This window comes from Venturia canescens, chromosome 6 (genome assembly GCF_019457755.1).
Source record: "Venturia canescens isolate UGA chromosome 6, ASM1945775v1, whole genome shotgun sequence".
NCBI classification, from domain to species: domain Eukaryota; kingdom Metazoa; phylum Arthropoda; class Insecta; order Hymenoptera; family Ichneumonidae; genus Venturia; species Venturia canescens.
In genome coordinates this window covers 15497216-15779738 of record NC_057426.1, presented here as the reverse complement: position 1 = coordinate 15779738, position 282523 = coordinate 15497216, and the positions used below count along the sequence as shown (strand labels likewise).

The 282523-nt window shown below is 36.0% G+C and overlaps 17 protein-coding genes and 1 long non-coding RNA gene across 60 annotated transcripts; 10 read left to right on the top strand and 8 right to left on the bottom strand.

Moving 5' to 3' along the window:
* Window positions 1-14491: 14491 nt before the first annotated feature.
* Window positions 14492-17843, bottom strand: LOC122412527 (uncharacterized). Its single transcript, XM_043422116.1, has 3 exons — window positions 17626-17843; window positions 16179-16591; window positions 14492-15029 (listed from the first exon to the last, which is right to left on the bottom strand). Exons 2-3 carry the CDS (start codon window positions 16496-16498, stop codon window positions 14792-14794), a joined length of 558 nt encoding a protein of 185 aa, XP_043278051.1. The 5' UTR covers window positions 16499-16591; window positions 17626-17843; the 3' UTR covers window positions 14492-14791.
* Window positions 17844-18018: 175 nt separating this feature from the next.
* Window positions 18019-22215, top strand: dgt3 (dim gamma-tubulin 3). 3 transcript variants are annotated; one of them, XM_043422110.1, is made up of 9 exons: window positions 18019-18445; window positions 18749-18967; window positions 19249-19435; window positions 19601-19812; window positions 19930-20061; window positions 20382-20721; window positions 21193-21425; window positions 21658-21823; window positions 21899-22215. In XM_043422110.1, the coding sequence occupies exons 1-9, from the start codon at window positions 18264-18266 to the stop codon at window positions 22043-22045; spliced, it is 1818 nt and encodes a 605-aa protein (XP_043278045.1). In that variant the 5' UTR covers window positions 18019-18263; the 3' UTR covers window positions 22046-22215. The 3 variants fall into 3 exon arrangements, with proteins under 3 accessions (XP_043278045.1, XP_043278044.1, XP_043278046.1); XM_043422109.1 differs by having other exon boundaries at window positions 20376-20721; XM_043422111.1 differs by lacking the exon at window positions 18749-18967 and having other exon boundaries at window positions 20376-20721.
* A 3514-nt stretch (window positions 22216-25729) lies between these two features.
* On the bottom strand, window positions 25730-26844 carry LOC122412528 (uncharacterized). Its single transcript, XR_006261374.1, has 2 exons — window positions 26750-26844; window positions 25730-25871 (listed from the first exon to the last, which is right to left on the bottom strand). It is a non-coding gene; the product is annotated as an uncharacterized lncRNA (long non-coding RNA).
* A 155-nt stretch (window positions 26845-26999) lies between these two features.
* LOC122412526 (GSK-3-binding protein-like) lies at window positions 27000-35275 on the top strand. Its single transcript, XM_043422115.1, has 2 exons — window positions 27000-28889; window positions 28971-35275. Exon 2 carries the CDS (start codon window positions 28999-29001, stop codon window positions 29584-29586), a length of 588 nt encoding a protein of 195 aa, XP_043278050.1. The 5' UTR covers window positions 27000-28889; window positions 28971-28998; the 3' UTR covers window positions 29587-35275.
* A 10151-nt stretch (window positions 35276-45426) lies between these two features.
* Dip-C (dipeptidase C) lies at window positions 45427-51905 on the top strand. 3 transcript variants are annotated; one of them, XM_043422112.1, is made up of 9 exons: window positions 45427-45596; window positions 46319-46517; window positions 46603-46842; window positions 46952-47013; window positions 47634-47678; window positions 50452-50721; window positions 50819-51263; window positions 51351-51502; window positions 51599-51905. In XM_043422112.1, the coding sequence occupies exons 1-9, from the start codon at window positions 45571-45573 to the stop codon at window positions 51699-51701; spliced, it is 1542 nt and encodes a 513-aa protein (XP_043278047.1). In that variant the 5' UTR covers window positions 45427-45570; the 3' UTR covers window positions 51702-51905. The 3 variants fall into 3 exon arrangements, with proteins under 3 accessions (XP_043278047.1, XP_043278048.1, XP_043278049.1); XM_043422113.1 differs by having other exon boundaries at window positions 45596-45732; XM_043422114.1 differs by lacking the exon at window positions 45427-45596 and having other exon boundaries at window positions 46376-46517; window positions 46637-46842.
* On the top strand, window positions 47685-50300 carry LOC122412522 (uncharacterized). Its single transcript, XM_043422108.1, has one exon. It carries the CDS (start codon window positions 48084-48086, stop codon window positions 50148-50150), a length of 2067 nt encoding a protein of 688 aa, XP_043278043.1. The 5' UTR covers window positions 47685-48083; the 3' UTR covers window positions 50151-50300.
* A 659-nt stretch (window positions 51906-52564) lies between the features above and the next one.
* Window positions 52565-121861, top strand: LOC122412521 (C-Maf-inducing protein-like). Of its 5 annotated transcripts, XM_043422105.1 has the most exons (10): window positions 52565-54104; window positions 54541-54586; window positions 55634-58819; window positions 106371-106550; window positions 107091-107686; window positions 110798-110887; window positions 111908-112193; window positions 118335-118592; window positions 120042-120342; window positions 120669-121861. In XM_043422105.1, exons 3-10 carry the CDS (start codon window positions 57026-57028, stop codon window positions 120791-120793), a joined length of 3630 nt encoding a protein of 1209 aa, XP_043278040.1. In that variant the 5' UTR covers window positions 52565-54104; window positions 54541-54586; window positions 55634-57025; the 3' UTR covers window positions 120794-121861. The 5 variants fall into 5 exon arrangements, with proteins under 5 accessions (XP_043278040.1, XP_043278042.1, XP_043278041.1 ...); XM_043422107.1 differs by lacking the exon at window positions 54541-54586 and having other exon boundaries at window positions 52565-53854; window positions 55966-58819; XM_043422106.1 differs by lacking the exon at window positions 54541-54586 and having other exon boundaries at window positions 52565-54179; window positions 55734-58819.
* A 9370-nt stretch (window positions 121862-131231) lies between these two features.
* Tsp (Thrombospondin) lies at window positions 131232-153192 on the bottom strand. Its single transcript, XM_043420830.1, has 15 exons — window positions 152873-153192; window positions 150828-150992; window positions 150518-150744; window positions 144683-144884; window positions 140399-140484; window positions 136525-136594; window positions 136213-136417; window positions 135602-135853; window positions 134133-134265; window positions 133832-133984; window positions 133344-133722; window positions 132877-133230; window positions 132440-132667; window positions 131744-132253; window positions 131232-131567 (listed from the first exon to the last, which is right to left on the bottom strand). Exons 1-15 carry the CDS (start codon window positions 152958-152960, stop codon window positions 131419-131421), a joined length of 3201 nt encoding a protein of 1066 aa, XP_043276765.1. The 5' UTR covers window positions 152961-153192; the 3' UTR covers window positions 131232-131418.
* LOC122411798 (cuticle protein 19-like) lies at window positions 150057-197880 on the top strand. 3 transcript variants are annotated; one of them, XM_043420837.1, is made up of 5 exons: window positions 150057-150126; window positions 193395-193655; window positions 195760-195809; window positions 196798-197113; window positions 197240-197880. In XM_043420837.1, exons 2-5 carry the CDS (start codon window positions 193641-193643, stop codon window positions 197522-197524), a joined length of 666 nt encoding a protein of 221 aa, XP_043276772.1. In that variant the 5' UTR covers window positions 150057-150126; window positions 193395-193640; the 3' UTR covers window positions 197525-197880. The 3 variants fall into 3 exon arrangements, with proteins under 3 accessions (XP_043276772.1, XP_043276769.1, XP_043276771.1); XM_043420834.1 differs by lacking the exon at window positions 150057-150126 and adding an exon at window positions 168434-168586; XM_043420836.1 differs by lacking the exon at window positions 150057-150126 and adding an exon at window positions 188512-188601.
* Window positions 155558-189552, bottom strand: AkhR (Adipokinetic hormone receptor). 3 transcript variants are annotated; one of them, XM_043420831.1, is made up of 9 exons: window positions 188926-189552; window positions 163238-163491; window positions 161587-161735; window positions 161363-161468; window positions 160726-160933; window positions 160442-160565; window positions 156915-157047; window positions 156068-156121; window positions 155558-155912 (listed from the first exon to the last, which is right to left on the bottom strand). In XM_043420831.1, exons 1-9 carry the CDS (start codon window positions 189083-189085, stop codon window positions 155904-155906), a joined length of 1197 nt encoding a protein of 398 aa, XP_043276766.1. In that variant the 5' UTR covers window positions 189086-189552; the 3' UTR covers window positions 155558-155903. The 3 variants fall into 3 exon arrangements, with proteins under 3 accessions (XP_043276766.1, XP_043276767.1, XP_043276768.1); XM_043420832.1 differs by having other exon boundaries at window positions 155628-155912; window positions 188469-189021; XM_043420833.1 differs by lacking the exon at window positions 188926-189552 and adding an exon at window positions 164320-164869 and having other exon boundaries at window positions 155628-155912.
* A 375-nt stretch (window positions 197881-198255) lies between the features above and the next one.
* Eaf6 (chromatin modification-related protein EAF6/MEAF6) lies at window positions 198256-202691 on the bottom strand. Of its 2 annotated transcripts, XM_043421469.1 has the most exons (6): window positions 202307-202691; window positions 201850-202108; window positions 201472-201597; window positions 200928-201131; window positions 200608-200644; window positions 198256-199852 (listed from the first exon to the last, which is right to left on the bottom strand). In XM_043421469.1, exons 3-6 carry the CDS (start codon window positions 201541-201543, stop codon window positions 199509-199511), a joined length of 657 nt encoding a protein of 218 aa, XP_043277404.1. In that variant the 5' UTR covers window positions 201544-201597; window positions 201850-202108; window positions 202307-202691; the 3' UTR covers window positions 198256-199508. The 2 variants fall into 2 exon arrangements, with proteins under 2 accessions (XP_043277404.1, XP_043277403.1); XM_043421468.1 differs by lacking the exons at window positions 201850-202108; window positions 202307-202691 and having other exon boundaries at window positions 201472-201682.
* Window positions 202692-203719: 1028 nt separating this feature from the next.
* LOC122412139 (sodium-dependent phosphate transport protein 1, chloroplastic-like) lies at window positions 203720-208164 on the top strand. Of its 3 annotated transcripts, XM_043421464.1 has the most exons (9): window positions 203720-203799; window positions 204038-204514; window positions 205057-205216; window positions 205320-205432; window positions 205919-206050; window positions 206205-206412; window positions 206657-206801; window positions 206907-207021; window positions 207446-208164. In XM_043421464.1, the coding sequence occupies exons 2-9, from the start codon at window positions 204323-204325 to the stop codon at window positions 207599-207601; spliced, it is 1221 nt and encodes a 406-aa protein (XP_043277399.1). In that variant the 5' UTR covers window positions 203720-203799; window positions 204038-204322; the 3' UTR covers window positions 207602-208164. The 3 variants fall into 3 exon arrangements, with proteins under 3 accessions (XP_043277399.1, XP_043277400.1, XP_043277401.1); XM_043421465.1 differs by lacking the exon at window positions 203720-203799 and having other exon boundaries at window positions 203979-204514; window positions 206657-206696; XM_043421466.1 differs by lacking the exon at window positions 203720-203799 and having other exon boundaries at window positions 203986-204208.
* A 1270-nt stretch (window positions 208165-209434) lies between these two features.
* Window positions 209435-211316, bottom strand: LOC122412387 (uncharacterized). The gene is made up of 3 exons (XM_043421861.1): window positions 211187-211316; window positions 210665-211119; window positions 209435-210338 (listed from the first exon to the last, which is right to left on the bottom strand). The coding sequence occupies exons 2-3, from the start codon at window positions 211117-211119 to the stop codon at window positions 209435-209437; spliced, it is 1359 nt and encodes a 452-aa protein (XP_043277796.1). The 5' UTR covers window positions 211187-211316.
* A 6141-nt stretch (window positions 211317-217457) lies between these two features.
* Window positions 217458-219652, top strand: LOC122412630 (dynein regulatory complex protein 10-like). 3 transcript variants are annotated; one of them, XM_043422338.1, is made up of 5 exons: window positions 217458-217969; window positions 218071-218206; window positions 218394-218546; window positions 218645-218774; window positions 219125-219652. In XM_043422338.1, the coding sequence occupies exons 3-5, from the start codon at window positions 218515-218517 to the stop codon at window positions 219320-219322; spliced, it is 360 nt and encodes a 119-aa protein (XP_043278273.1). In that variant the 5' UTR covers window positions 217458-217969; window positions 218071-218206; window positions 218394-218514; the 3' UTR covers window positions 219323-219652. The 3 variants fall into 3 exon arrangements, with proteins under 3 accessions (XP_043278273.1, XP_043278274.1, XP_043278272.1); XM_043422339.1 differs by lacking the exon at window positions 218071-218206; XM_043422337.1 differs by lacking the exons at window positions 218394-218546; window positions 218645-218774; window positions 219125-219652 and having other exon boundaries at window positions 218071-218387.
* Window positions 219653-220550: 898 nt separating this feature from the next.
* LOC122412628 (RRP15-like protein) lies at window positions 220551-222535 on the top strand. Its single transcript, XM_043422335.1, has 4 exons — window positions 220551-220757; window positions 221210-221669; window positions 221948-222161; window positions 222395-222535. Exons 1-4 carry the CDS (start codon window positions 220703-220705, stop codon window positions 222518-222520), a joined length of 855 nt encoding a protein of 284 aa, XP_043278270.1. The 5' UTR covers window positions 220551-220702; the 3' UTR covers window positions 222521-222535.
* LOC122412626 (uncharacterized) lies at window positions 221671-231535 on the bottom strand. Of its 9 annotated transcripts, none has more exons than XM_043422325.1 (5): window positions 231240-231535; window positions 229117-229913; window positions 226254-226604; window positions 224618-224852; window positions 221671-224123 (listed from the first exon to the last, which is right to left on the bottom strand). In XM_043422325.1, exons 3-5 carry the CDS (start codon window positions 226582-226584, stop codon window positions 223307-223309), a joined length of 1383 nt encoding a protein of 460 aa, XP_043278260.1. In that variant the 5' UTR covers window positions 226585-226604; window positions 229117-229913; window positions 231240-231535; the 3' UTR covers window positions 221671-223306. The 9 variants fall into 9 exon arrangements, with proteins under 9 accessions (XP_043278260.1, XP_043278262.1, XP_043278267.1 ...); XM_043422327.1 differs by having other exon boundaries at window positions 229117-229909; XM_043422332.1 differs by having other exon boundaries at window positions 229117-229513.
* Window positions 231536-233521: 1986 nt separating this feature from the next.
* On the bottom strand, window positions 233522-235263 carry LOC122412629 (lysophospholipase-like protein 1). Its single transcript, XM_043422336.1, has 4 exons — window positions 235046-235263; window positions 234485-234609; window positions 234072-234332; window positions 233522-234004 (listed from the first exon to the last, which is right to left on the bottom strand). The coding sequence occupies exons 1-4, from the start codon at window positions 235131-235133 to the stop codon at window positions 233777-233779; spliced, it is 702 nt and encodes a 233-aa protein (XP_043278271.1). The 5' UTR covers window positions 235134-235263; the 3' UTR covers window positions 233522-233776.
* A 315-nt stretch (window positions 235264-235578) lies between these two features.
* On the top strand, window positions 235579-280415 carry pnut (septin 7-like protein pnut). Of its 18 annotated transcripts, none has more exons than XM_043422309.1 (13): window positions 235579-236194; window positions 238127-238128; window positions 259787-260436; window positions 267740-268163; window positions 268870-269077; window positions 269947-270199; window positions 270327-270516; window positions 270628-270793; window positions 271438-271479; window positions 272214-272349; window positions 273278-273441; window positions 274380-274403; window positions 275552-277414. In XM_043422309.1, the coding sequence occupies exons 3-13, from the start codon at window positions 260014-260016 to the stop codon at window positions 275709-275711; spliced, it is 2190 nt and encodes a 729-aa protein (XP_043278244.1). In that variant the 5' UTR covers window positions 235579-236194; window positions 238127-238128; window positions 259787-260013; the 3' UTR covers window positions 275712-277414. The 18 variants fall into 18 exon arrangements, with proteins under 18 accessions (XP_043278244.1, XP_043278259.1, XP_043278255.1 ...); XM_043422320.1 differs by lacking the exons at window positions 235579-236194; window positions 238127-238128; window positions 259787-260436 and adding exons at window positions 242290-242399; window positions 243363-243475; window positions 246317-246318; XM_043422321.1 differs by lacking the exons at window positions 235579-236194; window positions 238127-238128; window positions 259787-260436 and adding exons at window positions 242372-242415; window positions 243363-243475; window positions 246317-246318.
* Window positions 280416-282523: the final 2108 nt, after the last annotated feature.

The following is a 282523-nucleotide window of genomic DNA, read 5'->3' as shown; positions in this document are numbered from 1 at the left end:
GAAAAATTATTTCCGAGCTAAATATTCAAAAAACATATAACATAATTTTGCAATGAAATTGTGTAGTATACTGATGTTCAGCGCATTATTCCAATGTATTTTATGTTCACAATATTTCACTTATTCAACAAAGAAAGTGCATTTTATGTTTACATAACGTTTCATGACTTTTTAAGACTTTTTCCATGATGATTTTCCTCAAAATAGGAAAAAACATAGAAAAGTCGTTTGAGGGACCGCTAAATATTTTTTTTTTAATCTCAAATTTTGGGAATATCACTTTTTTTACATGTACTAACATCCCTCTTCGGCCCACGAAAAAAAAAAATCGATTTTTTTTGAAGCACCCTAATACACACAGACCTAGCCATCGAGAACTGTGGAGCGATCAACCCAGACCAAGAAAACCATCGAGAAACATACCTAGACATTGATAAGTATGAAGTCGTCGACCTCGACCACTAAAACCATGAAAAAAAAGAAAACCATGGACGAATATACCTAGACATAAAAAAATCATGGAATAACACACCTGGACATCGAAAACTATGTAGAAACATACCTAGACGACGAAAGCCAAGGAGAAGTATACCGAGCAAATGAACAGTATGGATCTGTCCACGTAGACATCGGAAATAATGGAGGAATCTACGTAGACCACGAAAACCATGGAGGAATATTCCTGAACCACGAAAACCATGATGGAACATGCCTAGACATTGAAAACCATGGAGGAATATACTTAGACCTCGAAACCCATGAAGGAATTATCCTCGACCACGAAAACCATGGAGAAACATACTTGGACACCGAAAACTGTGGAGCCATCGACCTCGACCGCGAAAACCATGAAGAAACATGCCTAGACCACGAAAACCATGGAGGAATATACCTAGATATCAAGAAATATGGAGAAATACACGTGGACATTCAAAACCATGGAGGAAAATACCTTTAAAAGCTATGGAGAAATATACCTGGACATCCAAAACTATGGAGAAATACACCTGGACATCAGAAACCATGAAGAAATATACCTAGACATCGAAACCCATGGAGAAATTATCCTAGACCACGAAAACCCGAGAGAAACATACCTGGGCATCAAAAACTGGAGCCGTCGACCTCGACTGCGATAACCATGAAGAAACATACCTAGACCATGAAAACCATGGAGGGATATACCTAGACAAGAAGAACTATGGAGAAATACACCTGCACATCAGAAACCATAGAGGAATATACCTAGACATCGAAACCCATGGAGAAACATACTTAGACATCGAAAACTGTGGAGCCGTCGACCTCGACCGCGAAAACCGTGAAGAAACATGCCTGGACATCGAAAACCATGGAGGAATATACCTAGTCATCGAAACCCATGGAGGAATTATCCTAGACCACGAAAACCCGAGAGAAACATACCTAGGCATCAAAAACTGGAGCCGTCGACCTCAACTGCGATAACCATGAAGAAACATACCTAGACCATGAAAACCATGAAGGAATCAACCTAGACCACGAAAACCATGGAGAAACATATCCATACATCGAAAACCATGGAGGAATATACCTGGACCACGAAAACCATGAAGGAACATGTTTAAATATTGAAAACCATGGAGGAATATACCTAGACAGTAAAACCCACGGAGGAATTATCCTAGACCACGAAAACCATGGAGAAACATACCTAGACATCGAAAACTGTGGAGCCGTCGACCTCAACCACGAAAACCATGAAGAAACATACCTAGACCATGAAAACCATGTAGGAATATATCTAGACATCGAAATCCATGGAGGAATTATCCGAGACCACGAAAACCATGGAGAAACATACCTGGACATCGAAAACTAAGGTGCCGTCGACCCAGACCTCGAAAACCATGAAAAAACATACCTAGACGACGAAAGCCATGAAGGAATATATCTGGACATAAAAAAACTATGGGGTCGTCGACCTAGACATCGAAAATCGCGATAGAATGTAGCTTAACCTAGTCCTCCAAACCCATGAGCTATCCCCCTAGACATCCTCGAAAAATCCAGCGGCGTCAACCAGGAATTTATATTTTTTTATTTTTATTATTTATTATTTAATTTTATTTTTATTATTATATTCATTTATTTTATTATATTATTATTATATTATATTATACATTGCTTCATATAATATATATATATTAATTATATTAAAATATTGATTATAATAATATTTTATTATTAATTAATATTTATAAATAAAATATATATTATCTAAATATATACATATATTATGCGTAAACGAGAAGCTGGTATTGCCCCCGCTGTGCGCACATTCTCTGTCTCTCTCGCTCGGCGACGCACAAAGAGAGAGGGTAGCCGCGTTCAGCGGTTCAGCGTAGTGCGTGACAAGAGAGCCGAGAAATATATACCAGTCCCGCAAAGGACGTAAGTCCAAATGTAAACTTGCCGAACTTACGCTCGTCTGTCTCTAAGAAATTAAAGTTACCGAAATGATGGATTTTAAATCACTAACGTTACATGTCTCAGGATCGACTGGACGGATTTACTTGCAACAAAGACCAATGGAAAGGGAAAAATCGAAAAAAAATCGTCACCAATTTTCAGGTTCTTTCATGAAATGGTTTGTTTGTGAGAGCCGTTTGAAAATTCTGTGACGTCATAAAACCGACATATTCGCGTATATAAGAGTAGCGGCAGGGCTCGCGCTGGCTTTTCTTTTGCGCTGCAGTTTTTCCTTTTAATACTTGGCGTCGAGCCGCTGCCGCGTCTCTTGATATATATGAGTAGATCCATTGGATTTCGCGCAATTTCTCGGGAGGGGTCTTTCGATTTTTCTCAAACTTAGGTACTTCGAAGTACCTTAAAAACTATCCCCAAATATCAAATTTCAAGTCTCTAAGTGCTCAAGGTCATGAGAACGAGCTTTATAAATATCAAAAAATGACCATTTTTTGCCTCTTTTTAAGATGACAGTTCACAAAAACTTTACGTTCAAGTCAAATAATACTGGGTCCATTTCCTTTAGTATACTATCTAAATTATAGAAAAACGGGGTCCAGTCGTCCAGATCAAGAGGCCTTTCATTGTGATCACGTTAAATGAATTGAAAATTTCCATAAAATGACCATTTTCAAATTGATGCTGCAGGCTTGTTTCTAGCTTAATTGACCTCTAATATGGCTCATTTTTTTCATTTTTTATACCTTTCAAGCGAGTCATGCCGAAAATTTGGATTGCGTGAAGAAGCCTAGAGAAATATTATTCCAAAGTTGGTCTTTTTCGAAATTTTACGAAAAATCGCTAACGTTGACCGTGCACCACGGATTTCTATCAACTCCAATGTTCACAAAAATTTAGGTGAGAGTAGTTCTTTATATCTAGGAAGACCCGCTTCGAGGAATTTCTTGGCCCGAACTTCCATCACTCTTTACAGCTTGCCGAAGATCACACAACTCCGAGTGCTTTGATATTGAAAAATGTATGATGCAGTGTTTCTAATTTTTTTTTGAGGCTATTTTACGAAGTTTTCAGTACAGTCGTATTGAATCGAATACATATTTACCATACAAACAGCAGTACATTTTTTGAAAAATAGAATCATATGCTATACAAAGCCTTTCCATATGAATTTCCGTATTTAAAAATATAATTTAAAAAAAACATATATTTTCAGTTCATTCAAAAAAACTTTTTCCAATTGTGTTGAACCAGCTTTTAATTTTTATGAATTTCATTTTTGGACTTGGTTTAATACTTTTTTTTTCATCATGTGAAACTTAATCATTTTTCAATCGTGTATAATACAGTTCGAATTGAGCTTAAATGAAATATTAAAAGGTGCGTTAATATCTCCTCATTTCTTTATATGGTAAACAATAACGGTGCAAGGATGAAGTCGTAAGACTACTTCAAGGGCTATGAACAGTGTGAAGTTGGAAGTTAGATGGATTTAAACAAAACCTTGTACACCTCTTTTACACACTCAGAAGTACTGGAAAAATTTTGCTTTTAATTAGTTCCATGGTATTTTTTTGTACAATGGTGTGTTGAAAATAGCACTCCTGGAATCGGTGTTGACAACAACTCTCAAAAATGGAACTTCTCAGGACGAAAAACCAAAAAGATTCTTAAAATATATGAGGTATTCTAGTCCAAGTATGTAAACCCGTGACCCTGACCCTTTCGGATTTCTTTAATTTTTTTGTTTTATAAATCTGAAAAAGTTCTAAGAACACCGCGATAGTATATAAAAAATTTTAAGCCATCACCCGCAGTGGGCAGATTATTTTTTCGGTGTTTTACAAGCTATTAACGTTCTCGAAATTGCAGAAATTTTCCAAATAGTTCACCCTCAGCCGATACTGAAATATTTTGGTACTCAATTAAATTTCGTTGATGATTTTTGAATAATCTAATACGAATTATAAACCTTAAAATGAGCATAATGGATACGTGATGCCTGAATAATGCTCCACAACATGATACCCCTAGGGAAAAAAAAGGTTGGGACAAGTACATTGATGGTCCCTCGTTTGCTGATAATTCCACCCATAAAAAAAACTTTAAACAAATTTTTTTTTTAATTGTAAAAAAAAATTATTTCATAAAAAAAAATACAGAACAATTCGAAAAAAATTTTACAAATCTTGAAAAAACGTTATGTTAAAAAAAAACTAATCTGCATCTATTTTTTAAAGTGTCAAAAGAATCAAATAACAAGTAAAAAATAATAAACCGAAAAATCGCGCGTGAAATCATTTTGAAAAGCGATGCCTCATTCTTCTTATGAGATTCGAACAGCTAAATCAACTGAAAAAAATTCCATCTAATTTACGTGCGGCATTAAAATTTATTATATTAATTCGAGGCCAAGTATTTTCTAATGAATTTAAAAAAAGTTACCATTTGAATTACGTGCAGCACTAAAATTTATGATATCAATCGGTGGACAAGTATTTTATTAGTAACTCCAAATTTTCACATTATTGAATTGTTCTAAGAAGCTTTCAAATCCAAAAGAATCACATGCAAGCTAGTCATTTCTTACTCTATGGTGGCAGAGACTTATAAGAAAATCGATTCTTCTCAGACTTTCAGGATCCTCTGGTATTATTCACAAAATTCGACGTCGATTGGATCGATACAAATTATGTTTAAATATGTGTTAAAAGTACTTGTCCGGCCCATCACTTTCCGTTTAAATTGTTTATCCAAATAAAAGTCAGAGCTTGTCTAGAACTGATGGATCACAAGCATTCATGCAGAGGGAATTGAGAGAATTATCTTCAAGTAATTTTTACTTAATTGCACTAATTTAATAAAAAACGGAAACAAATTATTCCGCAATATAGAAGGGATATTATTGTGCATCGATAAATGAAAAAAATTGTACATAATGTATATGTTCAAGCTTCCAAAATAACTCTGCAGTTTACATTCGATGCGGGCAATTTTTACTTCCCACTTATTCTTCCAGCGAACGAGTTCCATTCGGAATAAGAACTAACCTATACTATTATTAAAAACATAAAATTAATAATGAATCGCATTTCAAAAAACTTTTAACGAGATTCTGCCGTGCCATTTCGTTTTTTTATGATTGATTCTTTATTGAATGAATAGTGATGGGCCGGACAAGTACTTTTAACACATATTTAAACATAATTTGTATCGATCCAATCGACGTCGAATTTTGTGAATAATACCAGAGGATCCTGAAAGTCTGAGAAGAATCGATTTTCTTATAAGTCTCTGCCACCATAGAGTAAGAAATGACTAGCTTGCATGTGATTCTTTTGGATTTGAAAGCTTCTTAGAACAATTCAATAATGTGAAAATTTGGAGTTACTAATAAAATACTTGTCCACCGATTGATATCATAAATTTTAGTGCTGCACGTAATTCAAATGGTAACTTTTTTTAAATTCATTAGAAAATACTTGGCCTCGAATTAATATAATAAATTTTAATGCCGCACGTAAATTAGATGGAATTTTTTTCAGTTGATTTAGCTGTTCGAATCTCATAAGAAGAATGAGGCATCGCTTTTCAAAATGATTTCACGCGCGATTTTTCGGTTTATTATTTTTTACTTGTTATTTGATTCTTTTGACACTTTAAAAAATAGATGCAGATTAGTTTTTTTTTAACATAACGTTTTTTCAAGATTTGTAAAATTTTTTTCGAATTGTTCTGTATTTTTTTTTATGAAATAATTTTTTTTTACAATTAAAAAAAAAATTTGTTTAAAGTTTTTTTTATGGGTGGAATTATCAGCAAACGAGGGACCATCAATGTACTTGTCCCAACCTTTTTTTTCCCTAGGGGAAGTTTATGGTTTGATATCACGTCTTTTTTCTCAAAAGATCCTTATTTATGTTCAGATGACTATAAGATTTTAGTTTAAATATCTATGAATTGTTTATAATTTTCGGCGTATAACATTGGTTTTCACGAAAAAAGACCTATTTTTCGTCGACATTATACTGAAAATATTTCGATAGAGGTTTATTCTTGGACTTTGGTGATTTTTCTCTTTGTCTTCTAATATGTTTCGTCCATTGGGAACTCAAGAGCATGGAGCAATGCGTGTTGCGGGCCGAGATATGATTTTCGGCTGATAACGTTAGGAAAAATAAAGGAAAAGAGGAAAGATAGATCAAATTCAGGACACAACAAATCCAACGGAATTGGCCCTTTTTAAATGTTGCTTTTGCATTCTGAATCATGCCCCCAATGAAATATATTTCCAAAGTTTGCAAGTGGCCGCGAAGATCCAATTATCTACAGTTTGATAGTTGCTGAAAAAAGGCACCCGGAAACATTTATTATGTCAGAACTCAAAGAAGCAAAAAAAACTGAGCGTACTTAATTCAACAGGAGCAACGGAATTCAAAGACGTTTAAGGTATCTGCATTGGTTTTGGAGAAAAACAATTTCAGGAGAATTCAGGAATGAATTTAAAAGTTTAAAAACTCAGAATAAAATAGAAAACGGAAAATTTAGGAATTTAGAAAAGCTGAAGACGTTTGTGATGAATTTTTGAGATTACATGTTACGGTTGGAGTAAAAAATTTAAATGATTGGCACACATGCTGCGACACAAAAATATGAAAGTTTGGAGGTATTCGCTTCATACCGCAGTAATACAAACTTCAATAGTATTTAAAAAGAAATACTTTAAAACTTGCTAAACCAAGTTCTATTACTCATTCTCATAATCAAAGATAGGGAGTGATACTTAACACACATATTTATGCACAGAAATTTCAGAGTTCGCAGGTATCTGCTGCGATTCAATGTATCTGCGCAATAAATTTTGAAGACAGCAATTTAAAATCTATCGATAAATGAGCAACTGAAGATTTCTGTGATGAGTTTTTTACTTCATATATATGTTACAGTTAGTTTTAAAAAGTAAAATGAGTGGCACAGTATATCAATTTTATAATTCGCAGATTTTTGCTGTATTTCAATAATCCAAATCTATAGTATTATAGAGAAAAGTTGGCAAAAGTCATGATGTTACGTTGAAATGACATAGCGAACATTGTATTCAGAAATTCTGTATGTTCCCATGGATGTTAGCAGGCATTATATTTGATCGCATCCAAAACGAAGCAACTGTAGACTTAGTGTAATGAATCTTTTCACTAATAATTCCACATTTGTAGTTTGCAAAGTGGGAATACTCAACATACATGTCATTTCATAAGTATTGTTGTCAAAATTTGTGTTTGCCTACTGTATTCCAAAGATTCGACTTTTCATATGATCAGCAACCAAAGCATCCAAAGACTTTTTGGAATAAGTTTCAAAATTTGTTACTCGACAGACCAGGTGGAAAAAGAATAACTACACTTATATCAAGACCAGAAACTGTTTTGAGAATCTGATGTACAAAATGTGAGATTGATGATCATAGCTGGAAACCTCTTGAATCACGTTACTATATACAATCAGCATGAAGAAATAGTAGAAAATCATAGGACACATATTAAGCAATTAATTAATGATATGTATCGATCCGCTGCAAACCGATGGAGTGAAAACAAGGATCGGAGAGGGCAGAGCCAAACTGAATATGAAGCAAAATATGGGAAACATGAGAAATAAATTAGAAAATATTTATTCAATCAAAGTTTACAACATCATTCTAACGGTTCTGTGTGTTTTTGTTGTATTTATTCATATATATAATCTGACGCCTTCATATATATAACCTAGCCTACTGACGATATATTTACACTGGACAATATTTCTCGCACTCTGTTTTAATTGAAAGATTATTTTAGTTAACACTTATTTCTAGTCGAACAAAATCATGAAATCTTGAAGTTTTCGTTGACATATGCATCGCGCTTTTTTTATATCCTTTTTCGCACACATATCACAGACTACATTTACGCGGCCGCTTTGATACTGGTTTAGTATATCACAAAATTTAACGAAATAAATAGTAATATGCACTTCGTTAGATGACGAAAATTATTTTTAGTTATCCCGCACGCACTTCGTAACATCATAACCCCAAACGTCAACATGACGTGAAACTTCGGCTGGTGACTTTCGAGCTCTCGGCATGTGACGTCAGTCCGCGACACCGCCGCGAAGTTAGACCGAGGGACATGAGGCCTTTGATGGTATTATATACAGACATGTCAAATTTCTGAATGTGTTAGTAACTTTTGCATAATCTTGAGCCTGTGCAAAGTTTTTTCTCAGCAATTACGCTACTGATCGTGTTGGTTTCGGGCTCATTCGAAAGAGATTTTGAAATTTAGTCTCCAAACTAATTTTCGCTTAACAAAACATCTCTTGAGCTCCGCAATGCCAGAAAATGACATGCCAGTTTTACCCCCACCACCGCGAATCGTTTTATTCAGAGAAAAGATAGTCTCGGCGAGAGCCTCAGGCCAGCAGACGACAGGGCTGTCAATGTACTTGTCCCGAGACTCTACCGAGTCTCTTGATAGAGTCTGGAGTTCTTAATGTTTTTTTCAGAACAGGTATAAAAAATTCTATTTGTAATATAATTAATTATAATTATCAAATCAGATTAATTTACAAGAAATAGGTTGTAATCTTATACATTTATTTTTGAGCATACATTAAAATTGGGTACAGCCTTTTTGGAGGTTTTTTCGCTCTTTCTATAGTCACAATCGGATTATGAGTTCTTCTATGAATATTATCGATGTTGATGCATACCGTTTCACCTCTCACACATACGTTACGCGACGAGTTGTGCCCCTCGCGGGACCGTGAGATCGTGGTTGGTCATGCGGGATTCTCGATGAAAAGCGCGGTGATCGGCTTCGGTGATTGTGGTACGGTCGTCGACGCCAAGGGCCGGCGGAAGATCGCCTCGATGATTTGGGAATCGACGAATCGAGATGCGATGGCTCCGGGGTCTATCGAAGGTGGTCCGAATAATGGCGTTACTGCAGCCCAACAATGCAGACGACGTGGCCATGGAGGTGACGAAAATACGAGATGCGATGGAGGTCCGTGTTTTCCGGATTTAGGTGTATTTTTGTTGGATATCTTTTTACGAATGATCTACAGCCACTGGCCATAGACGTTGGACCAGGGGCTAGTAGAGAGCGGGATAATCGAGCTTCTTTCTTGTGGGCTCTGTGTCTCACACTGATCTTCCTTTTCGGATCGATCGATTCGCCAGGTCTAGGCACGACAACTAGCGAGAGGGGAGAATCCTATCCCCTCTCCACTCCTTGAAACACTGACATACTACAAGGTTTTTATCGCAGTTTGGTTGTGCGTGAAGGAAGCCATGTTACTTGAAGTTTGTTACTTGAAGAATGTTTTAAACCTGAAATCACAAGCGTCAATGCTGTAAAAAACTAGAGACAAGTACATTTATGTTTTTTGAGCAGTCACCTGTAAAATCATGGAAATCAATGATTGTAAGACTTTTCATTCAAGAAAGAAAACGTTTTCAAATATATACAAAAGTTGCCAAGTACGTTGGATTACGAACATGATTATGATTCCATTTTTCAAAAAATGTACTGCTGTTTATATGGTAAATATATGTTTGATTCTATACAACTGTACTGAAAACTTCGTAAAACAGCCTAAAAAAAAAATTAGAAACACTGCATCATACATTTTTCAATGTCAAAGCACTCGGAGTTGTGTGATCTTCGGCAAGCTGTAAAGAGTGATGGAAGTTCGGGCCAAGAAATTCCTCGAAGCGGGTCTTTCTAGATATAAAGAACTACTCTCACCTAAATTTTTGTGAACATTGGAGTTGATAGAAATCCGTGGTGCATGGTCAAAGTTAGCGATTTTTCGTAAAATTTCGAAAAAGACCCACTTTGGAATGATATTTCTATAGGCTTCTTCAGGCAATCCAAATTTTCGGCATGACTCTCTTGAAAGGTATAAAAAATGAAAAAAATGAGCCGTATTAGAAGTCAATTAAGCTAGAAAGAAGCCTGTAGCATCAATTTGAAAATGGTCATTTTATTGAAATTTTCAATTCATTTAACGTGATCACAATGAAAGGCCTCTTGATCTGGACGACTGGACCCCGTTTTTCTATAATCTAGATGGTATACTAAAGGAAATGGAACCAGTATTATTTTACTTGAACGTAAAGTTTTTGTGAACTGTCATCTTAAAAAGAGGCAAAAAATGGTCATTTTTTGATATTTATAAGGCTCATTCTCGTGACCTTGAGCACTTAGAGACTTGAAATTTGATATTTGGGGATAGTTTTTAAGGTACTTCGAAGTACCTAAGTTTGAGAAAAATCGAAAGACCCCTCCCGAGAAATTGCGCGAAATCCAATGGATCTACTCATATATAATATAATTAAAAGTAAAAAAACAGTGTTTGATGTATGTGTGCATTAATTTTTGAAGACAGCAGTTTCAGACATATTTAGAAATAAGCAGCTGAAGACTTTAATAATGAATTTCTACGTTTATTATATATTATATCAATATTATATTATTATATAATTATATCAAAGTTTACAGGTACTTGTTGCATACAGTAATACAAACTTTGATACTATGGTGAAAAACACTTTAAAATTCCCTGAACCACATTTTCGAAACTTATTATGTCATATTCAAGAAAAAAAAGTTAAAAACATGCTGGATATGTTTCAGTAAGTCATATAGTGTAATTCAGTGTGTCTCCATAGTTATACGCAGACAAAATATTTGATCGCATCCAAAAATGATCAGGTGTAGACTTACAGATATGAACTTTTCAACCCCTAATGCCAATCCCTCGCGGATTTAGCGAGAATTAACTTTTATAAAAAGATAAACCTAACCATTTAACCGTGAAAATTGAGTCATTAGTCATTAAAATCTTTTAATAACTCAATTTTCATGGTTAAATAGGTTTATCTTTTTATGAAAGTTAACCCTTCTTTACCAACAAAAGTGGAGGTTGTGATGTATACGGATAGACATTTCATGTGGTGGAAATATTTTCTGGTAGAGATGTTACGTGATAGACATTTATAAAATGAATTATATTCATTTTGGTAGAGTTGTTACGGGGTAGTGTTTTATGCGTGGTAGAAATGTTACGGGGCTTGTTTTTTGAATAGACATTAATTTTGGTGGAGATGTAATTAGTAGTATTGAATTTTGGTAGAGATGTTTTTGGTAAGAGGATGTAAATGTGTCGAGTTGTTGCGGGGTAGTGTTTTATCGTGGTAGAAATGTTACAGGACTTGTTTTTTGGATAGAAATGCATTTTGGTAGAGATGTAATTGGTAGTATTGAATTTTGGTAGAGATGTTTCTGGTATGGATGGAAGTCTGCCGTCTCATTTCCTGTAATATATAACATTATTTATTATTGTTGGTATATAATAAATTGTGTTAATTGTTCAAACTTGGCGTTTTTATACAATTGATTCGTTTTTTTAACCACTTTATGTACGCGTATACACACGCTCGAACATGCATGTGTTTTTCACAAATTCCAGGTTAGGCAGTCGACGCTTCAAATGTGGCGTAGGTGCTTTAGCAGCGCTGTGCTGAACGTCTGATTCCTGCGACGTTGCGGAATCGTCTTATACCGTCACGAAATGTCTCAGAACATCGAGTTTGTAGACATTTCAACAGTCAATATCTTTTTAGATAGGTCGATAACTAAACTTTTTTGATATATTCCTTACGATTTGGAGAACAATACTCTATTTTTTTGTATATTTTAGTTGCGCAAGTGTATATATATCCCTTAGAACACGCGTTTTGAGAGTGACTCTTTCATATAAGACCCGTGTTAAAAATTCTAACTTTCACTATTTTTTTCGTTCTTAAATGGTCGATGACCCCATCTGAAATTTCGCACATGTCATTATTGATAATCTAACTATGAGATATTAAAAAATTATTTTTTTCTTCTGCGCAGACATTCGCGACTATGAGCCTCCTTAAATGTTATGACACTATCACACCACCAGTTTTACCACCATTCATGCTGATTTTGGGCTCATTCAACAGAGAATTTCTTAATTCCTCTCCAGTTCAATTTTCAAAACCTGAAATGACTCATGAGCTCCGTTCATGAACGAAATGGTATTTCAATTTTATACCTCCACCACCGCGGATCGTTTTATTCGAAGAGTAGTCCATAAGAATCTTATGTGCCGACTTTAGTGGGGACATGTCCCCAGCGTTAGTTCTGAAATGCGCCGGCGCTAGTGGCGCGTTTCACTCTCGCTCTCACTTCCTCCCGTAGGCTTATATGCAGGGGACATCATGGCATCTTTTCTGCTCTTACAGCTGTTATGTGCTGGGGACATAGGGCGTCCTTTTTGCTCTCATAGCTGTTATGCATTGGGGACATCATGGCATCCCTTTCGCTCTTATAGCTTTCTGCACTGAGGGCGATTTTTCTTTCTTCTCACATTTTTTAAGATAAATCTTTTTCATCTTAGGAAAAAATTTATTTTTTTTTAATTCTTTCAATTCGAAATGAGTATAAGCTGTAAACGAAGAAAAAAAAAATTTGCTCAGTGCAAGAATCGAACCCAAAATTTCTAGCTACGGTTCACTGATCATAACCACGACACTACCATTAAACTGTAAACTTTTTATCACAAAATGTACATTTAAATTGTGAATCAACGCTTACTATTTAAATTGAAATAATTTGAATAGAATTAATACGGACATATTGAAGTCTCTTTTAGGCTTCAAAGTATTATGTCAAACATTTTTGGCTTGATCTGATAAAAAAAAAAAAACATCAAAAAAATAAGGGCTCGAACTCTCGCTTGACGACCCGATCCCATATGACGCGAGCGGAATAAACACCGCAAAATGACCAATGACGTCTCAGTGCGAACGTCACGCCGTCAAGCGATGGATTGAGTAGCAGAAAGTTTGTCTTCAAGCCACCCGTAAGAACTGGACTTCTATGTACGTCTGAATTCGTTGACGAAATGAAATGGGACAAGTCACGTTTCGTGCAAAGGACATATGTCCAAATGTATTTCGGACTCCAAGCAACTAGAGCGTACCGAAGCACCCGATTTTAATCGCCTAAATCAGATCTCGGGATTGAGTGAACGGATTTACTTGTAACAAGGAAAAAAATTATCACCAATTTTCAGATTTTTAACTGCAATGGTTTGTCCGTGAAAACGGTTTGAAAAACACAGTGACGTCATGAATCGATATATTCGCGTATATAAGAGTGCGACGGGGCTCGCGCTGGCTTTTCTTTTACACTCTCGTTTCTTGATCATTATACGATTATACGTTCAGGGAGTTTGAGAGTAGTCGGTCAGCTGAGTGGCCAAGATCGGTGAGCCAATCAGAATGCGCCGAAGCAACAACTCTACTACCGCTATATACTACGCCGAAAACGTATACGTATATGTCAAACCCATCACGTGTTTAGTAACTTTTGCATAATTTGGAATCCGTGTGCAAAAATTTTTCTCAGCAATTACGCCACCGATTATAATGATTTTGGGCGCAATCGAAAGAGAATTTTTGAATTGGCTTAAACTTCAATTTTCAAGTTGCTAAATAGCTTTTGAGCTTCGTAATTCAAACAAATCACATGCCAATTTTACCCCCCTCACCGTGACTGTTTGATTCAGAGAAAGTAAAGTTTCAGCGAGAGCTTCGGGCCAGCAGCAGACGACAGGGCTGTCAATGTACTTGTTCCGAGACTCTACCGAGACTCTTGATACCTCACATTTATTTTCGCATGTGGAAAATTCAGTCTCGCATGGGTCATACCCACTCGAGATTATTCGTTCGAAATTTTGCTATCTCGAACCACTCGAGACGTCTCGAGAATACCGCGTTTCTCGACTCGCATATGATCGATTTGCATACGATATCTCATGCGACATCTAGGGTCGTTTGACTTGAGAATCGGGACCCAGGGCTGTTAATGTACTTGTCCTCAGACTCTGCCGAGTCTCTATATCACGTTTGGTATAAGGTTATAGAGAGAATAAGAATGGCGAATATAGACTTTTTCAAATTTATTAATTCGCAATAATCAGGTCACAAAATTTTCTATCATCCTATTTTTATTAAACGAAAAATATGAATCTTTCCTTCAAAAATAGAAATTTTTTCAAGTTAGGCCAATCTTAATTAATGTTGATCTGTGGTCAAGAATGTAAATTCTTCTCAAATAATAAAGATTTTATACCAAAAGTGAGCAGAAATGTAGACACACCATCGAGTGTTTCTATTATTATTAATTCCCTCAGAATCCAGATCCAGAGGTGATTGAAAATCACCTCTGTTTTTTTATTATTCCTAATGCTCTGGCTCATTTTCTAGTGGATTAGTCCCATTAAAATTTTCTTCATTTTCAATGCCTTTCCTTGTCATTGAAAATATTCCATGATCCTTGGACAATCGATCAGTTCGTGTCAGAACTTCGTGACGAAATTTTTTTATCAAATGGAGACTCTCGTTGTTGAAAACATCGCGTCGTTTTTTGATTATCGAACCTCGTTTTGGTAAAAAGATCTCGGATTTGGACGTTTCGAATCTGAAAATTGATCGTAACTGTTTATAACCATAAGGGTCAATACATTTTCAATATTATATATGTAAACAATTATTTAACAATATGAAGGTGTTGAAAAATAAAAATAAATATTTCCTCAAAACGTGACTTCTTCCATCCGTAAAGTAGAAATTATATAAATACTTGTAAAGTTTTGAACTAATTTTCATTTTTAACATGATTTTTTGGAAGTAACGAGTGTTTTCGATGTAATAGAATAATCGTACCTTGAAATTATAAAAAATATTTATCACAAACCGAATTGATTAACCATTTTTGTCCTACTACGAAATATAGAAAAAAAAATCATAAAAAGATGGAATTTTAATTTTGGGTTTCTGTAACAACAGTGACAAAATATAAAACGTAGTGCTTAAAACGAAATATTTTGAATTTAATTTGAGAAAAAAAATATTTGCAAAAAAATTGGTTGTAAATTTTTATTGCTTAAGGTAGTTCGTGCACAAGACAGTTTTCTTAAAAAAGTTTTGAAATTTACACAGAGTTTAATTGGGTAGTCGACTGATACGCATATCAAATTTTAAAGGTCAAAATGTCAAAAATCGTTTGTCTTTCAATGTAACGAATGAATTCTTCGTACGAAGTTTATGAAAAACGTATACAATAACAGTGAAGTATGTAATGAAGATCTGGGAAAAAATTCGAGACGTTTGTCTTACTAGTAATAAAGATATATTACGTTAAAGATTGAACGAAATTGGTAAAATGAGCCTCACATTTGCTTATTTCGACATTTTGTTTCTTCTTGGCTTGGGCCATGCTTGTCTTAGCTTTCTGTTTTTTTTAACAATTTTTTTCTTGATCGATTTCTCTTTGTGATTTCCCTTTGTGCTCTCTGAAGCGATTTTTACATAAAAAACTATAGTATTTTAGCTACGGACGAATGAAATTTCGAGTTCAATCAGTGATGGATCCCCGTTCAATTTTAATGGTTTATAATTTCATTTGCCACAAAAATGAGTTGAAAAAATGTATTTACAATTTTTAGTTAATAACTCTGACATTAATTTAGAGTGATAATATCTTTAATTAGGAAGAAAAAATCGACCCAATTTAGACATCCATAAAATACGATTCTATATACAGGCATGATCTACTTTAAAAATTTACTTTTTGCGATCTCCGTGTATTCGTTTTTTCAATTTTTCAACAAAATCCTCATCGCTTTCGACTGGCGATCTCACGGTAGAATTTTGAAAATTTACTTCTCGAGTCGTGAGTCTAGTTTTTGATATGACTTCTGAGCAAATTATACTCTTAGGTCTCATTCCTTGTGGATCGTAGTAAAGATTATTGGACGTTGTTATGTCTTTCACGTCATTTCCATTCAGATTTACGTCCAACTTGAAGAACAATTTTTCCTCGCCGACATTGGTATTTTGTAAAGTTGTCGATTTTGGGAAGTCTTCCAAGTTCTTTTCATCAATCATGATTAGTACTCTTTATTTGGTTCCCGAATAAAACCATGAGCTAACCAAATTATTTTATTGATATCCTGTTTTGCAACGTATACAATCAGTGTTCTAAAAAAGAAAATAAATTTTATTATTGAACATTTCCCAAAAAAGACAAGATATTCAAAAGACAAGAGAGAGTTCTGTTGAGAAGGAGCTTGACGAAGATGGTTAACCATCCTCGACGATGAAATTTCATCGTCGATAATGGAGGTAGGGATGATGATCTCAGCCTCGCGAATTCGAATACGCTAGAAAAGGCGCATTTGTCAGTAAACATCGCTGGCCGCTCCATAAATATTGGTCGTGTTCAACATCTTCAAATAGTACAAATTGCCAAATTTTTATGTATATCAGGAAAAATATTACGCATAAATTTGATAATTTTTGTTAATTAATATATTTTTTTACAGGTTCTACATCGAGAAGATGATTTCAACGATTGTCTGAGACAGAAAATATATTTATTCGAGTATAAAATAGGCTAAGCTATATAACCAGAAAAATATTTAAGCTACGAATAAAATGCATTCTACTTTTTTTATAGAGAATTATATGAACTCGAATTTTCATAATAACATTCATCCCGATCATATACTAACGGTTATACTCAGAAATAACGGAAAAAACTGGGTGGGTGCGACTTTTTTCAAGATGGCGGATCAAGCCTTGGAGGTAGAGGTCAGACTTGTATATCCTCAGAAGTATGCCAAAATAAAGGTCTCCACCAATTTATAGCTTTTTACCAGTTATTATTTATTATTTTTGCTAATTTGATGAGCTACTTGAGATACGCTCAATGCACACGTTCCGATAAAACAAAATAACGATAAAATAGGGGGTTGCGAATTTACATTTTACAAAAACTTGTACATAATACTTGTTTGGCAATGGCTAGATTTATTAAACGACATGCATTGAGCCCAATAATAGGCAACGTGTGTAAACCGTAGACCTCTCCTCGCGAAAGCCAAAGAAGTAGAAAAAGAAGATTCTTAATTTCGAATAGGAACAAAAATCCAGGTGCCTTAGTTATATTAATACAATTTTTTTTATGACGCAAAATAAAAGATCGTGATAAAAAAATTGATATCTCAATATACCCTTGTGAGATCCTTCTGAACGTTCCAACTGGGACAATATTGAGCAGAGTTATTCTTCTCACCGCTACAGATACATATATTTTTCCAATTTATTCATTTATCCGAAAGATATGTGCCTCATTTTTTTTCGTTTGGTTTACTTAAAACTTTTCTATTCTCAAACTCAAATTTCAAAACAAAAAGTACGTATAAAAAATACGATGTACACGATGTAAAAGCATATACGAAACCAAAAGCATTTGCCCCTCTGCAGGGTTTTTCTGCGCTAAAATCAGCGCACTCTAGTAACGAATTGTGGAATCATCATAATTTCGCTTTCTTCGTTTGTCGCTTGGAGTCAGCATTGGTCACAAAACAGATCACCAGGGAGCAGATCACAACCATACCATGCAGTTAACCAGTGTCTTCGAATTGAAAAATCCGCGCGGTGTGAAGCTTTTTTGAGGTTAAGATCCGAAATCTTTTTCCATCAATGTTATTGTTAATCATTTTTATAGAAAGCATCAATCATCCTCATATTCTCACGTTCGTCATAAGTGAAATACTTCTTTATATTGGGAAAAAATAACTGATTTCCCTGGTTCAAATCAACCGGCAACAGCGGAGCAAACTATTTTTTTTATTATTTATACACTGAAATGAGTGTTACCGGAGCAATTCTTTACACCAAAGTGCGGGAAATATTGCCTGGACTCCCATCGCGTATTACACCTGAAGTATTGAATAAAACTTGCGACGATTCCATCGCTCAACCCTTTTTCAAGTGGTTTTGTTCTAATGTTGGACGAGACAATTATCTGTCGCCTGAAGATGCGAGATTGTGAGAATTTAAATTTGACAATATTTACGTTCATCAATTAAATTCATAATTAGTATCATAAACTACACATTAAAACTAAATAAACTACATTTTAAATATTTATCCAAATGATCTGAATCTAAACACCAGAAAAATATTATTGTTGCATTTTTTGTGGCAACTTGAGAAAAAAGAACTGGTTTTTTTCCAGTTTCCCCAACAAAATTTTTGGTCGAACAAAGTGATTAGATTTTTCATAAAATATAATTTCACTGTTGGAATTTGTTGAATAATTATTTTTATTACAATATTAAAAACAAATAGGGAAAAGCACATAAAAAAGCACGGAGATTGGTTGGATGGAGAAGAACTGGATTCAAAACTTGCCCAAGCAATCAAAGACTGTCCAGAATTAGTGCAGCTTTTGGATGTTGATTCTGCTAGATGTACACGACTTTCTGAGCAGCTAGAAATTGAAAAAGATGCTTACAAAGAAGATGCAAACTATGTTCAAACTCTGGAAGAAAGTTTGAAAAATCTAAAGTAAATCTACTTTATATTGTGAAAAAAACTTATTTCAAGAACTGAATGACTTTCCAAGGCAGAGATGTTTTGACAATATTTTCCAATTAAACGATTTTGATTTTTGTTATTAAATCTAGTTCAATTATTGGCTTTCCAATCATTCCTAAATCATACATCGTTTCTTAAATGGATCATTTTTCAATTATAAATCCAAGTTAACAGAATATATATTTTAAATTCACAGAATAATATTAATTTTCTATAGAAAAATTTTAATCAACAGAGTTAAATACTTTCAGGGGGTTGGGACTAAAACTCGATGATGATATGGAATCTGAAGAATTGGGGCTGGAAAAAGATAGAATAAAGCATAACAAAATATATGTAGACTGTGGCAGTGCTCTTGAAGAGTTTGACTCGTGCCATCGTTTATTATTTCATGACCTTGAATCGTTGCTTCAAGTTTATACAAATACAACTGAAAAGGTAAAAGAAAAATTCTAGATTTTGAAATTTCAATATTCAATATCTACGCTATTTTTGATCATTTTGAAAAAATATTGCCAATTGTTTCACGGTCAAATTCGATTTCAGCTTAAATTAGTTTGCACTTCTGCAACGATACAATGAAGAATTTATTTCTTTGCCCAGAAATCCTCGCCCGTTATTTGGACTCAAGTGCCTCTCGACATTTTCATAAAACAGATGGATATATACAACGAATATCTTGGAATTTACGTAAAGCGCCATTTTGGTGGTAAAGTGGAACAAGCTGTTGATTCTGATTATGACTCGCTTATGGAAGACGTGAAATACCAATGCTACAATGAAAAAATTCACGAATTATTGAGTTGCCAAACGAAGTAAGTTCGAAAAAGAAAGAAAGACTGTATAGCTGTCAAGAAATTAACTTATATTGAAAAATTTACTTTAGATTTTCTTTGATTTTAAAAATTTATACATTTTTTTTCATATTACAGTCTCATATCGTCGAAAATGGACAAAATAAATGCCAAGATTGAAGAAGCTGCAGGCGTTGCGATAGCTGCCCATGCAGCTAATATTTATAACAACAGTGGTTCGATTATTCCTCAGTCAGAATCGGAGATTCAGTGAGAGCTCAGTTTTAACAAAATTTATTTATTCTTTTACAAACCAAGTTCATTATTAGATCATTTTGCTAAATAAATGTCGAGTTTATCACGATAAAACGTTCGAACCTCTAGAAAAATGAAAAAGTTTATCAAAATGAAAATCATTCTTAATTCAGTTGTTGAATGAAATAAATTTGTTTGATTTAAAATGATCAAATTTTAGAGCATTAATGCATAAGCTTCAAACTGCAATTTTCATATTTATTTTTTACTATATATATTTATATATTTATTCATTATATAAAATATAGAATTTTTATTCTTTGTTTTGGGGTAAGGATGGAAATCGCAACATTAACAAGCAGACGAGAATTTCTCGAGGAGAATGAAGAATTGATGCGTGAGCAACAATTGTTGGAGCTCGTAAGACAATACGCGAGGCTGGTCTTAACGAAAATGCTCGTGAATGATGGTTATGCGAGGGTTGAGAGGTGGAAACACCGTTTGGCGAAACTACAAACTTTGCGAACTCTCACTCGCGAACGAGGACACGGATATTCAGATTTACTTTCTATGTTGATGCAACTTCAGCTTCGTTGTCTCAAAGAAATTCTTGTATTTATTGCAGATGGTCGTTATTATCTTGCCACTGAATACAGTCTCTCGTCAATGCGATCTGTAAGTGGTTTTCTCGTAATTACAAACGATTTATCTGAAATAAGAGGAAAAAGATCATTTCTCAATATATTTTTGTCGGAGAAATTTCGGTAACACTCGCGGATAAATAAACATGTTTCTTAGCATCAAAACTTTTGAGATGTAAAAATCTTCTATGTGCGTATTTAGATAAAAATCTGGATAATTCATCCATGTGAAACTACGTTCACTTTAATTTCCGGCAACGATCATTTTAAAGTGTTAACTATTGTTTCGACAAATTATTCCGTGACTGATTTTCTTTCATTCATTATAATTTTGAAATAGATTAAATGCTTGTCTCAAATCGCACGAAATAAAATTTTCCATTTGTATAATCCATGATAAAGGACTTTTATCGATAAAACAATTTATAAACGTCGAAACTTTTCATGCTATTGGAGACAACAATCAAAAATAAAAAATTTCAAATATATTTCGATATTGATACAGGAAAGTATGAAAGAGGAACAAGCGAAATATGAGGCTATTTTAAAATCACCACCGAAGGAAAGAAATGTTTTCAACAAAGTATTGATATCGTTACTTCTTGGTGCGGATAGCAATCCCGACGACTTGAGCGTAGCGACTAAACAGTACGATGTGCTGGTACAGGAAAATGAAAAACGGAAAAAAGTTCTTTTGGGTATTCTACACAATGCAAGAATCACTAAGTTGAAGCAGCTGTGAGTTTTTCTCGCCTATACAGGAGCCAAAACGATTATAGAATTCCCTTCATAATTTTTCACTTCTGTAACAAACTTCTACACTTCGCAAAATTTTCTCGGAACAATAGAGAAAGTAAACCGTAGAATAACACGGAAAAAACTGTAGAATTGTTATGCTCTAATATTGAATAATCATATCTAGTCAATATCAAAATAATTCATAGAAAGTTGAGAAAATTCAATTTTTCAGGGAAGAAGAAATAATGTCGATTTATGATGAAGAAAAGAAAGGTGTTACAAACAGCTTGAAACCAACTTCTTACGAATTATTGGAACGCCTCGACGAAGGTACTAGACATGTTCGTGATATACAGGAACGAGTCACAGAAGTTCGAGCGAAAATCAAAGACATGAACGTAAGATTAAGATTCATTGCTGAAATTTAAAAAAAAGCCTTTTTTCAAATTAATTTATAACATTTTTGTCCACAGAGAAAAACTCTGGACAATTCCTTCGAGCGTGATACAACAATAATGTGGCAACGTTTCCTAACAGATCCCGAGGAATTGCAATCAAAGTACGACGAGGCTAAGAGAAAAGTTGAGAATTCACATTTTTCGGTCACTTCAGAAATGTAAATGATTCAAAATTAATTTTATTCTCTATGAATGATAATTCTTGAAATTATATTTTTTCGTTAGACTACGCAGGATCGAAGAACTTAATCTCATCGGTATGCTTACAAAATAAACGAATAAATTGGAATTGAGATGTTTGTAAGAGCATGTGATAAAATAATCTATAAACATCTTTTTATTCTTATTTTTTAGAAATCAGTCCAGAAATTATAACCTAAGCTGCGGAACCTTCTTTCGTATAGTCGATCTCGCGTTATCAATTTAGAATATATAATTCCGTGATACTGCAACTCTTGAATCAAAAATTGTGAGCTTTCGGGTCTGGAATATCCAAACATTAGTCATTGATTCATAATAAATTTAATATTGAAATTTGAAAAAAAAATTGATTCTCAAAATAGAAAAGAAACTTATTATGATAATACAAAGAAGTCATGAATCAAATAACATTAATCTACAGTAATAAATTCAATGAAACATTCTTAAATAGAGAATTTAAGAATCGAAAAGTATAAAGGAACGATTATATTTAATTTTTTTACCAGTTACTAGATTTTTAGAGATTTTTGAAAAAGCTAAGATTTTTCTTAGCAAATAGCGGTAGTATTTGTCCACAATTGCGTCGAAATTAGTCATTGAATATTGGAAAACTAATCATTTCTATTTTCGACGTGACATATCTGTGACGTTTATTAAAAGAAAAGAAGAGCATCCGCGTCTGTCTGAAAAAATTTACAAGAAAAGTATACACTAATGCAAAATCATTTGGTAGTGATTTTTGATCAATTAAAACGTTTGTTTGAAAATCTTAACTATAAACTAGTATATTACGCACCTAGGGAGGGAAAGTAGACTACTTCAAACCGCGGGCAGAGCACACGATTTGAGGTAGTCTAATTTCACTCCCGCGGAGTGTATACTATTTTTCATTACACAGGCACCGAAAAATCAACCTTCCGATTTCGGAAAATTGAATTTCGGTGCATGTGTGGTAAAAATTAAATTGAAACATTCATTGATGTTATCTCCAATTTTTTTTAATGTCAACGAGGTTTAATTAGGATCCAGTCGACCAGTCAATATTACCGTTCGAAAATTGCGCGGGAAGTTCGTTTCTTTATTTTCGAAATTGTCTATTTAAAAAATATTGTTTTAATCTACTAATGAACGCAGCAACAAATAAAAGATTTGATTTATTTCAACTTATTGTTCGTGCAGTTTTTCTTTTATTTTTATCTTTCGTTGATATTGTATTATCGATCATCTTTTAAGGTAGTTCATGTACGAAACGATTTTCTTAAAAAGTCTTGAAATTTACACAGTTTTTCAATGGGTAGTCGACTGAAACGCATATCAAATTTTAACGAGTTCGTCTTATTGATTATTTAGATAAACGTGTTTATAAGTATGAAGAAAAACCGGGGGGTATATAGGGAGGGACCATGTGTAAAAAATCGTTTATCTTTCCATATAACGAATGTTCGTTTTTTACGAAGTTTATGAAAAATGTACACAATAACAATGAAATACTAACAATGAAAGTCTGGGAAGAAATTCGAGACGATTATTGTCTTACTAGTAATCAAGAGACTCTGTAGAATCGTCTCGGGACAAGTACCCTGTCGTCTGTTGATCCAAAGCTCGCCGATACTATAATTAAGAGTATGGATCAGTCGACTAACCTCACTTGGAATTTTCGAAATCAAAATTCTTTGAGACAGTTTGATCGATTAAAAAAAGGCTCTGTCAGCCTACGCAGAACGATGGCAAAAATCGATTGACAGAGCCTTTTTTTAATCGGTCAAACTGTGTCAAAGAATTACGATTTCGAAATTTGCAACTATCTCTCTCGCACTCACGGTTGCGGTATACCAACTCGAGTTTTTGAAATTGAAACTCTTTGACATCGTTCATCCGATTAAAATAATAAAAATGTCATCGTACGCAGCACGATCGCAAAAATCTGATGACATTTTTATTTTTTCGATCAGACGAACGATGTGGAAAAATTTCCTTTTCAAAATTTGCAGCTATCTCTGTACTGCATGCTAGTCAAATGAGTGCTAAATTTTCAAAACGCTTTTAGACCAAGTTCAACGTACCGATTAACATTATTGTTAGTAGATATGTATTCAAGCATATCTTATTAACGTGAAAAATATTTAAAATGATAGTTTTGTAAAACTATTAACTGATAGATGAAAATTTCCATGACGACACATTTTCACAGGTATTTTTCAAAAAATCCTCTGTATTTTTTAACCGATTTTATTGCACCAAGTCTCATTTTGTTCCTCAACTGATCCTCTACGAATTCACCACGTAGATTTTCCTTTAAAATCATTCCTTCAGAAATTATGAATGAAAAAGTTTTTTCACTTAATGAAAAATTAGCTGCAATAGTGAAACGATCAAGTTAAAAAAAAAAACAACTACACGGTGGATTCATAGATGACTAGTTGACGAACAGAATGAGACTTGTTGCAATAAAATCGATCAAAAAACGCAGATAATTCTTTGAAAAATACCAGTGAAAATGTGTCAGCGTGGAAATTTGCATTTATCAGTTGATGGTTTTGCAAAACTAGCTTTTTTAATATTTTTACATCTTAATGAAATATGTTGTAATACAAATCCACTAACAATACATTTAATCGGTACGTTAAACTTGGTTTAAAAGCGTTTTGAAAATTTAGCACTCATTTGACTAGCATGCAGTATAGGAGTACCTTAATTTCTATAAATAAACCAATTCGCGGGGTTACAGTAAAATTGGCATGTCATTTCCGCGCCTTACGGAGCTCAGGAGATGTTTCGCAAAGCGTACATTCGTTTGGACTCTGATTTTGCTCTCAACAAACATGTTGCTTCACAAAGTTGTCAAACTTTATGGAGCAACATCCATTTTGCTGGACCTAACATACGTTGTCTTCAGCCTTCTCAACATTTTCTCCTCCAATGTGATAATAATTTTTGAAACCTTGTTTTAAGAATTTTTTGAGTACTTTTTTACAAAAATATCTAAATTCGTATTACTAGTATGCAGCAAGTCTCTGTGAACCTTAATATTTCTGTGAATCGGCATGTGTGGCAATCATTTAACTTTTTGGTTCCGACATATATGAACTAATAAACTCATTACTGAAGTCTTCAGCTGCTCATTTCTGAATGGGTCTAAAATTGCTGTCTTCGAAAACCGATGCACAGATGAATCAAACAATTTTGAATTCTATTGGCATTTAAGTGCGTTGTCTTTTTCGCTGTCCTTTTTTAATTTTGGCATAATTGATTTGAAGAGTCATTGGTGCTTCATCTGTTAGTATCGAAATGTAGATGATTAAACCGGAGTAGATACCTGCAAACCTTATAAATTCTGTGCATTGACATGTATGCTAAGTACACTTCCTATCTTGGTCATGGTAATGAAGATTTCAAAAAATGCTACATAAAGTCATCGGTGACTCATTTTTGGATGGCATAAAAATTTATTATTTCAGGATGCAATGTATGTAATGAAAAATAAGTCTGTTGGTTTTGATATGCTTTATACTTTTTCTTTCTCCGGTTGGATCTTGTCGGCTATGTGCAAATTTTAAAAATTTTGTGCATCGATACTTGTGCTGAATATTTCCACCCTGCATTTCTGGCTATGGTAACATGAATTGGAAATAATACTACAAAAAGTCATCAGAGGCACATTTTTTAATGATATGAAAATTTCTAGCTTCAGATTACGATAGATATATCCGAAAATTGGCAATTCTGTTAGATTTCATGAGCGTTTCATGTTCTCCTCTCTCTCTCTCTCTCTCTGTTGAGTCACATTCTGGAAAAAATAAAAAATACTTTAAAAAAGTAAAAAAAGAATGCGACCCTAGTTTCGAATGATCTTTACTATATTTTCAGTCAATTAAAAATTTACTTCCCCATTATTTATTGCTTTGATAACAGAGTAGGTTATCATAATAGAAAATAAAATTGGATTATTCTAGCATAGTCAAGAATAGCGAATGAATTTCGGTAATAAATAATGTCAGAAACGTGAAAACATAAACGGAAAACTGGAACATTTCAAAAATTCACAGCTCACTAATCAGCTAAAACCCATTCTAAAAAAATTTTCAATGTTTGGGTATAGAATGAGGTATACATTCTCTGATAACTTTAAGCCATTTCATTGAGTTTTCATAAATCAAGTAGCTTCGAGAGATTGTGTATTAAAAGGAACGTGGTAATGTGTATGCAATTACAGAATATACCTAGATATAAAAAATTAGAATCGTATTAAAGCCGTCCACGAGAAAAATTATTGCTATGGCCCCGTTTAAAAAATGCGGGAAATTTTGTAAAGATGGTAATTTAAGTAATTCAACCGGATTTTCATTTGGAGTGAAAAACTATTTTTTTCTCATAAGTAGAAGGTTCAAGAAGAAAAATGCCGCTTTCATACAAATCTTTAAACCACATAGAGTTCACATGAAAAAATCATGGAAATGGCTTAAAAATGACTTTTTAAAAATTTCAAAAAATTCTACAGTATCATCAATTTCATGAATTGATTTCAAATTTAAAGGATCGTCTTGTTTCATTACTTATTTTTTGGGGAAAAATCGGCAGTCAAATCGCTGATCCAAGTGCGCAAGTGTGGTTGAAAAGTAGTGGATCTGCCCATATATATGCATATACGCTGATATATTTACATACCTCGCGGTGAGGTACATGCCTCTCTCGGATTCGTGTATCGATTCGTCGTCGGATGGGTTGGTGAGTTAACGGTTTGTTTAGACGAGAGCGAAGGAGGCAGATGGCGCTGTGCACATGCGCCCCATAACCAAAACAATAATAAATGTGGCGAAAGAGAGATAGAGAGAAAGAAAAGGTTCATAGCTGCCAGCAAGAACGGATGGCAACGATCCTCTTTGCAATACTCGCTTGATTCCTTTGTAGCCTATAGCTTGGTGTTGAAACGAAATATATTCTCAAAGCCTAGTTGTGTCGTAGTCAAACGAAAGCAAATGAACTTGTATTCATTCAAAAAGTGTTTCATCAGCCATCGTTCCTCTGTGCGTGCATACCTGTGTGGTCGTGTGTGCCTGCGAGTTGTGAATTTGAAGTATACACTGTGGAGTCTGCTCGGCATAACAGAGTAGCAAGCGTATATCGTTATAGTGTTTTGTATCCGCTCGCTTAGTATAGTGACCGTTGTTGTCGCACAGCATATTCCATAAAGCTTCGCGACCTCTCCTCTCTCTCTCGCTCTCTCTCAAAAGTGGTTACAAACGATTGAGTTTGATGTATTTATAAAATAGTGGAAAGCAATCATGGAAATCTTGGGGCAATAAATTCGAAAATATTTTTTCACCTAAACTTCCTAGAGAAATTGTAAAATATTTTCAATACGGGTTTTCCATTATTGTGTTTTCCAGTCTAAGCGCGCTTGTGTGTGATTATCAGCAGAAAATTTCGGTTTATTTGGATTTTCCGAATTTCACAAACACAAATTGTTTTGTTGATAAAAACGTTGAAGTGGTGGTGTAATTATTGAGAATCGGTGAACCACAACAAAACTGAGCAAAGGGGACAAACGGTGTTGTGGTGGGGAGCGTTCCGAGAGTCGGGTGAGCGATAGGCATCAAAACAATAACAATGCCGGTGTGCGTGCCAATCGAGTGAAACTCTGTTGCTTAGTGGTGGTAGTCTGAGACACCACGTCGACCCGCAAGAAAGGTCTCAACAGTGCTCATTTATACAGTGAAGTTCGTTCCGAGAGCCTTCTCTTTTGCACGATCCTAACTTTCTGTGGCAACGAGACACGCCGTCGATTTCAAGATCCACTTATACATACTTATTTAAACGCGTTTTTATCTCGCTTTCTATCCATGCTACTTCTTCCTTGCCGAGTATTTTTGAACTGCTCAAGAAGGTCAATTTGATTACATCAATGCACTTTGTTTTCAATAATTACAAACAGTCGATAATCTGAAACGACACACGGTGTTATCACGATAATAGTGAAAACAATTTTAAATAAACATTGCACATACAAGTTGAACGAGCAGATTCAAATTCATCATTAATTTCGTGATACAAATATATGTTTATAAATAACATATATATCTATATCAACGGTTTCGCCTGGTGAATCACGCGCTTCGTTGATTACGCATTGCCCTCACTTAGCTTTGTGTACGCGCGCGCACATACATACACGTGTGTGTTGCGTAGCTTGGTTACGTGCCCACGGACGCATAACGCATCGGTGTGAGTACTCGTGTTTGGGTTAGTGCTTCGTTCGCGGGAGTTGATTCGTTGTGACGGGTTTTGTCGGCTCTGAGAGAATCCGTGAAGAAAACTGCGACGGAATAAACGGCTTGTTCAGCCAAGCATCATCAACCATTTCTTGTTTGTATAATTTCTTACATCGTTATTTATCTTCCTCGAATTTTCGTAAACGGATTATTGTGTTAAGTGTTTGCTGGTGTGGTGATGCAACATCGAGATGAAAAACACACGAGGAAGCCATGAGTGATCGTAAAAGTGTATTGATAAATAAAGATAAAGACCAGAGTAAGTCGCGTTTGGAGTCCTTGTGAAATTTTTCCGTTGATTCAACTACAAAAAAAAAGTAGCAGGAATTTGGTCGGAAGCTTTGTTACCGAGCAACGATATATTCGTACGAAGTTAAGGCAGTTGAATGAAGTGGGAACCTGCTTCGGTTTCGAGCTCGTCGTGAGAGACAAGAGAGCAAGATAGAACGAGCAAACACTGAACCAAAGCTTTTGTTGTGTTCCCGTCTCTTTCTCTTTCTCTCTCTCTCTCTCTCTCTCTCTTTCGAGAGAAAGGAGTGAGTGATAAAATCACTAACGGTTTATTTACGTTTGCGTTGTCGTAAATTCGGTAGAACTAAAAGTGGTGTATTTTCTAGGCAACATACAACTTAAGCAAGTAGTAAAATGCCGAGTGCCGAAGAAACAACTTATCTATTTAAAGTAATGCCGGAAACGACGCAGGAGTTTATAACGCGTGACGTTGATCTGCTCGTATCACAGATTAAGGAGAACTTAAGGCTGTCCAGTCTCAAGGCAAAATCCAGCATTAGCCACAAACATAGACCATCGCCATATCACATACCATCACGCTCGTGGGCCGAACCCGGTAACTGCGAGATATGCGGGACGAAGAATAACAACGGTACAACACAAGAGCAAAGGCATCACCATCTCCATAATCATAAAACAAATACAGCAACGAGAGACGACGATCCTTACGAATTGTTGCAAGAACTTCTACGGGAAGGCGGACTTATCAAAGAAGCGGTCAAAAGACTCCGAACGAATTTCGACGACTACGAAAACTCCGGGGATGAAATGGCTGACGAAGAGGATGGCGACGATGACGTCGGCGAGAGCATCATAGAACGGCAACGAAGACGGAAGCTCCAACAACAACATCGAGTCACAACGGGATATCGGAGAAAGCCTTATTTCTACGATTCCGAAGACGATCCTTTGGCACCTGTATACGAACCCCTTGATTTGTGAGGAGGACTGCAGTGACGTATTCATCTCGTAAGCCCCAGTCCTCCGTCCCTTGGTGCCCCTGAAGAACTAAAATTCTTAGTTATAAGTATACTAGCTATGTACATTGGAAGATTTAATCAGATAGAAAAACCATTTTTACTTAGTTGTTGGCGATGGGTTATAATGTGTAAAAAGGGCACCAATGTCAGCAAACGGTAGAACGACCATTGTTTCATGCGAATGCACTTGGATTTCAAACTATTTCAACCAAATCGGTTTGAATGAAATCAAAATAATTTGAGAACTAAATGGTAGTTGTTTCAAACAATGGTCAACTCCACCGATTGACGATCATTGAGAGTCTCATTAACACGGTCAAGATATGAAATTGCTGTTAAAAATTTTCTCTTATTACGTGTTTGTACACTCAACGTAGTTCGACGTGTTTCCATTCGCGACAGTACGCGTTTACGGACAACTTATTCTCGTATGTAAACGATCGACCCTCTATTGTGTGTCTTACGCTCGTCCGGTTGGTCTACGTGCCACGAAATTATTACTTTGAACCCGGCGTTTGTGAAACATAATGCTGACGAAATACCTCGCGAATCCCTTATCCAGTACATAGGCAAGGGATTTCGGTGAAACATTTTTTTTGCTCGCCCTACCGCCAATCGTTTTCGCATTGGCGTGAATGTGTCAATAGAAGGCTTTTTTTACCGTTTTACTTGCAAACTGATGTCCATAACGAAATTCGTGCGACTCAATATATTTACTCGTATCGAACGAACGGGTCTTGCTGTTTGACGATATGGAAACGGATTACATTTCCTACAAAAAATCAATCACTGCGCTTTTGAATGGTCAATAGTTGTTTTTATTTATTTTTCATTGAACTGTTATTGGGAAACGATGATTGTGTCATGAGTTTACAAAATATTTTGTAATGTTGCTACCTTCGGTGAAAGATTTTCTTTTCACTCTTTCTCTCCATTTATTTCGTTGTCGCCAATCGATGATGCTGAAGTTTGCAACGTTGGAATCTAACGAAATAAACGATATGAACATTTTTAATTCACCAATCTAGAGTCGCGGTAGTGATTCAAAGACAAGTACATTTATGACGTCGCTGCCAGAGACTCTTTACAGGAGTTTTTTATTTCACGAATCATTCGGATCGGTTGAATAACTGCGAATTGCGAATTAGGAAGGGTGAAAGATTGGAGAATTACAAATTGTTTTTTTCTTTTCTGGCAAACCTCAGCGTTATGCCAGTCCATCATAAACACGAAATAAAAATAATTCAGACTTCAACGAAATACCTTTCGCAAGTATCAGTAATTATTCATTCATTTTCCGGAAAAACACATTATGCTTACATTTATTGGATTATGTATGGATACAAGAATCGCAGAATGGCGGCACAGTAAAAACGATTAGTGAGAGAGAATTACAAGTCTCGTAAAAGAGTATGGATCAGTCGACTAACCTCACTTGGAATTTTCGAAATCGAAATTCTTTGACATAGTTTGATCGATTAAAAAAAGGCTCTACAGCCTACGCAGAACGATGGCAAAAATCGACTGACAGAGTCTTTTTTTAACCCTTAATAGTCACACGGGGTATATTGGACCCTAGCCGTTTTTCGACCGACGATACCAAATAGAAATTTCGAGAAAATAGGACTTGGTGGTGCCCTCGGTCGATAGTTCGAACCTTTGACAAGAGAGCCTCATCGTTATTATTTAAAAGGGCCCATTAGTTCAGTTTTGGTAGTCGATCAAATCAGATTGTGTAAAAATCTGGGGTCCGATCCACCCCAGCGTGACATTACTACCTGAAAGCGTGCTTTCTCAAGTTTATAGAAAGAGTTGATTTTTTTTTTTTTTTAATTGAAAATTACGATTTCTACATCAATTTTTGTGAAAAAAGTCATTTTTTCTGCATTCTTTTCTTTGACATTTTTTTTAATATTAAAAATAACACGAAAAGAATTAAATCGGTATGGTCGTTTCTTAAAGGTTCAAAATACATTGCAGTATTTTTATTTTATTTTATTTTTTACAGTTTTTCAATTATTTATTGTCCCCCAAAGTGAGTGGGGTACCTTGAACCCCGTGTGACTATTACTCCAGAAACTTGAAGTGTGACTAGTATAAGGGTTAATCGGTCAAACTGTGTCAAAGAATTTCGATTTCGAAATTTACAGCTATCTCTCTCGCACTCACGGTTGCGATATACCAACTGATCCATCCTCTTAATTCGGAGATCCATTCCATTTTCAACACATACAAACACGAAGCAATTTTAAATCTGCACACGTCTCCATAGAGAACTCGAAGGAAACATGGACGAATAAGAGAGCTCAGAACGCCGATATACTAATACGCACTCTAATTAACCGGGAGCCGGGTTTTCTCGAGACAGGAAGATTATAAAGAATTCGTCTTTAGATTAAAGATGTTAGCGATATCTCCCGGTCAAGGAACGCGTTCAAAATTGCACATGTAGAATTCAGCGCGCAGGCCAACCATTCAATGTACCTATCATCCAATGATATTGGATACGTGGGGCCACGTACATGTCAGTAATAAATTTCACTAATCGAGTGAATCTAAAGCACTTGAAGCAAGCAAAAGGAGGAAACCTAATAAAATACAGTCGTGATCCACTTTCATTGCTCTGTTTTTTAGCCTTGTTTTCCGTGCTTATAATTATTTGTACAGAATTGGGAAACCACAAACGATTAAAATACATGTTCCATTTATACTTTTGCTTAAATAAAACGAATGTTTTTTCCAAAAAATTGTTTCAGATGCATTTATATTTTTTATTTAACTAGTTTGTAATTTTTTTTCATCTAAATATCATTTCGAGAAAGTAAACAAAACATTACCAAAAACATCAAAGTATGACAGGAAGTTTATATTGCGATACAAATATTAATTCGAAAGTTCAGTTTTATAACTATGATAATGCGAACGTATTTAGAGGCAAGTACCGAGTACAAAACCATGTGCATAATCACGCTCCCTAAAATAACTAAGAGGGAAGAACCAACATGTATTTGAACGTTCCTATGAAATCAAATGGAGAAAGACGGCTAAGAGCAATCTTCAATTTCCACGGCGTAGGCTTGATATTTTTTATAACACATTTTTAATTCAATCAATCGAAGAATGATATATCAATAGATTAAGTTCAAACTTTGCTCAGATGTTTTTATTTGCCTGTCTCTGCTTAACGTAAAGCGTATTTTATTAACAAACGGCCTGATCGCATTTTTATATCAACGCTCAAACTTCCCCTCCCTACTCTTTTTCTCTGTCTGCGAGATAAACAGAACGTTTAAATGTTTGTTACATAAGTGTGGTAGATCTTTCTAGGCGCGAGGAAAACTATGATCTCATTTAGATTTTTTTGTTCTGTTAAAAAAATAAATGAACAACAAGAAATGCACCGGGAAAAATAAAGAAGAAATGTCGAACGTTGAAAATTTAAACGTTGAATAGATGAAAGAAAAATGGGTTCACAGGGGCCTATTCGACTCGTTCTTGATAGCCCAGTTAAAATGTAGAAATGGAGTAACTTTCGAGCAGAAATCTGAAAATTTGATCTATGACTAATTTGATGACGCTGAATTGATTGGTGTAAATTTTTTACGAGTAATCCCCGACAACATTGAAAAAATAAGGGTTGAAACTAGATTGAAAAAATATTTGTGTTGCCGTTTTCAGATGTCAAAAATACATAAGAAAGCAGCCTATTCATTTGAAAAAAATTGAAAAATTAACGAAAATTAAAAAAAAAAAACATTGAGCTCGAGATAAAAATCCTCAAATTTCAATGGCTTGAAAACATATTAAAATTGTAGATAATTCGGGTTTTTTCGATTACGTACGCTCCAACAGGGTCTAATCAAACTTTCCCGAAGAATTTTTTTTTTTTATTCATTAAGTGTGAAAAAAGTGCGATTGAATATATTAACAAAATACGGGTTGAGAACCTGTTTTAGAAAGAGATGCACTATATTGCTTTACCGTTTGCACTCATAGGAAGGTTCTCTCTATCGTCCAGTGCATGCGTAGGTGGTATACGGTAGGCTCGGAAGCAAAAATGCGTAGCGTCTGTGTGAGTATGTGTGCGTTTGTTTTGGTTTTCTAAAGCACGCACAAGCACGTTGCGTAAACCACGCGTGCGTACAACACACTTTAATATGTGGGACAGAGTTGTATATCTATCCTTCATCTTTCTATACATTCCCAGTGATTCTCGATGTACCAAATGATGCATGTCTTATAAAAACCATTTTTCTCACTTGTTTTTCAAATATCAGAAATTAATAGATAGAAATATTAATCTCTTATGAATTTTTGCCGTCCGAAAACGTTGATACAAGTATTTTTCCAATCGAGTCGATAGTTTATGAGTTATACGCGTTTTAAACTTTAAATTCTTATTTTTCAATGTTTCTGGGGGTTGATTGCAAAAAAAATTATACCATTCGATTCAGCGTCATCAAATTAGTCTTAGAGCAAGTTAGCAGATTTCTGCTCGAAAGTTGCTCTATTCCTTCATTTTAACTGGACTATTGAGCACTGTAGTTTTCCACAATCGCTGTGCATGTTTTAGTGCATAGTTAACCTATAAAAATCATGAAGTATCGGTTTCTTCGATACGTTAGATTTAATTAATTTCTTCATTCTAAGCAAGTGAAATTATTCTTTTTTGTTTGCGTTTCTTGTATACATGTTTCTGTATGAATGACGTGTCCATTTTTGAAGTATGTGCTTCATATCATAATATAAAAACATCTAAGAAGATTGAAATGTTATTCCCGACACGAATTTATTGCCAATTATGTATGCGGGAACTAATGGTGATTCACAACGAAACCGTAAATATTGAGGATGACGGTACACGTAGATAAAGACTTATGCTGGATCATGAAAACTTCACATTTAAAACGCCTAGCTATTGTCTCTATGATCAATATTTTCGATGGATAATGTTGAAAAAAGAAAAAAATTCAAACGTTAGGATTATGAGGTAAAGAAATTTTTTTAATTTTACATATGATTACCGATTGGAACTATTGTTCACTATAAATTATGTGACAATTATATTTTTCGTCTTTCGATTTCATTCATTGCGTACCTTGAAATGTGAGTAAATATTATTTACAATCAGAGTGTCTGTGCGCGCGTGCGATGAGAATGTTCAACGATGTATTTTCATTCGTGATTTGTGCATGAATGAACATGCCATTTTACCTAAGTTGTGACCCCGACCATTTTTAATCTTCTCATTGTTTTTTTTTTTTTTTTATAAAATAGTACTTTCTGAAAGGAGTATCCACACCAATTTTTACATTTTTATCTCTTCTTTGTCGAAAGCTATAATTTTCGAAAAAATGTGGGTTTTGGAAGTTTTGAAAACCTTTAATTTTAAATTAACAATGTCAATGTTTTTCTTCTTCTAAAATAAAATACATTTTTTTAAAAGATGAATGTTATTTTTATTTTTTCCAAATAGTTGGAGTCTCAACTCAGGTAAAATGGCGTGGAATGCCTCATATACATTACTTTATCGATATAGAATGTTTAAGAAAAACTATATCTTGTTGTGATCGTCGAACCTGCTTCTGAAATAGCTTGTTCGACATGTCTATAATTACAGATTTAAAAAAATATACAAAGTTCAAACCACATTTGTGTGTTTTTTTGTTTTTATTTACTGTGAAACTGTAACATTTCCACTGTCCTCAATGATCTATCCGAAAGATTCGCTATGCGAGACGTGCGTTACGTTCGCCAACGACCTCAAACACAAATGCTTCGAACCTTTTCATTGTTATAATATCGAACGTTCTGTTATATAGAGCCTCGATCAAACAAATTAAACATAAATATAGAGACTAGAAAGAAGTTTGTACTGTCAGATCCTGAATCTGGTAATTTTTACCCTATGCCTATGTGATAGGGAACGGACGTCGAACGCCTTGCGTCCAAAATTTCGGATTCTAGTCTTGATTCAAATCACGCGAAAAAAATGAAGTGTTGTCAAGTGACACAAATCCGGACCTGATTGTTGCAGTGGTGCCATATGTGTGTAAAATTGGATGTACTTCTAATAGCTGATAGCTGAATTTCGACCTACAATTTGGTATACAGTTTTGTTTTAATATGAGAAGACTTTACTCCAAAAGATTTTTAGCGCAATATTTTTTAAAATATTGAATTTTCCATAATCATTTTTTAGACTTACAGAGCATACCTATATTTGTGGAAATATATCCGAAGAGTAAAAATTACTCCAAGTATTAAAAGTTCATACCTTAAGTTGCAAGATAATTAAAAAAATGAATTGCAAAAGTGAACAAATTAAACTTTTAAAAGGGAAATGAAAATTGAATAGGAAATTCTCGTCTCATTTGAAATTCTTACTCTTTTAATTAATGAATTGAGTTTACTGGAAAAGAGATTGAAATCGTTACCATTGCCGGTAGCCAAGAATCAAAAGCTTTCGATTTGTTGGTAATACCGATCGTGCATAGTTATTTGTTGCGGTTGATTAGAGTTTTAACGATTGCTGGACCGATATTAAACTGCAACTACAATACAAAAACTTGGCGTGCATGATTAACAATAAGTATAAAAGCTCGCCGAAAGACTGTCTCGATTTATTAATAGCCGGTGTATACCCGCACAAAGTAATTTTTAATACTTGACATAATCAAAAGACTCGGTAGAGTCTCGGGACAAGTACATTGACAGCCCTGTCGTCTGCTGACTTGAGGTTCTCTGAATAGAACGATTCGCGGTGGTGGGGGTAAAATTGGTATGTGGTTTTTCTGAATACGAAACTCAGGAGCCATTTAGCAACTTGAAAATTGAAGTTTAAGCTAATTTATAAATTCTCTTTCGATTATTGCGCCCAAAAGCATCATGATTGGTGGCGTAATTCCCGAGAAAAAACTTTGCACGGGCTTAAGGTAAAGGATCAGTGGCCTAACCTCACCTCGAATTTTCGAAATGAAAATTCTCCGCTGTCGTTTGACTAATCAAAAAAGGCTCTGTCAATGGACGCGGAAAGATGGCAAAAATACGCTGACAGGGGCTTTTTTTATTGATCAAACCGTGTCGCAGATATTCAATTTCGAAAATTGCAGCTATCTCTCTCGCACTCACGGTGGCGAGATAGCGACTGCTCCATTACCTTAAGATTATGCAAAAGTTACTAACACATTCGGAATTCGACGTATCTGTATAATACGCGTACTCTGACCGCTACAAACATAGGCTCGTTGGCCCCCATGAACACCAATACCCGGTGAGAGAATTTTTGTTGCAACCAATGAAGAATGAGAAAAATTCTGGGCCAATGACATTCAATAAAAAGAGCAGGGAAGATTGGCGGAAAGCTAAGGAGCTCGAGAGCTCGAAAGTCACCAGCCGAAGTTTCACATCATGTTGACGTTTGGGGTTATGTAATGACATAACCCCAAACGCACTTCATTAAGTGCGTCAGAGATAAATAAAAATAATTTTCGTCATCTAACGGAGTGCACATTAGTATTTATTTTGATGATTTTCTATGGGGTGCTATATTTTCATTTTGGTTTCCTTATAGAGGAAGCTTTGAGCATCGTGCATCTTGAGCACCGTGCATCTTGACCATCTTGAGGAAGCAATTTGCAAATTCTAATTTTCAGCATTTTTTTTTGTATAGAACGAAATAATGTATTTTTTCTACCTTCTTTTACGAACATAATAAATTTATCTCTTTGTTTAACCATTAATAGTCACACCAATTAGAAATTTCGAGAAAATGGGACTTGTGGTGCCCTCGGTCGATAGTTCGATCCTTTGAGAAGAGAGTCTCATCGTTATTATTGAAAAGGGCCCGTTAGTTTAGTTTTGGTAGTCAATCAAGTCAGATCATGCGAAAATCTGGGGTCCGATCCACCCCAGTGTGACAAACTTAACTAATATACTACCTGAAAGCGTGCTTTCTCAAGTTTATAGAAAGAGTTGATTTTTTTTTTTTTAAATTGAAAATTACGATTTCTACATCAATTTTTGTGAAAAAAGTCATTTTTTCTGCATTCTTTTCTTTGACATTTTTTTTTTAATATTAAAAATAATACGAATAGAATAAAATCGTTATGGTCGTTTCATAAAGGTTCAAAATACATTGCAGTATTTATATTTTATTTTTTTTACAGTTTTTCAATTATTTATCGTCCTCCAAAGTGAGTGGGGTACTGTGGAATCCGTGTGATTATTATTCCAGAAACTTGAAGTGTGACTAGTAAGGGTTAAATCCATAAAAACATAAAAAAAAATTAGTTTGAAAGTTTGCAACTTTCAATTTTCATCGTTTTTTTATCAAGAGACTCTGTAGAGTCTCGGGACATCGTTTTTCTATCAAGAGACTCGGTAGAGTCTCGGGACCTCGGGACAAGTACATTGACAGCCCTGTCGTCTGCTGACCTGAGGCTCTCGCCGAGATCTGAATAAAACGATTCGCGGTGGTGGGGGTAAAACTGGCATGTCAATTTCTGAAATTGCAGAGCTCAGGAGATGTTTTGTAAAGCGAAAATTGGTTAGGAGACTAATTTTCAAAATCCCTTTCGAATGAGCCCGAAACTAACACGATCAGTTACGTAATTGCTGAGAAAAAACTCTGCACAGGTTCAAGGTTATGCAAAAGTTACTAACCCATTTATGGATTTACCGTGTCTGTATAGAACACCATCAAAGGCCTCTTGATGCCAGCTATGACCCATTTCTATAGAAGCTCGGGTCCTGGGATCCCGGCAACAGAAATAATGAATTGCAATTGGTTAGGACACTCGCTGTACTGTTCCATAGGAATAAAGTTTACGAATATATATACTTATGCATCCATGAAAAAAACTTTAAAAAAAATTTTTTTTTTAAATTGGCAAAAAAATTATTTTATAAAAAAAAATACAGAACAATTCGAAAAAATTTTTACAAATTTTGAAAAAAAATTATCTTTCAAAAAAACTAATCTGTATCTATTTTTTAAAGTGTCAAAAGAATCAATTAACAAGTAAAAAAGAAAAATCCAAAAAATCGCGCTTGAAATCATTTTGGAAACCGATGCCTCATTCTTCTTATTTGATTCGAACAGCTAAATCAATTAAAAAAAATTCCATCTAATTTACGTGCAGCATTAATAGTACATTATAACACTAGGACGAAAAAGTTTTTCGTACGCGTTTTATACGAAATTTTATATTACGACATGCGGAAATGTGGGTTTTGTGTACGCGAAGCGTACGAAAGGAAAAGAAAGGAAAAGAGGAAAGATAGATCAAATTCAAGACACAACAAATCCAACAGAATTGGTCCTTTTTAAATGTTGCTTTTGCATTCTGAATCTTGACATTTTCGTGTCATTCAAAACGTGTCCCCGATGAAATATATTTCCAAAGTTTGCAAGTGGCCGCTGAGATCCAATTATCTACAGTTTGATAGTTGCTGAAAAAAGGCACCCGGAAACATTTATTATGTCAGAACTCAAAGAAGCAAAAAAACTGAGCATACTTAATTCAACAGAGCAACGGAATTCAAAGACGTTTAAGGTACCCGCATTGGTTGTGGAGGAAAACAATTTCATTTCAGGATAATTTAGAAATAAATTTAGAAATTCAGAAATTTAGCATAGAATTTAGAAAAAGGAAAATTAAGTTAATTAGTAAAGCTCAAAACTTTTGTGATGAATTTTTGAAATTACACGTTACGGTTGGAGTAAAAAATTTAAATGATTGGCACACATGCTGCGACACAAAAATATCAAAGTTTGAAGGTATTCGCACCATACCGCAGTAATACAAACTTCAATACTATTTGAATAGAAACACTTTAAAATTTGCTGAACAAAGTTTCATTACATATTACTATAATCACAAATAGGGGGTGATACTTAGCACAAATATTTATCCACAGAAATTCTGAGGTTCACAGGTATCTGCTGCGATTCAATGTATCTGCGCAATGAGTTTGGAAGACAGCAATTTCAAATCCATCCATAAATGAGCAACTGAGAACTTTTGTAATGAATTTTTCACTTCATATTTATGTTACGGTGAGAGTCAAAAAGTAAAATGAATGGCACAGTATATAAATTTTATAGTTTGGAAATTTTTGCTGTATTTCAATGATCCAAATTTATAGTATTATAGTGAAAAGTTGTTAGAAGTCATGATGTTACATTAAAATGACATAGCGTACATAACATTCAGAAATTCTGTGGGTTTCTGTGATGTTGGCAGGCATTATACTTAATTTAAGAACTCAATCACATCCAAAACTGAGCAACTGTAGACTTATCGTAATGACTGTTTTCATCAATAATTCCACATTTGCAGTTTGCAGAATAGGAATACTCAACATACACGTCATTTCATAAGTATTGTTGTCAAAATTTGTGTTTGCCTACCGCATTCCGAAGATTCAACTTTTCATATTATCAGTAAAAAAAGCATCCAAAGACATTTTGGAACAAGTTTCAAAATTTATTACTTGACAGCTGTCAAGTGGAAAAAGAATAACTACACTTATATCAAGACCAGAAACTGTTTTGAGAATCTGATGTACAAAATGTGCGATTGATGATCATAGTCGGAAACCTCTTGAATCACGTTACCACAATCAGCATGAAGAAATAGTAGAATATCATAGGACACATATTAGGCAACCAATTAATAATATGTATCGATTCGCTGCAAACCAATAGAGTCAAAACAAGGATCGGAAAGAGCAGAGCCAAACTCAATAAGAGTCAAAATATGGGAATATTCAAAAATAATGATGACACAAGAAATAAATTAGAAAACATTTATTCAATTGGAGTTTCTCACATTATATATACTAACAGTTCCGTGTGTTCTTTTATTAATTATCAACCATAATATTTCAGATCGCAAAAAGAAAATTTGACGTTATAGGTTGACGAACATTTTTCCTTATAATTCCAGATCTATACTGATTTGCCTTATTCATATTATTCACTAACTATGCGAAAGTTTGTTACATTTATTGTCCCGCACTTCGTAACGTCAAACCCCGGCCGGTTCGTTACCACACAGCTATTAAAGGAAACTCGTATATATAACCTACATTATTACACATGATATATATATAATCACGCAACTGACGATATATTTACACCTGACAATATTCCGCGCACTCTGGTTCAATTGAAAGATTATCTCAGTTGACACTTATTTGCAATCGAACAAAATAATGAAATCTTGAAAAGTTTCGTTGACATATGCATCGCGCATTTTTTTATATTTTTTATTTTCCCACACAGATCACGGTCTACATTTACGCGGCCGCTTTTATACCGGTTTAGTAAACCACAAGTTTTAACAAAATAAATATTAATATGCACTTCGTTAGATGACGCGAAAATTATCAAGAGACTCGGTAGAGTCTCGGGACAAGTACATTGACAACCCTATCGTCTGCTGGCCTGAGGCTCTCGCCGAGACTATCTTTTCTCCGAAAAAACGATTCGCGGTGGTGGGGGTAAAACTGGCATGTCATTTTCTAGAATTGCGGAGCCCAAGACATGTTTTGTTAAGCGAAAATTAGTTTGGAGACTAAATTTCAAAATCTCTTTCGAATGAGCCCGAAACCAACACGATCAGTAGCGTAATTGCTGAGAAAAAACTTTGCACAGGCTCAAGTTATGCAAAAGTTACTAACACATTTAGAAATTTGACGAGTCTGTATATAATACCATCAAAGGCCTCATGTCCCTCGGTCTAACTTCGCGGCGGTGTCGCGGACTGACGTCACATGCCGAGAGCTCGAAAGTCACCAGCAGCCGAAGTTTCACGTCATGTTGACGTTTGGGGTTATGATGTTATGAAGTGTGTGCGGGATAACTAAAAAATTTTCGTCATCTAACGAAGTGCATATTACTATTTATTTCGTTAAATTTTGTGATATACTAAACCAGTATCAAAGCGGCCGCGCAAATGTAGTCTGTGATATGTGTGCGAAAAAGGATATAAAAAATGCGCGATGCATATATGTCAACGAAAACTTTTCAAGATTTCATTATTTTGTTCGACTGGAAATAAGCGTTAACTAAAATAATCTTTCAATTAAATCAGAGTGCGAGAAATATTGTCCAGTGTAAATATATCGTCAGTAGGCTAGGTTATATATATGAAGGCGTCAGATTATATATATGAATAAATACAACAAAAACACACAGAACTGTTAGAATGATGTTGTAAACTTTAATTGAATAAATGTTTTCTAATTTATTTCTCATGTTTCCCATATTTTGCTTCATATTCAGTTTGGCTCTGCCCTCTCCGATCCTTGTTTTCACTCCATCGGTTTGCAGCGGATCGATACATATCATTAATTAATTGCCTAATATGTGTCCTATGATTTTCTACTATTTCTTCATGCTGATTGTGGTAACGTGATTCAAGAGGTTTCCAGCTATGATCATCAATCTCACATTTTGTACATCAGATTCTCAAAACAGTTTCTGGTCTTGATATGAGTGTAGTTATTCTTTTTCCACCTGGTCTGTCGAGTAACAAATTTTGAAACTTATTCCAAAAAGTCTTTGGATGCTTTGTTTGCTGATCATATGAAAAGTCGAATCTTTGGAATGCAGTAGGCAAACACAAATTTTGACAACAATACTTATGAAATGACATGTATGTTGAGTATTCCCACTTTGCAAACTACAAATGTGGAATTATTAGTGAAAAGATTTATTACGCTAAGTCTACAGTTGCTCAGTTTTGGATGCGATCAAATATAATGCCTGCTAACATCCATGGGAACATACAGAATTTCTGAATACAATGTTCGCTATGTCATTTCAACGTAACATCATGACTTTTTCCAACTTTTCTCTATAATACTGATTTGGATTATTGAAATACAGCAAAAATCTGCGAATTATAAAATTGATATACTGTGCCACTCATTTTACTTTTTAAAACTAACTGTAACATATATATGAAGTAAACACTCATCACAGAAGTCTTCAGTTGCTCATTTATGGATAGATTTTAAATTGCTGTCTTCAAAATTTATTGCGCAGATACATTGAATCGCAGCAGATACCTGCGAACTCTGAAATTTCTGTGCATAAATATGTGTGTTAAGTATCACCCCCTATCTTTGATTATGAGAATGAGTAATAGAACTTGGTTTAGTAAGTTTTAAAGTATTTCTTTTTAAATACTATTGAAGTTTGTATTACTGCGGTATGAAGCGAATACTTCCAAACTTTCATATTTTTGTGGCGCAGCATGTGTGCCAATCATTTAAATTTTTTACTCCAACCATAACATGTAATCTCAAAAATTCATCACAAACGTCTTCAGCTTTTCTAAATTCCTAAATTTTCCGTTTTCTATTTTATTCTGAGTTTTTAAACTTTTAAATTCATTCCTGAATTCTCCTGAAATTGTTTTTCTCCAAAACCAATGCAGATAACTTAAACGTCTTTGAATTCCGTTGCTCTGTTGAATTAAGTACGCTCAGTTTTTTTTGCTTCTTTGAGTTCTATAAATGTTTCCGGGTGCCTTTTTTCAGCAACTATCAAACTGTAGATAATTGGATCTCAGCGGCCACTTGCAAACTTTGGAAATATATTTCATCGAGGACACGTTTTGAATGACATGAAAATGTCTAGATTCAGAATGCAAAAGCAACATTTAAAAAGGGCCAATTCTGTTGGATTTGTTGTGTCTTGAATTTGATCTATCTCTCCTCTTTTCCTTTCTTTTTCCTAACGTTATCAGCCGAAAATCATATCTCGGCCCGCAACACGCATTGCTCCATGCTCTTGAGTTCCCAATGGACGAAACATATTAGAAGACAAGGAGAAAAATCACCAAAGTCCAAGAATAAACCTCTATCGAAATATTTTCAGTACAATTTCGACGAAAAATAGGTCTTTTTTCGTGAAAACCAACGTTATACGCTGAAAATTATAAACAATTCATAGATATTTAAACTAAAATCTTATAGTCATCTGAACATAAATAAGGATCTTTTGAGAAAAAAGACGTGATATCAAACCATAAATTTCCGCTAGGGAAAAAAAGGTTGGGACAAGTACATTGATGGTCCCTCGTTTGCTGATAATTCCACCCATAAAAAAAACTTTAAACAAAATTTTTTTTTAATTGTAAAAAAAATTATTTCATAAAAAAAAATACAGAACAATTCGAAAAAAATTTTACAAATCTTGAAAAAACGTTATATTAAAAAAAAACTAATCTGCATCTATTTTTTAAAGTGTCAAAAGAATCAAATAACAAGTAAAAAATAATAAACCGAAAAATCGCCCTTGAAATCATTTTGGAAACTGATGCCTCATTCTTCTTATTTGATTCGAACAGCTAAATCAATTGAAAAAAATCCCATCTAATTTACGTGCAACATGAAAATTTATTATATCAATTCGAGGCCAAGTATTTTCTAATGAATTGAAAAAAATTACCCCTTGAATTACGTGCAGCACTAAAATTTATGATATCAATCGGTGGACAAGTATTTTATTAGTAACTCCAAATTTTTACATTATTGAATTGTTCTAAGAAGCTTTCAAATCTGAAAGAATCACATGCAAGCTAGTCATTTCATACTCTATGGTGGCAGAGACTTATAAGAAAATCGATTCTTCTCAGACTTTCAGGATCCTCTGGTATTTTTCACAAAATTCAACGTCGATTGGATCGATACAAATTATGTTTAAATAAAAGTACTTGTCCGGCCCATCCGGGGGACACAAGTACAAGTGAATTCCTGTAGGAATTCTGAATTTTGGAAATAAAAAAAAAAATGAGATCATTTTCTAACGTAGCCAAGTACAGTGAATGAATTAAGGTTCTTGTGGAATTCATTCGTGTACACTTTTAGCCCTAATCCCTCACTTATTCAGAAAAATTTTCCAGCAAACGTCACAGAGCAACAAAGGTTTCTCGAATGATTCTGCAATTATTAAGAGATTATCATCTGTTTTTATGCTAGCTCGGGTTATAAACTTAAAACAGTTTACGCGTACAAGTGCATGCATTGTATCTATACGATGTACTGCACAAATTCATTTTCAACATTACACACAAGCTTGGCGTGCATAAAATTTTCATTACGATATCTTTAAAAAATCAGTCAAGAAGTAGATTTAAACACATGTTTTCATCTAAAATTCGCTTTGAATAGGAATAGTTCGGAAACAGTTGACTGGAACGTTTTTTCTGAAAGGACTTTTTTTGTAGCCAATTCAATTTCCTACAAAAACTCACCCATACAACCCCACGATATGAAATCGGACTGAGAAATACCAATATCAATGAAAGGAAACACATTTTCAATGTTATTTAAATGGGAAAACTATAAGGCCGATGATGAACCTCTAAATATTTTTTAACAGCGTTCTCCTTTTGCGACAATTTTTTTTTTATGTATAAACTGAAGATTTTTGAGTGAGCACCTGAAAAAAAAATGTTGCCCTGAAATGACACACCCTAATATATATATAATATATGTTTGTATATACAGAACCGCAAATAATGAACCTTATATATGTATTTAATAAAACGCGTGATTGATAAGAATACGATGGGGCTCGATAAAATGGTCAACATTACAAGCTGGGAAATTCCGAATGTGCTGTTGATCACAGCTGTATCACAGTTCCTCGTACGCTTCCCGAAGCTTACACGATTCGTGATTTTGCGAACGAAAAAAAAACAATCTTGGACCAAACAATAAATTTATTGTTTTTCAGAGCACGCATATATAGGCTTCGTCATACTACTGAGCACATGAGGTGTACAGTAATGAAAATAATACCACCAGCGACAAAGCCATTAAAGTACAATCAAAAAAAATAATAACCGGTTAGTAAAAGTACGAGCAAACGAGAACGAGAATTCTCACGCAGGCGCAAATCAACTTGCACGTCAAATTTCCCAACATGGCCGCATCTGAACCTTCACGAATGTACGTATAATTAAGTGTTCTACGTGTCGCTACATTTGAAAAATACATATTCTGTTATTTAATAGTGATTAGTCATCAGAATTCAAGTGCATTTTTAACAAAGTTACGCCAAATTTTTTTTATAAGTGCGTCTGCGGTGCGTCCTTTAAATTGATCGAATTCAATTCGCGAATTTTTATAACTCTTCGATGCACATGAGTCACAAATATTGGAGCACTGGTTTTCAAGATGTTTTTTATTTTGTTTAATGTGATATGTTAATGTTGCATGTGGCAAATTACTGAAAAACGTTTGAGCGTCAATACAATCTGCTTAATTAGTATCAAATCGTCTTATCAAAAATGAGAGCGTTTGGTCGTGGTATTGAAACAACTGCTGCTTCTATATACGATTGTATTTCATCGGCGTGGATTCACAAACTGAAATACTCAAATTCAATATTGTTTTTATAATAATAAACATTATTCGCGTTTCCCATTGAGATACAGTTCATAAAAAAGGTCTAAGCATTGCCTAGAATTTCAAAGATTTTTGAAAATTTTTACAATACAATTTTCGTAAAAAAAACCTTCGTTCTGAATAAATTATCTAAAATACTTCGTCAAAATAATGAATTGACCTGCTTGAAAAACTCCTCGCATATGAAGCAGTGAATATACTTGAAATAAACACATAAAGTGAATTTCCATATTCTGAATAAAAGTGATGATGTTATATTCCAGTAAAATCATGGATTCGTATTATTCAATGGGGGATCACACATTGAAAGTTCCAATGTCGCTTTTTCGGAAAAACCGTGATAGACTAATTGCCCGGTTGAGGGAGACACCGGACGTTCCAGCTGCTGGTGCCGTTGTATTGTTGCAGGGGGGTTCGGAAGTTCCATTCAATGATACCGACATTAATCACGAATTCCGACAGGTGATCCGAGTTCAAAATGAATCTGCTTTATTTCATTGTTCTGAATGAATTTAATTATGGCATCAAATGTTATCATTAAAAACAGGAATCTTTTTTTCAATGGTGTTTTGGGGTTGAAGAGCCCGACTGTATGGGAGCGATAGACGTCACTACAGGAAATTCCATACTTCTGGTTCCGAAATTACCCAAAGAGTACGAGGTATGGTGTGGAAAATTAAAAACTTTGGATGATTTCAAGGCGAGATACGGTGTCGACGAAATTTATTATAATTGTGACGTAGAATCACTCATGCATCAATTAAATGCAAAAATGATATTGACTTTGGTAAGTTTTTGAACATTTATTGTGTATTGCTCACAATGAAAACAAATATTCCCATAAGTTCATTGTTAATACTCCCTCTCAATTTTTATATATTTTTTTTTATACAAAGTATGGCCTAAACAGTGATAGCAACCTCTTATCTCGTGAAGCGACATACGAAGGCATAAAACAGTACGTATTTCCGTATTATTGCATGATCACCACAATAAGTATTGAACTGTTGTCATGGTGTCCCAAGTTCTATCCCAAACAACCTATATTTTGATAAAGAAAACAAAGGCATACTCTTTCTTGCTGTTTTAAAATTGGAAACCTTTACGAGACAAAAACGTTTTTTCGGGTTGGACATAACTACCGACGGGCTCTTACCTTAAATAATCGACTTAATTTTAGTGATTAAGAATCATTTTGTATTTTCCTGAAAATTGAAAATGTAGTAATCGAGTTATTACATAAAATATTGAAAATGCTTACCGACCGAGAGTCATGCAGTTCAAATGGACAAAAAAATACTCGTCACACTTTATTAGATATCATGAATGCCAGCTATCGGTAAAATTACATCGCTTCAATATTCGTCTAAATTATAATTGATTCGAAATGAAAAATTAATTTTTCTCCTGATCTCTCAAGAACGGGCCCAAATCTCGTGTTTCCCCAAAACCAGTGTTGTAAATGTGGGAGAAAACTTATTCTAAACTTCCCTACCGACCGAGCACGTTTCATGTTACCATATTTTAGTTCGTTTTTTTTATTTCGATTTCAGCTAATTAGTTTCTTATAATTTTCAGATCGCAAGTCAACAATAAAATTTTGTACCCAGTTATTTGTGAATGGTAAGTATACTATGCTCTTGGGCATATAAAAATAGCACATTACGATATGTGTGACTTGAATTACGCTGGCTTCACTCAGGTGCTCACTTCACGCCGTGCAATAACAGACACCTTACTTAAGTCACACGTATATCGTAATGTACTATTCCGATGAACAATTTTCATAATAGTTGATTTCTCATTGTCGGAATGAATACTCTTTTTAAGGACAAATCCCAACTATCTTAAGAGTGTTCAAACTAACAGAAATTATATTGTTTTAAAAATGTCAAGGTTATAGAGTAACCAACAATTTTTAAGGCAGAATCGATCAATCCAGCTATTTCATCGTGTTGTGAGCTCAATCTGGAAATCTACATTTTGTTCAATTCTACTCGCAGAAAGAGAGAGAGAGCGAGAGAGAGAATGTTGCCAAGAATACTTTTTCGTTGGACTTTCAATTTTCGCCCAGGTTCCCCAAAGTTTAGCCACAAATGCTCGAAATCCGATCGAAGAAAAAAATTGAAATTCTCGCCACTAATGCGTACGAGTATTATCATGCAGGATGGTCGAATAATCGACGAAGCTGAGATAATCGTACATAAGATTCGTGATATCAATGATATCATTTTTTCTGATACGGAAGTTAAAGTGCCAGATGGTCGAAGAGAGAAAAAAATAGGAAAATACAACGATAACAAGAAAGAAATTCATATTGAGACTGATGAGGGAACAGCTATTTTATTCATCACCGAGGCCGATGTTGTTGGAAATAAGAGCCATAACAACAGAAAAAACGAAGACGAGAATCCGAATTTTTCAAAGCGTGTTGGACCTATTATAGAAAATACGATGACCGATGAAATAAATAGTCGAGTTGCCTTTGAAGCTCTGAAGGAAATAATGCGATTCGAAATTGATGATTTTTCATGTGGACAGAAAAGCTCCTTAACAGAAACGGAGGCTGGAGATAAATCGTTGTTGAACAGTTCAAACGGCCGTGAAAAAGTGTTAGAGCAGTTGATAGACATGATTGCAAAAACTCGTAACAACGAAATGATAATTGATGGTCTCGCTTTGTTGAATAAAGATCGGGTCAGTACGTCCAGAAACGCACATAAAGATTGTCTTTGTGATGAAGCATTAATACGCGCAACAGAAGGTCAATTCCATGTTAGCCAGATGATTGAATTGGTGAAGATTCTATCCTCTTATGGGGATTCAAAGTATCACGAAGCCGTAGACAATCTTTGGATCGGAATTAAAGCGCGAGAGTGTGAAATCAATGAGAAGAATTTAGCACCACTGTTCAAAATACTTCCGTTTTTCCGGGAGAGTCGAAGACTCGTTAAAACGATATTGGATCGTAAATTAATTACGAATTGGTGGAGGCTGAATGGGAGCCAGATGTCTGACATTCTGGAAATCATGTTTAATTATGGAAACGCAAAGAACGCTCTGGTTTGTGCACGAAAATGGTCGAAACTGCACATTAATACTGCTCAAGAGAGCGAGTTGTTTGATTTCATGAAAACTATAACTAAATTGAGATTTACGGAGAAAGAGACGTTGGAAAGTTCACTGGCGAGGTTCATGAGAGCAAAAGGACTAACTATCAAAGATCCTGCGTTAATTGCACTCGTGATGAATTATTGCAGTAAAAATCGCATACGAAACATCGAAATTTTCAACGCTTGCACAGACTATCTGATGAAACATTCGATGGACATTCCAGCCTCGCTCCTTGCTCCTATTTTCGTACCATTTGGTTATTTGAACTTCCGTACACCCAAGAGTGACGAATTTTTGAAAACCTTTCAAGTGTCGTTGGAATCAAAATTTTCGACAATGGCGACGAATGATGCACTGAATATTATACTTTCGTTGATTTATCTCGAGCAGACACCTCTTAATCTCGTAGACCAATTGTTCACGTCAAAATTTTTTGAACAATTGCACTTAAACCGAGACACGAAAACAATTATGTACCTTCGAGAAAAATTGTGCTTCCTCGACAGAGCCATGGCGATCGAATGCGATCATTATGCGTGTCGAATGATACCGGAAATTCATTGTAAAAAAAGAGTCTTTATGAGATCAAGGCTAAAACGCGTTACCGAACTTTTGTTTAACCATTTATCGAAGATTAGTGGGGGCGATGATAAATTAAGCAGGGCTGTAATGATCGGACAACTTTCGATGATAGATCTGTATACCCTCGACATTTTAATTCATCCGCGATCCATTAATACTTCGATCTTTCCGATTACGAACGATAATGAAAACATTAAAACCGCTGTTCTAATCCATCTGCCAGAACACTATTGTCACAACACGAATAATTTGATCGGGCCTCAAGAGATGCGAATTCGACATCTGAAAAAATTAGGCTTTCGTGTCGTTGCGCTAAACTACATGACGATCTTGGCACTCCGAAATTCACCGAAAGGAATAAGTGATTACATAACTCGGAAATTGCGATCGGTTGATTAAACTCTCATTTTTCGGGCTTTTATAAATTTTATATATTTTTAATTGTTTTTATACAAATATTTTTCTCTAGAATTGTACAGAATCTGATGGGCTTGAAAAAAAATGATCATGTGACCCCCTTAATCAATAAATTGGCTGACCCGCAGTTAATTAATTTCTTCAACTATTGATATTATTATATGTAATACATTCATTTTTTTTTTCAATTCCATAGAACGTTCGCTTCTTTATCTAAATATATCTATACAGGTTGTAATTTTTCAAAAAGCCACTCACACGCTGCGTGTATTTTTTTCCGCAGTCGCGTTATAAAAACAAGCGAGGAGCTCGAAGTACTCCGTTATGTCGCCAAAGTTAGCTCCGACGCTCACAAAGTCGTGATGCGAAATGTCCGTCATAACTTTACGGAATTTCAGGCTGAAGCGCTCTTCAAACATTACGTGTATTCGATAGGTGGCTGTCGTCATGTATCATACACGTGCATTTGTGGAAGTGGACACAATGGGTCGTATCTACATTATGGACATGCCGGTGCACCCAATAATAAAATTATTAAGGATGGCGACATGTGGTAAGGGGTGGGCAATTCCCAGTTTTAATTGAAAACTGTATTTTCATTTATTTTTCCTGCCTCAACCGACTGATACTAATATTTTTAATGTCAACAGTCTTTTCGACATGGGTGGCAATTACTGTGGCTACGCTGCTGATATAACTTGCAGTTTTCCAGCAAACGGTAAATTCACAGAGAATCAAAAGATCGTTTACAATGCTGTACTGAACGCTCGCAACGCTGTGATGAGCGCTGCGAGACCTGGAGTCAACTGGTCCGACATGCACCTCCTGGCAAACAAAGTTATGCTTCAATCACTTAAGGAGGGTAATATTTTGCGCGGGGAAATCGATGATATGATAGAAGCAGGCCTCAATGAAGTTTTCCAGCCTCATGGCTTAGGCCACTTTTTGGGTCTTGATGTGCATGATGTTGGGGGTTACCTACCGGGAAATCCAGAACGCTCAGCTATGCCGGGTATTAGAAGATTACGGACTGCCAGAACATTGCAAGCTGGAATGGTTTTGACCATTGAACCCGGATGCTACTTTATCAATGTCGTTAGTATATTCCATATATCCGTTGATTCGAAACTTTATGATTCTTTGGGCTAGATTTTACAATTTACATGTTTCTCTTCGTGACAGCTTTTAGACTCCGCACTCGCCAATCCCGAACAAAATAAGTTCATTGTTTCCGAAAGATTAGAACAGTTTCGCGGATCAGGTGGCGTCAGGATCGAGGACGATGTCTTGATAACCGAAGATGGCGTCGAGAACTTTACTTCTGTACCACGCACGTGAGTACTCAGTTGAAACTATCTCACTCATCACGCGTCATTTTGTACTTTTTCACGATTACTTAACTTTTACATTTTATTTTCTATCATATCCAGAGTCAAGGAGATCGAGGAATGGATGGCTGAGGGTCGTAACGACTTGCAATTACCTCAGGAACGAGCTGCCACATCATTGTCATTTTTTAATCATTCCTCATGAACAAATTTATTCGATCAATGAAAACGTGTAATACGATGAAAAATATTTTTATCTATTCCATTCATATATTAATATATAAATGAATATATACATTGTAATGAACTGTACGATGTTATGTAAACTTTTCGAATGACGAAAAGAAATCAGCCACTCTTTAAAATTTTATAATTCATTTTGAATAATCATTTCGTATTTAAAAAATCATGAAGATTTCAATATTTTTTGTCATGTTGCAATTTTATCGTACTATTTTCTTTTACAAACAAAGTGGATCGATAGTAACCGTCTGAACACAAAAATTTTTCCTGTTGATATTGTCAGGGAAATTTGACGCAATACATGACCAGGGTTCTCTCCGCGAAGCGCTGTTGCGCTTTTATTTGCCTGTTAAATGATGCGCGAAGTAAACGATTTTAGTTATAATTACGAACAATGCACGCTTTTCAGTATGTTAATTGGTCAATTGTATAGAAAGTCTTTTGAGTAATTTTACATTCCATAAGCAATTTTTTTCTCTCAAAAATTCATTCGCTTCAAATAATGTGCTTTTTCGATCGACATATGATTGAAATATAAAAAATTGGAAACTTTCATTACAAAATGAATTGATACTAAAATTCTACTCGAATTGTACAGAGTTTATCCTCAAAGAAAATCAATCTCATACTTTACTCGCCAAATCCGCCAAGTTATATGAACCAATAAAAAAACGAGCTTCGTACACTCTTGCATAAGAATATACATCCTACTAACTAACCCATACTTTGAGTGCCGGTATGTGTTTTCAAAGAAATGAGTAGAAATGAGAAACGAACTGATGGTACTTTTCGCTCTCAATGTTCGATAGCGTGAACACCGCACTCTTTTCTGACTCCCCCACACTGCAGTGGAGAGTCGCTTTCTTGACGTAAGTACAAGTCACAGTAGATACGTGCTTACGTACATGATCTCACGGTGTGAACTGCTATTTCAATTATTCTCTCGAGATCTAGGACGAATAAGTGTTGAGTCAAAAATGACAAGAAATGTATTATAATTTTAAAAGATATGGCGTAGGCCGCATAAAATTGCATAAACTCCTGCGAAGAAGCATTCCTGACATTTGATAAATAATAGTGAGATATTTGATGAATATCTTAACGGACGGACGAAACTTCTTACTGGCAGGCAAAATTTTACAATAAAGAAATCATTTTTTATCCAAATTTTAATTCGAATAAAATTTTGGAATTAGTACGTATGGAACTGTATAAAAAATGATTCATCCCTAAGAGTGGTATAGAATGTTATGAAATTCCTAATGAACCTTCTAACGTTGAACATTGAACGATAATGTAAGACAAGTGATAACAATAATTACGGAAAAATTTAAAAATTAGTAGGATCGCGACTACTTCAGGGATGACCTTAATGTCAATGACTGGAACGTCGTGACTCGGATGTGTTGTATTAGGTGAGTAGCATATGAAAAAAATAAAGTCAATCGCCTTTGGGCTGTACTTCGCATGTCTTAAAAACAACTGTCATGAAATGAGTACGTACGTTTATGAGGAAGAACGTTTGTCGCAAAAGTCGATCTTGGATAATAACAAGAGTTTGAGTAATGTAATTAAAAAAAAAAAGTATTTGTGGCAGTTTTTTCTTCGATGCAGCGTTGACGAGATATCAATGGATTGCAATGACATCCAATCCAAGCCGCTGGTGAACAGCGAAGGGCGTTACGAGAATTTTCTTGCTCCATACTTCTTCATTTTGTCATTTCGTAATTTCGTAATTCTGGTAACTATGATGCGAAAAGAAAAGTGCCTCGGAAAAGTTAAATTCCTAATTTCATCAAATCCTTGCTGTGGCAATTCTAGGCACGATTTTAAGGACCCCCCGTGTATATGTTGCTATATTTGAGCCACGAGTGTATAGCTCACAAGGCCTCAGACTCAGGCAGCGGGTTTGCCCGCTTCCGAGACAGTTACGATCATCAGTGTGCTCGCCGCTTTTTGTGCAATAAGGTGTGTATACGATACGGATACGTGACTTTACGAACAAGAGCAAGTTTTTTTTTCATACTGTCGCGAATCATTAATTTTTCTGACGCTTTTCCTTTCGCAATTTACGTCGATTTAAAAAATACGAAAAATTATCGGGAAAGATATAATGTAAATTCCATTCATCATTCCTTTCATCATTAATTTTTCTTCGTTTTATCCTTATATTCATGACAATTATGTTACAGTTCACCTCTAATTGCGCGTCAGTTTACATAATACAAATGGTGTATCGATTGAAAATTCAACTCGTATGTAACTGAATCAAAAACCTCTGCATCGAATTTTATCGCTCGTCGGTTTTTAATCATCGAGCTCTGAATACGCGGGTGTTATAATCTACAGCATATAGATACGAAAAGTGAATAACAAATGCACATTGTGGATACTACGCTACAATTATTCCTATATCTCTGCCATGTCTCAGGATTTCCACGTAATTTTTGGAAATACTGTATATATTTGGAAAAGAAAAATTTATTCAGATGAGATATTTTACTCCGGTGTAACAAAGTTTTCGTCCCATATAATTGATTTTGACGTTTCGTTACAAAGTAATGGGAGATTGGACCGAAGCACTTTTTATTACCATTATTTTGATTTTCATTATTCCTTCTTATTTTTGATTCAAATATCCCTTTTTACCGTTACATAATTTAAATAATTTTTCGGTTCAACGAAATTTTTTGTCTAAGCACAAAATAAAATTTACTTCAGTTTCGAGTTATAATTTGGACCATAATTTGAGATAAAGATAGGAATACCCTGATCGCGACACATTGATTTACTTTGCACAGGATTTCGTTATGTGTACGTTAGGTCACTTTTGTCTGGTCACTGAAGGTTTGTACACAAGTATCGTTATCAATTTGACTCACTCATATTGCGGTGATTTTCTCCAAATCTCCTATTACATTACAAATAAGCGTAATACGTTTAATCTCATAGCATGAAAACATCTAGATTTTCCGTATTTTTCAATGTAGACTCAATATTAAGATAATTGATCAAATATTCTCATTGATATTATTAGAGAACGGAAATAAAAAAAATAGTATAGGTTACCTACTCGTCTTTAAATATATGAAAATGATATCGAAGCAAAGCCAAATTGAACTAAACAAAGTAATTCCACATATATAAATATAATGATATCTTACGAATTCTGCCAAAAATGGTTTACCATATTTGAACCGTTGAGCATGATATAAATTACAGAATAAAGAATCAGCTGTGTCAATATTCAAAAAAATTAATATAGTTCAATCAAAAACTCACAATTGGTCAAACAAACATAAATTCACCGGGTTAATCTCACAGCCCATTGTAGTAAACGTCAAAACTGATTATTCAAACTGAACTTCACAAAATTAAATGAGTCATAGTCCGAAATGCCATGGGATTTGAAAAAATTGTACGCAAAAAAGTGAAATTAAAGCGATGTTTAACATGAGAATTTATGTGACAAGAACACAAAATTGAAGTAAAAAGAAGGTAAGGTGTGGATCGATCCGGTAGAGCTCGCGGACGAACGCTGTGCGCGCCACAGTATTCCTCATCTCTTTCAGCTGGGTCCGCACGCGCGTACCTTCGATGCGCCCTCGCGTCTCCTCTCGTCTCTGCCCATAATACCTAACGCCCGTTTTTCCCCGACGAGAATTTCGAGACACTATTACGCCTCGCGTTCGAATACACACGTCTTTCTCACTATCGTTCCACTCTATTTTCGCGTCCGGTCTAACCAAAATCCTCCACTCAAACTTTATCAACTGAATATCCACTTATTAACATCGCGAATCTTCTTTTCATGGAAGAGGTATAAAAATTAATTATTCTTTTCTTTTGAATTTTAAAAATAATCTCGAAAAATTAATTCCAATTAATTGTTAGCGTCGTAACGTTTGGACCGAAACAACGATATTCCGTTAATGTTCTCATTAGAATCGACCGTTATTTAAAAATTAATCGAAATCAATATGTTTGAACGAAGAAACAAGTGCGCGTGACATTTTCAAACGTTCTGAAATTCAAATGCATTTATTAATTACTGTGAATGATCGAAAATCTGTGAATAATTTATCTATATGATTCTCTAATGTTTAATCGGAAGGGAGAATCACATTTAAGGGTGACAAAACTCAATCAAGTTCTTAAGTGTCTTCTATTGGTCTACATGATCGACTGAAAAGTTGCTTGCTTCAAATTTTCTTTCACTTCTCAAGGTGGTTTATACCGACTCTAAAACATTGATTAATCAACGAAGAGTGCGTGGTTATTCAGGGTGTGACGTTATTTCGAGGGTGGTCAAGTCCACAATTGTTTCTTTCGAGTGCATCAGTTGCTGACGAAGAACGCCTGCCGGAGTTTTGTGACCGTACGAAAATAATAGTAACTGTAATCGAAACTCAACTGGAATACCAGCATCCATGAACGATTGTTAATATTCGTTTTGGTGCGGTGATGTTATAAAGATGAATCAGCAATGATGTTCCCGGATAAGAAGAAAAAGTTTTGAAAATCAAATGGTAGGAAACAACGGAGAAAGAACAAAATGTTTCGAGACTCATTCCGAAGGGCACGAAAAAAAATGAGGGAAGGTGAAGAATAAATTGATAAGAAAAAAAAATAAATACAATAAAAACGGTGGTGTAATTGACGAGGATAGCAAGGATAGTTCTCGATGAGATAATCGCTTCCCGGGCTAGACGCGAATAATAGACGTGAATAAGTTCCTGAGAGACTTGATCTATCAACTACAGATAAAGCGGAAACGAAGTTTAAAAGAGAGACGATAGTACCCTTGAAAAAAGACTGTACAAGTTTAATTTGAGAGTACACTGAAACAGACAAATAGATTAGGATGAAAATTTGTTCTCAGCAAAATATTCAACAGAATCATCGAAAGGAAGTTTGAAAGAGGGAGAAAGAGCAAAAAGTTGACGTCCTCGGCGACGCGTTTCGATACCGTTCAATCGGGCCAACACCTGTCTTACTTTTCCCCCGCTCCTTCCTACTTCCAATCTCTGTACCGCACATACCACGTCACATACGGCTCGGTATTTGTTATCTCTCGACGCATCGACGTAAACCGAGGCAAGCTGCGAGCTTCGATGTTAAAGACTGTTCGCTCAGTACTGACAAACAAGACAAAAAAACTAAAAGAATAAATTTCAACATAAATCTCGTTTAAACAATTTCGAAAGAGAGGCAAAGAAAGAAGAAGAGACGCGTGTCGACGACATTCGCAGTGACATAAAGCCGGATAAATCATTCGCTATCGTCATGTTTTGCTTCCAAAGTCCGTTTACGCGAACATCGAGAATTACGGCAGAAACAACCACGTCCGCCAGTTCATCGCCGTCGTCTTCTGCCGTCTTAATTGCTACCAGCCAGCAGGGTAGTATTCCGTCTACAATAGCGACCCCACCGAATAATGTTGCATCGTCGTCGACAACGAACTTGACTGCATTGGAGCTCAAGAGACGTGGTTCCGAAGCGACAAGCGAAGGTTCCGGATCCTCATCAATAAGGTTCATTGATCAGGTGTCAATATCCGGTGGCAGTAGCACGGATACCTTACCAGGCATCAGGGCGGATTACTTGGATGCGGATCCGTTGTCGCCTGAACCAGGCACCAAATCACCGGATGCCGACACTAAAACGATCGGTGGAAAAACCACCTTAGTACCTAATAATTCAATTCTGATAAAAAATCTAGATCGTCCTTTCCAAAAACGAGGCTATGACTCGCCAACAAGACTCCCATCGATGGCAAACATTCGCCTGGTGGACAATGATATCCGCTCTAGAAGTCCTACGATTGAACGGTCTACAGGTTTCATGACAAAGTGTATGAGCAACAGTGCTACTGGCAGCGGTGTTGGTGTTGCTAGTGGTGCTGGTGGTGGTGGTAGTGGTGGTGGTGGTATCGGTGGTAATGGTAGCAGCGGTGTTAGTGCAGGCGGGGTGGTAAGCAGCGGAAGCAACGATGGCGGTGGAAGATGGCGCAGAAAGCTGCTGCTGCGTCTCCGCTCTTCGGATTCATCGAACTCGAGCAACGACGAGCCATGCTCGACCTCGCCCTCACCCTCACCTGTCAGCATAACCGACACCTCAATTAGCACGAGATCATCGTCCTCTTCGAGGCATTCCAATTTTACTCACCACAACAACGTATACAACAATCATCAAAATCATTACCGGCAAGTGCTGGACAATCAGGATAAATCGATTAACGTTGTAACCGACGACGGAATCACTACGATCTTAGGCTCCGGAACATCTTCCTCATTATCTTCTCGTCAACAAGAATTCCCACCAACTCTGATTGCCCAGCCAGAAGCCGACGAGAACGGGGATCAAATAGCGTCCAATCCCACCAAACCCGTCAACAAATCACCGAGCATATTCACGTGTTCAATAAATGATATACCATCATTGGAAAACGGTTTCAGTGATCCTGAATACGAGGAGGAGGAGGAAGAGGAAGAAGAAGAATTGAATCGCTGCAATTACCCCGAAACAGAAACCGAGGAAGGCTCTTCGTTACCCTCCAGCCCGGCCGCACTGACTTCTGTCAAACTTACTGGTGGAACTCAACTGCAACCAGGAACGACTTATTACGGATTTCTGTCGGTTAATGGTAGAGCTATAAGACAAGAAACAACCAGCACAAGTTCTCCACAATTGTCGACCGGAACCGTTGTCGATTCCACCGAAGCTTTGCCCCGCGATAATGACATTGGAGGTTCACTCATCGGTGAATGTCCTGCTAATGTTGGCATTAACCTCAAACCTGATAACCTCGATGCCTCGAGCTGCCTACCAGCCGCACGCTCATGCCCCAACCTCGAACAACAAAGCACTGGATGCTCGTCCACCAGCGGCTCCTCAAGCCCAAGCCCTAGTCCCGGACCTGCCGGACCTCGTTTTAAACCTCTCGAGGAAGGCGACATACAAGTGTGCTATCTTAACCACACCAGGACCCTTGTAAGCAAAATTCTCTCGAGCAAATTTCTACGGCGGTGGGAGACTCATCATCTCTATCTCAATGATGCCTGCCTCTCATCAAAAACGGTAGGTCTCTAATGTTCCATAGGCTAATATCATCAATGGTAATTGAATTAGTGGTTTAGAGCTGTAACTATTCATGTATCCTTTCTATTCTATTGGTCTTTTTCGTCTTCGATCACGTACTACAGCCTCCACTCGAGAGCGAACTCAGATTTGCGAAAAAGTAATTCACACTACCTCCCAGAACGTTTGGTCTTTTCGGAATCTCGTTCTTCTCAGGCGAATTTTTCACCCAAAATTCACGACTGTTTAATAAATCCATAAACTCGGGCTGCTTTCCATGCAAAGTTTTTTTGTACTACAACAAAAATTCTGTACGATCTATATCTTGTAATTTATCAAGTATTGGCGCGTATGAACGAGTTGAATTTAGCATTAAACCACGTACTGATATGAACTGATTCATCCAGATTAGCATCGCCGCGCGTGTCTAGGATAATTAGCGTGTTGCGTGCAATGATAATGCGAGAGGCGCTTACGTACGTAAACGTCGTTTTATGCATTCAGTGTTATTTAGCCTGTCAACTTTTTTAAACCTATCGTCGTTATTTTCTTCTATACAATGCCATTATTTATCCAATTCTTTTACCTCGGAATTCATTTTCATCGTTGATCTATATTCTTGAAGTTCAAAAAGCTACCCGCATGATTTTTTCGTTTAACATTAATCGTTACAACAAAACTGGAAAGCACTACAGCAATTCTCCGTATGAGGAAGTCCCTGTCAAATAGTCAGAACAGAAGATCATAACGCTGAAGCTTCTAATTAAAAAATTCTATCTCGCTGCTATATATATATGTGTGTATTAGGGTGTGCGGAAAAAAAACGATATTTTTTTTTACTTTGCATCCAGCCAAAAAAGGTGATTCAAGGTGAAAAAAAAGAATCCCAGAAAGAGAGCTCATCAAACAATTTTTTCGAATGGCGCTTCGCGTTTGAAGATTTTCCATAAGAATAACCCAGGAAATTATTGAGACCTCCGATCATTGCATCATAACTCTTCAGGAACAAATCGCACAAAAACGAAAATGATATATTTTTATAGAAAATCGATTCTCCTTCGAAGTTGGATCGATGGAAAAAAAATTTTCATAAAACTGTCGAAATAAAATTTTTCGTTTCACAAACAAACTTCTAGGAACTTTTTCCTAGAAAATTACTTGCTCTTTTAGAAAATCGTTATTATTATTCGAACAATGCGCTTTTCGACAATGCTGTGCCGGTGAGCGTGAAGGCTAAAATATTACAATCTCGAGCAAAATCTAAAATTCCTTCAGAGCGAGTAATCATTGAAAAAAGTGATTACAAAACGTTGCTTTCAAAGGATATAAGCTATTTCGTCACACAAGAATCCTTATTCCTTTTCAACCAATTTAATTTACCGCATGACTTTCTGAGGGTAAATATGGACTTATGGTCTATAAATGTCAGTTATTTAAGCTGCTCAGATTTTTTTTTTTTAATTTGAAAGATGTCAATGACGTGGCTGAACGTGACATCGCTTTGATAGAAGCCTACAACGGCTCATTGACCAAAAACGAAGAGCAGTTACAATATTTATTGAAAATAATGCAATCTCATCGTGAAAAATACCCCAATTGCAATAAAGGCACACTTAAAAATAGCAATGGGTATTATTTAATCTTACCCCGTGTAAGCAAAAGCGTTAATTACCCTCATTTGTAATTTTATGTATGATACCGGGTGAAAAAAAAATCATGGCAAAAAGTAAAGACTTTTGAAACCCGATTATTGATAAATGCCGTTTCTTTTATTATTCCTTTTCATACTCAATTGTAATGAAAACGAGATGGAAAGTTTATATTTAAGGGTTTTTTAGTGGAAATCATTGTTATCCAATGGAAACCAAGCACGAAAACATGTTTACAATAATTTGATGAAAATCATAAAAATAAGTAATTTTATTCAAATTAAAAAATTTGAATAATAATAACGATTTTCTAAAAGAGCAAGTAATTTTCTACGAAAAAGTTCCTAGAAGTTTGTTTGTGAAACGAAAAATTTGATTTCGACAGTTTTATGAAATTTTTATTTCTATCGATCCAACCTCGAAGGGTAATAGCACGAGAATGGTTGCTCCAAGCTGAATGTTTATAAGGACTTTTTTTTGTAGGGGAATCGATTTTCTATAAAAATATATCATTGTCGTTTTTGTGCGATTTTTTCCTGAAGAGTTATGATACAATGATTGGAGGTCTCAATCATTTCCTGTGTTATTCTTATGGAAAATCTTTAAACGCAAAGCGCCATTTGAAAAAATTTTTTGGTGACCTCTACTTCTGGGATTCTTTTTTTTCACCTTGAATGACCTTTTTCGGCTGGATGCAAAGTAAAAAAAAATATCGTTTTTTTTCGCACATCCTGTGTGTATATTAGAGTGATGCAAAAAAATTGATATTTTTTTTTCTTGAAGCTCCAACGGAAATTGTTAGTACATAAAAAAAAGTAATTTTCCCAAAATTTTAGATTTTTGAAAAATTTTTTAGAGGGTGCTCAAGCCACTTTTCGATATTTTTCTTTTTTTTCTCGAAAATCGCGAAGCAAAATTTTTTTTGTTCTTATAGTGAAAAGTGTTAATGCTCCATGGAATTATAAATCTATTAAAATTTTTGCATTTTCAGAAAAAGTTTCAAGACCACCTCGCATAAATTATTTCTTCTTTTCTCTATATTTAGCTATAAATTATAAGATTTAAAATCCTGCAGCTACAAATAACTATTCTTGTCGTCCTTCCAAATGAAGGGGTGAAAGTATTTTACAAAAACAGTTTTTCAAAATTTTGTCGGATTAAAATTCTCTACTTCAAAATCTTGTATTTTCTAGTTTTCCCATTTATTATAAAAATTAGTAAAATATTTTGACCGAATTTTAATGAAAAAGAAATGTAGGCGTATGAATGCAAAATTGCAAAAATTTTTAGTTCTTAATTGTTTGTTTACAATCAAAAACTATTTGAGTTAATATAGGAAGGCAACTTTGTACAATAGACCTATTTCGATCTTGTTAATTCAATTTTTTTTTAAATCTGCAAAAATTACGAGATCGATTTTGGAAGTTTGATGAAAAATATTTGTGGGTTTGTATCTGTTGGTCTCCTTTTTTTCTAAAAGAATTCGGTCCTATTTTACTAATTAATCAACTTAATTAATTACTAAATTACTAAATAATTTGACTAATTTCTATGACGCACGAGAAAACTTGAAAATTCCCAAATTTTATCATTTTCTGCGGTAAAATATGAGACTTTGAAAAAAAGAATTTGAATTTGGCAAAACACAGCTTTATTTGGCACGTTGTCATTTTTGTACGGTGCCCTAGAAAATTTTCGTGCATAAAAATATTTACCTCTATGAAAAATTCAAGAAAATCGATATCAATCGCTTGAGGAAACGCAAAACTCTATATTATAACATGTAAATTTGAAAAACTATATTTTTGCGAAGTATACATTCACCTTTTCTTTTGGAAGGACGACAAAAACTGCCATCTGTAGCCACGCGTTTTTTAATCTCATATATAATTTATAGCCAAATATACAGAAAAAAAAGAAATAAATTATGCAAGGTAGCCTTAAAATTTTTTTATGAATAAGAAAATTTCATTAGATTTATGAGTCCATGAAGAACCAACATTTTCTGTTATGAGAGCAAAAAAAAATTTTGTTTCGCGATTTTTGTGAAAAAAATGAAAACAGGAAATATCGCAAAGTGGCTTGAACACTATCTAAAAATTTTTCTAAAAATCAGAAATTTTGGGAAAATGATTTTTTTCTGATGTATTAACGATTTCCGTTAGAGCTCCAAGAAAAAAAGTATCGATTTTTTTTGCACCACCCTAGTGTATATAGTAGTTCGTAAATCTGGCGTTGTGTACCTGAATATTGAAGTACAAAAGAGTGCTTGCTTCACTTCTTTATTCTCATACAGAAGTACGTGTGCACTCGCGTTCATGCATATTTCACTGCAATATTTTTACACGTGCTGCTCCGAGCAACCCTTATTCAGTGCAAATTCATCAAGATCCCTGCTGTTTGCGGAGTGAAGCTTAATGTTATAGCTTTTAGCTGTATGCATCAGCTCCCCATGCGAGTGAGAAAGACCTTTATACATCCCTTTTATCATTCTACGACGACCACATCGTCGATCAATAACAGAGTGATAGAGAGGGTTCCTCCAAAAGTAATTTCCCCGTAGCAAGATGAAAGGCACTTATAATTTTTCGAAAGCGCTTTCATTGTGGCGATAATGAGAAAAAGTGAGATAGAGAAAATTCACCATACATATGGCTATGGTCAGTTTGAAGTTTTGCAACAATAACAACGAAAACAATTTTTATTGGACATAAAAATGACAGTATTTCAGTTGCACTGGGAGATATTCACGAAAATCGAGGTGGTTCTTGTCATTAAAAAGAAATCGTCGTTCTACGAGAAGCAACGCGCCAAGCATACACACCAGATGTTTAATGATCAGCGATAGTCGAAGACACAAAGAGACTCCCAAAATTTTGCCATATTTATTTGAGCACATAATCATAAAATGCCGTTATTTGTTTGAGAAAAGCGACAGAATTACGAGACTTTATTCGCATCATCAGAATCTGTAATCAATTACTTTTCAATATATTCTTTGAATTTGTTGTTTCTCGGTTTGCTCTTGAAGTTTGAAAAATGAAAGATGCAGGAGTGGATTCTAAAGAGAAAATAGTGCGTTCAATGAGCTCAGTGGTAATATTTTGTTATATTAGCGCAAAATATATATCGCTTTCGAAATGAGGATATTTATAGATTCGTTGCGGTTACCGCTTATAACCGGTATTTCGTTGATGCTTCGCTGAAATCTCTGGGATATATGACATGCAGTTCTACCACTGATCTTCGTCCAGAAATATATGAGGCATTTCTATGTCATTTCGGTCAGCACTTGTTCTAAAATAATACCCAATCGAAGAAATATCCAAAGCAATTTTTCGATTTCCATCTTATACGTTTTTCTAGATAGTTACAAAGAAACCCAGATTTTATTAGATCCCGGAATGTTTCCTCCGTCTGTATCTCTGGGAAAAAATAATCGACGCATCGAAAAATGTTACTGTATCAATATTTCTCATCTACGCGGCGTTCACATTCTGGTGGAGAAAAAGGGGTCTCGGTGCATTTCGATATTCACTATCTGAGCACTATCAATACCGTTCCGAAATATGCCGCAGTAAGCTCTTAGATCGTTTGCGTAATCATGTGACGTCACTTCCTGCTGCGATTACTGCAGCTTGTGAGCTGAGGTATTCACAGTACAAAGATGGCGGCTTACATGAATGTTGAATTGTTTGATGCCACAGATAATAAAAAATATGCACTTGTGCATATTCAATTGTGCATTGAAGTAAAAATCTACAATATTTGAATTGTTTGACAATGAATCACACAGAACACCCGTGATTTTCGTAATACTCAATACATTAGGATCCATATTTGCCCTCGAACTTCAGCAGAACATCGGTATATCTCACCAAACTAACTATCGATATGAAACTTGGCTAAAAAATTATGGGATTCATTATTTCTGTGATGACGATAGGATTCTTATAAAAAATTTCAGGTTTCTGCAAAAAAATTCTACATTGATTAATGAATAGTTAACAATGGGCATCCTGATCCACCCAAACGTCAAAAGTCGTGAGATTGATCACGTTATTCTAGAAATTTCTTTGGGAAAAATTGGAAATGCTAATTGTCCTCAAAAAAACAATTAACGGTTTTCACTTCGACACAGTAACATTCTTCGACGTGTCTATTATTTTCAGAAATAGAGGCCAAAAAATTTCAAGAAAATTAAAAATGATCGAGGTTAGGACTAAGCAACGTAGCGTGAAATGCTATGTTGCTTAATATAAATAAATATAAAATGTATGTATGTAGATACAAGAGCAACTGGAAATCATCACTTTATCTCGAATTTTCCGAGCATCGTGAACAGGCGACATTCATGCGAAGCTTAAAAGTTGAATAACCCGTGAAAAAATTGCCGATGCTTACCATATGGCCGATGCTTGGCTCGATACTGGGTAAACGACCGTTGGGACTCAGCGTTGGGCCCGAGTACGGGCCAGCATGTTTGCCCACGTTTAGTCAATGCTAAACTTGGGCATTGGGACCCGACAACCAGCCAACCCTCGGCCGGTGTCGGTTTATAACTGGCAGCCAACCGTTGGGACTCGACGTTGGGCCCGAGCATGGGCCAGCATATTTACCCACGCTTATAGCCAATGAAGAATTTGAGCATTGGGACTCGACAATCGCCCACGCTTGGGCCGGTGTCGGTTCATGACTGGCAGCCAACCGTTGGAGGCCATCATTGTCCCATACCTCGGGTTAATACTGCTCGCCTTATTTTTTAAAATCTGTACCTGCTATATTGTTAGATATACAATCGGTATCTGCTCATCAGCCTAGGCTCAGCCAGCACTGTCTTGCAACGGCAGCAATTGATGATCAACTTCTGGTCATCCATTAGTTGTTCATCATGTTGTGTTATCTTCATTTTTTTGATATTGCAAATGAATTAAGATTTCTTGTATAACAATAATAATAACGACAATAATATCAATAATAATAACAATAATAATCTAGAGACGCGGCAGCGTCTTGACGCTAAGTATTGAGGTAAAGTGTAGGCAGAAAGATTCAAGACGGGCCGTGTATCTTTTAATAATATACAGATTAGTCATTTAATTTTTTCGACTTTATTAATTAATCGGCTGAAGGATAAACTTTTTTGAATTTTCTTATCAAAACTCGCACGAGCTAATAAGTTATCGAATTACATGAAAATTTGTTTCCGGGTATTTTACAGTTGTGTACCAAATTTGGTCTAAATCGGTTGAGAATTAAAAAAGTGATTTCAATATGTACACATATGATACAATACCAGAATGGGCCCAATATTTTATTTTGAGAATGTTGATACAAAAATAGCAAGTAGTCGATAGTGTAGTGGTTAGCGTCTCGGACAAACTAGGTAGGCATTAGGTATGAAAGTTGTAGGTAGGCAGTTCAAATCCCCTCTGAAAAATTTCAACTCTAAAGAAAATATAAAGAACTGTTTTTTTTTAACTAATTAAAATTTCCACAATGACGGATAATTGTATAGGGTGATAAAATAAGCATGATTGAAAATAAATATTATTTAATTAAATAATCGATAACAGGCATTCGCTGGGGAATGACGCTGGGTGAATGTGGGGCTAGCATTGGGCAAACACCGGCCCAGCGTTGGGCCGTTGTCCAAACTAACGCTGGGCCGATACTGGTCCCAAGCGCTAGCCTACCGTAGGACCGTAGCTATCACTCCAACCGTGGTGCTACGGTTGGCCGAGTTATATTGCCAACGGTCGTCCAACCATCGCGTATAGTTGGCGCGGTACTGCACCAAGCTTGGGCCAATGGTGCCGTTTTTCACGGGAATTGGCTGAGTTTCCATCGATATACTATTTTAAAATGAAGAGCATTGGAGAATATTAGAAGTTACATTTAGTGTATTGCTCACAACTTAAAAGTATTCAGAGCATCAAAACCATCGGACTCAATCAATTTCTCTCCCCCCCCCCCCCCCTTCTCCATTATTGCGGCCCTAGCAACCAATCGTAATACTCGCCAAGAATGCAGAAATCCAAAAATTGCATAACTCACTATACAAGAAGAGTCAGAATTCGAGAGAAGATCGTCCAAATCATCTCATCCTTTTTTATGCTCTAACACGCAATTTTTCATTAAGGAGGGTAGGCTACTCCCGTCGAGTCAAAAAAGAGCTTGAATTAAAATTACCGACAATTATTCTGATTTCTGTTAAATATTCATATTATTGATTATGATCGCTTATAATGTGCCACATTCTTGATAAATGATTTATTTAGTAGGAATAAAGTGAATCATTCGATTCTCAACGACTTGGAAGTCGCATCAGGTGTTAGGCTGATTTTCGTGAGCCGCACATTTTCTGTGCGTGTGCATAAGGCTGTATAGCCTGCGCGCCTTTCTAAAACTCCACTATTTCTCTCTCCGATAATGATCGACAACCTATCACGTTTACCGAATGCGATTTTTAAATTACCTTAGTTGGATACAAGAGCATCAAAAACTGTGATATTTGAACTTCCACAGATTGCTTCCATAAGGGGACGTACTTTCTCATGTAAAAATGTCCAATTTCAAAAATTTATTACGTACGAATGAAACGGTCCATATTGTTTAAATTTTGGGAACTGCTGTGTAAACTATTCGTTTATATCTCATAAAAATATCAGGTTCAAGAGTTGGATTTCGCGTATAATAGCCGTTCCTCGTTGTTTTTTTTCAGTAACCAGTAACACAGCTAGGTTACTATTCGATTTCTTGATTGTACTCTCGAAATTCGTCGGTATTTCGATTCAATCAATTTACAGACTCATGTCAAACTCGGGAAACTGATTTGACGATAGTTCAGTTACATAAGCTTTATTCAAGTGAAACGTAATTTGAAAACTGAGGTGGACTAACTCATGCGAGCTTATGTCTGATGAAAACTCAGCGTGTGTGAAGATACAGACACCGAGTTTCTCAGAATCGTTTCATACTTTCATGCGATTGAATTCGTCATGGCCAATGTGACCAATGAGTTGTTGCTATAAAGGTAAAGCATGGAAAAGAGGAGAGCACTACGTCGACTCCGACCAATCATGCATAAACTGTGGTTCTCACTGTCAACGCAGCAGATTCGGAAACTGTTGATTTATTCATATGAGGACAAGGGTGCAGTGGAAAAAATGCCTCGGAACGTTTTTATTCAAAATTTCACGATACATCTACCCCTCAAACTTAACCAAACTATAAAATTCATATGAAATCAAAAACTATTTTTATGAGTTTCACCAATAACAACGCATTCATTATTTTTTATTCAGACCGAACATTAACGTTCTTTCATCTCAAATTGAAGTATCATGAGCCAGAATGAAGAACCAGTTACTATCGTAGAGCTTAGGTGGTATTTAGCAAAGCTCATGTTAGTTTCTTTTCTTTGCAGTTTTTCGAGCGTTCATAGTCTTCCAGCTTGCGTTTATGGGGAATAGAGGGGTACGTGTAATCGAACTTTAATTGTTATACTGTTATACGAATATAATACAGATGATTCAAACGATGTCTGTATACGAGCTGGTGGGCCTTGCGTGTTCTAAGTGACGTCAAAGCTGACCCTGGATACGCGTTTCCGTAGCAGCAGAGTCACCGACGCCTGGCTTCCGATACCTCGGCTTCCTCTTTCTCTCTCTTTCGCTTTTTTTTCCTTCTACCTCCCTCTCTCCTTTTGTTGCTCTTTACTTATACTTAAACGCGTTCCAGCACTCGTTTTTCTCGTACATTTTCATGTTTCATTTGCCTTGACATATACTCATATATGTATATGGGCAGACCCATTACTTTTCGACCGCAGCCTGTGCGCTTGGATCAGCGATTTGGCTGCTGATTTTTCCCAAAAAGTAGATTATAAAAAAAGACGATTCCCCAAATATGAAGTCAATTCATGGAATTTTGATGACTGTAGAATTTTTTGAAATTTTTAGAAAGCCAATTTTTAAGCCATTTTTATAATTTTTTCATGCGAACTCTATCACTATGTGTTTCCAGAAAATGATTTATCTTCTAACTCCTTTGCTTAAGAAAATGGCAGTAAACTTAAAAAAAACTGATATAAAATACATGAAATATAATTAAGATAAATAAGATATCTTTTTTAGAATGCTGTTTTTTTCTAGCAATAATTTTTTTCTTCACTTCATTTTATTTTCAATACGCTATATGATTTTTCAGTCTGGAGTTTTTAAAATGTTTTTTAAAATGTTTATATCTCAAGAACTTTGATTATAATGTATACAGAACATCATTCCATGCTGATTCGGCCTGGGTTTGACCCACCGATCCTTCGTTTTTGTCTGCAAATTTTTTATAGTGTTGCAGTATCTCTGAAAGGAACTCAGAAATTTGTTCAGTTTTTTCTTGAACGATGGACATTGTAGTTCTTCAGAAAAAAACACAAAAAACCTGTTTGTCCAGATTAAAAAATCTGAAAATTCAAACTCTAAAATTCAGGAATGGTTTCATACAATGAACAGAATTAATGAGTGTTGAAATTAGCCTCAATAACACGAGCACAGATTTTAACTTTTCATTGATGAGATCATGCACGGCATTTCAAAATTTATAAAAAAAATCTGTTTTTCAAAAATTGAAAAATATTCAAAAATTGTCTGAAAAAGAATCAAGGGGGGTTACCGAACATTTAAGCAAGAAAATAGTGATTTAAAATTGAACATTAACAGTAAAAAGACCGTAACTTTCGAATCAAATTTAAGACATCGTAATGGTTGGAGAAAAAAAAAGTAAAATCATAAACGTACTCCCTGAACATCTATTTTGCTACTGGCATTATAAAAATGTTAAGTCACCAAAATTTCAAGAATCAAATAGTAAATTAATTTCAATTATCGCTCATAATTTGTTGCCGAATACTAGGTCTGGTACGACAACGGAAACAACGCCCGATGAGATCTTTATATATGTTGCCGCATATTTTGTTTATGTGCGCCGTGCTTACATTAGTATTGGTATTACTTTCTCTTTCGGTATAAATAACTTGGGAAACAAGGTTGGGACAAGTACATTGATGGTCCCTTGTTTCCTGTCCAAACCACGAAAAATGTAAAAAAAATGCCATAAAAAAATTATGAAACCAACTGTAAATAATTTTAACAGAAAAATTCAAAAAAAAATGTCACATATCCTGTTAAAAACATCACATTTAAAAAAAATACAAATCTGTACTTCTTTTGTAAAGTGAAAAAAAATTCAAATAAAACATGAGAAATAAAAAACCGAAATATCGCGCTTGAAAAAATTTTGAAAAACGATGCCCCATTCTTCTTATTTTATTCTAACAACTAAATCAATTGAATCAAAAATTCCATCTAAGTTACTATCAACATTAGAATTTATGATATCAATTCGAGGCCAAGTATTTTCTAATAAATTGAAAAAGTTACCACTTGAGTTACGTGCAGCACTAAAATTTATGATATCAATCGGAGGACAAGTAATTTATGACTAACTCCAAATTTCAACATTATGAAATTGTTCGAAGAAACTTTTAAATCCAAAAAAATCACATGCAAACTAGTCATTTCTTACTCTATGGTGGCAGAGACTTATAAGAAAATCGATTCTTCTCAGACTTTCAAGATCTTCTGGTATTATTCACAAAATTCGACGTCGATTGGATCGGTACAAATTATATTTAAATATATGTTAAAAGTACTTGTCCGGTCTATCACTTTCCATTCAAACAAAAATCAATCAAAAAAACGAAATTGTACGGCAGAATCCGGTTAAAAATTTATTGACATGCGGTATATTACTAGTTTAATGTTCTTCATAATAGTGCAGGTTAGTTCTTATACCGAATAGAATTCATTCGCTGGAAGAAATGAGAAATAAAAATTGCCGTTATTGCAATATAAACTGGGTTGAAGATATTTATAAAGCTTGAACATATTTATTGCGCAAGATGTTTTTCATTTATCGATGCATAATAATATCCCTTGTGTATTACAGGACAATTTGTTTCCATCTTAATTAAATTAGTGCAATGAATAAAAATTTCTTGAAGATAATTCTCTCAATTCCCTCTGCATGGACACTTGTGATCCATCAGTTCTAGAAAAGCCCTGATTTTTATTTGAATAAAAAATTTTATTAAAACGTGATGGGCCGGACAAGTACGTTTAAGACGTATTTGAACATAATTTGTACCGATCCAATTGAAGTTGAATATTGTGAATAATACCAGGGAATCCTGAAAGTCGGAGGGGAATCGATTTTTTAACCTTCTTGAAGTAACAAATGACTTTCACGTGAATTTTTAACGATCTTTATATGTTCTGGTTAAAAAGAAATGGGTTGACATCGGTCTTATTATTCGAAAGAAAGATTCTACGATTTTTTATGTCCATTAATTTTTTAGCAATTTCGATGAAACGTTCTGAGCCCGACGAGGATTCTCAACGCTCATTTGTCGCCCGAGATTATATTTCGAATTACTGATAAATACTTGGCCTCGAGTTGATATAATATATTTTAGTACTGCACGTAACTTTCGTTATGTCTTTTTTTTCATGAACTTTTATTTTCTCGAGAATAATTATTATGAATGATTAGTGGCTCCTATGCATAAAACGTCAATCGGTAAATATTCCAAATTATCAATATAAACTTGGCCTCCAATTGATATCATACATTTCTATATTGCATGTAACTTGGATAGTACATTTTTCAATTTGTTCAATATTTATGAATTCTTTTGAAAATTTATTATTTTTATTTATAGAATTTTTTTGATTGTTTTTTATTTTTGTAAACTTTTCAATTTTTTGTTTTTTATTTCTTAGAATTTATTTTCGTGGTTTTGAATATTTTTTCTGTCATCCAGAAACAAGGGTCCATCAATGTGCTTATCCTAACCTTTTTTCCCTAGAGGAATTTTAGGGTTTTATATCACGTTTTTTTTCTCGACTTCTCGATTTCGTTTTGATGACTATAGAATTTAAGTTTCCATTTTCATGTGTTATTTTGTTAGTATGTTTTTAAAGATTATTATTTTGTTAGTGCATTTTCAAAGATCAAGAGACGCGGTAGCGGCTCAACGCCAAGTATTAAAAGGAAAAACTGCAGCGCAAAAGAAAAGCCAACGCGAGCCCTGCCGCTACTCTTATATACGCGAAAATTGGTGATGATTTTTTCTCGATTTTTCCCTTTCTATTGGTCTTTGTTGCAAGTAAATCCGTCCAGTCGATCCTGAGATATGTAACGTTAGTGATTTAAAATCAATCATTTGGGGAACTTTAATTTCTTAGAGACAAACGGGCGTAAGTTAAGCATGTTTACATCTGGACTTACGTCCTTTGCATGATTTCTTACGTTTTGCCACACGCTACGTCACGTACTACGCTGAGCGCGGCTACCCCCTCTCCTTGTGCGTCGCCGAGCGAAAGAGACAGAGAGAATGTGCGCACAGCGGGGGCAATACCAGCTCCTGGATTGCGCATAACATATATATATATTTATATAATATGTATTTTATTTATTAATTAATAATAAATGTATAATTAATATATAATAAAAGAAAAAATATAATAATAAGAATAAAATGAAATAATAAATAATAAAAATAAAAAAAATAAAATCCTGGTCGACGCCGCTGGATTTCTCGAGGATGTCTAGGGCGATAGCTCATGGGTTTTGGAGGACTAGGTTTAGGTACATTCTATCGCAATTTTCGATTTCTAGGTCGACGACCCCATAGTTTTTTATGTCTAGATATATTCCTCCATGGTTTTCGTCGTCTAGGTATGTTTTTTCATGGTTTTCGAGGTTTGGGTCGACGGCTCCACAGTTTTCGATGTCCAGGTATGTTTCTCCATGGTTTTCGTGGTCTCGGATAATTCCTCCATGGGTTTTCGTTGTCTAGGTATGTTTCTCCATGGTTATATCGATGTATGGATATGTTTTTCCATGGTTTTCGTGGTCTAGGTATGTTTCTTCATGGTTTTCGCAGTCGAGGTCGACGGCTCTACAGTTTTCGATATCCAGAGATGTTTCTCTCGGGTTTTCGTGGTCTAGAATAATTCCTCCATGGGTTTCGATGTCTAGGTATATTCCTCCATGGTTTTCAATGTCTAGGCATGTTTCTCTCGGGTTTTCGTGGTCTAGAATAATTCCTCCATGGGTTTCGATGTCTAGGTATATTCCTCCATGGTTTTCAATGTCTAGGCATTCTTTATGGTTTCGCGGTCGAGGTCGACGGCTCCACAGAATTCGATGTCCAAGTATGCTTCTCCATGGTTTTCGTGGTCTAGGATAATTCCTCCATAGGTTTTGAAGTCTTAGGTATATTCCTTCATGGTTTTCAATGTCTAGATATGTTCCTTCATGGTTGTCGTAGTCCAGGTATATTCCTCCATGGTTTTCAATGTCTAGATATGTTCCTTCATGGTTGTCGTAGTCCAGGTATATTCCTCCATGGTTTTCGATGTCTAGATATGTTTCTCCATGGTTTTCGTGGTCTAGGTATGTTTCTACATAATTTTCTATGTCCAGGTATATTATTCCATGATTTTTAATGTCTAGATGTCTCCCTCCATAGTTTTCGTGGGCGATGTCGACGGTTTCATATCTATCGATGTCTGGGTATGTTTCTCCATGGTTTTCGTGGTCTAAGTTGATGGTTCCACAGTTTTCGATGGCTAGGTCTGAGTTTACATAGTTTTTGTTCTCTAGGTTTATTTCTCCATCATTTCCGTGATCTAGGTCGATGACTCCATACTTTTCGATGTCTAAGTATGTGTCTACATAGTTTTCAATGTCTAGGTATATTCCTCCATGGTTTCGGATGTCCAGGTATATTTATCCATAATTTTCAATGTCTAGATATGTTCCTTCATTGTTTTCGTGGTCCAGGTATATTCAGTTATGGTTTTTGATGCTAGGTCAACAATTCCATAGTTTTCGATGTCTGGATATGGTTCTCCATGGTTTTCATGGTCTAGGTCGACGGCTGCATTGTTTTCGGTGTCTACGTCGACAACTCCATGGTTTTCGATGGCTAGGTATATTTCTCCATGGCTTTCGTCGTCTTGGTATGTTCTTTCATGCTTTTCGAGGTCTAGATCAACGGCTCCGTAGTTTTCAATGTCCAGGTTTGTTTTCCCATTGTTTTCGTGGATTAGGTTGACGACTTCATCGTTTTCACTATCCCGGTCGATAGCTCAATAGTTTCCGATGCTGAGGTAAATTTGTCCATGGTTTCCGATATGAAAGTCAACGGCTCCATAGTTTCCGATAGTGTGGTGAGTTTTTCTAAGGTTTTCGATGTCTAGGTTAACGACCGCATGGTTTTCGATATCTAGGTCGACGGCTCTATAGTTTTCGATGTCTAGTTTGACGACTATAGGGTTTTCGACGTATAGGTAGATGTCTTCGTATTTTTCAATATATATTCGACAATTTTATATTTCCCCATATTTAGGTAGACGGTGCAATGGTTTACGATATATTTCCTCATAGTTATCGATATCTAGATATGCGATTTAATAGTTTACATTGACGAGGCAGGTTCAGACGTTACAGAAGACCATGAAAATATATGACTGGACACCAATAACCATAAAGCTGTCGTCTTAGACGTATACCATGGAAACATCTCCTTGGACATTGCAAACCATTGACAGTATCCATGTCAACATGGAATCCATTGAAAGAGAAGAAGAAGATAGTTTCAAAAATCATTTTTCCAAGTAAACAAATGGAGCTTTTCAAAAAAAAGGAATTGAAAATTAAAATATCATCCCATATATTGCATAGGAATTTCCCACTCTTTCATTGGAAAATTTGATTTGCTGAATGGATAATCAAAATCGTCGCCATTATTGCTTGTAAAAGGTTTCAACTCACATGAATATAACCGCACAGTTTTTTAGAAAAATTGGCTGTACAATCGTGTTGATTGCTTTTGTCACATAGAGAAAAGCACTCAACTTGAAACAAATCGTTTTAAAAATTTTCGTTGAAAACGAGGAAAGTATTTTTTTCCTAAATAAATATTGTCCCGCCTCTCAAAAATAAGTGAATTCAGAAAAAAAAAAATTGAAAAAGGAAAAAAGGAACGCCAAGTATTAAAAAGTCGTGACCGTAGTTTCCAATGGTTTTCTATATTTGCATTATCAATAAAAAACTTGAAAATATATTTAAAAAATGAAATCGTTTTCTGAAGTTGCCAAATACAGTGAATGAAATATGTTTCCTATATAGTTGTTACGTCTCTCAAAAAGCAGTGAAATCAGTAAATATTAAAACTTCAAAAAGTAAAAAAGGCACGCCAAGTATTAAAAGGTCGCGACCGTAGTTTTAAATGATTTTCTATTTTTGCATTGTCAATAAAAAAATATGAAAAATTTATTAACTATGAAAAAATATGAGATCTATTGTAACATATACAGTAAATGAAATACGTTTCCTGTAGGAATTCAGAATTTTGGAAATAAAAAAAAAAATGAGATCATTTTCTAACGTAGCCAAGTACAGTGAATGAATTAATGTTTCTGTGGAATATATTCGTGTACACTTTTAGCCCTAATCACTCACTTCTTCAGGAAAATTTTCCAGCAAGCATCACAGAGCAACAAAGGGTTCAGAATGATTCTGCAATTATTAAGAAATTATCAGCTGCTTTTATGCTAGCTCAGGTTATAAACTTAAAACATTTTACACAATGTAATATAAGAATCTTTTATAATGAAAAGCGCAAATACGTGTACAAGTGCATGCATTGTATCTATGCGATGTACTGCACAAATTCATTGTCAATATTACACACAAACTTGGCGTGCATGGTTTTCAATCGGAAGCTTTAGGAGCCCAAGAGCATAAAGATGGAGGCCAAGATATTATTTTCGTCTTGGAACTTTGGTTTCCACGAAAAAAGACCAAATTTTCGTCAAAATTGTACTGAAAATATTTCGTCACAGGTCTGTCCTTGGACTTTGTCGGTTTTTTTCTTGTACTCTAATATGTTATGCCCATTGAGAGCCCGAGAGCATGGAGATGGGGCCCGATATATGATTTTCAGTTTATAACGTTGGTTTCCACGAACAAGACCAAATTTTCGTCAAAATTGTACTGAAAATATTTCGTCACAGGTCTGTCCTTGGACTTTGTCGGTTTTTTTTCTTGTACTCTAATATGTTATGCCCATTGAGAGCCCGAAAGCATGGAAAAATCCCAGATGGGGCCCGAGATGTGATTTTCAGTTTATAACGTTGGTTTCCACGAAAAAAGATCAATTTTTCGTCAAATTTTTTTCCCCTTATACTCCAATATGTTATGCTTATTGAGAACCCAAGAGCACGGTGGAAAGCGGGTTAGAGGCCGAAATATGATTTTCGGCTTGTATCTTTGCTTTCCACGAAAAAAGACCAATTGTTCGTCAAAGATGTACTGAAAATATTTTGTTACATATATTTGTCCTTGGACTTTGGTGATTTTTTCCCTTGTACTCTAATGTGTTATACTCATCGGGAACCCAAGAGTACGGAGGAATGCGCGTTGGAAGTTGATATATGATTTTAGGCTTGTTACTTTGGTTTCCACGAAAAAAGACTTATTTTTCGTAAAATTCGATGTAAAAAATTATCGGTACAGATGTATCCTTAGACTTTGGCGATTTTTCCCAAGTCTTCATACCAGGAATGAAGGGATGTGGAGACTTCTTTAATAGAACAGATTTTTTCGATCCCTTTTCTCCAAAATTCAAGTGAAAGATAGATAAAATTCAAAACAAATCCAACAGAATTGGCAATTTTAAGATATTATAATAATTGCATTCTGAAGATAGAAATTTTTATTTCATTCGAAAATGAGCTTTCCGATATATTTACTTTTATTCATATCACTGTACCCAGAGATGCAAAGTGAATGGACACATGTTGATGTACAAAATTTTCAAATTCTACATGTAGCCATCGAGGTTCAATCAGAGAGAGAAAATTATAGACCGCTTCAAGACCGACAAAATTGTTTATTTTTTAATATATGCATTATATCCTGAAATCATAAATTGTTATGCCATTCATAAAGGAGCCACTGCTGACTAATTGTAGCATGTTTCAATATTGTTTTTTATTTACTATTTATATTCAAAGTGTAACGAAACGCTCTTGCCGACCTGGCCTGAACGCCGCCACGCGTCGGTTCGAGCTACCTTAATTTTAAAAGGAGCAGGTATGAAAGAAACGTGAGAACGCGGAATTTCGATTTTGAAAGATTTAACAATTCCGATTTATTCAATTTTGATTGATTTCACAGGATCTTTGGTTTTTTTGATTTATTATTGTGATTGTGTTCGCCAATTAGGGGAAATTCGATTGCGCTCGGCGTTTTCGAATGGATCAATTTTTAATTTACGCGTTTTTCGCTCGCTTTTAAAAATAGTAGTTTCGATAAATCAAAAGTGTTTCGATTTTATACAATAAAAGAAATTTATTAATTTGACGCAATATAACCTCAAATTCGTACCGCGGCCTTTTGAATTATTTAAAATTTACAAGATTTACAAAATTTACAGAAATCTCGGTTTTATTTGACTTGGACTCGATTAATTTCAACTTTGAATTTAAAAAGAGAATTTACAGAATTTACAAATTTATTAATTAATTTACAAGAAAAATCATCCCTGATTATAGCAAGCAAAAGAATAATAAAAAAAAAATAAGTTCAGTTAAGGAACAAACCCCAGGCTATGGGATAGAAACGTCGCCGAATCCCTACAAGAGTCTAAGCATTTGGAAGGTTAAGGTAACTTGCCGTCCACGTGTTATGGGATCGAGACTTCGCTGAATCGCTCCGAGAACTCCGTGCAACGGAAAGCTTGGAAAATTTAGAGGTTAGGTGTGGACTCTGGATTATGAGATCGAGACGTCGCCGAATCGCTCCGAGAATCCAGGCATCCAGGAAAAATTAGGATAGGTTAGATTGCTTGCTAAAATCAGGAAGAATGTTTGAGGTCAGCCTTTTTGTTCCGAGTCAGAATTTTGAGGAAGGACTGCCTGCCGAATGAGTCGCGCAGCGCTTCTTATACCCGTGTCCCCACCATAAAATTATCAAACGCCGAATTTTCGGTTTTCGGATCGGTTCTAGGCATCTTTTCGTAACGGGGCTCGCGATTGGCTCGTTGCCATGATTCGCGCTCTACTGTTGGTCGAGCGGGCTAACATCTGATGCGCGGTCTACCGCTTTTTATGATTTTCTGCTTATTGCGATTTTCAACAACGAAAACTTCAATTTGATCAGTTAATATTTATTTTCTTCTTTAATTTGGCATTGTTACTTCATTTAATATGATTCGAATAATATCAATCGCTAAAAGTCACGTACGCGTCCTATAGCCCATTAACGCTCTGCTCGCGCATGCGTCGCAGTTGATTTTTACATTTTTCATTTGTGATTAGATTTTATATTATCAATTTGACTCATGATCATTTTTCTTCGATTCATTATAATTTTCCACTTCATTTGAGCCTAGTTACAATATTTTACGAAATCGCGTTAAATTTTAATTAACAAAACAAAAGAATATGATAGTTCGAGTTTTTAATACGCGGCGCCGCTAGTGTCGCGCTCCGCCGCTTGTATCGGGCCTTTGTATTGCCCACCAGTACGGCCGCCGCCGGCCAGCAATGACGCGTCTCACCAGTCGTTGTACGCGCTCGGTCAAAAAATTGCGCCGCGTCGCGATGTTTTTCAAGGTTAGGTTCGGGTTCTAGTCGATTCGGGTCGTTCAGGAGGGCGTTACGTTACAATATCCACATTCTATATTTATTATTTATATATATCCATATTAGGGTGGTTCAAAAAAATCGACTATTTTTATTTTTTCAAAGCCCGGGTTTCAATTATTGCAGTGAAGTGAAAAAAGATGCCTGACAAAATTTGAGCCATTAAAAAAATTTTTTAGAGCTCGCTTATCGCGATTTTCTATTGTCCATTTAAATAACACAGGGAAGACGTTACTAGCTGCTTTTGAATTTTATTCCTCGGCAACAGGTGAGGGTACAACAACGCCCAAGGTGGTTTTTTGTAGGGATTTGAACGCTCTATAAAAAAAAGTCTGTTGGCGTTTTACGCTAAACCTACTCATACAAAAGTTATTCAACGTCAAAATTGGCTTTGAAGAAAATTTCGATATTTTTTCACTTTTCCGGCGAAACTATCGACCTTGACACAAAACGCTGCGGAAACTTTTTCGGAAATCATGTGATTTAGTATAATATCGTGATCCTAGATTATTATAAAATTGAATAACTTATAATAATACTACATTACGCGGTTATTCTTAGAGAAAAACTGCAAATTCCGTCGAGTGAATCGTTATATTAACAAAAAAGTTCCAGGTTTCATTGAGTCATTAGGTAATGCTTATTGTTGATGAAAATTCCAAAATGCATCGGATTTTTCCATCCTCCATTTATAATTTCTTTTGGGGCATTAATTTTTTTTTTTTTTTTTTTTTTTTAGGAATGCAATATAAATACAGATTTAAAGTTATTCGAATTAAGTATAAATTGAAACGTCTAATGTAATTAAGTTGGAAAAATTGAGTGGAAATGATGTTTGGAATAATGGTTCATAGCTCTACAGTAAGGGCAACATCCTATAATATTGGTAGAACGGAAAAGGACATCTGAATTTGAATTCAGTATAAATTGAAACGTCTAATGTAATTGAGTTGGAAAAATTCAGTGAAAATGATGTTTGGAATAATGGATCATAGCCCTACAGTAAGGGTAACCTCCTTTTCTGTTCTGCCGGTATCATAGGATGTTACCCTTACTGTAGAGCTATCCATTATTCCAAACATCCTTTCCTCTCAATTATATTAGACGTTTCAATTTATACTTAATTCAAATAACATTAAATCTGAATTTATATTGCATTCCTCAGGAAAAAAAAATTAATGCCCCAAAAGAAATTATAAATGGAAGGTGGAGAAATGCGATGCATTTTGGAATTTTCACCAACAATTTCTTTCTGAGGCATTATCTAATGACTCAATGAAACTTGAAACTTTTTTTGTTAATATAACGATTCACTCGACGGAAATTGCAGTTTCCTCTAAGAATAACCTCGTAATGTAGTATTATTATAAATTATTCAATTTTTTAATAATCTAAGAACACGATATTATACTAAATCACATGATTTCGGAAAAAGTTTCCACAGCGTTTTGTGACAAGGTCAATAGTTTCGCCAGAAAAGTGAAAAAATGTCAAAATTTTCTTCAAAGCCAATTTTGACGTTGAATAACTTTTGTAGGAGTAGGTTTAGCGTAAAACGCCAACAGACTTTTTTTTATAGAGCGTTCAAATCCCTACAAAAAACCACCTGGGGCGTTGTCGTACCCTCACCCGTTGCCGAGGAATAAAATTCAAAAGCAGCTAGTAACGTCTTCCCCGTGTTATTTAAATGGACAATAGAAAATCACGATGAGCGACCTCTAAAAAATTTTTTTAATGGCTCAAATTTTGTCAGGCATCTTTTTTCACCTCACTGCAATAATTGAAACCTGGGCTTTGAAGAAATAAAATTAGTTGATTTTTTTGAACCACCCTAATCCATATTCCATAATAAAAAATATAAAGTGATATCATCTGGCGCACATGTCAATACACAGAATTTTCAAAGTTTGCAAGTATCCGCTGCGGTTTATTCATCATCATTTTTCTACACACCATAGATTCATTAAATTAATTATACCTACACTAAAAAGAAAAAAAAACAGCACACTTGAAAGTGAACAGAACTCAAAATTGTTTGATGTATCTGTGCATTGGCTTTAGAAGACAGCCATTTCAGACTCATTCAGAAATAAGCAATTGGAGACGTTAGTAATGAATTTCTCCATTTATATACTACAGTCAAAACCAAAAAATGACATGAGTTGCGCATCGGCCGCTTTACAGAAATATCAAAGTTTACAGGTACTCGCTGCATACTGGTAATACAAACTTTCATACTATGGGGAAAAATATTTCAGAATTTCCTAAACGACATTCTCGAATGATTTTATGTCACATTCGAGAAAAAAAGGTGAAAGACATGGTACATGTTGAGGCAAGCAAAATGGTGTAGTTTTGTATGTCTCCATGGCTATACGCAGACTAAATATCTGATCACATCCAAAAATGATCTGGTGTAGACTCACAGACATGAATTTTTCAACCCATAATGTCAATTGCATACATGAAGTAGAAATACTCTCTATATATGTCCTTTCATAACGTTCTTAAACTTTAGAGGTGTCCATGGCATTTCAAAAATACAAATTTTGATATCACGAGAAATAAAACACCCAATGAATTTTGATATAAATTTCCAAATTCATCATGCAACTCAAGGGAATATCTATGCATTTACTCGGCCCAAATATGTTTCTGAAACTCGGGTGTATAAACTAGACCCTTCGTTATAAATTTTTCATATTATGTTGTTGAAATCAATAAGAAAAAACAGAAATACCCAAAATACACATATTATCTAGAGAATGAATTGAAATTGGTAGGGATACTCTGTAAGCTAATGATGTAGAAAAAAGGGACTGGGAGCACAGCCAAACTCAATGAAAGAAAATATGAAAATACATTGGATTAGACATTTTTATTTAGTCAACATTTTTTTAAATTTATATGAATTCATTTATATACCACCAATTTCGGATGTTTTTTTTCAATATAATTGCACGACATACAATTTAGGAAGACACACAGTTTGAAAAGAACGTTTGAGGTTATAATGAACGAACGTTTTTTTTCTCGCAACTCCTGTTAAAAATTTAACGAAATAAAAACAAATGATTGCAAGAAAATTATGTAACAAAATAAACGTAAAAGTCAAAGTGTTTATTAGGGTAGCCCTTAATATGAGTAAAAAAAAAATTGACGGCGCCGCCCCCCAAAACGGTTCCAAATGATAAAAAAAAAATCTACGCAAAGCCATAGCTATGTCCGGTAAGAGGAAGACGTGCCTGTAAGCATGAACTTGGATTTAAATATTAAGTTTTCTGCATGATTTAGTAATTTTTTAAAATGTTGTATTTCAGTGAAAAATGGTCGTATCGAGGTCTAAAAAAACGTATTTTGAAGCTTCACGTTTCTAATTTCAAGATCTTATGACGAAAAAAATGCAGAGCTACATGTTCTGCGCAATTTTGAGAAAAAGTGCGAGAAAAAAATTTGCAAATTTTTATGTATTTTTATCAATTCTACAAGCGTAAATTTATTTTTTTCAACTAAGCCATGGTATATACCGGATAGCTGGTTTATTAAGCTTCAATTTGCTTTTTTTAAAACTTGGGTAGGACCATTTTTTGCTGAGATGTTGAACTATGTACACATATGATACAAAACCAGAATGAGCCCGACTTTTTTTTGTACATATATGATCCAATACCAGTCAACCGGTTAATAAACCAGTTATCCGGTCCATACCATGGCTTAGTTGAAAAAAATAAATCTACGCTTATAGGATTGATAAAAATGCATAAAAATTTGCTGTTTTTTTCTCGCACTTTTTCTCAAAATTGTGCAGAACATGTAGCTCTGCATTTTTTTCGTCATAAGATCTTGGAAATAGAAACTTGAAGCTTCAAAATGCGTTTTTTTAGACCTCGTTACGACCATTTTTCACTGAAATACAACATTTTTAAAAATTACTAAATCATGCAGAAAAATTGATATTTAAATCCAAGTTCATGCTTACAGGCACATCTTCCTCTTACCGGACATAGCTATGGCTTTGCGTAGATTTTTTTTTATCATTTGGAACCGTTTTGGGGGGCGGCGCGATAAATTTTTTTTTTTACCCATATTAAAGGGCCACCCTAATACACACGCTTAACTTTAATTACCAAATCGTTATCCTCCTATATTTTTGTTGATGTAGCCAAAGATACGACGGAAAAAATATCATTTTATCAATTGTAAAATTATATTTCACTACCCGTGATGGTCATATCACAGTTTCTAGTACCTGTAGAATCATTTTATTCGAAGAAAAATTCCTACCTGCATGGGGGATTTGATCCGATCTACCTACTTACCTACATGTTTCTAACTATGTACACTACTTTTTAAAAAAAAAAAAGATATTTATTTCGTATTAAAATACAGTATTTGAAAAAGAAGTAAGTGGTTGAAATAAATATAAAAAAATACCAGCAGAATAGATACGAAGTGATGGTGATGCATGTTCTAATGCTAAGGAACTCTTTGTCGGAAGATTGAGGAGGGTTAGGGATGTTCGGGGCGGGTGTATAAAGGCAATGAATGCTAATTGGATTTTTGCTCCAGTTGCACTTTAGTGGACACGGAAATAGGGAAAGAAAAAACCCTGTTGGATGAATGAGACTATGCACACTACCAACTGCACTGCCACGACATTGGTGGATGTAAAGCTAAAAAGGCATTATACAAGATGTGACTTAACTCTTTTAGTCAGGAATGTTTCGTCTGCACCGATTTTGATAAAAATTGGTATCCGAAGGTTTTTACGAATCCGATTACAGATTTTCAAAATTTTCAAAATTAAAAATGACGGATTTAATGACATACAACTTTTTTGAAAATCAATCCAATTGGCCTGAAGTTTGTTACTTTTACGCGGTCACTATTCTCAAATCTGGTATAGATAGTTTTTTATTTCAAAGACAAAAAAACAACAACAAACAAATTAAAAAAGAAATTGGATCAGTGTTCTGTATTCTGCTCTCCGTGGATGATCTTGGGAACGACGATTATGTATGCGAATTTGAGTAAAAACTGACAGGATTTGTAATTATCAATAACAAAAACCCAGAGTAATCATTTTTATGGGCATAAACTCCCAAGTAGTTATTGTCATGAGCATAGATCCATTTTCGAAATTATGAATTTTAAAAAATTGACATCGGATTCACGGGTTTTCGGAGTGACTCTGAAAACCCCTAAATTCAGAAATCGATGAAAATTGCGTTACTGTAAAAAAAAGTCGGAACTGAAAGGATTAACAACTTGATTACGAATCCGGTATTAGATTTTTAAAATTTGAAATGGCAGTATCAATATGATGGCAGTCAAATTCTGAAATCTCGATATTTTTAAAACTCTGAACCTAGAGGTTTTTGGTGTAACTAATTACAAAAAAAAATGTATGGCAAATCTATTGAAGAGTTCATATAATTTTCGTGTATATTAACTTTTGTTTCTTATTCTCGTTTAGCATTTTAGAGAGGCCATTGTTGGAACCACAAATCACGCATATCCTGAAATTCAACCTCATATGTATATCATTTTCCAAATACCTGCAAATAAATTTCAAAGTTGAACTGTATTTTCAATGTTTTGTTTTCGACAGGTGGATTCATATACAAATGTTGTAATTTCCAGTTAATAATAAGGGATATTACATCACTAGTTCGAAAAATTCTCAAACTCGTTTTGAATATTGAATATCATGTAATGTTAATTTCACACCAGTTATAGAAATTTATTATACTGTTTTAAATTTACCCCACAAGTGTATTAATTTTCATTTCTATATCCAGTTTGTAAAATTCATACACCGCTGTATAGTGAAAGTATTTTAAATTTCATAAAATTTTTTAGTGTTGTAGATTTGTTTGCGTTGAGATGATTGTTACAGTTCTAATTTTACAATATCAGAGTTTTTTAAAATGATGGATTACATGGATTACTCTGAAGTCAGTAGAAAAATAGTCAGGCTACTATTCTGAATCTCCGAAGACTTGGCAGACTCTCAAAATACACGAATATTCTGGCGTTACAGGAGGGTTATATCCCTTTTTATAAAGTAAGGTTGTGGACGCGTGAATTAGTAGTTCATGGTCATCGCTTTTCCGTGATTCCGATTGGTTCTTGAAACATGACCATTGTGGGGCTAAATTCATTCGGAAAAACAACCTTCACTCGTCCTGTCAAAATGACAGCTTGGAATTCAAACCATCTTTGACATTTTATCTATGTCGTTTTACTCGATTCGATTTCTCGAAAATTCTTCGAATTGGATATTCTTTCAATATTTATTAATGAGTTGGATTATTAAATGTAAATTAATCCTGGTAAAAATAAATAAAAAGTTACGCTATGCAAGAAGATGATTCACACAGAAGTTTTGGAGACTTTGTCGTAACGAACCAAGCTCATGGATTCCCAAAGTATTAGAACTTGTTACGTACACTTTATACTCGCTTTTCTTGTGGAAGGTCATTCCTCGGTCATTCGAGCTTTACTCGACGGACAGGGAATTATTTCTAGTATTTTCCTCGAGTTGACATATTATTTTCACACCACCGTTCATTTCGTCCTCGACACCGCGAAATCTTGGGTTTTTGAAAATTCAGCCATAGCAAAACTAATGCGTGTTTTTTTTTCGTTTCCGGTCTTGCAGAGTCTTGTTTCGCGGTACAATAATAGGAAGGGACCCGGAAATTTGCCTGGTTCAAAAGCAAAACAGGCAAACGAACCGGCAAACATTTTGTTAATCCGAAAGAAGGAGTGATAAAAACGTTGTATTCATCATTTTTAATCATTACCTTTTGATAAAACATCCTAAAACAGAATATAAACTGCACAACTGATAAACTCGTTTAGCGTCATGTTCAATTTTAATTAAAATTCTACAGTCAATTGATTTCTGAAGTAATATTCAAGTTTCAATTCGATTTTTTGACGTCGATAGATTTTGCAGTGGAAAGGGTGCACAATTTCCTAATAATACTTTTAACTTCAAACCGATACGGAGTGATTTTCTACGATCGCAATATTGGTACATCTGTTCGGAAGAACAAAATCAATTGGTCAACATGGTTTTACAAAGTCTCGGGTGCCTCATGGAAATATTCCAAGCTTTTGGACCTCATAATAAAAATTCTCATCGCTTGTCCAGATTGTGTGAAATCTCAACTGATTCATACCAAGACATTCCTTGAGCCAGGGGCTTCAAATATATAAGTGGATACTGACAATGAGATTCATGGGTCACTTGTGAGAATCGAAAAATCCGAAATATTGTCTGAAACCTTGTTTATCAGAACTTTCGAAAAACACGAGAAACATTCTAGATTTAGGTCAACAAAATTTTGCTCAACGACCATTTTTCGCAATTTTCACCTATTTTCACGGTATTTTGGAATTCGGCTTCAGCATGTCAAAATAAATATATAGAGAGAGATGGGTGTAGGTGAATATATAAACTGCTTTATTGGGTGATCAGATGTTTCAATTTTATGATCATTATTTCAATTTTTCAATGTATCCCATAAAATTTCAGATTTCGAGTACACAAAAAGTCGTCAAATAAACCTGCAACACAGCACGAATGCTGTAAAAAAACTAGAGACAAGTACATTTATGCCCTCTGGGAAGTCATCTGTAAAATCATGGAAATCAATGGTCGTAAGACTTTAAATCCAAGAAACAAAACGTTGTTAAATAAATGCAGAAGTTGCCGAGTACATCGCACTACGAACAAAAGAATTACAAAAGAAGAAAAATAGGACACAACAAATTACAACCACAAAGAATACAAAGACAAAACATTACAAAAACAAATTGCGACTAAAATAAATTAAGATCATAAAAATTTTAAATAAATTACCCACGGAAAAAAATTATATACCAAAAAATTGAAACAAAAAAAATTTGGCCGTTGTACTTGGCGTTTTACTCGACTTTCGAATTTGTGAGTATAAGATACAGGTAAATTAGATAATATTAGCTAGAAAAAAAACGCCAAGTACAACGGCCAAATTTTTTTTGTTTCAATTTTTTGGTATATAATTTTTTTCCGTGGGTAATTTATTTAAAATTTTTATGATCTTAATTTATTTTAGTCGCAATTTGTTTTTGTAATGTTTTGTCTTTGTATTCTTTGTGGTTGTAATTTGTTGTGTCCTATTTTTCTTCTTTTGTAATTCTTTTGTTCGTAGTGCGATGTACTCGGCAACTTCTGCATTTATTTAACAACGTTTTGTTTCTTGGATTTAAAGTCTTACGACCATTGATTTCCATGATTTTACAGATGACTTCCCAGAGGGCATAAATGTACTTGTCTCTAGTTTTTTTACAGCATTCGTGCTGTGTAAATAAAAAGTTACGCTATGCAAGAAGATGACACGCGCTCCGCGCACGTCTCTGACTCACCTAGTATAATATAATTTGAAACATTGTCATACTTATTCTCAAGCTGTCAATTAATTGAATAATAATAATAATAATAATAATAATAATAATAATAATAATAATAATAACTGAAAATGCGAGACGGTTCGGTATTGTCGGAGATGTTTAAAACACTCAACTTACATTTTATCAGTCTGACGAGACTGGAGTCATTCAAAATAGTAACCACTCTGTTTTATTCGCTTCATAGTGTTATCGATAATCTGAAGAAAACTTAGTCGTGCAAAAATAAGACGATACTTATTGTATAATGCAAATGTTAGTATATAACATTTAGTGATCTCTAATGATAGCTAGACTGCTTTCTTTAATCGGCGAATACAGTATTTGACCAATTATCAAATTTTAAAATATGCGAAAATAAGTTATTCAAGTTTTTTTTTATTATCAGTTTTTCACGTGCCGGACTCATTTCCCATTGTCATAAAAAATTAACCAGACTGTCTTTTAACCAAGTTTTATAGTCTCCTTAATGGGCACAATAAAGCGATTCATGCAAAAATAAGTTCAATACGTTTGAATTTTTTTAGCTCTTTAAATGTCCACCCTTGCTAAATACATCGGAACTCGATAACCAGGTGGTCGATTTGTTGGCATACATGATTAAGTGAACTGAAAAAACTTTGGTTACTTCGTGCGAAAATTAGTTCAAATCTTCATATCTTTTTGCAAAACTTTTTGTTCAGTTGAAAAATCGTTACATAAGTTTCTCCGGTTATAGTCAAGGAATTGAACAGTGGTTTTTGATATTTTATTTTTTGGAAAAATGCATTTTTTATTGAAATTTATTAAAATTGCATCGCTAGTACGGAATTCATTTCAAATGAGAAATTCCTGAGTGAAATCGTCGGTATCCAATTTCTTCGCTATTCAATTTTTCAAATCCTCCCCGGATTTCGTTGCAATTAATTTCTCCCTGTCTCTGAGATCTGAGAATTCGAACTCGATCACCCAGCGAGTTAATCTCTTTCCATCTGCTTTTCTCGAGTCCTGTCAAATACATTTCTAATGCATTTTCTGTATCTCTTCAAATCCAGTCCGTATTTTCCGAATGTCATCCTTTGATGTCTGAGGCGAACGTGTTCTTTTCTGCAAAACAGGGGATCTCAAGACATAATACAAATTTCCAAGAGTAAAAGCCATATTAATCCGAGCTATAAAATATTCGGAGGGTATAGTTCAAAATAAAAGGATCATTATCGATTGAGTATCGTGAACTTCGTCCGCGGATTGCTAGCGGAAAAAAGTTGCATCGCGGTAACTCCCCATCTCCAGGGAAACAAAGTAGTTTTCGTAATTTCTGTTCATGTTTTGCATACAAGATTTACCTTGTCATTCACCTCAGTCTCGAGTCCTATAAATCGTGTTGATCCTCTAACTGCGCATCTTGTGCTTGGGAAAAGAAAAAAACTCGCTTAGAATTAGGAAATGCTAGTTGAAATTGTTTCGGTTACCAATTTTCGGAACAGTTTTCATTAGTTGTGTTTCGATCCTCCGATTCTTGTAAACAAGGTTGAAAGATCTTAAATCTGAATTCCAGGTGACCTCGGATCTTGTTGTTCAAAATTAATGTTTGATCAAATAATGAGAATATTCGTTTGAAAGGAAGCGTTTAAGATGTTGTCGCTACGTTAGCAGTGATTTAATTCTCACCCAGGTTGAGCTCCATCGATTGATGGACTATTGACAGTAGGATCGATGACGGAGAACTGGTCAGTTGAGCTTGATGGCCTCATTCATTGAGAGGGTTGCACCAATACGAGGACTAGCAACAGCAGAAGCAGGGATACCATGAGGTAGATTAGGTCGCGAGCTTGCTCGAACAGTCGTTCAACCCGTGGCCTAGATTCTCCACTGACGTCATTCACAGTTTCTCTTTTAAGCTTACGCAAGCGCGCCCTAGCTTGTACAACCTAGAGCTCAGGCTTACCGAGCCATGCATTTCTTCATTTCTCTATTGCTCTCCCTCCCTTCTTTCCGGCACTGCTCGTGCTGTGCCGTTATTATTCTAGCCAAACGTATGTGGGGCGTCGATACAATTTACGATTTATATACAAAGCGAGAAAGTAAAATGCCTATCTTATGCCTCTTCTTCTTGTTGCTATTCCTCTTCTGTACTCATTGATGATAATGTTGATGATTGTGGATTATTACTTTCTTGTAGGCTCGACCCACTTATCCAATACGATAAAATAAATAACGCTCACTAGAGTTTCCGAGATCATCGATTTGATTCATGTACTTTTCTCAAATGATTAGTCCACCGTCGATATTATCAACCAATCGGCTGTGCGATCCATTTTTTTGCATATGTCATTTATTCTGACCTGAAATTTTTATAGACACAAAAAAATAGAAAAAATTCTGTAGAAAAGTTAAACAAGTAGATTTCAGTGCATAGGTTCTGAATATAAATTTTGTACGCTGTTCCGTTGCATCAAAGTAGATAGTTTTTAATAAAACTTTGCAAGCAACAAAATATTACAGTGAGGAAAAAATGTTTGAAAGTTTAAACAAAATTCAGGAAAAATTCAGAAAAAGAATTAAAAATTATTACTTTTTAAGGTATTGAACAGGATATGAGCCAAATTTAAAATAGGTTGGGAGACAGAACAATAGGAAAGAATATTGCACAAACCACGAAAGATGTTTCAAGTGTACGAATATATAAATATATTTACTATCTTAAATATCTATATATGATACTATCATAAATATATTTATTTTAGATTGATTGTCGTTGATCAAATAATTTTTAAAAACAACCAAAGAGAGCCGTTTTCCAATTGACAACTGACAATCTTTTCCTCGATTTCAAAGTTTATATCTTACTTTCAATCACGCTTGATAATTTTATTTAAATGATTAACATTGTTATATCTCACTATCATAAAAATAGTCATTTTAGATTGATAACAACCAGTCACCTGACACAGACAAAGAAAAGAGATATACAAAATTTCCCTTACCACACCGTAGAACAGTGGCGCTTAATAGTCATTGAGAACTAAAAATCAAGGAATAAACCCGGTTTTATTACTAGCGAAGATTGAAATATTAAGCCGTTATCAGTGGGTTGCAACAATTACATCACTGGAGTGAAGGATCAAATACTAGTTGTAAAATTTCCGACTTAAAATTTTAACGGTTTAGTTACAGATGCTAATAAGATAAAATTTCGAAATTAAGATAAAAAGTTTTTTTGATCATCGAAAATCAATATTCTAGGGAAAAAAGTTTGGGACAAGTACATTGATGGTGTCTTATTTGCTGATAATTCCGTCCATAAAAAATACTATGAAATTTTTTTATTTTAATTACAAAAAAATTATTTAATAAAGAAATATATAAACCTTCCTAAAAATTATTTCAACACAACAATTGAGAAAAAAATTTACAAATCAGGGAAAAACATTATATAGAAAAAAATGGTAAATATATCGAATCCGGGCTGCAGCTCAGAACTGCACCAAATTTTTTCCTACTTATTTTATGTAAAAAAATTCATATCCCACGTAATTTTGAGGAGGGGGAAGAACTGCAACGTCATCAAAAATGTAAAAAACTGACTATGAGAAGTTATCTAAATTTAAGTACAAGTTGTACTTCGCGTTTTAATACACTAGGGTCACCGCGCGCGCAAGCGCGCGCTTGTCTTTAATTGTTTTAACACTTTTTAAATAAAAATATTACTCAGGACTATTGTTTCCAATAGGTCATTGCAAAAATCACGGTACCTACGATCGAATAGTAATCGCGTAAGATCACTCTTACCAAATTACTCCATCATTTTACTCTTATGTCGCTAAAGAAATTTATCTGACACGATCGCAATCGAATGTGTTGCAATTGTTTCCTCCTTTTTTCTACGATCTGAAATACGCACATGAACGAACTCCGAGCACAACATCGACAACCAATCAAAGTACGTCTATAGCAGCTTCAAAAATAACTCGCACTTCGAGATTTCATAACAACTCTTCTTTTATGATAAGACCATGATTTTGTAAAAATATAATACTTTCATTTCGAATTTGAAATCGTATTACAGCATTGGTAAGTGAAGCGATACACTCGTCACAAGTCATCTTCTCGTAGATACTGTTATAACAAATTGACTTGCCTGCTTCCAGTGTTTACACTTACTGGTTTTTTATGTTTTTTATGACGTTAGAGGTCTTCCCCCTCATTAAAATTACATGTTACACTATTGTTTATTCATAACGAATGCTCAAAAAAAATTTGATGCAGTTTCGAGCTGCAGCCATTCGACATAATTACCACGAATTCCACTCGATATAAGAACTAACCTCTACTATTGCTGAGAACATAGCGCTGATAATAAATCGCATTTCAATAAATTTTCAAGCGGATTCGGTCGTACAATTTCATTTTCATATGATCACGTACACAATTGTAACTCGTTAAAATCGATGTCAAACGATAGGTATATCACAAGAATTCACTAGAACTCTGAGAGAAGTGAATTTCTAGTGAATACTGTTCTTTCTTGAAAAAGATATTCCGATATATCGAAATGTGAAGCCTAGATCCGTTGCCGTGAATCGTTGCCAAGAGATAGTTGTTACCGAGCACCGTTAGATATCTGAACAAAAGCGAGCGCCAGCGTTTTTGTTCTTCTTAGATTTTTATTTGAATGAGCAATTTGAATGAAAAGTGATGGGCCGGACAAGTACTTTTAACACGTATTTAAACATAATTTGTACCGATCCAATCAACGTCGAATGTTGTGAATAATACCAGGGGGTCCTGAAAGTCAGAGAAGAATCAATCTTCTTAGAAGTCTTTATCGCCGAAGAGTAACAAATGACTTTACCTTCGATGAGATTTTTTTAGATTAGCCATTTACCAAAAAGTCATGGACAGGAAGGTTTCGATTTCCTTATATTTTTTATGCTGTCGGAAAGTAACTCCTGACTTCACCGTTGCTTGGGCCGGAAGAGTATTCTCAACTCTCATTCGAACACAATTTTCTATGTTCTGATTAGTAAAAAAACAGGGTTGACATCGTTCTAATTGTTAGAAAGCAAGATTTTGAGATTTTTTTATAGTAGATGATTTTCTACTAATTTTCATAAAACAACCTGAGCTGGACGAGTATTCTTAACGTATATTAGAACAATTCCATAATGTTAACCCTACACCTCATGTGCCTTTTTTCATACCCTCAACCTCATAACCGGGGTTTGAACGCACCCCACTCTTTTTCTGCTTATAAATCCGGTCCTACGATGCTAAACTGACTTTATCCTACACCATTTTCTTCGTTTTTTTATAACGAAAAGAATGATGTACGATAAAACTAATTTCAATTGAATTTATATATAAAAAAATCCGTCGATAATCAGTCGATAATGTCGCTTGTTAGGACGGGAGCGTAGTTTGAAGTTCGCGTGGGGTGAGCTCACACCCCAGTCATGCGTTCTAGGGTTAAAATTGCGAATTGAAAATAAAATACTTGTCCACTAATTGATATCATAGATTTTACAACTGCACATATTTAGATGGTAATCTTCTTGATTCACGAAATTATTCTCAAGTTCCTGATGTGTCCTATAGAAGTTGGTATTCCGGTTAAATACTTGTCCTCTAATTTATATCATAAATTTTAGTGCTGTACGTAATTTAGATCGGAACTTTTTCAATTCATTTAGTTGTTCCTTCATTAGGATAAGATAAAAAGAATGTGGCATCGGCGTTTAAAACGTTTTCAAGGGAGATTTTTTTATTTGTTACATTTACAATGTTTTTGAATGGTGTCTTTGGCTTTGTTAACGTTTCATTTCAAATTTTTTTCTATATAATGTTTTTTCTTGATTAAGATTTTTATTTTAATAGAATGTTTTTTCCTGATTTTTTTTATGGAATTAGATTTTTATTTTAATGTCATTTCCTGATTTGTAAATTTTTGTCTTAATTGTTGTGTTGAAATAATTTTCAGGAAGGTTTATATATTTTTTATTAAATAATTTTTTTTATAATTGAAAAAAAGAAATTTTCATAGTATTTTTATGGACGGAATTATCAGCAAACAAGACACCATCAATGTATTGTCCTAACCTTTTTTTCCCTAGGGGAGGTTTATGGTTTGATATCAAATATTTTTTCTCAAAAGTTCCATATTTATGTTCTGATGGCTATAGGATTTTAGTTTGAATTTCTATGAATTATTTGCGATTTTCTGCTTACTGGAAATATTTCGTCACAGGTCTGTCCTTGGATTTTGGTGTTTTTTTTTCTTGTACTCTAATATGTTACGTTTATTGGGAATCCAAGAGCATGGAGAAATGCGTGTTGCTGGCCGAGATATGATTTTCGGCTTATAACGTTGGATTCCACAAAAAAGACCTATTTTTCGTCAAAATTGTACTGAAAATATTTCGGCACAGGTCTGTTCTTGAACTTTGGCGATTTTTCCTCTTGTCTTCTAATATGTTTTATCTATTAGGAACCCAAGAGCACCATGGAAAGCGGGTTGGAGGCCGAGATCTGATTTTTGGCTTATAACGTTGGTTTCCACGAAAAAAGACCTATTTTTCATCAAAATTGTACTAAAAATATTTCGGCACAGGTCTGTCCTTGTCCTTTCTTTGGCGATTTTTCCCAAGTCTTCATACCAAGAAAGAACTGACGTAGTGATTTCTTTAATAGAACAGATTTTTTTGATCCCTTTTCTTCAAAATTCAAGTGAAAGATAGATCAAATTTAAGACATAAGAAATCCAACAGAATTGGCCATTTTTAAATGTCGCTTCTGCATTCTGAATCTAGACATTTTCGTGTCATCCAAAACGTGCCCCCGATGAAATATATTTCCACAGTTTGCAAGTAGCCGCTAAGGTCCAATTATTTACAGTTTGATAGTTGCCGAAAAAAAGTACCCGAATACTTCTAACATTTAATACACCAGAACTCAAAGAAGCAAAAAAAACTGAGCGTACTTAATTCAACAGAGCAACAGAATTCAAATAGGTTTAAGGTACCTGCATTGGTTTTGGAGGAAAACAATTTCAAGACAATTTAAAAATAAATTTAGAAGTAAAAAAATTCAGAATAGAATAGAAAGACGAAAATTTAGGAATTTAGAAAAGCTGAAAACTTTTGTGATGAATTTTCCAGATCACATGCTACGGTTGGAGTAAATAATTTGAATGATTGTCACACATGCTGCAACATAGAAATATGAAAGTTTGGAAGTATTTGCTGTATATCAGTCATACAAACTTCAATACTATTTGAAAAGAAACACTTTAAACCTTGCTGAACCAAGTTCCATTACATATTACCATAATGAAAGATAGGGGGTGATACTTAGCACACATATTTATCCACAAAAATTTCAGAGTTCCCAGGTATCTGCTGCGGTTCAATGTATCTGCGTAATGAGTTTGGAAGATAGCAATTTCAAACCTATCCATAAATGAGCAACTGAAGACTTTTCTAATGAATTTTTCACTTCATATCTATGTTAGAATGAGAGTCACAAAGTAAAATAAGTGGCACAGTATAAAAATATTATAGTTTGCAGATTTTTATTGTATTTCAATGATCCAAATCTATAGTATTATAGTAAAAAATTGTTAAAAGTCGTGATGTTACACTAAAAGCGCACATAACATTCAGAAATTCTGTAGGTGTTCATGGATGTCGGCAGGTATTATATTTGATCGCATCTAAAACTGAGCAACTGTAGATTTCTCGTAATGAATTTTTTCACTAATAATTCCACATTTGCAGTTTGCAAAGTGGGAATACTCGACATACATGTTATTTCATAAGTTTTGTTGTCAAAATTTGTATTTTCCCACTGCATTCCGAAGATTTGACTTTTCATATCATCAGCAAAAAAAGCATGCAAAGACTTTTTGGAAAAATTTTCAAAATTTATCACTCGACAGACCAAGTGGAAAAAGAATAATTACACTTATATCAAGACCAGAAACTGTTTTGAAAATCTGATGTACAAAATGTGCGATTGAAGATTATGGTTAGAAACCTTTTGAATCAGCACGTTACCACAATCAGCATAAAGAAGTAGTAGAAAATCATAGGGCACATATTAGGCAACGAATTAATAATATGTATACCGCTGCAAACCGATGGAGTGAAAACAAGGATCAGAGAGGGCAGAGCCAAATTCAATATGAAGCAAAATATGGGAATATTCAAAAATAATGATGACACAAGAAATAAATTAGAAAACATTTATTCCATTGACGATTCTAACATCCTACTAACAGTTCCGTTCGTTCTTGTTTTATTAATTATCAACCATAATATTTCAGATCGCAAAAAGAAAATTTGAGGTTATAGCTTCACGAACGTTTTTCCTCACAATTTCAAGACCTATTTTTGATAAACTGATTTGACTTATTTATATTATCAGCTTAGACGCGCGCCACGCGCGCGTTCTAGCAGGTTTTTCTAGACAAATATATCATGTTTGTCAAATTGCTAACAAACAAAAATTTAACCGAACTTACACCAGGTGATTTTGATAAAAATGCTCGTGTAATTTCAATCAATAAATACTGCTTGTATGAAGGAACCATTAGAGATAATTTTATAATGCATACGTATTATGAAAATTAGAATTAATATGTAGTTGTTTTAATATTTAAAAACCATTTTATTCCGTTTAGTTGTACTTTTTAGGCACTTTAAAAGACGAAAAATAACTTCATTATGATGACTAAATATTGCTTTTTTCTTACGTGTTTTATATACATTAGTGGATATTCAAGTTTGCTCCAGATATGTGGATGGATGAGGCATTCCTTCACCGAGCTTCCATTTTAAGGAGTTTCGGTACAAAAGTATAAATATTAAGAAATTGATCAAATTTAGTGATAATGTTGTTCAGCATCAAGTGCAAAAACACAAATTTTTTCAAAATTTTCTTCTACATAGTTATCGAGTAATTACGCATTAAAGCAGATTTCTTATGCCCGGAATTTATACCTATATATATGAAAACGGTATGCTTATACACGTAAACTTTAGTGATCAATTACTCGATAACTGTGTAGAAGAAAAATCTTGAAAAATTTGTATTGCCAAATTTGGCACTATAAATGCATATAGATGCATGTATAGATATACAGAATGCCTGTTCGCTATTTTGATCGTTCGCTGTTTCGACCCCCACCCAGATAGTGCCAAATTGGCAATACAAATTTTTTAAGATTTTTCTTCTACATATATGCATATATATATATACAGAATGCCTGTTCGATATTTTGATAGTTCGCTGTTTCGACCCCCACCCACTATCTTTAGTGCCAAATGTTCACCAAATTTTATAAAATTCTGAACTTTTTGAAATTTTTAATGTTTTTAGCATGGTTTAGCATGGCAACATTGTATTGCCTGTACCGAAACTCCTTAAAACAATGCACGCCAAGTTTGTGCGTAATGTTGACAATGAATTTGTGCAGTACATCGTATAGATACAATGCGTGCATTTGTACGCGTATTTACGCTTTTCCTTATAAATGGTTTTCGTATCATATTGTGTAAAATGTTGTAAGGTTATAACCTGATCTAGAATAAAAGCAGATGAGAATCTCTTAATAATTGTAGAATCATTCTAAAAACCCTTGAGATGAAATAATACTTTAGCACGTACGGTTAAACCTAATCACTCACTTAAGGTGTAAACGACCCCATTTTTTATGTAGTTCTACCTTTTTCCAACAAGCAACACTGTAGAACATTGTACAACACCGTGCAACACAGTGTCGTATGGTGTCTGAGCTATTTCCCTCTTGGTGGAACGCATTGTGTAACACAGTGTTGATCTGTGAGGCTTCCTAGAAAATTTTCCTGAAGAAGTGTGAGTGATTAGGGTTGAAAGTGTACACGAATGAATTTCTCCAGGAACCGTAATTCATTCACTGTACTTGGCTTGTAGCAAATGATCTCATTTTTTTTATAAACCAGATCAGAAAATGATTTTATTTTTTTGTATATTTAAAAATTTTTTATTGCCAATGCAAATACAAAAAATCATTTAAACCTAAGGTCGCGACCTTTTAATACTTGGAGTTCCTTTTTTACTTTTTGAAGTTTTTATATTCACTGATTTCACTTCTTTTTGAGAGGCGTAGCAACTATACAGGAATCATATTTCTTTCATTGTACTTGGCAACGTTAGAAAATGATCACTTTTTTTATATTTTGAAGTTTTTTAATGAAAACGCAAATAGAAAAAATCGTTTAAAACTAAAGTCGCGATCTTTTAATACTTAGCGTTCCTTTTTTACTGTTTGAAGTTTTTATACTTACCAGATACTTACTTACTTAGACCACGAAGACATTGGAAAAATATACCTGGACATGGAAAACTGCAGAGCCGTTGACCTCGATCTCGGAAGGCATGAAAAAACATACCTAGACGACGAAAGCAATGGAGAAATATACCTAGCCATCGAAAACTATGGAGCTGTCGACGCAGATATCGAAAACTATGGAATAATATATCTAAACATCGAAAATCATGGAGAAACATATCCAGATATCGAAAACTATGGAATTCTTGACCTAGCATGGAAAACCATAGAGGAATATACCTGGACCACGAAAACCATGAAAGAAATTCTGTGTTTTTTAAAATCAAAATCGTCAGAACCGTTTTCGAGTTATTTCGGTTCACATTTTTTGTTTGACGATTACCATGTGTTCAGATGGGGAAACCACAGAACTTTAACTTGCAATACCTGAAAAACTAAACGGTAGAACTACTTTTTTTTTTAATCGATTCGTTACATTTTTCTGCGCGAAATATATTTTTTTTGTTTCTAAGCTGAAATCATGGTTAGGGAAGCTGTGGTTGATTACATAAATGGCACTTCCAAGCATAAAAATTATAATCCGTTCAGGAATATTGTCAGTTAACTTCTCATGACAGCATATATGTCAGGTACACTATGTCATAGGTATATGTGATCGTCATTAGTATATTTGACATATTCAGAGATATTTGAGGCCAATCAGAATACGAATAAAACGACAACAATGAAACTCGCAAAATTCGATATTGCGAACACGGATTTTTTTAGTTAGGATTCACTAATTATGCGAATGTTTGTTACATTTGTCCCGCACTTCGTAACGTCAAACCCCGACCGGTTCGTTACCACACAGCTATCAAAGGGAACGCTCGTATATACAGGGTGAGGCACTAACTATTGCCACCTTAAATATCTCGGTAATTACCGACGTTACAAAAAAATATTTCAGACAAAAGTTTGATGGTGCGAAAGGGGTCATCAAATGCGACCATTTTTTTCATTTCAGTGGAGGCGCTGACGCACGGTGAAGTTCACCTCCACTTTTTTAAAGGGTACGATACATTTTTTTTTCAACCTTCTTGTAGAGCATGGCGAACTGCATAAAAAACATCCGGGGGTCAAAGTTGTTCAAGGTCATTCAAGATCAAAAAGTGACATGAACTTTATTTTTATGTGAAATGAACTTACTTTACATAAGATGTTCAAAGTGATTGCCATTGGAATCAATGCAGTACTGCAATCTCCTTATCACAGATTGCGTAGAATTTCTTATCACTTCGGCACTGATCGAATCACATGCCCGAACAATTCTCTCTCGCATCTCGCATAAAGTTCATGTCACTTTTTGATCTTGAATGACCTTGAACAACTTTGACCCCCGGATGTTTTTTATGCAGTTCGCCATGCTCTACAAGAAGGTTGAAAAAAAAATGTATCGTACCCTTTAAAAAAGTGGAGGTGAACTTCACCGTGCGTCAGCACCTCCACTGAAATGAAAAAAAATGGTCGCATTTGATGACCCCTTTCGCACCATCAAACTTTTGTCTGAAATATTTTTTTGTAACGTCGGTAATTACCGAGATATTTAAGGTGGCAATAGTTAGTGCCTCACCCTGTATATGCTATATTATTACACATGATATATAATCATGCAACTGACAATATATTTATACTGGATAATATTCCTCGCGCACTCTGGTTTAATTGAAAGATTATTTCAGTTGACACATATTTCCAATCGAACGAAATAATGAAATTTCGAAAAGTATCGTAGACATGCATCGCACATTTTTTTATATTTTTTATTTTCATACACTCAGATCACAGATTTACGCGGCCACTTTTATACGATTTAGTATACCACAAGTTTTAACAAAATAAATACTAATATGCAATTCGTTAGATGACACAAATAGTTTATTACACTACAAGGGCAGAAAGTTTGATATTCCTGCTCTGCGCGTCACAATGCCCGAGGCGAAGCCCAGGGCATTTGACGCGCAGTTCAGGGCTATCAAACTTCTGCCCGTATGGTGTATACTATTTTTCTTCATAGCCGGTCGAAAGTACGTTTCTTCCGAAATATGCATCTATTGATAGAAGATGTTTTGATGCCTGCCCCGACATTTGCTGCACGAGCGAAGCGAGCAGCGGGCGCAAACATTTTTTTCTGCACACCTCGGTCGAAAGTATAACATTTCTGCGCTGTCAAAACTGCACGCGCTTCATTTGTCTCAGCGGGAGCAATAGTATATTACACACCTAGAGAGAGAAAGTAGACTAATTTCACTCCCGTGGAGTGTATACTATTTTTCTACATTCCGAAAGGTTTGACGTAATTTTTTTTTTTACTTTTGACGTTTGACGTTTGAACCGATATTACTTACGTGTTTTTTGAAAGGTTGTGTCTAGTCATCCGCAAATCGTACGAATAAGGTTATGTTATTTATTCGGAAATATGTTATGGAAATGCCATATTATTTCCAAGCACTATAATCAAAACAGTACTATAATGCTACAAATCCGAACAAATAACATACATTTATCCTTCCAGATAAAATCAATGTGAAAGCCAAAAATAAAGTGACCAGACTGATAAAATGAATATAGTCGTTCGGAATAATGATCTATTTTCAGGTTCATAGGAATTCATTCATATTAATTATCTTTGCTAATCTTGTTTTTTTGATGCCTGCCCCTCCCCCCCTCCCGACCAGCAACACTCGCTTCGCTCATGCAGCAAATGTCGGGGCAGGCATCAAAACATCTTCTATCGACAGATGCATATTTCGGAAGAAACGTACTTTCGACCGGCTATGAAGAAGAAAAATGGTATACACCACACGGGCAGAAGTTTGTCGCGCAGTTCAGGGCTATCAAACTTCTGCCCTTGTAGTGTAATATACTATTATTTATCTCGCACGCACTTCATAACATAACCCCAAACGTCAACATGAAGTGAAACTTCAGCTGGTGACTTTCGAGCTCTGGAGCTCCTTAGATTTCCGCCAATCTTCCTTGTTCTTTTTATTGAATGTCATTGGCTCAGAAATTTTCTCACCTCCCATTAGTTGCAACAAAAATTCTCTCACCGGGGATTGGTGATCATGGGGGCCAAGGAGCCTATGCTTGCTGCGGTCAGAGTACGCGTATACAGATACGTCAAATCCTGTTTGTGTCAGTAACTTTTGCATAATCTTAAGCCTGTGCAAAGTTTTTTCTCGGGAATTACGCCACTGAACATGCTGATTTTGGGCGCAATCGAAAGAAAATTTATAAATTAGCTTAAACTTCAATTTTCAAGTTGCTAAATGGCTCCTGAGCTTCGTAATTCAACAAAATCACATGTCAATTTTACCCCCACCACAGCGAATCGTTTTATTCAGAGAAAATATAGTCTCGGCGAGAGCCTCAGGCCAGCAGACGACAGGACTGTCAATGTACTTGTCCTGAGACTCTACCGAGTCTCTTGATATATCTTGTTCTCTGATAAAATAAGAATAGCGTGTAACTCGTATTTTCTGTCAAATATCAAGTTAATCGAAATAAACCGTACGATAGGATTCTTATCTTAAGTTGCACAAGTTTCGAATTTTCGCTACACCTGTGATCCCTATGGATATTGGTTGCTTGGATAACCATTCGTCAAAGTGCTTCAGCAGATGAACATTGTTCAACTTTGTTATAGTCTTATATAAAGTCAAATAAATGTTGAACGTACTAATCAGCATAATCAAGAAAATTTTGATATGAAATAAGTATGTGCTAGTGTTCGTGAAGAATCGAATTGATGCGTGCGACTGATTGATCAGCTTGAAATATCGCTCAAAGTCCTGATCATCAACAGAAGTATATATGTTTAAAAATAACTACACTGCAGCTTTTGAGAATGATTTTGAGATGGTACAGTTTTTTATTTATATTCGGAATTCTCCAAAAGTCACGATTATTCGATTTTCACTCTGTTGGAAATTACTTTTTTTAACGGAAGACCTATTTCGATTCAAATTCTAAATAAATTAGAAACCTACGACTGTATAAAAACGAATTGTTTTTCGAACCGTGTACTATTTATTTAACTGTTTTTTTCATCATTACTGAGTAAAAATAGAAGTTCGGAAATATTAATTCATTTTGCAGAGGGCTCGAGTTGATGATATGACTTTCTTCAATTCTTTACTAATGTGGAGAGAAATTCTCCACATATGGAGAAATCTGGAGTGTTAAAGTAGCAAATAAAATCTTGCTCCGAAATATTTAAAAAATAAAATTTTCGGTGGCTGATCCACGATCATTAATTGTGCTTAGAATCGTCAAAGTTCTATCTTTTACGTTTAGTATTATGTGTTCCGAAAATGTAAAATAATTTTCTAAAATAACTCTAAAAAGTTTAGTCTAACGAGTTTATTTAAGAAACAACGTTTATAACAGAAAAGAAGTGTTATGGATCTTGGTTAAAAAAAGGTTTACTAAACATCTTTTGGATCAATTTTATCATACATATTTTTCCTCTCGTACATTTTTTTATTATATTTTTACGATAATCTGCACAGTCCAAGATACACATTTACACATTTTTTTATCGTGCAATAATGGTCTGCATTTTTATGGACGCTTCTCTACCCGCACTAACAGTTTGATCTTCAATGTTTGACCTCCGATGCGAGTTTCGAGTTACGTTTAACAGGTGCAATAAGGCTTATTAGTAATCGTCCTTCTGTCTTGCTCTCTCTTTTACTCTCTCTCTTTCTTCGCATCGTATCGATTCTGGATCCGAACCCGAACAAACTACTTGACTGATCTTCAAAGTCGACGTAAAGAACCACGGATGTCATTAGAACCGTGGATTCATTTTCAATTATATATATTTATCATCAATTACAGCAATCAATTGTTCGTTGAAGTTTAGTCTCCATCAAATACATATCTATCATGTATAATATATATGAGTCATTCCATACCAAACCGACCAATCAGTGACCCTGACCATTTTTGATTTTGCTGAAAATTTTCTAATATTTTGTAACTATTGAAAGAAGTCGTTTCTAATTTTTTTTAGATTTTTTCCCCAACTCATTTGAACACAATAAATTTTTCAATATTTCGTACAATTTTTTTGTGAACGCCCATAACTTTTTCAATAACAGAGACATCGAAATAGAATAGTAGGTTATTTTTTTCGTCTTGAGTTGTAGTTTTATGAAAAAAATAAGAAAATCCATTTTTATACTTTTTTTTCAGTTTTTAACCAAAAATATATTTTTTTTCAAACTTGGACCGTTTGGATTTTTTTCAAAAAATTCACCACGTTTTAATAGATCTTTTTACACATGCAGAAAAATGTTTAGCTTGTGATATTCATAACTTGTTACTTTTTTTTTCTATTTTTTACCTCGTGTTAAGCAAAAAAGCGTTTTTCCTCCTTGAATGGACAACGCAAGTAATAGAGAAATGACATTCCGCTTCATTTTTTTTTTTATTGTCTCTACGTCTACGACCTTTTTTGTGGTTATTATGTAATTTCAAAAACGTCCTCTTTTTTACCCTTTTTATTTCCTTTCTAGATACAATTTTTTGTCCTCAATTCTGCGAACGAGTCCTCGAAGGTTCTTAGCTTCAATTTTGTCATTGAAAAAATTTATTGCTATCATTTTTTGTAAAATTATCACGTTATTACAAAAAGAAAACAAATTTTCAAAACTGTCGCGTATCACCAGAACTATTAGGTTTCACAGGATATTCCAAAAATAAAAAAAGTTGCGTTTGTAATTGTTTTAGGGTAAATATGCAGAAGTGGGGCTCCACCCCAAAACGGCTCAAAATTTTTTTTTATGAATTCAGGACTATACTATGGCAAGGAAATATGTATTTTATGGTCGTGGAAAGTTGCGAAAACCATTAAAAATGATATAAATTCAAAATTTATGGAATTTCGAAAATTTCGATAAAGTTGCACTTATATTCCAAACATTTGGATAAACTTCTGAAAAGCCCATACCCCAATCAAGTCTGCAGCATCTTTGGATATGTGTGGAATCGTTGGGCGGGTCTGGAACATCTTTGGATGTGTGTGGAATCGTTGGGTGGGTCTGAAGCACTTTTGGATGTGTGTGGAATCTTTGAGCGGGTCTGAAGCACTTTTGGATGTGTGTGGAATCGTTGGGCGGGTCTGAATCACTTTTGGATGTGTGTGGAATCGTTGGGCGGGTCTGGAGCATCTTTAGATGTAGTGTAGTTTTCCCATCATATATAAATTTTTCTAGCGTCAATATTTATCGCAATAAACGCGAAAAACCCTGAAAAATTGTTTTTTTCGAGATTTGACCTTGAAAATAAAAAATGCGGCCATTTTGCCTATCATATTCGTAATCAGCGCGTCGAAATACATAAGTATACCAAATTTCAGATCGATCTGGGGTATGGGCTTTTCGGAAGTATACCCAAACATTGATTTGAACAATGTCAAAATTCTTATGACGATCTGTGTGATGTTTTTGGGTCAATAAGGTCATGCGCCACCATAATATTGCTTCTTATCACGTTGCCCATTCATAAAGAACTTAAAAAAAAAAAAAAATAGCCGGATTGTAGGTGAAGCCCCACTTCTGCATAATTACCCTCAAGAAGAACTCCCTCACACGAGCTCACTTGATTTATTTCGAATTTTTATCTCAACATTTCTGTCAGCTACGAATTTTTAAAAAATATTGCATTTTTTTTATTTGAATGTATGTAACTTTGTGAAAAATCAATCAAAACTAATACATGGGGGGGGGGGGGTAAAAATCTTTGTTTTTGAATGGCCTTCAGTTTGATAATACGTTAAAGATTATCAACGAATTGATTTAAGCAGTTTCATCTGCTTTAAGTCAGAATTTTTTTTGTTCACTGTGTTAGTCCCCCTGGATTTTTTTTATAATTTTTTATAAAAAAAGTTTATTTTTTTGATGAATTTTAAGCCTAGATACATCGTGGGAAAACGCTCTGTTCTGTTTTGTTATAATTATAATAATAGTTTCATCTCCGATTATGTATAAGGTCTTCATAAATTAATTAAAGCAAATGCATGAAAGTCTTAAAACTCGTGATTTGGAAAAAACTTTTACTTAAACATACGCGAACAATTATTAAAAAATTATTTTTCAATAACTTTCTTCAGAATAAAAAAATATTGAAAAAGTCGCTTTGATTTCCTATATAATTTTTCGTAAATCTGTAATCACTACAATTATATAATATTTATCACTTCTATTGTGTATAAAGAATCGTTATGATGATACTCCCACCTCCAAAAGCTGAAATAAAAGAAATTTAGTCGTGGAAAAAATTAAGCAACCCTATATGTATTGCGAAACCGATATTTATTTTCTTTCACGTTTAACAATTTTACACAGATGGAATGTGTCTGATCGTGAAAATAGTTTCACCTTTAACGCACCATCTCCGGCTAGAATCATACTATGCAATTTTTGGGTTCCATCAATCGCCAACAAATTAAAGCATCAAGGAATCGTGCAAAATGAGAACGACAAAGCGCTCGAAAATAATAGCACATAAATCCTTGATCGCTACTGAGGACAAGTAGTTATGCCTGTATATTTGTAGACAACAGGCCACTGCTCCGATAACCACGTATGGCAGGCATAACACGAGTTCGAGCCACGTTTTAAATAACTTCAAAAATTTATCTCGTGAAAATTAAATATCGATAAATATTGAATGAATAAATAGATAGTTGAATAAAATGTTACAACCGATAAAACTAAAAGCAAAAAATAAATAATTCGAAAGAAATGTTAAAATATCTCGTGAAAATTAAATATCGATGAATATTGAATGAATAAATAGATAGTTGAATAAAATGTTACAGCCGATAAAACTAAAAGCAAAAAATAAATAATTCGAAAGCAATGTTAAAAACCACTAGGCTGAAATCCAACTTAGTTTTAAGATATGAATTCTTGACAGATAAATTTATAGAATCGTTATATTTTTTTTTTCGAAAAAAATTATGAAAACATAATTTTTCAATAGTTCATCATGTATGTTTAAGTGGAAGTGCTTTTCAAATCACGAATTTTTAGCCATTCATGCATTCACTTTATTTAATTTATGATCGCCTTGCACGTAATTGGAGATGAAACTGTTATTATAATTCTAGAAAAATAGAATGGAGCATTTTCCCATGATGTAACTAGGCTTAAAATTCATCAACAAAATAAACCTTTTTTATAAAAAATTATAAAAAAAATCCAGGGGGACTAACACAGTGAACAAAAAAAATTCTGACTTAAAGCAGATGAAACTGCTTAAATCAATTCGTTGATAATCTTTAACGTATTATCAAACTGAAGGCCATTCAAAAACAAAGATTTTTACCCCCCCCCCCCCCCCCCATGTATTAGTTTTGATTGATTTTTCACAAAGTTACATACATTCAAATAAAAAAAATGCAGTATATTTAAAAAATTCGTAGCTGACAAAAATGTTGAGATAAAAATTTGAAATAAATCAAGTGATTTCGTGTGAGGGAGTTCTTTTTGAGAAAAGAAAATGAATCGAATAAAAAATGCGAATTTAAAAAGTGTTCGACTTCGCGTGGAACGCCCCATATATTTTTGGTTAAAAACTTAAAAAAAAAGTATAAAAATTAATTTTGTTATTTTTTTGTATTTTTTTCATAAAACTACAACTCAAGACGAAAAAAATGACCTTCTATTCTATTTCGATATCTCTATTATTAAAGAAGTTATGGGCGTTCACAAAAAAATTGTACGAAATTTTGAAAAATTTATTGTGATCAGATGAGTTGGGGAAAAAATCTAAAAAAAATAGGAACGACTTCTTTCAGTAGATAATAGAAAATTTTCCGCAAAATCAAAAATGGTCGGGTTCACGGATTGGTCGGTTTGGTATGGAATGACCCATATATATTCTTGTACTCTGATTTAGCGGAAAAATTGTCAACGATATGAGGCACTTGACTCATTGCCGATTATAGACCTTTTTCCCGCTTTAATTTTGTTCTCTATTTTGTATAACGCAATAGTACCTCCGAAAAACACTTCGGAATTTGTCCAATTTTTTTAAGCGATTTGACTTGATGTCTGACCCTTTGTTTCGAAAAAGAAGCATCTTTTGACAGAAGTAAGCGCGCGCCCAATGATCTTAATGCTTTAATATATTGCAGACAAAATCGAAGAGCTGATGAGTCTAATCCGTCTAATGCAGACCGGAGCGGCTTTGGAATGCCCCTGTGTATAGATGAAAATTATAAATACTAAATATTAAGGGCTTTTTAATACAGATGAAAAAACCTTTCTTTCCATTCCTGAATTCAATTGTCGTTTCAGCTTACAGGTTTTCTTCAACAACCCGTCCCCTACAGTAGCATGTCTGAAGTCTATGCTGTCGCTAGATGGGATCCAACTTATAAATACTGCTTGAGAATCGTGTTACCAGATGGATCCCTTCTCCTCCAAGCTAGTAACGCTTATACACGTGACCAGTGGTACCATTCCATACTTTGGAAGGTTAGATCCATTTTCGTAGGCTTATGTTAACTTTGAGAAATGTATTTACGGAAATTAATATCGGACTTCGGTGAAATTTTAAATGATGCGCCATTTTCCGTCGTTGTCAATCACGATCTTTTTTCACGGTAATCGGTCAGAAATATTCGAAAAACTATCGTTTTTACCATCCACTAATTTTCCATAGAATTACATTCTTTCGATGATTCTTTCTTTTATGAGTTTCTTTACTTTCTTTTATGACAAAAAAAAATGATTATTAATTCGAGTTCGATTAAATTCTCACATGACTTTTGCTATGTAGGTTTTGTTGTAAAGTGAGGTCGTTTAGAGGCAATCGATTTGTTAGTATCCTTAAATGTGAATAAAGACGTTTTGATTAATCATTCATGAAAAAGTTTCCCATCGGAATATAAAAATTTTGAAGAAATCATCCACGTTGAATCTGTAAAACAAACACTAGAAATGTCAATAGGTCGTAAAATCATGGTTCTCGTCGCACCAATGCAAAAATACATGTGGATAAAATGAATTTTGCAGAAGAGCATTTTCAAATATCAGCATCTCGTCTCGGTGCACACGAGGGAAGAAATAATATTGCGGGAGTTAAAAACGATGGTGGATTTTGCGTTGTGGACGCCACTACAGGACGAGAGAGTGATCGGTGCACCGTTGGAGGCGATTGCGAAGCTTCTGGAAGATCCAATCGTGTCCGAATCTAATGGCAAAGTTGATAAAAAATTGTTCGAACAGGAGGAATCCCGTGTACGTAACGATCAAAAAAGTTGGGCAGAAGCTGTGTTGTCAGTGGCTGCACCTCTACTCGAAAAAGTGGCGCCACCGTCAACGTTGGCTCGTGCGCTTGCCAGGTTGGCAGAAAGACATCCTCGTTCTCCACTGGTCATTGGTCTAAGTCCAGCAATCACGAGATGCCTCAAGCACACCGTAGACTTCGGTAAATCACCGGAGATGAGAAAGCTCATTCAGGTCTTCGTTGCGGCCCTTTATGAAAACAATGACGGTGAACAAGCGATTAGAGACTACATTGCGTCGGTTCATGGCCCCGGAAGCGATTGCCCTCATCCCCGAATCTTGCCGAATTTGGTATCAATCTGCGTAGCAGCAATATTTCACAGGTAATTCACGATGATTTTTCTTGATAATTTTGATGTTTCATTCATCTATATCTTTATATTCATCAGTTGACAGTACATGAATAAATTCTGAAGCGGAAAGTCCTCTAGGTCTTTGCTCTCCAAGCTACCGTTGTTAAGATATTGATCAATTAATAATCGACCAATCCGCGTTTCTCGTAAAAATATCAGAACAGGAAGACCGCGCTCACCCCAACTCGACTCTCTCCCACTATATCCTGCTAGAAGCACATTTAATGTGGGTATGGTTAGTGTGGGGCGGAGAGGCGCATCCACTACATTATTGCGATTCATTGACATGTACTTACCATTAATCAATCGATGACTAATAAACGGTACGTCGGAGACACATCTACCAAAAGACTTTTCTCTTCCGAATCGCATGGCTTATTTACTTTCGCGAATATTCAGTGCTCCCACAATGAATTATTTGGGAACTTGATTCATTCAGGTTCTCAGTGTCTCGTTTGATTATTATTCGTATATTATGCATAAATATCCGAATATATATGGGTCATTCCATGTCAAATCGACCACTTTCAAACCCGACCCTTTACGATTTGGCTGAAACTTCGTAATCTCGTTTTTTTCCCTATTGAAGACATTCATGAGAATTTTTTCAAATTTTTTTATGCAACCCAAAAAAGTTATGGATTTTTTAAAAAAAAAGGTTTAATTATTTTCACACAGCTGTAACTTTTCCAAAAATTGACCTATCGGGACGTTTTTTTTTTTTTTTTTTTAATTTTGATTTCGAATGTACTTTTAGAAAAAAAATGCAAAAATAGTTTTCGAAGTCGAATTCTATGAAAATTTTTAGTTTTTTGGAAAAAATCATCGATTTTCCGAATTCCGACACTTTTAATTTTTTTTTTATTATCTCGAAAAAAACTTTGATGTATTCAGCAAGTAACCCCGTAAGTTGCTTAGTGGGCCGATTTTTTTTGTATTTTTTTTTATTAAAAAAAAAACTTTTTTGTTTGCTTTCAATTTTCAACTCCTCTACATTCACAAAGTTTGTTCCACATCAATATTAAGCTTTGTGAATGATTTTAAGATATTTCATACCTAATTCCTAATCTATTTAAATAGATTTATTTAATAACTGAATATTTTATTTTATATTTTAGCAGTAGGACAACTCTAATCTTTATTTCTCAAATCTTAAAGAACCCTAAAGTGAATATCTGTGATCCTATCTATATCTATTCATAAATATCTCTAATTTAAATTAAACTGTATTCATAAATAAAAACGTTCTTAATAACTCCATGTCAAATTATCTCTAATCCAAATTATCTGTAGGCTTAAAGATCTTACTCAAATTTGTAACCGGAAATTTTCCTTGTCACAAAATCGAATCCTCTCACCCGTATTTTTTGATTTTTTCGGAATTATGATCTTACTTTCCGTGGGCGCCAGCCACGGAATACGCATGAAAAGAGACGAGTATTTTACCAGCCTAGCAATCAGCGGAATGGTCGAGGTCAAGCCTAGATAGTCAAAAAAATTGAACACTGCAAACTCTATTTAAAAAAAAAACACCGAAAACATAATAAAATTACTTACTCATAAATAAGAACGTTCTTAATAACTCCATGTCAAATTATCTCTAATCCAAGTTCACTGTAGGCTTAAAGATCTTTATTTTAAACCGTGTCTATTCGAATACATCTTTAATCATATGCATCCCTACTCTTAAATATTCGCAAAAAAATCTCTCATCCAATACACCTCTAATCTTTTACAACTTCATTCCGGTACAACTTGATTTTCACCTATTTCAGAGTTGTATCGGAATGAAGTTGTAAAAGATTAGAGTTGTATTGGATGAGAGATTTTTTTGTGAATATTTAAGAATAGAGATGCATATGATTAAAGATGTATTCGAATAGACACGTTTTAAATTAAAGATCTTTAAGCCTACAGATAACTTGGATTAGAGATAATTTGACATGGAGTTATTAAGAACGTTCTTATTTATGAGTAAGTAATTTTATTGTGTTCTCGGTGTTTTTTTTTAAATAGAGTTTGCAGTGTTCAATTTTTTTGACTATCTAGGCTTGACCTCGACCATTCCGCTGATTGCTAGGCTGGTAAAATACTCGTCTCTTTTCATGCGTATTCCGTGGCTGGCGCCCACGGAAAGTAAGATCATAATTCCGAAAAAATCAAACAATACGGGTGAGAGGATTCGATTTTGTGACAAGGAAAATTTCCGGTTACAAATTTGAGTAAGATCTTTAAGCCTACAGATAATTTGGATTAGAGGTAATTTGACATGGAGTTATTAAGAACATTTTTATTTATGTGTACAGTTTAATTTAAATTAGAGATATTTATGAATAGAGATAGATAGGATCACAGATATTCACCTTAGGGTTCTTTAAGATTTGAGAAATAAAGATTAGAGTTGTCCTACTGCTAAAATATAAAATAAAATATTCATTTATTAAATAAATCTATTTAAATAGATTAGGAGTTAGGTATGAAATATCTTAAAATCATTCACAAAGCTAAATATTGATGTGCAACAAACTTTGTGAATGTAGAGGAGTTGAAAATTGAAAACAAACAAAAAAGTTTTTTTTTAAATAAAAAAAATACAAAAAAAAACGGCCCACTAAGCAACTTACGGGGTTACTTGCTGAATAAATCAAAGTTTTTTTCGAGATAATAAAAAAAAATTAAAAGAGTCGGAATTCGAAAAATTGATGATTTTTTCCAAAAAACTAAAAATTTTCATAGAATTCGACTTCAAAAAACTATTTTTGTATTTTTTTTCTAAAAGTACATTCGAAATCAAAATTTAAAAAAAAAAAGTCCCGATAGGGCAATTTTTGGAAAAGTTGCAGCTGTGTGAAAAAAATAAACCTTTTTTTTGAAAAATCCATAACTTTTTTGGGTTGCGTAAAAAAACTTGCAAAAATTCTCATTAATGTCGTCAATAGGGAAATACGAGATTACGAAGTTTCAGCCAAATCGTAAAGGGTCGGGTTTGAAAGTGGTCGATTTGACATGGAATGACCCATATATTCTCTTTCTCTCATAATTAGCCACTGTATCCGAATATGATCCGTCCAAAAATTACAGATTCGAAGTGGTGAGTTGCAAATCATCTAACTCGTATGATGCTGAGTATCCTCCTCCATTACGTTGTTATCTTCTCGTTTTAAAAGTCGCGTAAGTAAACGTCTCGATTATTTTCTATCAATAAAAGTCCCGATGTCAAAACGAAAAATGATTTTACAACTCGCTAATTGGGTCAATCGATCAATATAAAAAATATTAATATTTCATCAATTCAAATGAAACTTGTATAATAGATCAAAAAACTTTAAGCTCATTAAAGAAAACAAAATACTCCACTCCGCACGAAGAATAACATAAAAAATTCAGTATGAACGATTATTTCTCACAGATTTTCAATGGTATTTCAATTTTCAGTTTGATTTCTTTTCTGAAAATCAATGCAAGCATTTTTTTTTAGCATGAAAAGCTTTGATTAGTCACCATTGATGAAATTTCGTCGAGGTAGTTTGACATTTCCCATAAAAACCATAAGTTATGAGGTTTTGAAGTTGTTAGAAATACGTGATGAAACAGGGTATTTTTTCGAATATTTAAAAGTTCACATCAGCAGGACATGTGAACACACACACACACACACACACATGCGCGCGCGCGGTCTAAGTGTAAACGAAAGCTGATAACCGAACACACGTCGGAAGGTGTTCCGAACCCACCCAATCACTTTCACATGTTAAAGATGCTGCTGCGCGTGCGCATTTGCGTATGTGTGTGTGTGTGTATGTGTATCCTGTCCTGATGTGAGCATCTAAATATTCGAACACACCCTATTTCATCACATTTTTCCGACAATTTCAAAATCCCATTGTTCAAAACTCCATAGCTTATGGTTTTATGGGAAATATCAGCCTCCCTCGACAGAAATTACCTGCTATTATAGTCCAATCCACAACTTCGTTAAGAAAAATAAAAATGTTTCATCGTTTTTCGGAAAAGTAACCAAACTACATAAGTACTACTTTCCGATAATTGCGCTTTCAGAACATAGTACGAAAATTGAGATGAAGGAACGACCGGAAACCACGAAAAATACAATTTCGTTACATCTCCAATTAAAGTTTAATTGTCCTACCGCAAATCGCTATTTTTCACATCTACTTATTTGAATTTTAGATCTGAATATGCAGATTGGAGGCCAGGTCTTGGTTCTCTTTTACAACCAGTACCATTCCCGGATCGTGCACTCATCGACCGAGAGGTGCAAGAATATGTAATGCTTTCGGTGATGCGTCGACTGGCTAGTGACTCCAGATGTTCCGTACATCTGTTTCTGTTGCCGGTACGTGAGCAAAGACCCGGATGGATTCACATTGCTGCACCTTCGACGAAAAAAGTGCAGCAATGCACCCTTCTGGTGGATGGTGCTTGCCCCGACGAGGGTGCACTTTTTGGTGAAATGGTGAGTAAATATTTGCGAACTGTGTATAATGCAACTGAAAATGAATGTAACTTCTTGAAACGTCTTAGCTTATTTCTTCTTTCTTTTCTCTGAGTATTGGACGGAAAAATTATTTACTGCTTGAAAAAAAAAACGTAAATATCCTCGCAAATAGGTTCAGTATTTCTTTTGCCAATACAAATATTTTCCCGGAGTATTTTTGTCGCGTTTGTGCAAGCTCGTATACTTTCGCGAAGAAAAAATTTTTGTAACGGTCGTTTTGAAGATAAGAAGAAAAAAATTGGTGCAGATAGGGTAATATGAGGCAAAATGGACACATGGGTCAAAACGGACACAGTGTCCATTTTGCCCCATAAAGTTGAATTCCGGGGCAAAATGGACTTTCCCGAAACTGAAATTTCATAAAATGCATAAAATTTTTATTTCGGTTCCAAATCATGTCCTGACCATAAATCATGGTAAATTGTCGAATTCCACGGTGACATCCCCAAAAAATTCAAGTTTCAGAGCAAAATAGATCCCAAACTACTTTCTCACTATCTATTCGCTTTTTGACTTATTTTTAGAAACCACAATAGTAATCAAAGTATGAATAAGAAAAAAAGGTTTTTTTTATTCATTTTTTACAAAAATCGCACTCATAGCTGACATCTTTGTCTTCAACACTTGTACACAAGATGTGTGTCCATTTTTTGCATGTTACACGGTAAATCCAATCTTCAGAGGACAACAAATGTAACCCTTAGCGAAAAATGCAACAAACGTCTTCAAAAGACGAGGACTTGGCTGCCTTGGTGAGCTTTTTTTTCTGTCTGCTAAACTGCTACATTTCGAAAAATGTCGATATTTCGATTTTTATACCTCTTAGAGGCTGTATCCGTTGTGCGCTGGAAAATTTTTTTGAAGAAATTCTGGAAACTAGGACCATGAATCAATGGTGGAACTCCGATATAGTATGAATACGAAATATACCCCGGCACGATGGACCCAAAGTTGATTTTTTGTATTCCTTAAAAACATGACAGAAATGGGATATAAGATTTGACTCATTTCTTTTCATTTGCATCCAAGGAATGGAGCCTGAGTGGTCCCATTTTTTTCCCATATTACCGAGTTGACATTCTATTCGGAAACAGTCGCTTGGAACGGCTGCATTTTGAAAATTGTCGATTTTTCGATTTTTATGCCTCGTAGAGGCTGTGTCCGTTTTGCCCCGAAATTTTTTTTTTACGAAATTCGGGAAACGGGTGGGGTTCGAAATTTCGAATAACCGAATTGTAGAATGGTCGATATTTCGAAATTAATAAATTTATTATGTAAGATTGGAGAAAAATAAGTAATTCGAAATTCTTATTCCCGATCGACTATTTAGCAGATTACGTCTTTAATCGAATATTTTTTCTTTGAATTCGCATTTATTCGAAAATATATATTTCGATAATTTGCATTTCGAATGCAATTTTTATAGACCGTACGAATGTCAAAAGTTCATATTTTCGAATTCAAAATGGAGAGTAATTGTTTTACAGACAGACCAGAATATATAGAGTAGCAAAAAATCGAAAGTGAATTTTTCGAGCCTATAAAACTTAGATATGCGGAATAGCGATAGCTCGAAAAGGCGAAAGTCAAAATAGCGATGTTTAAAATTGGAGATCACCGGTCTGAGTAAGTGAGTGAGTGAGACGCGTGTATTTGGAGCTCCGCTGCATTTCTTCATTTTGATCGATCGACTTTCTAACGTTTCGCTATTTTGACCATTCGACTTTTTGGTGTTTCAGTATTTCAACCTCAGTAATATTTGGTCTTTTGTTATTATATTTTCAAAATTGTGAATTTTCACAGTATCGCTGACTATAGTAATTTATGAATCGAAAGAGTGATAGTCGAGTTTTCGAAAAATCGATATTTTATAGTCATCGTTCTATGTGCGATTGTTACATTCTATTTTCGATGTAAAGGTGCTTTGAACCTTGCAGTTTCTGCTTTATTTATTTTCGGCATTCAAAGCTCTAGTCGAATCTATCCGTCTCCATATTATCATTCGAAGTTTATAAATTCGAGATTTTAGCTGTTCGAAATTTTAGTCATTCCAACATTTGATCCCCACCCCGGGAAACAAGGACTGGGCATCAATTTTGGGATCCAAAAATAGTTGAAAGACCATATGCTCATCAATGAAACTTGCTTAAATCCTTAAGTGTCCATTTTGCCCCATATTACCCTACATCAGTTATATAATGATAATGATTACCATTCGTTCCGGACTGTTGAAATGGAACGATGAATTTAATCAACAACGAACTATCTAAAATTTATTTCGAGTGAAAACTAGAGAGAGGGATAAGAAAGAAAATGGTGACACGACATAGTACACACGACAAAATATCATCGCGACAAAATATCCCCGTGATAAAATATCACACTACAAAATATTACAACGAACATTCATCGAAGCCAGGCACGAATTTTTCAAATCGATTGATGTGTTCGACACTGTGTATACATGTGAGTGGTGTGTATAAGACTATGGATAACGGTAACGTAGGTACGCGAGAGTGGGGATAATCCCTGATACACAGGGGCTAACGTATGTAAATAATTATAAAGAAAATTCAGTATAATTTGTGTGCGTTTTTTCGTATATACTGGTTGTTTTGAGGACCAATGGTGGTTTTGAGGACAGTCCTCAAAATAACCATTCATTAGCAACATGGATGGCAAACGTTGTGCTCCTTGGCTGGGCTACTCCAGGGATTTTCTTCTTAAAATTCCGTCTCCCCGGCGCTTCGCGCTGGGGAGACCCAACCATTTACTTTTCAAGAATTTTTTTCTTTTATTTTTTTAAATTGAACAAAGAAAAAAGAAAATTCTTGAAAAGTAAATAGGCGGAATTTTAAGGAAAAAATCCCCGGAGTAGCCCAGTCAAGGAGTGCAATGTTTGCCATCCATGTAGCTTTAAATTAACCATTTATTAGCTTTAAATTAACCATTTATTAGTTACATGGATGGCAAACATTGCGCTCCTTGGCTGGGCTACTCCGGGGATTTTTTCCTTAAAATTTCCCACCCATTTACTTTTCAAGAATTTTCTTTTTTCTTTGTTCAATTTAAAAAAATAAAAGAAAAAAATTCTTGAAAAGTTAATGGGTGGGTCTCCCCGGTGCGAAGCGCCGGGGAGACGAAATTTTAAGAAAAAAATCCCCGGAGTAGCCCAGCCAAGGAGCGCAACGTTTGTCTCGTGTGTTTTTTTTGTCGTGTGATATTTTGTCGCGGTGATATTGTGCCGTGTGATATTTTGTCCGTGATATTTTGTCGTGTGATATTTTGTTGTGTGATCTAATGTCACGGAACCAAGAAAATAGGCTGAAAAAAAGACAAATAGATTGTGAATACTTAAAAATAAGCCACGTAAACGAATTATTTTGGAATCATCGGCCTAACGTCGGAGCAAACAATGAGACTTTCAAGTTGATTAAGTCTTACGAACCCTGCCGAGGTCAAACTTTGTTCGGCTTTGTTTTTTGTAAAAATTTTAACGTATCGTCGTCGTATCAAAAACTCGTGAAGCACGAAGTATATTTTTGACTACGAGTATCTTCGTTACTATACACACTTTAAAACCTTCGGATCGCTATTTAAAAATAAAGGAAGAAAACACACACGACCGCGGATATTTTTGAGGTGTGTCTGTACCGCAAGAAACCAGAGCCAACATTTTTCCAATTCATCGAAAGTTCAACCAACTCAAATCCAGGTTTATTCACCCTAAATTTCAATTCATTACTCAGCATTTACCAACAATTTTTTACCTTTTGCTCATTTTTCATTAAGGGTGGGGGTAAAAGTTCGAACGACAAAATAGCAAACAGGCATTCTGCATATGGATATGCATATGGGGCGTTCCACGCCAAGTCGGACACTTCAAATTCCCATTTTTTATTTGATTCATTTTCTTTTTTCAAGAAGAACTCCCTCACACGAACTCACTTGATTTATTTCCAATTTTTATCTCAACATTTTTGTCAGCTACGAATTTTTTTTAAATATTGCATTTTTTTATTTGAATGTATATAACTTAGTGAAAAATCAATCGAAACTAATGCATCGGGGAGTCAAAATTTTTGTTTTGGAATGGCCTTTCGTTTGATAATACGTCAAAGATTATCAACGAATTGATTCAAGCAATTATATCCGTTTTAAGTCAGAATTTTTTTTGTTCACTGTGTTAGTCCCCCTGGATTTTCTTTATAATTTTTTATAAAAAAAGTTTATTTTTTTGATGAATTTTAAGCCTAGATACATCGTGGGAAAACGCTCCGTTCTATTTTTTTATAATTATAATAATAGTTTCATCTCCGATTATGTACAAGGCGTTAATTAATTAATTAAAGCAAATGCATGAAAGTCTTAAAACTCGTGATTTGGAAAAAACTTTTACTTAAACATACGTGAACAATTATTAAAAATTTTTTTTTCGATAACTTTTTTCAGAATAGAAAAATATTGAAAAAGTCGCTTCGATTTCCTTTATAATTGTTCGTAAATCTGTAATCATTACCATTATATAATATTTATCAGTTCCATTGTGTATAAAGAATTGTTATGATGATCCCCACCTCCAAAAGCTGAAATAATAGAAATTTAGTTGCGAAAAAAAATAAGGAACTCCATGTGTATTGTGAAAGCGATATTCATTTTCTTTTATGTTTAAAAATTTTACACAGACGGAATGTGTCTGATCGTGAAAATAGTTTCACCTTTAACGCACCATTTCCGGCTAGAATCATACTATGCAATTTTTGGGTTCCATCAATCGCCAAAAAATTGAAGCATCAAGGAATCGTGCAAAATGAGAACGACAAAGCGCTCGAAAATAATAGCACATAAATCCTTGATCGCTACTGAGGACAAGTAGTTATACCTGTATATTTGTAGACAACAGGCCACTGCTCCGATAACCACGTATGGCAGGCATAACACGAGTTCAAGCCACATTTTAAACAACTTCAAAAATTTATCTCGTGAAAATTAAATATCGATGAATATTGAATGAATAAATAGATAGTTGAATAAAATGTTACAACCGATAAAACTAAAAGCAAAAAAAATAATTCGAAAGAAATGTTAAAAACCACTAGGCTGAAATCCAACTTAGTTTTAAGATGTGAATTCTTGACAGATAAAATTATAAAATCGTTATATTTTTTTTTTTCGAAAAAAATTATGAAAACATAATTTTTCAATAGTTCATCACGTATGTTTAAGTGGAAGTGCTTTTTAAATCACGAATTTTTAGCTTTTCATGCATTCACTTTATTTAATTTATGATCGCCTTACACGTAATTGGAGACACTTACACGTAATTGTTATAGTTCTAGAAAAATAGAATGGAGCATTTTCCCATGATGTAACTAGGCTTAAAATTCATCAAAAAGATAAACTTCTTTTATAAAAAATTACAAAGGGGGACTAACACAGCGAACAAAAGAAATTCTGATTTAAAACGGATATATAATTGCTTGAATCAATTCGTTGATAATCTTTGACGCATTATCAAACAAAAGGCCATTCCAAAACAAAAATTTTGACCCCCCGATGCATTAGTTTCGATTGATTTTTCACTAAGTTATATACATTCAAATAAAAAAAATGCAATAATTTAAAAAAATTCGTAGCTGACAAAAATGTTGAGATAAAAATTGGAAATCAATCAAGTGAGTTTGTGTGAGGGTGTTCTTTTTAAGAAAAGAAAATGAATCAAATAAAAAATGCGAATTTGAAAAGTGTCCGACTTGGCGTGGATCGCCCCATATATAGATATACAGAATGCCTGTTCGCTATTTTGTCGTTCGAACTTTTCACCCCCACCCTTCATTAAGCACCCAAATGGTTTGAATATTTATTCGAATTAGAATAGAAAGTTGATGGAAATTGGGAAATAAAGAATACGATTTCATTTTGAAACAGAAAATGCATTTTCCCATATATAGTTTAATAGTTTTCCGTATCTTGTAATACAAAAATATTTCCATGTTAATAATACGTAAATATTCAAAAACTCAAAACGATGGGAATATATTGAAAAGTAAACTTGTGGAATGCTGTAAATAACTAACTTTCATCGACGTTATTTGACAGTTGACAACGCTGCTCGGTTGTTGTTGTCGTCGAAAAAGATTCATCGCCTCTCTTGTAAAGCAGACATGGCGAGCTTGTATGCTGCTGGGTGTTCGAGATTGTGAAGCAGCCCAGGAGGCTTTGTGTCTCATGCTCGAGTGGCGTTTATTGCCAAACGAGGAACACCGTCTTCAAGTTGTTTCTGCGCTTCAATCGACGCAAACTGGCAAAAATCGTTACATCACTCTTTGTCAGCGGCAAAAAAATTTGCAGGAATTGGTAATAATTTTGTTTTTTATATTAAATTAAGATAAATGCGATGATTTCAGATTCTACGAAATAAATATATCGATATATATATATGGATCATTCCATACCGCAAACGGACCAATCCGTGACCCCTACAATTTTTTTATTTTGCTAAAAATTTTCTATCATTTTGTACCAACTGAAAGCAGTCGTTCGAAATTTTCTTAGATTTTTGTTTCCACCCTTCTGAGCACAATATTTTTTTCAAAATTTCGGACAATTTTTTTGTATACGCTCATAGCTTATTGAATGACTGAGATATCAATGTACAGTGGGGTGCAAAAGTTGTGGGTCTCTTTTCAAAAATAAGTTGACTGATAAATGGCTCGAAACTTTTGCACGCCACTGTAAAGTAGTAGGTCATTTTTCCGTCTTGAGTTGTAGTTTAATGGAAATAAATACAGAAAAAATGGGATGTGAGGATGATCCTGTTACCCTCATATTGAGGGTCACAAGCGGAAGCTTCTCTTGGAGTAACTTCTTGAGCTCGATTAAATAGTGGAATTCGTGTCCTCTCACGAACTCTATCACGTCGTGTAGTTATAAGCAAAAACGTGTAGAGTAGGTAAGTGCAACGAGTGGTCAAGGAAACATTGTAAGGTGTGCAGAAGAGCGAGTGTGTGAGCGAACGCGTTATATCCACCGACGCGTCAAAAATTAACCTCCAATCGTGTAAATCAATAGCAATCCCGGTAGCCGGAACACAAACCATATTCACGTGATAGATGATTGTTGGATTTATGCTACTCGTCGTCGGTCATTCAAATAACTATTTGAACTTGTCAACTTTCGAACTAATTACTATCCTGACAGATCACACTCCAAGAATCGTCTTGTAGAGGACGAAACCGAAACTTATCCCGAATAAAAATAATAATAAGCTGCTCGCGCTTTTCGTACCACAGGTTGACTTCGAACATGTTCGCTCCCCTCCGAACGTAACACGCGTGTTGAGAAATTCGCAGCTTGTGATATTCATCGCTAGTATTTTTTTTTATTCTTCACTACGTGTGAAACAAAGGATCGAATGTCCTTCGTTTTTACCTACTGCTTCTAGTAGGTACAAAAAAACAGGAAATTTTCAACGAAATAAAAAATGGTCGGGGTCACGGATTGGTCGGTTCGGTATGGAATGACGACCTCTTAATATAAAGTATAATATTAATATACATTTCATTATTAATTAATAATAAATAAATAAATAATAATAATTAATAATTATTAAAAATAAAGTTTAAAGTATATAAACATAAAGTATAAAGTATGAAGTAAAAAACAAAAGGTCTATACGTTTTTTTTGTTCGTTCTTAATTAATCATCCATTTTCTGGTTCAACTTAAGTCGATTTCAATACAATTTATAAACTTACAATTCCTTGTATTGAAACGGGACAAAATTCAATTTTCAACTGGGTAACAGCAACAAAAAGGTGGACCGAAAAAATTGACGCTACCAGCACGTGCGACCGACGCTGACGTTGCTGTGATATTGGGTGGAGGTGCGCTAGGTAACCTGGAGTGTCTGACCCTCGCATTTACCTCGGTTACGTCCGCATGTGCCGAACAACTGATTAAACTGCCGGCCCTCCGATACCTTAATCTTTGGGCAACACAATTCGGTGATGCAGGACTACAAATGATAAGCGAACATCTTCAGAAACTACAAGTCCTTAATTTGTGCGAGACTCCCGTCTCCGATAAGGGCATTTCGACCCTGGCCTGTAAGTATTTTTATCAATTTCAACGTAGAGAAATTGAAAAAAAAAAAATTCTTTTCCAATTACTAAGACCAGCTTTTCAAGTGATTCTCCTTTTTTCCCGTACAAGTCGAATAGAATTATTATTGAAAAATCACAATTTCCACATTTTCAAAAATAGCTTTATCAAACCGACAGCTGTTCCATTTACCAAAAATGAATTGGAACGAACGAAAAAGCGATGATTTTCGATCGAATTTTCATTCTTGGAAAACCAAATTTTTTCCGTTATTTTATATATCTCCCGGATAGTTTCCTTTTATTTTATCGCCGAACATTAATTTTTTCAGCACTCACGAGTCTAAGAAAGTTGAACCTCAACAGTACGAAGCTTTCGGCGCAAACGTTCGAGTCATTAAAGAAACGTTTGCCAGCGTTGCAGGAGTTCGACGTTCGTTACACGGAGGCATGGTGACCCGAGCCAATACTTAGATCCTCGATGACCAATAATCACGAGCAGAGCAGCATAGCGAACCTTTGAATACAAGGGTGAGAGTTGAGAATGGAAAGGCAACGTTAAAGCAGTTGGATATTCAGTATGTGGCGTGGACTACAAAATAGAGGAAAAGCTTCAGGAACGCCCTTTTTTTCCATGCTATAAAATATTAAGTAGACACTGCAAACAAGCGGAATAGAGTTCGTTAAAAGGATTTGCGTCTTCATGAACTTGGAAGAAACAGAAAGACGCTGTTGACCGATCAAATTCTTGTGAAACATATTTTACTTGAACGAAAATATCGTTAATTTTTTTCTATTTACGTTGAATCCTAGAAGAGACTCACGGGGCAAGGGAGGGAGGAGGAGGGTACTCGCGAAAGTAACTCTTGCGGAGGACTGTTTACGGAATCGGGAACAATGCGGATTAAAGAATTTTTGAACGGAAACTAAAAGTCTGTCCGTAAAAAAAAAATATATATATGAAGAGAAAACTCAAAATCCCTCGTATAGGGTGCCTAACTGCCTGAACACGGGATAGAACGATGAAAACAAATATTAGGGAAAGGAAAACACTCACATAAATACACGTAAACACTCAGACGCACGTGAAGACAAAAAGAGAAACAAAAATTCTGAGCAACCACTGCCACAAACGCGCGAATTTCGGTTATACTTGATTATACATCAGGGTGCTTTAAAAAAAGCGCAATTTTTTCGTGGGCCAAAGTGTGATGCGGGTATGTATAAAAAAAAGTTACTCAACCAAAATTTAAAACTTTTACAGTTCGCGCAAACATCTTTGGAATATCTTTATTTCTTTTTTGAGAAACAATATATGAAATGATTTTTCTTTGTGGGTCAAGAGAGGTATCGATAGATGCAAGAAAAAAAAAACTTACTCGAAATTTGGGATCCCCCAAAGGAATATATTAATGCGTCGCTCAAACGATCAAGAGACGCGGTAGCGGCTCGACGCCAAGTATTAAAAGGAAAAACTGCAGCGCAAAGGAAAAGCCAGCGCGAGCCCTGCCGCTACTCTTATATACGCGAATATGCCGGTTTTATGACATTACAGAATTTTCAAACGGCTCTCACAAACAAATCATTTTATGAAAGAACCTGAAAATTGGTGATGATTTTTTTTCGATTTTTTCCTTTCCATTGGTCTTTGTTGCATTTTATATACATATATATTAGAATATGTCATTTTAGGGCAACATTTTTTTTTTCAATTGTCACTTCAAAAATCTTTAGTTTATATTCACAAACAAAGCCTCGCGTTGAAAAATCGTTAATTGTCATTGTTTTAGATCCTCTTCAGCTTGATTCCATCCCCATAAGATTTTGAAAAGAATTAATTTCTCTACAAAAACAGTCTTTTCATCGAACTCTTCAAAAACCAATCGTTTTCGAGTAATTAATGATCAGACTTGATTTTTTATGAAAAAAAGCTCATATAATAATTATGGAAGAAATTCTGGGCTGTACTTCCGAATACCGGTTACCTCCCATTGGCTTGAAATTTGGCATAGACCTTCTATTTGACATCACAAGAAACCCTGTGAAAGGATTTTTGGCGCATCGTAATATTTGCCGAGATATTTCAGTTTTAAAGTCGGTTTTTAGTATTACAGATTATATCTATATTCATAAATGTTTTATGCTAAATACCCGTATAGGATTGGAACGTGGGCAATGGGAGTCGCAGGCGGCGAAGACCCCCACGGGGGTCGGGGGACTGAGCCCCCAGTGGGGGGTTGGGCGGCGGGGCCCCCCAAGATAGACTATTAAAATTTTTAATTGATCATAAATTCATCTAATAATATCTCGTTTTTTTTCTTTTCCAAATCTTTCAAATCAAGTCTATTTTTTTGTCGGGTTACGTTCTCAGTGTGTGGGCACGTACGTGGGCGCGCGCGCGCGCGTGTGTGTATGTATGTGTGTGTCGTTCACTATACGAATAGATTTTAGTAAATTATCGATTTTCAAATAGAAATATTTCGGTAATTATTGCGATGCGCCAAAAAACCTTTTACAGAGGGTCTCTTGTGATGTCAAATACAAGGTCTGTGCCAAATTTGAAGCCAATCAGAGGTAACCGGTATTCGGAAGTTTATCCAAATTGAAATGGAGAAAATAAATTTTTCAGCACAGTGAGTACAGTGGCAGGATGGAACTGTTGGGAAAATTAAAGAGAAAAAATGCATTTCTAGCAGAGTTGTCATGAGTAATATCAAAAAGTTCATTTCATGAAATTTTTGAGAATAGGTGATTGAATCCAATAAATAAACAATTAAAAAATGATTAGTATCATTATACTATTTTTCCATTACTGTTTCTTAATAGTACATCTTTTGATTTACTCGACAGCGCATACTCGTGTCGGGTTTATCCATTAACAAATTGATTTTCTCCCCCACTTCTATACAGCAATTTTTACAACGTGTGACAAATAACAATGGTGTCGATTGATGAAATCGTGTCCACGTTTTAATGGAAATCACCGGAAAAAAGTTTTCTTACTGATATCATAAGGATCACAGCAATAACATTTTTCTTGGGCTCAATCAATGTTAATCTGTGCCTCGAGAGTAATTCAGGATATTTTAAAAGCGGTTTCGTGAATCTGGCTACTTGAAAAAATCTACCCAAATGCGTATAAGTGACTAAAATTTAGGAAAACCACTAGAGCGATCGTTGATGTCAATGGGTTAAGTATCGATACCGACCATTCTGTATAAATCCTTCCAAATCACACTATAAGAAATTTCATTATTATATATCTGAAAAGTACATGTATAATGAACATCTCAAATGATGAGCCGTTCTATCGATACTCGCAAAATAGTTAATAACCAAAGGTACTTTCACGCCAAAAAAATGGGTTTTGAAGAATGTGTTCCGTACACGTAGGGACAAACATTTTCTCAGGTATAAGGTTTAGTTCCGTTCTAACCGTTATCCCCAAATATTCTTTGCAAAAAGCGAAAAAAAATTCAAAAGTGGACCTATTATTATTTTTTACGAGGATATCCCAAATGTTAGATAAGTTAATTTTCTGCGTATACCGTCATCTCTCTTTGGCCGACCCCGGAAAAAAAACATCAATTATTTTTCAAGCACCCTATTATACGGATATGTATAACCAGTATATATATATATTTCATAGTAGGAACAAAGGAGAACGATTAAAGGAAGAGTTTAAGAGCAAGAGAATAAAACGACCGTAAACTTTAGACGGTCGGTCCAAAAAGTATTTGAGCGAAATTTTAGTGTAAATAGTTAAGTGATTTGAAGAAATATACATTATTATACACATTATAAATAAAAAATTTTAAAAACCGACAAACACCTAATAATTTATTGTAGTTAAGTGATATTACGTTGCTCGGAATTTAAACCAAACTATTGAAAAATGTTTCGACAGGATCAGCAAGGGTTTATTAGTGAACTTAATGTAAACTTAATGTAAACTCAAAACAAAACAAACAATTATGTCGGCATTCACATGAAATTGAAAAAAGGAAAAAAAGTAAAACGACGAATAAAACACTAGTAGTAAAATCTAATCGAGTATAAGGAGACTAACCGGTAGAAAAAAATGTTCGAACTACACATTACGATACCTTGAATGGGTAGACCGACTGATTCTGTATTCCGTTTGGATATATAAATAATTACAGTGCTTAAAAAAAAATCGATTTTTTTTTTCGTCGGCCAAAAAGGGATGTTAGTACATGTAAAAAAATGACTTTCCCAAAATTTGAGATTAAGAAAAAAATATATTTAGAGGTCCCTCAAACGACTTCTCTATATTTTTTCCTATTTTGAGAAAAACCATCATGGAAAACTTCCAAAGAAGTCATGAAACGTTATGCAAATATAAAATGCACTTTCTTTCTTGAATAGAAGAGAGTAGAGCAAAGCGGAACCCCCGCCTGAGAATTTAGACCATGTTTTTCCATTGGAAATCTGCGAAACTTTGTTATTCGGCTGAGATTATGCTTCAACATCTCAAAAGTGAAAAAAAATTTTTTTTTTTGAAAATTGAATTTTTTTTTCAATCAATACATTGGCCTATCATCAGTTCAAGAGCCGTGAAATAGTTATTATGGTTGAAAATATGGATATTTCCAAAATATGTGATATTTATACAATTTTATCTCGTTTACGATAACTTCATGGTACTCTCAGAAGAACGTGGGGCAAGAGGGCATCATAAGCAATTGAAGTATTTCACGGCTGATGGGGGGGGGGGGGGGGGGTTCTGCTTTGCCCGGCTCTTCCGCCTTACGATATTCTCTCCCATTCGAGAAAGAAAGTGCATTTTATATTTGCATAACGTTTCATGGCTTTTTTAGAATTTTTCCAGAATGATTTTACTCAAAATAGGAAAAACAGAAAAGTCGAGTAGTAGAGCTATGCTGATTCCCCGCCACATATGGATCTACCTTACCGACCGTCGGTGAAGTAGATTCTCGCTGTAACCCAAACGTCGGTAAAAAAGGATGACCACTCTAACCCAAACAAACCCAAAACATGTCATCGAAGTGGAATCAATCCGAAACAGGTCATCGAACTGAACTCAAACTCAAACAACCCCAAACATACAATTCAAAGCTCGCGCGCTGGATAGTTGGCGCAAATACCGATAGATGGCGATTCGAGTAGTTGAGATCTCGTGTGCGGAGCCCCGGCCGGTCGAGTATATAAGGCAGCGAGTAGCGCTTGGATTTCAGAGCATTTCCGGAGCTTGCAATGGTAATTCTATCTCAAAATAGTTCTCTCTCATCTACCTTTTTTATAATCCTCATCCTTTACAGATGTACAACAACGTATGCCTATGTGGGGGACATGAGTGGGACCCCTGGTTCCAGCGGCAAGTCTTGGACCTCCCGCTGCCGGCTTTTGCGGGAGTGGAGGAGCCAGAGCCGGAGCCGGAGCCGAAAGTTGTTCTGGGGAAAGCGGTCGTAGAGGTCTACGACCGCTTCGGCTCCGGCTCCTCCACCCCCGCAAAGGCCGGCAGCGGGAGGTCCAAGACTTGCCGCTGGAACCGGGGGTCCCACTCATGTCCCCAACATCGGCATACGTTGTACATCTGTAAAGGATGAGGATTATAAAAAAGGTACATGAGAGAATTATTTTGGGATAGACTTACCATTGCAAGCTCCGGAAATTCTTTGAAATCCAAGCGCTACCGCTGCCTTATATGCTCGACCGGCCGGGGCTCCGCACACGAGATCTCCACTACTCGAATCGTCATCTATCGGTATTTGCGCAAGCTTCGAGTTGTATGTTTGGGGTTGTTTGGGTTTGAGCTCAGTTCGATGACATGTTTGTGTTTATTTGGGTTTGGTCCCAGTTTGATGACATGTTTGAGTTAGAGCGGCCATCTTTATTACCGACCGATTGGGTTAGAGTGGTCATCCTTTTTTACCTACGTTTGGATTTGTTTGGGTTAGAATGGGGCATCTGCTTTGCCGACGGTCGGTAAGGTAGATCCCTACCTAGCTCTACTACTGAGTCGTTTGAGGAACCGCTAGATATTTTTTTTTAACCTCAAATTTTGGGAAAGTCACTTTTTTACATGTACTAACATCCCTTTTCGGCCGACAAAAAAAATCGATTTTTTTTAAGCACCCTAACATATATATATTGTGACGGATTTTTCCAAGCCCCGAAAAATGCCACAAAAGTCTGGCTCTCTTTCCCGTCGATTTTAAACAAAATCTAAGATGGAAATTTTAAAGTTGGGCGCCAGTCGCAAAGCGACTCGACGGCAAAGAGAGAGAGACGTAAAGTTGACCAGCTTGCGATCAGCGGGATGGGCGAGGTGACCTCGAGAATAATTAAAACACAAAAATTACGTTTGGAAATAATAATAACAAATTTAATCTTAAAGTCGGAAAATATAAGAAAAATGACAACAGAAATATACACGCTCGGGATAAGTTCCAGTCGCAAACAAATTTACATTATTTCGCTCAAGAAAAGAGTTTATCCAAATTTAATTTATCGAAAGATTTAACACGGGAGAACGAAAATATAACGATCACGCGACTCTACTGAACCACGGGGGAAGAATCGCGAACTCACACACTCAAAATTCTCGCACGCTCACACACAAAATTGGTCGGGATCCTACATCCTCTACAATCTAAACCGAGCTCGAATTTATTCTCTCCGTGGATCTACTCACGGTCGAGAAAATAAATTTTAAGATGAAAACGAAATTATCGATGTTTTATTCGCAATACCGAGCCCCCGATATTCGGTTACTCGGTCGAGCTATCGAACGTTGTTCGCGTCAAATCATCCCGACCCAGTCACTCACACACGCACGCAATTACACAATTTCGCGACCCTTCAGCCCGGGAAACAACTTACGCCAATCGGGAACAATTATTTACCAAACGCGAAACTTGGAAACACGAAACACGAAAATTGGAGATCTCGAGTACGGCCACGATTACTCTTCGACACAAAATTTAACTTTAAATAACGCGAAACGCTAAACGGGCGACCGCGGGAACAAAAATCGAAAGAGCCGACAAAGGAACACGTGACAGAGTCGTCACCGAGACCAAATTTCTCTCAACACAAGAGAAGGACGGTAATTCTTTTAATTATACGAGATCACGAAAAATATGACCCGGGAAAGATGTTCGAGGGCCCACCAACCAAACCAGAAAGTGACAAGGAAGGAACTCACGGTGTTTCTTCCCATTTTCGCGACACGTCCTCTCTGCTCGATACTTCACGAGAATCTCCTCGAGAACCAGAACGTTACGCGTAACGAGGATTTTGTCTCCCGCCCCTCTCCTAATTTCGAATACTCCCGAAAATTATTGACAGGTCCGGCGCAATTACAAAATTGGTCCGAGCGTTAGACAGGGCCCCAGAATGAGTTTGAAAATCGGGAAATGCTACACACGATGTCAATGCATTTTACCCCTGGCTCGACCATTATATTTTTACGCAAGAAAACGGACCGTGGAGTTTGCATAATTTACGGGACCTCGCGAGAATGATGCGATGATCGCCGTTCGATGATTGTCGACGGGAGAATCCGGCGGGTACGACGGCCCTGGCGTAACGATGGAAAAACAACCAAGTCCTCGATGCCAAACGAATATTTTCCAACTCGAATATTCTCGAGCCTTCCGTGAGATTTCCGTTGCCTCGTCCTTGTATCAACAACAGAATGCGAAGTCCTTTCTCTCTCTCTCTATCTTTCCCGGGATCACTCACATGAAAAAAATGTATTCCAAGACGCAAATTAATAAAATATTAACAAAACTATCGCCCTAAGCAAACCCTGTGAGATAATCGTGTGGCCGAAGTATCGAGCAGGAGCTATGGGAGCGCTCTCCTTCCGATACTCTATGCTTTAGTGACGGTCAAAAATAAAAAACCGTCACAATATATATATATATATATATATATCATAATAAAAAGTTTTTTTTCGTCAAAGTCGTAGGTAATTATGTTAACACAGTAAAAATGAAATTCTTTCAAAATTTGGGCCATCTAAAAAAATTTTTAGAGATGACGCCAACGACGTTAAATTTTTTTCTTTCCTAGTGAAAAACCACGATAAAAAAAGATTAATGGTTCGGTGTTGCAACGACAAAAGTTGGCACTCGAACAAAAACTGATTCTCTTAAAGTTTAAGCTTGGAGAAAAACTAAAGGTCGTCCCAATGATATTTCTAATGGTTGTTTTTCGATTTCTCGTAAACGTCTTGAGATAAAAAAATGATTTGCTTTGTTTCGCAGGTTGATATGTTAGCATATCATGGGAACATTTTTTTTTTTTTAATTTGTATCACTTGACAAATTTTTTAGACACTCCGCCAATAGAATGTATATATTTTTTCATAATTTCTGGGGGTAAATTATAAGATTTAACGGCCTAATTTATGTAGCAACTAACAAATATTTCTACTAAATGAAAAAGTAACATTTTGAAAAAACACTTCTCTAAAAAAAACATTCGTAGAATAATCTCATCGATTTTGAGATATTTTTTTCTAATTTCGGATAAAGCCGGCTTAGACAAAAGTGAATTTTTTTAGCTCGCAGGTACATACGTACATAGAAATATCTAATTGTCATTGGAGACACGTATAAAATTTTTTTAAAGATTTTAATATTGCCAGTTACCTTACACATTACATACTATATTTGTAATTGTTTGGAATGACCGTCAAGTAAGTGGTGATGCTATCAGCGCGAAAGTAGCGCCGTAATTTGTGCAATCGCCAATCAATTTCTAATGACACAAGTTGTATGTATTCGTGTAATTATTTAGAGCGTCACTGTTTTTATCACAGCTACTCCAAACAACTTTATATTTTCTTGTTCGAAGATACTTCACTAAGTGAGCCGAAATAACCGAAATGAGAAAAAAAAATCATAACCGTTGGATGTGACCTACAATCATTTTTTTTCACGTTGAAAATTTGAAAGTATTATTTTCCCGTGACATTCTAACATTTAAACTTTGATATAGTATAAGAATTTACTTTGAAATATCTCGATTTTTATCCAAAATTGTTAAAAAATATATAAATTCCACTGACGGCACCTCTAAAAAATTTGTCAGGTGATTCAAATTTTGAAAAAAAAAAATGTTTTCATGATATGCTAACATATCGACCTGCGAAACAAAGCGAATCATTTTTTTATCTCGAAACGTTTATGAAAAATCGAAAAACAAACATTAGAAATACCATTGAGACGACAAAATTAAGCTCCAAGCTTAAATTTTGAGAGAATCAAATCTTGTTTGAGTGCTAACTTTTGTTGTTGCAAGACAGAACTATTAATCTTTTTTATCGTGGTTTTTCACTAAGAAAAAAAAATTTTTTCTGCCCTCCGGGCCGAAGTTGCCGCATTCCGCCTGCGTCGGACAGAAAAATCGTATACACTCCACGGGAGTGAAATTAGACCACCTTAAACCGCTGCGCGGGCCGAAGTTGCCGCATTCTGCCTGCGTCGGACAGAAAAATCGTATACACACCTCAGGCAGGAAAAAGTAAAGCCTCAGACTACATGTTTGTCAGCCTCGGCTTCGCCTCGGCCGACAATTACATGTGATCTGAGACTTTCCTTATTTTCCTGCCCTAGGTGTGTAATATACTATAACGTCATTGGCGTCATCTCTAAAATTTTTTTTAGATTGCTCAAATTTTGAGAGAATTTTTTTTTCACTTTATATTAACATAATCACTTGCGACTTTGAGGAAAAGAAATATTTTTTTTTAATCCCTCTAATATATATATATATATAGACACATACATCGCGAAGCTGTACAGAAGCAAGCATTGTATGAAGACTGCTTACGTCAATTTCAATAAGAATTATTAGGTTATAGCGAGAGAGAAAAATATTGTGGGCACGAATGAAAAATTACGAATGAATGAGAGGTAAATATTATAATAGTTATTACTATGGTTGATAATAATATAATAAACTAATAATTATTATAATGATTCTTCAATTCATGGTATCAATAAAAATCAAGTTTAATACTATTCATGTTATACCAATTACAAGAAGTCTCCTTATTTTGTCGCTATAAGAATCATTCCAATTTTATTCGTTGTACGATTACACAATTTCCAAAATTCAAATCTGAGACTGACAGCACGGACAGAAGCACCTGTGTGCTTCTTTAGAGGGAAGCCCTTGAGTATTTTTGCTTCCGATGAACCGTTTACGAGATATTAATAAATCACTGTTAACCACTCTCACTTGTTCATATTAACGTAGCGGATTGGCCGCAATATGCAGGTCCCGGGTTCAAATCCCGGCCAAGACACCAATGAAAAATGTTTCAAATATTTTTTCTGTAATCCCGGGTGGTTCGGACTTCACCTTCATAAATCCATGACCAAACGCCTCTCTGTGATACGTTCGCGGTCGGTGTACGGCTTCGGGGGCCTTCCGTGGACGATTCTCATCGTACGGATGATGGCCCTCTAGCCGTGTACTAGCTGGCGCAATGTATCATAGTAGAAGAGGTGTGTATTTGAGCACCACTGGTGGCCGCACTTGAGCGTGCTTGCACTGCCTCCCGAGAGGATCACTCAGATACCGACTATATCGGCAAGGTTTTCTGCAGTTTCCCTTCGCCCTCGGCAAATGCGATACAGTGGTGAATAAATCGGCTGCAGCCGCAATGGAAATAGAGAGGATAGTGAAAAGTGGAATGGGGGTAAGGGGATCGTAAATATCGAGAGGTATACGAGTAGGAGCACCCCATATCTGGGAAAATTTGCTTTGAATTTTTGCGCTTTTACCATTTCATACAGTTTTATCGCGACTTACTCTTACGCTTCAACTGTAATACGTATAGATTCATGTAATCATCTCCGGCAACTACAGCGGCGGAATTAACCAACTCCAAATTATAATCGTATAATTTATATTTATCCAGTCGAATTAATAAACATGGCTTTTTCACGATCTTTGACAGTGATCCAGTTATGGGTGAAATTTATATGAACAGATACTTCACCGTTCAACGTTATAACATAAACTTATGCAACAAAAATAACAGTTGAATACTTGTTTTGATTAACGAAATCATCTGCGTCATTGGTACCGTTGCATCGAATCAACGGCGAGGTAACAATCGCTCGGAAGTACTGGCTGGTAAACCGGATAACGTCTGTCTGTTTCGACTTGAACTTTGCCCTGCACGTCCCTCGGTAATTCACGATATACGGACTCGGGAACAGTTTCTAAAAATTTACCAAACGCATTAGAGAATTTTTCACGAAGCAGATTCAAAGCTTACAAGTCCCTGTATATGAGAGCCACAAAAATCGACTTGTTCAACGCGTGTTATTCGATATAGTGTAAGTGTATTCCAATTCAAATTTCAAGTATGTAAGTTGGATATAAAAAAATCACGTACCAGTACATTTGTAGAGTAAATCGGACCAAATAACCTGTTCTTGAGAAAAGTCAAAGAGTCCGAGTCTTCCTCCCTTGTGCGTTGAGTCGAAAACGTTGCCGGAATCCGCGACCAAACGCGGTCCTTCGTAAATCGAGAGCCTTATAAGTCCGATTACGGGTCGATGAAGAAGCTTCCATCTGTAAGAAACTTTGGCCCTCCAGCCGACATTTTTCGGATCCTTCCACAATAACTTTACTTGTTGAGCTCTACCCTCGGTGTTCCAAAGACTGTTTCGCAGTATTTTACCCGGTCCTGTTATCGAATCGACGAGCTTCAGTTGAATTCCGGGATCAGCGGTTGCGCGGAATGGTGTTGCTCGCCAATACGTTTGCATGTTTTTCTTCCACATGACCACGTAAAATTTACGAATGTTTTGATAACCGAACACAAAACCCACGTAATCGTCATCGATCTCTGTGTTGACGTAAAATGTACCTTCGAAATCGACTCCGTTGAATGCGACTTGTCCTGATTGAAGAGAGTTAATATTGCCATTGATGATTTTATTCAAGTTTGCTTCATTATTTTATATCGTTTTATACTATGTTTAGAAATTGTTTGATCCCAATAGTGATCGAGTTTTGTATGAAATTTTCTAATGGAAATAACGTGAATTGGATATTGTGAAAGACGTCAACAAAAAATATAACGTACCAACAGCAATACCAGGATCACAGTTTTCAGTTTGAACCATTTCGGAACCATTGTGATGAATTTTCCATATCGGATCGATCTGAGCACTGCCTTCAGGATCGAGTGGAATCATTTCATGGTTACGGAAATCCGTCGTCCATACTAGACTGTTGTTCGGACAATTGTCGTATCTATTGATAATCGTGTCGTTGTCGTAATCTTCCACGCAAGCATCTCCGAACGGACCACCTGAAATAAGAAGAAACATTTGGAAGTTTGTATGATAAAAGTCCACAAGCAAAAGCTGTTGGAGTTGCTTCGACGCCAGGGTCCGAAAGAATTTAACAATAAATTCCATGCACGATAGATAATCGTTTAAACCTGGCAAACTCGAGATTGCTGAATCGTTCCAGGACAAGACAAATAAGTTGAAATAAAAATGGCCCGACGATGCTTACCTTTGAGAATTGCTTGATCCCTGTTCGGTACATACGGACAATTGTCGCAAATATTGCGAATCAAATCGCCGTCAATGTCATCGTCACAGACATCTCCAAATCCATCCTCGTCGGTATCCCGCTGGTTCGAATTGGGATGATCTGGACAATTATCGACATCGTCTTGGATTCCATCTTTATCTCTGTCTCGGTCGGTATCACAAGCATCACCGACTCTGTCGCGATCCTGATCAGCCTGATCGGGATTGGATATGTCCGGACAATTGTCACAGGCGTCGCCGATCTCATCGCCGTCTCTGTCCTCTTGGTTCTCATTTTTGATCAGTGGACAATTGTCCGAGTGATTCAGGATTCCTGAAATTTTTTTCATAGTCAAAGAAATAGAAAGGTCGAAAGTTGATAACGTCAATAATCTTCCGATACTCGGCTGATCAACCGAAAAATAACATTGGCAAAACAATAAATACCATCGTTATCCTTGTCGTTGTCGCAATCATCACCTACGCCATCGCCATCGGTGTCCCTTTGTTTTGGATTTGAAACGGTTGGACAATTATCACAAAGGTCTCCAACCCTGTCCGGACCATCGCGATCGGTGTCTTCTTGTCTTGGATTGTACTTGAGAGGACAATTGTCCGATTCATTAAGAACACCATCATCATCAGCGTCGTTATCGCACGCGTCACCAACTCCGTCACCGTCGACGTCCTCTTGACCGCTGTTCGGCAATAAAGGACAATTGTCTCCCGGATAATTATGCGGAGGACCAATTGGCTTATCAGGTATTCCATCAAGATCGGAATCAACGCCACAAACGAAACCGTTGCCGGCGAAACCAACTTTGCACTGAATAATATTTGTTCATAAGTTAATTTCACGACTAAATAACAAAAACGATGTCATCGACATCGTAGAAGATTATTTGGAATTCTAGACATGCACAAAACTCAATTACCCTGCATGTGTATACATCTTGGACTTCACAAAAACAAGAGGCTTCTTTGTCACAGATAGTTTTTGAATCGGGACAAATGGTATGAGACAGGTGACATCCGACCGTCTGATTTCCGGAATAGCCGAGTCTACAGGGACCACAAGTGAAAGAGCCCTGAAAATATTTATATGGAACGATAGAAAAAATACTGTCAATGTTGTTTTCAATAAATTGGTTTTTTCTAAATAACAATACCAATAATAACCACTTATTCTGATGGAAATAAAAATAAATAAAAAATGGGCGATTGTTGAATGATTACCGGAATGTTGATGCAGTTGGAGTTCGGAACGCATCCACCGTTCCGGCCGTCATCGCACTCGTTGATGTCGACGCACTTCCCTTTACCGCTGCCGGTGATGGCAATGGCGTATCCAGGACGGCAGACCTCGCATCTGGTGACGGGCATTACCGGAACGGCGGGTGAGCATCGGCGAATAAATCCGACAAAAATGTATTCGATCTCCCAACATTAAAATGTCTCGCGAACCGACCTTTCGTCTTTATTTTTCTCCCACATCCCAATTGAATAGCAAATTTATCATTTGTCCCTGAAATTTGGTGTCTCACCTACCCTCCATTTATCTTCAGGCATAAGTAGTGAATACGGAATATATTACATTTTTGTTTCCTTTTTCAATAAATTATAAACAATGGGACATACACAGGAAGGACCTTTGCCGGATTGGAAGAGCGATACGAATCATCAATTTTCTTGCACTTTTTTTCTTTTGTTTTCGTGTATTGTCTTCGATTATTCGAATCACTGAATATATATTCAATTATAATTCGATAGCGTTACAAAAAAAGTTTGTTTTAAGTACACTTGAGATTGTGTGAGCAAGATTAAGGCAAACGATAAACGAGATTATGAGAAAGTAAAGAGAACTCAAGAAGTATGGATAATTTTATGCCAAGTCGTGACTGAGAGCAACGAGTAAACTTTGAAAGAATTAATTGTTTCTGGACTCAAACGTCGAAAGAAAATTCGCTAGACACAACGATTGAAGGATATTGAAAAAATTTCATATTTTTAGGGAATTTTCAACAGGCTGTAACTAGGAAAAAAATATCGCACAGATAATTACGCAGCAACAAATAATCTTACAGATCTCATGAGCAAATCAAATGAAAGGGAATAAAATTTCTGAAAGAGCATTATAATGGCACAACTCGGAAAAAAATTCAAAGCCCGTAGATCGTTTTAAAAAGGCAAATATTTTTTCGTTTGATTTCTTGCGATTACTTACGAGCCACTGGAGCTAAAAAAATTCCGAGGATATGCCCTAAAACTAGGCACTCCAAACTATAATATGACTTTTCTTTAACTTTTTGTGTGATAATTTTCCTCGGAGTCACAGCCTGTTGAAAATCACCGAAATATTTGAAATGTTATTAATATCCTTCCATTGTTGTGTCTAGTATATATCATTGTTTGTACGAAAATGAACAGCTGAATAATCAATGAGTCTTCGATCGTTCTCATCTTTTTTCTCGTTGCTATTTTTTCTTTTTTTTCATACACCGCTCACTTTGCAAGATGTAATCATTCTCCCTATTAACAAAATAGTAATAATATTATTATTATTTTGAGCAATGTGTGAAATATTAATAATATTATTAATATCATTATGATTGTATATAATTATAATGTAGAGGGAAGAATGAATAATTCGAATGAAGTCAGTGACAAATCACCATACGTCTACATCACGATCAGCATCATCGCACCTGTATCCTGGATTCAAATTCACGCATTGGGAGTTATTGCCGCATGGATTATGCAGATCGCACTCATCGACGGGTCTGCAATTTTCTCCGTCACCGTGATATCCACTGGGACAACGGCCGCATGTGTATTGTTGTGGGGAATCTCGTTTCGGATAACATGCCACGTCCTTGAAACAAGGGCTTCGATCGCATGCGGTCAGTGGACGACATTTCACGCCGTTTCCAGTGTAACCAGGTGGACACTCAGCGCATCTGTAAGATGAATATTTTTTGCTATTGTATTTCGAGATCATAGCACGATTTGTTTATTACAGAAAGAAAACTTAGATATCTCCCGCATTTGACCTTTTCTGGTTTTTATAGAAATTTGGTCATCTCTCTGTCAAGTACAGTTTTATCATACATCATTTTCTTGGTTATTTATACAAAAATGAAGAGAACGGTGGATATTTCAACCTTGTTACCGCTTCCACAGATCATTTCATCTTCGATATAATATTCAACCCACCAATGCGAAAAATTCAAATGTCATGGAATCAAGAAGTTCAGTCATATGGCCACGTACCCATTTAATGATTTTAAAATTTCGAAATTCAGTGCAAGTAGTTTACCTGTAGTTTTCTCCCATGCTTTGACATCTTACACCGGTGAAACATGGATTAGGATCACATGGATTTATTCTTTCGCAACGGCGTCCATCGCCGGTATAGCCTCGAGGACATCTGCAATGTGGACCACTGGCAGTGTCGTAACAATCCGCTCCAGGAAAGCAGGGTGAATTTACGGTACATGTGGCTACCGGTGGCGGTGGTGGACCTGAAAAACATCACCGATCATTCTACTAATAGTCAACCTCCTCAATTACATTTTTGAGCCTCGAAGCTTGGAATTATTTATAACAATTTGTTTTCTCTGTAACTCACGCGGCGCACATTCTGCACGACAAGCGTTGCACTCCTCCAACAGTTTGCGGACCAGAGACGTTTCCCTTCTCTGTCGATGATAGTAACGAAAGCAAAATAATATTTACTGTTTTATGACCGAGCATTAAATTTGTCTTCATAAATGACCCCGGAGTTCATTCGGTTCTAATGTGGGATTGTAATTGATCGTGATGTGAAGATTAATCGTAATAGAACTAAATTTTGGTTATACTTTGATGGACTTTTAATTACACTTGAATGAAACTTCATTTTATTTGAATTGGAATTAGGATAAATTAAAATCCCAATTTGTTTGTAGGACGATCCGCGTCAAGTCAGCCATTTCGGGGAACCTTACAGTTTTTAAATTAGCTCACAATTTCCATCAATTTTCTGATAAAATTTTCTGAAAGCTGATAAATTTTGTTAAATAGTATATTACGCACTTAGGGAAGCAAAGTAGACTACTCCATACCGCGAGCAGAATTATCACCCGAGCCGAAGGGGAGGTAAGATCACGAAACAAGCACGCGGTTTGAGATAGTCTAATTTCACTCTCGTGGAGTGTATACTATTTTTCACCACACATGCACCGAAAATTCAACTTTTCGATTTCGGAAAGTTGAACTCTCGACGCAAGTGTAGTGAAAAGATACTGTACTGTTGTTCTCAAATCGGTCATTGTGCACCAGAGATCGGGTTAAAGTGTTACGTTTCTATTGATGAACGTGAGTGCGTATATCATTTAATTAGATCGTAAATAGATTATCTAAGATACCTTGAAATATTTACTAGGACTGATTTTTATGTAAAACAAAAGTTTTGATCGTAAAGGAATTGAAAATTGAAAACAAATAAATTTTTTTCCCCTAGTCAAGCAAAAAAAAACAAACAAAAGTTAGCCCGTTAAGCAACACGCGAGGTTACCTGCCGAATAAATCAGTTTTTTTTTTGAGAAAAAAAAATTATCAGGAGCGAATTTTGAAAAATTGACGATTTCTTTTCACAAACTGAAGTGTTTCATACAATTTGACTTCCAAAAATATACAGGGTGGCCCATTTTTACTTTGCCATTTTTTAATCTCGAAAACTAAGCGCTTTCGATGAAAATTTTTTGGACAAAATTGACAGAGTTTTATGGGAAACGTCTAACGACGTTAACAGTTGTGAGCTTCAGTAGCTGTCTCAAGGTCATTTGAAGGTTAACTTTGTTTTTTTCATAGGAACTGCATATTTTTTATCTCAGGTTCGTATTTTGTGTTAGAAAATGAGTAACTTTTGTCTGACAAAATTTTTGCAAAAATGTCAAATTCAAATCGAAAATTGATATTCTCAGTTTTGGAAAATGGTATCGCCCACTCGCTTGGCTAGTCTAGTTCCAATTGTTGATTACTGTCTGAGCTATCACTGTTCATCGTCAGCATCGGCGTTCCGCCGATAAAAAAAAATACGTGTCTCTTAGATTTTGATGTAGAATAACATATTAAAGTTTCATTAAAATCGAAGAGGGAGAGCGGAAAGACTTTCCTTGCCAGTGTACGTTACGTGGAGGTTGCTAATCTGTTTTTTTTTACCATGAGGCAGGTACTGAAGGTCAGAACTGCTAACGTCGTTAAACGTCCTCCACTAAACCCTGTCAATTTTTTTCGAAAATTTTTCATCGGAAGCGCTTAGTTTTCGAGATAATAAAATGACAAAGTTAAAATGGGACACCCTGTAATGGCAGATCCATTACCTCATTTTCAAACCTCGTATTTCAAAAAAATTACAAACACAATATTTTTTTATACTTCATTGTAATATAGAAATACAACATAGAAAAATTAAGATAAAGATTGAACTATATAATTTTGTCACAATACACTGAAATAATGAATGTTAATAAATTGCTTGTTGATTTCAATGCAGTTTTCAAGATGTTCGAAAATTTATAACCCGGTTCCAAGCTCGATTCCCAAGTTGAAATTTTTAGGGCTTTTTTGGAATCGCTGACCTAAGCGAGCACACTTTCGTCGAAAAGTAATGGATCTGCCCATATATCTATTAGGGTGGTCCGTATTTGGGGTTGACATTTTTTTTTCAAATTCCCCCCCTGGTTCGATTGCAAATCACTAAAAAAGACACCATGAAAAAGCTGTGATCAGTGAGATGATGGAAAAGGGTGCCGGCAAGCTCTGTCATTGTTTTTACTTCAGTCAAATTTATGTTTGCTTTATCTGTGGCTGCTGTTCTTTTTCTTCTGTATACAAATCACGTCGAGCCATCCAAGTGTACTCGAAACCCTTGTCAATCATCATTAAGAACAATCATTCAAGTATTTATGTAACTTACAGTCGTTGAAAATTTGAACTACAATATTTTCTCGCATGCCCAGGAATGAATCATCAGATAATTTTTTATCTGTTATCTGTTATCAGTTATCTATTATCAGGGCTGAAACCTATGTTTTCTTATATTTTTCGAAAATGAAGCAAAAAAATAGCAATTTTAGACTTAAACGGTTCGGCATTACGCCAACATGTAATTATAACAAGTTAATCAACTCAATTGTAAACACGGGAAATAAATTGAAATGTTCTCTCTCTTTCTCTTTTCCTATGTATATTGGTATCTGTACATTTGGTTTGGTTAATTGAATTTCATAATTTATTACAAATAGTGGAAAGACAAACAATTTATTTCGTTTGTTCAAACAAATGAGAACAATATGTACCCGATTTTTTTACCTAGATAACGATCCTAGAAGCCATTTTAGAAAAACGATACTTAAAAATAGATTTCAGTCCAATTTAAACATCACCAGTGAAAAGAGCGACCTCGAAAATTAAAATTGATACATGCCAAATCTGGCATGACGCTGAAGTTTCCAACGTTGGAGTCTAACGAAATGGTCTAAAAAAACTCTCAAATAATTCCAGTAAATCTCCAATTTTGTTCCCTGCTGAATTTCCAATTCGTCGTATTTCAAGCCGCATCAATAATTCGTGAAATAAAAAAATAATGAATTATTAATCTTTTTTTCGTTCATTTCGTTGAACTCCAACGTTGCAAACTTCAGCGTCGTAAATCTGGCTGGGTGACGTTAGAAACTTTAAACTGCTGTAACCGTTGAAAGGTTGGTTCTAGGCAAATGAGTCTAAGGACTCTATTTGTAGGGAATTCAATTCTCTACAAAATACATAAGTGGGATATTTGTGAACTTTTTTTTTTTAGATTATATGGTACAATATTCACCGAAGTTTTTTTTCGCGTGTTATTTTTATAAAAAATTGAAGTATGCGGTGGGCCAGCTATGATAATTTTATTTTGAACTGTCCTTTCGGCTAGCTTCATCGTTTAGCATAATAAGAAGAAAAACGCTTGTGGAGCCCGAAAAAAAAATATCGTTTTTTTTTTAACACACCCTAATATATATATATATTTCAAGTGCATACGAAAACAAAAGTTTTGAAAGAAAAACATTATTATATAGGCCAACTTTTGAGAAAATAATAGGTATTTACAAAAAAAAGTTATTTCTCCGGAAAAATCATGGTATTTTTAGAGTTGAGTAGAAGAAATTAAAATATTTTTCACAAATGTCTTTAGATAGGTGAAACAAAATTACCAAGCCTCGGTCAAATCCAAAGAGGTCGGGTCTAAAAATAGTCGATTTGATATGGAATGAGCCACATACATTGAATCTCATTGGGTAGCCGAGAAAAAAATTAAAAAGAAAAAAAATAAGCAAACTCCTTCTAATGCATGCAAAATTAAGAAAAATGTTGAATTACTTAAATAAAATATGTAAGGGACTGAAGTGACTGTCTTGTCGTAGAGTATCGCATCATTCGCATTCGGAATATTTTTAGGTGAGAAAAAATAAGTGGCTTACATTGTGTTCGGTCTCGTGCCATATTTGGTTCGTAAGGGTAATCAACTCGTTCAAGGTTTTGCTAAGTGTGGCTTCGCTCAAGCAATCTATGAAATATAAAATCGGAGATGAAGTTTTCAAATTTCAATTTATTCCTTTCAAGTTTCAGCTGGATGAAAACTAAAGCAAATCGAAGCCTGTTCAACTAAACGCCGCTCATGGACCTTAACGTGACTTGATGAGGATTATTGTTCGTTGCTCAAAGAGCTACGAATCTGCATGACCCAATGGAATAAAAGATGAAGAAGATTCGTCGATTGACGTATCGTGGTGACGCCACGATACGACCGGGAAATCTATTAAGGAGTTTCGGTACAGGCTACAATGTTGCCATGCTAAACCATGCTAAAAACATAAAAAATTTCAAAAAGTTCAGAATTTTATAAAATTTGGCGAACTAATTTTTTAGTGCCAAATTTGACAATACAATTTTTTTAAGATTTTTCTTCTACACAGTTATCGAGTAATTGATCACTAAAGTTCACGTGTATATAAGCGTAGCGTTTCCATATATTGTAACGAAACGCTCTCGCCGACCTGGCCTGAACGCCGCCACGCGTCGGTTCGAGTAACCTAAATAATAAGGAGCAGGTATGAAGGAAACGCGGACACTGTTAATTTTGGTAAAATATAAAAATAATCAATTTTATTTAATTATTTGACCGAATTCTGACAAAATAAAAGAAATTTTGCGCCTTGGCTCGCTGATTCTAAAACAATTTTGTGTTTTTTGTTTTTAAACTGTCTTGCTTTGTTTAACCGGATCTGGCGAGAAAAAGACCCGAAAGACCCGAAAACGTTGCAAATTCTCTGTCTGAGAAATTTTAAGTTTCTCAATTTTCGAATTTTTAAGTGTACAAAGAAAAATCTGTTTTTTTTATTAAAATCGCAAAAACCCGAAAATCAATGTCTACCGCACGCTGTAAATCGCGAAACTCAATATTCCCGATGTCCTGTCATGAATCTAAGAGGATCTCTTTGCCTTTACAATTTTTCAATTTTGTTTTAACTCCATATAATTTTAACTCGACCTATCGCCTCTTGGATTTCTGCTAATTTTCTAATTAGGTTAGGTCTCCGTACCAAGCCAATTCGGACAAGATTTTTATTATCAAATTTGAACTTGAAATATTAATTTACAAAATTGTTACAGCTCTGCTCTTAATGATCATAAAAAGACAAAATAGAATCTACTATGGAATATGACAGGATAGCGTAGACCACAGGCTCTGGGATTGAAACGTCACCGAATCGCTCCGAGATCCTGTGCATCTACTAGGTTAGGTAATTCACCGTCCACGGGCTCTGGGATTGAAACGTCGCCGAATCGCTCCGAGATCCCGTGCAACGGAAATTTGGAAAAGCCAAGAATGGATCCTGGACTCTGGGATTGAAACGTCACCGAATCGCTCCGAGATTCCAGGCATCCAGGAAAATTTGGAAATTTTTAGAGGTTAGGTGCGGACCCTGGACTCTGGGATTGAAACGTCACCGAATCGCTCCGAGATTCCAGGCATCCAGGAAAATTTGGAAAGGAATTTATGAATATTAGAGCAGAGTGCTTGGTCAGTGTTGTCAGAGAGAGAGGTCCGAGTTGATCCTTGAGGCAGGGAGAACTGACTATCGAATGAGTCGCGCAGCGCTTCTTATACCCCGTTCCCCACCATGAAATTCTCGAGCGCCGAGAATCTCAGTTTTCGACCGGTTCTGCGCGTCAACTTGTAACGCCTTCTCCGATTGGCCCGTTGCCATGATTCGAGCTCGCCCGTTGGCCGAGCGGGCTAACATACGATGCGCGGACTACCGCTTTTTACGATTTTCAGCCATTTGTGAATTTCAACAACAAAAAACTTCAATTTGATCGATTCTTACTTAATTTCTTCTTTGATTTGGCATTGTTATTTCATTTAATATGATTCGAATAATTACAATCGCTAAAAGTCACGTACGCGTCCTATAGCCCATTAACGCTCTGCTCGCGCATGCGTCGCAGTCGATTTTTACATTTTTCATTTGTAATTGTTTTTTATATCATTAATTTGACTTGTGATCGTTTTTCTTACATTCGTGTTATTTTTCTGGTGATTTTGATCGTAATTACTCTCTTCGGCGACTTGAAATAATAAAAATCAAAAAGAATTAATTTCCGAAAATATAGAGCGGCGAAGTTCAGAGCGGTGCCGGTAGCCCCACTCGGGCTCATGCCTACCGGCCTAAGATGGCCGCCACCTGTCAATAATGACGAGCGTAGTCGCCGCGATGTTTTGTCTGCGATCTTAAGATCGCGGAGTTTCGTTCGTTTCGACGGGCTCGGGCCGTCGCGCGAATGTTTCGTCACAATATTTAGGTATACATTCCGGGCATAAGAAATCTGCTTTAAGGAGGGTGGCTACACTCGTCAAAATGATAAGAAATTGATCAAATTTGGTTATAATGTTCTTCAACATCAAGTGCGAAGACACCATTTTTTTCAAAATTTTCTTCTGCTTAGTTATCGAGTAATTACGAATTAAAGCAGATTTCTTATGCCCGGAATGTATACTTATAGGGTGGTCCGATAAGTACTTAGCCTCAACGCCCGATAGCGTCACTATTGCAAAAGAAATTTACTATCGTGTAGTACATCCTCATCGACGGCTACTGTTAAAATTTCAGCCAAATCGGACTTTTAATTTTGTTTTGACGGCGTATGAAAGCGTGTGTGTCCACGGATTTTAGAAAGATGGAAAAAGAGCAATATCGATCGGTGATTCGATTTTTGTTTTTGGAAGGGAAATCGCGCAGCGAAATCAAAGAACGCTTGGATGCTGTGTACGGTGATTCTTCTCCGTCGATGGCGACCGTCAAAAATAGGTTTAACGAGTTTCAACGTGGTCGCACTTCGGTTTTTGATGAGCCACGTCAAGGTGCTCCAAAAACAGCTATCACGGAAGATAACGTGACTGAAGTTCACGATCTCGTATTGGCAGACCGCAGATTAAAAGTGCGCGAGATAGCCGAGAAAGTGGGCATCTCAAAAGACCGCGTGGGTCATATCCTGCATGAAATATTGGGCATGAGAAAGGTGTCGGCGCGATGGGTGCCCCGTTTGCTCACTCCGGAGAACAAGCGCAACCGTGAGACCACTTCAGAGCAGTGTTTGATGCTGCTTAAGCGCAATCCGAAGAAGTTTCTATGTCGTTTCGTGATCGTCGACGAAACATGGATTCACTGGTACACACCAGAGACCAAGGAACAGTCGAAACAGTGGATTTTACCTGGCGAACGTGTACCGAAAAAGGCGAAGACTGTCCTATCGGCTGGAAAAGTGATGGCCACCGTTTTCTGGGATTCACAAGGTGTGATCTATATCAACTATCTCGAGAAGGGCAAAACGATCACAGGGCTCTACTATGCCGAGTTATTAGGCCGATTCGATGCCGAATTGCAGAAAAAACGGCCCCATTTGACGAAGAAAAAAGTGTTCTTCCACCATGACAACGCACCGGCTCACACCTCCGCCGTCGCCATGGCCAAATTGGTCGAATTAAGCTATGAACTGCTGCCCCATCCACCCTATTCTCCAGATTTGGCCCCATGCGATTTCTTTTTGTTTCCAAACTTGAAAAAGTCACTCGCCGGGCGGAAATTTGGGTCAAATGAGGAGGTTATCGCCGCCACGGAGGCCTACTTTGCAGACCTCCCGAAATCGTATTTTTCAGACGGGTTAAAGAAGTTGGAGAATCGCTGGATCAAGTGTATCGAGCTGAAAGGAGACTACGTTGAGAAATAAATAGCCACTTTTCGAAAATTTTCATTTTTCTTTTGTAGGCTAAGTACTTATCGGACCACCTATATATGGAAACGCTATGCTTATACACTTGAACTTTAGTGATCAATTACTCGATAACTGTACAGAAGAAAAATCTTAAAAAATTTGTATTGTCAAATGTGGCCATAAAGAATGTGTTCACCAAATTTTATTAAATTCTTATCATTTTGAAATTTTTAATGTATTTAACATGGTTTAGCATGGCAACATTGTATCATCAGTAGCCGCCCTCCTTAATGCGTAATTACTCGATAACTAAGTAGAAAAAAAGTTTGAAAAAATTGTGTTTTCGCACTTGATGTTGAAGAACATCACCAAATTTGATCAATTTCTTAATATTTAGACTTCTGTACCGAAACTCCTTAATAAAAATGTCTCCAATGTTATCAAGAAAGCCTATGCGTAAGTAAACAAAGTTGCGAGCTCAAACATACCGAGAGTCACGATTGGAGGAATGGGCCCTTGATCGCCCCTGTAGTCTTCTCTCTTCCTTATTCTCGTAGTGTAGGACACGGTGGTCTGGTCGGGATTCGTCTCTTCGAAATCGAGAGTATCCGAAGGGCAGTGCTCCCGTCTAAGTGCATCATCAGGCCTTGTTGTTTTGTACACTTTTGTCCGATACTTTTTCTCTTTGAACTGTAAATTCAAGTCCACAGTCGATATTAATTTAATCAAACAGTTAGAACAATCGAGTCAAAAGTAGATTATTTCGAATGCGCATTGAATTTCAAAGTGACACGTCACCAAAAGACATAGGGGAGACCGGGGCAAAACGGGATACCCGAAAAATGAGAGAAATTTTTTCCTTTTTTTTTTTAATTTTTATGCTAGTCCGAAAAGAACATGAAACATATTTTTTCCAAAATATCTTGTTTTTTTTTATTTTAATTTTTTTTTTAAATTCGTTTTTTTCAAATTCTCTTTTTTTTACATCACTTTTAAAATGAAAACGTTTTTGCCCAGATATACAAAAAGTATTTGTAAATCTGCGATTACTGCCTCGCAGATTACTGTTTACGACAGGAATCGCAGATGTATGTTTGCGGACCATCATGTGTGGTTACACCTGCACATGAATCATGTGCCCACTCTGCACAATTTTGGCACTGAATCCATGATTCAGTGGACAAAGAATAAAAATTTTTACAAAATAAACATTGCCAATCTTCGTTATTATTCATATAATTAATTTTGAATTGAATTAGAGAGGGTGCGTTCGACGTACGTTAGAGCGTTGTAAGCGCAAAGAGCGCTCACAGCGTGCGCTCGACTTACGTTTGAGCGCTGTAAACGCTGAGATCGCTTTCAACGCTTACAGCGGTAAGTCGGAAGCACTTGGTTATGGGTGTAAAATACACCCAAGGTGCATTGAATTAAAATCAAAGTAAAAAAAATTTCATGAGTTTTTGAGGGATACCCCGTTTTGCCTCGGATTTTTTTTTTGAAAATTGAACACAGTACATTTCTTAGTTTTTGGAAGTAAAAAATAGACAGAGCTTCCCAAACTTCTGAAAAGTTCAATATTTCCTTGGGTATCCCGTTTTGCCCCGGTCTCCCCTATACTTTCTCGATTTTATTTTAAGCTGTTGACGATGCAAGATGCAATTACCCCAATTCTTTCGATCAATAACGCGCTCGTTATTCCGAATGGAAATAAAGAGTATGCAAAAAAAATACGTGTACCCACAGGTAATACGTCTAAACGTCTGGTCTCTTAAGGAGTTTCGGTACAGGTGATACAATGTTGCCATGCTAAACCATGCTAAAAACATAAAAAATTTCAAAAAATTCAGAATTTTATAAAATTTGGTGAACATATTCTTTAGTGCCAAATTTGACAATACAAATTTTTTAAGATTTTTTTTCTACACAGTTATCGAGTAAACTAAAGTTCACGTGTATAAGCATAGCGTTTCCATATATATATAGGTATACATTCCGGGCATAAGAAATCTGCTTTAATGCGTAATTACTAAATAACTGAGTAGAAGAAAATCTTGAAAAAATTTGTGTTTTCGCACTTGATGTTGAAGAACATTATCACCGAATTTGATCAATTTCTTAATATTTGGACTTCTGTACCGAAACTCCTTAAGTACATGTACAAAATATGCGGGCTCATTTATTGACCAAGTATACAGACGTCCTAACTGGCACAATCGTCCCGGGGAGTTCGTTGCCGGAGGACAAGCAATGTTGGGCAATGTTGTTTACTACCAAGCTGCGTGTCTTTCGATCCGAGTGCGATATTTTTTGCTGGCCATATTCGGAAAGACTTGATCGTCCCACGGTATCTGAGCGACATTGCTCATGTGTACATATATTAAATTGTAACGCGTTCAGTCACTCGTTACATGAGTGTGCTCGAGTTTGTTTGTCTTTCATTCGAGAACAAAATCGAAATATTCGGATGAAAATCAGTATGCTTGAAAAATCAATTGTAATCGCACATATTGTTTACTCAGTATACTTTTATTTATATTTTAATAGAATTTTTTTCAATTGTTTTTTATTTTTGTTGAATTTTTTTGAACTTTTTAATTTTTCGTTTTTCATTTCTATAGAATATTTTTCCTGGTTTTGAATTTTTTTTCTATGCCATCCAGAAACAAGGGACCATCAAAAAGGTTGTTTACTCAGTAGCCAAAGTAATGCATATTTCTCTCTTTCTCATTCATAAATAATCGATCGACGATTTAATAAGACTTGTTCGTATTTAAATGTTCCACGAATAAAAATTAAGGAAAGTGGAATGGAGTCCTCGAACGGTGCACCAGAGATATCCACCCGCTTAAATACGAAAAAAAATGTATTAAAAAACGAAATAAAATAGATTTCAGGATTTTCGGCGGGAGATGTTTCTCAAATCTAATTGAATAAGAAGTAAAGACATCTTCCGACGAAAATCCCGACAACTATTTTATTCCAGACTTTTTGAAGATTACTACTATTTTCTTAAGTGAAGGAGTTTTTCAGTCGAGAGTTTTTATGTTTTTTTTTAAATTTTTTTATTTTACACTTTTTAAAGTTCATATTTTTTTTTTTGAGAAATGCCGGCAAAGTGTTAACTTGACACTGGGCAACGTACCATCACATTGTTTGCGTATGCCTTAATATATGAGGTATTCCAGCCAAAGTGTGGAAACTCGTAACCCTCTCGGATTTCTTTAATTTTTTTTTATCTGATCACATTGAGTCTAAAAAACGGTCTCGTCATATTTTTAGAGCGTTTCGAACATCCCTCATTTCAGAAAATTTTTTTTTTTGAAAAACACTTCTTGTTTTGATATTATATAACGCGCACACAACCTGCGATAAAACGTATTTCTCATCAATTAATTTAACTTAATAATTATAATTTTATCGTTCATCGTATTACAAGTAGAATTTTTTATACCTAATCTGAATAAAATATATTGAGAACCCTAGACGCTATATCACGTTGTGGAGGATTGTTCAGACATCATGAAGGTATTATTCTCATTTTCAGGTTTATAATTCCTTATTACATTATTCGAAAATCATCAACGAAATTAATTTGAGTACCAAAATAATTCAGTATCAGCTGAAGGTGAACTATCTGAGAGTTTTTTGGAGTTTAGAGAACATTAATAGCTTGTAAAACACCAAAAAAATAATCTGCCGACTCCGGGTGACGTCTTAAATTTTTTTGTGTTTTCACGGTGTTTTTAAAATTTCTTCAGATTTGTAAAACATGACGTTTTTTATTTCGAAAAAAAAATTCTAAAATGAGGGATGTTCGGAACACTCTGGAAATATGATGAGAGTGTTAGACTCAATGTGATGATACAAAAAAAATCAAATAAATCTGAGAGGGACAGGATCGCGGGTTTACAAACTTGGGCTCATACGATGTAGAGTTGACAGTGTTGACACACTTGGCCACTTGACCGCCGTCGAGTCAGGACCCTACCTTGAAAACAACAGCTCGACATGAAACTAGCAACGTACAAAGGTGTGAAGTAGTCGATGATTGGGATATGGTCATGTTGCGATATGTTCAAACGATGTGTAACGTTAAAAATAAGGAAGTTGAGACATTAGAAATCAAATGATGTCATTACTTTTAAATCAAATGCATCTTAAAAAGTGAAGAAGACAGTTTAGAAGCACCGAAAAATCAATAACAATTTGGGCCAAACAACATGTAACCTTATACAAGTTAAGACACATTCAGTGATATCTCCGTAAAAATGATGCTAAAAATATGAAATTTTTTTCGCAACACGAGCAAGGCTTGCTGAATAATGTGAATTTTTTCAGATTTATTAGGAGATTTGCTGAGATTACATTGATAATAATCTGTTTCCCGTGCAGTTTTCTGAGGCTAGGATCGTCACCGTCCGTGTTTTCGACTGAGCTTTCACTAGTTTTTCGTTCTTTTGCTTCCTCATAAAAGAAGCTATGTGATGATGAAATTTTTTTTTCAGTATTCAATGTCAATGTGCTCAAAATGTCCCAAAACATCGAAAAATCATATCTAGAAAAAATGCTGCAAATTGAAATTTACAAATTGCTTCCTGAAGATGGTCAAGATGCACGATGTTCAAAGCTTACTCTATGAGGTGCTTTACTTTTTATTTTGTCATCCTCTCACTAAACAAGCACCCCAAACGAATTGAAACAATTATTTTAAAAAACTGATGATTAAAAGCCAACTTGTGTTTAAAAACTGACTGCGAATCCGAGCCGAGATTGTAAGTAACCACATACTTTTTTGTTATTTTTAAAATATAAAAAAAGTTTGCGTTTCCCATAAAATAGCGTGAAATTCGTAATGTATTAATATTATGTTTTAAAAAATGCAGATATTCGAAAAGTTGTAAAGATTAACATCTCTTAAAAACAGAAACTTGGAAACAATTTTATATGGTTTCAATTTTATAGTACACGAATATACACACCCAGACACTCACAAAGAAAAACATGTCTTACATATATTATTTAAAAAAATTGTAAGACATTTTAAGCACGTTCACATTGAATCAGAACATATTAAATAATAAATAAAACATATTAAATAAAAAAAATAAAAAAACATAAAAATTGAAATTATAGTAATTGAAATATAGAATTGAATTATAAATACAAATTTAGAAAAAAAATCATAGAGCTGATGTATGTTTTTAAAATTTGGAAAAGTTAAAAGTCGATAAATGAGTTAAAATTTTATTTAAAAAAAAATTAAAAGAAACAAATTGCTTTCTCAAGCTTTTAGAATAATGCTGAAATTATCTATGAGGAATCTATGAGATCTGAAATCTGATGAGGAAGCCAAAATGAAAAATATAGCACCTCATAGAGTAAGCTTTGAGCATCGTGTATCTTGAGCATCGTGCATCTTGACCATCTTCAGAAAGCAATTTGCAAATTTTTATTTTCAACATTTTTTTCCCCGACTCTTCTTTAAAGTGTAGCAACGTTGCCAAACTGTAAATTGGCCTAACTTTTGAAAGGTTCAGGTCATAACTTTTGGGTAAAAAAAATGACTGTACCGCCTCAACTTCCTTAAATAAACAAAAAAAGTTCGCGATGAATCTTGACATATTACAAATAAGAACACTGTCCGGCACATCAAGAGACTCGCTAGAGTCTCGGGACAAGTACATTGACAGCCCTGTCGTCTGCTGGCCTGAGGTATAGAATGTATATTGTAAAAAATTGGTCAAGACAATTATCATCGTTTTCGAGAAAACTGATGACAAAGGAATATCTCTCCACCCACTGATCGCAGTGAAACGCATAACTCCCGTCTTTTTGCCTTACAGGCAGTCTGGAGTTCAAAAGTAATCCTCTCGAGCGGCCAATAACTACACACTATTTCACGCATCCGATCGTCCGGACATTGTACGCGTGGGTAAGACATATTTACATCATAATTAAAAATGACGAAATCTAGATTTCTAGGTGCATTACGTGGGATTCCATTTTTATTGATGTCGATACTGGAATATTCATCAACGAATTACCCTTCATTTTCTATGCATCACCAACGCATTCTCTTACTTTTTTCTCTTTCAATCGTTCATCCGTGTATATATATGCTATTCGTTTTAAAACTTCCCTTGGCATCGTTAATCCGAAAATTTTAATTTTTTTGTTATTCCGAAAATGTGTTTAAATTTGCGATATTTTCTGCTCAAAATAGTCTGTCCTCATCGATAATACAATAGCTTGAATTAAAAAAAAAGTATTTTATAAAATTGTCAAAAAAAATAGATTATGAATGAAAAAAGTTGTATATTTACTATTTCGAGCGATGAATCTTTGAGATCGTCTACAGCGAGGTCGCGGAATGCTACTCTGAGTGGTAGTGAACCTTCGTGGATACAATCAACGTACACGTCGATACGAGGCGATGAGGCTTGCTGACGAACGTAAAAAATAATATTTTTTATAGGCAACGAAACATTCATGGTATCAACAACGAGATGTTCCATGTGATGTTCGTCGAGTTCCACTGTTTCCATCATGACTGAAAACAACAAATTATACAATTTTCATATCTACTTTTTTTATATTCATACAATATTACATTTATTTGATTTTAATACGTACCTCGTTTCGTAAGCCGTTCGAGCATAAAGACAATCTTAGTTTTAGTTCCTTGAAATTGGCTTGCCAATAACGTCTCAACTGTGCCTGATTTTTTTGGTCTGATATGCGTTACCACGATCGCAAATTCATCATTGTGCATCGCTTGCACGAAATTGTTAGTCAGAGCTTGAAATGAGGAAAAAAAATTAATGCTAATTAAGCAATTGAATTATTACAGCGCGAATGATCGTCGAAAATACGCACGGTTAAAAAATATTTTGAATAGTGCCTATAGCATCTTCTGAGGGTGTAGTGCCCCCCCCCCCCCCCCTTCTTTAGCCGTTTAAAAGAAATTGTATTATTTTATATTGAACGGTGGAATGGTTCGTCCTTGTCACTTGACGAAACAAAACGAGGGCGGAAGCTGCGAAGATTACCGTTCAAAATCACATTACGTGAAGGTTACGTGACCTAGATAAAAAAAAATTGAAACACCCACACGGAGAATTTTCGCAAATCTTTATATTCAATTGAACGAATAACTCGATTGGTATTAAAAAAAAAAAAGGTTCGTAATGATCGAAAAAATTTTCTGCAGATTCTCTCCAGAATGTTGATAAAAATGAATATTTGTCTAATTTGATGTTTTATCTGAAAGTATGTTAAATTTATAAAAAAAAAGAATTTTCGTTTTCTTCCGAATAAATTTATTCATTTTTCTCCATTCCCTTCGTTTAATTCGAAAGTTGTTTTCCTTCAAAACGTCACTTTTATTCTGGAAAAAAGCACAGCTACCGGAGTCTATTTTAACGATGATCGTAGATCTTTTCCGGCCTCTAAATATGGAAAAGTAAAGCTGTCAGCCCTCCGAATAGAACAGATTTAAAAATAATTTCTTTCGTTTCGTATTCGTGCTACTTTCTCACTGATCAAATGGTGAATACGGGAAACGAGAGACTTTTTCTTAAGAGTCCCAAATAAATAATACGATTACGCTATTGCGAGGCTTAAGAAATAAAATACTGGCAAACCTAAAAGTTTGATAAAAACTACAATGAATATTTGAAAAAAAAAAAAGAAAAACGAATGATCACATGAAATCGAAGACGCAAGAATGAAAATCCGAAGAGTTTAATGACCCTGACGGAATACCGCACCGGTTTGCCCTTTACTACCGAGTTTCTTGCTACGGCTCCCGTAACTCCACGCAAGACTGGTTCCAGCCTACGAAGATCACGGGAGGGCATTTTTATATCACTTATCTGCCATGTCCAATCTTGGGCAAAATAGTTGATGAGTTATCAAAGAAGTATAACTGGTAACAATCCGACATGGTAAATCGAAAAAAAAGATATGCTATTAAGGGCATTCTCCCCTACAAACGACCTTTGCGCCTGTGGATTATTCAAAAATAAATATGTAAACCATGAGAAAATTGGATGAATGTATTATTGTGAAACGAGAGAGATTCTGGAATCGTTGATTGTCGGTCCAGTGAAATAAATAAAAAACCATATATATATATGTGACTGACTCGTTGATTGCTTCCCGTTGGCAGATATCTTATCCCACATGACCCCACGGGTGTGCCAAGTTATCGTTTTGATTTCATTCTTCACACTGAATTATGATTAAAATGAAAGCTCGTTTAGGAAGCCCACCATAAAAGTGAAGCAATATACACAATATATACAAGAAGAATATCGGCAAGTAAAAAATTGGGTCAGATCGTGTGGGAATTACGTTTTGACTTTTATTCTCGTGCAGAGACGGAAGAAGCTTTGTCCTCTCCTATTTTTCATAAAAAATTGAATTCTTTTTACAAACTACCTACAAATTTATATTTCGATCGAAAATTGTGAATACATCCAAACTGATAAACTGTTCAAAATTTGGAAAACGTCATCCAAATAGTAGAAACGAAATTTCGACATGTTTTTTTTAGTATACGTTCAATGAAATATTTGAATACTTATATAAGATTTCGTGTTCATTATATTAATTTACCAATAAAATATCATGAATTTTCAACGATTTTTGTTAGGATAATCACGTGTTGTTCATACCATCATCAAAGCTGACTGAAACTGCGGCGATTACGGCGAACGCCGCGATAAACGTCAACGTCGCGAATCCTCGTAAGCTCGTCATCATCGACGTCAACGAAGAGTTCGTGGAAGAGATCGATTCGACCCGGATCGATCGAGTATTAAGTAACTTATGAAAGAATCACGCGCGATCTTTAATTTATAACGAAAAAAAGATTAATCGAGAAGGAACGAAAAAAAAGTAAAAATCACCGAGTTCCACTTTGAAAATCAGTTCTGCTGGACCACAGTCGATTGCCGATCGGGTGGAAATCGTCTCCAGTCCCGATGACCATCAGCATCCGTACTGAACCGTGGAAACTCGCAGGCTTCAGTTTTATACGTCGCGCCCACGGACTTGTGCTTTTCAAAGTAAAACAGACACTCACACTCGTATACGCGATCGTTGAAAAAGAAAAAGAGAAAGAGAGAAAAAGTGTCATTCGATCCAGCATTTCTTGACCCAAGATTCAATTCACGGGGTGTCCTAGACATCGTCGCATCTCAGATAAACAATACGCAGTCAATAGAAAAAGAGGACAACTCTTTTTAATTCCTCTCTCCCAAGCGCCGTTTACTGAATTTGAATTAATTACTCTCCATCGAAACGAGACAATTTAATATTCTTGTTCTTTAAAGTGATTGGAGCGTTAGCCGAAATCCAAGATTTAAAAAAAAAAATATATATATATATAGTATTGATTGAACTGTTCAGAATGTTCACGATTTTTAAAATATTTTTTCACAACAAAACACCAGAGAAAAAAATGTTTAATCTATATGTCATTTCAAATGGGGTTAGATGGGAAAGACGATCACGCGTTGAGTTATGGTAATATTTTGACAATTCAACCCCAAGATAAACTATCTAACATCTTAACGCATACTAAATCTGCGTGAACGATTGCCCACCGAAAAGTATAGTTATTTAATGTTGAATCATAAAAGTTTGATGAAATGTAAAGAATTTGGAGTCGCGAATGAATGGCGCTATGTCTCGACTATGTAACCATAACCTGAAATAACGACCTGACAAAATTTTTTTTTCGTTTAATGAAAATATTTTAAAAAATAAACTCGCACACAAGCTATATATTTTATAGAGTGATATCATCTAAAGCATCCATACGTGTCTCATATTTAATTTTGCGGGGCTTCATAAAAAATACTTTCGTATATTGTCATTTCACTCAACTGGAGAATTTCGTAAATTGTCATTTGACTCAAAATTAGATAAAGAATGAGGTAAACAGGAAAAATTTTATAGAACTTTTGAATCAGAAGAAAATTGCATGCTTACAAATGTTTTCTTATTTTTCTTTTTCCGAACATGTTCATGACCTGGACACCCTGTATATTGTTGTTGTACTACATGCACAACACATTGAAATGATATAAATTGGAATAGAAGCGATGACACACACGACTTGTAACTCGTAAACATTTGTTTTGGAAATACCATAAAAATATGAGAGCAATATTTTTATGTGTGTCATCGAACTTACCAAAGAGTTGTACGTCCACCGATTGTTTTCCCCATTTAATTATTCATCTCGATGGATCTATTTTTCAAGTTCATTTGCATCCATTGGAAATCAATGAATATTTTCATCTCTGAATTTCTATTAATTGAAATTATTTTGATGAAAAACATCTTTTTTTTCACTCACCACGTGAATTTCTATCATCTCGGATGTCATTCCATCGAACTTTTGGCCTTCTCTTGGTTCGAGTTTTACTCCGTTTACAAGTTTCAGCTTGAGATCTTCAGTCGATTTCTTCGAGTCACTTGCTCTCGAGTCTTACTTAATCAACACATATTGGAATTAAAGTGGATTGTTATTTTTTAACAACCTTGCAGTTACGATAATGCAGAAGACACGTAACACGGCCAAACTAAATCTATACTCAACCTGCCTATAAACGTTAGAAATGTCATTCGAAAAAATCACGCATAACCTTCGAGTTTGCTATTAGAACCTTTTTTTCTACCTGATCGGTGTCACAACTCATGACGGCTGTGAAATAAAAATAAAAAAAATTTTTAAAAAACAAACAAACGAAACACAATTAGAAAATTTAAGATTTCAAGATTTCAAGCTCTCACACTTTTTATCATCGCCTGAAAAACGATTGTTGTACATAATTTGAACATCAAGACAGTGCATCGATAGCGTCGATAGGTAGCCGATGAAAATATATTATAGAAAATATTGGCTTTTTTTCATTGATTTCGTACCATTCGTGAAAAATTCTAATTTTTCTCTGACGAGCCTGTCTTCTAAACGTATACACACTCACGCGCGCATACACGAAATGCATGAAACGCTGCAAACGAAGATGAAATTAGAAAATTTCTAGAATTCTCAGTTTCAACAAATCTGTACTCAATATTTCAATCAAAACAAAAAAAAACGATAAACGCGAGTCGACCACAATCTTTTTTCTATAAATATTTAAGATCATTTCTAAAAAAAAAAATACCTAATTTCTTTGAAACATTCGAACTGTAATCGAATTGGACCAAAAATATTATAATTTATCGAGAGTACCCTGGAAAAACATAGAAATGAGAATGAAATGGAACAAACGAAAGATTTCAATTCGATGAAGTTCAAATATCTTCGGTCACTATAATAATTTATTGTTGAATGTATACAAGACTTAAAAAACGATGATTTTATTTGACATTGGAAGCAAGTGAATAAATAAAACAATCTGTTACTCATTATAATTATTGACAATATGATGAGAATTCGTATATATTCGTCTTTTAAATATAATTAGGAACTGAAATACCGTTTACAAATAAAATAGTTTACACAACATTTATTTTAACTCGTGAGTATTATCGTGCGACCGATCGTCAACATTTGTTTTTCAAATTGATCGCGTTCGATCGGGTTTTCAGACGAGAACCGGAGGATTTCGTCGGGTCGACGGATTTGGTGTATCTGATGTAGCAGAACGCATGAGAACGAAGCTCCTTGGTCGGTAATTTCGAGTATTCCTACGTTAACTACATACGATACATACACATTTATAATTAGTAGATTAAACAATCAATAACTGCGAGCGAATAATTATTTTGCTGCTCAGATTAGTATGCGTTTTGTTGCCATTACATTGAAAGATACATAAATTTTTATCAACATGTTATCCGACGAGTCTTACCGATAAAGAAAGCGGTGTAACACGTGTCTCAATGGTAGGCACCCGCGCAGATTTCTAAAACGAGATTACATATTTTCCGTTCTCACTATTGCTTCCTAATCACAATTACATTATACGCAACGTTGAGGTTTGACCTTCCGATAAACCTCCATTGCATAACCTTGAACTTTTATTCATGATATAATTATGAATAAGTATAATCTTCCTGCTCCAACGCGTCTCACGTCCAAGTTCACTGCTTCGAGATATTCAAATGAAAATTTTTCAAAATCAAACCATTCATTTGGACATTACGAGGATAAACTGATGCAGAAAAATGGCAGTGACGGACCGATCGTATTGCAAAGTTCAATAGATTTTCACAAGTCTAAAAAAAAAGATTTCTAAGTTTGCTGCTGTTTCTCTGGCGGCCATAGCAGCTCGATTCGTATATTTACGTATGTGAAGCAGACGAGCTTGAAATCTCGCTTCCCCCCCCCCCCCCTCCCTCTCACCCTCTGCTCTTTCTGACATTAATAACCCTAAGTATATAGGACTATACTCGAATAAATAAATACATCAGTTTTATCGTTAATCTGAATAAATGAAAAATGATGATATCATTAATTTCAAAAGTTACATGATTTTTTTGTGAATTGCAGAGGTGAATTCAGAACTTTGAGTGAACACAACCGACGGTTTTTCTTTTTTTCGTCCATCTTCTAATGGATTCTGATCCATAGACTCATTCTAAATGAACCTTCGGTTATCAAACGTTAATCAAAAGGTGCCAACGTTTTTCTAATATCGCCATCGGCTTATAACGGCTTGATTTATCATGTAATTCGATGGAGTTTGATTCACGCACCTGAGAATTGCGACGAATATTAAAAGCGCCGTAAACGATGGGATTCATGCATGAATTCGTACAGGCGAAGAGAAGGAGAGCTTTTTGAATACGTTGGTCGAGCTGCGTTGCTGTGTCACGATCGATGAAGTACCTTAAAACATTGTTAAGCAAGATTCAGAATTTACTCGTTCAATTGAATCCATTTGTTTATACCGCGGAAGATATGAATTCATCCGTATTATTACTACAATTGAAAAATTATTCAACTTTCAGTTTTAATAAACTGAATCAAAAATTTTATTTTAGTAATCGATTGAATATGCAGCCAATTAAATATGTTGATTAACCTACTATTATTGGGTCATTCCACCAATTTTTTCCAAATTTTTCTGTCGGGCCGTTTCAAAGTTGTAGAGGTTTCGAAATTTGAAAATTTGCAATTATTAACTTTTTGTGTTGAAAATGTCGAACTTCTGAATTATTTTTTTGAAACATTAAACGTAGTGATTTTTATGTAAAAAAATCTCAGCTTTTGAATAAAAATATTTTTAATATTATTCGGTATTGGGAAGATCCCAAAAAAAGCGATTTTAACTTTAACATCACTTTTTGTACTAATGTATCATTTTAAAGATTTTTTTAAATGTTTTTTTTTTTCAAAAAGTTTAAACTTTTTTTTACAAAGGAACAGTGCTATTTTATTTTGAGATTCTTGAAAAATCAACCATAAAACAATTAAGTTCAATGTTATGTTACGAATTATAGGTGTGTGCCATGCTGCCGCAATGGTCGTCACGTCATATAGGTTGAAATTACTTGTTTCTATGTCAACAGTGTCGAAATGAGTAAAGATAATAAAGATTTAATACATCACCTTCCCTACAATATTTATATTTTCTCGCATCTGTCATGTTTTTTATATACATATTGAAGTACTTAGCCACTGAATACAATGTTATATATCGAGATCTTTGAATTTCAACTCATAAAAGACCGTTGCGGCAGCATGGCACACACTCATTCATGGATAGTTCATAACACAACTTTCAATTTAATTGTTTTAGGGTTGATTTTTCAAGAATCCCAAAATAAAATAGCACTGTTCTTTTGTAAAAAAAAAAGTCTAAACTTTTCGAAAAAAAATATTTTTTAAAAATTCAAAAATAATACATTAGTAGAAAAAGCGATGTTAAAGTTATAATCGCTTTTTTCGGAATCTTCCCGATACCGGAGATTATTGAAAATTATTTTATTGAAAAGCTGAAATTTTTTTACATGAAAATCATTACGTTTGATGTTTCAAAAAATAATTCGGGGATATTACGATATCTGTGGCCCCAAGTTTTAGCCATGTAGTCTTCATATTTGGCCCGAAATAAGACTTTTTTCAAGAGTAAAAAAAATCGAAATTCGGCTTTTAAAGGGGTGAAACAGAGATTTTAAATTTTTTCTAAGAGAAAGTATTTTTTGGCAGATTTCCTTGAAATTCGACGTTTATATTCTAGAATATGAGTAATTTAAAAAGTGTTCGGCAGTTATTTGGAACTTATCGAAGGTGTTGCAGACCCACCCAACGATTCCGCACACACATCGAAGGTGCTTCAGACCCACCCAACAATTCCGCACACACATCGTAGGTGCTCCAAACCCACCTAACGATTCCGCACACACATCGAAGGTGCTCCAGACCCACCCAACGATTCCGGACATACATTGAAAGTGCTCACAACTCGCCCAATGATTCCGCACACACATCGAAGGTGCTCTGCGCGCGTCTTCTCGAGTTGGCTACCGCCACACAAAAATAGTGATAAAAATTTTAAAAAACATTTGCCGCGGTTGCAATTTTAGGTGTGATCTTGTTTTAACCTCCTTCTTATGTGTGCAAAAGTTGGGTGTTCAAATCGAAATGTCTCTTTCGGAACTATATCCGCGATCGCAACCATCAACGGGCGGGGGGGGGGGGGGTCGAGGGGGCGAAGCCCCCCGCGGGGCAGAGCCCCCGAGAGAACACATTTAATTTCCAAATTTTTTGGCAGACTTCCATCCCTACCAGAAACATCTTTACCAAAATTCAATACTACCAATTACATCTCCACCAAAATTAATGTCTATCCAAAAAAACAAGTCCCGTAACATTTCTACCACGATTAAAATACAACCCCGTAACAACTCTACCAAAATAAATATAATTCATTTTATAAATGTCTACCACGTAACATCTCTACCAGAAAATATTTCCACCACATAAAATGTCTATCCGTATACATCACAACCTCCACTTTTGTTGGTAAGGAAGGGTTAACTTTTATAAAAAGATAACCTATTTAACCGTGAAAATTAAGTCATTAAAATATTTTAATGCCTTCAATGACTCAATTTTCACGGTTAAATAGGTTTATCTTTTTGAAAATTGAGTCATTAATAGATTTTAATGACTTTAATGACTAAATTTTCACGGTTAAATAGGTTATCTTTTTATAAAAGTTAACCCTTCCTTACCAACAAAAGTGGAGGTTGCGGCGATGTATACGGATAGACATTTTATGTGGTGGAAATATTTTCTGGTAGAGATGTTACGTGGTAGACATTTATAAAATTAATTATATATCTATTTTGGTAGAGTTGTTACGGGGTAGTGTTTTAATCGTGGTAGAAATGTTACGAGACTTGTTTTTTGGATAGACATTAATTTTAGTGGAGATGTAATTGGTAGTATTGAATTTTGGTAGAGATGTTTCTGGTAGGGATGGAAGTCTGCCAATTTTTTTAACACAATTTCGGTACCCCAAATAATATAATACGCAAACTTCATGTCTCTAATTTTCCCCCCTCAAAGGTCGAGTCCCGATTATTTTTGTTTAAAAAAGTTTGCATGGTCATAATTAGCGACCACAAATAATATACATTATAAAAACGCTGCAACTTTGAAACCACTCTATCACTCCCTTAATGGTCGAACTTGGATCTTGAGTATATTAAAAAAAGTCTGATTTTTGATGAAATATAGACGCTGTATCGTCAGAATTAGGGACCACAAACATTATAATGCTTCAACTTTCAACCCCCTGTTTCACCCCCTTAAAGGCCGAATTTCGATTTTTGTCACTCTTGAAAAAAGTCTTATGTTGGGCCAAATATAAAGACTACATAGTCAAAACTTGGGGCCACAGATATCGTAATACTGCCAATAATTCAGAGGTTCGACATCTCCAACACAAAAAAAATGAACAATTGCAAATTCTCAAATTTCGAAGCATCTATAACTTCGAAACGGCTCGACAGAAAAATTTGGAAAAATCATGAAAGCTCACGGTGACACGTACTTTTGAAAAGCAATGACCTTTACTCATAATTCAGACCCTCCGGCACATATTAATTCCATAATTGGTGGAATGTGACCCTATTATTAAAAATAGTTACCAATATCGATATTTATTCAAGATGCAAATGTAATGAAAATAGAGTTGTCATTAAAATTGAAAACTGAAATTGGAATTAAAGTTTGAATCCCCGTTGACTGGGCCAATGCGACAAAAGCTCACCAAACACTCATGATGTAATAAGGTGTCCAACAGACGAAGAAAACAACAACGATAATAATGGTCATTTTGAGGGTTCGTATTTTCGCCCGACCGAGAAATCCGAGTGAAGAACGACGAATTCTATCTGAAATCGATAAAAGTCATATTATATTTTATAAATGTTTTTGCTCATTAAGAACGGAAAAATTAATGAAAGAGGTTCCTGTATAAAGAGGATAAAACTTGGAATAATGAATTCATGGTATTACAATCGTTTTGCTATATATAATCTGCTGTAGACTTACCACTAACTGATTCCCTGGAGCGTCTGTAAATCTCCAAGAGAATGCTCGAATACGTGTATATGATGACAATCAGGGGAAAGCAGTACATCATGACCATCCCGAAAAGGAAGTATATAAGCTCGTGGCTGTCACTCGCAATGGCGTTATACGTGATGCATTGTTCGTACGTTGGTACTTTCGGATGTGCTTGTACGTGAAAAACAACCATCTGGGACGAGAACAAGTTTTTTAATTCGAAAAATTGCAAAAATCCTAAGAAAAGCGCACTCATCGAATGGAATACGAAATTCTGCAGCCAAAAGTCCAGTCGTTTCGTTCTATTCTGAGGAACCCTCAGAAAGACATTATTCATCCGATTATATTCGGTTTCAACGAATCTGGTAGTCGGATGAGTAAGCGGCGGCGCGGAGGAGTGCCACGCCCCATTCACGTCAGTCCCAATCCCGATTAAACCGTGATCCCAATCCCGATTAAACCGCTCATGATTTTCTACCTTCAATACCTCATCAACGATAGATCGTTGGGAAAATTCGAAAAGAACTTTTCTCCTTAGAATTTAGTTATCCATCGAGTATGTGCATTCCAACAGGTCCGTATTCGTGTATGAAATTTGAAATCTAAAGGAAAGAAAACTTACTTGAGGAGCCGAACAGAGGACAGCAGCGGACCAGGCCCCAATGAGCATTACTTTGCCTCTCCAATCGACGTCCATCAGATGGAGGGGCCGAAGCACAGCATAATATCTCGATAGAAAAAAAATTGTTCGAATAATCAATAAATAAAAAAATAAAAAAATTAAACAATTTGCTTTTTTTCTCCAACAGTGATGCGATGATAAATTGTTATTTCAGAGGTTCTTACCTATCGACGCTTATACAAACGAGGATAAATGACGACAAGAATATTCCAAATATACGAAAAAACGCCATTATTCGGCACATGGCATCGCCGGCTCTCCACGATACGGTCACGGCCCACGCTATCTCTAGAGGCATCGTAAGCAATGTAACCTGTAAAGATTTTTCATGAAATGCATGATCGATTGACGTTCTATCGTCCAAGGTACACCGGTCCAAATAGGCGCATTAACAAGATCTACGAACTTCGATTTCATTGTTTGATGTTCAAAGCGGAAAAAAGTCCGCAAAAAAATCAAGTAACGTAAAAAAGAAGCGATTCGACAATTGAAAAGCCCGGGCCAAAATTTAAGGAGGAAATGAAATCTTATGTGATACAACCAATAATATGCTTGGATCAATGTACCTCATAAAGCTTCAAGCCAATGCAGCTTGTTGACTAGACTCTATAGGGAAGAATAGGACAGAGCCGGGCAAAGCGGAACAACCCCCCGATAATTTAGAACCTTCTATTGTCAATTGGAAATCTGTATTATAAAATTTCGTTATTGGGCTGAGAACATGCTTGAAAAACTCAAAATTTAAAAAAAGACAATTTTTTTAATTGAATTTTTTTTCAATCAATAAATTGACTGACCTATCAGCTCAAGATAAGTCGTGAAATAGTTATTACTACCAATAGTTATTATTGGGATAGGAAAATGTCTTTTGATGGCACTAAAAATGCTGTTCTAGGTTTCGAATGAGCGGATCCCACTTCGATCTCTATGAAAGAATTTCATTCGTGGATTTTGACTCAAATTAAAATCTCAATTATTTTCTTCATAAAATTGTTTTTTTCTTCTAGTTTTGAGGCTTTCACGGCCATTGTTTTTTTCTTGTTTCAGATGAAAATGAGTGTGATGAGAACAGTGCGTATGTTCTTCCATTGATTCTTCTTCCGTTTCATAAATTTCGACAAAGTTCAGTTGAAATAGAACGTCAAGAAACGAAGAACTTTTGACAATATTCAAACTAAGTTAAAAAAATCGGACAAACCGGTCACAACCATTTTTTTACACAAAGAGAAGGCCACTTTGCCCCATTTTTTTTTCATAAAATTCAAATTTTATTTAATTTCACCACACACCTGAGAAAATTAGTCAAAATCCTCACAGGAGCATTTTTTTCGAGGGGGAGTCCACTTTGCCCCATAATTTTTATTTTTTTCAGTGTTTCAGGATATGAGATATAAGTGTGAAATAACAAATTTTTTAATACAGCATTAGTTTACAGAACATATGTAAGCTGACGTATCTAGCTCAATTGCTTATGGTGCCCTTTTACCCCACGTTCTCTTAAGAGTACCATGAAGCTATCATTAATGAAATAAAATTATATAAATATCACATATTATGTTGGAAATATCCATATTTTCAAATGTAATAACTATTTCACGGCTTATCTTAAGCTGATAGTTTAATTTATTCATTGAAAACAAAATTCAATTTTCAAAAAAATGTTTTTTTTTTAATTATTTTTAGTTATTGAAGCATGTTCTCAGCCGAATAACGAAATTTTGCAGATTTCGAATGGAAAAAAAATGTTCTAAATTTGAAGGAAGGGGTTCCACTTTGTTCTACAATCCCCTATACAGCCCACAAAAAATGAATTACCATCAAATCTGCAATTGCTAGATGAATCAACATCGTGTTGATCCTCGATCGATTGGTACGCCTTTTTTTACATATAAGAACCAAAACTGTGGTATTCCCAGCGATGGATATTACCATGAGAACGCTGTATGTGACAATACTGACCAAATGGCCCTCGTTGAAACGCATGTCGATCGGAGGCTCGAAACTATCCGTCTCGTTGAGAGCTTGAGCTGTTATATTCATCATTTCGTTATTCGCGACAGGTAGGCGAGCTAAAAGAATAACGTTACAATACAATATACAAATAAAATATTCAATTATATATCATTCTCTCGAGTCATTACATGGTGAGAAAATATTCTTTTTGTAATGGCAAATGGTAGTGAAAGAAAAGCCAAGGAACCGAGCGTTAAACATGAAAATTGAAAAATCAAGAGTTCAAGTTCAAAATTTGGGCAATTAAAAATTTATATTCATCGAGGAGTTTCGATCTCGACTGAATCGACCCGAGACGAGTGAATCAATGGACAAATAGTGAAATTGAATAGCGATACGTGAATGCCATTTCCGCGATAAATATTTACACGTTCTTCCACGTTTATTTAAGGACTCGAAAGTCCCGTGAGTGTATTCATATATGTGTATGCGTTTGCTGTGCGGCTACGGAATTCGGCCACACGAATCCGAGGATCGTGTACTCGGAAAATCCGGAAATATCGGCACGATTTAAATAAACTCGATGATAACGAACGATGCATCGATCACGTGTGTGATTTTCGTTTCATTTGAAACACTCGTTTTTCATAGCACCAAGACTAAAACTCATTAAATGAAAATGTTATTGATTGACAAACGATATTTCAATAATCGAATCAACATAAAACTCTTCGCCTCTTCTATAATCAGCACTAAAATGCAAAAATAAACAACGATCAATGATGCATTGTTTTAAATCCATCGATATCTTTTGACAAACAATCTTTATTATTAAATCAATTGTCCCTTATCAAGCTCGACCGCGGGACTGAGAATACCCAAAATAAGAAAACTGCAATAAAGTTTTTATGAGCGTGTTCAATCGTACGCCAATTTATCATTACCTTCAATCGACAGGCGCTGCGCGTTAAAGTTTCGTGAACAAATTTTCTCTCAAAAGAAATGAATTCACTTTCGAAGCAATAAAAATCACTCTCAGCGAATAAATAAGTAACGACACAATAAATGACGTTGATCTATGTATATTCTCGCAAACAGCATGCAGGAAATACGATCCCTGACAAATGACTGGTATAAGTATTGCGGTTTTTCCTTTCATGCCCTCCCGGATTCGGGTGCGAAACGACACTGAACATCTCTATTACAACGCGAAATCTTTTCCGTCGGAGGATATCCGGCATCCGCGCAGGTCATCGGTAACGAACCGCGCGCCCGTCGCTCCTTCATCGTTCATCGAATAATAATATTTCATATAAAATGAAAATCCACCCCCAAAAAATCACAAGTATTCGCCAAGCTTAAATATGCATTTTCCAAATATTTTCTTCAATATTTGGTGGTGTCGCGATACTGGCAATGATTCGCGATCACGATCTGTTTGAAGAAAAATATTCGAAGGAAGGTCAACGTGGATTTATATAATTTGAACATGAAACTGAAAAAATAATAATGATAGATATGAAGCATCGTTGAGTCTTGAAGCACAACATTTTCGTTATCCCCTTTCTATATTCAATAATCGATACAAATATAGCTTCCCGTGATAAAGCGTAATTCGATGCAATTTTTTTCTCATCCGTGAAACAAACTTCTGCGAACATGTGAAAAAATATTGGATAGTATGTCTGAACGTGTGGGAGTGAAACAGTTTCAGCTGCGAGAACTCGAAAACTTTTTTTCGAAAAGAACCGCGAAAGTTTCAGTGAACACGATGCTGGAATGATGGAACGTATTTGCGGTGGAAGAGTGATTAGTACACGCTTGCAAACATATTTGCGTCGTTATATAATGAGAAACAATTTCTTCGACTCATTCTTTCAATATGTTTTTCGGACTTTTTTATTTAAACAATGCTTGTTCGTTATTCTTCGAACTTTTAATCCTCAGTTCCGCTGTTTTCCGAAACTCTATTTTTAAAAAAAAATCTCCTTCAGGATCGGTCCGTTTCTTTGTTAAAGATATAACGCGAAATGTGCATGAATATTCTTTGAAACTAAAGCACCCCATATGAATTGAATCGTCACATTTAATTAGAGAATTGTGAAACCTAATAAAATAACTTGACGACAATTGTATCGGGATTTTTCATTGTTTCCATACCATAAAAATCGGTCAATCTCGCGTTGCACAACGCGCGAACGAATCCGTAATCGAATTAAATTTAACATCGCAAATGAACAATATTCATATGTGATTTGTATTATCGAAGCGGCATGATAGCCGCACAAGATCGCGAACACGCGCTTCCCAAGTGCTTCCACTATATTGAGTAAATATATAATGAAAATTTCTATCCTCATTTACAGGGTGTCCCAAAAGCTCGCTTAAAATATTGAACTTCGATGGAGGGATGCCCTCACCCACGGTACGTGCACCCGGACACATTCATGGAACACGTTCAAAAAACATATCGCATCGTCGTTTCGTAAGAAGAGATTTTGAATAAACTCTTTCTACGAGCGAATGCGTTAGGTATATGCGTTAAATATATGCACACCGTGTTGATCATATTCACATGATTCGCTACATATGATCGCTGAAAAAGTTCGTTATCAGTGCATGATCGCAACGGTCCAAAAGTGCAGGTCGACAGGTCAAATGCTTGATCAGAACGTCGTTATTCGAAATTTAAAACGTACTACAGTTTTTTTTCTCATTTCCTCAGCATTTTCGAATGCCATTCTCACTTGCCATTCAAACGAATATTTCCGATCGATCGTTTGTGTCAGCACATTTCTCACTGTCTTTTGTATATATTCGCGCGAGGGATATAGACCCTTCCGTTGAACATTCTTGAAGAGGCTGTTGCAACCGTACGATGGTTCTCCTTTGTACTAACTTTATTGTCTTTGTCACCTCACAAGTCCTGCGACTTGAGAGAGTGACGCCCAAGTCACTTCCGCATTACACCGGGGAACCAATGAGCTTAACGAGCATCTGTCTAGGCTCGTATTTGCCCAAACGCGAATCGTTTTTTCACCGAGACCCTCATAAAATTTCCGTCGTGGAATTCAGGCGTGAATTATTTTATTCAAATTCGAATCTGAATTATTTCCGCCATAAGATTGGTTTGATACTCGATTCAGGTGAAAATGAGTGTGATGAGAATAGTGCTCTTGTTCTGCTTCCGTTGATAAATTTATTTTCAAGCTCTGGCTTAGTTATGTAATTGATAGTTCATCAATATCGTCCTCGTTTCCTAGAACGCCTGGAATCGCTATTGTTTTATTAAATACACGTTATATTCGTTTTCCGTGGTATTACCAAAAAAAGCAAAAGAGTTGTGATTTTCCTCCCTTTCAGGTGGATATCCTCAAAAAAAGAAAAGTACTATGAAGGTATCTGATGGGAATATCCATATTTTCAATGATAATAACTATTTCACGGCTTATCTTGAGCTGATGAGTCAATGTATTGATTGAACCAATTGAAAGAGAGAAATCGAAAAAAAATCGTCACCGATTTTCAAATTTTTAACTGCAATAGTTTGTCCGTGAGAACGATTTGAAAAACGCTCTGACGTCATAAATCGGCATATTCGCGTATATAAAAGTGCGGCAGGGCTCGCGCTGGCTTTTTCTTTTACACGTTTTCTTTCTTTTAATACTTGGCGTCGAGCCGCTACCGCGTGTCTTGAAAAAAAATAAATAAATAAATTTTCAAAAAAAATGTTTTTTTTTAATTTTTAGTTTTTGAAGCACGTTCTCGGCCGAATAATGAAATTTTGCAGAATTCCAATGAAAAAAAAAATGTTCTAAATTTTCGGGGGCGTGTTTCCGTTTGCCCGGCTGTTCGGCTTCGCCCTACTCTCCCCTCTAAAAATTTAAAATGATACGTGTTTGCGTCGTTTAATTTGAACATTTTTCCTAGGGATCAATAATTGAATTTCGCTCGTTCAAGAGCGTGCACGAACGCGAAGAAAGATTCAGATCCCATCGTGTCCCAATCATCGCTGTATTTCGATCCCGAAAGTTTGCACACGCTTTACGCAGACATTGGATAGATACGATCAAGATAAAAGTTAGAATTGCGTATTTCTTTTTGTAAATAGCACAACACCAGTTCCCCATACGAAATGATCGAACTCTAATCTTGATCCTTGTTAAAGCAATAACCTTGTCTTATCCCACTACGATTCATCGCTCGCTTACATTTTTTCTCATTTTCTGCGTGCATAGTTCGATATATATGTATGGGATGTCCCAAAAATTGTCATAATTCGAAAGTCATAACTTTCTGTCTTCTGCGCCTAACGGCAGTCACTTTTTATAATTTTTCATATCATTAAGGGAGACGTCAGCTTTAGGAAACACGTATTCGGGTTGGCGGGAAACTTCCGAAACGGTCCGTTTTATCGGAGCTATGGGAGAAAATTTTTCGAAATCTTCAACAAAACGATTTATCTCAAAAGCAGGGAAATGGACGAAGAGTTTCATCGTCAGAATGACACTTTGAGGACACCGTGTATATGTATTGCTGAACCAGCGAGTAAGAGGAAAGCAAGCAAATTGAGGAGTAGGGTGCGAAGTGAGACGAGGAACGCGGTGTGACGTTTCGGCACCGTAATTCTTTTTTGTTTTCACGCATTTTCTCACAACCCGTGAAACTCCGATGATTCCTGGGGAACAACACGGCGTCGTTCCGTCATCGAAAACCCCTGCAAAGTCTCACTTATGAGACCCGTACATGCAAGAATTTTGGACGACTCTCATAAACAAACCATTTCATGAAAGAACCTGAAAATTGGTGACGATTTTTTTTTTATTTTTCCCTTTCCATTGGTCTTTGTTGCAAGTAAATCCGTCCAGTCAATCCTGAGTGTTTAAAATAGTTATGAAATAATAAAGATTAAAGAAAAAAAAATAGAAATGTTCATTGCCTACTGATGATAAATATTTACCAATCGCACACACAACCTGAACATCGACACAGAAAAACAAGCCTGAGAGGAGGCCTAGATGCTTGGGTAGTTTCCAAGATAATAAGGACTCCAGATTTTGTCTCCAGAAAAAAAAGAAAAAAAACAGCGGTATAGAGAGCAGATCATCGATAGAGAAAGAACGATATTGATTGAGAGAAATAAGGAGAGCACAATTCTGGTATATTCATATTATTGGTTCAGTTGTCTATTTCGTGATACTCCTAATCAAGGTTAGTTTACGACTTATTAATTTATCTCAACTATAGAATGTAAGGTGCAAGACATAGATAATCCTCAGCTCACACGGTTGTATCCATCTCAATGTCGAAACTCTATCTCACCGTATGAGTCCTGTCTTGCACATCTCGCCATCTCAAATTAAGTAATTCTCTCTCAATCTCAAAATTGACTATGAATGATTCTCCTCGAATTTACTCTCCGATTCTCATTAGTCTATCACATGAAATCATGCTTCTTCAATAATCGGTATGGATCAATAATAGACTTTCTTTCAGGAATTACCAAATGAACGATTATAATTTCAACACATATATTGAAAACTGAGATATGTAAACGTTAGTGATTTAAAATCCATCGTTTCGGGAACTTTAATATATATCTTAGAGACAGACGGGCGTAAGTTCAGCATGTTTACAATTGGACTTACGTCCATTGTACAATTTCTTACGTTCTGTCACACTACGTCACGCACTACGCTGAACGCGGCTACCCCCTCTCCTTGTACATCGCCGAGCGAAAGAGACAGAGAATGTGCGCACAGCAGGGGCAATACCAGCTCCTGGTTTACACATAACATATATATATATTTATATATAGTATATTACACACCTAGGGCAGGAAAATAAGGAAAGTTTGTGTGTAATATTGACAATGAATTTGTGCAGTACATCGCATAGATACAACGCATGCACTTCTACACGTATTTGCGCTTTTCTTTATAAAAGGTTCTTGTATCATATTGTGTAAAATGTTTTAAGTTTATAACCTGAGCTAGCATAAAAGCAGATGTTAATTTCTTAATAATTGCAGAATCATTCTAGAAACCTTTGTTGCTCTGTGACGCTTGCTGGAAAATTTTCCTGTAGAAGTGAGTGATAGGGTAGGGCTAAAAGTGTACACAAATGAATTCCACAGGAACCTTAATTCATTCACTTTACTTGGCTACGTTAGAAAATGATCTCATTTTTTTTTTATTTCCAAAATTCTGAATTCCTACAGGAAACGTAATTCATTCACTGTATATGTTACAATAGATCTCATATTTTTTCATAGTTAATAATTTTTTCATATTTTTTTATTGACAATGCAAAAATAGAAAATCATTTTTAAAACTACGGTAGCGACCTTTTAATACTTGGCGTGCCTTTTTTACTTTTTGAAGTTTTAATATTTACTGATTTCACTGCTTTTTGAGAGACGTGACAACTATATAGGAACCATATTTCAATCACTGTATTTGGCAACTTCAGAAAACGATCTCATTTTTTTTATATTTTCAAGTTTTTTATTGATAATGCAAATATAGAAAATCATTGAAAACTACGGTCGCGACCTTTTAATACTTGGCGTTCCTTTTTTACTTTTTCAATTATTTTTTTTCTGAATTCACTTATTTTTAAGAGGCGGGACAATATTTATTCAGGAAAAAAAATACATTCCTCGTTTTCAACAAAAATTTTTAAATCGATTTGTTTTAAGTTGAGTGCTTTTTTCTATGTGACAAAAGCAATCGACACTATTCTACAGCCAATTTTTCTGTGTAGACGGACGAAAACTGCGGTTATGTTCACGTGAGTTGAAGCCTTTTACAAGCAATAATGGCGACGATTTTGATTATCCATTCAGTAAATTCAATTTTCCAATGAAAGAGTGGGAAATTCCTATGCAATGGGATGATATTTTAATTTTCTATTCCTTTTTTTGAAAAGCTCCATTTGTTTACTTGGAAAAATGATTTTTGAAACTATCTTCTTCTCATTCGTGGATTCCATGTTGACACGGATACTGTCAATAGTTTGCAATGTCCAAGGAGATGTTTCCATGGTATTCAATGTCTAAGACCACAGCTTTATGGTTATCGGTATCCTGTGATATTTTTTCATGGTCTTCTGTAACGTGTGAACCTGCCTCGTTAATGTAAACTATTAAATCGCAGATCTAGATATCGATAACTATGAGGACATACATCGTAAACCATTGCACCGTTTACCTAAATATGAGGAAATATAAAATTGTCGAATATATATTGAAAAATACGAAGGCATCTAATTAGACGTCGAAAACAATAGAGCCATCGACCTAGATATCGAAAACCTTAGAAAAACTCACCGCACTATCGGAAACTATGGAGCCGTTGACTTTCATATCGGGAACGATGGACAAATTCACCTCAACATCGGAAACTATGGAGCTATTGACCGGGATAGTGAAAACTATGAAGTCGTCAACCTAGTCCACGAAAACAATGGGAAAACATACCTGGACATTGAAAACTACGGAGCCGTTGATCTAGACCTCGAAAAGCATGAAAAAACATACCAGGACGACGAAAGCCATGGAGAAATATACCTAGCCATCGAAAACCATGGAGCTGTCGACGTAGACATCGAAAACAATGGAGCCGTCGACCTAGACCATGAAAACCATGGAGAACCATAACCAAACATTGAAAACTATGGAATTGTTGACCTAGCATGAAAAGCCATGACGGAATACACCTGGACCACGAAAACCATGAAGGAACATACCTAGAAGAAAACTATGAAGAAATATACCTGGACGTCCGAAACCATGGAGGAATATACCTAGACATTGAAAAATATGTAGACACATACCTAGACATCGAAAAGTATGGAGTCATCGACCTAGATCACGGAAATGATGAAGAAATATACCTAGAGAACAAAAACTATGTAATTTCAGACATAGCCATCGAAAACTGTGGAACCATCAACTTAGACAACGAAAACCATGGAGAAACATACCTGAACATCGAAAACTGTGGAGCCGTCGACCTCGACTGCGAAAACCATGGAGGAATCTACCTGGATCACGAAAACCATGGAGAAACATATCCATACATCGAAAACCATGGAGGAATATACCAAGACATCAAAACCCATGGAGGAATTATCCTAGACCACAAAAACCATGAAGAAACATGCTTAGACATCGAAAACTGTGGAGCCGTCGACCTCGACAGGGAAAGCCATGAAGAAACATACCTAGACCACGAAAACCATGGAAGAATCTACCTAGACCACGAAAACCATGGAGGAATCTACCTAGACCACGAAAACCATGGAGAAATATATCCAGACATCGAAAACCCTGGAGGAATATACCTAGACATCAAAACCCATGGAGGAATTATCCTAGACCACGAAAACCATAGAGAAGCATACTTGGACATCGAAAACTGTGGAGCCATCGACCTCGACCATGAAAACCATGAAGAAACATGCCTAGACATTGAAAACTATGGAGGAATATACCTAGACATCGAAACCCATGGAGGAATTATCCTTGACCACGAAAACCTGAGAGAAACATACCTGGACATCGAAAACTGTGGAGCCGTCGACCTCGACTACGAACACCATGAAGAAACATACCTAGACCACGAAAACCATGGAGGAATCTACCTACACCGAGAAAACCATGGAGAAACATATCCATACATCGAAAACCATGGAGGAATATACCTGGATCACGAAAACCATGAAGGAACATGCCTAGACATCGAAAACCATGAAGAAATGTACCTAGACCACGAAAACCATGGAGGATTGTACTTAGACCACGAAAACCATGGAGAATTGTACCTAGACCACGAAAACCATGGAAAAACATATCCATACATCGAAAACCATGGAGGAATATACCTGGACCACGAAAACCATGAAGGAATATACCTAGATATCAAAACCCATGGAGAAATTATCCTAGACCACGAAAATCATGGAGAAACATACCTAGACATCGAAAACTGTGGAGCCCTCGACCTCGACCGCGAAAACCATGAAGAGACATACTTAGACCACGAATACCATGGAGAAATATACCTTAGACATCAAGAACTATAGAGAAATACACGTGGACATGAAAAACTATGGAGAAATACACTCGCACATCAGAAACCATGGAGGAATATACCTAGACATCGAAATCCATGGAGGAATTATCCGAAACCATGAAAACCATGGAGAAACATACCTGGACCTCGAAAACTAAGGAGCCGTCGACCGAGACCTCGAAAACCATGAAAAAACATACCTAGACGACGAAAGCCATGAAGGAATATATCTGGACATAAAAAACTATGGGGTCGTCCACCTAGAAATCGAAAATCGCGATAGAATGTACCTAAACCTAGTCCTCCAAAAACCATGAGCTATCGCCCTAGACACCCTCGAAAAATCCAGCGGCGTCGACCAGAATTTTATATTTTTTTATTTTTATTATTTATTATTTAATGTTATTCATATTATTCAATTTTTTTATTTTATTATATTATTATCATTTTATATTATATATTGTATAATATAATATATATATTATATTATATATTAATTATATTCAAATATTTATTATAATAATATTTTATTATTAATTAATATTAATAAATAAAATATATATTATATAATTATATACATATTTTATGCGCAAACCAGGAGCTGGTATTGCCCCCGCTGTGCGCCCATTCTCTGTCTCTCTCGCTCGGCGACGCAGAAGGAGAGGGGGTAGCCGCGTTCAGCGTAGTACGTGACGTAGAGTGTGACAAAAGTAAGAAATCGTGCAAAGGACGTAAGTCCAAATGTAAACAAGCGTAACTTACGCCCCTCTGTCTCTAAGAAAATGAAAATCCCGAAATGATGGATTTTAAATCACTAACGTTACATATATCAGGATCTACTGGACGGATTTACTTGCAACAAAGACCAATGGAAAGAGAAAAATCGAAAAAAAATCGTCACAAATTTTCAAGTTCTTTCATGAAATGGTTTATTTGTGAGAGCCATTTGAAAATTCTGTGACGTCATAAAACCGGCATATTCTCGTATATAAGAGTAGCGGCAGGGCTCGCGCTGGCTTTTCTTTTGCGCTGCAGTTTTTCCTTTTAATACTTGGCGTCGAGCCGCTACCGCGTCTCTTGATAAAACCGGCATATTCTCGTATATAAGAGTAGCGGCAGGGCTCGCGCTGGCTTTTCTTTTGCGCTGCAGTTTTTCCTTTTAATACTTGGCGTCGAGCCGCTACCGCGTCTCTTGATTCCCCCATAGTTTTCGCAGTCGAGGTCGACGGCTCCACAGTTTTCGATGTCCAAGTATGTTTCTTTCGGGTTATTGTGGTCTAAGATAATTCTTCCATGGGTTTCGATGTCTAGATATACTCCTCCAGGGTTTGGAACATGTCTAGACATGTTCCTTCATGGTTTTCGTGGTCCAGGTAGATTCCTCGATGGTTTTCGTGGTCTAGGTATGTTTCTTCATGGTTTTCGCGGTCGAGGTCGATGGATCTACAGTTTTCGATGTCCAGGTATGTTTCTCCATGGGTTTCGATGTCTAGGTATATTTCTCTATGGTTTCTGATGTGCAGGTGTATTTTAAACTGAGCCAAGAAAAATCAATATTTTTTTTTCCAAAAAATATATCGAGAATATTATTCAGAATGACGAAAAAAAAATTTGGTGAAAGTTAGTGCCCTTAATATTAATTTTAAGAGGTCTATCATTGCCGTTTTTGATTTTTATGCATGATTATTCCTAGCATGTTTTAGGTCAAAGCTGCTAGGAGATTGGAATGAAAAACATCTATTTCCACTCATTTACATATGAAATTGAATTTCCTACAAAAAAGGTCTAATTGCAAATTTTCATCAGACGAGCCGTTTCCAAGTTATTAAGCTTTTTAAATCGATATATTTTTTCGATTTGACTATTTTACTTTGAAATATTGTAATTAACGAATTAATGAATATAAAAATGAACATGACAGATTCTTGAAGCAAATTTGATGCTCTACAAAGAAGGTCTCTTGGTATTTTTCCCTAAATTTACTTCTTCAGGAGTTATTCTAGATTGAAATAGAAAAAAAAAATTGAAATTTTAAGTTTATTGTTCTTTACTCAATTTTTTTCCACTTCACGGACCAAATTGACTTTTTTGAACAACATTTATCATTTTTCATCAAAAATCTCTCAATATTGGGTGGAGTTCAACATATCGAATAACTGAAAACTTCAAAAAGTAAAAAAGGCACGCCAAGTATTAAAAGGTCGTGACCGTCGTTTTAAATGATTTTCTATATTCCCATTGTCAATAAATAAATTTTAAAAAATGTTTAACTGTGAAAAAATATGAGATCTATTGTAACATATACAGTGAATGAATTACGTTTCCTGTAGGAATTCTGAATTTTGGAAATAAAAAAAAATGACATCATTTTCTAACGTAGCCAAGTACAGTGAATGAATTAAGGTTCTTGTGGAATTCATTCGTGTACACTTTTAGCCCTAATCCCTCACTTATTCAGAAAAATTGTCCAGCAAACGTCACAGAGCAACAAAGGTTTCTCGAATGATTCTGCAATTATTAAGAGATTATCATCTGTTTTTATGCTAGCTCGGGTTATAAACTTAAAACAGTTTACGCGTACAAGTGCATGCATTGTATCTATACGATGAACTGCACAAATTCATTTTCAACATTACACACAAGCTTGGCGTGCATGGTTTTCAATCGGAAGCTCGGGAAGAGACAATTGTTCAAATTTACTATGAAAACAATAATTAATTAGAATTGTATGAACGAGTGTGAAAAAAACCGATCCCCCAATAAAATATGAGAGGCCCTGTTATATAATGATTTGGTAAACAATACAGATGGGTGAAATTTGTGGATAAAATTGAACAATTAAACGAACGGATAAAGAAATGAAATCAATCAATCCCTTTATATGCCTTTATCTTTTACGGATAGATACGGCCATTCTTTCATGCCCATACGCATTTTAATTTATCCACGCGTCACTTTCACTCGTTTGTCCGTACACTCTTTTTTTTACCAAATGGGCAGATGATTGGATGAATTACACAAGTATTGAAATGGATGAACAAAGAAGTAAGCTGTGTAAACATTGATTTGAGAAAAGAAAACGCGTTGAATACAAAACATTTGGAGTAATGAATTTATCAGTCAAACTAGTCAAGTATAGATATTTTCCTTTGTGTACACAGCGCAGGATCTCATGTCGAACTACTCAATAAAATAGTTGGATGGAAAAGGGATGGCAAATTAAAAAACAATTACATGAGAGGATCATCAAGTTTTCTTCAAATATACGGACGGATGAGGCATTCCTTCGCCGAGCTTCCGATTGAAAACCATGCACGCCAAGCTTGTGTGTAATGTTGAAAATGAATTTGTGCAGTTCATCGTATAGATACAATGCATGCACTTGTACGCGTAAACTGTTTTAAGTTTATAACCCAAGCTAGCATAAAAACAGATGATAATCTCTTAATAATTGCAGAATCATTCGAGAAACCTTTGTTGCTCTGTGACGTTTGCTGGACAATTTTTCTGAATAAGTGAGGGATTAGGGCTAAAAGTGTACACGAATGAATTCCACAAGAACCTTAATTCATTCACTGTACTTGGCTACGTTAGAAAATGATGTCATTTTTTTTTATTTCCAAAATTCAGAATTCCTACAGGAAACGTAATTCATTCACTGTATTCATATTTTTTCACAGTTAAACATTTTTTTAAATTTATTTATTGACAATGCGAATATAGAAAATCATTTAAAACGACGGTCACGACCTTTTAATACTTGGCGTGCCTTTTTTACTTTTTGAAGTTTTAATATTTACTGATTTCACTTCTTTTTGCGAGACGTGACAACTATATAGGAATCGTATTTCATTCACTATATTTGTCAACTTCAGAAAACGATCTCATTTTTTTTTTATATTTTGAAGTTTTTTATTGATAATGCAAATATAGAAAATTATTGGAAACTACGGTCGCGACCTTTTAATAATTGGCGTTCTTTTTTTACTTTGTCAATTATTTTTTTTTCTAATTTAGCTTATTTTTTAGAGGCGTGACAATATTTACTTAAGAAAAAAAATACATTCCTCGTCTTCGACGAAAATTTTTAAAACGATTTGTTTCAAGTTGAGTGCTTTTCTCTATGTGCCAAAAGCAATCGACACAGCCAATTTTTCTATGTAGACGGACGAAAACTGTGCGGTTATGTTCTGTGACGGTTTTTTATTTTTGACCGTCACTAAAGCATAAAGTATCGGAAGGAGAGCGCTTCCATAGCTCCTGCTCGATACTTCGGCCACACGATTATCTCACAGGGCTTGCTTAGGGCGATAGTTTTGTTAATATTTTATTAATTTGCGTCTTGGAATACATTTTTTCATGTGAGTGATCCCGGGAAAGATAGAGAGAGAGAGAGAAAGGACTTCGCATTCTGTTGTTGATACAAGGACGAGGCAACGGAAATCTCACGGAAGGCTCGAGAATATTCGAGTTGGAAAATATTCGTTTGGCATCGAGGACTTGGTTGTTTTTCCATCGTTACGCCAGGGCCGTCGTACCCGCCGGATTCTCCCGTCTACAATCATCGAACGGCGATCATCGCATCATTCTCGCGAGGTCCCGTAAATTATGCGAACTCCACGGTCCGTTTTCTTGCGTAAAAAATATAATGGTCGAACCAGGGGTAAAATGCATTGACATCGTGTGTAGCATTTCCCGATTTTAAAACTCATTCTGGGGCCCTGTCTAACGCTCGGACCAATTTTGTAATTGCGCCGGACCTGTCAATAATTTTCGGGAGTATTCGAAATTAGGAGAGGGGCGGGAGACAAAATCCTCGTTACGCGTAACGTTCTGGTTCTCGAGGAGATTCTCGTGAAGTATCGAGCAGAGAGGACGTGTCGCGAAAATGGGAAGAAACACCGTGAGTTCCTTCCTTATCACTTTCTGGTTTGGTTGGTGGGCCCTCGAACCTCTTTCCCGGGTCATATTTTTCGTGATCGTGCATAATTAAAAGAATTACCATCCTTCTCTTGTGTTGAGAGAAATTTGGTCACGATGACGACTCTGTCACGCGTTTCTTTGTCGGCTCTTTTGATTTTTGTTCCCGCGGTCGCCCGTTTAGCGTTTCGCGTTATTTAAAGTTAACTTTTGTGTCGAAGAGTAATCGTGGCCGTACTCGAGATCTCCAATTTTCGTGTTTCGTGTTTCCAAGTTCCGCGTTTGGTAAATAATTGTTCCCGATTGACGTAAGTTGTTTCCCGGGTTGAAGGGTCGCGAAATTGTGTAATTGAGTGACTGGGTCGGGATGATCTGACGCGAACAACGTTCGATAGCTCGACCGAGTAACCGAATATCGGGGGCTCGGTATTGCGAATAAAACATCGATAATTTCGTTTTCATCTTAAAATTTATTTTCTCGACCGTGAGTAGATCCACGGAGAGAATAAATTCGAGCTCGGTTTAGATTGTAGAGAATGTAGGATCCCGACCAATTTTGTGTGTGAGCGTGCGAGAATTTTGAGTGTGTGAGTTCGCGATTCTTCCCCCGTGGTTCAGTAGAGTCGCGTAATCGTTATATTTTCGTTCTCCCGTGTTAAATCTTTCGATAAATTAAATTTGGGTAAATTCTTTTCTTGAACGAAATAATGTAAATTTGTTTGCACCTGGAACTTATCCCGAGCGTGCATATTTCTGTTGTCATTTTTCTTATAATTTCCGACTTTAAGATTAAATTTGTTATTATTATTTCCAAACGTAATTTTTGTGTTTTAATTATCCTCGAGGTCACCCCGCCCATCCCGCTGATCGCAAGCTGGTCAACTTTACGTCTCTCTCTCTTTGCCGTCGAGTCGCTTTGCGACTGGCGCCCAACTTTAAAATTTCCATCTTAGATTTTGTTTAAAATCGACGGGAAAGAGAGCCAGACTTTTGTGGCATTTTTCGGGGCTTGGAAAAATCCGTCACAGTTCATGTGAGTTGAAACCTTTTACAAGCAATAATGGTGACGATTTTGACTATTCATTCAGCAAATCGAATTTTCCAATGAAAGATTGGGAAATTCCTATGCAATGGGATGATATTTTCATTTTCTATTCCTTTTTTTGAAAAGCTCCACTTGTTTACTTGGAAAAATGATTTTTGAAACTATCTTCTTTTCATTCATGGATTCCATGTTGACATGGATACTGTCAATGGTTTGCAATGTCCAAGGAGATGTTTCCATGGTATTCAATGTCTAAGACCACAGCTTTATGGTTATTGGTGTCCAGTGATATTTTTTCATGGTCTTCTGTAACGTCTGAACCTGCCTCGTCAATGCAAACTATTAAATCGCAGATCTAGATATCGATAACTATGAGGAAATATATCGTAAACCATTGCACCGTTTACCTAAATATCGGGAAATATAAAATTGTCGAATATATATTGAAAAATACGAAGGCATCCACCTAGACTATGGAAACTATGGAGCCATTAACTTTCATATCGGGAACCATGGACAAATTCACCTTAACATCGGAAACTATGGAGCTATCGACCGGGATAGTGAAAACTATGAAGTCGTCAACCTAGTCCACGAAAACAATGGGAAAACATACCTGGACATTGAAAACTACGGAGCCGTTGATCTAGACCTCGAAAAGCATGAAAAAACATACCAGGACGACGAAAGCCATGGAGAAATATACCTAGCCATCGAAAACCATGGAGCTGTCGACGTAGACATCGAAAACAATGGAACCGTCGACCTAGACCATGAAAACCATGGAGAACCATAACCAAACATCGAAAACTATGGAATTGTTGACCTAGCATCAAAAGCCATGACGGAATATACCTGGACCACGAAAACCATGAAGGAACATACGTAGACATTTAAAACTATGAAGAAGTATACCTGAACATCCAAAACCATGGAGGAATATACGTAGACATTGAAAAATATGTAGACACATACCTAGACATCGAAAAGTATGGAGTCATCGACCTAGATCACGGAAATGATGAAGAAATATACCTGAAGAACAAAAACTATGGAAACTCAGACCTAGCCATCGAAAACTGTGGATCCATCAACTTAGACCACGAAAACCATGGAGAAACATACCCATACATCGAAAAACATGGAGGAATATACCTGAACCACGAAAACCATGATGAAACATGCCTAGACATTGAAAACCATGGAGGAATATACCTGGACGACGAAAAACATGGAGGAATATACCTGGACCACGAAAAACATGAAGGAACATGGTTTTCGTGGTCCTTCATACTTGGTCATTGAAAACTGTGGAGCCGTCGACCTCGACTGCGAAAACCATGAAGAAACATACCTAGACCACGAAAACCATGGAAGAATCTACGTAGACCACGAAAACCATAGAAAAACATATCCATACATCGAAAACCATGGAGGAATATACCTGGACCACGAAAACCATGTAGGAACATATCCAGACATCGAAAACCATGAAGGCATATACCTAGACATCAAAACCCATGGAGGAATTATCCTAGACCACGAAAACCCGAGAGAAACATACCTGGACATCGAAAACTGTGGAGCCGTCGACTTCGACTGCGAAAGCCATGAAGAAACATACCTAGACCACGAAAACCATGGAGGAATCTACCTAGACCACGAAAACCATGGAAGAATCTACCTAGTCCACGAAAACCATGGAGAAACATATCCAGACATCGAAAACTCTGGAGGAATATACCTGAACCACGAAAACCATGGAGGAATCTACCTAGACCACGAAAACCATGCAGCAATGTACCTAGACCACGAAAACCATGGAGGAATATACCTGGACCACGAAAACCATGAAGGAACATGTCCAGACATTCAAAACCATGAAGGAATATACCTAGACATCAAAACCCATGGAGGAATTATCCTAGACCACGAAAACCATGGAGAAGCATACTTGGGCATCGAAAACTGTGGAGCCGTCGACCTCGACCGCGAAAACCATGATAAAACATGCCTAGACATTGAAAACCATGGAGGAATATATCTAGACTTCGAAACCCATGGAGGAATTATCCTCGACCACGAAAACCCGAGAGAAACATACCTGAACATCGAAAACTGTAGAGCCGTCGACCTCGACTGCGAAAACCATGAAGAAACATACCCAGACCACGAAAACCATGGAGAAACATATCCAGCCATCGAAAACCATGGAGGAATATACCTGAACCACGAAAACCATGATGAAACATGCGTAGACATTGAAAACCATGGAGGAATATACCTGGACGACGAAAAACATGGAGGAATATACCTGGACCACGAAAACCATGAAGGAACATGGTTTTCATGGTCCTTCATACTTGGTCATTGAAAACTGTGGAGCCGTCGACCTCGACTGCGAAAACCATAAAGAAACATACCTAGACCACGAAAACCATGGAGAACCATATCCATACATTGAAAACCATGGAGGAATATACCTGGACCACGAAAACCATGTAGGAACATATCCAGACATCGAAAACCATGAAGGAATATACCTAGACATCAAAACCCATGGAGGAATTATCCTAGACCACGAAAACCATGAAGAAACATGCCTAGACATTGAAAACCATGGAGGAATATACCTAGACATCGAAACCCATGGAGGAATTATCCTAGACCACGAAAACCCGAGAGAAACATACCTGGACATCGAAAACTGTGGAGCCGTCGACCTCGACTGCGAAAGCCATGAAGAAACATACCTAGACCACGAAAACCATGGAGAACCATATCCATACATTGAAAACCATGGAGGAATATACCTGGACCACGAAAACCATGTAGGAACATATCCAGACATCGAAAACCATGAAGGAATATACCTAGACATCAAAACCCATGGAGGAATTATCCTAGACCACGAAAACCATGAAGAAACATGCCTAGACATTGAAAACCATGGAGGAATATACCTAGACATCGAAACCCATGGAGGAATTATCCTAGACCACGAAAACCCGAGAGAAACATACCTGGACATCGAAAACTGTGGAGCCGTCGACCTCGACTGCGAAAGCCATGAAGAAACATACCTAGACCACGAAAACCATGCAGGAATCTACCTAGACCACGAAAACCATGGAGAAACATATCCATACATCGAAAACCATGGAGGAATATACCTGGACCACGAAAACCATGAAGGAACATGTCCAGACATTCAAAACCATGAAGGAATATACCTAGACATCAAAACCCATGGAGGAATTATCCTCGACCACGAAAACCCGAGAGTAACATACCTGGACATCGAAAACTGTGGAGCGGTCGACCTCGACTACGAACACCATGAAGAAACATACCTAGACCACGAAAACCATGGAGGAATCTACCTACACCGAGACAACCATGGAGGAATATACCTGGATGACGAAAAACATGAAGGAACATGCCTAGACATTGAAAACCATGAAGAACCGTACCTAGACCACGAAAACCATGGAGGATTGTATCTAGACCACGAAAACCATGGAGAAACATATCCATACATCGAAAACCATGGAGGAATATACCTGGACCACGAAAACCATGAAGGAACACGTCTAGACATTGAAAACCATGAAGGAATATACCTAGACATCAAAACCCATGGAGAAATTATCCTAGACCACGAAAATCATGGGGAAACATACCTAGACATCCAAAACTGTGGAACCGTCGACCTCGACCGCGAAAACCATGAAGAGACATACTTAGACCACGAAAACCATGGAGAAATATACCTTAGACATCAAGAACTATGGAGAAATACACCTGGACATTAAAAACTATGGAGAAATACACCTGCACATCAGAAACCATAGAGGAATATACCTAGACATCGAAACCCATAGAGGAATTATCCGAGACCACGAAAACCATGGAGAAACATACCTGGACATCGAAACCTGTGGAGCCGTCAACCTCGATCGCGAAAACCATGGAGGAATATATCTGGACATAAAAAACTATGGGGTCGTCCACCTAGAAATCGAAATTCGCGATAGAATGTACCTAAACCTAGTCTTCCAAAACCCATGATCTATCGCCCTAGACATCCTCGAAAATTCCAGCGGCGTCGACCAGAATTTTATATTTTTTTATTTTTATTATTTATTATTTAATGTTATTCGTATTATTCAATTTTTTTGTTTTATTATATTATTATCATTTTATATTATATATTGTATAAATATTAATTATAATAAAATATTTATTATAATAATATTTTATTATTAATTAATATTTAAATAAAATATATATTATATTTCCTTTTAATACTTGGCGTCGAGCCGCTACCGCGTCTCTTGATTATAGACCGGTCGATATTTCGAAATTTGAAAAGTTGTGATATCAGTTTGAAGAAATAGTATATTACGACCCTAGGCCCGAAAGTTGGATTTCTTGGCATCTAACACTTGGGCCGTGGGTTGTAAACTTTATGACAGAATTTTTTAACTCTGATGTCCGGATTAATTCGGTGTAAAATTAGTCCACAGGATCCCATATGTTTCTCCATGATCTCTACGATTCCCGGGGGTTCCGTTTATCTGCGATCAAAAAATCAAGGAGCGTTTTGATTTATAAAGCAGTGGCTACCGCCTGAACTAAAATCATACAGAAATATTAAAAATTGAAGGATTATCGAGCTATGCAACATTTTGAAAAATTGAAATCAGGTGTTTCAAAATAGAAAAATCCTTCAATTTTTAATATTTTTGTATGATTTTAATTTAGGTGATAACCACTGCTTTACTAATCAATACGCTCCTTGGTTTTTTGATCTCAGATAAACCGATCCCCCAGAATCGTGGAGACTATGAAGAAACATGTTCCTGTGGAGTAGCTTTACACCGAATCTACCAGAGATATCAGAGTTAAAAGATTCTACCATAGAGTTGAAATACCATTGAATAAATCCTTCAAATTTCAAAAGTTTATATTTTTTTTCCGTGCCGCAAAAAAAACGCGAAAAAATCCCTCAAAATCCGACTGCCACACAGGGTGATCCCCTTATGTTGGATTTCATTATTCCAATCGATCAATATCGCGTTATCTGAAAAAAAGATTCGAGTGCCTTAGTCGTTGAAATCCTGTCGTTATTTAACGATATTGAAATTTATAATTCGTTGCAATTTTTTGAATTTTTAAATAAATTAGCCGTAATTTAATTAAAAAATTTTTGTTCCCTTTTTTTCGATATCTCTTTCAACGAGACGGGGAATAATTTTAATTAAAAATTTATTCAATAAATGTCTTTTCGCAAATACATTCTGATGGGTGATAATCATTACATCTGAACGGTAGTCTCAGTGAATAAACCCTACATATGTTACTCATGGAGTATGCATTCCTTGGAACGAACAAAAAATGAATTAACAATAACAATTATCTATATTGTGCCCTAACATGAAGAATTTGATTTTCCAATATTCTGTAAAATTTTTTCAAGTTCACAGTGCACAAAAAGTAGTCAAATCAAATCATAAGTAACAGCACGAATGCTGTGGAAAAATTGGAGACAAGTACATTTATGTTTTATGTCACCTGGACAGTAGTCTCAGTGAAACCCCATGTGGCACTCGTGTAGTTCAAAACACAAATGCACGATAATTTATAAGAAGTTGTTCGATCTATTCTCTCGAAACTTGCTTCAAATAGCCAATTCTGAAGGTTCATTTTGACCAAATGACCAATTCATTACTGAAGGTTATAAAAAAAACCATTCCAAACGTAATGAATAAAAAAAATGAATCTTCTAAATCTTGGTAATGTATGAAAAACATTTGATTCAAAGGAACAAAACGTTGTCAAATAATTGCAAAAGTGACGAGTACATCGGATGACGAATGAAAAAAATTCAAAACATAATGGTATGTAAAATAAAATTACAAAACCAACTGTAAATAATTTCAACAAAACAATTAAGGAAAGCTTTCACAAATCATGAAAAAACATTATATTAAAAAAAATACAAATCAGTAAATATATTGTAAAGGAAAAAAAATTCAAATAGAACGTGAGAAATTCATTCCTACGAGAAGCATCCGGAACTTGAGAAAGTTCTAGTTAATGAAAAAAGTTACCATCTTAGTTATGTGCAGCACTAAAATTTATAACATCAATCGGAGAATGAGTATTTTATTAGTATATAATCCACAATTTTCCACAATATGAAATTGTTCTGAGAAGCGTTCAAATCCGAAAAAAAATCAGGATCCCCTGGTATTCACAATATTCGATGTCGATTTCGTATCGGTACAAATGATGTTTAAATATGTGCTAAAAGTACTTGTCCGGCCCATCACTTTTCATTCAAATTGCTCATTCAAATAAAAATCAGGACTCTTCTAGATCTGGTGTTCCTGTATGCAGATCACATGTATGCATACAGAGGGAATTGAGAAAATGACCTCCTAGAGATTTTAACTTAATTGCATTCATTATAGAAAAAATGCAAACAAATTTTTCTGTAATATACAAGAGATATTATTGTGAATTAATGATAAGGTGAGGCTCGTCCTTATGCCAAAAGGTAAGGGCGATCCTAATACGCCATCGACCTACCGACCGCTGAGTTTACTCGATACGACAGGTAAACTCTTCCCGCTGTCGGAGGGGTTGTTTCAGGCCTGCAGTTCGGTTTCAGGAGGGGTCGATCGACGATTATAGCGATTCAAAAGGTGGTCGACTCCATCCTGGAACTGGACAGACACTGCCACGCAGCACGACCTATCGTACTGCTGGCGACACTCGACATCAGGAATGGCTTCAACTCGGTCAGGTGGGTGGATATCTTGGAGGCGCTTAACAGCAACTTCGGGATCTCATCTTACCTGGTTCGGGTTGTAGAGGATTACCTGAAAAACAGACGGATAACCTACAAGACGATTGAAAGACAGGTAACAAGGCAGGTCACCGCTAGGGTTGCACAGGGGTCGATACTGGGACCTGACTTCTGGAATGGTTTATGCGACTGCCTGCTTCGGCTGGAGACGCCGCTCGGAGTGCTCCTCGTCGCCTACGTTGATGACGTGGCGGCGGTGATCCACAGAGCGGTCTCCTGAGCTGGCGCAGCTGACGTTGAACCAAACCATGAGACAAGCTGGACGTTGGATATGACAGACCACGGACTACAACTCGCAACAGAAAAGACGGAACTGACGTTTCTTACGAGAAAACGAGTACAGACAGTACTGGCCCATCAGAGTGACGACGGACGAGACGTAGGCTAAGGGGGAAGTCAAGTACCTGGGGGTGACTCTCAATACGAAAATGACCTTCTGGCCTCACATACAGAAGACAGCCCGGAGGGCGGCTGAGAGGATAGCATCCTTGAGCCGCCTCATGGCAAACACGACGGGATCGAGACCGAGGAAACGGTCAATGAAACTGTTAATGGAGACAGCTCACTCGATCCTTCAGTCTCGAACAGTCTCTGCACAAGCTGTTTTGGTGGTGGCGGGCGTGATACCCTCCTTGCCTTTGAGCGCAAGAGGATCTATGGGAGCAGCGCGGACATAAGACGAAAGTGTTGAAGTAAAGGTGATGTTAATTCTCAAATTGGCAATGTTGCCGTTATATGGCCCCCTATTTTCTGCTCTTGTGACGTTCCATGTAACTCACGCAACCACCGCTACGAGGCTACAACTTTCTCGTATACGCTTCGACAGGCTCTCATTTAATATATAACACATCTTATCCCAGTACCCGCATCCACAGCGTCTGGGATAGGGTACAGTTGGCATCAGCCCCACTGATGAGTCTGCCACTGTACCCGAGACAAAACGCATCCCTCAACCATTCTTTTCATACCACAGCTGTGGCGGATCCTTCGTTACGAACATCCGTACTATTCCCAATTAGCCATCCACAGCCACCAGGGAAACCAGAGCCGAAGCGGAGAGAGTGCCGAGCGGAAACAGCATATAGCAGCCAACGCTATACTCTCTGAATTCTTGCTCTAGGCACTGAGTCCACGTTCTTGTAACGTATTTTTTCTTCTTCAAGCGATCCGAGCTTTTTGTGTGAAGTAGCAGCATCAGTGTGTGATTTCCCTTTTCCTTATATTTCGTTTGCAAGAACAATATTATTTCTTCACCTGTGTAACAAATAAAATACTCCTAAAAGAACAAAAAGCGTGTATATTGAGTCCTATCCAGACACGAGAGTCAACGAAGAAACAAAAACACAATAGAAAGAACGCAAAAATCGCCGAGCGCGAAAGGACGATGGAATAAGTATGACAAAAACGGTGGACAGAAGAACGAGGTGGAAACTGGACGAAACGACTTATACCTGAGGCCGTGGCTCGAAAGGAAGTTTGGCGACGTGAATTTTTACGTCACCCAACTCTTGACGGGGCACGGTTACTTCCGACGGTACCTATGTAACGTGAACCGAGTACGGACAACGGACTGTAAGTACAATGGACATGAATGAGACGATGCGGGACACACGTTTTTCATGTGTGACCGCTGGACAGGACTCAAACGAGAACTGGAGACAGCGATTGGCAGTATTACCCCCGATAATATCGTGAAGGTGATGCTGCATGAACCCAAATGGTGGCGCTTAGTCGCCACCTATACGGAAACGCCACCTGTACGAACGGATAAACACGGACAGAGAACCCCCAGTCAAAAGTAATATCAACATAGTCCTGGCTGGGGGACGACATCAAGGAGGTGGCGGTCTAGTGAGTAGGCCTGTTTTTTTGGGAGTCCTACGTACCCCCTTAGTTCGCAAGACTAAGGGGAATCCGTAAAAAGAATTCCGCAACTCCTTGTAAAAAAAAAAATACACGTAGAATTATTTAAACCTATTTTGAAAAAAAACATATTGAAAATCCCAGACCTTTTATAATGTTGTGGAGCATTATCCAGTCACGACGTAGGCATTATTCTCATGGTAAAGCTTATAATTTGTTTTGCACTATTCGATATTCATCAATGAAATTTATTTGAGTACCAAAGGAATTCAGTATCGGCTCAAGGTGAGCTATTTGAGAATTTTTTGGAATTTCGAGAACGTTAATAGTTTGTAAAACACCGAAAAAAATAATCTTCCCACTACGGGTGATGGCTTCAAATTTTTTATATGTTATCACGTTGCGTTCAGAATTTTTGCAGATTTTTAAAACATGACGTTTTTTATTTCGAAAAAAAATTTTTAAAATGAGGGTTGTTCAGAACACTAAAAATATGATGAGGGTGTTTTTTAGACTCAATATGATCATATAAAAAAAAATCAAAGAAATCCGACTGGGTCAGGGTCACGAGTTTATACACACTTGGGATGGAATACCTCATATAAATATTCGTATATGCAGCGATAGAGTAGTAGGTGGAAAATCTGAGCCGTGTTAAAGCCGTCTACTTGCAAAATTATTGCTGTCATAGCGTTTCAAAAATACGAGAAATTTTGTAAAAATACTAATTTAAGAATACGATTCTAAATTATCCGGATTTTCATTTGGAGTGAGAAACTTTTTTTTCTCAAAGGTGGAAGATTGAACAAGAAAAATGTCACTTCATACGAGTCTTTAAGTCTCATAGAGCACGCATGAAAAAATCATGAAAATGGCTTTAAAAAAATGACTCTTTATTAAGGATCAAAAAAAATTCTACAGCCATAAAAATTTCATGAATCAACTATAAATTTGGGGGATCGTCTCTTTTTATAACCCACTTTTCGGGAAAAAATCGGCAGCCAAATCGCTGACCCAAACGCGCGCAGGCTGCGGTCGAAAAATAATGGATCTGCCCATATATATATTTAACGATCCGAGTAATTGAGCTGCTCGTGTATTCTAAATAGCAAAACGAAAGTTCGACAAAATCGTCCGACACCGCTATGTTCCGACTGACTTCTCCAACTATCATAACAGAATTATGATCACATATTCTAAACGCATAGTGGCCGGGGATTCGAAAGCTTCGATGCTCGAAAACAACGTCGCTTGAGCACAATAATTGTTTGACCTCACACCTCCCACCGCGCGTCTGCTTTTGTTACTCACAAGAAGTCGTCTCTCGAGACTCAAGATTACGAAACCTTTGTAGAAGCGCCGTAGTCTGCTCTCGTTGGTGCACTCTCCGTTTTGCTGATAAGCAGAGTTCGTCGTTTCAGCGATTCGTTCCAGACGCGAAAAGGTTTGGTTAATTTTTAAGGGGGTTGCGGACAACGCGGAAACAAAATCATCGAACGATTAAACACTCGCGAGTCAGCCATGCAGCAACACTTTTGTTTCCATCGATTTTTAATAAGGCCTCGATCGATCGGACCGATGAATAATAGCAACAACAACAATAATATGATAATAAGCGCCAAATGTCAATGAGTGTCATGTCGTTGGCACTTGGATAGACTTTGTTGTTGACTCATATATATTACTTTTTATCCCTCAATCGTGTTTCAAAACTCTCCATCGAGAATTCAAGTTCTACTTCTTCTTCTATTATCTTTATATGATTTACCAATGAATTGAAAATCGCAGAGGCGATAATGCGGCAGCAAGGTGCATGCTTTTGACGAATCTGACAATTTCGTCGAGGTGTTGCTCCTCTCGTGTTGTATTTTATCGTTATGGAAATACAAGTCATGAGAAACTGAACCACCCAATAATGGCCATTTCATTTAAATTTTGTCTTCGGAATAAGCTCGACCGATCGCTGCTATCAGCCGCGTTGCGACGTAGCAGACATATGTAAAAAAAAATGAGTACAAGTATATACTCGCGACGATTATAATACTCGGAGAAAAACTTATCGCTATTTCATGAACCTTCAGCTTTTCGATGTTTGTACAAAAAAAACAGAAACTTTATATCTACTTTAATCTTTCCATTATAATTATGTATTCTCCGAATTTCCGAATATAAAAAAGTATGTAGTATTCGAACGAGTAATCCGAAGTGTAGCACTTCGCCGGTCGTATCGCTCTCACAATCAACGATTATTCCGCACTTTAGACACTGCGGTCGGGATAGCTCCGTTTTTATTATATGGAAACGTCTCAAGGGATACCGAACGAGATGTATCGCTATGAGAGGCCTCAAAACTCAATATTACAAGTCGCTGCTGCTCAACCACCGATCGAGCGACTGCGCGCTTAACATCTCCGAACGGTCCATTGAACACCGAAGAGAGCACTTAGACGTCGTGGGTCAAGTGTCAAATGGTCACTGATAGTCGGATAATATGTATACACGAGTCAAGAAACGCGACAGCTTCGCGTATACGGGCTGTGTCCTGCCTTTTTATGAGATTTTATATCCTCGTTTCGAACGTTCGTGATTCGAACGTTTCGCTCTCCTCTGCTCATCTCCTCGAACAACGGATTACTTCCGTATAGCTTCCATCAGTGGACCGAGCATTTAGGCGTGGATTATTGGGAAACAGCCTGTAAATCAGTTTTTGCAACTCCCACAGATGCGGAGTTGCCTTCAAAATTTATCGGGAAATGAGGGCGTGCGATAAATTTATGTTCCAATTGTACTTTTGATTATATAAAAAAATGTATATTGAGAGTAAAATTGGGCAGTATGTACTGCGACGATTCAAAATTCTTGTGCGTTTTGACGAGAATTCTCTTATAGTCAACGCCACTGCATGCGTGCTCGCATTTGTGAAATAAAAATTTATAGTTTTCATCCGGGAACATCGGGCAGGATTTTGACAAACTTTTGCGATAATAAAATAACCTGAAGTCATATAGACGAAAGGAAATATCGCCGGGACACTCTTGTATGGAGACATCTTTTCTTTTCCAATATTCTCATTCCCGTCAACGGATGTTTCTCGCATATTACTTCGTATAATAGAGATTAATTTATTTTTAAAATGATACATATAAACAAAAATGGAGATATTTTTAATAACGACTCTTTCTTGTTACTTCAATTGATCGACAACTTTTTAGTGTGTATATACACTTTCGTGCGTATATAGCTTCGGAATGAAAATTGGTTAAATTAATAATTGTCACGTAGTGATGAGAATATTGAAATAAACAAGAAAAAATGTAGCCGATGAAAATCACGGGCAATCGATGTACGGTAAAGTTATTGATATATATAGGAGCGATATTCATTCGAGTATTGGATGTTTATCACATAACGACGGAGTTTGATACCGTCAGTCACGGTTAATCATATCTCAAATTGAATTAATTTTCACGATTCATCTCTGAGATCAATTGTACGATCTATCAACCTCATTCTTGATCGAATTATTTGGTTGAAAAATGTGCCGATATTAATTCAATGATCGATAGAAAAACGTGAAATCGAACCCTAGTTTTTATTCCGACGATTCCGCATTATCATTTTTTGATTAATCCTTTGATCGGATAGTCAAAAAACGAACTTTTGACGAGGGTGTTTTGGGACATCGAATTTTGTTCTCTTTCATTTTGATCTTTCGTCATTACAAATTGGAGAGAATAAAAGCGTCACGTTACGTTTGGGAAAACAGTTTAAACAACGAGATAACCGCATTTTTTTACGCTCGAAAGAAAAAAAGGGTGAAAATGAGGTGGCAAGAGCGCTCGTTACACATGACTATATAAGACTGGAAACGATAACAATGAAGACTCTTCAGAGCGGTCAGTCTATTCCTTGGACTTTTTGTATTTTTTAAGTTATTATACTATTATTTTATTTTATTCTTTTCAAATGGGCAGATATGAGCAAATTTCAACAATCAACGGATCGCCAATTCGGCTAAATTGCGAAAAATAGAAAAATTCCTTTTAATGCTTGGCGTCAAGACGCTGCCGCGTCTCATCTAAATAAATAAATGATGCGCTTACGAAAAATCTGGAGTAATGAAATTGTACATACCTACACTTATACGCGAAGGATGTCTCGTTAAAGAATATTGCTCCAATTGAATAGCATGCATGGGATTTCGCAATGAACGGCTTACCTTTTTTGCTTGAATAATCTATATATATATATATATATATATATGGGCAGATCCATTACTTTTCGACGAAAGTATGCGCGCTTAGGTCAGCGATTTTGATATTGATTTTTTCCGAGAAAGTACATCAGAAAAGGAGACGATCCCCAAAATTTGAGCTCGATTCGATCAAATCCGGCCGCTGGAGAATTTTTTGAAATTTCAAAAAGGTCAGCTTTTTAATCATTTTCAAAAATTTGCATTTCAACGACTATATCACTCAGAGATTCCGTTCAAGCGGCATTCTTTTTGGTGAACGTCCTACTTTTGAGAAAAAAAATATATATTAGTGATAAAGTCAAATCCAGCTCAGCTGGAAGCCATCAACTAAACCACTGAATCAACAAGATTTTACCTGTTTTTAAAATTCTCCCAATCCTACCAGTTGTCGAAGGGAGGCATACATACCAGGTGATTTTTTTTGTGAGGATGTATTCTGTTGATATCTGCCCTGTATTCCCCCGATTGCTTCGATTTCGTCACTAGAGCCATCCAAAGATGATCGATTTTTTTAAAATCGCTCTGTTTAGATAGCTGTCATTTTTTTCTTCAAACTTCGATCTGGTTCAAATTTACAGGAAAATTTCCTTGTTATGTCCCAAAGAAGCCCTGAAAATTTCAAGTTGGAAATCGAGCGTGGAACCGAGTTATGAATTTTCGAACATCCGAAAAATTGCATTGAAGCCAACAAGCAATTTATTAACATTCATTATTTCAGTGTATTGTGACAAAATTATATAGTCCAATCTTTATCTCAATTTTTCTATTTCATATTTCAATATTACAATGAAGTATAAAAAAAATATTGTGTTTGTAATTTTTTTGAAATACTTGGAAATCATGTGTTCATAAATTTAGTTGCACCATTTTAGAATTTTTTTGGGAAGAAGTAGTTCTCACTTCTAATGTATTATCATCAATAGCTATAAAAAATTGTTAATTTGATTGTCTTTAATTTTTTTTAATTGTCTTAAAAAAATCAATAATTCATTTGACGTATTATTTGCAAGAAGTCTTTTTTACAGTGCAATTTTCGGGATGTGCGAAAATTTATAACCCGGTTCCAAGCTCGATTCCCAACTTGAAATTTTCAGGGCTTCTTTAGGACGTAACAAAGAAACTTCCCTGTAAATTTGAACCAGATCAAAGTTCGGAGAAAAAAATGACAGGTATATAAATATAGCGATTTTTGAAAAATCGATCATCTTTGGATGGCTCTATAGGGATGTTCGAAAATTCATAACCCCGTTCCAAGCTCGATTCCCAACTTGAACGTTTCAGGGCTTCTTTGGGACATAGCAAAGAAACTTTCCTGTAAATTTGAACCAGATCGAAGTTTGAAGAAAAAAATGACAGCTCTCTAAACATAGCGATTTTTAAAAAATCGATCATCTTTGGATGGCTCTATAGTGACGAAATCGAAGCAATCGGGGGAATCCAGAGCAGATATCAACAGAATACATCCTCACAAAAAAAATCACTTATTGTGTAAACCCTCCCTTCGGCCACTGGTAGGTTTGGGAGAATTTTAAAAACAGGTAAAATTTTGTTGATTCAGTGGTTTAGTTGATGGCTTCCAGCTGAGCCGGATTTGACTTTATCACTAATATATATTTTTTTCTTCAAAGTAGGACGTTCACCAAAAAGAATGCCGCTTGAACGGAATCTCTCAGTGATATAGTCACTGAAATGGAAATTTTTGAAAATGATTAAAAAATTGAACTTTTTGAAATTTCAAAAAATTCTCCAGCGGCCGGGTTTGTTCGAATCGGGCTCAAATTTTGGGGATCGTCTCCTTTTCTGATGTACTTTCTCAGAAAAAATCATTATCAAAATCGCTGACCTAAGCGCGCATACTTTCGTCGAAAAGTAATGGATCTGCCCATATATATTAGCTGAGAGATACGGATAGCGGTATATATGAAGATGCACAATGACGATGATATACGTGTGTGTCTGTGTTTATAATGATATTTGTACAGGTATGGAATGGACGGATAGCTGTATATGGATGGGCTATTGCACATTGGCTCGAAGTAAAGCAAAAGTCCTAACACACTATCCGAGGAAGAGGACATGAAAAATGTAAGTGAATGTTCGCGGTATATAAAGAAGAGAATCAGCGGGGATGCTGCAATACTCAGTGAGAAATCTCCGTACCGAGGTCGGTGAAATTGTGAAAAGATCCATTCGGCTTGGCTTCTTCAGCCTCTCTGTAACATTATACAATGGAATTGCTACAGGTATAAACGACTCAACCGTCGAATCAAGCACTTTTAATATTAATTACCTATCGGGATAATAAAACAAGTGAAAAAATGCTATTCAAAAAAACCACAATCGGTGCAGTTTTCCATTTTTTTTTGCTGTTTTCAAAATTTCACATAAATTCATTAGATAAATAACATAAAATGTCTCAAAGCCCCGCAATCGGTAGTAAAAAGGAATAAAAAACATGCTAGCATCCTTCAAATTGCTATAATAATTACATTGTCGAAATATTACGGGGACTATTTGCGAAAACGAACGCCGAAACGAGGTTTGTGCACCTTTGTTTCCGCGTCATTAGAAAATTATGAATTTCAATTGGAAATATTGCTTCTGAAAAATTGTGAAAATAGAAACGAATTTTTATTCGAGTTAATATACGAAAAAAAATTTGTTCACTTGTAACGGGAATTCAACTTGTGCCTGTCTCATTTTCCTTTGCGACCGCATCGCTAGTGACGTGTCAAACGTATCGAGATGAGGCGGTTTATAATGGTCAAATTAACCGAGGGCACTCGAAATTTGGACTGATTCCTAACCTCTGAGATGTCGCTGTTATATGGGAAAAGCTTCTGCTTCTGCCATTTTTCCAACTTCTATCGTTGATATCTTTTTTAAACATTCGATAACCCTTTATTTTTATCGTTGCTATGAATTCCTTACATTTTTTTCTATCCGTGAGATAGTTTGTATCAGGAATGTAGGGTTATTCAGTGTACGAATTATTGAATAGAAATGTGGTGATGACGGATTCTCCATAAGCTCCCGTATAAATTTTACGATTTTTGACGTTTGAATTCTTCATTAAATGGTCGATAGCCTGACCTGAAATTTCGCCAATCTATTCGGATGCAGTTGTACTTTACTGTAAATTAAAATCAATTTTTTGTAGGGATTTCGGGCTCGTGAAAGGAATACCTTAAGAGTATAGATCAATCGACTAACCCCACTTGGAATTTTCGAAATCGAAATTCTTTGAGACAGTTTAACTGATTTAAAAAAGGCTCTGTCAGCCTACGCAGGGCGATGGCAAAAATCGACTGACAGAGCTAGCCTTTTTTAATCGGTCAAACTGTCTCAAAGAATTTCGATTTCGAAATTTGCAGCTATCTTTCTCGCACTCGCTTAAGGAGGTTGAAGCGTATCTTATGTTAAAACTATTTTCCAAATTTGCACATTAAAATTTTTTAAACAGAAAGCTTAAGGAGTTTCGGTACAGAAGTCAAAATATTAAGAAATTGATCAAATTTGGTGATAATGTTCTTCAACATCAAGTGCGAAAACACAAATTTTTTCAAAATTTTCTTCTACTTAGTTATCGAGCAATTACGCATTAAAGCAGATTTTTTATGCCCGGAATGTATACCTATATAATATATGGAAACGCTATGCTTATACACGTAAACTTTAGTGATCAATTACTCGATAACTGTGTAGAAGAAAAATCTTAAAAAATTTGTATTGGCAAATTTGGCACTAAAGAATATGTTCACCAAATTTTATAAAATTCTAAACTTTTTAAAATTTTTTATGTTTTTAGCATGGTTTAGCATGGCAACATTGTATCGCCCGTACCGAAACTCCTTAAGACAGTATTAAACTTCTGGCGGGATATGTCGATGATTCACCGTCGTGAAATTGAGATATTTATTGTTGAAGTTAGCAATTTTTTGAAAGCTTCCATAAGAGCCCATGTTTAACCTTGTCATTTTTAACAATGAATATCTCGATTACCAGGCGATGAAACCTCTTCAAATTTTTCACACATAATTAAGCGCTGTTCAAGAAGATTCACGTAAATTTTCAATTCATTAATTTGGAATAATAAAATCTAATGTATTTTTCGTATGATGTCCTATATATATATCGCTTCAACTTCCTTAAAGGCAATAATTAACGTAAAAGCACTATCGAGGGCTTCGTTCGAACTGTCTAAAATGATTCATCAGATTTCATGAAAATTACGAATATTTTATATATATTTTATATATATATAGCGAGTGAAAATGAAAATGAAATGATTTGCTTGTAAGATTAGCGCGATGGTAATAAAAACTAAAAGATTATTTCAAATTGCAGATTTCTTCATTGTTCATTGTAGTAAGCACGATCCAAGCGCTTCAACAGCGGTGAGATTTTTGTTCTCAATTATTTTTAAGGTATAACTGGATGGATAGCTCAACCAAAAATGATATCTGATTGGAATTTTCGTTCTTCGTGATGCAATAAAAATCTGAAAAAATTCAACAACATTTGGAAAGCTATGAAAAACAATTATCAATAATAATATTGTCCAAAAGTTAATAACAAATTGTTTAAACAATTAATTATTTAATCATTTTGCGGTGACTTATTGTTTTTTTACGAATCAAATGGGTGTATTTTTCCGAATGCTCATGAATTTTATCAGAATTTTCGTAGATTTTTGAAATTTCTTGAAAAAATTTTGAAAAAAATTTTAAAAAATTTGATTTTGGATATGTTTTAGAAGACACATTTACCATCAGTTTTGAAAAGTCTGAAGGTTACTGGATCAAAAATGTACAAATAGAGCCACTTAAAAAATTTTAAAAAGGGAATTTCAAAAATCCATGAAAATTCTGAAAAAAATCATGAGCATTCAGAAAAATGCGCACATTCGATTCGTAAAAAAAAACAAGGGTTTACTGTAAAATTGTTAAAAAATTATTTATTTAAACAATTTATTAATAACTTTTGGGCAATATTATTGTAGAATAGGTGCGGTTTCTTATATTCCGTTTTATCCTCCACACTGGCTCACCAAGCTCTTTAATCCTGCTTTCTTCTCCTCTATCTTTTCTCACTCCCTCTCTCTTATTTTTACAAAAACATTCGTTGTCAAGCAGGTTACTAGCTTGTGTGTATGAGACAGTGTATGTATCTATTTCAATAGACACAGCACTACAATTATTATTAATAATTGTAGTTCATAACTTTCCAAATGTTGCTGAATTTTTTCAGATTTTTATTGCATCACGAAGTACGGAAATTCCGATCAGATACAATTTTCGGCTGCTGGGCTATCCATCCAGTAATACCTTAATATCGGCGGAGATGTGTTGACGCGGCGTCAAATGAAAGATATTTGAATCGCAGATACGAAGGTAACGGCGGGAAGCGAGTTTCAAGACACAACTTTCCATGCTCCCAGCAAACGAGTTCGGCCCCTGCGACGGAATTCGGAGCGCCTATAGCTTGTGCTCTGAAATTAGGTACGGACACAAGGGAAAAGAAAAACGAAGAAGAATCTCCTCCTCCTACGGAGTACGTGAAATTATCGGCGGCGGCGACTTACGTGCCACTACCAAAAACAGAGAACTTGGTTTTCATCGCACCTCCGATAATCAGGACCTCCGCCGCGGTCGTCGCAACCCCGAAACCGTCGATCGAAGCAGAGAACGTCGAATACACGGTGAGCGAACAAAATGAACATATATAACATTATGCTCGATAATTTGGAATGGTCGATCGAAAGAATTTCCATCGCTAAAATATGCTTGTTTTCATGTAATCTGCCCGGGGCGGGGGGGACCCAAAGACACATCCGAAATACTCATTCAATTACGGAGTAATTGACGGGTACACCGGGGATTCGAAATCGGCGTGGGAAGAACGGGACGGTGACAGTGTCAAAGGGGAATATTCGGTGGTTGAAGCCGACGGATGGATTCGTACGGTAACTTATACGGCCGACGAGCATCGTGGTTTCAACGCCGTTGTTACACGGAGCAGACCTCCGAAACATCCACCGGCCGGAGTCAGGCTTCAATCTTTCGTTCCGTCGACTCTTTACAGGGGCGAAAATCTCCGTTTGAGACTGTAAATTATCATTTTGCTTTGCACGTTTACTGAAATAATGAAAGTTATCTTGAATTCGGCCTTAAAATTTTCACCGTATAATATTTTTCTATGAAAAAGCATCTATTCAACCGCGTGGTCACATTTTTCATTCACAAAAATATTCGGATTTATTCTTTTTCGTAAAGACAAAATTCACGTTCATCTCAAATTTCCGAAATTTCCCACTCGGAGCTCAGAGCCTCCGGAGTCCGAGGACATATATGTTAAGGAGGTTGAAGCGTATCTTATGTTAAAACTATTTTCCAACTTTGCACATTAAAATTTTTTAAACAGAAAGCTTAAGACAGTATTAAACTTCTGGCGGGATATGCCGATGATTCACCGTCGTGAAATTGAGATATTTATTGTTGAAATTTGCAATTTTTTGAAAGCTTCCATAAGAGCCCATATTTAACCTTGTCATTTTCAACAATGAATATCTCTATTACTAGGCGGTGAAACCTCTCCAAATTTTTCACACATAATTAAGCGCTATTCAAGAAGATTCACGTAAATTTTCAATTCATTAATTTGGAATAATAAAATCTAATATATTTTTCGTATAATGTCCTATATATATCGCTTCAACTTCCTTAAAGAAGGATCCAAGAAGATACTGTGAGCGGAAGGAGACTTCAAATTTTTCTAATTTACAATCGCCCTCGATCGATGTCAAAATTTCTCCAGATAGATTGTTTAGACTGAAAAAAAGTCTTTTCTCGTGAAATAATTCGTTTATTCTAGCAAATATTTCAAATACGATAACAGCTTGAGATGAATTTCGTGATTAAAACGCACTTAATATGCCAGATGTGAAGATCGACGTTTGTTGATGTTAATATTATTATTATTATTATTATTATTATTAATCATTATTATTATTTTTGTAATAATAATGAATACTCCTTTTATACAATCTTGATCTATATATATAAAACGTACCAACAGATCAATACAATGTTTTTCGAAGATTCATGAACGTCGTATCTACGAGAAGAGTCGTATATCTCAATCCCGAACCGACCAAGTTTCTTTGTTTTTTTTTTCTCTCTACACCGTTATAAATGTTTATGAAAATGAATGAAATTTTATTAAAAAATCGTTCTGTTCCTATTCAATATTTCCTATAAATTACGGAAGGACTTGTCTAGGAATTGGATTATTATCATTTGCTCGTTTTGTTTTATTATAAATTAATGATTATTCATTTAAAAATCAAATCAAAGCTAATCGTAAAGAATCCTATTCTCATCTTTTAATCTACAAGTGGAAACAAACAAAAACAAATTCACCCTATAGAATTTGATATTATCCATGAAAATAGTTCATTATCTATACCGAGGTTTTTCATCTTATCCTACTCATCAGGTCTACCATATAAATAATAATACTCAATACGGTTGTTTTGCGAAAAAGGATTAAACTCTTGTCGAGAGATTACTAAAAAAATATAAATATAAAATTTCGCAGACAAATTCGTGATGTTAATATTTTTTGCTTTTTCAATTGGTTAGTCTTTTAAAATTATACGCTGAAGATTAATCTTGATATTGAGTTCGAATTTGTTAGTTTTCTTATGTTATTATCACTGTGAAAACGAAATTCCGTAGCCATTTATTTGGCCGATGTACTTCCTTTGAACATGAACTCATTGGAAAAATACTGAAAAATCTAAAAAATCATAGTTTCTTGATTGTTCTCAACTTTTCGTTGGATTAAAAAAATCGTTGGACCAATGGTTTTCGTTTGAACGAAAAAACGTACTAGTTACGATTTTTCAGAGAAATTTTTCAACAAGAACTGAAACACGATATCACGACGAATGAAGAGCTCTGTCTGCATAAGAATAAATTTTAAAAATCACCAAGAATGGTAAGTTGCGTAGGATGAGAAATAAAAAATGGAAATTAAGAGAGTAAAATGCAGGGGTTTTCGAAAGAAGAAATCGATGATGAAATGGATCATTTCTATCTGTTTCTCGATCTCTTATTACTGCTATTTTTTTTAGCGCTAGTCGACGATCGATTTTTGTTTGATTCTTTGCTATTGGTGTGAGGATCCTTGGCAGGTGTTGCGCTTGCAACGTGCTCCAAATTTCCATTCGACATCGGTCCGTTCGTAAATTGTACGTTACCCTCGGAGCTACTAATATTACCGTTGTTTTGCGAATAACCACTTTGTATGGATGTGTGATTCTTGCCTGTCGCTTCTTTACTGTTACCCGATGATACTACGTTAGAATTGCCGAAATTGCAATTGTCCTCGCTCCCGCTGTTTCCAAGCTGCGATTCCGATTCACTGTATCGTTCAACTAGAAAACACGCATCCCCAACCATTATAAACACGAATTGCGGTGGAAAAAACAAACAATAACAACCACAACAATTGGAGAAGTAAAAAAACTATGTGAACCACCGTTAACTCTTTCCACTTCTTGCTAAGAGATTAATGCCAAATGAATCGGAATAGTGATCAATGAACGATTCTAAAATGTTCCAATTGAAGAGGCTAATCTTACATTTTGAATTGCAAAATTTATCCTGTAACCATTTACCGGAGTAATACTTATTCAAAGTTTGTACTCTTTTTTTCATATTCACTATAGAATGAAATTTACCCTGTCAATTCCTCGATTCCACCAGATCATTTTTGTTCCCGAGTTTGAAAAAATTGAAGGTACTATACTTTTTTCATATATTTCACTCCAATAAACTGCGCGTAGAAAGTGCGTCCGATTCAAGGGAAAAGAAAAAACAAAAAACATGCGCTACCTCATAAAAGAGCCTCTTCTACCCCAAAAGTCGTGTCTAATGCAGCAAAACAAACCATAAATGCGAGACGAGATAACAAATGAATAACTATTATAATAACAATGATAATAATTGGGTGCTGAGAAAAACAAGCATAGAGGTATACAACAACTGTATTGTCAAACGAATTCAATAAAAGGAATTACAAAAGAATAGAATACAACTCAATTGATGGAACTCACCACTAAAAAGAAATAACAAAAAAATGAGAAAAAAAACGAAAAATACATTCGTTAATATCCATTCAGGTCCTTACTTTTTTCTTGCGTACTCTCCACCAAGCCGCTAACAGCCTGCAATACAAAATTTCAACATTTATTACAAGAATCATTTCCATGTCCTTCTGCTTCTTGCGGCGATCAAAGTAACAATTGTGTCTTAGTCGATCCGCCAAGAGGTACGATTCCCCACATTGTAAGGACAACTTGAAAAAGCCTCAATAAAGTGAAAATCCCATAAAAATTCCTCCGAATAAATTGAAGCCTTTTTTTTTATAATTGTTTGAATGTTTTTTTTTCTTTTTTTCAAAAGCAAAACAAGCTTTATTTCAGATGAAACTTGCAATAATTATCTTACAGCCATAGACGTGATGGACGACTTGGAAAATAGTCTCTCAGCTTCCTTGAATTTCCTATTTCTTTTATCAGCTTTACTATTAGTATTTTTATTGCTAGCCAAGTAGCGATCCCAGCCGCGTATTATGTTGCCATAAAGTTGTGTGTCTTCAAGGTAACTTCCTTCGAATGCGTATATTTGGCGCTCTAAATTGGCTAAGGTATCCTGAAAAATAATACAGATCATAGAAATCGTAGTCTCAGAAAAAAATGACGAAATCCCGAGATAATAATAGCGAATTTCTGTGGGTTTATGAATTTAAAAATTAGTGACTTCGTATATTCAGTATAAAAAACAACATAACCTCAAAACAGAGCTTTGTCAAAGCATTATTCCCGCGTAAAACTTGCTGCACCGATGTGAAAAACGATTGTTTTAGACAAATAGCCTCGAAGATTGTATTGATTGTAATGTGTAATGATTGAATCGAATAATTGAAGTTAGAATAGAATATGTTGGTTTCGATCAAATAACGAGTTTTCTCGAGATCATTATTGAAACTCACGGCTATTTCTGCTTTGCGTTTTACGAGTTCCGCCAACTCGGCCCTCAAATCCCCCGAGGACTTGGTGGACATCCTTTCAAATAATATCTTCCTGTCAACTTTGTTATTTTTATACTGTTGTTGCTCCTTCCCGTTCAAGAGTCATGAGGATGGAAAAAAAATAAAACAATATTACTGGTTTCTATATAGAACCTACTCACCTACTACGAGAACAAAGTTTATCGTTTATCGAATGAATCTGTCTGCTAAACTTCCGGTTTCCGGAGATTCCGTTTTTCAAAATTTCTATTTTGAACCTTTTACTATAGCATTAGTTCATCAATGAATCAACAATGAAAGTTCATTCATTTTTGTAATTATTATTTATGATTCACTAACCTATTTTTTATCATTTGAAGTACAATAATTCTTCTTGTAGAATGTTGTGCACCTGAACGGAAAAACCAATCACAAGCTCAATGCCTTTCGCATTTCAGTCATCGGATGCCTGCCACCAGTGGCACTTTCTTTGCGCCTTGAGCCGTGTGTAGTGGGCCGTGAGCATGCAGCAGTGAGTTATTCCCATCTTTCTATGTTCTATGCTATATGCCTCTTACGAACCATTATTATTTTACACGAAAAATCTCGCCGCACACATCTTTTTGTGAAAAGATAAAAGATATTTATTATTGAATTATATGATATATTACTTTTCCGCAATATATAATATATTGTTCAACCCAAATGGGTGGCATGGTGGGGACACTGGCGTTGTTACACCTGAAGTTTTCTCGCGATCGTCGGTCGGACGTTTCACGCAATAATAAATTTAAAAACTTTGAATTTAAACTCTTACTTTTTTTGAAGAATTGCAGAATTAGTTCAAAACGAAGTACGTTGATGTAGCTGACAAATTCTTAATTTTGTCCACGAGCTCCGTGTCTCCAATAAGTCCAGTGAAGAAAATTTCCTGCTCAGAGGAATTTCAAAAGAGAGCCGATTACGCGCCGTTTAAATCGAGACGCGTGGTTGGTCGATGTGTTAAAGGGTAGGGTGGAGATTGTCCGAAAAAACACTAGGACTCGAGAACCTAGCCTAACGTTAGAGTTTAGTTGCAAACGCTAAGCAGAGATGTCACCACGGTCGTTTTTGTCGGTAAAAACAGTCAGTCAGCAGGGGTTCTCAACTTTGTTGATAATTGAATACAGCACTTAATTTCGTGGTTAGTTTTTCAGTCCGGAAACCATTTTAAAAATAGTGAATGAAGAAAATTTAAGAAATAAAGGAACGATAAATGATATGTGTGCGTGTGTGTAAATGTGGCAATCGTGTTTTTCCAAGCCCGTTCTTAAAAATTAAATATTTAAAATTCAATAAAAGAGCAATAACCTATTTCTCCAGCTGCTGATAATTTCATACATTTTACGACGTTCAATTATGTTTTTATAGTACGAGGCACTAAGGAATCTACCGAATTTACTCCGGCACCGAATAATCATCATTCAATAAATAGATATCCTCATCAATTTCCTGAATAAAACAAACAAAACATCACCAGGATGAGTGGTCGGGACATGGGTTCGAGCGAGCTTCTGGATTCGGCGGCTTTGAACGCGAAGACAATTGATTTTATGCACAATATTGGTTAGTATCCAATCAAAAACAAACGATATTCATGCTTTCATTGTCATTAATATCGATTTTCGATGCACTGAGATTTTTTCATCTAGATATGAGAATTGAAAACAGAGAAAAAAAATATAAAAAAAATCGAACTTCTGAGTGGAAAATCGATATTAATGACAATGAAAGCATGAATATCGTTTGTTTTTGATTGGATACTAACCAATATTGTGCATAAAATCAATTGTCTTCGCGTTCAAAGCCGCCGAATCCAAAAGCTCGCTCGAACCCATGTCCCGACCACTGATCCTGGTGATGTTTTGTTTGTTTTATTCAGGAAATTGATGAGGATATCTATTTATTGAATGATTATTCGGTGCCGGAGTAAATTCGGTAGATTCCTTAGTGCCTCGTACTATAAAAACATAATTGAACGTCGTAAAATGTATGAAAATATCAACAGCTGGGGAAATAGGTTATTGCTCTTTTATTGAATTTTAAATATTTAATTTTTAAGAACGGGCTTGGAAAAACACGATTGCCACATTTACACACACGCACACATATCATTTATCGTTCCTTTATTTCTTAAATTTTTTTCATTCACTATTTTTAAAATGGTTTCCGGACTGAAAAATTAACCACGAAATTAAGTGCTGTATTCAATTATCAACAAAGTTGAGAACCCCTGCTGACTGACTGTTTTTACCGACAAAAACGACCGTGGTGACATCTCTGCTTAGCGTTTGCAACTAAGCTCTAACGTTAGGCTAGGTTCTCGAGTCCTAGTGTTTTTTCGGACAATCTCCACCCTACCGTGTTAAAGCAGATATATGCTACGTTGACAGATTTGACACGTCAAAAACTCATTTCGTTTTTTTTTGCATACACACATGGCTCGTTCGTCTTACGTCTGCAACGTCTGTCTCGGTTCCATATTTGTTTGGCTCGAAATTTCTCGTAGCTGGGAATGTAATATTTACTAACAATTCACGATAATTAAACGAAATAAAGAAAATTTGAGCCACGTCGGCGGGAAGTCAAAAATATGGAACGAACTTACGAGAGAATCAAATCGTCGTCGTTTCTCTGTGCTTCGCGTGTGGAAGAGTTTGCGGTGCGGTAAATACGGGAGGTTAGGTTTGCCAAGAAAATGTTCATTAACGTGAAAAACACAAGATACAGTGAATTTTAATAACGAAAATAAGTGGTGACCTCGACAAAAAATATTTCAAAAATAGAGGAAAATATGCCTAGATTGTCGTTATTACCACGCACCTCACGCATCGTCGCGTTGTGCTCAGCTGCCAATTTTATTAATGCAGCTGATCGCGTTATTATGCCAATTGCCATTGTACCGATGACAGATCAGTTCAAATGGAACTTACATTGGCAGGGATGGATTTTATCCGCTTTCGCTTTCGGGTATTTCACGAGTCAGGTAGTTTTCAAAATATATATTGTTTACGATTTCCATTGACTTTTCGATTTTTCCTCAACTTCTTGGTATGTAGAGAAATGTTATCCACTGTTGTCGCAGTTGAAAAATAACTAAAATCACTCTTGCAATCAAACATTCATTTTTACTTTATATTCATCGAATTCGTGACATTGTTTGGAATTAGCAATTTATCACTCAATATTTTAGTTAAAAATGACGATTACAGACTAACATTAATATTTTAAAAATTGCATTTTTCACAAAAATTTTATGTACTTTCCTTCCTCAAACTTTGACTGCAATGGAACAAATTATTTTTCAATATTGAGCTTTGTGCCGTTGCGTAGGTAGAAGTTATTTTACTTTCTAAACTGAAAATATGTCCAATAATACAGGTTTTGACAAGATCTATGAGCATGCAATACTGCCATATTCTGAAAACTGTGATAAGGATGTAGCCTAAGCCCAGAACAGCGGTAGTAATTTGGGGCTCAATAAATAATCATTCATCTTTGTAACACCAGTCCAATTTTCTCAAACAGATCATAGGAGCAAGCACGGCTAGCAAATTTGGTTGCAAGACAGTCTTAATGTCTGCTGTACTTCTATGGTCGATAAGTACAGCAATAACGCCATTACTGGCTCACTCTATACCGCTACTCATAATTTGTAGAGTTATTCTTGGTCTCGGTGAAGGTCTAGGTAGGAATGATTACTGCAATGACTTACGAATTTTCTTGAACATCTAGAAAATAGGTTTGTAATAAACTGTCAATTGCAAAGAATTTTTTTTCCATTTTTACAGGACTGCCAGTAATCTTTCATCTATTCGCTCACAATGTTCCAGTTGAGGAAAGATCCAGAGCTTTTGGTTACCTTGTTGCTGCTGGTTCTGTCGGCCAAGTTGTCGCTTCCATTGTAAATTCCTTTTCATCTATTCAATCACACATATTTTCAGTCTTGTGTTGAAATGCTGTGACATTAACTTGTCATTGACAGATATTTAATTTCTCGTGGGAAAAAAAAACCAGAAATATGCTTCAAACAACCCTGAGTATGTCTGCATCATGAAAAACTTGAAAATATCAAATTAAATTTTTTGAAAAAACTCAGAAACGTAAAAGTGTCACTCAAAAACTTACCACTTTCGTTCATTTTCCTCTTTTTTTTTTTTTTTCAACATAATTTTCTTTTCGATACGTCCAAAAAAACATTATTCGCATTGAAAAATGAGGAGCATTGGATAATTCTGAAATGCTCCTCCAGGGTAAAGATATTTCATGCAACTAATTCAGGTCATAATGATTCAGTGCGTTTAGGAGATAGCAATGTTATCTAAGCTTATTTAGTTTTGGCAACATCCAATTCAGTTTATGTAGAAAATAATAAAATTTTGCTGTGCAGATCTGCCCCCATCTACCATGGCAAAGTGGTTTTTATATATTTGGTATAATCGGTATAATCTGGACCTCTTTATGGATGATCCTGTATCCAGAGACCAGCTCTCAAGAGGAGATTCCAATGTTTGTACCAAAGGTAAAGTTCAAAATCAATGACATCCAACCATTTCAAAAGTGGTGACTATGATCACAAAAATGGTCGCCAATTCAAGTAATGAATTGAAATATTGACAAATTTTCTCTAAAAAGTTGATTTAAAAGTTAAAATAAGCCTTATTTTTCTATCGCAGGTCATACAAAATCGAAGTTTAAGATGGACCGAATTCATTGCTCACTGGCCCCTTTGGTCGTTGTACATAGCACATTTTGCAATGAATTGGAGCAATTATATAATAATGCAATGGCTGCCAACTTATTTGGCAAGAAATTTGTCCGCTAACACTGAAAGTATCAGCCTAACTGCACTTCCTTACATCGTTAATTCTCTCGTTGGAATCGGTAAGGCATTTTTTTCTGTTTAGATCCTGTTATCCTCATCAATATTCTCACAACATTTCAACAATTTCGTTGTTCAATAATTCAAATTTATAATGCAGAAGAGGCAAGAAAGTTTTTCGTATAAGGGGGTAATAGGAATCATACGGATTACTTTAATAGAACGAAGTTTTGTCCATTTTTTTTAATTGACTTGACTTTACCCATCACTCATACACTGAAAAACGTTTTATTTGATTTTTTACAGTTGCGGGTCACAGTGCCGATAATCTTATTCAAAAACGATGGTCAGTCTTATCAGTAAGAAGATTAATGACTAATATAGGTCTAGTTGGACCAGCAGCATTTTTGTTAGCGTTTTACGCCGTTGACAATTTAGTTGCAGCAGTTATGTATGTAGCTCCTTATAAATTTATATGAAATAAAAACTAAAGAAAAAATCGATAACAAAACCGTCGAAAATATCTCGGACGTAATTGTATATATTTTCTTTTCAGTTTCGTTTCGATTTCGATGGGACTTTGCGCTTGCAACTCGGCAGGACATCTCAGTAATCATGCCGAAGTTGCACCCAATCATGCAGGAATTACTTTCGCGATATCAAACACGATTGTAAGTCTTTAAACTTCATTAACTTGAATATTTAAAAAAAATTTTTCTTCCCTTTCACGTATTTTCCGTTAATAAATTTTCGTAAGAAGGACGCTATCGTAAACAATTATTTTTTTTTATTAAAAAACAAAGAAAATTATGCATAATTGAGTCTCGTCATCGAAAGCAAAAACATTTTATACCCAATTGAAAATCGGAGAGTCTTGTTTCCGATCTCGGTTCAGAGCTTTCATTCAGAATAATAAATTTAAGGGGTTGATGCATTCATCGATTTTTACAATGCTTATGAAATTTCATGAAGAAAAAATAACTAAAATCAATTAAATTGATGTCGATAAAGGATATTTTGTCATGAATTTGCAAAAGAAAAAAAACACGTTTTTTTCAGAGACTGAAATTGCTAAACATAAAGAATTTTTTGCAGGCAACCATACCGGGAATACTTTGTGGACCGTTAACCGCTGAGCTCGTTACTGCGTCTCACGGCCGTTGGATGCCAGTTTTTGTATTAGCAGCAGCTATCAATTTTACCGGAGCAATCATTTACCAAAGTCATAGCTCGGCACTTCCGGTATTATGATGCGATCCACGTGATCTCATTATCACTGCTATGCCGACAGAAATCTTTGCAAGTTGATTGAAGACTTTCTTAAAACAACGGTTTTTCGATTCGTCAACGCCATGAATTTTTGAAACCCGAAATTCTGGTTTGCGGATAACTTATGCACCATTTTTTGGATTGTTGACCATCTATTTTTTGTGAGCCTACAAACGTTCTTTTAAGCATGAATTCTCGATGAAAAACACAGTCTTGATAAAGGCTGGTTTAATTTGAAAATTCAAAAAATGTCAAGTTTTTCCTTCTCGTGTCGGAACACCGAAATATTTGGGCTCCAATGAAACAGCGACTTAGAAACATATCATCATTTATTCTTACTTTTTTGTTATGCTTGGTTCAATTAAGGAGAAAAAAAAATTCAACCCTTCAAACTTGAGATCGAAAGTAATGAAAAAAAAAAAAAAAAAATTAATGTTCAATGAAATTCGAAATATTCTATTAGCCTCAGTACCAACGAATTGTAAATTATGTTAAATATTACAATGTAAATAATAAAGGTAATATTTTAACTTTCGTTAAAAAAATTATTACTCTTTCGCTATTAGTGGTATCTTCTTTTGTGGTTTTTAATTGAATTTGAACATTCTAGGCAGGCGTATACAAAAAAAAAAGAATACTTGAAACATTTTTTTTTAAATGCTGGAAATTGAAATTTGCAAATTGCTTCCTCAAGATGGTCAAGATGCACGATGCTCAAAGCTTACTCTATGAGGTGCTATATTTTTCATTTTGGCTTCCTCATAGAGGAAGCTTTAAGCATTGTTCTAAAAGCTTGAGAAACCAATTTGTTACTTTTAATTTTTTTTTTTAAATAAAATTTTAACTTATTTATCGACTTTTAACATTTCCAAATTAATTTCCAAAAATTAAAGCGGATTTTTCGAAAAACTCGTATTTTCGTAAAATACCAAAAATCATAAAATCTAAACCGCTCAACCGACATTTCCCAAATTCAATACCAACCTTCCTATTATGATGATCTATAAAAAAAAAAAATTAGCAATAAATCTTAAAATTTCCGGAAGTTAGAGCGTCGACACCCCTTTTTTAAAAATTTCAAAACGCCGTAGAATTCGTATTTTTTTTCAAATTCTGACAAAATTACCAGAGAATGAAGAGCTTGTTCAGATTAACATCTATGCAAAACGGTAGCCCTGTATCTCAAATCGTTTTCGATTTATAAGCGTTTGAATTTTGCAGTACCATACACATACACAAACACACACACACATACATCCGGAGATTTTTTCTAGATATGATTTTTTGATGTTTTTGGACATTTTGAGCACGTTGACATTGAAAACTAGAAAAAAAAATTTTTTCATCGTCACATAGCTTCCTCTATGAGGAAGTAAAAGAGCGCCAAGTACAAAAGATTGCGACCTTAGTTTTGAATAATGATCTTTCTTTATTTTCATTGTCAATTATTAAAAATGTTCTTCCGCATTATTTTGCCAGACACGCAACTGCGAAAAGGAACGAGGCTTCGCACGCTGTCTCTCTCTCTCTCTCGTAGGCTTCGCGGCGCTGGTTTTTCTTTTAATACTTGGCGACGAACCGCTACCGCGTCTTTGGATATCACGCGCACGCCATTCACGCGTATAAGGACTATCTTGCACGTCATCCATCTAAAAGTCTTAAAGCTCTAATTCGCTACTATAATCATGAGAACCCGTAATTTGCTGATTAACTTATCACAATATTTTATTTCATTAATTTTCAAAGATTAACAATCTCGTAGGTTCGATAATCGATTAAATCATCAAGTTCAATGAACCTTCTATTTCTAAATTTCTAAATGGGATTGAGATCGGGTCCACTTCGCAAATAATCCGATTTCAGAATTCCTGAAACGAAACAGTTAGGAATTTGAGTTTTACTTTCGTTGAGACAAATTTTCAAAAGACTCTCGCTGTCTGGCCAAAAATCAGAAGATTCATTTTGATACTTCCGTCCCTCGTCGAAAACGGAATTTTCCTCTTTTACTCTAGTTGGTTGTTTTACTCCGATATTTATTAATTTTCCCTTCTCTTGATGATACTTTTCAGAGTGAAAGCATTCAGAATATTTGTCACCCATTTCCGTTCCAAAATCCCGGGATTCGAATGTTTTTTTCACACCAGAAGATTTCTCCAAGTTGTCACGTACAGGAGTTAAAAAATTGCTGTTATCTTCTTCCTCGTATTCCAGAGGATCATCGATTTTTAGGTGAGCCAACATTTGGGCGACTTGATCGCTCGACGGTGCTCGCAATTCCGGTTCTCCGTTTCTCGGGTTCTTCTCTCTCGCGTCGTAATTATTTATAAAATTTTCAATCTCCTCGTTACTCAGAGGCTTCTCTTCGTTCATTCTTTTCGTTGCGTTTCTCGAGTTTCTCATTCGGTCTCTATCAAAATCATTCCCACCACGATCGGCCATTTTTCCACTTTTCTCGTCTAACCAAGATTTTTTGAGTCTCTCTAAAGTTGACATCTTCGTTGTAATCCCCGTATTTTTCTCCCTCCACAACCGTTTTTGCAATGCTTCCAAACTCGCATCTCCACCACTTTTATCGACTTTTCGTCGAGGAAAAATTTCTTCCCTTACCCTTGCAATTTCATCCTCGAATCTTACGGTTCTCGGATTTTTTACCGACTCCAACGATACACCGGAAGAACAATTTTCTCTTTTCGATTTTTCGTCCCAGGCACGTTGTGCTCTGTGAAAAAATATCGTTCCAATAAATATATAAAATAACGGAGCGCAATCCCATACAGGCTAAGATATAACAACGCCGAATACTCTAATTCCCGGAACTTAAATTTGAACCGAACTTTACCGGTTGAATGGTAAGGCTCACGAATAAACGATTCAATAATACTGCGATTTATTAAAATCGAGCCTTTTGCCGAATCTTTTTTTTCGCTAGTTCTTAGTCATTTTTAGGATAGCATACTAAATCAGATAAAGGGAATCCTGTGGCGGAAAAATTAAATGAATTTCAAGATCGGTTGTCAAGTATTTCGAAACCTTCGGTCTCCTTACTCTTCGTTATTGCTCAAACGTTGAAGCGTTTCCTGAAGCTTTTTCATCTGAGAATTGGTCATTTTACTTTTTTGGCCTCGCCCGTTTTTGTCTTCCTTTAACAGTTGCCATTGTGACTTTTTCCGATCGAGTTCTCGATCTTCAACTTTTGAGCTTTCCTTCTTTTTTATTCCAGGCAATCCCTCGCTCATCGCCGGGATCTCGAGATGTCCCAATTTTCTTGTTTCGTAAATCGCGGAGGAAGCGACGTTCTTCAATGTTGGTAAAGTTGGTGATTTTTTAATCGGCACATTGTTTCGCGGTGCTCCACGAATTGCCGATAACTGTTCGCGATAATGTGACTTGCCGAGTTCTGAACAATTCTCCTCGGGACAAAATTCAACAACAATGTTTTTCGTCGCCGACACTCGTTTTGTTGGTTTCCGCATTTTTCCTCTCGATAATCTCTCATTCATCTACAAAATTTCGTTATTTTTCGTCATCATCATCATCAAGTGATTTATTCTTTTTATTCAAATTTACCTCCAAAGCATCGCCTATGAATTCTGCACGTCCGGGCTTTTCCCGAGAATCCTTAAGTTTACGATCAACCTTGAGAACATTTTTCTGGCCAATTTTGGCCAGTCTCGCTCTACATTTGTCAAAAAGCAATATTAAAAGATTTGCTTACTTTCCTTCTTTTTCGCGAAAAATGAACATTTTACTTGTTGTACGTATTCGCTGCTATGTAATCTTCAACGACCTTGTCAGGTTCAGCGGAATGTTGAAAAGTAAAAATGACCTTGCCGCTCTTACGAACGAATGAGAGTTGATTTTTCGTATTTACGTCAGTCGGGAAATTTTTCGATTTTTTCACATCTGGTACCTCGGAAACCAACGAGTTTGAGTTGGTTTCTTCAAGGAAATACGTTAAACACTCGATCCTCTCGTATCTAGCCTCTATTCTGACTTGGTTCCTTTACGTTTATCAAAAATATTTTGTTCCTTCCGAATAACTGTGATTATTAAAAGAAAAGAAAAAAAACGGTTCTCCGGGTTCTCTATAATTCAAGTTCTCCGGACTCGATATTTTATTCTGACATATTTTTCTTGCACAAAAGAATAATTCAAGCACGTTTGCGGGAAAAAAATTGTTGCACATCTGACTGATCGAGGATCCGCGTGACGTCAGTCGATAACGCGACTCGTTTTTTTTATTTCAAATGGCAGTAAGGGCGTTCTACCGGCATAGCTGCGTTCGCTGCGTCGCGAAAACATGACAAGTGCATAGGTCCAATATCGCCGGGGATCGAATTTCCTCCTGCAAAAAAGCCCCTCGTAGTATTTTTTCATGTTTGACAATCCCTCACAGCCGAAGCAACTTTTACGTAAAAAAATTGATGCACTAAAAACTCGATCACATGAAATTTCGCTCCATTTCCAACAACAGCAGTTTCGGAGATTAGGTGCCGCGAAAGAAACCCCAATTTCAATGATTCGTATATCTAATCAAGAGACGCGGTAGCGGCTCGACGCCAAGTATTAAAAGGAAAAACTGCAGCGCAAAAGAAAAGCCAGCGCGAGCCCTGCCGCTACTCTTATATACGCGAATATGCCGGTTTTATGACGTCACAGAATTTTCAAATGGTTCTCACAAATAAACCATTTCATAAAAGAACTTGAAAATTTGTGACGATTTTTTTTCGATTTTTCTCTTTCCATTGGTCTTTGTTGCAAGTAAATCCGTCCAGTAGATCCTGAGATATGTAACGTTAGTGATTTAAAATCCATCATTTCGGGATTTTCATTTTCTTAGAGACAGAGGGGCGTAAGTTACGCTTGTTTACATTTGGACTTACGTCCTTTGCACGATTTCTTACTTTTGTCACACTCTACGTCACGCACTGCGCTGAACGCGGCTACCCCCTCTCCTTCTGCGTCGCCGAGCGAGAGAGACAGAGAATGGGCGCACAGCGGGGGCAATACCAGCTCCTGGTTTGCGCATAAAATATGTATATAATTATATAATATATATTTTATTTATTAATATTAATTAATAATAAAATATTATTATAATAAATATTTTATTATAATTAATATATAATATAATATAATATATATATTATATTATACAATATATAATATAAAATGATAATAATATAAGAAAACAAAAAAATTGAATAATACGAATAACATTAAATAATAAATAATAAAAATAAAAAAATATAAAATTCTGGTCGACGCCGCTGGATTTTTCGAGGATGTCTAGGGCGATAGATCATGGGTTTTGGAGGACTAGGTTTAGGTACATTCTATCGCGAATTTCGATTTCTAGGTGGACGACCCCATAGTTTTTTATGTCCAGATATATTCCTCCATGGTTTTCGCGATCGAGGTTGACGGCTCCACAGGTTTCGATGTCCAGGTATGTTACTCCATGGTTTTCGTGGTCTCGGATAATTCCTCCATGGTTTTCAATGTCTAGGCATGTTTCTTCATGGTTTTCGTGGTCCAGGATAATTCCTCCATGGGTTTTGATGTCTAGGTATATTCCTTCATGGTTTTCGATGTCTGGATATGTTCCTACATGGTTTTCGTGGTCCAGGCATATTCCTCCATGTTTTTCGTCGTCCAGGTATATTCCTCCATGGTTTTCAATGTTTAGGCATGTTTCATCATGGTTTTCGTGGTTCAGGTATATTCCTCCATGTTTTCCGATGTCTGGGTATGTTTCTCCATGGTTTTCGTGGTCTAAATTGATGGTTCCACAGTTTTCGATGGCTAGGTCTGAGTTTCCATAGTTTTTGTTTTCTAGGTATATTTCTTCATCATTTCCGTGATCTAGGTCGATGACTCCATACTTTTCGATGTCTAGGTATGTGTCTATATATTTTTCAATGTCTAGGTATATTCCTCCATGGTTTTGGATGTCCAGGTATATTTCTTCATAGTTTTAAATGTCTACGTTTGTTCCTTCATGGTTTTCGTGGTCCAGGTATATTCCGTCATGGCTTTTGATGCTAGGTCAACAATTCCATAGTTTTCGATGTTTGGTTATGGTTCTCCATGGTTTTCATGGTCTAGGTCGACGGTTCCATTGTTTTCGATGTCTACATCGACAGCTCCATGGTTTTCGATGGCTAGGTATATTTCTCCATGGCTTTCGTCGCCTTGGTATGTTTCTTCATGCTTTTCGAGGTCTAGATCAACGGCTCCGTAGTTTTCAATGTCCAGGTATGTTTTCCCATTGTTTTCGTGGACTAGGTTGACGACTTCATAGTTTTCACTATCCCGGTCGATAGCTCCGTAGTTTCCGATGTTAAGGTGAATTTGTCAATGGTTCCCGATATGAAAGTCAATGGCTCCATAGTTTCCGATAGTGTGGTGAGTTTTTCTAAGCTTTTCGATATCTAGGTCGTCGGCTCTATAGTTTACGATGTCTAGTTTGGCGACTATAGGGTTTTCGATGTCTAGGTGGATGCCTTCGTATTTTTCAATATATATTCGCCAATTTTATATTTCCCGATATTTAGGTAAACGGTGCAATGGTTTACGATACATTTCCTCGTAGTTATCGATATCTAGATCTGCGATTTAATAGTTTGCATTGACGAGGCAGGTTCAGACGTTACAGAAGACCATTAAAAAAATATCACTGGACACCAATAACCATAAAGCTGTGGTCTTAGACATTGAATACCATGGAAACATCTCCTTGGACATTGCAAACCATTGACAGTATCCATGTCAACATGGAATTCATGAATGAAAAGAAGATAGTTTCAAAAATCATTTTTCCAAGTAAACAAGTCGAACTTTTCAAAAAAAGGAATAGGAAATGAAAATATCATCCCATTGCATAGGAATTTCCCAATCTTTCATTGGAAAATTCGATTTGCTGAATGGATAATCAAAATCGTCACCATTATTGCTTGTAAAAGGTTTCAACTCACATGAACATAACCGCACAGTTTTCGTCCGTCTATATAGAAAAATTGGCTGTGTCGATTGCTTTTGGCACATAGAGAAAAGCACTCAACTTGAAACAAATCGTTTTAAAAATTTTCGTCGAAGACGATGAATGTATTTTTTTTCTTAAGTAAATATTGTCACGCCTCTAAAAAATAAGCTAAATTAGAAAAAAAAATAATTGACAAAGTAAAAAAAGAACGCCAATTATTAAAAGGTCGCGACCGTAGTTTCCAATAATTTTCTATATTTGTATTATCAATAAAAAACTTCAAAATAGAAAAAAAATGAGATCGTTTTCTGAAGTTGACAAATATAGTGAATGAAAGACGATTCCTATATAGTTGTCACGTCTCGCAAAAAGAAGTGAAATCAGTAAATATTAAAACTTCAAAAAGTAAAAAAGGCATGCCAAGTATTAAAAGGTCGTGACCGTCGTTTTAAATGATTTTCTATATTCGCATTGTCAATAAATAAATTTAAAAAAATGTTCAACTGTGAAAAAATATGAGATCTATTGTAACATATACAGTGAATGAATTACGTTTCCTGTAGGAATTCTGAATTTTGGAAATAAAAAAAAATGAGATCATTTTCTAACGTAGCCAAGTGCAGTGAATGAATTAAGGTTATTGTGGAATTCATTCGTGTACACTTTTAGCCCTAATCCCTCACTTATTCAGAAAAATTTTCCAGCAAACGTCACAGAGCAACAAAGGTTTCTCGAATGATTCTGCAATTATTAAGAGATTATCATCTGTTTTTATGCTAGCTCGGATTATAAACTTAAAACAGTTTACGCGTACAAGTGCATGCATTGTATCTATACGATGAACTGCACAAATTAATTTTCAACATTACACACAAGCTTGGCGTGCATGGTTTTCAATCGGAAGCTCGGGAAGATACAATTGTTCAAATTTACTATGAAAACAAAAATTAATTAGAATTGTATGAACGAGTGTGAAAAAAACCGATCCCCCAATAAAATAAGAGGGGCCCTGTTATATAATGATTTGGTAAACAATACAGATGGGTGAAATTTGTGGATAAAATTGAACAATTAAACGAACGGATAAAGAAATGAAATCAATCAATCCCTTTATATGCCTTTATCTTTTACGGATAGATACGGCCATTCTTTCATGCCCATACGCATTTTAATTTATCCACGCGTCACTTTCACTCGTTTGTCCGTACACTCTTTTTTTACCAAATGGGCAGATGATTGGATGAATTACACAAGTATTGAAATGGATGAACAAAGAAGTAAGCTGTGTAAACATTGATTTGAGAAAAGAAAACGCGTTGAATACTAAACATTTGGAGTAATGAATTTATCAGTCAAACTAGTCAAGAATAGATATTTTTCTTTGTGTACACAGCGCGGGATTTCACGTCGAACTACTCAATAAAATAGTTGGATGGAAAAGGGATGGCAAATTAAAAAACAATTACATGAGAGGATCATCAAGTTTTCTTCAAATATATGGACGGATGAGGCATTCCTTCGCCGAGCTTCCGATTGAAAACCATGCACGCCAAGCTTGTGTGTAATGTTGAAAATTAATTTGTGCAGTTCATCGTATAGATACAATGCATGCACTTGTACGCGTAAACTGTTTTAAGTTTATAATCCGAGCTAGCATAAAAACAGATGATAATCTCTTAATAATTGCAGAATCATTCGAGAAACCTTTGTTGCTCTGTGACGTTTGCTGGAAAATTTTTCTGAATAAGTGAGGGATTAGGGCTAAAAGTGTACACGAATGAATTCCACAATAACCTTAATTCATTCACTGTACTTGGCTACGTTAGAAAATGATCTCATTTTTTTTTATTTCCAAAATTCAGAATTCCTACAGGAAACGTAATTCATTCACTGTATATGTTACAATAGATCTCATATTTTTTCACAGTAAGAAAAATGCTGCAAATTAAAATTTGCAAATTGCTTCCTCAAGATAGTCAAGATGCACGATGCGCAAAGCTTACTCTATGAGGTGCTATATTTTTCATTTTGGCTTCCTCATAGAGGAAGCTTCGAGCATCGTGCATCTTGACCATCTTGAGGAAGCAATTTGCAAATTTTTATTTGCAGCATTTTTTTTGTATACAAGGAGATAATGTATTTTCTCTACCTTCTTTTACGAACTTTAATTGATCTCTTTGTTTAAATTCATAAAAAAAAAACTAAATGACGAGCCATAAAAAAAAACAGTTTGCAACTTTCAATTTTCATCGTTTTTCTATTTACATTGAAATTGAAGAAAATTCCGACAACTTTGCTGGAAAGTATAGAGGAAATACAGACTTATACACAAAATCTTACAAAATTTCCAAAAATTGAAGTGGTTAGACGATTTTTTGAAAAACTCATATTTTCGTAAAATTCAAAATGCCATAAAATTTAAACCGCTCAACCGATATTCTCCAAATTCAATACCAACCTTCCTATTATGATAGTCTATTTATAAAAAACAAAATTATTAATAAATCTTAAAATTTTCGAAAGTTAGAGCGTCGACACCCTTTTTATATAAAATTTCAAAACGTCGTCAAATTCGTAATTTTTTACACATTCTGACAAAATTATCAGAGAATGAAGAGATTGTATAGATTAACATCTGTGCAAAACGGTAGCCCTGTATTTCAAACCGTTTCCGAGTTATAAGCGTTTGAATTTTGCAGTGCCATAACACACACACACACGCGCGCGCGCGCGCGATTTTTCGATGTTTTGGAACATTTTGAGCACATTGACATTGAAAACTGGAAAAAAAATGTTCATCCTCACAAAGCTTCCTTGATGAGGAAGCAAAAACAAGTCTGAAAAAAGGCATTTTTTTCTTTTCGGCATTGAACTTTTCGAATGGAAATTTGACCGCCGAAATTCAAATTTATACTATACATATCAAGCTGCTTCTCTATCGATTCTTGGACACTCGCTGTGTAGTTCTCATAGCAACCATCGGTCTCAAATCCTCTTCTGTGTACAACGAGCCATTACCGAACTAAATTAATTCATTTCCTCGATTTCGTATTTATTATCACTTCATTACGATTGAACAATGGAATTCGAAATTGCCTGCGTTTATCGTATGTTTAGAGTATTGTTGGATTTGATGAGCGCACTTGAAGTTGCGCTTGAAAATGAATCAGCTGTAAGGACTGCCGATGATCGGAACTCCCACCAAAAAGGTTTCAATTCGATAGCAGATTTGAAGAAGCATCTAATATCGTTCAGTGATATCGTGAATATACGTATGAAAACGAAGCCGTATGAAAAACGTCAGAGCCAAAAAAGGCTCCAATCTTCAATGGCAAATCTCAAGGAAGCTCAATCCGAAATGGAAGGTGAGCAGAGTAGCTGGTTAGTCAATCAAAATTCGTAGTCGCATATTGCGCCTGAAAGTAAAAATGAGCTTCATTAAAATCAAACTCTTTTCATGACTCAGCTATAAAGTCAGCTCTCGGGGAAGCAAGATCAGAACACGAACGTACCGCTGGTCTCATTTTGGCGGAAATCGAAGTCGAAAATTCGAATCTTGAAAAAATAAGGGCTCATCATGCTGCAGAGCTAATTTGACAAATGTGAGAGTTCATTGTACACGTAATTGAGGCATCATCAATGAATATAACAATGAATCGAATAAAGATTATATTATAAAGAAAACTTTCTTTCAACTTTTCATTTTTCAACGTTTGATTGATATTTTTCTTTCGAAAATGCGTCGATTTCATGTTTTATATATTACAATTTGTGATTATTTGCACACAGAGATAAATCAAAAGAGAAAATCATCAAAATTCACGAAGATGAAGACGAAGTCATTGAGCTACTGAAAGTTGAGATCGGTTTGAATGAGAAATATCTCAACGTTACATTACGATCAGAAAACATGAGGAAGGAGCGAGATTTATACAAACGACGGTAAAACATTGATACTGTTTTTATTAACAACGCTCAAATCATATATTTTAAAAATAAAAAAAGTGATCGAGTATTTTTCGATTGAACGTGTCGTTCAGCTCGAAATCTGAGGCGGAATATCTGAAAGTACTCGCTAATTACGACAAGAATGTTGGGGCGCTTCATCACAGAATGGAAAATCTTACGGACCGATGCAATCAATTGACAGAAAGACTGAAAATTTTTCAAGTAAGTTCCGTGATATCATTGTAATCGCATTGAAAGAGCTTGCAAGCAAAAAATAACAAGTGTCAATGTGAGCTGCTATTGCTGAATAAAAATCTCTATAATCCTCGATAAATTATTTGTTTTTAGCCTCATTTAGAGAAGCTAAAACCGAGATTTTTCGGTGAAAATCATTGCTAAAATTTAGGGTAGAAGAAAATATTTAAAAGTGTTCATTTCAAAGCGTATAGTGAGGCGCTGCTGTAAAAAAACTGATGAGAAAAATTGCAAAAATTCGTTCACGGTTATCGTGGTTTTTTAGCATAATGATAAATTGTACGATTTTTTTTAATTTAAAAAAAAATGGAAAACAGGAAGAGCTCGCAATCCAGAAGCTCCGGTACGTCGAGTTAAAGGAGGAACGAGAATTGATCATTCTGAAAGCTTTCACGGAGAATTTGGAAAATTTCAAGCACAACCGTGCAGCAAGAATAATTCAGAGATTTTGGAGAAATTATTACGAACGGTGGAGTATGCGGAAGAAAAAGAAATCGAAGAAGAAGAAAAAGTGAAGCAGCGAATTGGAAATTCGTTTAGTTACAATAAATCCTAATATAATTTGTCGACAAACGCGGTCTCATTATTTGAATTTCCCCCGCATGAATTAAAATATATATTTTCAAAGCAAAGGTAATACCAAATTTTGGACAGTGAAAGAAGTTTATTCGATATATAAGTTTAATAATATTTTTTTATTCAGTTTATCTTTTTCGTGTGCGACGCAGTGCGTTCATTTATTATTGGTACACTCTGTTTCACTAACATTTTAGGAAACAGTAAATCCCAGAAGAGTCCGGAGATCTTTTTTGTTATGAAAAGTGCGAGTAAAAGAAGAATTATAAAAAAAAGCATACACGTCCAATAATTGAATCTGCCACCATGTTAAATCCTCAGCCGGAGACCTCAATACATTTCCATTTCTGAGAACGTACTCGACCCAGAAAATAGCGGTATCCAGTGCTTTCGTTATCCGAACGAATAACATACATTTATCCTTCCAGATAAATAAATCAATGTGAAAGCCAAAAATAAAGTGACCAGGCTGATAAAATAAATATAGTCATTCGGAATAATGATCTATTTTCAGGTTCATAGGAATGCAAATATTCATATTAATTATCTTTGCTAATATCTTGTTTTTTTTATGCCTGCCCCGACATTTGCTGCACGAGCGAAGCGAGTGCTGCACATCTTCCATCGATAGATGCGTATTTCGGAAGAAACGTACTTTCGACCGGCTATGAAGAATAGTATATTACACACCTAGGGCAGGAAAATAAGGAAAGTCTCAGATCACATGTAATTGTCAGCCTCGGCTTCGCCTCGGCTGACAAACATGTGGTCTGAGGCTTTACTTTTTCCTGCCCGAGGTGTGTATACGATTTTTCTGTCCGACGCAGACGGAATGCGGCAACTTCGGCCCGGAGGACAGAAAAAATAGTATACACCACACGGGCAGACTTGTGGTGTAATATACTATACCTATGTAGGAGAAATTTTGCAGTACGCTCGTAAGAGCTTTCGTAAATGATTCGCTCACAATGTTTCGATAATCAACGCGATCAACGCTAACGGTGATGCCTTTTAGTTTACACAAACGTACGTTGAGGTACTGATCAGAAAATATCGGGACTCCCACCATCGGTATACCATAAGTAACTGCCTCCCGGGTCGACGAGAAAACAACGGCCATAAGGAACTATACACAAACATGGTCGTGTGGTCTCAACCTCTCTGAAGTAGAAGCCGAAGCCAACGGCGTGTTCACGGCTCACGTGTCTCGGTTACTTTATTTTCGCGCTTTTTTTTACATTCGCGAGTGACAATAAAATAATTTGTTATAAAATCATACTTTTTAATCACACTATAGACGTCTCTGCAAGACTACAATTATGATTGTACACGAAAGTTCTGCGAAAAGAATCAAATCTTTGGAAAAATACAGAGGTAACGTATTGTCAATACATTTTTTAAGGTTATGTAGGAGGTAAAAACAACTCAGAATTGTTAGACGAAGTCCAAGCTTGAGGAAAATTGATGTAATAAAATTTTACCACAGTGTTAGCTATCGAATTATGAACATTTGTATAATTTATAATTGTAATCACAATGTCACAGTTGTGTCCTGTAGCTAGAAAGTAATGGAACGTGATTATTCATTGCACTAACAGATGACTATGGAGCATCAAGCACATATGAATTACTCATCGAATTGATGAATCAATTATTATCTTGATCTTGATCCGTTGAATCAATGGAATTATTTGAATCGATCATTTGTCAAACTTGGGTGGAATTTTGATGCTGACTATTCTAGCATCAAAATTCTGCACGAGACATGCCATAAATTTCTATCTTATCCAATCACCATTTTTCTGAATTCAGATTTATCCTTTCAGACAGCAAAGCCAAAGAGGATAAGTCCGAGATGTCGGAGTTGAAGCAAAGCGATAATGTCGAAGAGGACGAGGACGATCATCATATAGGTACAAAAGAAAGTGAGGGCTCGGGATCGGAAAATGAGAAAACAACGGGCAACGCAAACGCCGGTTGGGCGGATGTTATGCAAAAAATCTTAAAGACTAAAAAACCCAAAAGGAAAAAATCTATAGTGCTCTCCAAGGCAAAAAAGTTGAATGAAGTAAAACATAAAGAAATTGTTGAAACCGTACCGTTTGAAATTGAAACAGAAACTGGTGAGGTAAAGAAAGAAATTGTACCAAAAGTAGAAAAAAAAGAGGATAAAAGCGAAGCAACACCTCTAAAAAGGAAAAGAAAAGACACCCAACTCGGAATCAGAGTGAAGCCATCAATAAAGGATCGGGAAAGGGAAAAGATGCTTCAAAAAATAGCTACCATGTAACAACACTTTCTAACTTTATTCGCACTTATTATTTATCAATTGTTATTTACAGAGGATCAATAAAAATGATAATTCCAAAGTTTTCATCGTTGGAAAACACCGAAAAAAACTAGTCAATTGAATTTGTTGTAATTCTGATCATCAATGTTTCATAGCGCATTTATAATATACTGTGAATAACATTCTCACCCTTGAAAATATTTTCGAAGTTCCAACTATACGAGCTCCAATATCATAGTATATTAATCGTATTTTTGTTGCTTTTTCGTTTCAGGGGCGTTGTACAGCTGTTTAACGTAGTAAAACAGCAACAAATTGATATTGATAAGAAATTAGATGAAGTTGGTCCTTTGGAAAGAAAGCGAGAGCAGGTACTCAAGAGCATCGATAAACGAGCGTTTTTGGATGTCCTTATGGGAGGCTCCAAAAGTATTACAGTCGATGATCCAACAAAGAATACCAAGGTCGAAAGCACCGAAAATAATGAAGTTAGTTTGTTATCTAAATTTTCTAGTAATTAGCTATTTATCTCTATTCTCTGGTAAATCGAGCAATTGCTATTCTTTTTTTTCGTTCGACTCAAAAAACGTATTTTTTTTTTGTTTTTTTTTTCAAGTATTCATGTTGAAAACATTTTGGAAAGTAACCGGGGAAAGATGTCTAATTTTATTCGCGTCATTGAAATCTCATTTATTAGATTTCTTTTTTTTTCATTGATTAGAACGACAAAGTTTGGAGCGTGCTTCGAGATGATTTTGTAATGGGCGCTAAGCTCAAGGACTGGGACAAAAAAGCACCTGAGGACGACAACGAATCTACGTCGTCAGAAGAGATGGACAGTGATTAGATGAGTTTAAAAATTGCTGCAAGGTAAGAACCATTGCAGAGATCATTCGATTCTTTCTGCCGAGAGTTCATAATAGAAATTAATAAATTCAAGAGAAAAAGGAACGTCTTTCCAAAAACCTGCCACAAGCCTGCCATTTCATTTTGCTACTGTGATCTTTCAGTCTTATTTGAACTGTGTTGAACTCGATTTTCAAAAATTGAGGATATATACCGTAATAAAATGATCCTCGTTAAACAAAAATCTGCACATATATGTTATATGGAAACTATATATTAGTGAAAAAAATTTATGGATGAAAACACTTCATGAAAAAAGTGGCGTTACCTTCCTCAAAGTTGAAAACTATCGCGAAAATTTTGTTTTTCTAAAAATAATTTTGTTATTCTTTTTTTCACATACATATTAAGGACACTTTATTTCAACAAAAAATACAGAATCCATAACCTTGATAGATCAATGAGATTGTGCAAAACGTGTTTCCCACGTCTGAAACAGAAACTTGGCATGAGAGATGGTGTCTGTGACGTTATTTGTGATATAAAAATTCGCACCTCGAGAAAGACAATGAAAAATATCTTTAAAATAGTCAATAATTTTCATGAAACTCATGAAATTTAGCGTAATTTGTTCAAATTTTTCAGTCTCTGGAAAAAAATGTCTACAAAACTTGCAAAACAATATACAATGAAAGAGATTTTGTTTTTTTTTTTTCAATTGTTTTCCTACAATGCAAACTTTAAAATCATCTGTATTTTCTATGAAGTAATTCTCTAACGATTAAGTTTAAACTCTGCTTTCCCGAATATCCGCGAGTGCTCCAAAATCGTTATTTTCATCGTCTTCGACACGAGCTCTGGTTTCATCGTTTCTCGATCGATCGTCATCTCTATAATCCCTGGAGTGTCTCGGCCTTGAGATCGTGTTATCAATAATGTCAATGGGTTGATTAGCGTTTTGAGAAGACTCTGGTTGCGGATCATGAAAATTTTGAAAATGAACGTTTCTCGGGGTGTAGGATCGATCCCTTCTTGCCTCAGTATCGTTATTTTGTCTTCTCGAGGACGAACCTTCGGTTATTCTAAAATTCTGACTATCTTGGACAACTTGATTGCCACCGAGCGTAATTCCTCTCTCGTGATTTCCCGTGTTCGTAGATTCGTTATCAGCTGAACGACATCTCGTTTGATCATCGTGAACGTGCTGAATATCGTACCTGCTCTCGGTTTCTGGAAAATGCTGAACGATCGGTGGAACGTTGCCGGAATTGGCATTCGTCGATACAACGCTTCTAGGTGCATCCACGTTGCTACTCACGTCTTGTATCGACGAGACATTCATGCGACCAATCCTATAAACACCAAGCTCGTTATCGACGTAATAATCATCCAATGGATTGCTTATCAACGATGGATTCCGAGATAAGTTTCTACGAGGAAAGCTCTGACTTGAAAAGCTCGTTACGCTTGTGTACGGATAAGTCAAAGTGTTGATGGGATTCGACAAGATGTAAGGACAGCCGTCCAAACTGTGCATTTCCATTTCTTCTTTTCCATCGTGACAATGATCGTGTAGCTCGATCTCGTACGGCAGATTGGCAAATCTGTAAATAAATAATGCTCGAAAATATAAAACTAGAATCATAAATAGCTGGCATGAAAAATTATTCTGTCATTCACTGTGATTGTCCCGATCGGGTTCAAAACCGAAAAGAGTATGGATTTCCTCGCTACTTAGTCATTAATTATATTATTCAATTCACGTCAGAAAAATCTTGCCAAACATAATGAAATTTCACAACGCAAACGAAACTTCGGATTATTCAAATACTCGAACTGTTGATTCAAATAGATATTTTCACCACCGCCAGAAAATCGTATCATTAAATTTTTGTTGGACCATAAAAACCTACTTTTTTCGCTACACTTTGTTCCGAATGAAGAATTTTGTTAAATTAGCGAATTTCTTTTCTCATCATACGGCAAAAAATAATTCGCGGTAATATTATTTCACGACGAACCTTTCGATGACAATGGTAACAATGAGAAAAATCTTTCGTGCTAACGAGATGAGGCTAAACAATTTGTATATACCAACCTGTGAAGTAAAATATCCGAGTACGAAGGTGGCATGTCGCCTTCATCTTTTCCATATATGCTCTCGTAAGTTGGCGGCGGGAAGCATCCTATAGAACCGAGGCTGTCTTTGCTAGGGGTTTCAGCGTCCATTTCCAGAATGCTGCCTTGACTGCTTTGAAGCTGATGGCGATTTATGCTCCGTGGATTTCTCTGAGCCCGAATAACGCTTTCTCCAAGTTCCACGAGATCGAGACCTGAATGTACAAACAAACGAATTTTCGATCGGTGACGAAAATCTAGGGGTTGCAAATTTTGCAAAACAATTAATCGTTACGAGGATGGATCTTCGTGATCCGGTCGACTTGGCCCGCTCGTAAGTTTTGCTATGTGCTTTATAAGTTTTGCTGCCAGAAAACTATTTACCCTGGCTGATTTCGGCCGACTGGAATAAACATTGCATTCCATTTCCGGTCGAAGGACTGCTGCTAGCTGCTACCGGTAACGAGCGGGGGAATTCGCACCGGGTCTCAATGATCCAATAATAGCATAGCGAGCTTGGATCGAGTTTAAGGTAGTTCTGTACTTTTGTTGAAATTTAAATATGGTGTAAATTTAAATGTGGCCTTCACGGACCGACTGTCAAAATTTCAAATCGATTCACCATCTAGTTTTCGAGATATTAGTGCTTAAAAACGGGGGTCATTTTGTACGCGATGCCTATACTCAACGCGTCACTGGATAGCACTTGGTTTACATTTTTTATTACCGACGTTAAGGTAACTCCTGTACTGCATGCTAGTCAAATGAGTGCTAAATTTTCAAAACGCTTTTAGACCAAGTTTAACGTACCGATTAAATGTATTGTTAGTGGATTTGTATTATAGCATATCTTATTAACATGTAAAAATATTAAAAACGCTAGTTTTGAAAAACCATCAGCTGATAAATGCAAATTTCCACGCTGACACATTTTCACTGGTATTTTTCAAATAATTATTTGCGTTTTTTGATCGATTTTATTGCAACAAGTCTCATTTTGTTCGTCAACTGGTTCTCTATGAATCCACCGTGTAGTTGTTCTTTTTAACTTGATCGTTTCACTGTTGCAGCTAATTCATTAAGTGAAAAAACTTTTTCATTCATAATTTCTGAAGGAATGAGTTTAAAGGAAAATCTACTTAGTGAATTCGTAGAGGATCAGTTGAGGAACAAAATGAGACTTGGTGCAATAAAATCGGTTAAAAAATACAGATGATTCTTTGGAAAATACCTGTGAAAATGTGTCATCATGGAAATTTGCATCTATCAGTTGATAGTTTTGCAAAACTATCATTTTAAATATTTTTTCACGTTAATAAAATATGCTTGAATACATATCTACTAACAATAAGTTTAATCGGTAAGTTGAACTTGGTCTAAAAGCGTTTTGAAAATTTAGCACTCATTTGACTAGCATGCAGTACAGGAGTTACCTTAAACGGATCTTACGAGTTAGAAATAAAACCAGTCGTGTATTCTTTCTGTAATATTGTGTGATTAATATTTTAAAAAATAGGAATTTTTGACCATCTAGTTTCAGTAGGTACAGAGCTACCTTAAATGAGAAACTTTCTAATCTGCGAAAATAATAAAGAAAAATAAAAAACCAAACAAACCAGTGGTGTCAGCTTGAAACTGTGTAAAAATGGTACCATCGACGACGAGCATTCTGCCATGGGGCAACAGAATGATCGTTGGTGTTGCAACCATCGCTTGATCACTATTTCCGAAGCGTGGATCCGGTTCCGGATCTTCTAGACGACAACAACAGTGTCTTCGGCAAAGAGATCGACAAAAAGGTGCGCCCCAGCAGCAGTAAGCAAAGATGAAGCACAGAACTGCTAGCATGACCAACAGTGCTGCGACTCCTTGGCCCTGTTGAGCTGCTGCGAGACTCGGCCCACTCGCAACTCCGAGCCCCACCGCGAACTCGGCGTTTCCGCTCATTTTTCCTGGTCCGGAAAAACCTGAATGTAACAAGATCGAGATTGACAGTTCATCGTTGCTCCGTTTTATATTGCCATTTCCGGCAATCAAACACACACACACACACACACACACAATCATTAAACTTGGACGAAAAAAATATGGAATTGATTAATGATACGATGAGACAAACATGCGCCCGCAAGTTTATCAATAGTTGACAGTTTAAACTGAATATTTCAAACGAGTGTCGGGCCGCATTGCGGAACGGATACTCTCTTTTTGGCTGACTTCCAGACTCGTGCCCAAAGTTTTTTTATACAACAAATACCCTCAACAAAAGAATCCTGCACGTGTTTATACTTTGGCGCCCTACTAGTAAAAACGTGGAGGATAACCTGCATCCGGCTTTCCGAAATTCTTGTTAAATATTCAATTTCTTCTTCATCGAATATGAAGAAAAAAAAACGTTTGAGATTCGATGAACTGCATGAAAGAGAATTTCAAAAAAAATTTCAGCTACGTTTTCAAAGCGAACGAAAGAGATATTTTTTCAACGCGAAAGCTACGAAAAGATTGTGTACATTTATTTAATCGCATCGTCGATTAAAATATTCTGCGGCGTATTCGGATAAATTTTGAAAACGATATTTCACTCGAATCATTTTTTAGTGGAACGAATTTTTTCTTCCGAAACGTTTTTTTTTGTCGTTTGAGAGAAATTTCGCCGCGGAGGATTGATCGAATACGAGCGGGAATTAACATTCACAAAATTCGATGTTTATTTTGACATTTGGAGACGTTAAGCGAGCAGGACTGTGTCCGATCAGTGAGAGTTTCGAGAATTGATTAGGTAACGAAATTACGAAGTAATACGTTACCGCGCGTTGAAAAATTACATTGGTATAACGAGTATTATACCGAAATCGCGTAGTTCCCTTTCCACCGCATTCATTATTTCTCCAACGCATTTTGGATAAGCACCAAAGTTTGAAAAATTGCACAACGCTCCGGGCGAGCCGCGCGCGCGCGCGCGGGGGGAAAACACATTGAAAGTCGAAAAGTGTCGTATGCTCGACTCTCTCCTATGTAAATCAAAGCGAACCACGAGCATTGAGAAGTTTGACGTGCGAGTTTCAAACACACTCTCTACCTTATTCTTGCACAGAGTTTGTCTTTCTCCGCTTGGAGAAAGTTATAACTTTTCGATTACGAGGACATCGCTGTGTCGTCTTAGTTAACGGCTTTATTACATCATCAAAACTTTTTATGTTAGACAGCTCGGTCCTTAGCTCGAGACTTATGAAAAAAAAAAAAAAAAAAAAAAAACATAATTTTCATTAAAAATTTTTACACGTTTCGCATTGTGAAATAATTTGTTACGAGTAATTACAAAAATTTCAATGGAGCCTCAATAAGAGTGCGGTGAAAACATAATGAAATTTGCCCGCAGTTTAACGATTTATGGTACAAAAGTCTAAATAATTAGAAATTTATCAAATTTGGTGATAATGTTCTTCAACGTCAAGTGCGAAAACACAATTTTTTTCAAAATTTTCTTCTGCTTAGTTATCGAGTTATTAGTTACGCATTAAATACCTATATACTATATGGAAACGCTATGCTTATACACGTTAACTTTAGTGATCAATTACTCGGTAACTGTACAGAAGAAAAATCTTAAAAAATTTGTATTGTCAAATTTGGCACTAAAGAATTTGTTCACCAAATTTTATAAAATTCTGATCATTTTGAAATTTTTTATGTTTTTAGCATGGTTTAGCATGGCAACATTGTACTGTACCTGTACCAAATATCCTTAAAGGGCTCGAAATGCTCTTTAAAAAAAATTTGCAAATTGCTTCCTCAAGGGTCAAGATGCACGATGCTCAAAGCTTACTCTATGAGGTGCTATCTTTTTCATTTGCACTGTTCTAAAAGCTTGAGAAACCAATTTGTTACTTTTAATTTTTTTTTTAAATAAATTTTTTTATTACTTTTAACTTTTCCAAATTAATTTCCAAAAATTATAAAGCGGATTTTTCGAAAAACTCATATTTTCGTAAAATTCCAAAAATCATAAAGTTTAAAACGTTCAACCGATATTTCACAAATTCAATACCAACCGTCCTATTATGATAATCTATTTATAAAAAAAAATTAGCAATAAATCTTAATATTTTCGGAAGTTAGAGCGTCGACACCCTTTTTTTGAAAATTTCAAAACGTCGTAGGGTTCCTATTTTTTTTTCAAATTCTGACAAAATAATCAGAGAATGAAGAGCTTGTATAGATTAACATCTGTGGCAAAACGGTAGCCCTGTATCTCAAATCGTTTTCGAGTTATAAGCGTTTGAATTTTGCAGTGCCACACAACATACACTCACGCACACCTATCCGGACATTTTTTCTAGATATGATTTTTCGATGTTTTTGAACATTTTGAGCACATTGACATTGAAAACTGGAAAAATGTGCACGTCGATGACTTTTTTCTCATCGACGTGCAATTTGAAATGACACGCATATCGTAAGGATAATTTAACGTACTACCTTTGATGGTGACGTTTTTGAACGAAGCGGTGCTCAAGGTGGCAGTAGCCTCCGCAGCCCTTCGTGAACCAACGGTAAGAAAAATCTTGACAATAAAATAACGAGTCCTCGATGTGTAAGAATTTTCGTTGTCTCGTTATTCAGCCGCACGAATCCATGTGTGGATTCAAAATAAAAAAACCAATCTCGATGCCCCCGCTTGATGCAACACCTAACGACAACCCCGATAACGTAATACTCGCATGTCACAGAGTGCAGGAGCACTTATGGATGCTCGAAAGCTCGACGATAAATCGAGAGCACTCTTCCAGCAGAGTGCATAACGAGTCACGTGTCCTTTGAACGCCCTTCGATTATCTTCTGTGCACATACTTCGGGTCTCGCACGTGAAAAAGCACTATTTCGAAACAAAAAAAAATAAAAAGGTAAAAGAACACGATACGTTGCTTTTCAATGGGTAGACACCTTGTCATTGGTATTAATTCATTATTTAGTATTTAGTTATTTACTAGATACGCACAGCAGGATGCAGTCGCAATCATCAGATTTTAAAGTCACTTCAATCATCGACCAATTAAATAAAACTTCACCAAACGATCACAATATTTAACCAACTTTCACTACGCTTCGATATAGCTTATTTATTATTTTTCGTTTTTTTTTACATATACAAATCATTCACCCATATTCTATGTTTATTTAATTTTTTTGTCGTTTTTTCGTAGCTTTATCACGAGTCCAGGTATCGTTTGATCGCCTCTTCGATTCATCTCGACGAGGTCTTGAGTTTATTCTGCCTTAGTGGGACAAAATGATGGTCGAAAAAAATGTGAATTTTGAATGTAAACATTGGAGAGAGCGCGCGCCAGGCCACCAGGTATATTCGTATTCGCGAACAAAATGTATCTGTTGGGTTATTCTCAACAATATTCGTAAATACGAGCGTTCTGGCCTAGCTAGACTACACCGCAGTCTCGAAACGACGTTCGAGATTCTTTTTTGTTACCCTTTCCCTCTCGAGAAACCACACACACACACACACGCACACACCGGACTCCCATCCTTCGATAAATAATTCATGTAAAGCATATATGTATACTCGTTCTCTCGTCAATGCTGCACGCCAGTGTGTTTTTTCGACACGAGAAATATAACAATTACATCATCATACGTTTATTCAATACTTCTGACGATGAAATATTTTTTTAAAAAGCCCCAAATTTATACATTTTTTTCACGAAAAAAAAAAACAGAATCCCTCAATTTTTTGTTTTTTTTTTTTTTCATGACGTCGGTAGAATTTTCCGCGATATATAGCAGATTGATAACGAAGTTTCACAATATTATTTTCGATTTTGTTGGTCCCCAAAACGAGTCTTTCGAAAATTGTCTATAACCATCGAGTGATCCGAATGAACATTTATTACTGGGTGAAACATTAACGAGGATACACGGAGGGTATCGAATATATGAAAAAGAAAAGAAACGGCAGCAATCCAATACAACGTCCAGCATTGTTATTACGAGCGTACATTCTATACGAGTTCATCACAGTTGGAATATCAATTGAAAGAAGAATACAAGTGTCACAAGAGGTGCAACAAAAGAAAAAAAAATCTGAGTAGCTCGCGCACTCGTGAAAACTCGTCTAATACGAGCAACTCGGTCGCGAATCCGGTCGTGCGTTAAAAAATAAAAATGAAGAATATATAAAAAGAAACGATCTGGAATATTCGTATTATACAATGGTTCAATGATCCGCGTTAATATCACGCATAATAAGGTCAATCATGATTATAATCGCGAATAAAATATTTCCCGTTGACGCTCATCCTGTATGCGAGTGTAAAGACGATAGAAGTGAGCGAGCGTTTATCGAGAAAGCGAAAGAAAGAGAAAGAACACTCTGTTGCGGATCGATCGCACACGCAGGCATATTAAATTTTGATTGTTGCCGGAACTCAGTCTGAACACTTTATGTCTGAAATTTCCATTTCAAATCGAAATAAACCAATCATCAATAAGATATTCAAGAAAAGTCAATGCATCAAGAAGCAATATAAAGACAAAGTTGATGACTCAAAAGAAACGAATCAATAATGAAAATGAACACAAACACAAACTTGTTTTGTTTTTTTTCTTGTAGCATTTATTTTACCGCGAATAAAATATGGAACGTCTCGGAAATTCGTGCAGTTGCTCGCTACAGTTTTTGTGTATTTTCAAATGATCGCGTTTTATTTTTTTGCTTTGCGAAGAGATAGCCCCAATTACAATGTAACCAAAATCTTGTGTATCGATTCGACCCAATTTGCACTAAATTGAAACTTTCGATCGCAATATGAGCACAGAAACACGCAGGATGATAAGAATACAAAGGATGCGAACGTTACGCGTCGTATACGGCAGCACCGACTGCAGGCTGCAGGAGAGAGCGAACCCCGAAACAGGTGCCACTGCGCAACCCGCACGGCGTCGAGGGGCTGCTTCCGTTTGCTCCGCAAGCGAGAAAACGTTTCCTCTCTTGTTTTATTATTCTTCCATTGCTACCATATATATCATCTCCATGTTCACGTTTGTACACGACTCAATTACTGTATACAAATATCCCTCTACACACAGAGCGGACCCAGGGTGCCGCCTCGAGACTCGAAAGAATATGCAAAACAAAAAAAAACATGTCAACGAACGCCATGCAGCTTGTATCAGAAAACGTTCGTCCTAATTAGGGAACAACAGAAAAATTTTGTTCTGTCGCTAAACAGTCTATTTTTCACTAGAATCAAAATACCCTGGAGCATGTATGGATTGACCTTATTCCGTTACAAAATGGATTTAAAAATATCTGAAAATCAATCGAATTCGAAAATTCGATGAGTGCCAACGTGTAATGAAGTTTTGAGGTTTGCCAAAGCGAGTGTGATTTTGATGCAGGCACACGCGTGCAGCGCGACATACTTTTTTGGTTAGTGCAACTTTTGCCATTTGTAGAAATGCCTAAAGTTCACAGAGTCCCTGTTTATAGTGTAACGCAAATGAAATTCATATCGATCCGCGTATATGGAGCCAAATCGCGAGATGTACTCGTGCAAAGTTTAAGCAAACCCTTTCGTGCCGAAAGAGCAGGTAACGAAAACTCTTTCGTGACTCGAAACTCTTTGACGAGAATCATTGACGTCGTCATCGTCGTTATGCCGACGCGGATATACCTTTCCTGCTCGTTCCCATGCCGAGAAGCGTGTGTGTCCGTAATAATGGTTCGTTTGCACGCTGGCGTTTTTAGTAGGAAAAAAAAAAACAGCACACCAACGAAATCGATGTTATCGGTTTGACCCCCTTTTTTCATTACGAATATACGACGGTTGTATAGACTTCTCTCTCATTCTTAACATCATTTTTCCTTCTGTCAATTTCAAACTATCGATTTTTTACCCAATCCCTTTTCAAAAATTGTTTTTATTTGTGAAAAAGGATGACAAAGTCCCTAGAACATTTTTTAATGTTTAGATGCGGATACAGAATATTGACAATGTCAATTCTCAGGCCGACGAATGGACGATATTTCGTGTCTCCGTGGATACAAATTAGAAATTGGGGAAAAATAAATTTTTGGTCCTTTTTCCAGATTTCTCGTCTGCTTTTCCGTTCGGTTAGCTCATCCCTCTTTTTTTTCTCTGCTCCATTCACAGGTTAGACATTATTAACCGCGAAAAGTGTCGGAAACGAGAGCACAGAAGAATAAGGGGGAAGGGAGTTAGATAGAAAAAGGTGTTGAAGAGTCCCACACTACATACTTCGAAGTAGTTTCGTACTCAGCCTCATCCTCTGTCTTTATATCGTTTCAAGGGACACTCGTAACAGCTTCTATACGAGATTCGTGTATGCAAACTACTGAAGCTGAAGTACTCTGGCTAAGAGGACGAGGATTTGTACACGTGTTATGTATATCTGTAGATGTGGAACTGGGTTCCCCAGCGCCCTCAGAGCACTCGTCATCAAGGAGACCTTTGTCCTTACCAGTCCTTGAATGAACGTCTCTCAAGAATGATTTTTTCGTCGCGTATTTTCTCCTTACCCTATGGAATCCATGCCAAGACGCAACAGAGTATTTTTCATGAAAAAAATATCATTGAAGCGTGTCTTGAATTTCACGATGCTATTGTACCATCAAGCCTTTTAAAAAATTAATCTCTATTTTTCAGACTATTTAAATGTGTGCTGCCACAGCTTCATTCGTGCAAAGCGACCCTTCACATTGCTTAAGTTTCTTTTTGGACTTGTTATTTTGAATTTGCCAACTTCATATTTATAAAATATTTCAAGTTGCCTAGCGAATCGTTTCAATAACAATGAAACAAAGATAATGAATCTATTTTAGAGCAAAAGCAAAGTGAATGCGTAGTGATCCTTAAAAAAATGTAGATCATTTATTCAATAACCCGAATGAATATGACATTGTGCAATTTTACAGTGAACACAAACTCAATGCTATATCGATATTTTTGTAGATCGAAGTAAGATGCTGTGTAACACATCGAAGTTTGTATTTTTTTCAGTATATATTTATTTATAGCTCGATTCAAGATTAAAAATGTGGAACAATTTGTACAAATTTTTCAACTTGTACTGTGTCGATGCAACAATATCATGTATTTTACTATTAATCAATTTCTGGCACAACATTGGCCAGCCATTCTTTGAGTTGTTCAATTTCTTCGCGGACTAGCTCGTGTCCAACATTGTCGATTGTTTTCAAAGTACCCTTTACCCCTAAGCTTTTGAGAGTATTGTGGGTAGTAACGCCCCATTTCAATGGCACAAGATCATCGCTCGTCCCATGAAATTGAAGCAATGGCGTAATGCTTTGTCCATTTTCTGTCTTTAGAGCCTGATTAGAATAAATTTATGAAGTATTTATTAAGTTACGGTAATTGCTTTGTCAAAAGATTTCATACCTCGTAAACTAGAGAATTGTTGTTCAAAAAAGAAGACATAACGAAACAGCCGGCGAATGATTTTTTCTGGCGATAAGCCACATGAAGGGACAATGCGCCACCCATTGAAAAACCACCGACCACTATACGTCGGAGTGGAATTCCATTCGCTACTTCTTTTTCTATCAGCTCTGATATTGCTTCGCACATAAAGTCAATAGAGGATTTTATTTCTGGTGCGCCGATAGCGACTGCGCTTCTGTCGAACCACACGTTACTCCGCTGCAATTTGTTCATTTCTGAGGTATTTTAGAGGGACTAAGAACTGCAAAAATTTGTTTACACCCCTCTGCTAAGTTCTATTGTCCCAATTGAACATCTCAAACGCAAGCAGACAAACAACGGTAATGTAAGTATTGATTTTTTTTTTTTACCATGCCACGTAAAGGTGTGTACGGTTGCGACGGAGCTGTCGGATACACAACTTTTATGTGAGGGAATCTAAACTTGAATGTAATGAGACTGGAAATCCAAGCCTCAACATCGCTGCCTGTACTTCCTGAAAAGTAAGAGCGGTAAGAATTTACATCTGCAATATTACCAAAGCTGATTTCATCTTTTTAATTTGCAGAAGCCACGTGGGATAATAATATATCATCATTATCAGTGAAAGAAAATTGTGTGCTCGAGAGAAGTCATCTGAAATTTACGAAAAAGAAATTAAAATAATTTTGTTCTTATAGACGTAATTTGTTTCATTTGTTCATCTCGGAACGAGATTTGCAAATAGATCGAAACAACACCACGAATTGAGTCAAAATTTGGATCTGACGATGAGGAATCTGGGCAAAAAAGTCCTTAATTTTTTTGTTGTTGAATAAATTTTATCAATTTGGAATGAAACAAAATGAACTGCCTGTTTTCATAGCTATCTCTCTCGCTCCCACGCTTATGGAATCGGGATTCGTGATGGACAAACAAATATATTTTCTCACCTGAACCATGGAAAAAAAACAATGTGGCAGTATGTTTTTTTGTTGGATTAGATATAATAGTTCTCGAAGCTGAAATAACTGATGCCATATTTGACGAAATAATTGTTTGATAAGACTAAATATCTAGGCCGCGGTGGCCGCGTATTTTCGGCGCAGTGTGTTGACACGCGAATCGTGAAAACAAGTGTTTGCGCGCCAAAAGTATAGATTCAAAATAATTTTAAGTAGTCCAAATTGTTTTTTTTCTCCCTATTCCAAAAACCGCTCCATATGTCTTTGTCGATATTTATACATATGAAATTCGTCAGAATAACAAATTTTTAACTGTAACCAAAGAAAGGATCGTTGTAAATTTTAAATGAGAAATACATATATCGCGAAGTCCTTGCCGACGGAGATATTTGCTTGTGGCCGCGTGGGTAAAACCCACGACTACGCAAGATGGCGTTAACTCAACGTTAAGGAGTGAGCGCCGCTACCGTCTAATACCAGAACAATCGGAGCGCGAAGCGCGACATTGATCGCTGCTGCCGGAACAGTATATCGCGCGTTCAACTCCGAGAGCTATTCTGTTCACGTCAGAGAAAACAAAAAAAATTCGAGTTTGGCACCATAAAAATAATCAGTGATATACCAAAAAAAGGGAGTAAGAAAGAAATAAAAGCAAAAAAAACGACCACGAATCTGACGCCTACGGTTCGGTTTGGTACTGTTGAAAAAAGCTGCGCACGCATATGTCCACGCGAAACAACGTTCAGAAGAGTGAGCTTCGTGAGAAATTTGAAAATCCACGAATAGTAGTGTACTTATACGCGGTTGAGGGTTCCGAAGTGGTAGGGGTAAAAAGCGATCGTTTGTCATTGCTCAGCGGAGCTGTCACGCGTGTTTTTTTGGTTGCCGCCGCGCCGTGATGAGTACGCACACTTATTTTATAACCTGTGATTGAGAAAAAAAAATAAAAAAAAAGAAACAACCGATAAATTCGCCAATCGTGAGGTTGAGAAAGCAAAGAAATTGATTCGCTTTCGGGAGTGTCGTAACGTGAGAAAAATAAGCGTAATTTTCGTTTACGTTCGTGCATTTGAGTGAAGTTATGTTCGATAAACGTTGGTGATTCGTCCGAGCTGACAAAAACGATGCAGAGAAGCGGTAAGTTGAAACTGTTTGCATACATATCCATCAGTTTTCTTATATTTTTTTAACGCCCTGTGTAATATCGTAATATTCATTTTGGCAACACTGGGCGGCGATCGATAACCACTCGCTCGACCAATAGGATATAACCTGACTTTCAGAAAATCGAGTCACCGCTCGAATATTTTGAATAACGAGAGCGTTCCGAAATTCGCTTTCTTGTTCGCTGCTGTGTCTATAACACGATTATTTTTTTTTCCAACCAACTCGACGACCATTTTGCGAGCGCCAAATTTCCGTATCAATATAAAAGACATAGAACGTACGGTGCGCCATTGGATGGTGGTCCACGGTGTCCACGGTCAATACCACACTATACTATCTCACCTAACCGCTGTCCCTTTTGTTCTTGTCTTCATTTTTTAGTGTTTTTTTTTTAACCTGAGAAACGCCGTTCTCTAAAACGGTAAACTCATTAAAAAAAAAAATCTGATCAGAAAAGGGTGGAGTTGATGTAATCGACTTTTTATTCATCCCAACGAGAGCTAGGAATACTTTGTGTTTTACAAATTAAGAGTTAAGGTTTTATAAAATCGAAAACTAAAAACATGGAAGTTACCTACTGACTACGTTTATATACACGGCGCTCTTATTCCGGTTTAGTTATATCAATATAGATATACAAAATATATATCTATTGATAAATATATACAAATATTACCCATCCGGACATACAAAACCGGTATAAAAGTGTCGTGTAAATATAGTCACTGACAAAAGATGTGTTCCAAATGTTGACTTTGACTCTTCGTCAGTAATGTTAAATCTCAAATATGAAAATGGCTTTAATTTCATTTACAAACTCATACAATCATTTTCTTTCTAATCAATTTGAATTTTTTGAATCTGATTTTATTGTCATTGTGGAAAATAAATTAATTTCAATTAATCCAGCAGTACAATATTTTTCACAACTTTCGTATCAACTATTTTGGCATTCAGTTTTTTTTTCTCACTATTTGGAAGCATCGATAGAGTCTTTCATAGTTGATGCATTGACGATGAAAAAATAGTTCTAAATGAATAAAGCTTGGAAATATAAATCTTTGGAGAACAACGAAAAAGTGTTTCTCTCTCTCTCTCTCTCTCCCCCCCCATATATTCATGAAGGAAGAAATAGCGTATAAATGTCAAAATCTATGGATGATCATCGAATTTACTGCTATCCGACTCATCGCCGTGTTTTTTTTTCAAAAGAGGCTAATTTCAGCTTACTTTTGGATATACTCGCGATAAATTAAACGTTTGGGAACCTAATTTCCGAATGAAGAGTTCAAAATTTCGGAGAATGAAAATGGAGGCGGATCGAGTACGTACAATGATGTGTCAATATTATGAAAAAGAAGAATAACATTTAACGAAAGTGCGAAAGCTTTTGTTATTACTTTCTTTCGAAAAGTAGCTGCTGTGGATTTCGTACTTGGCGTGTTCTTTCTTATTCTTTTTCTACTACGTCTTGTGTGACTCGTTTAACAAATGGCATTGAGCCAGATAGTTCTTTACTCAAGCGTTGATTCTTATGAAAAACTCGTGACCCTGACACGTGAGCAGATGAGGTGGTGAGTCATGACAACGGTCCTTGTTACATCCAACGGAGCCGGGGTGCAAGGAGTGTGATATTTCTTGAGCGTCTTTCCAACGCTCTTTTCATTCTTCAAATTATTATTGAGTACAATAGAGTCAGTGGATCCTTGGGCCTAAAAATTATTCATCAGGTTTGAACATTTGAATGTTGGATCAAAATCTGTAGATGGTGTAAAGAGTCGAAAAATTTGAGTCAACTTAAGATTCAATAAAAAAAAGATAGAATTGCCGAAAGCTGGCAAATGTAAGAGCAATGTTAGTTTTGATAATCGTCAAAACATGACTCGAACGATGATGCATGAGCGGTAGAGTACATAATGGAGGACAATGGAAAAACAACTAAGGGTGCAAAGTTCATTTTAATTGTATTGCACTTGAACTAGGTGGCCACCGGTATTTCGCTCTCGTTTTCATCCCTCGCGGGCGAGCCTGCGTGTGTGCGAGTTCTGTGTGACCCTCGGTAGTATGAACACCGCGCATTTTGTTTACAGTGCATTCATAACGAAGGCACAAGGACGACTGGAGGGCACTTGAGAAAACAGCGAAAAAAAGGAGGGAAGCCTTCGGTACTTTGGGAGCTTATGCAATTCGACGTGTATGAATAACTTTGATGATTAACGTCTTACCGAGTATCGTCATTTCTTTACCACAAACAATTATATATATGTACTTGAATCTGTTATTCCAATTTTCTAATCTCACGACTTAATGGCATTCCATATGCACCAATTTTATGGGCTGCACAAAAATCTTATCTTATATTATAGCTACCGCATCGGTGCATCCTCGCGATAGATCCAGCACAAGATGTGGTGTTGCTCTTTGGTGGAGACGTCAAGTCCGCATCAAAGCTGACGTCTCCATCTTCTTCGGAGTGCTCGATCATATTCTTTTCGATTGAAGCAAACTTTTTACTTTTTACGACGCTGTCCCTTCCTTTCTCCTGTAACTCGAGCTCTGAAAATCAAGCTACAAAAATGTCCACGCAAAGCCGCCGTTCCAAGCGAACATCCTACCAATTCTCGCGCATATTTTCAGCTTATTTTGCCTCCTCATAGACGAAACTATGTGATGGTGAACATTTTTTTTTACAGTTTTCAATGTCAATGTCCTCAAAATGTCCTAAAACATCGAAAAATCATATCTAGAAAAAATATCCGGATGTGTGTGCGTGTGTGTGTGTGTCTGTATGTTATGGCACTGCAAAATTCAAACGCTTATAACTCGAAAACGATTTGAGATACAGGGCTACCGTTTTGCCACAGATGTTAATCTATACAAGCTCTTCATTCTCTGATAATTTTGTCAGAATTTATAAAAAAATACGAATCCTACGACGTTTTGAAATTTTCGAAAAAAGGGTGTCGACGCTCTAACTTCCGGAAGTTTTAAGATTTATTACTGATTATTTTTTTATAAATAGGTTATCATAAAGGCTGTGTCTACTCGTCCGGAGGCCGGACGAACAAGCAATCGCTATTCGTCCGGATATTTATCGAAAATGAGACCATATTTGTTCTGTTTATACTTTCTTTGAATATAACCGTATAAAATGTACATATCCTGACAAATAATTACAAGTGATTCGTCGGGATATGGAATACATAATGGTACAATATATCCGGACGAATAATCGTACGGTATTCATCCAGATATCTCGATTATGCTCGCTCTCGTACATGTCCGAATGAGTAATCATACGTAAATCGTCCGGATATTGAATGATACATGATGGTATTGTATCTTTCTGTGCGGAATCGTTGGGCGAGTTCGAAACGTATTTTCTTTGGAGTAAACTTTGTGTATCTTGAAAATAATTGTGTTAAAAAATTATAGCGAAATAAACGAAAATTTGATGAAGTGATGATTCATTAAAATTTTTAATAGTCATTCTCGGGGGGCTCCACACCCAGACCCCCGCCGCCCGCGTTAAAATCGCTTACGGGTGTTTAGCATCAAACGTAATATGGGGGTGGACGTGGCTCAAGCCAGATTTCGATAAAACGTCCTTCTCTACGACGTTCCCAAAACGTACTGCTTCCAATGAAATTGGTTGTACATATCCGGACGAATACCGTACGCTTATTCGTCCGAAAACATTGCACTTCATATATTCGATATCCGGATGAATACCGTACAATTATTCGTCCGGATATGTACTGCACACTGGTATCGTCATGTATCCGGATGAATACGCACGGTTAATTAATCCGGATATATAACGAATAAAAGAAAGTATCTGTAACGACGACGCTGAAGTTTGCAACGTTGGAGTCCAACGAAATGAACGAAAAAAACATTTGTAGTTCACCAATTTTTGACTTAACGAAGTATCAGTGCAGATTGAAAAACTACGAATTGCGAATTCGACAGGAAATGAAATTGGAGAATTACTCGAATTATTGGAGAGATTTTTTAAATCATTTCGTTGGACTCCAACGTTGCAAACTTCAGCGTCATCTGTAACGTAGGTATAACCAGATACAATATGCTAACCTATACGCTTTCCGGACGAATAACCGTCGCGTATTCGTCCGTACTTCGGACGAGTAGTCACTCCGTATCATAAAAGGAAGGTTGGTATTGAATTCGGGAAATATCGGTTGAGCGGTTTAAATTTTATGATTTTTGGTATTTTACGAAAATACGAGTTTTTCGAAAAATCGTCTAGCCGCTTTAATTTTCAGAAATTTTGTAAGATATTGTGTATAAGTCTGTACTTCTTCTATACTTACCAGCAAAGTTGTTGGAATTATTTAATTCAAATGTAAATAGAAAAACGATCAAATTGAAAGTTGTAAAAAAGTAACAAATTGTTTTCTCAAGCTTTTAGAACAATGCTGAAAGTTTCCTCTATGAGGAAGCCAAAATGAAAAATATAGCACTTCATAGAGTAAGCTTTGAGCATCGTGCATCTTGACCACCTTGAGGAAACAATTTGCAAATTTTAATTTTCAACATTTTTTTCCTTAAATCATGCTACAAATCTCCTACAATTCGTTTCGGTACCTCATTCTCGCCGAGTTTCTTGTTACATACCCGTGTGCATGGCCTTTCCACGGTTCTTCATCCGTCATGCGAGTGAGAACCAACAATTGTGTAATTGTGAGACAAATAAAATGACGGTTTTTACTCTGGACCTCGGAGTTAAAAAATCTGATTCGATCATTAAAAACCGACGCCACCTAGCTCACTACCGCGCTGCAGCATTCTCGGAAGGGAAGTGTATAAACTTTGATATATCTGATAATAAATATCATTAAAAAATGACAAATAGACCCTCGATACGTTTCCTCTGTTATGTAAATACAAAGCGAATAAGAGTTACGTAGTCGCGAAATTGCAACGTAACAACTTGCCCTCCGATTGACGTTCAAGTTTAATCGTTATTCATGCGTTTATGCAAATAACGTGCAGAGAAGTGGATAGAGAGGGTTCGCCGCTCGCGAGAAGTCTCTGGGCTTTCGGTGCGAGCTTGCTGGCTCTAATCCGGGGATGCGGTATAAAACAGTTTTGGTGAGAGCATCGCGGCGCGAGCTCCGCGTACACACGAACGCGTTCATTCAAATTTCGTCTTGTCTCAATTTCAATAATAATAGAAGAAAGAGAAACGTTGTCGATCGCAAGAAGCCTCTACACGGAGAGACTTTTATAGCAATAATTATTATGTTTTTAAAGTAACGTCGAACCATATCAATATTATAATAATAATCGTTACAGAGTGTGTCTAATAATACAAAAGTTTGAAGAACCATTACCACAATCCATAGTAAATAACGCGCTGTAATATATCAAAAATGAAGACCGAGCGAATTTTTATTAAAAACATAGTAAATAATGAAATGATGTGATGAAAATTTAGGAGATAACATAGCAATCTCTGTGCTATACGAAAAATTGCATAGTTTCGTATTTCCCTTTTTACTGTACTGAATTTTGCTCAATAACATAGCAAAATTCATGCGCTCACCAATTATATGAGGCGTTGCGAGTATAAACATGAAAATTAACTAGTGGCACATAGTAAAATTTCAAGCAATCGCTTATAAACGGACTTTGTCAAGTAAATCTTCATCGAAAAGAAAATTTACTTCTTTTCGGACGGTGCGACTCAACAGTACAAAAATTTTCGACATTTCACCAATTTTTAACATTTCACCAAAGACACGAGTGACATTCGGACGTCGATACATCGTTCGATGTAAAAATGTCACAGACCTAAATTTTGCCTGTCGTTCATAGTAAAATTTGAGAGAACTGCTTTTGGCATCAAAATTACTATGCACTTTGGTGAAATGTAATAGAATGGCGATATAGAACAGCGCTGCTACAAAACATAGCAAATTTTTCTAGCAAATTCATCCGAAATATTCGTATAAAAGTCTCTCCGTGTACTATATCGAGTAATCGAATAATCGAATCGACGCTTTTCTTCCTGTTTTTCCGCTCACTTGTGCGGTTTCTCCCGCCCGGCCGCGGCGATGCTTGGTGTGTTTGTTCCTTATTTCTGCACAGTTGGAGGTTGTCACGCGACGCGGCCGCCACACAATGTGGATAAAATAAATGTTGTGCTCCGGTAGGTGCACCCACCGGTAACTGATCCAATTTAAACGTTACCTCGTTCGTTACGGCATATATTTATCTTCCTGAAATCCTAGAGCGGATTTCAGTTTGTGTATCCACCGCGAAGCTTCGTGTTTTCACTCGAGGCCTCCAAGCTTTCAGCTTGGACTCGACACTCCGCGCGCCCCAACTATATTCTATCTCGGTCCGCGGAAACGACTACAATTGCGAAGCGCTTACACATCGAGTGCGTCTTCGAGTGCCGGCTTATAATTTCACTACTTTGACAACAAAATCGTCGTTATTCATCCATTGACCTCAGTGACCAACGTACTTTTATTCTCGAAGGAACACACACACACACACACACACACACACGCACGCACGCACGCATACACACGCACGCACGCGCGCGCACACACACACACACACCTGTATCACACAGGCTCCATGGAATTTAGTGATTTTCGAATTACGTCACGCGCATACGCTCTCATTGTCGCGGTCTTTTACGACTCGCGAAGCTCCATGCTTTTTACCCTCAATTAACAATAAAATATATAATGCTTTTCTTCAATGTATAAGAAGCGTCAGCTACCGTTCGCAATACTTACTTCGATCACTTGTTAATTCGTGAAAATTTGATGTATGCGCGCGGTTTATAGGTACGCGAATACGCACTCGTGTTTTATTTAAGATCGTGTTTGGAATTCCGAGTCTTCGCGTGAATTTCTTATTCTCTTATTTCGTTATTTTTCACTTTATTTTTCGTTTCTGAGGGGAGAAATCTATTTCCAGTCGGGGTTTGTGCAGTAGCGTGGCTCGTCCTGTGCGCGCATCTCGCATCCTCTTCTTCAACTTGTTTCCTTACAGCAGTACCATTCCTCCATTTCGATAATTTGTTGTTGAAAATAAAGTAGCGAAACGAGCAGAGAAAGCGATTAGAACGTCCGGTGTTGAAAAATTCGACTTACAGGCTTGAGGGACCCGTAAGGTCTTTCGAGTATAGTTCGAACAAGTCGTCAGGTTCCAGTCAATCAATGATCAGAATGGAAACGTCATCCGTCGTCTTTGTGCCTCGAAGTCCACGTAAGATTGATCATTTTTTTCTCAATTTTTAATTGCCCTATTGAATAAAGGAGAACACACAGTGAATCTAGAATGAAATTCGTTCATTTCTCTGCGCGACGTTTCGTTTACTCTTCATAAAACCGCCGATTGCATGCATATAAAGCGATGAAAAAAAAAACAGACAGTCCCTAATTGAACCGTTTATTCGTCTGATTGCTAAACATTCCCCGAGTTTATTTCCCGTTCAGAGAATTCCTCGCTGCATCGAATGACGACACTCTTATTCATCTCCCTTGTTGTTTTTTCCTATACAACATTTCTCGCGACTGGTGTCGCATCAACTTCACTCTAAAAGCATTTCTCGTCTCATGCTGTTCGGATAAATCGCTTTACCGATTTTGATGACGAGATACCGCGAGAGAACAATTCCATTCATTGTGAGCTGTGCGATAAATTTATTTCCTCAAAATATGGTGCCTCGATCATCATTTAATATCCTCAATGGCGCTGTAGCCAAGACGCAAGATCTTGTGAGGACGAAGAGCTTGTGCACGAATAAGTCCTCAAAAAATACAGAAAATTGCGCTGTAATCGTGGCAACAACGCCATACTCCAGTATGCTCGGTGTTGCCCGAAATCTTATTTATTTATCACGAAAGAAGTTAAAAATGTTCAAATGGTAATTAAATCTAGAAAGGTGCTTGAACGTTTGAGGAATAAAAACACCGTTGCCACCGTTGGATGGTCAAAAATTGCCATTTTTACTTTCTCATAGAGGAAGCTATGTGACGATGAAAATTTTTTTTTTCCAGTTTTCAATGTCAATGTGCTCAAAATGTCCAAAAACATCAAAAAATCGTATCTAGAAAAAATGTCTGGATGTTTGTGTGTTTGTGTATGTTATGGCACTGCAAAATTCAAACGCTTATAACTCGAAAACGATTTGAGATACAGGGCTACCGTTTTGCCACACATGTTAATCTATACAAGCTCTTCATTCTCTGATAATTTTGTTAGAATTTATAAAAAAAATACGAATCCTACGACGTTTTGAAATTTTCAAAAAAAGGTGTCGACGCTCTAACTTCCGGAAATTTTAAGGAGGGTGGCTACATTCGTCAAAATGATAAGAAATTGATCAAATTTGGCGATAATGTTCTTCAACATCAACTGTGAAAACACAATTTTTTTCAAAATTTTCTTCTGCTTAGTTATCGAGTAATTACACATAGCAGATTTCTTATGCCCGGAATGTATACCTATATATATGGAAACGCTATGCTTGTACACGTGAACTTTAGTGATTAATTACTCGATAACTGTACAGAAGGAAAATCTTAAAAAAATTGTATTGTCAAATTTGGCACTAAAGAATATGTTCACCAAATTTGATAAAATTCTGATCATTTTGAAATTTTTTATGTTTTTAGCATGGTTTAGCATAGCAACATTGTATCGTCACTATCCACCCTACTTAATTCCATAATTGGTGGAACGACCCATATATCTGTACGTTGCGAAAAAAGTTTTACTTCAATTGTGTGGTCTAAAGCACACTCACTTTTTTACTAATTTTTTTTTTTTATAAATAGATTATCATAATAGGAAAGTTGGTATCGAATTTGGGAAATATCGGTTAAACGTTTTAAATTTTATGATTTTTGGAATTTTACGAAAATATGAGTTTTTGGAAAAATCGTCTAAACGCTTTAATTTTTGGAAATTTTGTAAGATATTGTACATAAGTCTGTACTTCTTCTATACTTTTCAGCAAAGTTGTCGGAATTGTTTAATTTAAATGTAAATAGAAAAAGGATGAAAATTGAAAGTTGCAAACTATTTTTTCTGATGGCTCGTCATTCAGTTTTAGGAGCAGTATATAAGCCTAAAAAAATAACAAATTTTTTTCTCAAGCTTTTATAACAATGCTGAAAGCTTCCTCTATGAGGAAGCCAAAATGAAAAATATAACAGCATCTCATAGAGCATCGTGCATCATGACCATCTTGTTTTTCATCTTAATTCCACTGCCCACAACAGTACTGAACCCGAGACTCTACCGAGTCTCTTGATACGCGACTGGTTTTATTTTCAAGTAATGCAAAGCGGAGTTGCTCGATGTAGAGTTGACACCCTGCCTAAAAAAATGCGTAAACAAAGTGCGTATCCAGTGACGCGTTAAATATAGGCATCTCGGACAAAATGAACCGTGTTTAATCGCGAATGTGTATCTCGAAAACTAAATGATGAATCGATTTGAAATTTTGGCAGTCGCTTCACGAATAAATCTTATTATTATACCGTATTAAATTTCATTTGACAAATTTTTTTTTTCAGTATTTGCATTCCCATTGAAACGGAAAATTGCGAAAATAATTCAAAATTGACATTCGTTATACAAGCTCGATTTGAGGATTTTCGTAAATCGAAAGCTAAAATGCAGTCGACTGATAAATTTGCATCATTTCCGATAGATCATTTTTTCGAAACTCGATGAGTTGTTATGTTGTAGTACGAAGCGCGTTTGCGAATAATATAAATAAAAATGTATTTCTAACGATCTTGCTTATTTCCTCTCTTCCTCTCCCGTTCTCTTTTCCAATCCTATACGCACTATTCTTATCTCTTTTCCCTCATTCTTATCGCCACGATCCACGCCCTTTTGTTGTTTTGTTTCCGGTCCTCGTACGGATGCTGCACGACCACACGATTATTCGCATACACACGATCGCATCGTATGTGAACGCGCGCGCGCACACACACTCCCGTGATATGTATACGCAAACGGCCCTCAATCACGACAACGCGTCACCGATCCGCATTTGGTCGCCGTTGCCAACACGCTCACAACCTTGTATAGCGGTAAGTCATCGCCGATAAGAAAAAAATAAATGCTTTTAGTTGTATGACCGTATAGCAGTTATCGCTCGACCGTTCATCGCGACGAACGGCAAATACTTCATTTAATTCGCTCGATTGTTCGTAATACCTACTCCGCATTCGAGTAAAATTATTTTATCGCTTTTATAAGATTCTTGCCCGCATTGGTGTGCGCGTACCACAGCCGGCTCCCGTCGTCGTTGCATCTCTCCGATAATTACCATTTTCAAGGGTACCCCACTATACCTCATACGCGATTATCAGGATTCTCATATACGATCAGTTCGAAATTGAAGAATAAATTCAACCATTTTCAATACTTTACGCCGCGATCATTGATTTTTTTCGTACCACATGTCTTATTTGAACTAATTGTTTTTGGATCGAGTAGTGCTGAAAAAATTACACTGAAGTTTGCAACGTTGGAGTTCAACGAAATGATGTAAAAAAAAGCCTCCAGTAATTCCAGTAGTTCTCCAATTTCGTTCCCTCCCGAATTTGCAATTTTTAGTTTTTCAAGCTGCACCGATAATTCGTGAAATAAAAAATGGGCGAATTACAAATGTTTTTTTTTCGTTCATTTCGTTGGACTCCAACGTTGCAAACTTCAGCGTCGTCTGAAAAAACTGTAAATTCCAGATAATTACAGATAATTGCGAAAAAGGCAAGAACGCAAATAATATGCGCGCAATAACCAAAACCAAAATCCACCGACGTGTTTCATTCAACATTTTTTTCGTTCTCATTATTGCGTTGATAATCAATTTCCGGAACGGTTATCAACGCTCGTTGATTTATTTCGGACTTTCCGCTAACCGATAATTAAGGATTAAGTTTTTGTCGATGGATTTTAGTCGTCAACATCAAGTACTGCGTGGCCATAGAATAATTATTGTGACGTAAAGCTTGCATTTAATTATAATCGACGTCGAGTATTTGGATTTTTATTCGAAAAAGAAGTTGAAAAGGAAAATTTCTTTCAGACCCTTTTCCCGAGGCAATTCATATTTTGTTGTATATATTTCGACGAAAATAGCGAACGCGGGTGCGTTTGCCAAAGTATTGAAGACCATGCTCGAACCATAATGCAATTCTCCTCGAAAAGCTTCGATTTTTCATCCAATCCTGGTCTAATTTACACCGAGTGGCAGTATCAGATATGAGACACGTTTAATTATTCTTCCGCGTGCAAGTGAATAAGAAAACGAATTAACTTTAGCACAATAAATAATGCTGTAATACCTGCTTTCATTGAGGTACTATTTGGGATTTCTGGCTCGCGATCAGCGTTAAATGTTAACAAAAATTGTACTCACAAGCTCGGTTCGTCTAGTCACGAGTATTTGTGCATTGCGCTTCGAAAAATCCGCAGAAAGGTTGTTGAAAAGTTAACCCAAGACGATCACACCTCATGAGAATCTCGTGGTGGTCACATGGGGTGTGTCACACCCCAAGCACTTTAGAGCGCTGTAGCATTTCGTAGAATTATTTTGAGGGCTCAACAAAAATTGAGAACATATTTCAAATGTTTCTCTATTATCCTATCCAAGAACGGAACGAAAATTTTAGTTTGAAGTATGTTTAAAAAATTTTTGAAAAAAAACTCGCGAAAAAGCCTTTTTTTTTACAAAAAATGCTGTATTTTTTTTTTGGTTTTTTGACATATCAACAAAATTCAAGCAGGATCTGATTTGTGAAAGCATTCTCTTTCTGGTGAGTATAATGGTTTTTGTGGGTTTTTTTAAAAAGTATATTTATTCCGCACTATGAACATGCGGATTTCAGCAGCAAAATGATGTACAAGATGTCAATGATTTTTCATGTAAGATGATAATTCCTTTATTCAAAAATAAAAAAGTAATGTAAAAATAATAATAATACAGCCAAATAATGTTATAAAAATAAATTCACTCAATGCCCAGTGCACATTCGGTGCACAGATGGCCTGGGCTGTGTCACACCCCATGTGACCGTCTTGGGTTAAATGCGTTGATGAGCGCGATCTCTCAAAGTAGTTATCAATAAAAAAATTCATTTACAGCAAGATTTTTCATAGCGCAGCGAGACAACATTGAACAAATGGAGGAGTCGCCAAATTATCTCGAAACGTGTATAAAATTATATGACGTTAGGGTATTTTACACCATGTAAGAAAAAATATAAAATTGCATCTTTGTGCGATAGATTTTGTAAAAAATAAACAAGAAACGTCAGTATTTATTCATAAAAATGCAATGGAACTCAATTTTAAAAATCGTCTTTTTTCATCTATTTTACAAATGTCTAAAACGCCGATAGTAAACAATATAAATTTTACAAGTTATTATCGCGTTTGTGAACTTTTATCATTTATTTTATTAAAATCGCATCATGGAAGACGGTTTTGTGAAAGCAGAAAGTACAGATCAACCAATAATAAATACGTCGATGGTGGCGATGAATCTACAATTTTCGTGACTTTTTTACACTTGTATTATTGCATTCAGGCACAAGACATCAATGATATACGTTATAACTAATTATATTTTCACATATCTTTTTACTTGGTTTTTCGCAGTCGTATATCGCCTATACTAACGGAGTAACTTCGCAAACCGAAACAGCATGGCGGCTAGCGTTACCGCGCGAAAATTCGAAATCAAATGAAAAATAGTTTTCAAGACACTTATCGGTCTTGAAAAATGAAAATAAAAATTCTACTGGTTCATTACGATCTCAGGATTAACTTTTAAAAAGTTTTTTGAGGAAAAATTAAAAGAAAATAAAATCCTATCTCTTTGCCCAGCGGTAAAGTCAAAAATGCTTGAAATTCACCTTTCAAGAAGCTTTCGCGATGAGAATGAATTAGTCGCTCAGGTCAATTACTCGCGATTGCGAGAGAGAACGCATTTGTTCGAAGAACTTGTGAGCGGGAGCACAATGGGAGTCATAGACTCGTATGCACACCGAGCGATTGATCTCTAACCCTTTTTTTTTATTCCGAAGAGTACAACTGCCTAATCGTGATACGAATACCGCGTACTCGAGTTAATGTATAATATGCGCTCAACGGAATACCCATCGCGGCATTCGCGGCCAACGAACCTCAATATGGTTAAGAGGCACTTTACGCACTTTCCCCCTTCTCATCACGTTTCGTAACTCGGTCGCACTAGTGCCTATGATTGGTGATTTCGTAAATAAAGCGTGCGTGACTCGTCGATTAAATTACGCTTCGTATATCGTATTTCATCCCTCGATAGATACGAGTGAAAAAAAATATATTCTACGTATACCTTTGAGAAGCTAGCCTGAGAAAGCTATCGAAATGACAACGCCAACGTTCCGTCGACGTCTCGATCCATCGGTTCTTGCCAAATTCCACGAGCGACATCAGAACAAAGTTTCTTCCGAACAGGTACAACCCTAACATTCTAATTTATACCTTTTATTTTGATTACTTTTTTTATCCGTGGTGGCGCGTATTGAAAATGTGATTCAAGATTTTTCGTGTGAATTTGAAGCAGGTAATCTAGCTTAGATTGATTTTTCTGAGATAGGCATCGGTGATTCACACGCGATTCCATATCTTCCCCGAACCGCCGTGAGGGAATGGCGCGCGGAAATGGGAACGTAGATAATAAAGAGCGCGTCGAGCTCATCCGTCGTCTGGCGTGCGCGAGGTTCATCCACGGTTTACACATTGCATCGAGATCCGAAGAAATTTTCAATTGCTCCCATTTTTTAATTTCCAAAAATCTAATCTCCCGCGAGACGAAAATTTCGAGCGCGTGAGTCATATTAATGATCTTCATCATTTACAATTTCAACAATATAATTGAAAGTCTGAAAACGGGCAATGGACAGCCCCGGAGCAATCGGTTGCAGTAACTGCGAGAGTGACCTCGCGCTCTTAATCCTAAAGCACGCGCGCGCCATGCCTTTGCGTGCGAAGGATACTTTGTATGCTAGTGAGACAGTAGGAAGTACCTGAGGCGTGCTAGGGTGCCAAGTACACAATGTGTGGCAGCAGAGAGGAGAGGAATCCTCGTACAGTGCCCATGTGACCTTAATTGGACTTGGGAGTCGTGCGGAGTCGATACAAAAGGGGCGAGCAACAACGCTTGTATATATTAATGGCTCGCGTTGTTTCGTATATCTATTTATTTTATGAATCTCGCGTTATAACGTGTGTACGAAGCACACCAATCGCGGCCAATGGAATCAGTCTATATTGATACTGTTATAAGAATTTACGTGCACGTATGCTATACATGCATCCGAAAGCGAAGTTCAACGGCGAGCAGCGAGGCCATTGACAAAAAGTCTCTTTCCAACTCGTCACAGATTTATTCGAAGGGCTAAAAAGAACGAAAGCTTCGTCACGTGTCGTGATGAACGTTGAGCATCGATTATCGTCGTTATTGGACTTTGGATAAAATCGAAACTCTGACGGATAATTCGATAATTCGACAGCAAACGTTGATAAATTGAATCCTGCTTTTTCATTAGGATATAATAGGTTTAAGTTTTTTTTTTTTTTTCCAGAACCCGGAACTCTGTAGAAACGAGTCTTTGGTTTCGAGAAGCCTCAAAAACAGTATTTTATTGTTTGGGAGTTGAGCGAATATGTTACACTCGCGCTCAAAGTCGTTTTCAACGCTACACGAAGCGGGCTATGAAGATGGGCCAGTTTTTCTTTTCTCTTCTTTTACTTTCCTTCCGATAACGATGCTCCGGTGCGTATACATGCGTGGAATACCGGCTCGGAGAGCACGCCAATTCTTAGCCGAGTATCAAGATTTTATTGGTTGCTAGGATTCTTTAAAACTCGCGTTATTGGTCGACAAGCTTTATTCGCGAGGAAACTACTCGAGGGAACGCCGAGCTGTACACTTCTGTCTGTCATTGGAACGGGCGTATCGCGTCTCTTGCTTTTCGAATACAAAAGATTCTTTCTTTTTTTCTCATTTTCAATGCGAGAAATCGATTCACAGCTGCACTTTTTCACACCCGGATATATCGATTGTAGTTCTCAAATTTTCGATGCACTCTGAGATAAATTTATTATGAATCTTGTAATTTACTACGAATCAGGGAGAAATAGTATATTTCACTCCCGTCGAGTGGATACTATTTTTCACCACACATGCACCGAAAATTCAACCTTCCGATTTCGGTGCATGTTTGGTGAAAATGGAGTCAGCTCATTAACCCATTAAAGTGCAAAACGACAATCTTGGATACGCAAATTTAAGTACACAGTTTTAACTGAGGAACAAAAGAAAAATTGTTAAAAATCTTTTATAGAGGGTTTTCGAGGGTGCTCTTTCAGAATCTAGCATTTATTTTGTAAAATTATATCAAAACCTTTTTCTCTCCATTATACCAGAACACTTTTTGTTCCCTCTCAGTTTTTCCAAAATGGCGGTTTTTGCAAAACAGCATGACGTTAATTTTCATGATATTTTTCTCAAAAAGTTTAAACTTGACGAAAAAATTTTATAACACAAAAAGTGTTTAGAATCATCCAAAGAATAGGTGTAAAATTTTTGAAACTTTTCAAAAAAATTGTCAAAATTCAAAAATAGGTAAAAATTTTTTGAAAATAATCACAAGTGTTTTTTGGATGATTCACTACATTTTTCGTACTAGAACATTTTTTCGTTCAGCTGATACTTTTCGAGAAAAAAAAATCATGAAAATTTACATCATGCTGTTTGGTAAAAACCGCCATCTTGGAAAAACTGAGAGGTGAAAAAGGGTCCATAACCAATGTTCTGGAAAGGCCAGACACTAAGGACACCTTTGCCGGCGATCATACTACGGTTATTCGAGTGCAGCAATGAGGAACGATTTGAAAGAAAAAAAATTCTCGACTTTTTAAGGAAGCTCGGTCGCGTAGGGCCGGGTTCTGTGGGTGCATGAGCGGGGCACCCCCTTTTTTTTAAATGCGCATATTTGCAATACCACAATGCATTATAAAACGATTATTAATCGTTTAAAACAGAAATAATCAGTCACACATCAATAAAAAAAGAACAGAAAAAAGGTACAATTTGGCGTTACGATCCTGCTCACAAAAAAGTGGCAACGTCAAAATACAAAGAAAATAATTCGCCAGCTGAAAATGACTTGATTTCATACAGAAATACTCAACGATCTATTACGATCTTTTTTTCGGTCTCATTACCTGTGATATATAACATTATTTATTATTGTTGGTATATAAATTGTGTTAATCGTTCAAACTTGTCGTTTTTATACAATTGATTCGTTTTTTTAACCTCTTTATGTACGCGTATATACACGCCCAGACGTGCATGTGTTTTTCACAAATTCCAGATTATTAGACAGTCGATGCTTCAAATGTCTCGCATGCGCTTCAGCGCTGTGCTGAACATCTGATTTCGGTGACGTTGCGGAATCGTCTCATCGTCACGAAACATCCCAGAACATCGAGTTTGTAGACATTTCAACAGTCAATATCTCTTTAGATAGGCCGATAACTCCACACTTTTTTGATATATTCTGAATCCTTACGATTTGAAGAACAATACTCTATTTTTTTCTTTATTTCTGTTGCTATATATCTAGAGTCGCGGCAGCGACTCTGAGACCATTTATAAGATATGACGAGTTGCTGCCAGAGACTCTTTACCGGAGCGATAGCGTTTTCAATTATTTTTGAAAATTTGTTTCTTTAATAATTAATTAACTATAGTACTTCAGAGAATATTATAAGTTGACGTATTTTTTTATTTTTTTTTCTTTCGATTGCGACCTCTTTGATCTCTGTAGCTTAACGCGTTGAAGAGATATTAATTATTTATTTTTTAATTGCATCAAAAAATGGGTCGGATTTTCGCACACATTTTTGATGTTTATTTGTTTTTTATTTAGTGTCAAATCTAGTGCCATAATACAAGTATATACCTATATATTTCCGTTATGATATGACGTATGACGTGTTGTTTAATTAAATGCTAACTAGATGAGGTTATAAAGATCGCGAATGTGACAATTCACCCACACTGTTCCAATTTTTTCCAGTTCTGTAGAAAATAGATAAAAACAGGACAATATTTTAGTGAAAATGGTGAGAAAAAAGTGAAGAAGATTAAAAGAGAAATAAAAGCCGAGGAATCCAATAGTGTTATGTGATGGAAAATTAACCGAAAATTGTCAGCAACGTTCGGATTGATGGTATAAAATATTTAGAAAGGTTAGAGATTTTTTATATATCTTGAGATGTAGTCGGGATTCTGAAACATAAGAAAAAAAATCCATGCCTCCGCTCTTTCTCATTAGCTCTCTCTGATTGTATCATCAGACTTGTTGATGTTTGTTATTGGAGAATATAATAAAATAACCCAAAATAGGAATGACGAAGGAGAGCGAGGGACTACAAAAATATAGAAAAGAAGTATAATCGCATTGTCTGATTACAAAATTTCTATTGGCAAATCGAAACTGAGGAAATCAGTATTTTTTTCGTTTTGCATTGGTGGACTTTTTTTTTATTCATAAAAAAGACTAAATTGATAATCACGAAGAGTTTTCACTTCAATTCCAACAAAAACAATTTGAGTGTGTGTGTGTATGTGGGTGTATGTAAATACCTGAAACAACTTGGATGTATAATGAAACGATTTTTATTTTCAAATGTTTTTTCATGATTTGTGAAAGTTTTTCTTAATTGTTTTGTTGAAATTATTTACAGTTGGTTTCGTAATTTTTTTTTACATTCCATTATGTTTTGAATTTTTCTCATTCGTCATCCAATGTACTCGTCACTTTTGCATTTATTTGACAACGTTTTGTTCCTTTGAACCAAACGTTTTTCATACATTACCAAGATTTAGCAGATTCATTTCTTTTATTCATTACGTTTGAAATGGTTTTTTTTTAAATTTTTAGTATAGATATAGAGAATAGATCAAACAACTTCTTATAAATCATCGTGCATTTGTTTTTTGGACTACATGAGTGTCACATAGGGTTTCACTGAGACTACTGTCCAGGTGACATACAACATAAATGTACTTGTCTCCAATTCTTCAACAGCATTCGTGCTGTTACTTATGATTTATCCCTTAGGACACGCGTTTTGAGAGTGACTCTTCCATAAGACCCTAACTTAAAAAATCCTAACTTTCACTATTTTTTTCGTTCTTAAATGGACGATGACCCCATCGGAAATTTCGCACATTTCATTATTGATAATCTAACTATGAGATATTAGAAAATTATTTTTTTCTGCTGCGCAGGGCTTTCGCGACTGAGCCTCCTTAATTGACAACACAAAAATAATAAAGATTTTGATTTAATTTTATAAAATAAATATCAGATTCTGAAAGAGCACTCTCGAAAACCCTCTTTGTAAGATTTTGAAGAATTTTTTTTTTTCGTTTCTCAGTTAAAACTGTGTACTTGAAATTACGTGTCTAAAAGCCTAATAAACACGAAAGATGCATCGAGAGATTCGAATTCAATGAGCTGTCTAAATATTAGCGCTGAGCAATGCATTGCGAAATGTTTCGTTTCAGACCAAAATTACGGACAAGATAATTATGTACAAAAAATCATTTTGTAAATCCGCAATATAGTATAATAATTCACGGGTCGAGAAGAACAAATTGCAGAAATTACACTTTTTAACGTTCCACTTCGAATTTTTCCCTTCAAAATATATTTCGTTTCTTAATAAAAGAAACTAGGAATATTATGAAAATGAAAAAAAAAAATTGTAGCTTTTATATTATAAAGAAATGACTAATATTGGATACATAGAATTTTATATATTAGTGTAAGATGCGATGATGATCGTGGCATTCGTAGCTCGAAGGGAAAACGAGAAGTCGCGGCGACGGGCTTGCGCGGACGCACGACGAGTCTGGGAAGATGTGTAAGTTGAATACACACACACACACATACACGCGCACCCATACGAAACGCTATCTCTACATCCCCACTCCGGAGGACAGCTGCGTCAGGCGTGGTCGCCGTAGCGCGCCTCTGCCGTCGGCTCTCTCCCTCTCTCTCTTACTCTCTTCTCAGCTTGCTCGCTCACTTACTCACTTGATAGTCCCCATCGTTAGTCGTGTCGGTTCTCTCGTGCACTGCGATTTTCTCTCAGGGGTTCTTTCGTCTCGAAAAAGCGTAGCCAAAACCCCACGAGTGGCATACAACGCCGGGTCTGCTGTGTCGCCGTCGTCGATGTGCGTCGTCTACATGTATCTTTTTTTCTTTATGGTTACGGAGAAATATTTGATCACCATTATTGAATAACAAAATAAGAAAAAAAATGAAAGTGTGCTGGAATCAATGTTAAAACGGGACGAAAAAAAGAAGAGCAAACTTGTAAACGGAATAAGTGACTGAACACGTCGGGATTATCATTTTTGTTTATTCGTTAATTTCATTGTGCATAAATTTCTTCTCTCGAGCTCGCCGGGAGCGAAGGCAGCGAAGGGTGAAACAAAATTCTCACATCTGAGGATCTGAGTCAGTCGTGCTTGTTTCTTTTTTCTTTTTTTTTTTCACCGGAACGTGAAGCAGAGTGCGGATAGTGCCGATGGTGAAAATAAGTGATAGAAAATATATATAAAGTGCTTCCATGGATTAAATAAAAACAAGAAAGTGCACAACGATGAGTACAAAAGTGAGAGTGGCAGTCACGTTTGGCCGATTCGGCGATGTGAATCATCAGCAGCGGCGTTCTTGAACCCGGACTCCGCTACACCTCGAAACATATACGCGAGACACATATACATTTGTACACATACAAGGCGCGCATACAAGCGTAAAACAGTGCACCGATTGACGAGAATCAGACTAAGCGAGACATATGAAAGAGTATGATACTAAAAAAAGCCCAACATTCTTCACAGATTATATTTATGTATACGCATATCCGTTACGAGCGTCCCTTCTTGTGATACACAAGAAAACTTATTACGAGAATGTGATATACATCCAAGTAACGAACGTTGCGTCGGCAAGGAGAATACGTTATTTCAACATCGAAATCGCGCTCATATAGCGTTCTCAGTATTCGTTCGAGTTGATGCGAAATTTTTCACATTTCACTTCTCCTTATTCCGTCTATTTTACACATTTCTTATTTTCTTTCCACGGAAATGTGTCCACTACCTTTACTCGGAATCATCAACGCTGCAACAATAATTTGCAGTTCCTCGCAAATTTTATGATTTTTTCAAACCGTTGCGTGTCCCTCGTGCTTGGCCAAAATCATATAATGATTTCGTATAAATTTGTTTCTTTAACAAAAATTACACGCATTTGGGGCGTTGACATTGATAAGACGCGTTGCCTCAACATTTTTATAAATCATCGAAAATATAGTTGATTTTATATTGTTGTTTTCGTTACCGACCGAGCGTGTTTTCTTTTAACCTCTAACGGGCATGGGAACAATCCTTTGTGCCTCGATCACGTGATTACAAAAGACCAGATTATTTTTCGCATCCATCAATATCATCCAGCAGGGGGATCGCCTGTAAGGAATTTGTGTCGATTTTTTTCAGCAATCCGTATTGTTAAGAGGTCGTAAAGCGAGGTGCCTTTTCGTATTTTCATCGCAACCATAATCTCGCATGAAAAGGACGAAAAGTGTTTTCAATTGATAATCGCTCGTAATCCTCGATTGGTTATAGTTTTCTAACTATTTCGTGAATTCTCAGTATTATCCGAGAAACGCGGAAACGATTCGACGCCAAGTTCCATGCAAAAAATATTGAGGATCAAATTGCTCAACATAACCTAGAAAAAAAAGTAGGAAAATATTGGGGGAAAAACAAAATCAACGTCGTCATATTCTTGCTGATTGTAAAAGAAGGGTTAAATCGATTATTGTCATATCGGCAAGTGTTACACAAAATGCGACGGAATATTGGAGAATTATATCGCGAGTATAGGCGCTCGCTTGAACGAATGCGCTCTGTGGAAACTTGATACGATTTCGGGTGGGAGGCGTTTCCAGGACGATGGCAACGCCGGAGGCAACGTTCTGTCCCTACATATGTATTACAGTTCGTTTATTCCGCTGCGGGAGAGGGTTCCTTTCGAAAACCGCGTTACGATATTTCTCGAGAAAGCCATGACACTGAAGTTTGCAACGTTGGAGTCCAACAAAATGATATGAAAAAAACTCTCCAACAATTCCAGTAATTATCCCATTCTGTTACTACTCTAATTTGCAACTCGTAGATTCTCAGTCTACACCGATGTTTCGTGAAATAAAATATTGAATCGTGAATTAAAAATTCTATTTTCGTTAATTTCGTTAGAGTCCAACGTTGGAAACTTGAGCGTCGTGAGAAAGCCGTTCTCTTATCTCCTCTCTCGATGTATATTTTACAAAGACATTAAAACCTGGAAATGAGTTGGAATTATTGAGCCTCTTGGAACTATTATCTCAAATGAAACTGGCGTACTTTCTACAGCCTCGAACGATCGGGCTGATTTACTTCATATCCATTTATATTATTCGCGCGAAATCCTTTGTCTCACTTTCCGAGGTTCAACCAAAAGAGCAAAGTAATGAATTGCAGCTTGAGGTGAACGCTTTCGAGATTCAGTAAAATACTCGTTTCAATGGAAACTTTCGAAACAATGTGAACAAAGAGATCTTAAGCATAGCAGCTCTTTGGACCTAGAAAATGGGTTAGGATAGCGACGACTAGGGCCGGTCGAACACCAAAGTCGATTGTCATCGGCCAAGGTTTATGCGGTGTTGAACCGGGTCATTCGGCGCCAGCGATTTTACCATGCACGTGAGTACAACGTGCACACGGAGGCACGAGGGTGTGTCGGGGATGTTGAACAGTGGCGCGACAGAAGCGCCACGGGGGGGCTTATTTTAAATCGCTGTAACGACGCTTCAATTTCAAACGTCATTTTGGTATTAAAAAAAAAAAAAAAAAACGGTAGAATAAAGTTTGCGGCTTTAGCGATCGTTAAAAAGAAATATTCGTTGAAATTAAGGTTGATGGGTGACGGCTACGTGATTTTTCTAGCAACTATATTTTTCGAAAATTTTAAAAGACGAAACTTGCTTGAAAACAATAATTTTATTATTTTAGAAATATAATTGGTAAAGAACCAACATTTTTATACAATTTTATTATTAAAAAAACGTTTCAAGAGTTCATTTTGACTAGCGTGGTGCAGCAGCTGCCGCTACTGTTGATGTCACGCTGTCAGTTTTGTTTACAAATTTTATAGGTTATGAAGTATGTTTACTGTCCAAAGTAGTATTGCCGTGGAGAAAAATGAAAACATGAACGATCAAAAAGTTTACCGGGATAAAAATCGTCGTTTTGTAAAAATTTACAAAAAAACGTGGCGAAGCTAACGAACGACAAAATATGACAAAAAGGTCGAACTGACGTCACATGCGAACGTATATTGAATGCAGCGTTGTCAAACGTTACTGATCCGTTTGTCGTGTAATCCGAATGATTTCTCATCAGATATTTTTTCATATTTCAGCCGATTTTCAATGGTAAGGTTTAAAAACTAAAATACTCATGTATTCTTGAATATCCACGAAATACAACGATCAATTTTTTTTGCGAAATCTTTGATATAACTAATGAGAAAAATTCAATAACTTTTCATGTGTGTACGGCTTTCATATGCCGGAGTGATAAGTGTCAGAGAAAAGTCGATATTCAATAATTAATTTGCTGCTAAGCTACACGGTAACTAGGGTTGAAATTTTACAAATCTATCCAGTACGTATTCATTTTTGCCTGCCAAAAATATCATCGCGTAATCTTGGATGGCGAATATTCACCCATCTACCTTAATCGGATGATATAGCATCGAATATGGCTTGTGACGGGATTAAAACTGTCTCACAATCGGTTGAGCGTGCGAGTCGATTCCTGACTGTGCGTTCACGTTGCTAAGTTCAAGAGTACACAATCGCAACTCGGGCTAGAAGCACGAGCGAGCGGAAGCTCGTACGAGTCTCGGGCGTGCTTCGCTAAATTCAAATCGTCTCTATATATCTGCATCGAGTCGTTGCCAAAAGTTGTACTCGCTCAAGTTATTTATTGCTCGAGCGGGGTCGTCGAACTTTTCGAAAAGGATGCTGGCACGTTTTGCCGATCTATCGATTTATACGAATAGGTGCGTCTTAGGTGCGTAAGTTGCATCCGCGAATGCAATAATCGGTAGCCTGCAAAACGAAAGCCAGCAGCGAAAACCTGACTCAGTTCAATCAATGTATTATCTTTTAAAATCTCATTTGGGATACGCAATGTCGAAGCGTAAAAATTAACTCCGCCATGGCTTATTTTATTATTCCACCAGCGTTGCCTCAACGACCACTCGAAAATTTGTATCACGATTCTCTCACCATCAGCCAATCGAATATAAGAATCCTTAACATTATCGACGGATTATCCAAGATTATAGAGATTTTTCATTGAAACCGTAGAGTCGGATTGTCACTGAGGATCGAGGAGCGCTAACGATAAGCGGAAAAACGGGAGACGGAGGAGAGGCAACGAGCAGCAAAGGAGATAGCGTGAAACGGTTTGAGGCGCGTCTGTTTTATCACCGGGATCCGGAATAAGCTGCTCTTCGCCTGCCGCAGTTGGACGGACGCATCTTCCGAATTGAATTTACGTTTAAACGAAGCGATAGAGAAGAAAAAGAACGAGGATGTCTTCGACGGAAAATCACAACGGTACAGCGCCTCTTACCAATGGAATAAAAGCATCATCGAGTGCGGTAACACCGGCGACACTGTCGGCATCGTTGTCAATGTCCAATTCTACGGGATCGTCCACCGCGAACCCTGCTCCGGTTGGAAGTCGAAACAGTTCAACGGCAGCGACAAATTCGTCGTTTCTGTACAGCACGGGAGGTAGCGCGACGCGTGGTGACAGGCCAAGACAAGCGCCGCCGCCAACGTTGCCGAAATACACGTCGAGTTTCAATGCCGGATCGAACGGTACGGCTGAACGACTCAGTCGGGAACGCGAAACCGGCAATAGCTACAGACTCGCGAGTCTCGACAGGCTTGCACTAAAGCACAGAATTCTCGAAAGTGAAAAAGCCAACGGTGGAGATCCGGCCAATTCGGTAAGAAATCGACCGGATACTTCTCATTTCACACCTTCAAAACGCAAAGCGCACTTTCGAGTTTGCCATTACGATTCATATTTATACTTGTGGCCGCGTATTTCGTAACGCGTTTCTCATGTGTCTTAATATTTCGATCGTCGTGCGTCTTGAATACCTTTCAGATACGTTACACACAAACTTCATTAACTATACTACTCCAAGTTTCGACAGCGCAGGGCATCAAATAAATAATCAATCAATCACATTTATCCTTCGCTCTTTCCAATCACTCAATATACCACATGGTGTCCGGCCTAAATAATCATCAACAAAAAAACCGGTGAACAATATAACTATGAGAATAATAATAGTCATTTAAGGTAATTCTATCGCCAGGCTTAGTTCATAAGATTTAAAAAAAAAAAATTATGCTGTACTCAAACCTTTAATAAAGGGCTGTGTAAAATTTCAGGGTCGGTTATCGACCTAATTTCAGAGAAATTAATTATTAAAATTGGTGGTTTTCGTGAAGGAATTTCAAAACAGCATACAAGAACCTAACTTCCGGTTGCTACAAAAGGGTATATTTGCCTATAATACTCCCAAAAAAAGTTGCCCTTATCGGCCTATTTTTTACGGAATATTAAGTTTAATTTGAACTTCCGGCATTGGATTTCCTACGACTTGTTATGATAAAGAGACATGACAGTAAGGCATCAGCTGAGTGTAGTTCTAACCTCAATTTGACAGATCCGTAGAAAAGAGGACTCGACACTCTCACGAGTAGTCGAGTAGAAAAAGACGGAGAGAACCGGTGTTGCCAAACGTGAACCTGGGGATACTACGCGAATCGTTGGACTAACTTTTTTTTAATTTTTATAATTCAGTACGAACATTCATTTAAAGGATTACATATGGAAAATTTTATTTATAAGAAATAATTTTTTTCTATATGTCAATAATATTAATTACTATGAGTCTCAACTATTAGCAGTGGTATGACTAGACTGAAGCGATAGAATTACCTTAAGATGAACTTCAAGTTTGTAATTACGGGAATATGGAAAATAATTGAAATATTCCTTTGGGCAGAATAACAATCGTACTCTTTTGCAACGCTGCTCCCAACAGCTCTACTCTCAAATTTGAAAAATCAATATGTCTCTTCTTGTGTCATTAATTTTCTGTTTTATCCGCCTAGAGATGTTAAAGAGTAGAGACGCGATTCATACATAAAATAAAAATCTTCGGAGTGGAAATGTTGTCGAGTAGATTTGTAAGAGTCGAGTTGTGTTGCAACAAGTCAACAATTCTACTCTCAATAATGTATTCAATAACAGTTCTCCTCTAAATACATGCTCAAAGAGCGGAGTTGTTATCGCGTAAAGCTGTGATGATGTAGCTGCTAGTTAACAACTCTATCGATAGCCATCCTCGACAACAACTCCGCTCCTTAACAACTGCGGATCTGAGTAGAGAACGTTCAGCCTCTTTAACACATCTACTCCGGTGTGATATTTAATCCCCAATATCTCTATGCTCATGATGATTTCAGAACGTATCTCTTCATGAGCAGAGATATTAAAAATCATGGATTATACATGAGTGCATGGACGTAGAGATGTTATGAATTTCGGATAATTATTCGGAAGTGGGGCTCCTGCTGTAATCGGGTTGAAATTTTTTTTAATGTTTTTTATGCATAAAGAACATGAGAAAAAGCAATATTCAGGTGGCGCAGTGTTATTCGCCAAAAAAAAAACATTTTCCCTTATACATTCATTTTTGCTTTTATTTACCGAATTTCGGAGTAAAGATTTTAAGAGCAGAATTCTTTTGAATAGAGTCATAAAGAGGACGGTTGTTATTCTGTCATTCCTTTGAAATATTGATTGCGGATAATATCCTACGTACGCGGGATTTTCATTACTAGATTCCAAATGCTTGATTATATACTTATTGTTTATTGTTCTTAACGTGTTCAACATGTCGAGATGTCTCGAGAACACCCACCCCGCACTTTTATATCCTTCGTATCGGTAGGTTCGGGTGTGTGTTTTTGTTTGTGTTTTTGGATATTAGAGTAATATTAATCACGCTTGTTCTGTTCATCGGGTCCCTTTAAGGAGGGTGGATCATGACGTTACAATTTTGCCATGCTAATGCCATGTTAAAAATATTACAAATTTCAAAATAACAAGAATTTTATAAAATTTGGTAAACGTATTCTTTAAAAATATATAAGACGATATCATTTTTTTTAGATTTTTCTACCACATAGCTCTCGAGTGTAATTGAGGACTAAAGTTCACGCGTATAAGCATAGAGTTTACATATATACAGTTATACATCTCGTGCATAAGAACTTCGATTTAACGCTCAATTATTCGATAACCATGTGGTAAAAACATAATAAAAAAAATTGTATTTGTATACTTGATGCCAAAGAATGTTATCACGAAATTTGATCAAATTCTGATTATTTTGATTTCGTGATCCACCCTCTTCAAATGGCTATTTTACAACGTTATTTTGAGTAAGGGATTTTAGGTTCAATTACATCCAAGTTATCGACCGATATACTGAATAACTTGACGTATAAATTTCTCGCTTCCGGTGGCGATGTAAGCTCCGATCTTTCATTGAGATTTCCACCGCACTCGGGCTCGGTTGAGAGCCACTGAGAAATAACCACATGGCCGACTTCACCCTTGTGAAGCAAAAACGATCAGACACACGTACACACCCGCCCTCGCAATCTCTGGTATATGCAGTAACATTGACGAGGGACAGAATGCTAGAGCGTATATACGAGGTAATACGAGCATCTCGCTCTTGCGCGAGAGCACACGATTCTTTGGTGGGTGTTTTTACGAGGAGAACGAAGAGAGATATCGTTTAAGGGCTCCTCACACGCCGCAGCCAGCCGCGAAAGGGACCTCGATTTGAAATCTATTGAACCGCTGCGTGACTCACAAAGAGTGAGGCAATATAACGTTTTTAGTTTTCATTTCGATGTTACGGAGGCTCGTTTGTATGAGCTTTTCGTTGCATAATAAGACCAATGAATAAAAAGTTTGCACGCGGCTGTGAAAAATGACGAAGGAAGAAAAATAAATGGTCCTCGTTCGACTTGAGATGCGCTACGAAGAGATAACGGTTTTGTCGTTAGTGAGACGTTTCGACGACTTTATGAAGCAGCATTTTGTTGCTCAACTTGTATCATCTTCTCGAACGACCCTGAAGTTTGTAACGTTGGATTCCAACGAAATGAACGAAAAAAAAACATTTTCCATTGATCAATGTTTTATTTCGCGAAGTACCGGTGCAAATTGAAAAACTACGAATTGCAAATTCGACAGGAAAGAAAATTGAAGAATAACTGGAACAATTGGATGGTTTTTTAGATCACTTCGTTGGACTCCAACGTTGCAAACTTCAGCGTAATCTTCTCGATTACGGGGCCCAAGTTCAGCAGCAATAAAACGCTCTGACAAACTTTCTCCTCTCTCTTTCTCAACTCTTGCTCCTTCTTGCTATCAGTCACTCCGCAAGCAGGGCTTGATCTTCTTGTGGAATATCCCAAAATATCTAAAAATACGACACACCAGGTTACTCATCATGAATACCCGAGAGCCATATTCGTGGGCCGTTATGTAGCCAAGAGCATCCAGAGCTAACGCAAAATAAACGTTCCGGGCATAGCATTCAGGCGGATAAAGTACACGCGGCGGATGCTGTATAATCTCGGAGATTTTTTTTTCGCTGTGGAAAGAGAAGACTAGCAAAAACTGTGGCGCAAAGGGTGCGAGCCCAAGTCCCCGTTAACAAAGCGGCGCAACCCCTTTCACGAAAACGGGGGCGGCGAAAGTCCCGCTACACGATTCTCTTTTCTTCTCCCCCCGCCGCCCCTTTTTTTTCATTCATCCATCTCTTTCTTTTTCCACCATTCCTACGAACGGCGCTAGGACTCGTGGCTTAACCGCACTTCATTTCACCCCTTCTTCCCATGTGTGGAAGGCACGTATTCACGAATATTTTGGCACCCTTGACTCCCATTATTTCACCGACTTTATTTTCCTTTTTGTGTGTGTTTTTTTTCTCTTTTTGCCCTCTATCTTTTGTCTAATATCTTCATACTTTTTTGCCCTTATTCCTGCCTCTCGTACTCGAACCTCCAACCAAGAGGGTTCGTTGCTCTCCCCCCCCTGCCCTCCTTTCTGGTATTTCATGTCAAGATTACTCATCGATCCGATTCTCCGCGCTATCGCTCATTCTATCTCCTCTCTCACTCTTTATACTTGGTTGCATACGGCCAATAACACACCGACTCTGATGTATCTGTTTTGAAATATTCACTGTTCCAACGGTGAAACATTATTGCGATACCATGGTCGATCCCGCGACTCGTGTAAAACCTTTGAAGCCTTTAAAGCCACTTTATTTTACTAGCCTGGTACTCGGAAGGTAGAAAAAACAGTGGTTACGTTTCCTACGAGTATGCACCTAGCTCTTTCCTGCACTGTAACTTGGCTAGCGAGCCAAATATCGATTCTTAACACACACGTATTCGCGGTCGTTTTAACGAATGCGAACAGCTTCGGTGTTTCTCGTTTTATCGAGAAGAAGATAAAACTGTTACGTGAAAAATGTAACGTTTTCAGTGAAAAGGTACTTCGTGGAAAAGCATTATGTTTTCATGGATGCTATTACTCGCGGAATTTTCTCATCTGTTGGCTTTCTTCATAGTGAAATAAAGCTTTGAAAATGAGTCTTCGATTATGCGAATCTCTGACATAATTCGGATTTGTGATTACTATTCATGTTCGACCGCCGTGAGTGCCATTGAGTCGAATCAATAATCGCACCGGAGCGGATATTCCCTCCCTTTTAAAATGGTTCCGCGACGCTGCCGCGACTTTACTTCGAGCTATAAATAAATATAAAATCCCAACGATCGTTTTAGGGCTTTTTACAGAAATGATCATGCAACTATCGTCCTCGTTTGAAATAATGGAACGACGCTACTTCACCTCGCGTTGAGTCATTTCCAAATGACCCGAATCTCGGAATTAAAAGCCTCGTCGAATCATTCAGTGCCCATTAGCATTGCTGTGCGATATATCCAAGATGAAATTATGAACGCTACTATTTTTTCATCGAACAATATCCAAAGAAATTTATCAGGAATTCATCGAGTTCACCGAGAGAGGTCACCACACGCTCTTTTTCCACAATCGCGATCCGTCTACCGAGGCTTTTTCGTGCCAAAATATGTTTTGTGATCAACGAAATAAATTCGTTTGTGAAAAAATAAAGAATTTCGTGGACTGTGTAATACGAGGGAGAGGGGATGGAAAATCAACCGAAAATATTTTGTTCAACAAAAGTTTCAAAAAAAATTTCGATCGGCGAAGCATTCTGGTTTCATATGTCGATTCATAAAAAAAAGTGGTGAACTGGCTTAGATCGAGTATGGGGAGAGAAAATAAAAATATAGGGGAGAACGGGGCAAAACGGGATACCTAAGGAAATATTGAACTTTTCAGAAGTTTGGAAAGCTCTGTCTATTTTTTACTCCCAAAAACTAAGAAATGTACTGAAATTCTGTTCAATTTTCAAAAATAAAAAATTACGAGGCAAAACGGTGTACTCCTCAAAAACTCATGAAATTTTTTTTTACTACGATTTTAAGTCAATGCACATTGGGTGCATTTTGCACCCGTAACCGAGTGCTTCCGACTTACCGCTGTAAACGTTGAAATCGATCTCAGCGCTTACAGCGCTCAAACGTAAGTCCAGTGCACGCTGTGAGCGCTCTCAGCGCTTACAACGCTCTAACGTACGTCGAACGCACCCTCTGTTATTCAATTCAAAATTAATGATATGAATAATAACGAAGATTGCCAATGTTTATTTTGTAAAAATTTGTATTCTTTGTCCACTGAATCATGGATTCAGTGCCAAAATTGTGCGAAGTGGGCACATAATTCGTGTGCAGGTGTAACCACATATGGTGGTCCGCAAACATATATCTGCGATTACTGTCGTAGACAGTAATCTGCGAGGCAGTAATCTCAGATTTACAAATACTTTTTGTATATCCATGCAAAAACGTTTTCACTTTGGAAGTGATGTAAAAAAACGAGAATTTGAAAAAAACGAATTTGATGAAAAAAAAAACCAAAATCCAAAAAAAAAACAAGATATTTTGGAAAAAATATGTTTCATGTTCTTTTCGGACTAGTATAAAAATTGGAAAAAAAAGAAAAAAAAATTCTCTCATTTTTCGGGTATCCCGTTTTTCCCCGGTCTTCCCTACAGCGAAAGAGTGAAAAACAAAGGGTCACTCGCGAAGTCTACCGAAAACCTTGATGCGCCGAACGCTTTATTCTCCTCCGAGCCGCCTCGATCCAATCGATTCTTCGTTGGACGCTTGATGAAACTGCCGACGTTTCTACTTTGCTCTCGAGTGCTTCTTTTGTCTTTTTCTTTCCATTCTTCCTGGTCTTACTCGTTGTATCTTTTCCCACGTATATCGAGCCTTTTTTTCTATCAAATTCTCCGAGATAAAAGTAGCACACTCGGTCTACACCAAGATCTCAAACAACGCGATTGTATTAGTCTAAAGTTTTGAATCTCCTACGCGGACGTGAACGATCATCGCACAATAAACTCTCCGATATTAACTTTTATTAGCAATTATGCACTTCCACGTCGTTTTATTGACTGTAATGCCCGCGGTGGCGAGTGCCTCGACGTGAATAGATTATGAGCTCCGCGCACCCCGACGAAAACTCTCAGTCTTTTACGATAATTCCAGTAGCACTCAAGTTCACTCAATTTATCGAGCACCACTTTTTCATTTTTTTCAATAAATCACCTTTGATAAATCGCGATTAGCGATTGAAAATAGAGCAGTTATCAAATCCACAAAAATTTATAAATTTGATGGAATTATATTCAAATAAAACATAAGACGAGACACGAGTGTCCGGGGATCGCAAAGATCTCGTTTCTCAGATTCCGAGATGGGACGAATCGTTGACACGAGTGCACACACGCTCTTGAGTGACTTACTTAGCAAGCATAAATCTTGGCTACTTGACTTATTTAAGCATTAAAATCCATTTGGGAGAGTTCCTTCATAAAATCGATCGAATGATGGAACGTGTAATAATAATAATATATATTCTCATGAAATTCTGTATACCATGGCGAAGATTCATCGATCCGATCGGTTCTGATCGAACAACCACATTGAACAATAACAACAACAACGACAACTTTGATCTCTAATCGTTTGGTTAATTGTTTACAGATACAAACGAAGAGGGAGCTCTTTTTTAAAGGCGAGAGTGGCGGCTTGACGAACAACACATCGCCATCAGTACCGTCGGTGCCACCGCCTCAACCTCCAACGAGCGGAATGACGACAACATCCGCGCCCCCGTCAACGGCCCCACCCGGGATCCCACCCGTAAAACCTCGTTTACCACCGACCACGGTAAACTTGAATCAAACCGACGCTTCCGAAGACAGTAACAGACGGGAATCGGCTCGCAACGAAAACGTCAATAGCGCAACTATCAATAACAAAGAATCGAGTCTTCATGTACATCCCCGTCCTGCACCTGCGACCAAACCCAAAGAACTCGATGGTTACGTTGGTTTTGCTAATTTGCCCAATCAAGTCTATCGCAAAGCTGTTAAAAAGGGATTCGATTTCACCCTCATGGTAGTTGGTGAGTTCACTTTCATTTCATTTCTACTTATTCAGGAAAAATTGACTCAATGTTGTTTTTTAACAATAAATATTTAACGCTTTGTCAAACGTGAGCATCGTCCTCTTGGAAAACACAAATTCCGAATACCGCTGCACAGGTCTCGGGCAAACGTTTGTAGACAAATTTTCGTTCTGTGGCACGATAAAATTTGCCGAGACGCTGAAGTAATAATTTGAAATAAATATGGAAATTTATTCCTCCTAAACACACGCCACTTTTTCGTGAAGATTTTTCTGAGATACACAAAAACGAATAATTATTTTCCGAAAAACAAATAATTATTTATATTTTTATTCGATCAGCTTCGCCTAAAGTAATAACGAATGTCACAAAATTTACATTTCAACATAAAAATACTACATTTCCGTACGAATCTCATGTGAAAATGTGTTTTGCCATTTTTCTTGGTTTTACACGACAGATCTCGCGTCAAGAAAGTAATAAGAAAAGTTCGGGACACATATGTGTACATGATTTTCCAAATGGTCATAAAAATATGCAAATACGCGCATGTGTAGTGTGTATTCTGTATATTCACACATGTACGTGGATAAAATAATGTCGGGACTCGGATAAAGAAGAAACTGGAAAAGAGAGAAAAATAATGGAAAATCATTGCAAGTGCTGTTGATATAAAAAAAAAAATGTATATTTATTTAAACAGGTGAATCTGGACTTGGTAAATCGACACTCATAAACTCAATGTTCCTCGCGGATATATACAGCGCGGAACACCCTGGTCCTAGTCTACGCGTGAAAAAAACTGTCGCCGTAGAAACGAGTAAAGTATTATTGAAGGAAAATGGAGTAAATCTCACTCTAACTGTCGTCGATACACCAGGATTCGGCGATGCAGTTGACAATAGCAATTGGTGAGTTTTTCAATCATCTTCATCACTGCAACATTTCCAATGAACCATTTACACTGTCGTTCATCGACATTTAACCCTTATTAGTCACACTGCAAGTTTCTGGCGTAATAGTTATACGGGGTCCAAAGTATCCCACTCACTTTGGGGGACGATAAATAATTGAAAAACTGTAAAAAAAAAATAAAATAAAAATACTGCAATGTATTTTGAACCTTTAAGAAACGACCATAACGATTTTATTCTATTCGTGTTATTTTTAATATTAAAACAAATGTCAAAGAAAAGAATGCAGGAAAAATGATTCTTTTTCACAAAAATTGATGTAGAAATCGTAATTTTCAATTAAAAAATAAAATCAACTCTTTCTATAAACCTGAGAAATCACGCTTTCAGGTAGTATTAGTTAAATTTTTCACGCTGGGGTCGATCGGAACCCAGATTTTCGCACGGTCTCACTTGATCGACTACCAAAACTAAACTAACGGGCCCTTTCGAATAATAACGATGAGGCTCTCTTCTCAAAGGTTCGAACTGTCGACCGAGGGAATCACAAGTCCCATTTTCTCGAAATTTCTATTTGGTATCGTCGATCGAAAAACGGCTGGGGTCCAATATATACCCCGTGTGACTATTAAGGGTTAATCGTTCGAATCGAGGCCACCAAATGTTTATAAAAAAAAAAAATCATTGCTGATTGTCTCAAAAAGTTGAGCTTTCAAAGTTTCCCGTACGGGGATATAACGTATATTGAGAAAAAATTCAAAAAGTACGCAATATTTACGTTTTCGTTGATGTTTAAGTTTTTTTGTCAATAATAATTAACTTGATCTAACAATGGATGGAAATAATGGTTGAATTGTTTGTTCAAGTTGGGTGCCGGTGATCGAGTACATAGAATCGAAGTACGAAGAGTTTTTGAATGCGGAATCGCGGGTTATGAGACGACAAATTCCGGACAGTCGGGTACACTGTTGTCTCTATTTCGTGGCTCCATCGGGACACGGGCTCAAGCCACTTGACGTCGAGTTCATGCAACGTCTTCACGACAAAGTCAACATCATACCGGTGATCGCGAAAGCGGACACCATGACACCCGACGAGTGCTCCCACTTCAAGAAGCAAGTGAGTTCGTTTATATCTCTGTGTCTTTTTATTTGCAATTCGATACAGCTACAAAATTGACGCGTTATATCTGCAAAAGCAACCTGAACTAAAATCTCATTATCTCCCCCGCTTATGAAATTGACAGATTCTCAACGAGATTGCTCAGCACAAAATAAAAATTTACGAATTTCCCGAAGTTGAGGAAGAGGAAGAGAGCAAACTTCACAAAGTTCTCAGGGACAGAGTGCCATTCGCCGTTGTTGGGGCAAACACCGTTGTAGAACACGAGGGAAAAAAATTACGCGGCAGAAAATATCCATGGGGAATTGCCGAAGGTACCACAACTACTTTTCGTCAATTAAATTTCATCTCAGTAAATGGAGATTTATACTTGAAATTGGGATTGATGAGGCATTATTCGTAAAAAATATTCTTTATTTACACAGTCGAAAATTTGGAGCACTGCGATTTCATAGCACTGAGAAATATGGTGATAAGAACGCATCTGCAGGACCTTAAAGACGTAACGAACAATGTTCATTACGAAAATTTCCGTTGTCGCACATTAGCAGGTCTCGGTGTTGATGGAAAACCAACGAGGATTTCCAACAAGTAAGTCAAGTTTTGTCCAAAATCAAGTTCGCCGCTTCGTAACTCAGTTTTCACGGAGTTGTGAGAAAGTCGCGGTATTTTCTTTGACATTCGTGAATACATGATATAAAAAATGTTTGATCTTTCGATGATTAAAAATTCAAAAATTTTATACCAATTTTTCCCCGATGGACCTCGAGATCACTGTATTTTTTCACGAGGTTCATAAATACTCGATTTACGTCGGCAGTGATGCTCTCCTCTTCGAGATCTTCGTCTCGTCGAAAAATAAAAGTGTATAATCGACTTTAGTTAAGAGCTGATATGATTGGGAGCGTAGAAAGCCTCTTTTGTTCTGTTTTTCATTCAACGACGTAGATTCGAAGAAAAAACACGTGCAGAAGAAAAAAGCTTGTGCATGCAAACTAACTAGAGACTTTACGAGAAAAAAAAATGAATAATTCATTGGATTTAAACCAGCGTTTGTATAGTTGAAATGACGTTCTCCATTCCTTTGTAATCATCGAAGCTTAATTAGTTGTCAAGTTCACTTTCATAGAAAGTATTCGTTAGAAACATTCGTTTTCGTCTTGTGTTCCTTTTTTGTTTTTTTTTGTTTTTTATCTTGGCATTTGAATTTTAATGGTAAATTTCTCATTGGCTAGTCTGTGCCCTCCAGGAGTGATGAACAGTTTCATGACAGTATGGTAAGTTCGTTTTGAAAACGAGAACTGCGATATATTCCGTTCTATTTACTACTGTTTTGTGTGCACAAGTCTTATGAATTTTTTCTATCTGCATTTACCGTTCATGTTATTATTTTGATTTTTTTTTTATCTCTCGTTTGCAATATGTTTAGGTTTAAGGATACAATACAACGTTACCATCGAATTGACTGACGATTCCGAGCTTTTTTCTTCATTCATTTGTTGTTTATTCGATCAAAAAAAATCTCAAATTCTAAAATTCTCTTGCAGGCGGGTTTCTATGGGTTTCGCGACAGAAATGGAACTTTGAAAATAGTCGGTCTTATATCGAAGTTTTGATTTCAGTCTATCACCTTTTCAATGAGAAAGGAGGGCAAATAAATAATTTGAGAGTCGTAGGAGAGAAAATTAAAGATTGTAAACGAAATTCTCAAAGAGAAATTCGGCTGGTCGTTATATTACAATTTTGTCCCCAAAGTTTTTCGCATAAATAACCTGACAATTTGCTTGCCGTTTTATTACTGGTCAAACTACAGGAACGGCCGAATTCTCATACTGTCTGAAATAACCTTGGGATAGGAAAAAAATACCGAGTGTATATCATGAGGATGGGAGAGGTGGCGGTAGATTTGTGATTTACCGATTTTCCGTACTGCTAGTTCTTAGAATTCGAATAAACCCGATTTTTCGATTGATTCCCAAATATTTTGACTTGTTTTTTTTTTTTTTTGCAGGAATCCGTTAGCCCAACTGGAGGAAGAAAAACGCGAACACGATAATAAAATGAAGAAAATGGAGACGGAAATGGAACAGGTGTTCGAAATGAAAGTCAGGGAGAAAAAACAAAAACTCAAAGACTCGGAAGCTGACGTAAGTTTTTTCTCCATTTATTTGCTTGAAATTTGAAATTTCAAATACTCTTTGGCGACTGCATATTTGTTTAATTGCCTTAAATTGAAATTTGATTTTTAATCAATATGACAAGAGAGGGTATATGTAGAAACTGATAGAATATATATGAGGCTGGACAGCGATTAACGCTTTTAAACCAAGTTTAACGTACCGATTGAACATATTACTAGTGGATTTGTATTATAGCATATCTTATTAACATGTAAAAATATTAAAAACGATAGTTTTGCAAAACTATCAACTGATAATTGCAAATTTCTACGATGACACATTTTCACTGGTATTTTTCAAAGAATTAACTGCATTTTGTGACCGATTTTATTGCACCACGTCTCATTTTGTTCCTTGACTGATCCTTTACGAATTCACAATGTAATCTTTTTTTTTTAACTTAATGGTTTCACTGTTGTGGCTAATTATTCATTAAGTGGAAAAACTTTTTCATCAATAATTTCTGCAGGAATGAATTAAAAAAAAAAATATATATATATACGTGATGAATTCGTAGAGAATCATTTGAGGTTGAAACATGCAGATAATCATGGAAATGCAGTTGGCGGTTTTGAAAAATTATCGTTTTTAATATTTTTACATGTTAATAAGATATAGTGTAATACGAATCCCCTAACAATATGTTTAATCGGTACGTTAAACTTGGTCTAAAAGTGTTTTGAAAATTTAGTACTCATTTGACCAGCATGCAGTACAGAAGTTACTTTGAGCGAAAATTTGTTAAATTTAAAATGTTGTCCATCGATAGTTGTCAAAGACAGCGTTCGATTCGCATTGTTCACTATTTTAGTCTCAAAAACAAACTAAACGATTCCATCGAGATCGGTATTTCATACGGCGATTAAAAGAAACAATTGGAAAAAAAAATTCACAGTTGCAACGAAGGCACGAGCAAATGCGACGATCTCTGGAGCAACACATTCGAGAATTAGAGGAAAAAAGGCGAGTATTCGAAGCGGAGAAAACCGCTTGGGAGCAACAAACCGGTCACAGTATTGAAGATTTACGCAGGAGAAGTTTGGAAGCGAATTCAAAGGAGTGAGTACATTTGCTAGCGACATTTAGCGTCACCCAAATTGTCATTGCTCCGTTTTACGTTCGCCGCCTCATCAATTACCATTAATACGAAATCTCGCCCTTTGATAATATTTATTTTCTTTTTTTAAGCTTTTTTTATTATGTTTGTTCCGCTGCTTTTTCATTTTTTATCGTAGATTTTGTAGTCGAACGGTTTGGCATTTTCTTGCATCTCAAGTAATCTCTCATTCATTAACCGCGTCAAGGGAGATAAGGTGGAACGGGTTTGAGAGTGTCTTTGTATTCTTTTTGATGGGAGAAGAGTTTCTTAATTGACGAACAAATTTCATAGAGCCCTGAATTGAGTATCAGGAAATTATTAATAATTGCCTACAGCCAATTACTTGTTCAATTAATGAATTTTCCTCGTTCCAACCGAGGGTCTTATTATCATCACACTGTTCAATAAGTCAACGAAACATGTCACTCACCAGAGAGGCATTTGAAGTTGGATGAAAAGTGTTTCTCAGTGAACAATTTTATTCCAATAAAATTTGGAAATTTCGCAATTCAGAATAAACCTGCAGAAGAACGTTAGGCATTTCGAAAATTTCACAATTATGAGTTTTCAATATATTTTAATTGATTTTTTACTTTTTTCTTAACGTAAAACGACTTTGTTGATTTTCATCATAGTATCATAGTTTAAAAGTTTTTCATTTTTTTCAAAAATGGATAGTCCACAACGAACGTCTCCGAAGTTGACTAATTTTTTTCAGATTTTCTAGCGAATTGCTAAATTTTTCAACTTCAATGGAATGAAATTGTTAGCATATTCGAATGTCTGATTAAACTTGAAAAAATATCGTAATAGAAGACTGAAATGCTTGTGTTTTCAAAATTCGTCCAATTTTGTTTCCAATGTTTAATTTGAACCCTTTTATTTTTAATGCATGCAGCAGTTTTTTCAGATTGTATAAAAGGCAAGTGATACGATAGAACAGATTAAAAATGTACATAATTCAGCGAATATTTGAAATTTGCAAAATTAACATCAACTTGGAATTTGATATTTACATATTGTTTGTTTTTCTCTCTTCCGAAATTGTGCCCGTTGGCAGAATCTTGTTGCGCCTTTGATTGCTTTTAATTCAAGTGTTTCTATTTGTCAGTTTGAAATTTTTTGTAAAATTTCGCCGCGCAATAAATTTTAAAAAGTATTTCGCTTTTCAATTTTTATCGCCGACGCGAATCACCGTTGAATCTCTCCACAAAATGGCGGTTTGGAACTTACCTTATTTGTGAATTTTAAATCTCGATTATTTATTGATTGATGACATTGACAAACTCGTGTTTTGCACCTAATAAAAATTTCGCATGCATTTCGACAACCGAGTTTTGCCAGTATTCTTTAGTGTCCTCACAATTGTTTGGAAATGGGTTCGTTATTTTGGTTCGACTGGATTTTTTTTTTATTTCCAGCATATTTCGGTGAATCCAAAATGGCGCTTTTCCTTCTCGCTCCTTTCAAAATACACTAAGTTTTCGCATTCATCATCTCACGTCCTAAATGTTTTTGAGACCCTCGTAATGTCATCAAGGATGCGAAATTTACACTCGCCATATTTTCTATTAGAAGTTCAGGGTACTTTTTGAATAATTTCAAAAATTTCTGAAATAAGCTAAAAAAAAATAACTGAGGATAACTAAAAAAGTTCGTGCAACCAATGCATTGGACAAATATTTATAATTAAAGTTTTCAAGTAACATCAGCTTTTTCACCAACACAGGCCTCATTATTCGTGAACGAGTTTCAGTCAAAGAATTGACCAGATTTTGAGGGATTGATAAACCAAATATTTCACACGATGAATAATATTGAAGCACCCTGAGCTTTTGAAGAAACGTCATCAGACATTCTTCGCTTATTTTGCATGTTAATGACGTGTTTTAAATGGAATTACGTAAAACAGGCACGTCCCTACTATGGTTTGTTCCGTAGTTGTTATATTGATTTTGAAATAAGAGATTGGCTCGAATAAGGTAAATTGAATTAGATAAATGTTTTGTATGTGAGGCTCGTTGCTTTAATGTTGCTGTGTATACAAAACCGCCGGTGTCCATTATTTAGGACGGGTTCAATGTCGTCCGAGGGTTCAGCCGGTGGAGGGGGTACATTGAGGGGTTCCCGAGGATTAGGAAGTCTTCTACGCCGTCACACCAGTTTCAAATCACCTCAAGAGAACCCCACACAGATCCAGCTTGTTATTCAACATCCCGAGCATCCCTAATACGTTTTCATTACGAATATAAACAAAGATGAACAATTTCTGGATACTTTACTCTCTTTATTTCAATAAAACTAATACTATGATAGAGAAAAACGAAATAAACGAATAGAAAAAGCACGAGACTAAACCTGAAAGTTGTTGTGACCGTGGTCCGGTTCTGAAAGGGAGAAAAAAAAACGGATTTTGGATTTTGGGAGAACAGGCGCAAACTTTTAGTTCCTCAAAATTTCTTCGTTCATTTCGATTCATGCAATCTTTTTCGTGAGCGTTTTCTTGCTTCTGTTTTTTCTAAACCACTGACACAGCAACGAAAAGATTGTCTTGGATTCACACATATTTTTAGAACTTTGAACAAAAAACACAAGACTGTGTAGAAAAATCGTTCAGCGTCAGCGAACTTGTCGTACTCTGCTCAAAGTAAAGAAAATAAGAAAAAAAATCATAATAAGTCAATTGTTCGAGACTCGATCGGCCATATTTTTGCCAATTTTTTATATCCAGAGAGGGAAGCCATACCATTAGAAGAGAAGAAAAAGAAAAATTTGTGCAGCGTTTTCAACACTTTGAACTATCATTCATTTATCGTGCTTTGCGATTTTTCAATTTGAGGCGAATCTTTCACACCGTTTCAACCTTGTACATGAGGGAAAGAGATTCAAGAAAAAAGGAAAAGAAACGGAAGCTATTGGTGTACAGACATTTCGCGGACTATTTAGTAAAATAACGGCACTCCATTGTAAACTCTGTACAAGCTGTCGAAATCAAATTCGAGCACGTGAAGATTTTGCGGTAATGAACTTGTTCGAATAGGACTTTTGGTATTCAAAATTTTGTGTTTTTTTTCTTCATTTATTTTTCAATGCTAAAATTAAATGACGTATTCGATCGTTTGCGGAATGCGTTTGAATAAAAAAAAAAAAACAAGCAAACTAGAAGAATAACGCTGCTGACAGCTTGACAGAGGATCATATCTTAATACTACTAATTATTCGGGAATCGATTGTAGAATATTGTCACATTCGTGTTCATCGAATTTTGTTTTTTTTTCTGTGTTCTTTCTTTTTCGTTTCCTTTTTATATTTTAAATCTTTTTTGCAAATAAACTCAATGCTTCTTATGCGACAACAAATTTACTAACCATCATTCAACCGTAGAAATATTATCACGACCCGTCGTTGACATATAATTTGTTTTGTGATTCAACAAGAGTCCTCGCTTCCTCTAATGATAATTAAAATCATCATTTTTGCTGGCAGCGTCATCACATTATTTTACTATATTACATTTTCCTTCGTAATTTGGATTTGACGAAGCAAAATTGTTCAAAGACACTCCATTTATTCATTATATTTGAATTTTTTCCCGCTTGGTGACTCATCGTTAACGATATGACAAAAAAGCTCCAAACGATCCCAGACTGTTCGAGTAACGAGGACTTTCGGCAACGTCGTGAAGAAACTCTGTGGTGCCTTGAAACGAGCCACCATTGAACCGATAAAAAAATAAATAAATAAAAACAGAGGCATGTTGGTGTTTGATATTTTGACGTCGATTATCTATATTTTACTTATTATACGGCATGTCTAATCATCGATTCTTTATGTTGGATTGCACGGATACATTGCACAGTGAGCCCACAATTAATCGAATAATGAGTTATTCGAATGAAAAAAGAAAAAAAAAAGGAAACGCGTTTCTCACAAGACAAGTATATGAATAATCGACACAAATTAATCATTAAACAAATAACCTAAGGAAGAACCATCGACGAGAAACGAAAAAGGAGCTTTTGCAGTTATGCTTATATCGAGGAATGCGCTATTTGTAGCTTTGGGTTCGATGATACGTAGTGGAAAAAAAAGATAAATCAAACAGAAACATTAGCATACATTCATAATCGTTCAAATGAATTTCGCGTCAACCATTAAACAACTCGTAATAATAATAATAATAAAAAAGCGAGATTTCAATTCCTCTTTGAACTGTTTAATTTATTAGTTTTTAACGATTTCTCCTTTCAGGGCAGTTGATGGCAAGGACAAAAAGAACAAGAAGAAAGGACTCTTCTAAATCATCTTCGCAACATGCCAAATACACAAAAAACAAACAAACAAACACAAAAATGAGTTGAAATAATGCGGGGATATCAATGCAGGCTCAGTGTTTCCAGTCGAAGCCAAGGATATCCAACCGAACTTGGATTATTCACGATTCCACATTTATTTCGAATTATATAATTTGTTCTTTTTATTAAGAAAAAAACGTAGCATTTCGCGACACTTCACTCGGATCATCGATCAACTGAAAAACATTTGCAATTTCTCATTGTAAAAACACATTTTTATAACACTTACAGTTTTTGTACATGATAATATTAATTTTAAGAGGGAAACGGAAGAAATCATGACTACAAAAGGAAAAAAAAACCAACATAAGAAGAAAAAATGATACCAAAATTTGAAAATTTTCATAATTACGAGATCATCACAGCCATTTATAATGTTGTAGCAACTATACGAAAGCCTAGAGTATTTTGCCGGGATAAAAACGCTTACGGACCCCGGAAGATTATCCTCTTCCGTTCATCCTTCCACGCTCTACATAAAAATTAAATAATAATAATTATTATTATTATTATAGAAATAAGTGAATCCTCCGATTCGCCGCATCATCGGCTCGAAGTTGACTACTATTTTTTATTTGTATTAATTGTATAAATATATATTTAGATATAGTCGATATACGCGGACGTAATTTTATAATGGTCTTAGGTAATCTCGATCGCCGCTCTATCCTGGCATCGAATTAATTCGTATATATATACGACTATATATACGTGGGAGAAGATACGTCAAAGATTGAATAATGAAATAAATAAAAGAGACAAAAACGCGGCCTCCAATTCAATGGAAAAGACACACGGGATAAATATAATTTACAACTTACGATCTCACGGGGAATGACATGGGAATGAGTTCACGAATTTAGGGATATTTTTACCACGTTCTTAACCGCAAATTTGAATTTTTAGTTTATCAGGATTTCGGTCGCAGGTCCGTCGACGAATTTCTAAAAGCTCTCGACCGTTAAATGGAGGAATTTCATATGTTTGTGCCATTAGAATTTTCGGGCTTATCTCACGAAGTAACTATTTTTTTCGCCTGACGAACCTCAAAATTAATCGGAATTTCTTTGACAATGTTCTCTATCTATTTATAAATTTCAATAGAAATAAAGTAAGAAGTTACATCGGCATTTCGTGTGAAATATATCCTTAAGGTTCGTTCGTCGATATATCTGTTCGTGAAAGATAAAATAATCGTTTGTATTTTTTCCGTTGCTTCGTCGTGCCATTTATTTTAGAAAGCGCGCCGCACTGAAGCATCGAAAATTTAAGCTTAAATAACACTTATCGAATCGCCTATTTTATATTTTTTAGACGAAAAATCATGAAAAAAGCTTCGCGCGTAAGATTGATGGTAATTTTCTACTCGGTGATTGACGATGTTCGACGATTTACGTACGAAACTCGAGTCGCATTTAAGTTATTTTAATTTTTCAATTATGTCTCATTTTGCTATTTTGGAACAAAAATATATATTGTGTAGTACGTGTAAATATGTGTGTGTGTCCATTCGCAACGGAACGAAGCCATCATTGAAAATTTCCTTCAATTACAAATGTAGTAAATTATTGACAAGAACAAGTAAAAAAAAAAAAGAAAAAGAAAAAAGTGAACAAAAACAAGATCTTTATCGTGCAAATCATAGAATAAAGTTTAACATCGCCGGGGCGCGTAGTACAAAAGGCTTTAAAAATACCTCTATTCTAATTAACCTTTCTTTTTATTTTATAACTCGGAATACTGCAATCTTCCACAGCTGTGCTGTAATGCTTCCATTCTCTCTATTAACATCTCAACCATTTTAAGGCGCAAGTCTCGACACTCGAAAACCGAACTCGTAAAACACTGCCAATGAAAACACGATTGAACATCGCGTAACGTAACGAAAATCAATTCTCGTAACATATCTCGAACGTTACGGGAGTAGTTGATTTTCTACTGAATATACAAAAAAATTTGGAAATAATGAATTTTTTAGACTTTCGCTCCGCGCGCAAAATATTTGTGCTCCGAGAATTCGGTAATTTGTTTGTTTTTCTATATTCGTCAAAATTAAATCGTTGCGAACAGAAATTTTTATCGTATTAATTTAATCGCGGCTTTAAATTCGAGCATAAAATATCATCTGAAGAATGACATTATTCGTTGAATCTTATTTTTCAAACATTCGTTTCGATGTTCGCATTGAAAAACTCTATGAAGGAAGAAAAATCAGTAGAAACCAAGGTAGATATGACGAAAAAGAATTAGAATTAAATTCATTGTCAGAGTGCAAAAATATATATTTATGGCTTGAACGTAATCAAACAAAAAAAGTTAAATGGATCATTCATTTTCGTAATCGTATATAGAGTATCGCCTAAAATTAGTAAGAGACGCAACGACTGAATAGTCACTCGTTTGTAGCGTACAATTAGTCTAAATTGTTGTGCCAAAAGTAAGAGAGTGATGGTGCATTTTTTAATCATTACACATGATGACATTCGTCGCGTTCCATGTGCTTAATTCCTGTTCCATTTTAATTCAACGAAAAAACATTGATTTTATTGAAATAAAAACGACGACATTGTCCAACGGCATTTTAATAACATTCTTTTAATTTGCGGAATATTTTTCTTTCCTGCATAAAAAATCTTTTGTATTTATCGATTTATCAAAATAATGAACAGAGTGGCTTGTTGTCCGGCCGGAAAATTGGACAAAGCATACTCGTGGGCGAATAAATAACCCTTGCTCGCGCTCGAACATATACGTTCTGAGGCTGCCTGAGAAAGCTTTCCGATAATAAGAATAAATTGATGATCCCTTCATTATTCCCGCGTCCAACAGATTTAGGAATATTCTCCCGCTACAATTGACTCGATATTTCTTGCTATGCAGTTGAACATCTTCGAGAATATTTCCTCGGTATAATTTAGAAACAGTTTTTCTTACAAATTTTCCCCAAGACTCGGATGAAATGTATTTTTTAGAGAATGACGAATTTCATAAAGTGTGTTTGCCCGGATTTTACGACATTTTTCGGTCCCTGAATCTTGTTAGAACATCACGTAATTTGCTAGAAACAAATATTTGATTTTTCGTCATAATTATATCCATTTTGCGTATAAATGCAAGCGTTTACTAAAAAATTCATAACTTGTGAACAAATTAAGATATCGGAAAATTTCGAAATGTGCAAAATAAAGTTTAAGACTTGTATCTTTACGAAAAAAAAAAATTTAAGCTTGTGATGTGAAGCAGTGCATTTTTCGAAAGAAAAAATTCGAAGTCAATATTTATTTAGTTTACACGTTTTGTTTTCGTTACAAAAATGTAAAAACGGTATAAAATACGAATATACACACCATGAATTATGAGATTTTTGACCATACACAATCTTCGCAGCAGGAGATTCTATATGTTCGTCGCAAACTGGCATCTTACATTTCGTACAACAATTGATTCTTTTTCTGTCTTTTTTCTAACCAAATATACAGAGCAACTTTCTTTTCTCAAGTTTGTCCTTTAAATCAATGCAATTTCTTGGGTCGTCGACGACAACAAATTTGATGCTTTGTGCAAGGTTTCGCAAAAAGTTTGATTCTGTAATCTCCTCATGTTAGAAGTGTAACAATTATTTCAGAAATTATCGACGTTCTTTGACTTGATTTTGACTCGCCTGAAGTTGTACAAAATTTTTAACGTAATCAATCTCTCCTCCCTTACTTTCTTCATCGTAATAACTCGGTAAACCGTTGCGTGGACGAAGTCTTTTCGAAAATTCATTTTTTCCACGATGAGCCATGCCGTAAGAAAACATCAAAGTATGACCTTAAGATTCTTAAGAAAGTTCAACAATGCGAAAATATTCATAAATTTTAGAAAAAATCAAAAACTCTCAACTCGCTAGAGAAGCGTCGATTTCGATGACGCTGAAGTTTCCAACGTTGGAGTCCAACGAAATGGTCTAAAAAAACTCTCAAATAATTCCAGTAAATCTCCAATTTTGTTCCCTGCTGAATTTCCAATTCGTCATATTTCAAGCCGCATCAGTAATTCGTGAAATAAAAAAATAATGAATTATTAATCTTTTTTTCGTTCATTTCGTTGAACTCCAACGTTGCAAACTTCAGCGTCGTCGATTTCGTCGAACCGCACGCGTGAGGTCCTAGCGTGTACTAATGTTTACACAAAATAAAAAATATGGCTCGGGTCTCCGGCAACCCAATATTCCCGAATCCGGTTAATTGAGATCGATCTTCATGATTGCCGGATGGACGATTTTTAGTTATAAAGCCGAAGAGAAACAAATCATTCTAATTCAAGATTATTGTTCAGAAATCAAAAATTTCTCGGTTGTAGCCGAGTTTTTTTTCTTTTTTTTTTTTTATAATCGAGTTACACAGATATTTGTAGTGAAGAAAAATTGTTTTTTTGGATCTGAATTTTCGTCGACTAACGTCAGGTCGACACCAATTCCTAGGGAGGTTATCGAGCACCCGGGGGCCCGGAGGCCCGATGTATTGAATCCCACGAGATTGGGCTTGTTGGAAAAAAAAAAAAAACAGCAAGAAAACATTTTCTTTGAAATTTTCTTATGGAAAATTGTGAAAAAAATGATGGAAAATTGCAACTGCATCGACAAGGCCGAGTGCATGTGATAAAGGTGAGTGATGATTTTACTTTCCAATTGAAGTTTCAACGA

Bases quoted from the DNA above. Each gene is read 5' to 3' on its own strand.
- LOC122412527 (XM_043422116.1), bottom strand. From the start codon at position 16,498: ATGATTGATGAAAAGAACTTGGAAGACTTCCCAAAATCGACAACTTTA. The intron at 15,030-16,178 runs GTAAATTTTTAA...ATCAATTTTCAG, and splicing joins ATACACGGAGATCGCAAAAA to ATTCGAAACGTCCAAATCCG.
- dgt3 (XM_043422109.1), top strand. From the start codon at position 18,264: ATGAGTGTTACCGGAGCAATTCTTTACACCAAAGTGCGGGAAATATTG. The intron at 19,436-19,600 runs GTAAAAGAAAAA...TTCTTTGCCCAG, and splicing joins ATACAAATACAACTGAAAAG to AAATCCTCGCCCGTTATTTG. The intron at 21,824-21,898 runs GTAAGATTAAGA...TTTTGTCCACAG, and splicing joins CGAAAATCAAAGACATGAAC to AGAAAAACTCTGGACAATTC.
- LOC122412526 (XM_043422115.1), top strand. From the start codon at position 28,999: ATGCCGAGTGCCGAAGAAACAACTTATCTATTTAAAGTAATGCCGGAA.
- Dip-C (XM_043422112.1), top strand. From the start codon at position 45,571: ATGGCCGCATCTGAACCTTCACGAAT. The intron at 46,843-46,951 runs GTAAGTTTTTGA...TTTTATACAAAG, and splicing joins CAAAAATGATATTGACTTTG to TATGGCCTAAACAGTGATAG. The intron at 47,679-50,451 runs GTAAGTATACTA...TTTTTTCCGCAG, and splicing joins TACCCAGTTATTTGTGAATG to TCGCGTTATAAAAACAAGCG.
- LOC122412522 (XM_043422108.1), top strand. From the start codon at position 48,084: ATGTTGCCAAGAATACTTTTTCGTTGGACTTTCAATTTTCGCCCAGGT.
- LOC122412521 (XM_043422107.1), top strand. From the start codon at position 57,026: ATGTTTTGCTTCCAAAGTCCGTTTACGCGAACATCGAGAATTACGGCA. The intron at 58,820-106,370 runs GTAGGTCTCTAA...TTGTCGTTTCAG, and splicing joins CCTGCCTCTCATCAAAAACG to CTTACAGGTTTTCTTCAACA. The intron at 106,551-107,090 runs GTTAGATCCATT...TGAATTTTGCAG, and splicing joins ACCATTCCATACTTTGGAAG to AAGAGCATTTTCAAATATCA.
- Tsp (XM_043420830.1), bottom strand. From the start codon at position 152,960: ATGATGACGAGCTTACGAGGATTCGCGACGTTGACGTTTATCGCGGCG. The intron at 136,418-136,524 runs GTGAGTTACAGA...GATGTTTTTCAG, and splicing joins TCGTGCAGAATGTGCGCCGC to GTCCACCACCGCCACCGGTA. The intron at 132,668-132,876 runs GTAAGCATCGTC...TTCTTATTTCAG, and splicing joins GGATCAAGCAATTCTCAAAG to GTGGTCCGTTCGGAGATGCT.
- AkhR (XM_043420831.1), bottom strand. From the start codon at position 189,085: ATGAAATGGCCATTATTGGGTGGTTCAGTTTCTCATGACTTGTATTTC. The intron at 160,566-160,725 runs GTAAGTCTACAG...TATCGATTTCAG, and splicing joins CTCCAGGGAATCAGTTAGTG to ATAGAATTCGTCGTTCTTCA. The intron at 157,048-160,441 runs GTGAGCTTTTGT...CAATGTTTTAAG, and splicing joins TATTACATCATGAGTGTTTG to GTACTTCATCGATCGTGACA.
- LOC122411798 (XM_043420837.1), top strand. The intron at 195,810-196,797 runs GTGAGATTTTTG...TTTGAATCGCAG, and splicing joins ATCCAAGCGCTTCAACAGCG to ATACGAAGGTAACGGCGGGA. The intron at 197,114-197,239 runs GTGAGCGAACAA...GGGGACCCAAAG, and splicing joins CAGAGAACGTCGAATACACG to ACACATCCGAAATACTCATT.
- Eaf6 (XM_043421469.1), bottom strand. From the start codon at position 201,543: ATGTCCACCAAGTCCTCGGGGGATTTGAGGGCCGAGTTGGCGGAACTC. The intron at 200,645-200,927 runs GTAAGATAATTA...TTTGTATTGCAG, and splicing joins CGTCCATCACGTCTATGGCT to GCTGTTAGCGGCTTGGTGGA. The intron at 199,853-200,607 runs GTAAGGACCTGA...CGTGTTTTCTAG, and splicing joins GGAGAGTACGCAAGAAAAAA to TTGAACGATACAGTGAATCG.
- LOC122412139 (XM_043421464.1), top strand. From the start codon at position 204,323: ATGCCTAGATTGTCGTTATTACCACGCACCTCACGCATCGTCGCGTTG. The intron at 204,515-205,056 runs GTAGTTTTCAAA...TTTCTCAAACAG, and splicing joins TCGGGTATTTCACGAGTCAG to ATCATAGGAGCAAGCACGGC. The intron at 205,433-205,918 runs GTAAATTCCTTT...TTTGCTGTGCAG, and splicing joins GCCAAGTTGTCGCTTCCATT to ATCTGCCCCCATCTACCATG.
- LOC122412387 (XM_043421861.1), bottom strand. From the start codon at position 211,119: ATGAATGAGAGATTATCGAGAGGAAAAATGCGGAAACCAACAAAACGA. The intron at 210,339-210,664 runs GTAAGGAGACCG...ATTTTTTCACAG, and splicing joins CGTTTGAGCAATAACGAAGA to AGCACAACGTGCCTGGGACG.
- LOC122412630 (XM_043422337.1), top strand. From the start codon at position 217,684: ATGGAATTCGAAATTGCCTGCGTTTATCGTATGTTTAGAGTATTGTTG. The intron at 217,970-218,070 runs GTGAGCAGAGTA...TTCATGACTCAG, and splicing joins AGCTCAATCCGAAATGGAAG to CTATAAAGTCAGCTCTCGGG.
- LOC122412628 (XM_043422335.1), top strand. From the start codon at position 220,703: ATGATTGTACACGAAAGTTCTGCGAAAAGAATCAAATCTTTGGAAAAA. The intron at 221,670-221,947 runs GTAACAACACTT...TTTTCGTTTCAG, and splicing joins CTTCAAAAAATAGCTACCAT to GGGCGTTGTACAGCTGTTTA. The intron at 222,162-222,394 runs GTTAGTTTGTTA...TTCATTGATTAG, and splicing joins AAAGCACCGAAAATAATGAA to AACGACAAAGTTTGGAGCGT.
- LOC122412626 (XM_043422325.1), bottom strand. From the start codon at position 226,584: ATGAGCGGAAACGCCGAGTTCGCGGTGGGGCTCGGAGTTGCGAGTGGG. The intron at 224,853-226,253 runs GTTTGTTTGGTT...TTGTACATTCAG, and splicing joins GTTTCAAGCTGACACCACTG to GTCTCGATCTCGTGGAACTT. The intron at 224,124-224,617 runs GTTGGTATATAC...ATTTATTTACAG, and splicing joins TCGGATATTTTACTTCACAG to ATTTGCCAATCTGCCGTACG.
- LOC122412629 (XM_043422336.1), bottom strand. From the start codon at position 235,133: ATGGCATCAGTTATTTCAGCTTCGAGAACTATTATATCTAATCCAACA. The intron at 234,610-235,045 runs GTGAGAAAATAT...CTTACTTTTCAG, and splicing joins GTTTTTTTTCCATGGTTCAG to GAAGTACAGGCAGCGATGTT. The intron at 234,005-234,071 runs GTATGAAATCTT...TATTCTAATCAG, and splicing joins ACAATTCTCTAGTTTACGAG to GCTCTAAAGACAGAAAATGG.
- pnut (XM_043422309.1), top strand. From the start codon at position 260,014: ATGTCTTCGACGGAAAATCACAACGGTACAGCGCCTCTTACCAATGGA. The intron at 260,437-267,739 runs GTAAGAAATCGA...AATTGTTTACAG, and splicing joins GTGGAGATCCGGCCAATTCG to ATACAAACGAAGAGGGAGCT. The intron at 270,794-271,437 runs GTAAGTCAAGTT...CTCATTGGCTAG, and splicing joins CCAACGAGGATTTCCAACAA to TCTGTGCCCTCCAGGAGTGA.